This window comes from Epinephelus moara, chromosome 10 (genome assembly GCF_006386435.1).
Source record: "Epinephelus moara isolate mb chromosome 10, YSFRI_EMoa_1.0, whole genome shotgun sequence".
Classification (NCBI taxonomy): Eukaryota; Metazoa; Chordata; class Actinopteri; order Perciformes; family Serranidae; genus Epinephelus; species Epinephelus moara.
Window position 1 is genome coordinate 14,315,705 of NC_065515.1, and position 265,160 is coordinate 14,580,864.

At 41.9% G+C, this 265,160-nt stretch overlaps 5 protein-coding genes across 6 annotated transcripts in view; 3 read left to right on the forward strand and 2 right to left on the reverse strand.

Moving 5' to 3' along the window:
* Positions 1-772: 772 nt before the first annotated feature.
* Positions 773-10,805, reverse strand: zgc:77486 (uncharacterized protein LOC405808 homolog). The gene is made up of 6 exons (XM_050054680.1): positions 10,667-10,805; positions 9,287-9,486; positions 8,796-8,907; positions 6,102-6,229; positions 5,335-5,442; positions 773-4,455 (listed from the first exon to the last, which is right to left on the reverse strand). Exons 2-6 carry the CDS (start codon positions 9,444-9,446, stop codon positions 4,307-4,309), a joined length of 657 nt encoding a protein of 218 aa, XP_049910637.1. The 5' UTR covers positions 9,447-9,486; positions 10,667-10,805; the 3' UTR covers positions 773-4,306.
* Positions 10,806-10,883: 78 nt separating this feature from the next.
* Positions 10,884-22,355, reverse strand: plin3 (perilipin 3). Of its 2 annotated transcripts, XM_050055382.1 has the most exons (9): positions 22,222-22,285; positions 21,133-21,207; positions 17,098-17,187; positions 16,685-16,880; positions 16,230-16,312; positions 14,684-14,915; positions 12,694-13,034; positions 12,082-12,300; positions 10,884-11,699 (listed from the first exon to the last, which is right to left on the reverse strand). In XM_050055382.1, exons 3-9 carry the CDS (start codon positions 17,164-17,166, stop codon positions 11,559-11,561), a joined length of 1,281 nt encoding a protein of 426 aa, XP_049911339.1. In that variant the 5' UTR covers positions 17,167-17,187; positions 21,133-21,207; positions 22,222-22,285; the 3' UTR covers positions 10,884-11,558. The 2 variants fall into 2 exon arrangements, with proteins under 2 accessions (XP_049911339.1, XP_049911338.1); XM_050055381.1 differs by lacking the exon at positions 21,133-21,207 and having other exon boundaries at positions 22,222-22,355.
* Positions 22,356-38,704: 16,349 nt separating this feature from the next.
* Positions 38,705-206,263, forward strand: sema6bb (sema domain, transmembrane domain (TM), and cytoplasmic domain, (semaphorin) 6Bb). Its single transcript, XM_050055454.1, has 17 exons — positions 38,705-39,509; positions 108,176-108,300; positions 109,858-109,972; positions 119,291-119,351; positions 119,499-119,561; positions 133,848-133,946; positions 135,409-135,499; positions 137,621-137,740; positions 138,303-138,391; positions 139,216-139,433; positions 148,168-148,299; positions 148,859-149,008; positions 151,103-151,282; positions 154,519-154,659; positions 159,693-159,770; positions 166,932-166,990; positions 199,320-206,263. Exons 2-17 carry the CDS (start codon positions 108,195-108,197, stop codon positions 200,225-200,227), a joined length of 2,610 nt encoding a protein of 869 aa, XP_049911411.1. The 5' UTR covers positions 38,705-39,509; positions 108,176-108,194; the 3' UTR covers positions 200,228-206,263.
* A 35,448-nt stretch (positions 206,264-241,711) lies between these two features.
* Positions 241,712-258,708, forward strand: rorca (RAR-related orphan receptor C a). The gene is made up of 10 exons (XM_050054864.1): positions 241,712-242,063; positions 248,786-248,871; positions 249,034-249,175; positions 249,320-249,760; positions 249,869-249,990; positions 250,896-251,028; positions 252,568-252,675; positions 252,814-252,924; positions 254,212-254,324; positions 254,443-258,708. Exons 1-10 carry the CDS (start codon positions 242,057-242,059, stop codon positions 254,602-254,604), a joined length of 1,425 nt encoding a protein of 474 aa, XP_049910821.1. The 5' UTR covers positions 241,712-242,056; the 3' UTR covers positions 254,605-258,708.
* A 2,527-nt stretch (positions 258,709-261,235) lies between these two features.
* sh3gl1b (SH3-domain GRB2-like 1b) overlaps positions 261,236-265,160 on the forward strand; it is a 17,743-nt gene continuing 13,818 nt past the window's right edge. Inside the window, exon 1 of the mRNA XM_050054857.1 lies at positions 261,236-261,636. Coding sequence (XP_049910814.1) covers positions 261,592-261,636 — 45 coding nt within the window. The 5' untranslated portion in view covers positions 261,236-261,591. The remainder of the gene's footprint in view (positions 261,637-265,160) is intronic.

The window sequence follows — 265,160 nt, forward strand, 5'->3', positions numbered from 1 at the left end:
CACCTTATCATCATCTTTCCAGATCCTGTCATAGTGTGTTTTATTCATGCAGATTTTTTAGATATCTCTGAAATGTCTGCCTCAACCCAGTTACAAATTTAATTTGTGATGCTCTCACAGCATTTAGAAATTCAACAACACTGGGACACAAACCCATGGACAGTGGGTGGACCATGGGTATACAGAGGTGTAAAGCACCTGTTTCTGTTACAATGATTCTTGCTTGGTGAGTTTCCAAAGGTCACCATCAATGGATGCATTGTTTTATTTTCCCCCACACTTGCACACCACATGTAATCACTTCCCAGGTCTTGTGTGGTGAAATGTGAGGATTGGTTATTGGCATGTTTTGGGTTAAAAGATATGCCACTGGGCAAATTCCTCTGTTGTTTTCCTGATCTTGTAGTGTTGAGAAATCATAGTGACCTAGTTCTGTTTTATGTTTAAAGCAGAATAAGTGCTAGATTCTGTACAGTTAAGTGCCCCTCGTGGCAACGCCTCTTACAGCAAGCATCACAGCTGAACATTAGTTGCTATTGTGATGGTACCATTTGCGCCTATAGTGTTTTGCTTTGTATTTGAAAACAATGTACATGTACAAAGCAGTGGGGCCACAGCATGTGCAATGTACTGGAGCAGCAAAGAAGTCATGAATGCCTGTAACTATACACCACTAAATTATTACAGAACTGTAATGACAATAAATCAGTTCATTTTACAGAAAACTTTTACAACATTAAAACAAATAAATACAAAAGACAAGTGTAATTTAAAATAAACTTTGTGAATTTATTGTTTTATACTTACTCTTACACATCATACAATCCTAAATCTTTAAAGAAAAACTAAATAAAAAGATATCTGGTGGTGTTTCTGGGGGACTGGAGTGCCAAGGGACAAGAACTACAGCTCTGTGAACATTGTAGATTTCATTTGATGTCCCTCAAGCTCATCTTGAAAAGACAGAATGAATCAAGTCATCGTCATTTGTCTTTACTTCTGCAGTGAAACTGAAATTCAACCAGACTCCTCTTCAACTGACAGGTTCATCATTATTCTCAATCAAAACCCTTGCACGATGAAGACATTATGAAAGGTTGTGCTAAAGACAGGATTGAAGACATCAAAACTCTATCGAAGCAACAGAACAGAAGGAAGAAAATGTATATGTACTGATAATATCTAGATTACTTAGGTATGGTTGCCCTATTTGCTGGTGCCTTCGTCACAAACAGTCAAAACAACTTGAGTGATCCAACCGTCCCAAATCACATGAAAGAAAAGTGGGTCTCCACCCAAAATATAGTCAATATCAGGGCCAAGTAGTTTGATAAATGACATTGGAGCTGATTATGTGAATTATGGTGGTTTACATTCAAACTGCCCATGTTTATTAAGAAAATAGAGGGTGGGGGTTGATATGAGCAGTCAATAGAAAACAAGTGTAAATTGCAAAATCCTAACATTTTACATAGCTGAACAATCAAGCAAAGAAGCTTCTCTTTGATAGAACTTTCAATCTGTAAATGAAAACAGAGCATTTTGTAGGTTACAATATTTTGTAATAGTCATCAACCCAGCAGGCAAGCTTGAATATTCTGAATATATAAGATACACCCTTGGGAACATCAAACAGCAAAGCTGCTTCAACCACAATTTCCCCCTGAATATGACAATTATTCTCCTTGTACTTTATCGTCATTCAAGAATCCCCCTCTGAATTTCAAGTTTCCACCAGTGGTAATTAAGTCACAGTTACGGGCTTTGGATGGCCAACTTATCCTGGGTACATAGTCTCGGTGTTGGCACACCGAGTCACAAAGCCATTAACGCGTCCATCACCAACACTAGGACTTAAACAGGAATTATAATGAAGGCCAATTTTCCAATCAAAAGGAGCCAGAATTAAACTCAGCCAGGCCCAACACAATATTCTGTGCATACAAGGGAGAGAGTCATTCCTGTCCAATACATTCGGCGTTGGCTTATTTTGAAAATACAAGCTCTGCAAATTCCTTGTAACTTTTCTACAGCTCTTTCATAAATATTTAATGATCAAGATGGAGCAACATTTACAAGGGAAGCTTTTGATAATGAGAGGATAAAACCTTGAATGCCCCTCTGCATCTCACAAGGGGCCTTTTTAACTTTCGGTGTTATCGCTATGCTATGAATAAACTTCAGTAACAGGATAAAAGCATGGACTTGGCTACCGTGTAATTCAGCGAGGTTAATAAAGCTTAAGGGGCTTGTTAACGATCTGACTAGTATTGTAGAGTAGGCGCCACATGGCCTGAAGGTAATACTCGTGGTAGAGCCAGTTTATGAACATACTTTGGACATTACATGGGCAGATGATGTTGGTACTTAACTTTGAAATAAAAACAGGGACAAGATGGGAAAAAAGATCAGTGCCATTTGTGGCACTCTTTTTTGGATACTTATGAAAAGCACTTTTATACACATAGTACTACTCTTCACCTTAGTCCCCCGCATTTATTACCTGGCAAAAATCTACATTAAGATTATACTATATGAATAGGAGCCATATGATATTTACATTTGGAAAAGAAACTGTGGAGTCCTGTTAACTTGAACCTCAGGGTTCCAGCCATGCATTGTGCTACTGCTGTGTGGCTTTTTAAACATTCCAGCTTCGTTTCAAACTGTGCAGCCGGTTACAAAACAGTAACTCATATGTTTGACTGCACACATGCATGTAAAGTTTGATCTTCCTAGAAGAAGCTAGCTAGAGGCGGTCTTCATAGTAAGGACTCGTCTGAATCTGAGCACATTGTAAAAGCACAGCGCGCAACTCCGTAGCATTGCGACAATCTTTACTCTAGCTGAGCAGAAGGTGTGTCAAAGTGTAGAGTCACTGCGACCTGGGTCAGTTTTCATTCAGCATGTGTCAGTGGTCTGCTGGTGGTTAGAGAAACATGGAGCTCCACTCTGACTCCATTAGAACAGAAAAGGGCATTCAAGGAGAACACGCCGCTTCACTAAAACAGAACGTCTCATCAGTCGAACGAGAAGGCAATTTCTTCGGCGAGAATGCTTTACAGATCAAATATAAACTGCAAATGACCCAGATGCTGAACAAAACTGAGTAGGTGTGGCACATTATTTTGTGCTCTGCAGTTGACACACTTTGTTGTGCTTTGTTTCCAAATCCAAAACTATGGACGTTTTACTGCACATTTGTAATTGTAACTGCGTAACTGGACTCTACTCCATCATGTCAGAGCTTGTGTATTTTTTATTCAATGGTTATATAATCAAGATGGAATTACTTAAATATAATCGCAAAGGTTAAGTGCAAATCTTAATGATTTGCTGACACATGCTGCCAATCCTCCAGCACAGACCAACCAAACGATAAAAAATAAATAGAATGCAATCACACAATTCAAGCTAACTACAATATATTAATATAGATCTTCTGATGTCATACGCTCATTAAAACAGAAAAAAAAAAAAAAAAAGAAAAACACAGAATTCAATCACTCAGTTAAGTCAAGGTTCTCAGTTTCCCCTACCCTTGCCCTCCCCGACCTTCCCCCTCCAATAACTGTTCATGCACCCAATATCAGTATGATAAGTCAATATATCAAAGAGAAACGTTTCTGGAAAATGCTGAGACTTGGGAGTTCAATGTATGGTGACCCAGAGAGAAAAGAGGAGGTGGGAGGAAAAGAAAATGCCAATTTGACAAGAAGTTGACATCATTTTCAGTCTGGGAGAAAAAATTATATTCCAAAGCCCTTAAAAGGTCTTGCTGATACATGAAATCTCCCAGTTAGGTTTTTTTTCTTCTTAAAAACTTGTTAGACCTTCTTAATTGACCTCTGTGTCTTGATCCAGGCTGTGACACATTCCTCAACAGCTTACCCCTGTCTCATTTCAACTACCTTACAGGGATTGTATAAAAATAAACCCACACGATCCCCCAAGTTGAGAAACAAAAAGGGGTAAAATCAAATGCCTCCCCTCCCCACAGCAACACTAATGTCCGCCAGGCCCCTACGGCGCTCTCCCCGACTCTCAAGCAAATGTGCACACTCTCATACAAACACACACTCACACGCACAGAAAACGCTCAGGTTCAGCCGCAGTCACTAGTGGAGAGAGAGGGAGATGCTAGTAAGGGAAGCGTCTGGACAGTGGCTGCAACCTCACCACCCCACCCCTGCCCGCCTTACACTACCATGAACAAATGAAGCCATGATATCAGGTGTTTTCATCCAAGTCGCCATTGTTCAAATTCACAAAGTCAGAGAGACTTTTGTTTTTTTGCACTCAGTCCTCATAACTTCTGAATTTTCTCAGCCACCACGATGGGGTTCTCCTTGCGTATGCGGGCAGCAGCTGCGCTCCGGTAATCGTAGGGACAGTCGTGTTTGTCAGAGTAACGGTGAATGGCACAGAACAGGTTGCCGCAGCGACAGTCAAAACCTTCAGTGAAGAGAAGCAAACATAAAAGCTTTATTATAAACACCATTACACATTTAATGACCCAACACCACAGTCTGAGTATATTTGCTCTTAAACTGGGCATATGTTATAGTACTTAACATACTGTACAAAAAAAATGCCTCTCAAACAGAAAGTAAAAAATGGGACATGAATAAAGGTCTGCAACTCAGCCAGAATTTGACTACAATTATCAGACTGTGTTCAGGCCAATTTTCACATGCATACAGGCGAATTCGGTCCAGGGCCTAAAATACAAATATTACTATTCAACATTAAAAGCCGACTGAGGCCTACTTTGAGGTAATCCAGTTTGGCAAAAAGGTGGAGGCCAGCAGCACACTGTGAAATGCACCACTAACCTGCAGTATGTTGCTCTCTGTACCAAGGGCTTGGTTGTGGAGAGAAACAACATTACACAAACCATGGACTGGGAGTTGATCTTGGATAAGTGACTTACAGGTATTTCATCTCAATAAGCACTCAAGCACTAGTTTATGACTTATTTCAAAATAAAAGAATAAGTTGATGCATAGACAGAATGCGAGATTTTCATTTGGATGTGCCGATTCTTGCTTCAGGTTCACACAGGGATTTCTGGCAGTGCTATGAATTTAAAAATGATCTAGCTATTGTGACATCCTAGCACCAATAAGGCAAAGATATGAGGGTACAATAAGGTATCAGTAACATACAGAAGGTGCAATTTAAGAAAAACTACCAACTCCTTGTCTGTTACTGAAATTGAAACTCTGTCAGGAACCTTTTGCAAAGCAGGTTCTTGAAACCATTCGAACCATGTCAGTAAATAATAGCTCTCTTTTTAGTATGTATGTGTGTGTGCAAAGTTCTCTTCCTTACCAGTAAGGCCCACTTTCTTCCGGCAAGAAAAGCAGCGGTTCTTTTTCTTGTTTTTATCTGGAGTTTGGTCACTATCAGACAAAGCCTGTGCTGCTTCCTCTACTGGCTCTGATGGAAGAAAAAACACACACAAACAAGCACAATGGTCAGAAAATAATTAATTACTTTTTCAAATATATGCTTTTATACTAGGATAACCACATATTAAACATCAAGGTGTAAAATACTTAAATAATAACAACCCAAATCACACATGCAACAAGATATGAAAATAAAAAGGGTTACTAGTAGGAGTCAATCTGAATTAAAAATTTAGAAATGTAGCATGACTGAGAGATATTGATTTGTTATTCCACCACCATCCTCTGCACAGGTGCTGACTTGAAACTTAATTAACCACTAGCAGAACACAGATGCTAGAAAATGAAGAAACATCACATAACTCAAAGTTTTATCGTTAATTCATCATCAAATATCATTTTAGTTATGATAAAAAAAACTTCCTAACACTCTTACCCCATGGCTGGATTACACAGATTACAGAGTATGGAGTACAGATAAAATTAAAAACATCACCAAAGAGTATACTGAGTATTTTGTTTTGAAGATGTTCATGGTAGAGACTGGCAAGTGCATCCCACGATTTACATGTTTATTCATACCCTTAATAAGTAGAACCCTCTAAAGCCATGAGTGTGACTCACTTTATGTAGATGGTGGGTAGGGGACTGATTTGGGAGAGGACCACCGGTTTCTGTGATGTTTACCTGAGCTGTTGGAAGTACCCTCCTCTTCTCCCTCCTCAGCCTCCGCTCGATCAGAGTCTACAGCTCCCGAATCCTGGGAGATGCTCATAGCTGTCATCTGTTGAGTTACTGGGCTGGGGGAGCTGGGACTGAAAACACAACACAAATGAATACATTTTGGACCATACAAGCATTATGTTCCAATTAAAATTATATTAATTTTGTAATAAATGTATGGCTAAAAGGCTGGTGTATAATTTATTAAGACTGTACATAGCCTTAATGATTCCCTTTTTAACTTTACAGACAATCTAGATGCTCTTGTTACCATCCAGAATGACTTATGAGTCATCTATGTGAAAAAAGACTGAACACAATACAAACAATACAGCAGGCTTTTCCCACCACAGAAGCAATCTTGCCATTTTCAATCTTTTTTTTCCCCTTGTTTTATTTGGCTGCATACATGGCCCCAGCAATTTGTTTGCTAATTGACTATAACTTTCTTGGATCTCTTTCAGCGCGCTGCCTGTTAACTACTTTGTCAAATGCCTTTGAAGAGCTTTTACAATCAACTTGACAAGAAACAAGCAGCTACAAACAGGCAGGGGATGCAAAAACCGGGACAGCGCATACGTAGAGTACACGCCACAATTGTCCATGATAAAACTATGCAGACAGATCATGACTCCAAAATTTCATCACACTGGGAACAATGACTGTTTGGACTTCTCTGTAGACAGTCTGGGAGGAATAAACCCATTACTGGAATAACTTATCTGATAACTGGGTTCATTATAATGTGAGTAATCTGCATTGTAGACATGAGTCTTATATTATGATACAGTACAGTTACTGCTCAAATAATAAATCCTCTAATTGTCTGATTATTTCTAAGATCTATCCTAGTCTATTCTTTCCATCAAATGATAATTACATCTATAACAAAGGCCTGCACAAACAAAATAAAAATCATTTCTTTTTTAACAATCAAAACAGCCTCATAAAACTCCTAGATATCAGCATCCTCAAATACTTCTCTCACCCACATAATATATTTCAGAATTCACTAAGAATTATTTATTGGCATAACTAAAGCAAACCAAACAAGAGCCCCTTACAAAATGCTTAATTACAGAAAACGCACAAGGCCTGCAACAATTATTCAACATTATGCAGCAGTTTTAAGAATAGACCCTCGAGCAAGTCTTTAAAACACAGAACATTACTCCTCAGCTCTTTCTTTCCATGTCAACTTTAAACAAGAGAGCTCCATGATACGGTTCATTCAACCTTTTTTAATCATTAGAAAAAATGTGCTTATACCTAAAACCCTCTAAAAATATGAGCAGACGTTGTGAAAATGGCAAAACAAACAACACAAAGAAAGCACTGGTTAGTACTACCAAATAACTTGCCCCTGACAATAAATAAATACGTAACAACAGTCACTTTAGATAAGCAAATGTAGGTGTAGCAAAACTTGCTTGCAGACAAGAATCATGTGTTTAATATTAAAGACAAAGAACATGTAATTTTGTTTACAAAAAAAAACAAAAAAAAACTGTCTACCTCACATGATCTCTGTTGGTTTAATGTTAATGTGTGCAGAGTAGACTAAACAAAAATGCAAAGCAGGGATACTGAGTCACCAAGAAACGTAGACAGTATGAGTCCAGAGAAGCCTCTAAGTGACAGTGACATCACAAACTAATTGATGCAACCTATAAATTAGAGCTGGCCCTTGAAGGTTGGAGATTCAAATCATCAGTCACAAACCCCTGCTGTGCTGTGTACTTCTGGGGGCGTTTTGGTCCCCAGATTTTTCACTTTCATGCCGCTCTTTGGTACAGACAGATGAGGACGTGATGCAGCAGCACAGAGGAGGAGAAACTTTGCACCATGAGGCTACCTTCTCTCTTTTGCTTGGATTTATAGACACCTAATACGACTCGGTCTCTGGCTTTTGTTTGATATCTGGTGTCGCAAATAAATTTTGTTGCACACTTCTGATGCGCCATTAGCGCTGTTAGCTTGTTTACTCTATTACATGAATGCGGCTGTCAGACTAAACATCCCGCTGAGCCCCGTTTAAACTTTAAAACTTTACAGGGGGAAAAAAAACACCACCACCAATCGTTGAATATTCATATTTAATGGCCAAATCTGACTCGACTGACATAATTCTGAGCTGGGTGCAGCCCTACTATAAATGCTTTAAAATATGCAGTACCACAGTCAGTTCTGACCTTGCATTGCGCCTTGGCTGACAGGTAATCTAATGCCTATAAATATGTCAGATTACAGCCCTCCTACTGCTTCTCTGTAAAATGGAGCTGAAGATGTCTGTCATCACAGAACATTGTATTTTGAATGTTAAACATTAATATACATATAGGAGCTCACCATCCCTCATTTCTGCGGAGGCAAGCTGTTGTACTTGTATTATTTAAAGGGGCTAATGAGAACACATTAGAACACAATGTGCTGGAGCTAGTGACGAACCAATCCGCTCATTATTTAGTCAAACAGGCTTTTTAACAATATAATCAAATGCATAACAGAATGACAGACACAATGGCCTTGATTTTATATTGTGTGTATAATTTCACTTGATGAATGGCATTTAAACTTTCACGGTTTTATGATTATTGTTTGAGGACTCTTTGGAACAATATGGAGCAGAGCACATTCCCCATCTGTCAGCGAACATACCTGGTTGTTTGTTCCTCAGGTGGGGTCCCTGCCACCTCTGTACTGGGCTCTGAGGTCGCACTTTCCACGGTCACACCAGCGGACCCCGGCGATCCTGCTGGTGATGTAGCAGCTGTGTGGGGACAGAACAGCCTGATAGCACGAACAACACTGTACCTGTTGTCTTTGGCCCTGAACATGGATGACTTTCCATTTTCCAGTTTCTAAGTGTCTCATTATTGCCCGTGTTTGTCTAACATGATCAGATGTGTTTTGAATTAATGTGAAACAACAGATGGAGATGTCACTCTCTTGCTTTCTGATGCCACAGTGTAGGCAGCTACTGCTACCTCTGTTCTCCAATCCCTTTTAGCAAATTCAAGCACCCCCCCTCCATGACTGAACAGTTTTTGAATGACCCCCTGTTTCAAGTTCCTACCTTTCCTACCTAACAGACCCGTATCCAGCTCCCCCCATGGTTTTTATAGGTCATGTCTCTCCCATCTTCCTACCTTTCTCTCCCGGGGGGCTGGATCGCCCCCCTCCCTGTTGTCTCTGCAGGTGTTCCTTGTAGCAGACCGAGCACATGCCGTTGGTGCGGGGGTTACCATAGAAACCGCATCCCATAGTGCAAAGCATTGGCACCTGCGTCTGATTGGTCTCCTGAGCCATGCTCTGACAGAGGGGGTAAGGGGGATGGGAGAGGATATTCCTGAAAATGGGGTTGCAGAAGTTAGTCAAAAATGATTAGCAGTCCCTATTTGATGACATGACTATTCATATTATTAGCTAAAAGAGTTTGGAGACTGGCACTGGAGCATGAGAGTGGAGTTGGGGGAAAATGTGATTACTTTGGAGCTAAGGGGGCGATGACCTCCTAATTGTAGCTGCAATGAAGGTTTGTCAAACAGCTTCACACCTTCATTAACCAAAATTAAGTCCAACACCAACAATGGAGTGAAAAAGTCCAATTCTGCCACTGAAGCAGAGGTGAACTTTGTCACACTTAACTAATAATTGAGTCTAAATAATATTTACAAATTCATGTAAAAGACAAAATCAACCTGAGACATTAATGGCAAATATGGCAGCAAATAAATTCAAAATAAAATGATCCCTTAATAATGAAATGACCCTCCTGCAGCATCAGGGCAATGCGCTAGGAGTTTTCAAAGTAGTGGGCTCTGTTATAGTCATAAAAACTAAGTGGAGAGCTGTACACATCATTAAAACAAAAGGTAGAAAAAGGTGCTGCTGTAGAAGACAAGTCACAGTCTGCGAAAACACAAGCTAGCTCAGCCGGTTGATGCTTTCTTGCGCCGCACAGCAAGATGTTTTGGTCAGGACAAAGTTAACAAAAAAGAAACAAAAGCTAACGACATGTCTCCACAAAACCACCCCGAAAACTTACACGAAACCTTTAAATTAATCAATGACCTAGCAAACGTTAACGCTACGTTGCCACAGTCCGGCTAAAGAACTTACAGCTGACTGTCCCCAGTTTGAGTTTGTCCGCAGCAGAAAACAATTGGCGTCCTATGCTTGCATAGCTCAAAGCAAACACTGTAACATTAGCAAACAGCCTCGCTGGATGTTTTGTCTGTTTGACACTGGATACCAGCGCAAGGAGAAGAACAAAACTCGCTCAGTAGCCTTCTGCTGTGACGAAAACCAAGAAAATCAAAAAGTACAGCGTCCTTAGCGACAGGCTGTAAACAAATCGTGTGTTTTAAATCGAATAAACGCTAGTGTTAGCAGGCTAACATTAGCTCAGCTGCTAGCATAATCAGCCAGCCCAAAAACAGAGCACTACCCGACAGCGTCCTAGCTGGTTTTAAAATCGGTTACACGCAGCGGGGGTGTCTCATAGCGGTCTAGGATGAAGACAGTACCTGATATTCACGGTACCGGGGGCTGTCGACGACCTTGGGCTTCAGATTTGTACAAGTTGTGTCCCCAGCAGAGAGCGCGGCCTCCTACCCAGCGCTAGCTCCCGACATTCGAAACAACGACCATGACGTCATCCTCAGCATCGATTCAGCCTTCAGTCAGTCGGACCAACATAGCAAAGTCCACCACCCCAACAAAAACACACAAACAACACAAAACTCACAAATAACACTTTTATTAAAGTATATCAAGCGAGACATCAACACTGTGCTGTGTCAAATTTTATTCACATGTCAGGTTATTGGCTCTTAATTAGCTGCTTTCCATAAACCCATCAGGGTTTAAAACACTGAAATTAAAACTGCATATCTAAAAACACATGAAGGCATTATGGGCTTTAAATTTCATTAAAGTTGCATGCTCATCTCTGCTCTACTCTCACAAAGGGAATTTAGAGTCTTGAAATGGTCTCGGTGTTGACAGGCAGCATAAATTTGGCTTAACTCTGGGAATGCTTTCAGTTCTTTTAAGGCACTAACACAAGTTTTTCAAACACCAGTATGGGCAGGGCACATACAGAGAGTAATCTTCAACACATGTAAAAATACTTTTATCTTTTGGGATAAATAATAAAGTGCACAAATGGGTAAATTCTTTTTGGCCACAGGTCAGAGCGTTCAGTCATGTTTAACTGACTTATGATTAACTTCTACATCACAAATGTAGTGTTATTAGGTAATAAAAGCTGAGTACATAATGAAGAAAACATGACTACATGAATTTCAGGCCTCTTTCATTAAAGCAAGCAGTTATGTGTTTTTTTGAAATGGTCCGTCTACAGTAAACAGTCTTCTGTCACCACATTGATTAACTCATGGAGAAACACAACAAAGTCTATTTGTGTGGTCCGCTCTGCTCCATTGCCACATCATCCTCTGCCTTCTCAGTGATCTGAGGGGCGAAAGGTCCCACCAGCCAGTTAAGTGGTGTGTTGTTAAGCAGATAATCCATGACACCATCCAGAGACTGCTGAACCTGGGAACAAGCACATACTAGTATCAGTTTCAACGAAATTACTTAACCACGATATAAACAAATACTTCACCTTAGAAAATATGCTAAACCTATTGTGGGCAGGAAATACTGAGGTTACATGTGTACATTACTAAGCTTGACTGTTCTAGTTTCATTAATGCATATGAATGAGCACACACCCTTGAGAATGGATGTTTGTTTATGTAAAGTATGGCTCCGTGGGTATTATTCAAGCACTCATATAAAGGTAATGGAAGGACTAACTGTGAGAAGTGATGGCATTGAAAACAGAAATTAAAACTTCAAGCGCTAAACTATATTTAGCTCAGCTGATGCAGCAAAACAAAACGCTGCGGTAAAGACAACGTGGTGCAATTAGTACTTGGGTCAGGTGGTGGCGGCTCCGCTCCAGAAGGAGGGGTGTGATGGTGCTGGTGTTCCCCAGAGAGGAATGCAGTTCTTCAGCTGATTGCCTTGCGCTGGTAAGCTGGTCCTGGACTGCACCTGGCAGACCTTGGGCACTTGACACCACGTTGGAGCATGCTGATCTCAGCTGGGCGCTCAGACCATGCACCATGGAGAGGACCCTCCATTCCAGCTGCTGTTAACAGGAAGTGGGAATAAAAATAAAGAGAACTTATAGCTATCAGCAGAGGATTATATAGATATAACATATCTGTTCCTCCAAATTCCATTTCCTTTCCCAATTCTCATGACACAGTGTAATATCACTCCTACTCCACATGAATCTGTGGGAGCATAACACTACAATGTCAGCCTCTAAAATGCAAGTCTGATTTATTGTTGAATTTCAAGACTCTTGTTTTGTTCTCATCCCTGTCACACTCTTAGATTTCTTTAATTGGGTATTCCAAGTCACTTTGGAGAATACATGCTATATATATGTACAGAATATACACTGTAAATGCTGTCAAATGCAACAATAATCTTGTTAGAAACCATTAACTCAATTCCCAAATGCTTCAGCTCTGACCTCAGCCTCATCGCTGGTCCCATCTGGCTCTGACTCAGTCTGTCTAGCTCCAGCCTGCTTCTGCTTCCACTCTGTCCAGCGTTGCATCAGCTGCTCTGAGGCTCCTCCTATCTGGTTACTGGCGGTACCCAGGCTGGTACGGGCACTCTCTAGCAGGTCCAGAGTACTGGTCATCTGAGCCACTGTAGCATAGGTGGCGTCCCTGGCATGCCGTGCACGGACCAGGGACTGCTCTAGGGCTCGCTCCTGTACTTTGGCGGAGAGTTTCCCCAAGCGGACAAAGTAGCCGGGGCTGGTCGGCGGGGTGGTCACCTCACTGGTGACAGGTTCAGCAACAGCAGCTGAGAGAGAATAGTAATAATCTTATAAATGTGTATTCAAAAGAGATATTTTATGTTTTGAAAATTCAAATATGTAGGTGTGAGCATAAAGGTGTGATTAAAGTACTGTATGTTATACAGTTTTGCCAACTCTCTCTCAAAAAAAAGGTCAATCCAAACAATAAATCAGCACTTCTTCATCTCTCCTTTAGTTTTCTGCTATATGAAGACCTTCGGTATGCAGCGTAACACTGTCTCAGTGCCTCTGTTAAAAGCCACAGAAACCACTGAACAAATCCAAATTCTCTCGAGTACTGCCATTATGGGCACTTTGCTGCTGCTGCCAATAACCGATGCAGTTGCATCGTTTTTACATCCATTTCCAGACAAAAGAATGGCCTCTGGAGTATTGCTGCTATATAGAGTATGGCAGGTTGTCATGATAACATGACATCACAGTAGCAGGTGTCAAAGCTGTGAGTGTTGGAAATTGTAGGTGCTTCTTGAGCCAAGTTAACAGAGGGGAAGTTCACTGGAATGACCTGCTCTCTCCCTCTGTGAATAGCATCAACCATTCATGTGCTCAGATCCAGTCACTGTTTTAGAACTTAACACTTTTGTCACGACCACCTCCATCTCGCCACATTACCTTGTCTTGCCTTTATAATAATAATTCATTTGGACAGTCTCATAAAATTTGCTGTTTGATCTACAGATCAGTGACGTAAAGACACAGTGCTGGTTACTGACTCTCACAGTCAATGGCAAATACTGCAAATGCCATCATTCACACACACTGATTATGAAACAAATTGAATTTAAGTAAATGGCCAGCTACAATATATAGTGTATGAAACTAAACTTGGAGCAATGTGTGGAATATAAGGCTAATCATTGTGCTTAAACTTCAACATGTTCCTCTTTAAAGCAAAACTATCGCATTATTAATGCTTTACTGAAAGTACATGGGAGACCACTGCCGTGTATTTTTCATATGCCAATACGTAACTAAATGCTTTAAAAGTTTACTTACTTACTTTTGTTTGCACGTGCAAATGTAAAAAGAAGAAATAAAGGGCCACAACTCAGATTAAGGTAGGGTATCAGATCTCGACTGGCAATTTAAGGAATGAACAGAAAGTGATCTTTTGTTTCTATGGAATCTATTAAAAAGGTGCACTAAAATTTATAACGCAGAGTTGGAATCACTCCCACTTTGATTAACTGATCTGTAAATTCAAGGACTAACAATTACAAATAACAAAATTTAATTTAAAAGTGAGTTATTACCATTAAAGTTTTGTTTCCATCAGCATTATTTATGGAGCACTGGAGTGGAACGGCTCTACATTTTCAAATATAATCAGGGGAGAAAAAATGAATGCTTACTGACAGGGTCTTAAAGCCTGACATTTCTTTGCTATCCGAGCAGCTATAGAGAAAAAGCTGGGGCTACTGTACTTATTTACAATCATCTTTTATGAACACCAGACAAACTGGCCACTCGTTGTCTATAATTAATTAATTCCAACTGCAGCCTTGTTTCAGCTTCATTTGATCCAACTGTCAAAACACACCCGTCTACACCTCAGCAGTAGCCATATGGGTTTACCACCTCCCCTGGTTTTTATGGACTCATTATGCTTTCCACATCTAGGATATCCACTGACCCAGCTCCCTCTCAGTGAGTGGTAGGTTCTGGTCAACCCAGTCCTCCGATCGGCTCAGGGCCAGGCCCATCCCACTGCTGACCATCTGGCCCATCCTGGTCCCCATGGCGGTCATGATACCTCCACTGACTGCTGCCCGGGTCATCTCGACACCGCCCATCACAGCCCCAAGCACAGCGTCCTTGGCCCCTGCCACCGACTGGTACACCATACCTACTGTGTCTGACACCACCTGAGGAAGAACACAGCAGATTATGAGTCATTCTTGGAGAGTAATGACGGTGCTATTATGTATTTTCTACATTGCTTTTATCCTGTCGGCAGATATGACATTTGAGTCAATTTGACCTACAAGGAGCAGTTAACAGACTAAATGGTAATGCCGGGTGCACCACTACGAGAAAAAGAAGGATGAGGTGGAGGATAGGGAGTGGTGTGGTGTGGGAGTGCTCTTTTTTAGGACACCCCTGAGTGTTTTATCCCACTTATACCATGGCCATATACTGTATCAAAGGATACAAGAGAGACTGCTGTCAAACAGTCTTTACTTTCAGTGTGTTTGTCATCAGTTTAACCCATGACTTGATTATTGTTTTTACCTCGGTATAATAGTAGCTGTTCACATATTAAGTGGTGCAGGAATGAATCCTAAAACCTGGAATTAAGTTAGCATGTTTGCCCTTCTGTTTCCCTTGTCTTGAATACAATGGTTTTTTGAATGGGTTTTTGTTTAGATGCCTGAACTAAGGGCTGTGGTCAACAGAAGCTGAGGATTTTCACATTTTGCTCATCGTAAAATACAACAGTAAAAACACCACTCGCAAATTTCGAAGCTTTAAGGTGTCTTAAAAAAGGCGGTTGCTATCAAGTGGTGAAATAATGTCATCAGGCCAACTACAGCCTTGTTGTAGTCGTGACACTGAAGTCATGCAACCATGTTGTAATTCTTTTATAACCTATCATTAGTTTTTTACTTATAGTGATTGCATTTACGCTTCAGAAAGAAAGTGGTGCTCATTTGTGCATTATCTTACTGAACAAAACATGTAGGCATATAAAACTTTTGTTGCCACAGAGCTGGTTTTCTGCAATAAAAATAAAAAATCAGTGGAAAAATCCCATTAGCTTTTTGTCCTGGGAACCAGAGTGATGTTAACCTCTGAGTTAGCCTACAAAAAATGTCCCTGCACCACTCTATTGTGAAGTGTAAATGTTGTTGCTGTGGTTACCTAATACAACATGTGGACTTATTTAGAAGGCTAGTTGTACAGCACCTTTCATACAAGAAATCCTGCACAAACTGCTTTACAATAAGGGCATGATATTCACCAAGTGCTTCACATGAAATAGACAGAATGAACATAAAACAGGCCCACAAGGCATTTCAACACAAAAAGGACGAAAGGAATTAATGACCGGAGTGATGTTTGAAGTGTCTTGATACATTAATGTGTAAGTTCTCAAAAGTTACAGGTCCTAGTGTGATAAAGGTTAACATTATAATTAATAAATCTGAATGCACAGTTAAAAGGTGCTTCTTGCCAACCTTGTCTGCTGGTTGATGAAGAATAGGCAGTTTCTCTTCCACCTTACCCAGTCCTTTCAAGGCGTACTCATTCACTGTGGCAACTGGAACAAGGACACAACAGAAATTCAAGAGGAATAAGATTAAATGTTTTTGAAATGAAAAGAATCCTCAGCTAACCTGATCAGTGGCAAGTGATGCCAACAAGTAACAAAAACAGTAACTGTTTCATGTTTACAGTAGAGTAAGAACTGAAAGGGTTTTAAAGATGACACCTCCGGTAAACGATGTAGAAATTCTGTTCTTAAAAGAAGAAACCTTTTTTTTTTATTCTCGCTGTATTCTCGCCCAGAGGTAACAAGTGGACCTGACATCAATTCACACCTTTAATGTGCAACAAGCTTGCAATGTTCTTTTATAGCAGGCCATCGTTGCAAATACATTACATCATGTTTTGCTCAGAGAGAAGAACTCACGCTGTGGTTCTATAATGTCCAGCAGAGGCTTGGACCCCGTGGTGGCAGCTGCTCCCAGGGTTCGGACCCCACTCTCTGCTGCATCCATCACTCCCTTCAGCAAGGGCACGCTGTCTTTGGTGCTGCTGTAGGCACTGGAAACCGCCTCGCAAGCTGAACTGACCAGAGGCAAATTGCTCACTCGGGAAACAACATTCTAGGACAAAAACACAGCCATTACTGTCACTGAAAATACATAAACAATGTGAAATATAATCCTTTCTGTGTAAAGAAAAGCTCTTTTCAGCGCAGAGTTTAAGTATTCTGTTAGGGATAATGATTGATTCCCCACAGTGGCTTATCAAGCGTCAAATGAGTTCATAATATGCCTCAGTTTTATAATATGTGTCATTTCGGGTCACAGTGCTCCTCACCTGCTGGTCTCCATTAGCTGGTTCTGCTGCTGCAGCTCCAGTCTCATTAGTCTTCCTGCTGTCTGCCATTGTGACTGCTGGATTCAATCTCTGACATGGAATATAAAGTGTCAGAAACAGAGAGTCACCTCACATTGCTTGGTATGCATGATGAAATACATCTCTGATATCCATTGTTTAAGTGGCTGATCTAATTTATCTTGCAGAGAAGAAATGTCTGAGGAATTTGGCAATGGAATCGCTGTCCTGTCAGACGGTTTCAGAATACGGGCAGAAAGGCAACTCAACCATGTTAAATTCATTTGTCAACACTATGATGCAATGAGGATGAAACTGCACTTAAAAAATGAAATGGTGCAGCCAAGCAAACACTTCAAGTCTCGACACTGTGTCAAAACTGAAAGTTAAAAAATTGATCATGATACATTTGGCATTTAGTTTTTTTCTTGTTTACTTCCCCTAGTTATATATTTGAATTCATAAAAAGGATATAGCAGACTAAAATAATAAAATATGAACATCAGAGGCTGGGTGAAATTTAGAATTTGCTCATGGAAAGATTAATGAAGCCAATATTTGGTAGCACAGGGTGAAGGATGAGCGTGAGTGAGTTTAAGAATCATTTTGACATGGTTTTTGCTATCTATTATAGAATGCCAGAATCACAGCCTGGCATTTTAATAGCACATCAAAGAGGCTGAGGTGGGTTTTAATGTGGCAACATCACAGGAAGACTCACAAGACTTATTTCTTCCTCTAAGGTTTATTAAAAGAAATTCATAACTGTTCAATCAAGATGAAAGTGAAACACAAATAAGTTGGAGCTTAATCCTTCAAGTTCACTTAATACTTTTTAGTATGTGCACAGTATCCTGAAAACATACTGGTTTCTCAAATTGATTATTGCTGTGACATAAAATGAATACATACATGATAAATTATGAGAGGAACTCTGGAGATCCAAAGGTAAATCTAATTTGAAATCATGGAATAGAGTCAAGAGAAAAGCATGACTAATGGTCAGAACTGGACTGGTAAGAATGGACCAGCAGGCCTTTAATCCTGGAGATTGATTGTTCACAAGCTCACATAAAGGCGCGCAGGCAAAATGGACCTCGCTATCATTTATATCAAGTGAAAATTCTCAAGTGAAATATTGAGCAATACTGCAAGTCCACTATTGTAACATATTGCTCTAAATGAAAACTGGGGCAAAAGAATTACTCAACTGAAATATTGCTTCAAGTGAAAACGACCCTCTTACATTAACACAATGCCTTCGATAAAAACTAAATCTAATAACTGGGTCACAGAGAAGGGTCAAATAAACCCATGATTAATTCAATCAATTCTACAGTTATACACTCAATTTCTATTCTGGTAGAAGTAAGGAGGAGAAATTACATGTAATTTTTTCAATCAGTACAATGCTCAACTCCACACAAGATGGGTAACATGAGTGAATGTTCCTTCTAGGAGTGTGCAGTATGGATAAAATTCCCTCTCATGGCATACTGTATGGAATGTAAGACTGCAACTAACATCGACTTTTATAAATTACTAATGACTACTGCATGTAAATGCATATCAAACATGTGGTTATTGACTGAAAATCTATTTATGGATAAATTAAACAGATGGGAACATCTTCACAAATAAAGAAAAGAAGGGATGCACAATATTATTGGCACGTCATCAGAATCAGCCAACTTGCTTTTTCTTATTTTGCACAACAAAATGAATATTACATATAACGAAAAGCATTCGATTTCATGTCTCCATCTGCTGGTGGGCCATCATGATAAGATATGCATGCATAATTCAACATTGACTCCACTTCAAAAGAAACTATGATCACTAAAATTAGGTGGGGAAAAAGCGGATATATTGAAATCGGTAGGGGCTATTGGCCAAAAAAGTTGTTATGTATGGGCAAATTGGATATAGGCAAAATATCCAATATTGTGCATCCCTACAGAAAAGTCATGACACTTGTGCATACTAAATTCCAATATTATCATAAAGCTGTCACACTCATTGATTTGCAGCATTTACGATTTTGTGTGTACATCCTTTTCTGTTGTCTATTTTTTTTTAATTTACCTCGGTTTTATGCCACAATGGTGCCTCATATCTGGAGCTAAAACCACTAGACAATGAATTAAGTAATTACCTGCAACTGTTTTGATAATCAATTAATTGTTAACCCTCAAATCTGAAATATTTTTTAATGTTCTTACCTTTAATCTTAGTCTAGATTGTATTGGTGTAAGTTGAGTGTTGGAGATATTGGTCGTACAGAAGTCTGCCTTCTCTCCAATATAATGGAACTAGATAGCACTTAACTTGTGGTTCTCAAAGCACTCAAAACTCACAGCAATGTCTCTTTCCAGAAATCATGACCTGGCTACTCAAGATAAACCACAGACCTTGCTGTGAGCAGTTTCACGTAGGAACTATTTTCTTTCTATGGAACCACACCTGCCCACTAGATCACTGCGCAGAAGGAAGCGTACATCTAGTTATGGATGAGAGGCTTGTGCTCGAGACGAGTGTGAGATGTAAACATTATTGGTGACCTCTTCAGCTGAGCTGTGATGTTAGCTAGCTCGGTGCAACTCTTGAAATCATCTTTTTTCCATGGGGTGGATTGTGAAAGACCAGCACAGTGATACAGTTGTTGGGTGTAGTTTGGTAGAAAGACAACAGATCCTGTATGAATTATTTTGAGTAACCAGATCGTGATTTCTGGAAAGAGACGCTGCTTTTGAGTTTTTCAAATGTGTTTTCTGGTGCTTTGAGCACCACAAGTTGAGTGCCGTCTAGTTCCATTAAATTGGATAGAAGGTAGACATCTCTACGGCTGATATCCCCAACACTTAACAGCTCATAAGAATTTTCAATTTATAAATAGCACGACAGGTAGGAGACAGAAAGGAGGTGTATATATATCTTCGTGTTTTGAATTGTTGGTCAGAAAAAATAAGCAACGCGAAGATGTTACTTTGGGTTCTGAGAAATAATGATGATAAAAAAAAATATGATTCCCCTATTGTCAGACATGTCATAGACTGAGCAATTATTCAGGGAAATAATCAGCAGACGAATAGATGACATGATGAAGAGTTGCAAGTGATGAAAGCAAAGAGGCATGATAGCTGCCGGTGCTCCCAACATGTGGACAGCATCTGCTGCATTCTACCAGATGGCACACAGAGACATAAGTGGGCTACACCTGTATTTACTGGCACACTATTTGTTAATCATGGTTGACCTGATGTATAGGGCAGGAGAACCAAAGACAAACATGACCTCTGTGATCATGCTGCTGGGGAAACATACAGCAGCAGCGTGAGGAGTGAAGCCGAACAGCTGTAACCTGTTGCTGCAGCATGCAGTAAATACTTAGGTAGATCTGACTACACATGCACCTGACAGAAGGAACTGCTGACAGAGAGACACGAGCCTCAGATAAGATGAAATAAACCCAGCAGGGATGCAGAAAATCCAGAAACTACACTGAAGACAAGCTGTTTCAACCGTGGATGACCTTTCTATCGAACAACTGCTAATTCTGATCACAGATTCTTTCAGATGTCATGGTGAATAAAATACTCTCTGATGTTTTCATGACCTGTGGTGTACCAGACGCTGTGAGATTGCAAATTGCATTTTGTTGCAACAGCTTGGTTGAGCAACATGTTTTTCTGAGATGCAGTTGATGACATCTTCGCTGGCTTTATTACAAAGCAAAGTCTGACACTGTGCGCCCTGCTATCAAGTGTGAGATGAACCCGAGATAATATTCACAGCCACGGTACATATTAAGAGGGACTCTGTTATGCAACACAAACTAAGCTACTTTTGGAAATCATCATCTCACTGACAAGTGATTGCAGCTCATAAAAAGGCTTTCTGGCGTCTTCCTATTGCGTTATATGACCGTTTGTCACATCCTCACAATGTTGAGCCACATCATCCTCTTTCAGAGAAGGGAAAGCTGCTACCCTCCCTTTGGAGCTGAAACACTCTGACCTTTGATATAAATGGACAAGCTGGTATATCTCCAAGAAACTGTTGAGACACTTGCAATAGGGGACAGTGTTGGAGCTGAAACAAAAGAGAGATCAGTAACAGTTAGTGGGTTAAAGAGGGCTACAGCTGTCCTCGATCCAAGAGACTACAGCTGTTTTCGATATGACGGATTGAGATAAGACAGAAAGAAAGAAACGCTGATGTGGACAAAACCAGTAAAGAGTGAATTAACCAAAGAAGAGCTGGTATTTAATAAAGAAACTGTCCAATATATTTCAGCTTTATCTGAAATAGTGTAGGCCAAGATCAGTGAGATGAATTTACATGGACTGAAAAGCATTTATTCAGAGCTCAACCTGGAGGCAATGACCCTCCATGTAGTCATGAGATGATTACTGGGCTAAGATGGGAGGGAGAAACTCTATTACATACTATTATTGTAAAGTATTGGACACTTTCATTTCTTTGGGCCTCTATAAATCTCTTAAAGAAAACAATTTTAGAGGAATAAAAACCAATTAAGTGCCAACAGCTCATGTCCACACTAAGAGGTCACGAGTGGGGCGTTGCCTCATTACAAGGGGTCATTGTCTTAGCACAATGTTATATTAAGCACCTTACAAAAAATATGTTGGCACTCACTGGAGTTAAGTCCAGTTAATAGGTCCAGAAAATAGGATTCAAACGCAGCAGTATTCCTATGTGACAAATATAAATCCTGCTGAAAGGATGATTTCCAACGCATTTTAGCTGCTTTTGAACACAACACGGTGTCCTCGCGCTCGTGCCACACAGCAGCTGTCATTTCCCCCAGTTAATAGCTGAACTTTAGCCTAAAAGAGAAACTATGACTTGTAAAAGTTACTTCAGCAAACTACAACCCTCTTTTAGACGGTTCCTCCTACTTTATCGTGGCTTTCGGTCAGAGCAGTACACGAGCAAAGTAAGTATAGTCAGTTATTTCCTCAACTGTCAAAAGGAACGTTCCCTGTATACCCACTTTCCCTTTAACTTAGCATGTTAGCTTAGCCCAACGTCTCTGAGAAGTTGATTTAAAAGCAAAACAGCGCTGTCACATCAGCCACTGACCTCTCTGGCAGCCTGTTGCTCCTCTGTCCTGCCGTGACCTGCAGTGTAATGTTGGTCAGTGAACCGGTCCAGCCCACAACAAGGCCCTCTTTCTCCGGACCGTTGAGCTGCAGCACAGTAACGTTATGGGCAGGAAGGCGGAGTGTGGGAAACTTTGCACCAATTGAATCACAGCACGGAAGTGACAGTCGGTGTGGAGCACAGCTGTCACATCTGGCCCCAAAAAATGTAAATAAGTTAACATAAAATCCAACAAACACGACATTCACTCAGCTAACATACACAAACATGACCTATAGGCTACACGTGCATTAATGGCAGTGGTGGACAAAGTACACAACTTTATAGCTTGAGTCAAAGTATAGATACTCCTGGTCATATATTATTCCTATACAAGTGAAAATTGCTGAGTCAAATTACTTTTATTTGAGTTAAAGTAGTGGAGTGCAGATTTTAACACAAACGACACAAATACAAGTCACCCACGCCCCACCCTCGGAAATGAGCAATACAAAAAGAAAAGGAGACAAAAAAAGTCTAGCACCAACTACAGAATGGAAGTCTGTACATATTCATATAGTACTAATACACATGTTTGTCCAACCCATTATGAACAAGTATCTATAAACTCATGCAAACACATTAGGCCAACCTCGATAAGTAGTTCATGATTGGTTGCCATGTTTTATCAAAGATTACAGAGCTGTACACACTGAAACACTGTATCTAATTAGCATCTAACAAGCTTCAACTATGCTGCAACTCGTGTTTTAACTGGGACAAATCATAGGTCTCATATCACCCCTATTCTTGTCTCCCTCCACTGGTTGCCAGTCAACTTCAGAATAGAATTTAAGATTCATTTAATATCTTTTAAAGCTCAACATGGTTTAGCACCAAGCTAGATAGCTGAGCTTTTGACTTCCTATGCTCCAAGTCGTAATCTGAGATCCTCAAGCCTACCCTCACTAGTCGTCCCTAGATCAAGGCTGGTAACTAGAGGTCCCAAGGCTCTGGAATTCTCTGCCTGAGGAGATTAGGCTGGCTAGCATGTTACCTGTTTTTAAATCACTGCTTAAAACATATCTTTATAGGAAAGCTTCCCATTTTAATGCCTGACTTGTACTTATGTGTTCCTTTGTATTGTTTTGTTGTCTTCTTTCTGTGCACTTTGTGAAGGCACATCCCCAGTTGTTAAAAGAGTTAAAATATTCCTTTTTTGCCACAACCATGCCATATTGTATTGTCCTTTGTTGCATGTGGGACAGAGCTAACAGATGTCAGGTACCATCCAGGATGACAGTACGTGGGTCTGGTGTAATATCACAGTTGTATACTTCTAAGATATCTCTTAAAAATATCTGACCAGAGCTTGTTTAGCTTGGGGCAAGACCAAAAGGGGTGGCCCAAGGTGCCCTCTGCTGATTTACCTGAAATGCTTGCCTTTAAGAAAACTTAAGTATTCAGATACTTTTTTTTAAATCTCAACACTACCTCATGACTTTAAAACAACCCACTGACAGCACTGACTTGACTATAGAACAGCTTGTCAGTCTTGAAAGATTTTGCACCTAAACTAGCTACTATAAATTGTGTTGTCTCAATACAAGATTAAATAGACTTGGACAACATCAACATACATGTTACCCAGCAATCATTGTTACATATCTATATATGACAAAAACTACAAAAAAGGAAATTACAAGTTTAACTTAATAGGTTTTTTTTTTAATTAAATTATGTTTTTTTTATTGTTTATGTAGAATTAGTATATAATTTTGTTATAGATTGATACTATTTTGCAAAAACAGAAACCATGATGGAGATGGGTTTGCCTTTTTTAGGGCATATATAGTAAATTGCACTATTTTTGATTTAATATGAGTTCTTTGAACTTATTTCTAGGTGGCAAACGGGCCCCTCCACCCTCCTGGCCCCAGCGCAACTGCACTGCCTGCACTGTTCATATCTACGCCCCTGGTAACACTGTACAACCAAATACAACCACCTGCAGATGATCTCTTCTCTCTACCTGTTTCTATGGATGAGCTGCCCAATCTGAGTGGCGCATGTGCAAGGTAGAAGTACAGGAGCACCACTTCAACAATCAAATCACACACAGAACTAAATGATCACAGTTGGTGGACTTTTGTGTTTTAGAAGAGAAAAAAAAAATCTGCTGACTTCAAAGCAAATGTAGTGGAGTCAAAAGTACAATACTTGTCTTTCACATGAAATGCAGTCAAAGTAATAAGTTTAAAAAAAATAAATACTCAAGTACAGATACTCAAAAACTGTACTTAAGAAAAATACTTTGTTACTGTCCACCACTAATTGATGGAGAGATGTCAGAGTGAGATGGCTGCCCGTGGACAGGTGCCCCAAGCAGTTGTGGGTTCGGTGCCTTGCACAACTGGCACCTCTCCAGCTACCAGTCCACATTCTTTGTTTGGTCCACACGTGGACTTGAACTTACATCCCCCTGGATGGTCTCCATCTTACAAGATATTCTCTCATTTTGGTGTATTGTCTGTGTCTGACTGCTCATTAACTCATTCATGATATGATAAATTCATAGATTGTATATAAAGATAGATTAATTTAATTTGTGTTCTGGGCTGTAGTGGAAAGTGGGGCGGCTGTGTAGAGCGGGTTGTCCATTAATCTGAAGACTGGCGGTTTGATCCCCAGTCCACATGTCAAAGTATCCTTGGTCAAGATACTGAACCCCAAATTGCTCCCGATGGTTGTTCCATCAGTGTGTGAGTGCTGTGAATGTTTACTGAGTAGCAGATGGCACCATGTGTGATAGCCACGGCCACCAGTGTGTGAATGGGTGTGTGAACGGGTGAATGTGACGTAGTGTAAAAGTGCTTTGAGTGGTTGGAAGACTAGAAAGGTGCTACACAAGTGCAGTCCATTTAACTAAGTGCATTTACTGACGTGCAGTTTGAAGCACTTGAGTGTATCGGTATTGCTAATTTTGCTTATTACTTATTCATGTTTTCAATACTTCTTCCACCACTGGTATTGACAACTTAATAATGTGACACATTCACTGAGCCAAGGTATACATCCATACAGTTTGGGACACAGTTGAACAATTAACTGAGTAAAGTTTAAAAAACAGCTTACAGAGCTGTTTTCACTCTTTGACAAAAGGAGCCACACCTTGTGGACATCAGTGGATGTATATTGCTCAGTTATCAGTGATTACGGTCATGTGATAAAAGGTGGTTGTATATGGATTAAATTCCAGTGAGTGGACCTTTTGTACTGATTTCTTCGATCAAACTGCAAATTCCAAAGTCAATAATTAACTTTAAATCTTAACTTTCCCATTTGTTTCACAAGATTTGGGTAACACTATAATTTTAACCCCCTACATGTCGCACCTATCAGCAGCAAACACCTAATAAATGCTTTACATTACACTATAATGTAGTTGTAAGCTGATATAAGGAAATTTTTTAAGTGTTTATTAATATGTTAACAACTAAAATTCCTCCTACAAAAGCCTTCATAACTTGAGAATGAACGGTTAATGGATGTTTTATGTGAATATCAAACATGAAGTAGTTATTTTATTCATAAATCATATGTATTGAGCTATATTCAGTTATTGTGTTTATTAATGAAGTATTTATTTACATATATATTATTCGTCTTCACTCTCCAGGTTAATGTGCAAACCTCATCTGCTAACGAGGGCCATAAGTTGCAGAAAGATGCTACAAGAAAGCTCCAGAAGAAATCTAGTAAGTGGACCTTGAGTGAATAACCTTTTGTGAAACTCTTACTCATTTATAAACTTTGTTGTGGATCATTCGGTGGCTGTTTATAGACCTGTTATGGATGCTTCATATGAGAAGGGTAAACCAACCTCTTTCCCTGGCCTATCAGCCAAAAAGTCATTGGAATACATAGGATAGTATCCTCACTTCCTCCTTGGTACCCTACCCATCTGCCAAGTAGTGCACCCACCTCATCAACTATGACTACACTGCTAATTATGGTGCGTCATAAACCACTTATTATGTGTGCGTAGGAAACAACAGTTGAAGACCTAGTACCAGTGAATCACATGTGATGCTCAATGCCAATGTGGGCCTTTATCACCCCTACCTCACTTACATACAGCCAGATGGCTGAGCTGTCAGGCAACCATGTTAACTGCAGTTGACGTAGTAAACCCTGAGAGGGCAGTCTTTACCCATTGAGTCAACTCAGACTTTTTTTCTCTAGCCTCACCCACACTGAGCTAGACTCATTCACATGTACATCCTGAAGATCTTTCACTGCAGATGCCCTACAACTCACGAGCAGAGGGTTTATTTTGTATTAAATATTTAAGAATAAAATATTTTAAAAAAAATCAGAGTGGTAAAGGGGGATAGACTGTAACAATAGTGGCCTTCATTAATGTACTTATTACATAGTCTGGGATATGTTCTACATAGCCTTTCCTCTTCATGTGGGATTCACATGTAATACTGTGTACTCTATCATTATTAAGCCAGTACAGAGACTTGCCCTGCTGGATGCTGTGTATCATCACCACTAGAACTCTATTAACTCCCCCTTTTCATTTAGAGAGGATTTTCATTATTCAAGCCATTACAGTTTTCATTATGTGTCCCTTTGTGTTTTCCCAAATGCCTGCACCAGGCTCCAAAGAAAGGAAACAGATTACCTAATGTTGCTATCAGAACTTCATTGAATTGGACCTATTGTAGCTTTGTTTTAGCCATGTTTGAATCCATGCTGCAGTTAGTGTTGAGGCTGTGAGAGTTAACAGCTCAGAGTGAGAGAAAATAGCACGATGTGGGAAACATGGGTGTGCTGCCATGACCACAGCTGTGTGGCTACTTTCCCTTGTATTGTTTGATATGTTATTGAATGACCAAGCAATTTCAACCTCTGCATTTTATGCATTTAACTAAAACACACACACACACATCCGTGCACACCAGTGCCACCACACTCTCCTGCAAACGAGTTGGCAACATGTGCCCCGAAGGCTCTCATCTGTTCCCGCTTAACTCTTAACTCTGCTTCACTGAATCAGTTGATTGAGGCCAAAATTGTTCTGGATATTGAGTAATTGAAGATTAGTAGATAACAGGAAAATCACTCATCCCTTGGAGTAAAATGATCACTCCACTCTCCCCCATTCTCTCTCTCTTTCCTGCCTGAAGACATAGCTTTCATGATAACAGCAATAAATTGGCAATTTGACCACATTTTCATGGATGTAAGAGCAGAGCGCACCGATCACATTTATATAGATTTATTTAACACATTCCCACAGTTGAAGGAAGTGCCTACTTTCAGATCATTTGGTCATAATAGAAAAGAAAGACACAGCAACAACTGCCGTTTACATAGCAACAAACAGCACCTATAAATATTGCAAAAGGAGTAAATGCAAAACCCTAGATTTGACAACTTATACAAAGCGGTGAAGAAACACATACATTCATTACAGTAGCCATTAAAGGTCCAGTGTGGAGGATTTAGGGGGACATGTTGGCAGAAATAGAATTTAATATAGTAAGTGTGTTTACTTTAGTGTACAATCACCAGAAAATAAGAATTATTGTGTTTCTTTACCTTAGAATGAGCCGTTTATATCTACATGGGGAGCAGGTCCTCATTCACTAGTATTGCCATGTTGCACTGCCATGTTTCCACAGTAGCCCAGAATGGACAAACCAAACACTGGCTCTAGATAGGGTCATTCGTGTCTTCACATTGGTCACTGTAATTGACAAAAGTGTCAGAGAAACACTGACTTTTAAATGCGAAACTGCTTTATTCTGTGTTTTTATCTGTTTAAATCACTGGATCCATTTCTTTTGGAGAGGAAGAGACTTCCACGTATAATTTGGCTACTGGTAAAAACCTCCTGAACATGTAGATCTTAAGTCATGAGACATAAAAAGTGAGCACACATGAGCAGGTGCAGGGCTAGTGGCCCATCTCTGACATGCTAAACAGCATCGGAGAAACACTGATTGTAACGTGAAACTAATTCACTCAGTGTTTTTATTGGTTTAAATAACTGGGTCTGTTTGTTTTGTAGAGGAAGAGACCTCCGCAGATAATTCGGCTCCCGGTAAAAACCTCCTGAATGTCTGGATCAGAGGTAAGGTGAGCACACATTAGCAGGTGTTGGGCTAGTGGCCCGTCTCTGACATGCCGAACAGCATCGGAGAAACACTGATTTGTAACGAGAAACTGCTTTATTTAGTTTTTTGCTGGTTTAAATCCCTGTGTCAATTTGTTTTGGAGAGAAAAAGACCTCTCTGGATAATTTGGCTCCTGAGCAGTCAACACTAAAGGAATTCTAATAGAGAGAAGTTTCAGCTGGTTGCAATCTACAATCCTCACCGCTAGATGCCACTAAATCCCCCTGAATGTTACACCCTGTTCCTTTAAAATAGTTAAATCACCAAATTAATTCCAACAAATAATCAAAACCACAACATACTGAGCAATAAATGTTAAAGGGATCTCTATAAAAACTTTATGATGTTTAAATCCCAGGTGCACTTTCATTTGTTTCGCGAGGAAGATTAATTGTTTCAATGAGATATCCATCATCATCAAAGCGCACTTTAAAAAGGACGTAGTCTTTGCTGAGCAATGAAAAGAGCTGCACAGTTACACTGTAATGAAATCCATTTGTTCTGTTCTATGTTTACTATCAAACCACAAGTCTCAGGTGTACTGGGATCACATCACAAGCATTTCTCTGGCTCAGCGTTCGTTTTCCCTCCTGTTTCACCTTCTGCTCTTCATTATCTGCAGCCTCGAAACGGTAGAAATTAGCCTCCATCCATTAATAGCTGACCAGATCTGCTTGGTTTCATCTGCACTACGCCATTGATGGGAATCTTATTTCAAACATCCTGCAACAAATTTCCGGAGGCTTGCAACACAAGGTATCAGTAACATACAACACAGCTACAAATCATCTGCAGGTTGAAACTTGACACGGACCTTTGCCCCGACTATATTCTGCCCAATAACATATTAATAAGGCATAACCAAGGCTAGGGTAATGCACCAGTTGTGTGAGAGAACCACTTCATCATGTTGAAATAATAAAGAGGCAGGAGGCTGACCTTGAGTCACATGCTAGCACAATATTCATTATTAACATTCTTTCCAATAGGATGTATTGTTGAGAAGATCATAATCTGAAGCAGCATTTAAAGCGATAGAAGAAGGTTGATGGCACTGTCTTATATAAATATGAATCTGGAGCCAACAGCAGTTAGCTTAGCTTAGCATAAAGACTCTAAGCAGGGGTAAAGAGCTAGCCTGGCTCTCTGTCAAACGGTAACAAAATCCACCTATCAACGCCTCTAAAGCTCACTACATAACATATATATCTCGTTTACAGTTTTATGGGGGGTTATGTGCCAGGCTATTTCTTGGCCTGGAGTAGTTGCCAGCCAACCAGTGGAGACTCCAGGAAGTTACTGGTCCTGGCGAAGAAAAGCTCAAGTTGCGGCAAATTGTTGTTTTTACACTTTTTGTACATATATAATGTGTTAATTAGTGAGCTTTAGAGGGGTTGGTAGGTGGATTTTGTTACTTCTAGATGGAGCCAGGCTGGCTGTTCCCACCATTTATGCTATGCTAAGCTTACCGGTCGTTTTTTCCTTCCAAATTATATTGGAAAAAAATTTATTTCCTTGAGCCTGCTAATTTTGCACACTACCTTGAATTTAAGTTTTATCTTTCCGTCCTAAAAAGCAAACTTCGCTAATTATGTGCATCAGAGGGTGTGAGAATTGAACATTGCAAGAAACTATGTAAGTTCATGGAGTGGAATCCCAAAATGAAAGCTCATAAAAAGTCATTAACTTTATGCATTTAACTTTTTGTGAGAGTAACAGTCTTTAATCTTTCCAGTAAAATTGCCCTGCGAGGAAAACTTAACTGGCTACAGACGTTTTATGACTGTTGTGCCTTCGGCTTAAAGGATATTGGAAAAGTGATTTGTGGGGAACCTCTAGCAGACCTTAAAAACACATAATCTAAAAGATTTGTAGGCACAGTCAGAGAACATGGAAAGTGCCAGGTCACTGCATGCAACATACAAAATGAAAAGCAACAAATAACAGAGCTCAGTGTCTTGCCACAGCCAACAGGTAGTCTCAACTTTGATGCCACAGAGAATGCACAATTTCCTCACTCTGTGTTTTATGACTTTGCATCGCTTTTTGAATACCACTGGCTGCCTTTCTATTTCTCTCTGGGTCTCCCCTGTTTATTTTGGAGAGCTTATTTCACCCCAGAGCCCTGACAACGGGTCAGCTGCCACAGCGGAGGTGGAGAGGAAACATGTAGAGAGCCGACTGGCCCTGAAATATTTATGCTTCTTTAGTGTTGTGATTGTATGAGTTTTGACAGCGATGGCACATTACTGTGACCCTTCCCCAAACAAAAGGCCTGATGTGTTGCTATCTGTTGTGACTTGTAGGGGTGAGGCAAAGTGCAGGCTTTCTCACTATACATCGGGTCCCTCTCTCTTCTCTGTGTATAAAAGATATCCCTGAATGTTTTTGTATTGATCCTCATCCCTTTTAGTATGTTTTTTCTTTGCTTCTTTTATCCTTTTCCATTTTCTCTGATATTATTCTCTCCAAGTCTCTTTATAGCAAAGTGCGCTGCCTTCTCTCCTCTCTCTGCCTTCTCTTCCCACTCCATCTCCCATCTCATTTCCTCTACCTTGTCATCTCTGCACCACATTCATAATGGCAGATTGATGGCTGCCTCTGCAGCACCGCTCAGTGATAATAAAGTCACCTAGATTGGTACCAACTAATTTACAACAAGCCGATCAAGTCTGTTTACAAACTGACTGTAAATTATTTCATATTTAGACTATTAAAATCTTATAAGTAATCAGACATAAATTTACTTTAGACTATTAATGTCAGCTAATAGCATTATCATCGTCAGACTGAGTGCGGTGCCACAGACTAACAAGCAGCAGACTTCAACTAACAGTGAAAAATTATATAAGTTGGATAAACACGAGTTAATACAAAATTGAGTTTGCTTGTTTTACGTACAGGAGATGAACAAACATCCATCATTTATGCAAGCACAGTCGCTGTTGCTCTCATTCACATCCAAACAAAGCTTAGCTGTTCAAACCTTTTAACTTTACTGTTTACTTGTCACACTGAGAGGAGGAACAATTCAAAATTGAGCTCACTGCCTTGATGTTTTGTATGAATACTGGAGCAGAGTCCCACACCAGGGACCATCGCTATCAAGGTCATTTTCTCTGTTTTCATTTGATACAGATTCTCACTGTAAATACTGCAGTAGGCATCATCGGTGTTGATGGTATTTCTGGTGTTTTTTGATAACCTTCTCACACACAGCTTATTCTTAGTCTTAGTGTGCCATGTCAGCTGTAATCAACATTTCAAGTTAAAGCTGTAAAATCGTGAGAAGAATACACAATACCCCGATCAAGTAGTTCAGCTATTGTAGTTTTTCTTCTCTACAAAACCAGTTCTTGACTAAATACATTTACTCAAGTAAATGGTATTGATCTTCTGTACACTTTACAACCTTACATCTACAACCTCGGTACAATTCGTAGGTGCTTGTTAACTTTATAGATTTTATGGCACTTTATGCTTCTACTCAACTACATTTTGGAGGCAAGTATTGTACTTAATGTTTACTTCTTACATTTATTTTAAGCTTTGGTTACTAGTTAATTTGCAGATTTAAAGTATTAATACAAAATTTAAAATTCTGGTATATTATCATAGGTTAAATTACCCAGCAGTAAATAAAGTAATTGAAAATAGCCTTACCTTTACAAGCTGCAATATTAAAGTGATACTTACACATTAATGCATCTCTAATTATAATCCAGGAATGTAGTATGCATTTTCTGAAACGGGCCTTTCTTTCTTTGTTACTTTAAGTATAATTTGATGCAAATACTTAAGTTTTTTATACTTAAGCATGATTTTGAATGAATGACTTTTACTCGTAACTGCATATTTCTTTTACTCTGTATTATTGCTACTTTTACTTAAGTAAGACTGTATCTGGAGACCTATATAGGAGGCTGTGGTGATAATGTTCGTACTCGTATAACAAGTTATTTCAAATTGATTTGTTCAGTGCTTCAAATATTTTGTTAATATTAATGAATTTGTCATAGTCTTTAAGCTGGAGATATGAAACCACTTATTAAATGGCTGAGCTCCATTGAGACGTCGCAGTGACTGCTGAGCCTGTGAAGTCAATGCTTCTGATCACATGAACCCTGCATGCAGTCTGTGTGTCTTTGTTCGCAGCTTGATGAACCATGTGATTACTTTAGTGCGATAGAAAATGGTCACACTGGAGACTGAGGCATCTTTATTTTGCCTTCATATTTCTGCTGAGCTGGGAGTTAGCAGACAAAAGCTCTTGCTGTGAAAAGTTCATCTAACTTTGGCACCGGCATATTCCCTCTTAGTGCTGCTAACACGCAAACACATCACTCCCCTCTCCTGCTTTCTTACTGTGCCGCAGGGGGCAGGACGACTGTGCGGCCCCCTTTTCCCCATGTTGTTGGAAGATTAAAAAGTGCATTCTCCATCAAAGGTTGTGTTTTTTTCCTAAGCTTTCTCGCTTTCTTGTGGCAGCTCTTCTCCTTTTCATGTGGCTCAGGTCTACTACCGCCTGCCTGCTCTGCCACACCGAGTGGGATGAAAGGAAACAGATGAACAAAACAAATATTTATTTATTTATTTATTGTCAGCGCGCAAACTTTGACAGGAGATGGCATGGCGTAAGTTCTTTTGTTGAACATGGCTCAAAGTTTCTGTGTCCTGAATCATTTCTATGCAAAGTAGGTGGAAACAGAATAATAAAGCTAATCTGGGGATTAAAATAAAATTATTTCTTGAGAGCCGTTTAATATTAGAATAGAGTGCTGTCAGCAGTATGTACAGTGAGCCACAGCCACTGCGGATGTCCTACTGCATCTGTCTTGTGACTTATTCAGAAAAGGTAACAATACAACCATGTAAAAATTTACCCATCAGGCAGAAATGGAGTTAGTTCATTTGGAGTTGTGTCTCTGGCCATCTGTCCAGTGGTTTCTTGCCTTTTAGCTCTGTTTTTGTTTCCACTAACTCCTTATGTGGTTCACCTGCCTCATTGTCTATGTAACATTTGTTTTTGTTGCTGTTATAGCATAGAAAAGTGTGCCAATCTCAAGATCCTCAGCCCATACAATGGAGTCGACCTTCACATTATGCCTGCTTTTGTTTATATTGTGGAGACAATATCAAGAACCACCCTCGTATCTGCCTTTCTACTTTATCACTCATGGCTGTGCAGTTGTGAAAATGAGACTGGTGAGTGCTATGCACAAATGCAGATGTTGGAGGAGTCCAGCGGCATTGAGAAATGCCAACTCCACTCGCCAACTGCTATTTGCATTAAATAGCAGTCCACTTCCGTCTTTTGGTACAGTTTGATATCACACCTGTTGAAAACTGTACCTGAGTACACATGAACTGTACTTGAGATCACCTTTTCTAATGGACCTGGGCATAGATTGGCGAAGCATGCCCACACAAGGTACACAGAGTTCATACTAACCCAACGAACTGGACTTTGGGGTCAAGTTTGCTTGGATCAGGTCCCTGATGTTAAAGCCTCATAAAAAGCTAAGCTGTATGTGGATTGATCACTACGAGCGACCCCTTTCATATGTGGTATCAGCAAATATCGCATCGTTGTCTACAGAATATATAGTTATATAATATTGTATTGGGATGAAACTTCTGGGTCCATATTCAAATTTTTTGTTTTAGTAAGGATGCCTAGCTTAGGAGTGACTCAGGAGAGTTCTCAGTGAGGAGGTGGGGTTGACCCTGTTGCTTGGTATGACGCATTGTTTTAACGAATGTGATTGGTTGTCACAGACGCACTCTTTGTGAGCCTGCAAGGTGTGGACACCCAGTGGTAATGAAATGAACTGCTGACTTTGAACGTGTTGTCATTGTTAGTGTGATCACTCTGCTGATGGGAGGTTGAGACAGACACAAGCCATCACTGCTGCACTGAGGCATTTTTCCACTTTTTCAAATATATTGTTACTGCGATCAATTTATTTCTGGCGTTACAGCCTTATTGCGTTGGATGGGAAATGTGTGCGTGTCCCTAATGAGATCAACCACACATATTATCCCTGCACGATCTGATCTGTAGCATTTCATTTACTCACTGTCATCCAGTGTTTGGGGAATATTTCTCCAACCTCTTTGTGTTTCCACCATTATGTCCTCTGCTTAAGAAACTCTTAAGCCTCTTAAAAGTCCTCCTCCCTACTCCTAACAGTTTTTCACCTAAGATACCAGATGCCTCCTGCTGCTGCTATTACCATTAGTCATACTTCTACTGTTATTATACACATATGATTATTATCACACATGTATACTATCAGATATTGATATATACTGTCAACATATTGTACCACAGTAGCCAGAATTATAATTACAATATTATTACTTTCATTAATGTTGTTGTAAGCTACTGTCATTACTGTCTGTCCTGCATCTCTCTCTGTCTCTGTCTCTCTCTCTGTCTCTGTCTCTGTCTCTCTTTCTGTCTCATTGTGACATACGGATTACTGTTAATTTATTATGTCGATCTTTTCTGTATGACATCTATTGCACGTCTGTCCGTCCTGGTCCTGGAAGAGGGATCCCTCCTCAGTTGCTCTTCCTGAGGTTTCTACCGTTTTTTCCCCTGTTAAAGGGGTTTTTGGGGGAGTTTTTCCTTATCCGCTGCGAGGGTCCAAAGGACAGAAAGATGTCGTATGCTGTAAAGCCCTGTGAGGCAAATTGTGATTTGTGATATTGGGCTTTATAAATAAAATTGAAAATTGAAACTGCAGAGTAACTAGTAACTGTGTCACTCAAATAATTGTGAGTAAAAAGTAAAATATTTCTCATTAAATGTAGTCGAATAAAAGGATAAAATATCAGAACATGGAAATGCTCAAGTAAAACACAAGTGCCTAAAAGTTGTACTTCAATGAAACTGTGAAGCCTAACTTTTCAAAGGCAAAATAACACACTCTTTGTATTATCAATGAAAAGCTGAACACATGAGCAATAAAACGCAGCCTTGCCCAGTTTAAGACACTTTTGGTATTTTCCAGTGGCAAATAGTTGGTACAATTAGATACATCACTAATTTCACTGGCTTGATATTTCTTTTCTTCTGTGCAAATGTTCACTGAGTTTACCTTTATTGCATGACTGTCACTTGTGGCCAAAGTGGCTGCTCACATAGTACAGCTTTGGCTTAAAGTGCAGTACTTGAGTAACAATGCTTGTTAGTTTTTGGGGAGGGGTGAGTGCAGTGCAGCAGCAGGGACAAAGTAATAAAAAGTGTCCGATCTCTCTCTCTCGTACACACACACACACTCACGCGCGCATTGGTAAGTTTACACACAGGCAACTCCTTTTTTGCTTTAAATCCCTTTTTAAAAGAATGGACACATTTTACAGTGTGTATTGATTTGCTCTCTCGTCCCAGGCACTTAAAGCTATCCTGTCCTTAGTGGCTGAATGTTATGAAAAGTCGGAACAGTTAAGATTCCTATAGACGCGCAGGTATGCTGGTTTGTGCGTGAGAGGAATAAGGGGACATGAATCAAGTGTATAGGGAGAACTCATCATCACTCCACTGTTGGTTAAACTCTTTCAGCTTGAATAATAATACCGCTGTCAGAGCAGTGTCCTCTGTTGTAACCACTGTCGGCCGGTACAAAGACTTTGAGCAAGTCTCTGGACAAAGGAAACTTTCTTTTTAAGTTTTAATTGCGGATGCTACAAAGTCACAGGCAGCATGGAATGATAACGTAAGCGGGATGAATAATGTTAATAAGTATTACAGTGCTGGTGCAGGCACATTTTGGCTGTGTAAATGAAGATAAGACGAAAAACAAAACAGCAAATAACAAGCAAACCAAAACAATGTCCTACAATAATATCAATGTCAGACAACAGTAGGCTATATTATAAGTGCCACAAAGGGACTTCATAACAATGGCCACAATATGCTATGAGAAAGCCTTCTGGCATTTCTCACAAAATAAACACCCGTAGTGGCATTTAAGAAAGGGCTTATTTTAAAAGCTTTACTTATATAATGCACATGAAGTAAAATTCAATAATATGCTTTTGGATTCAATCTTAGATAACCTTAGGCTAAATTATATTCAGTGATAGCAGGGGACTGTTTTGCATATTTCTCCCAAATCAGAAATTGAGTCATCTGATTTGGCACTGCTGATTAGCAGATTGTATCAAAAGGCTGTCAGATTTCTGCCTGTAGATTTATTAAGATGGTAAAGAGGGTGAGCTACACACATGAGCCCTCAAGCCTATAGAAGTCATTATTTCAGCAAATTAATTATTCATAAATCAAAGCTTAAAAGTGGCTTTGGCTCCAAGCAATTTAATGGCAAGGTCCAGTAGGTCTTAACTCCTTTAACACGGCACCAGCATTATCCATCGACAGTGCTGTAAATGCTTTCCAATGTGGTCATTTTGACATTAAGTCCTCCACAGGCCATTTAGATTCCTATTTGGGGTCAGTATGAGAATGTCGAGCGCTCAGACACAAACCCCAAAGTGTAATAAAGCAACAATTACGTTTGGCTGGAGGCTTATTGAGATTTAATTTTAATGGGACTAAATTATTCCTCTGTTGTGTTCATTTAGGCTCAATGAGAAGAAGGAGAAAGACCTTAAACTCAAGGATGGAAATTGCTGCCGAAAAACTGTTTTAATTCCACTAATTTATTGCATTTAGTCCCAGTAAAGTTGGCTTTCAGGAACTGTAATAAAAACAACTTGTTCTTAGATGTGTCTCATAAAAAAAATATGCTGAATCATATGTGATCAAATAATGACACTGGATGCAAATTGACACATTTCACGCCTTGCCGACTGAGTGACATGTGGCGGACATAAGAAGCACATTGGGCAAGAGGCGGGGTACACCCTGGACAGGTCGCCAGACTATTGCAGGACTGACACATAGAGACAGACAACCATTCACACTCACATTCACACCTACGGGCAATTTAGAGTCACCAATTACCTGCATGTCTTTGGACTGTGGAAGGGAGCCGGGGTACCCTGAGAAAACCCACACTGACGTGGGAAGGACATGCACGCTCCTCACAGAAGGGCTCCCCCACCCTTGGGTTCAAACCAGGAACCCTCTTGCTATGAGGCGACAGTGCTAACCACTGCACCCACCCTCACTTGTTCTCTTACAATCAATACAAATACAAATACCATCAATAATATCCTCCTGAGACCATGTGTCTTCATATGAGGACATCACATTTTGGGTTTACCTGACCTTATACTTCATTGTACTTAACTAAGACCTGTTGTCCTCATTCGTGGACACTTTAACGTGCCATCTAGTGGTAGTAAGAGCACAATACACTTATCCAGCACTTAAGTGCTTGTTTGAAGACATTGGGACTTAATGGTCTCATTTGAGGACATTGGGACTTGATTATCATTGACAATGTTCAGTTTTTTTATACTTATCTGGTATTACTGATCCCAAATAGCTAGGAGAATTTAAAAAAGCATACCAAACAAAGTTCAGGTCTCAGGAGGATATGGTGAGCAGGGGTGGGGGGCCCCAGGGGAAGCTTGCCTAAGGCGCCTTATGTGCTAGGTCCAGCACTGCTGAGTAACACTTGTATTCACCAATAAATATTATTGTTATGGTCGCTGCTTTACAGGGAGAAATAGGTTGTTGTTAATGAGCTCCTATGGTATTGATTGAACATAGACAAAAAGTAACTCATAAAGACTTGAAACTAGTATCTCACTGAGTACATTGCTTGCGTTTGATGAAAAAGTGTTATCATCTCCAGTAATTTGGATCCACCTCCCTTTCGGTGCTTTCCGTGTAACCAACTGTTTATCCAGAAATGACACAGGAAAAAAATTCACGAGAGGCTACTGTGAATCACCGTTGTTGTTTAACTTTACAGTCAGCATGATTTTAGTCGTCCTCTAAACAGTCTGCTGTTTGTAACTTAGGTATAAAGGTTTCTTAGAATAAAGTTTAACTGTGCCCTCCGTCTGTGCGCCCCCGGTGAAGGTTTGACCTCGTGTCTAACAAGATGACGAATTTTACATCTCAACTTGCCACCAAGACATGCAGCCGACACACAAAAGCAAGTTTCTGCCGCAGTGAGTGGCTCGGCTTTGATATTTATGGTGTTTTTTTTGTAGGGATTTGACGGCGGAAAATTAAAACCAATTAGCCATTAATCAATTCCATTCCAGTCACTGCATAATTCTGCTTCAGGTTTTGGCACTAACAGGCTTTAGGAGTCTCTTGTGGATGACAGCAGGGAGCAGTGCTGGAGATGCTGTAGCTCACACAACCGCTAGAAGACAAACGCCGTGGTCCTCCCACCTCCCCAACGCTCCTGAGTGCAGCCCAAGAAACAGGAGCTATTTTTAATAAACCGATGAATGGGACTTTGCCCCGCACTGGATCCCGAGCCCGGCTCTGCGTGGAGAAGTGGGGCGCATAAGCGGACAGAGGGACAGTATTTTCTTTCAGTGAGACCCGAGGTGGAAAAGACGCAGCAATGACAGAGCAGCAGTCGTGCGCAGCGGCAAAATAGACCAACTATTGTGGGCACGGAAGATTGATAACACAACTGGGCGAGCAACGAGAGCGGCAGATGTAATTTCCAAACGTTGCAGCTGGTTTGGTGCCAGTGGTGTGCTGGATGGGTTATTATTGCGTCCTTCTTTTCATCATTCACTGCTTCCAGCGTTTCCACATTACTTGGGGATCTCGGACGGCTGTCTGTGAGGGAGTATTGCTGCAGAGACAAGCGGGGAATGCCATGTGTCGTTGCGCGACATAGAAGCTCTTTGTGGGCTGTTTTGCACCGGGGACAGGTGGTGCCGTGTGTGTGTGTGTATGTGTGTGTGGGGGGGCACGGACACACAACCCCTGAGACAGTTGTCTTAGGGATGTCAGGCCGGCGTACGGGATCAGTTTTTGCCAGAGACAGGTGCGACAGGGAGGAGTAGTTTACAAAGCCCTACACAGGATCTGGTAACGCACTAACGAGCCTCCTCTCTCCTCTGATCACTCGGATTTTTTTGTATCCAGCGGGACTCACAATCGACTCACACTGCCATTACTCGGCGGCACCTTTCCCCCGATAATCAAAGGTAAGTGACCCGACTGTCCGGTGTGGAGGTCTGTGGTGGGTGGTGGTGGTTGTGCGCTCTGGGGGCAGAGGCTCTGTCGCGCCTTGATGCTTTGGATAAATTGCATTGCCTCTGATTAGACGAAGGAATTTAGTTGTGGGGAATGGTTGAAACGAACAATACACAACACCGAGCTGATCTGTAATCCTTCGCATCTTGGCTTTACAGTAGGTTTCATTGTATAATTCTCAATTTCATACTGCGTAGCTTGCAGCCACGCACGAAACAAGCAGCTCTCAGCTGTCCGGAGCCCGAAGAGGCGCTTCACCATTCATCTATTGATTGGATATTGGCACGACTCAGAGCGTGTGATTGGAAATGGCTGACAGTTATGTATGAGTATTGATCATTTGTTACTGTAAATTATGGTGGCAGTACTGCTATAATACCTCAGTGTCACTCACGCACCTTAATTAAGCCAGTTTGCCACAAGGAGCTGTTTAATTTGTGAAATTTGGGACTTTGCTTGCTGTGTCAGGGAGAGTTTTGCCTTTTTGACATTAGAATTGATTTATAGTGTAAGGAGACAACCTCATTTTTAAATCCAGTGAGTTGCAGAACTGTGAAAACAGTCACTGCATGTATCTTCACCATGGGATTGGTCCACTCTCCCACCCAGCTTGTGTTTTTCTTGCTGTTGTTTGTGTTGTGTGATTGTATGTTATCTGCTAGGGGTTGTGTATATTCTACAGTCCTACCCGCTGGGCCCCTGGTGTCCAATGCTCCTGCCTTCAGGCTCTGCCATCCCTCCCTCCCTCTCCCTCTGCAGTAGCTGCTATCTTTACACTACATTGAGCTAGTTGACTGGATAGTGTCAGAATCACATTTTTTGCCTTTTTTTTGTTAGGGCGGCTAACTCTCAATAGCTGGCTCCAGTCTTCTAAAGTTTCTCCATTTGGAAGCTGCATGTTTTTGTTGTGGCCCCTGTTTTCAAATTCAAATTTCCTTTCAGCTGCCTTTTGTCTGGCGGCGAGGTTTGTGGACTGGAAAGAGAGACAGAGAAGTAAGTGAAGTCCCTGAGGGTCAGAGCATTCCTATAATGAGCCCTATAGTGTGTGTGTGTGTGTGTGTGAGGGGAGAGAGGAGCAGGAGGAGAAAGACACATCTAAAGAAAGTGAGACAGTGCTCCTTGTCCAGTGCAAAGGTAGACGCAGCCAAGGGAATACCATCACCTCCGCTAACCTTTCCGTCGCTCTGACTGTGTCAATCAGCCTTCATAGGACAAGAGCCTCTTTAATTCCCCTTCCTCTGGGCTGTCACCCACTCTGACAGCCAGAGCTCAAGGGTGCTGCCGCAGGTTACACATAGATCCTTCCTCCCTGCTGCTCAGATGCTACACCAGGGGGTGATGTACTGCACCACACTCTGTTCTAGACATTTTTTTTGCAGAAACAATAGTGCAAACAAGGGAGATTCAGTGGGTGGTGAAAGTGAAGAAGTTAAGATGAAACATGAAAGAAGAGACGATCATAAACTAGATATCGTCTAATCATCTGAGTGTTGCAGTTTCTTTGGCACGACAGCGGAGGAGTGATGCCCTCTTCTCTCATGTGCTGACACCCTCTTGTAGGCCCATCACGCCACCAGTAATTACAAGAGAAGTGCTATCAGAGGGAATAAATTAATAGACAACAGAGGAAATACCTGTCTGATGCGATCTCTGATCTCCTTATTGCACCGGATCTAGTTTTCATTTGTTCAAGGACAAAACACTTAGCGATAGTTGAGAATAGAATTTTTTTTTTGCTGGTGCTTCAAGTCATTTTTAGAACATTTTGAGGGAAAATCTACCCAGAAATAAAACTATATATATTCCTCTTACCAAGTGCAGCACAGGGTTGTGAACGAGATCCAGGAACCAAAATTATCAAGAGGCAGACATTGGAGCTGCTGCGCTGACGTGTGAATTTAACTGTACCAGTGACAGAAATATTAGCACTTAGTCAAGATTTATCCGTCTAATAGTGTCGTTAGAGTTACTTCAGTTTTGATAAGATTGGAGGATTTTATAATAAGCTTTCTAAAAAGAGTTGAATTTCTTTCTGCAGGCAAGGGAGACGGGCTAAATGTTTTCTCAGTCATTATATAAATAACCAGACTGTAGGAAGTCTTACTTCTGCCAAAAGAAATGACTCAGTGGGGGGCAAGATTGCACAGACATGTAAGGCAAACATAAGGGAAGCAATCGAAGGAACAGTGTACCTGATGTTAGAGCTGATGTCCTGAACACTAAAAGTGATTAGTGGAGAAACCCCAACAGGAAAGAAAAAGCAATAGTTGCAAGTAAAAGCCTAATATAGGAGCAGGCCTTTGTGTCAATGGAGAACCCAGATAACAAGACTAAATGTGTGCCCAGGAAACCAGGCAGGGGGTTTGTACCGTTCCAAGGTCCCAGTGCTGATGTCAGTTTTTGGCGATGTTTTCTCCGTCCCCAGTGCTTCTCCCTCGCAGCTTAACAAACTGCTCGCTGGAGCTTGGCTAATCCTTGGCTAGCAGTGCCCAGTGATTTATTATAAAGTTAGTTAATTTAGGGAGATCTTCAACATCCCACCGTACACACATACCCTTGACAGATCCCTGCTGTCTTTACTGCAGAGTCTGAATCGCCAATTAGTTTGAAGAATTGTTTGTGTGTGTATGTGAAGGCCATTAAGAAAAGAGAGAAAGACGGAGTGAGAGTTTGTCTATGTCTATCAGAGAGAAACATAAGGCACATTGTTCATCACATTGTGTCTATTTGCCTTCCTGTCTTGTATGAACGTTGTGTGTGTGTGTGCATGTGTGTGAGTCAGTCTGTCTGTGCCTCCATACAAGTGTGATTCAGCACTGTCCAGCCTTGGTTGAATGGGTGCCCTGTTTGCGCCTCGTTTCTGACGCCAACAGCCGTTCTGCACCCCTCGCCTCGGAGCAAGTGTTGCGCCCTATGTGCTAAAATAACAGGTGCCTGTACACAATGACTTAATCTCTCTTTCCCACCTCCCCCGCTGCACCCTGCTGGGGGTTACGTCACCTGTGGGCCGACGTAGACATAAAAATCGTAAATTAGTCAGACCAGACTTGTTTTCCCAGACAAGTTCAGACCATGTACTCTTTGCCAAATTGAGCTTTTGTTCTACATTCACAGAATCTGATTGCAGAACATTTGTAGAAACCTAGATTGTATCCAGTAACATCAAGGGTGTAGATCTTGTTTCAACACTAGGGGGACACATGTGAAACAGGAGGTTTGGGGGTGCTCCCTCAGGAAATGTTGAGTGTCAAACACTTATTTTCCTGCACTCTGGTGATTTTTTTATGTACCGATTTGTGCCTTTTCTATATCAGTTTATGGTGGAAATGACTTTAATTTCATCAGAATTATAATAACGTGTTAAAAATTGAAGAGAACACGTCCCCTGCGTACCCCTCAAAGTATATTGCTATGAGTAACATTAAAGCAAAGGTGGAGTAGGTCAGGGTGGGAACGTTTCAGCAACTGGGGTTGTGTTATCACAAAAACCATTTTTAACCCTCCTTATGATCTAAGTTGTGGCCTCCTCACTTTCCTGTACTTACACTTAAAGGGGCACTCCACTGATTTTGCACATGGTGGTTTTATCTGTCACAAGTAGTACCACTCAGGCTGTGAAAACAACTGTATAATGTCTCGTGTGTCTATGGAGTGAGTTGCCTAAAGTTAAAAATCATCTGGGTTATCTCTGATTTAGCAGAAACCCTGCATTACAAACTGAAGGTGTGAAGGAGTTTGGGTGGGCATTTAAGAGGCAGGGCGTGTCTATCGAATGAAAGAGTTGTATTATGGGAAATGTTGTATTATGGGAAATGTAATAATAATAATAATGATAATAATAATAATACACTGGATTTATATAGCGCTTTTCAGGATACTCAAAGACGCTTTACAAAGAGCAACAACAGTTAGGATCCAGTGTTTCTGGATATTGACCCATACTAGAGAAGAAAGTCAGGATATCTTAGCCCCTGCTGCTTTGATTTTGATCATTTTAATCTATTTTATGTGAGTCCCCCAACATTATAAACATACATTACTGAACTGCTGGAGTAGCCCTTTAAGTCCACTGTGTAGTTAATGTTTATTTTATGCACTTCTTTACATGACACTTAAGTTAAAAGTGCAGTTCACCCATATTATAAAAAGGCAAGACTTTGGTATTGGAAGCTCTCTCATTTCCATTTGTAGTCTGTGTAGTATTGACTAACCATTTGAGTGAAGTTTGTTTGGCAAACAGTCTGTGTGGAGAAAGTGCAATCTTGGAACCCATCAGCTCTCGTCTGACTACAATTTTGCTTTTTATTTGCTTCTTTTTTCTAATTTTACCTGCGTCACTTGCAGATATCTGTTTATAGAGATTAGCTAAAATGTTGTCTGGATCTGTCTCAAGTTGCTGATCAAAGTGTAAACAATGACCAGTGCACAGAAGAGGAAGTCTTGGCCTGGGTATTCGCTGGCTACACTGGATTTCCCGAAATATTGGCTGTTGCCCCCAAAGGCTTTATCATCGTCAGACGATAGTCGATTGAATTCAAGATTGTGCCATATCTAACCAGGCAGATAGATTTTGTTTTAGAAGTCTGTTTCTGTGATTTCTCCCTCCACCTCAATAAAATGGAGATGAATGGATTTTTATTTGTGGTGCACACTGAAGAAAGAATTACTTTTCTCTTCTAAGAATCAGTACCTCTATTACTCTTGGTAATCAACACACTGTCAACAGTTTTCATCAGGACTTTTTTTTTTGGTGGAAACTATTTCCAGTGAAAACAGTGCATACTTCTATAGGTAAGTGAGAAAGTATGATTTCTTGCAATTTACGTTTGAGCAGACGCTTTAATGTCCCTTTGGCTGAGGTTTTCCTTGGCAAAAATGACTCACAAGGCTAAACATATGATTCTAATTACGTTTCAATATTGCACCAAACGCATGTGCATGAACACCTGTGTTTCCTTTAGTCTCTCCTGAGCTTGTCCAGTCCGTCTTGTATTTCTCTGAGCTTGGCCAGACTGAGGCAGATGTATTAGAAGTGTCCTCTGTGGGAGCAGAGCTGTCGCCATCTACATCATTCTGGTCTGAGACTGACTGACTGGTAGGAATTACTATTGAGCTGCCGAGTCTGGGGGCTTGTGTTAAACTTGGCACCCAAGCCTCTTTTTCTTTTTCTCTGTCATTCTGTCTTCAGAATTCCCCCCTACTTGTTTTCCTTCGCACATTCTGCCTCCATACCGCTGCTCCCCTCATCACCCCTCTCCTCCTGCCACCCCCACCCCCACGTCCTTCGCTTTCTTCCCTCCTCCCTCTCTCCGTCTCCTCTGGACCTTGATGTCAAGGCCTCTCAGGCAGTGTGGTCTCTGTCTGCAGGCTGTCAGGGCAGGGACACTGCCCACTGGGACCCTGAATGGGACAAATTGACCGTAACAATGTTCCCACTTAGCATGTGGAGCTGGGAGAAAGAGAAGGTGAAAAGGAGGGCCCGATGATTGAGGTGCAGGCCAGCCTCGCTGGGATAGAGAGGGAGAGGGGGAGAGCAGGACAGCTCTTTGAAATGTATGAATTGAAGACTTACATTAAATCTCACACCTCGTCTTTTTAAATCCCCTCTTCACATATTCTTTCTCTCTTATGCACACACACATACACATATGGCTTTTCTTGTTGTTATTTGCCCAAGGCTAGTGTTGGGGTTGCCATAGCAGCAGGATAAACAGGTTTGCCAGTGACCCTGCGAGCCCCCACATACATGCACACACACAGCACACACCTCATTCTCAAGGCCCAGATGCCTTCCAGGGGGGTTAGTCGAGCCTGGCAGTTTGATCTGCACCAAGGTGCTACCGCAGCCTCAGAAAGGGTCAAGGATCATCCAGCCCCCCCATTAAAATGCAATAAGGGCTATAGCCCAACAGGACCACCTCCGCCATTTAATCACACACCGCTGCTCCCCCATCATCCGCTCTCTCCCTTTTATCTTTTAATCACTTGTTTTTCCAGCCCTGTCTTCCTTTCACTCTCATCTCACCGTCTACTTCATGGCTTTTATACATCCAGTGCAATGCCAAGGCAGCCAGAATAGATGAGAGAGTTCAAAGAAGGAAGCCTGATATAGACAATAATAAGCGCTCTTTCATTTTTCTTTAAAAATTCTCTCTCTTATGACTGCTCTCATTGGCAGCCACAGGCTAGTCTCTCCTCGGAGTTTGTAAAGTCTATGATTTCATTATTTTTTTTTGTCTATGCCCTTTAACTGTGACTGAATGTCTTGGAGAAGTTGGAGCGATATCATGTTGTGTAAGCCTGAGGTGGCACAGTATGACAGGAACAAAGAATGCAGCTGCTATCACCAAAGGCCAAGTGGCTGTTGAATAAAGATGCTTCCCGTTGGTAAAACTGGCATTCCATGTAGGCTTATTGTACCTCCACAGGGGGAGTGTGTTCTTGTGCGTGTGTCTTCCCTATATCTGAATAAGGTAGACGCTGGGGATTCTTCCATTCTCTGCAGCAGTGAAAAAGAGACATTTCCATGAGTATAAACTCCATCCTGCTGGCAGCGGACCATGAGTGATACTGTGGGAGACAGGATGAAAAGACGAGCAGACATGACGGAGACGGACACCAACTTTTGCTTCCTGGACACGGATAAACAGTGTGTGAGCTGAATTTTTTTCACGGCCTGTTTGCTTGTCATTAAGCCGCGTTCACATAGCTCTCGCTCTCTCTCTTTCTCACACACACACTCACACAGTCGTGTCTCTGTTGCACACACTCTTATGAAGTCTCAGTGTCAGCAGAGCCCCAGTTTGTTAACAAGAGAGGAGACTAATGAGGGGCCATGGTTAGGAAGGGAGTGGACAGGCCGGTCCCATATACCACCCGGAATACATGAATACACACTGGCACATTGAGGCGCATACTTGCATATTCCCAGACAGACACAAACACACACATACACACACTCACAGTGAAGTAACAAGCCACCACAAGCCCAAAGCCTGGAGCAGCATATTCAGCGCCAGCAGCCATACTGCAATTATATTATTTTTCTCCTCTGACATGTTAAAAATAGCAACACTTATTTCTATTATAGCATTCTCAGACATACTTTGCACACCTCCTCGGTTTTATTTCCCACGCCAGGATGCTATGATCACTAAGCAGATAACTAATAAGACTCAGTTTAACTGCTGTATGGTGGGAGACATCGCGTAGAGGATGCTGGTCACACACATCCTGAATCATTTCCCGCATCAGCGCAGCGTGAATCTGAAGAAACCATGCCCTTTGGGCCACACTGGTATTATCCCGCTGTTGTTTTATAGCTGATTCATTTCTTAGGGGAACTTCCAGCCCAAATGGCTCTATCCTGGAGTTTTATGGTCGCGGAGAAGCTACAAAAATAAAATGAGAATGTTCTCATTGGCATTGTCTGTTACCACTGTTGACAGAATTGTTTACTACTGCAGCTGCAACTTCACCTATCATCGCTGTGGTCTCTGCATGTCTCACTGGGGTTCTGGTTAAGTTTGTGACTGTACTCTTTAAAAAAAAAAAAATGTAAATGTCTGCTCATTTTGCTGCCAAGCAACCACTTGTTTTGTGCTTTGAGGTAATTAACAGTTTAATGCGTTCAGTGACCTGGGGGAGTCAGTCATGCTGAAGAAACAAAAAGACAACTCTGGCTCGCTGGCACTGGGTGCGGGGCAGTTGGCGAAGTGGAGGGACGGAGCAGAGACTGTGACCTGCTGTCTCTCTTCACTCTGTGATGGCGAAGCGAGGAGAGAACGGGGGAGCGGTTGAGGCAGGATGGGGCAGCGACATGTTGACAGCTGATGGGTGAAGCTGAACTGTAAGGTAATGGGGAAAAATAGAGAGGCATTGAGCAGAGAGAGGTGAAAAATAGTGGAAGAGTCTTGAGAGGAATGCTTGTTCAGCCTCTGTTGCTGTTGAAAAGTGGAAGGAAAGTGGGTCCTTGAACGTACTCGCCTAAATTAACGGCTCAGAAGCACCAATTAATGTACAGCCTCGCTGTGGGTCTCTGCTGTGCCGAATCAAAGAGGTCTTGCTGTGCGGTGCGTCTGCTCATCTCCCAAGCATGTGTGCACGCACTCACATACACACACACAGAGGGGATTTTAGCCAAGAAACTGGAGCCAATGAGTGAGAGATGAGATGAAAGTGTTGCATGGAGCTAAAAGCTGAATGTCAAGGTTAAAGAACAAAAGGCTGGTGATTTGCTCTGTTAATAAGCGGCGAAGGGATGAAGGGAAGGTGAAGTTTGATGATGGAATGAGAAGATGACAAGATGAAATACGGACTGGAGGAGGAGGAGGAGGAGGAGGATCACAGTGTTCTCCGAGGGCGGGAATCACAGAATCGGACCCATCTGGAGGCAACAGGTCTGGTGACAGCAGGCGGGTTCCCAATCCAAGTGTCCCAGCCGCGGGTGAGAGTCAGGACGGGAGCCAGGGTCTCCCCTTGTCCAAGACCCCTAGAGACCCAGCCAATCCGCCAGCAATCTGTGCCCTGGTACTAACCACTTCAATATGACGGATAGGCATGTTTGTTATGGTGGGTTGTGGATTATAATTGTTCAAATTGAAAGTGGATGGCTGATATTAGTGCTGCTGTCAGAGATGAGTGGGTTCTGTGAGGATGGTAGACGGTCTGTATACTGAGGAGTTATGAGGAAATGATAGAAAGGATTTAAGCCCCTTCACAGCAAATCTGTTAATGCAGTACATTACGTCCCGGCCTGAATTCATTAACATTAATTTCACAAGGAGCGGTAACAATAGCAGTCACAAACCAATAAGCCACAAAAGCAAAAATAATTGATATCCTACACACATAACAGCTACTTCTAAAGCCTGCGTGCTGTTACAATGGAGCTGCTGATTGGCAAGTCCTCTGTGCCGGGGTTTCTGTGGTTGCTGTGCATTCAGAATACCATAGCTAGCGTGCTCACAGTAGCTAGTGGGTCATTCGTATTTGCATGTAAATGTTTTTCACCCCTTGGCTTGACTGGTGGGGCAATCAGAATGGCTCTCTGTCTGCATCACTAAGAAGGAGGCTGCAATGACTGACTGTGACATTCAGAGCTCAGGCCAGGCTTCACCCTTTGCTTTCATTTGCTTGTTCGCTCACACGTTTCATTTCTGTGGGAAGGAGGAGGCAAAAGACAGGAAAGGGTGTTTTTTTTGTGTGTTGAGGGTGATATCTTGTCAGTAGATCCTTTAGCGTGTATTCACAGTCCCATTCTGGACGTGAGAATCAGACCATGTCATCCCAAGTCCTCCTACCTCATCATCCAACCCCCCCTTGAGCCTTGGCTTGGCCACCTCCATCATCCCATGGCGCCACCGAGATGGACACCAGGCTTTTCTTGCTTGTACCAAACGTGACACACACATACACTGGCACACACCTCCCACACGGCGATGATGGATACATGTGCAAGCGCCTATCTGGACGACGGAGGAGTGTTTGTGCTTGACTCATGTAGCACATCCCAGGGTTTGGCAGTCTGTCAAGGCATTTATCAGCCTCTGTCATCAAATGAAACATGGTCCTTTAGGTCTCAAGCTTCACCAGCTTGGCTTCTCCGACTGTTGAGCGAGGCGGTTAGAGGGGACGAGGAAACTCAGGAGGGACTGAGTGTGTTGGAGTTCAGCAAGGAAATGGGCGAATTAGTGAGTGAGTGAATGAGGACATAAAGAATCAAAATACTCATCTCCCAACTGTGGGAATGTGTGTTTATGCCATGAATATGTCCATTTTACTGACGTTGTTTTAAACATGTCTGTTTAGGCAACCACAGTGCTCCACTGTTAATCCTGCTCCATTTGTTGTTCATATTCTTCCCAACACTGACGTAGGTGCATCTCACGTCTTCGTCTGAGTATGTCTCTGCCGATGTGGGAAGTTGTGTGTGTGTATATATAGTCTAAATAAACACAAAAACTATTTAAAAAGTTTCTCTTTTCCAGTTTATGCTGGTGTGCGTTTGATGTGACAACACTTCAAACATTTCTCTAATCCTCCTCCTTGACATTTGAGCGCTCAGTTGTTTTATCCCAATTATAGGATGTTACTGTCCGCTGCTAAACGGAAACATTGGTTTGTTGCTGTCATTATGTGGCTTTTGCTGTTGCTGTGTATTGGCTGCTCTTGTAAATATAGTATGAGAAGCTGTGGCACCTTATGGGCTTAAAATGTCTGCGTATTGGCCCTTTAATCACCCACACATGTTCAAGTTTCCTAGTTTGCTTGTTTCTGTTTTGTACTTCTCATCAGCAACACGTCTCCCAACAATGTGACTCTTGTGGTAACTGCTCCTTTTGACCCCGTCCTTACCTGGCGACATCATCACTGCGCTACCTCGACACCCTGTTGTGCACATCAACACACGGCTCACTTGTTACCTGCTGTGGCTGTTCTAACCTTTTCAACAATTATCCGCTTGCTCCTTATAAATAGCCTTGCTTGTTCTGTCTGTTTCATTTCAAAACCAGCCATGCTCTCCCTTGACTCTCCGCGGCAGCAGCAGCAGTACAGAGAAACTCGATCCCGGAGTCTAAACTGAAGTAATAAACAAGACAGAAAATGCCCGAGAGCCAGCTCTTGCAGGCCTGAGATATGTCATGTACCATGAAACATTAAAGGTGCTGTCACAAGGGAAAAGCATTGGCTGGGCTTTTTCCACTTGCATGCATGTTGGAGAAGAACGGCCATAAAAGCCATGTTGTTGCTGTAATAGCGAGTAAACAGAGGCCCTGGCCAAAATAACCCAAATCATCATAGAAACATGCAGCCAATGAATAAGCTTTCAGATCTGCCTCCTGCCTTCCCAGCATGCTGCTAACTCGTAATGGGGCTTTTTTTTTAACTCAATTTTTACGTTATTGATGACTCTCAGTGAACGTGTTTTTAATTGTGCTACCCTGAGGGGGCGAGCTGAGTGCTTAGTTACAGAAACACTGGTGAGCACTACTCCTGCCAAATGTTAAAGATGGCAGTTATTCTTGAGTGAGGTTTTTTGGGTTTTATCGCTTGCCTGCTGGACAGCGCTGCTCCTCTCCTGTGGACAGTCTTTTTATTTTATTTTTTTCAGTCTCTTTCTCCCCAGTTTTTTTGGCTCAGGCCGCTTCACCTGGCATACAGATCCTCTCTGCTGTCATCAGCACCATTAACGGCCACAACAAAGTAGCTTTGAAGCTCTGCAGGGCTTAGGCCGTAATAGGAGGACAGCTCCAGGCTCATGCTATAATGGAGGGAAAGCTCAGGGGCTCCACTGTTTGCTCCTTAGTTCAGATTTCTGTCCCCTTTCATAAGATACAGCTCTAAAGACATCTGGACCAATTACCCTGTCTGTCTGTTCATCTACCTTTCTGACTGCCTCTCATCTCTGTTTTACCCTGCTCTGACATTAAAGGTGAAGTCTACAAATGCAGCAATATGGACCATGCCTGTATAGGATAAATGATGCCAAAGTGGCGAATGCACGACAGTAAAATTGTCGCTCCCTGCAGCTATTTTCAAGACAGAGGTAGCAACTGCTGGAAGCTCAGTATTTATTGCTGTCTCCTCTGTTAATTGGATGCATTATGTTCATTTCCTTTGCCGCTTTTCAAATCTTAATCAGATGGTTAATTTACAGTCTTGCAGGCTTTAACCAGCTGGCTCCGAACATCTTCATCGCTGTCTCTCAATCTTCTGTGTGTGTCTCCATGGTTTCCTGGGATTGTTTAGTCGCCTGGTTTTGTGTGTCAGAGTGTGTGTGCCCCTGCCTGTGTGTGAAGGTAGGGTAATATAACAGTGTCTTCTGCCTGGTCTGGCATTAATTCAATGAGGCCAGTGAAAATGTGATGGGGATTATTTGTCTGGCACTCAGTCCACAGAAGAAAAGACCAAGCCGCTGCGAGGAGCCTTCATTAATATAATAACACTCTGTGGTTAGAACAGCTAGCATGCTCTTTTTGTGATACGTGTACACACATAGACACCTAATGGCCACCTCGGTAGACACTCCACGACCACCTTGCTTCCTATTTATATATTTGACACTTTCGCAAAATTCACAAAAAGCAAAGAGGGGAAGCTGATTATGCTCTCCACAGTCACTTCTCCTTGTGTTTTCGGGCCATCAGCTCAGCATTTCCTCGCCATTGTCAAGTTGGTTCCTCTGTGCTGATAAGGAGTAATTGCCAGTGTGGCAGTTGACTTGCTTCTTCCTTGAGAGTTGCCATCCAGGCTGAAGCAGGCTTTGAGACTCTTTTTGTTCTCGTGAAAAAGTCTACATCAATATCTTTGTCTGGAGGTGGGGAGATTTGGTTTGCATCTGATAATCCCTTTTCACTCCTGAAATTAGTTTCTCTCTCTTGAGGCTAACATGCAGAAGCGAAATTACAAATGAGCAAGGATTACAAATGTAAAAGTGTGAAACAGAACAGATAGGGAAATGAGTGGAACAAGTGTGTGTGTGGGTGTGCATGTGCCTGAGTGTGTGTTTGTGTGTGTTTGTGGATGAGGCCTCTCTGCCAGCAATCAAGGACTCTTGCTGGGATACTCACCTGATTGAAATGAATAGATTCCTGGATAGTGGATACAGGAGGAGGGGGAGTGGGGTGTGTAGAGTGGCAGCCGAAGGACTCATCAGTCATCACACACATACACAAAGCACACACACGCACACAGGCACACACACACACAGAGGCAGGCTCAGCGGCTCATTAATGCACCTTAGCACCACTGGCTACACCAGGCAGCGAGCCAACCCAAAAACAGAAGCTAAGAGGTGATGCTCACCATGGGCCACCGTGGGCTGTGTAGTGGGGTAAAGCTGAGCCTCTGGCAAGTTTTAGGTATCGCTCATTAGTATCCATGCACAAACTAATGAAGAGCCTGGAGAGAAAGAGAGAGAGAGAGAGGGAGAGAATGAGGCACCAATCGAACTAAACAAAGGAACAAAAACACACAAACATGCATACAAGCTGCAGCACTTGCATGTGCACAGCCGGGTGTAAAAGCAGCTCAGCTAACAACCACTGATGTTTTCACAGAGGAGCTGATATTTAGTTAGACTTAAGGCTTAGGAGTGCCTGTGTAAGTGGATGTAGTGATAAATCTTAAAGCAGAACACTGCTCGAGCCAGTGCTGTGTTTTGGTGAACTAGTTCTCCTTCATCTGAGTGCCAGGGGACACAGACACACAGGGGAGACTAGTTATAGAAATAGCCTGAGTTTTTTTGTTCATAAACACAACTCCTGCCTCATGGAAATGTACTCTGTGTGTGTGTGTGTGTGTGTGTGTGTGTGTGTGTTTGTAGGTGTGTACCTGAGCTCTTTTTCAACCCCTCACGACGGCTTGCATCAGCATGATTATCAGGAGAGCAATATTGATTTTGTCAAAGCCGTTTCGGGGGCAAAATATTGTTATTTAGTCTGTGTGTACGTCAGGACATTTTGTTATTGTTGTCAGGCGGATCAGTAGCTCTGCTCAGGAGCTCTCTGAGTTGGGTTGCTTATTTTTTAAGGCTCAGCGAGTCTACAGCCAAGGCAGCTAGTTTCTCTTCCAAGGCCTCCTGAGAGTCAACCCCAAGGACCTGGACTAATTCTTCTGCATCACATTACCATTCTCATTAATGTGACTGATTATACACTTGGAAAGAGTGGGCCACAGTCGTGAGCCAACGGGCCCCAAAGTGTTTACTGGCACACAAGTGTGAAAAATCAGAATGCCCACTCGTGTTGAGTCATTTGTGTCTTAGATCATTCTGACGGCCGCGCACAGACCTTTGACATCTCATTCTCTGTCAGAAATGGATTTCCATCTTATTTAGATGGTGATTTAGTGTGAGAGGCCATGTTTGTGCTGGTGCATTTCAGTCTGTGTGCTTATGAAAGAGAGATTTTTGCCGAGAGTTAAATTTAACTTCATGTTGCTGTTGGTTTTGATCACACACTTAATTAACCTTTCTTGGCTTACAGTGGAAATGTGAAGGACGTTATGTAACTGAATGTACTGCAGAGACCATTCAAAAGTACCCACATAAAATGTTTCGTAAAAGGTTTCCATGGCAGGAAAGGTATTTAGTTAACAAGCAGGCAAGTAGAACCAATTTTGCACCAGGTTTTTGTACAAAAAGCAGCAGTTGTTTTTATGGTATATAATGTTTTCCTCTTGTGCTCCAGAGAGATCACAACAATGCAGAAAATAGCTCCAACTAAGGAAGGAAAACAAGAAAATATGTATAAACGAGAAAATGACTGTCTTGGTCTTCTCAGTGCACTAAGTGGTGCCCCTGAATGGGTGAAAAAAGTAATAACACTTAATGTAGGAGCCATTTTTGTGATAATTAGATGTTGTGCAGAGACTGTTTAAAGTGCAGACAGACTTCAGAGGATAGGAAAACACAAATCCCCAGAGCCATCACACTGTCCCGGCTACAGCCATTATTTGTTTCATAACAACTGGAACGCAACATAAATACCCTGTCATTTCAGAAAAGTGTGCTTTCCTTAGCTCCCCTCAGAATAGCAGAAACAATTCTGGGCCTACCATTGCCGTGTTTCTTGGTGTATTTCTAATCAGTATGCTCCTTAATATAGACCACCCCAATTTCCCACCATTAGATATGCACTGTAGGCTTAATATAGAACAGAGATCCCATCTGCTTAATTCAGTTCAAGTCAATCTTTATTTATAGTGCAGGGACACATTTAGGAGCAAGAGTCAAGTTTACAATTTAAAAACAAGAAATCCTCCAGGCCCTAAGAAAAAAATCACATTACAATAAAGGAAAAGCAAAGAAAATTAACCGAGTGCATTAAAATATGATAATAGTAGCACTAGCTTAATCATGCCCTAAATGAGTTCTCCGAAACTAGAGATAGTACCCAGAGTATTAAGCATCAAAGATCAGTTATTCCAGAAGAGGCAAGCAAATGGCCCAGGATCCCCGTCTAATGTAATGGTGTGTGTCAGTGTGTGAAATACAGACTGGCGCTTTAACTGGGCAGTAATAAAGTCTCTGCTTTGGATGGCTGATGCCTATTGTGAGAGATATTAACAGATCAAGCTTGAACACCATGAGGCTTCATCTCTAGTATCTGTGGACTTACATATTAGAAACAAATAACACGGGGAACCAATGGAAGCTCGGAATCTAGAGAGCACTGACTTTTTGGCTGATCTCCACTTGCAAGACAAGTTTGAAAACAAAGGTAAGGTTGGTATGCTAGTAAGCTAACAGTGTTAGTTAAATGCTTAGCAGGACATTCGACTCAACTTGCATTTAACTCGCAATACTTCAAAGTTATACTTGAGTAATTATGAGGTTTGAAATTGGTCACTAGAAATCAACTTGGAAACTCAACTTTAGAAAGGACATATTTAGCTTTTTTCATTAAAAAGAACACCACCTAAATTGCATGTTTGCAACACGTGACTAAGATGATGGCCGAAATTCAGATGGAGGGCAGGAAGTGATGAATTTGGCGGGGTGAGTAAATGTGCTAGTGAGTATTACTGTTTTTTGTATTTCAACTCTGTACATTGATGCACTGCTGTTCAGGCTAGTTAACATTAGCTAACATCTACCTTAAAAATCCTCGTCATTGTAGTGTTACCAATTGACATTAGTTGACTCCACTCTTCCTGATTGAAGACGGAGGGATTTGATCTACATCTGCCTCTGTTTCTCTCTGTTATTTTTACTTCTCCCCTTTACGTCCTCCTATTTTTGGGACTTAAAGTGGCCCTTGTTTTGCCCCAATGTGATCGATAGGAACAGCCATAAACAGCACAAATCATAGGCGTTTGTTCAATGTTGGCAGTCGTTGCCTGCCCTCCATTTAGACAGCACGTCGATGTATGACGTCATATGCAAAGAAGCTATTAAAAATTCCAATATATCACTCCCATAGCCGAGGAAAATCCAATCAATATTTGAGAACATGAGCTACTCTCTCTCAAAGCCATTAACCAGAGAAGTTTAAAGCTTGTGATGTCATATGGTATAAAGTCTGGCGCTGCTCCAAAGACAGAGAATGGGAGACTGATTTTGTGGACCAACAGAATACTTGTTTTCTTTTTTTATACCTGAATGAGCTTTATTCTTTTCTAGTGTTCTCAGTTTTGAAACTGAAAATGTACCCATATACTCAGAACATTCTCCCGGGTGCTCTCAGTGTCATCTATGAGTTCTTTCCAAGTTCATTGTCTGTGGAGCAGCTCCAGACTTTCTAAGTTTTAGCATTTAGGAGAGAGTATTTTATGTTTTGGACTGTCTTAGACCATAGAGGTTTATTTCCCCCTTATGAGTTATGTGAAATATTACTCAAGTTTCAATATGAATTTCTAACAAGATGTTCCCAGACCTTTGCTCAGCATTTGCTTTTGCTTGTGATGCTTTGTCCATGTCCTGGTAGGATTAGAGAGTAAAGTTACATACAGTAAGAGAGCAATAGAAAGATGCACAATGAACTTCTCCTCTATTATTTTCTTCTATAAGATTAGCATTTTTTTCTTCCCCCCTCTGTCAGTGCTGGAATGCCATTGAATGTGTGATATGGATTTCCATTGCCCAAATTTAGTTCCATTTAACTGAACTTTAACCACAAATCCTGGTGAAAAATCAGGTCTGTTGGTGGCACAATAGCTTGTGTTGCTGCTCAGGACAGTGCAGACGCTCTCTACATTGAAATGAATGACCTAGCTCTATGCAATTTAACACGTTGGGTGTGAAAGTAGGGTGAGAATCGGCCCCAATCCTGCACGCTGGCCGGAGTCCTTTCTCTTATGTCATTGTATTGTTGTCCTCTGTCTTCCCGCCATTGACCTGACTAAAGCCCCGGGCTATCGGAAACAATTACCTAGATTGTGTCAATAGAGTCAGTGGAGCAGGTAAAGGCATCAGTATCCCAAGTCCAAGTCTCAGGTCAGTGACAGTGAATGAGGGGTAATGGCCTTCACTTACTACAGCGTGTGAGTTCAGCTGGAAGAAGACCAGCTCGGCCAGAGAAGCTATGTGCCGCTCCACAGGGACCTTTGTACCAAGCTGAGCAGAGTGGTGCTTTCGGAAGAAACAAGGCACAGTGTTTGTCTCTGTTTGTGTGTCTATGAGTTCGCGTTTCTGTAAAGTTTTCCACCCCACTGTCCAGCTGACCTGGAGTCCGTCCAAAGGCCATACTACTACAGCAAGTTTCTCCTCGTCCTCTCTTTGTCCCCTTTCTTGTTTCCGTGGGCGTTGGCTGGGGCACAAAAAAGAGAAGAGCCTGGGTCACTTCCAAAATGATTTCCATTGCTGCATAAGTGCCTTTGGAAGAATGCAACTTGGTACATGCCAGGAAAGGAAAGGAATAAATGACCCTAGAGTGAGAGCTTGAAGTGGGCCAATCGAAGTTAGTTTGGAGGAAGACTGCGGTTGCTTCTTGCCAAGGCGCAGCAGGGCAAATTGAAGAATTTGGAGCAGCATAGAGAACAGCATGAGGTGGAGAAGGAGAATAAGCTAGAATAAATGAGAAAGATTGCTGGAGTTTGGTGGAAGGTTGTTGCTACTCTCCATGGCCAAGCCCGGGATATAGTAGAGCTTTTGAAAGGAGAGGCCACACGATTACAGCTAAACAGAGGAGAGAGAAGATAAAGGCAGACAAGGAGAAAGGCTTCAAAAACTTCCATTAAATTAGAGTAAGCCACTGAAGAATTGAGAAGACAGCAAAACGAGTGGGTGTGAGGATATAGAAAACAAGAGCTAAGGGGAAAGCAATGTTCCCCCTTTGCATGTTTGTAATTGTTTCGGCGTGTGCATGTTCTCTCCTCCCCTGTTGCTTTTGCAATTATCATCCTGAGACCAGGGGCGGTTTCCCTGGAGTTAGAGTGCTTGAGACACTTGGGTGGCTTGATGGAGTTTGGCACCTATAGCGGCGCTCTGACAGGGCCTGGAGACACCACTTGGTTAATTAACCAAAAAGACTAAAACTGACTCTTCAGGCTGATAAACAGGAATGAGGTGAACATCTTCGCTTCCCTCCCCCTCATGAGAGAAGCTCCAGAGAGAAAAATCTTGCAGGTAGTTTCAGGCTGTTTGCTTTTCTTGCAGCAACAAAGGCTGGAAATCGTATCGGCCGAGGGAGGAAGGAGGGGAGGGACCGATGTCCGTATCATTTGAAGATTTTTTTGTTGCGGAAGGATGAGAAATTTGCCTTATCATAAGCCAATGCATTTACTTTATGTGGTCTCACTCTTTGATACATGTTCAGTGTATTTTCTGTCATTTATGGGCATTTTTCCTCCATGCTGTGCATTTATAAAAGACTCCCCGTGGCCTCGGTCCGTCGTATTTCCACCTACAGAATGTAATTCCACTGAGAAATATAGCTGTGTGTATGTGTGTGCTCATGTTGTTGTGCATGTGTTTCTTGCAGTGTGTGTGAGAGGGTGTTTTATGCAGCAGAGGGGGAATGTTGATGAGTACGGGTAAATAAACGGTATGGGAGCGCTGACAGACAAAGCATGCTGGGTTCTTGTAAACCAGTGGTGGAAATGATTAACATCCGCACCGTCCCTAAACGAACCCCGACCGTTTCCCAACCGCCTCATTTGTTCTCACTGTCAGTCTTGGGGGGCTTCATTTTCACTGGCGAAAGAAAGGCAGTGTATAATTGTTTTAAAGGAAACACTTTGTCTCAATCTTTTTAACATTTTTTTAATCTTAATTACTATCTTCATTTTTCATAGTAATTTCCTCAAATACCATGTCCTCTCTTCTCCCCCGTGCCATGGCGCTGGCAAATTAGGAGCATGATATGCCGAAAGATGTCTACCTGCTGTGATTTATCTGTCTCACTGTCTGTCTTACCCCTCCTCTGTGTTCCCAGCAGGATTTTGCTGAGTATTTAAGCGTCCTGTGGTTTGGGGAGACAGATTATGCCCTGGCCACTGTGTGAGGGGGGGCGACTGCTCTGTCACTGCTGACTCTAGCACACAACCTGCAGAGTTTGCAGACATCCTGTGACCCCTCATCCCTTCGCGGCTGTACACAATTTGCCATGGCGGCCCCGTATATCGCCTGCACCCTGCGCCCTGACATTTTAGTTTTGCCCTCCTATTTGCCCTGTCCCTTCTCATTATGAAACCGCATCCATTGCTGTCACAATGGCTCTTTCAGATGGTCTAGCTTGTGCCCTTACTGCTGCGCTCCAGCTACACTGTGTGTGTGCGCTCTCCTGTTTTTAATCACTGCTTGTACACTTTATATTGTTCTCCCCTTTTTTACTCCCTGTCCTGCCCCTTCGCTACCCCACATTCATGCATCTTTGCCACATTGACCCACAATGCCCCTCTGCTCTCAATCTCACCCCTCACTTCAGATGTTCAGCTCCTGCCTGCGTGACCGTGGTCTGTGTCTGCAGATCTAAACATTTCCCTTCATTAGACCGGGTCTTGTTGCGGCTGCTCGGCAAATTGGCCTTATAGAGAAGCAGGCTGTGTTGTTCATTGAGCTGCCATGTCAGTAATAGTTGCCTGGCACCCGCTTTTGTTCCCCTCAGAGGTAATTGCTACCGAGGGGATTAAGTAATGATATGACAAGGGTGAGGGCATGGGCGTGCCATCCGCCATCCATCTGAGTGTATCAGTGCACAAAAAGGATCTCCTGTGAAGTGAGAAGTGTCGTTTTCTTGACATTTCTTAAGTTAAGACCGCCGGGCTTTGGCGGTAATCAGCTGTAGAGTGAAACTGTGAATAAAAATTACATTCAGATTGGGCACAGTCGAACTCTGCTGTAGTTTTTATGGTTTTGGCTGTTGCAGGTGTGAGAGTTGCTCCTCTCCGTCGTTTCTCTTCCTCACATATTGCATCTGCAATACTTTTGTTTTGTTACATCTGTCTGTTTCTAAATGTCAGCGATGCAGTTGGGCAGTAAAACTCTTTATCCTGGGCTTCAGTCGGCATGAAAAAACCCCAGCAACATTAGTCTTGCTTTCAAGACGAGGGCGACACTGGAAAAAAAAACAAGATTACATCGCAAATACAAATGTGCACAGAAACAGAAACACAGCCACCACCTCCCAGGGGCAACTAGACCCGGCTTCCTCCTCTTCCCAAAGTTTTCCTCTTTTCCGCCCTTGGCTTTTCTCTCTTTCAGCTGTACATTAAAGTGACATAAAACAGAGGACAAAAGCGGGTCCTCAGTGTCTCGGCACTTGAATGGCTTGATTTCCATTCTGGTAGAGACGTAGTGTCTCGGCCTGCCAAGTGGTGTGTAGACAGATCACGGCCCGGCCCCACGTCTAAAAAGAAATGTACTGTACGCAGTGTCGACTGATAATGAGATATACTCGGCATCCAACAGATCCGAGTCTTTTCGCTTCTCCTCTGTCATTGTGGGCTGACTCACTTTAGAGACCAGCTCTAAAAAACACATTTAAAAGGTGCCATGCCTCTTTCTCTCACACACACACAGACATATATCTGCTTACCAGGACCCTCAGTGAATTATCACTACAGTGAGGTGAAACAGATGGCGACAGACACAGAAAGACGCTGTTTGACTATCTGACTCTCCTCCAATCTCATTTAACTCCATGTACCCTTTCAAACGCATTGGAGCATCTGCTGATGGCATCTTGCCCTCTCAGTGGGAGATGAGAGAGGCTGGTAGAGGGTGCTTCACTATAGGTGTCCTTTCTACTCACCAGGCACATATTGCATACACACATACATGCTCCCCGCCACTTAAGTCCCAGTGCAATTTACAGTGGAAATGAAAACACTCCAATGGCAGAATTTGACAGGGTGTGAGTGGTTTTAAATATGGCCCCTTTTCTTTATTAGACACTACTCAGGTGACACAAAGACATAAACACCCCTTCTTAGTGTTGAGTAAGTTGAGTTAAGGATGTTTATAGTATCCGGATTTGCTCTTCTATTTCAGTTATTCATGGCTGGACAACTCATGCTTATGTGCAGCTCAGCTCCATTTGCCACCCAGCTAGTTTCTGAAAGCAAGTCATTATCATGAAAAGCTGCTAACAATAGATGATCTGTTGCTGTGCGTGTTTATAGTCTACCCAAGAACTTTAATTGATTTTTAGGTATGCAGTTATGTAGACTCTTCCTGATTGAGTTATACTAATTGGATTAGAGATAAGATCAGGCATTTACAGCACGTCTAACTCTGACAATTAGGCAGTCTCAACTCAGAAAACAGATCGACTGAATGCAGCCAGATTGTAAAAAACGTCACGTCTTTGAATTAAAAGTCGCTCCCTGATACGATGCTAAACGGGGGCCTTTTCCTACAGGCCTCTGTCGTCCTAATCGACCTATCAAGCGGCACCTCGGGTCCAAATCTGCTCACTTAATCCGGTGACTGCCTCCTGCACTGCCTCCCAGCAGTCCATCGCATTTCTGTTGCTCTTTATGTTGAACTGCTCTGCATGCATATGAGCTGTTTTGATGCTGAGAGGCAAGCAAGCTTCTTTTTTTTTTTCTTTTTTTGCTTTGAAGCTACTAGCTGCTCAAATGTTACTCTAAATCTGAGACTCGATACGAAGGATAAATGTAGACAGCATATTCGTCTTGGAAATGCAGCACAGAAACAACAGTACAGCCAGCAGTGTCGCCTCACAGCATACTACTGCTGTACAGGCTATGATTGCTTGTGGTAGTACCACCAATATACTAAAGTGGGATCACAGAGCTGGTGCTGATCAGGTCAGACTCTGCTATGTGGGTTTAAGGATTGTGTTGTTTGGCCATAGTACAAGGATCAGAGGTGCGGGGACCGATGCCAAAGAAATACCAGAGAACATTCAGAGAACTGCCAAAGGACGGGGAGCGGTTGTTTAACAAAGTTCCCCAACACGTGTTTTGTTTGGCCACACAGCTCTACAATACATATGACTCCCATTTGTCCTGTTAACTTAATCTCCCTTCTTTTCTCCTTCTCCTTCCATTTCTCTTCCTCTCTATTGCACAAAGTTAGTATCACACCCTACGGGAAGAGTAGTTTCTGATTAAGGAAACTGAATCAACCTCAAACCTCCAGGGGTACAATAGGAAGCAGACGATAATACCGGGCTGCAGGATGGTGCACCTTTCCCTGGCCCTCCCTCTATAGCACCAGCTTTTTTAAGTAAGGTCGTGACTAAAATTTTAGGACTAAGACAAAGCCTTTTCCACTTCCTATCCCCTCTACTGAACATTTGCAAGCGCATGAGCATTCAGTCCGGTCGTCTCGGAGGAGTTGGCCCCAGCAGATGGCTCTTCGTCTCACAGCCATCAGGAACATTTTATTTAGCCGTTTGTCATGCTGTAAGACACAGGAGACCTCAATCTCTCGCCTCTCCATCTACCGTGACCTGCCACGGCTGCAGTCTGAGAAGGCCTAATGGAAACTCTCCAGTTAGTGCTGCAGGTTTGGGGAGCAGGGATGTCATTCAGATGGAATATTAGATAAACTGGGGTCGGAGGTCATGTTTACACAGCAAATCCTCCATTTCCTTCATGTCACGTCAAATGGGAGATTTTTGGCAGCTGGGGAAGGGAGGAAAAGGAAAGCTTGACTTGATGCGACATCACATCGACTTTCACCCTTTTTCGGTTGCTGTCACTCAGCCCTCCCTCCCCCTCTCTGTCTGCATCTCACTTACATTTCACAAACATGCAGAGACAGGTCGAGCTTGCAGTGTGACATTGGCCCAGTTTGTCACCTGCTAACTACTCAGTCTGTCATAAAATTTCGCACACACCCAAGCTAACCTTAACATTAGCATTTAAATTGAGTAACCGTTGGAGGAGGGGAGAAATCGCAATATTTCTCGCCAAACACTTTTTCACTTTGCCTTCTCAAAGGCTTTTCTTGGCAAGGAGAGAACTACAATAACCAATAATGTCTTTCCTCTGATATGATAAAGAGCTGTCATGATTGATTTCCATGCTGCCATGACTCGGTACCCTGAATTAATTTGGATCCGTCTTCATCCTCCAAATCTGTCACTCCTTCTCTCTTTTTTCGCTTTCTCCTTCTCACTTTGGCTCTGTGCTGCTCCCAGAGCTCATTTAAAATACCTTAATGCTGTTGGCCATTGTCCGTGATCTGCTGGTGGCGTTTTGGCACGAGCAGATGTTTGGATTCCGACTGCCTCTGAGATGAATGCTAAAAATGTGCGGGCAGTTTCAGGCGGTGGTTTTGAGGAGTCGAGAGGGGGAAACTTTTTGCAGAAGAAGTTTCAGCAAAGTACTTTTTGACGCTGCAATCCTCAGCTCGACTGAGCTCAGCACGGAAGATTACGGAGAATATCTATGAATTTTTTTACCCTTTAATCCCTCTTTCAGGTTAAGAAGGGGGAGAGCTTTATCTTTGTGTGTGCGCAAGAAGAGAGAAAGAGAATAAAGCGAGGAGAATAGTGGAGGTGATGGCAGAGATGATTGGCCAAAGTGGTCTGTGTGAGTCCTGCGGATCAAGGTCACATCACTGATTCTCCCCGGCTGTTAGGGTGAGAGCAGGTCACCTCTGCTTCATTAACTCAGTAATTCGCTTGCAGCCCTCCCTCTGTGTGTGCATGTGTGCAGAGTGTGTGTGTGTTTTGTTGGTCTGTTTGCGTGCATGTCTAGCGGCTGACGGAAGGTTGTTGTTAATAAGGGAGACAGCGCCAAGACAGATATGAGAGAGAAGAGCAAAGCGAGCAGGAAAAAGTAAAGTTTCTCCAGTCAGCTTCTTGATGCAGACCCCCTCCTTTCTCCCACCATCATATCCCCTTCTTCCAAACTGAAGAGGAGGGCTGCAGGCAGAACGAGCAGACAGGCCTTTGATGTCCATGATGATGGTTACCAAGCCCTCTCTTCCTCTCTCTCTCTTTCTATGTCTGCCTGGCACGCGCTCTCTCTTGACAACCATACCACGTCCTCCACAGATATGCGCCTAATCACAGTCTAGCCGAGCACTGACACACCCAGCACCTTTCTCTTCATTCCTTTTCCGTCTTTCTTTCTGTCTTTCTTGTCACGGTTTATGCTGCCCCGCTCCATCTCCTCACGTCACCACCTCCCTTCCGTCTCCTTCATGCAGCGATCGGAGAGTAGAGTAAACACGAGTTGTCACACACTTCATCCCCAGCTCGTCTCGGTTGCAGCCGAAGAAATGATGCATCCCGTCGACACGCTCAGAAGCGGGCGTCGAGCGCGAGGGGCGGCTGGCAGGCAGGCGGAATCTTGGGTAATAAACGAGGAGGGATTTGGCGTCTCTTAAAAAACAAAGGAGTTTGAAAGCTGCCTGCACTCAAAATCGCTTTAGGGCGTAAATTGCAGTGTAATTTCCCTTTTATTTGTGCAGACGCTCTGCATAATGTGAGAGTTTTTCCCAAAGTCATGCGCTGTTTTGTCTCTAATTCGTAAAAATCAACCTGGACTTACATTTCAATGCAACTTTGTTTAATTGGATTAGACAGAATTTGTTTTAGGATTTGAGCCGAATAATCACATTAAAGAGTGAGACCTTGCTAACTGGCGCTGAGTTACACGCTTTAATCACAATTCTCTCTGCAATTTAAAAGGCAGTAGCATTATTTAGTGAACTTCTAATTTGCCTATTGATTTGAATTTAATTTATCTCTCCCCAAATTCAGCCAGCCCCAGGAGGCCTGTTAGCAGATAATATATTTACTGTAGCAATCAACTGTAAGTAAGCAAGCGTTTGGATGGCTCCGCTCCCAATGTTTTCCATTTCGCGTGTGTGTGTGTGTGTATGTGTGTGTGACAGAGAGAGAGGGAGGCTTCAAACAACTGAGCAGAAAATGTCACTTGTCAAGATTACAGAGAGTTGGAGGCTATTCTGGAAATAATGACTCTGTAATTGTAACGGGTCGCACGATGACAAACTTCATTACAAAGTCTATTCCTCTGACGTCAATAAAGATGTATCACGCCACCTTAAATATGAAGAGACGAGAGGAAATTCAACTTTAAATGTTTTGCCACGTGCCTACAGAGCAGTTCACAGTTTTATCTTGTCTGTAATGCCCAGTTGTTGAGTTTGTGCCCAGTTTGACAAAGAAGTTTGCCAGAGAAATAGTCCTGATTTAGTCCTGATAAAGAAAACAGATTATTCCTAGACATTTATTCATAGATTACCAGGCAGAATAACTTAATCATATTAGCGCAACCAAATGGAGAGCAACCATCCAGAGCAGAGACTGACAGCAGTGCAGTTAGGGGCTTTTTCCATTGGTATTCTTCCCATTCACCGCAATAAAAACAGGTTAGTGCTGTCAGGATTCAAGTGGGATAGCAGGGGATTATAGGGTAGGATGGTGTCTTTCCTCTCAGCTCGCTCTTTCTTACCGCGTGTACCTCTCTCTGCCTCGACTTCCCGTTGCCTTCTCTTCCCTCTGTTCTTCTGTATGCTGTGGGAGTGTTGTTTAGACCTTGCAAAGCCCCTGATTAGGGGGACTGTACTGTGGAACAGCAGATAGCTCTGTTTTTCTTATTTCTCCGTGGATGGAGAGGGACAGACAGATGGACGAACAGACCGACGGGTGAAATGCTAAAGGAAAGATTAAAAAAAATAAGGTACTGGAGACAGCTAGAGCAGCAGGATGAGTAACTGCGTGAGGTGTGCAGAGGAGACTTTTGGCTCACCTGCCAAGAAGAAGGTATGCTTAAAGGGACAGTTCACCCCCAAATAAAAAATATGTGTTTTCCCCCTTACCTGTAGTGTTTTTTTATCAGTCTAGATTGTTTTGCTGTGAGTTTCAGTGTTGCAGATATTGTCACACATGTCTGCATTTCCTGGCTGCAAGATCATTAATTAGATCATTATATGACAGCTTCTGAGCTAGCTCTGCACTGATGCTATTGACAGCAAGACCACTTAGACATTCCTGTGTCATTGTTGAGCGCAGGTATGTTTTAATGAGTTTAAGTTACCAAAAACTTGACTGTTTTAATAACTGTAATTATGAAAGCATGTGTGCACCGCTGGGTGAGCTCACACTGCTGCTGAGCTTTGTGTGCTAAACCAGCGGTGTGCTAAGCTCAAACTGCATTGTGTCTAAAAGGGCCCTGCTGGGAGAGTTAATGCAATACGCATGGTTATGATTGATGATGATCATATTGGGCTGTTTTGGTGCCCCCTCCCGCACTGGTGCCATACACACAGTGTGTGATGCTCATGCCCATAGCAGTAGTGCTGTTACCTAGGAACTATTTTGTACCTTATCACTGCACAGATGAAAGTGTGCTAGCTCACCTAGCGTCATTGAGCTAGCAAACATTACAGTTAAACGGAGGAGGATGCCTTAATGTTCACATCTTGTGCTGTCACGAGCATGAGCCTCTCGTCCATGGGTAGATATACGCTTCCTTCTCTGAGGTGATACGGTTGGTGGGTTAAGTTTAGTCGAAACAAAATAGTTCCTACGTGAAACTGCTCAAAACGAGGTCTCTGGATTATGTAGGGGTCATGAGTTTTCAAATGTTTTCTTTTTTTCTTATTTTGCTTTGAGCACCACAAGCTGAGCGCCATCTTGTTCCGTTATATTCGAGAGAAGGCAGACATCTCTACAGCGGATATCTCCAACAGTCAGCAACTCACACTAACTGTCCCTTTAAAAACTGCCTGAAATAAAAAAGGTTTCACTTTATTAATAAACAACACAAACATCTCTAGTAAAGTTAATGTTGCTCTGTGTAATCAAATGCATTCTTTAATATAAGGCTAACAAAGTATTAAAAACAAACTCATAATAATTAAATATTAGGAGTGTTATGGGACCCCCGAAACCGGCTGCCTCACTTAAACAAGCGATCAAGTGTTTAATTCATCATGAAAATCACAAGAGCATCTCAAAGCCTACACAAACACCCAAACACTGTAAAAGGTTTCATATTTTAATATTAATTCCCTACGGACCGTGGGCTAGTTAAAGAGGCGTTTAATAACGCTGGACTTTTTATCAATTAACTTTTTACGATCTGGAAAATAGAGAGAGAGACAGGAGGAAAAGTTCACAGAGGTTTAGACTGTAGAGTCTCTTTAATACAGAGCCATTGATTTGCTGAAATTTCATTTGCTCTCAGTCAATGGGGAGCGCACAGCGGTCAGCAGGGATAGAGTTTGACAACAGTAAAAGACCAGCATATTTAAATGTTATTGTCTCAATCAGCCCTTATTGATTAACTGCATCTGCCAGTGTGGGTTTACTCGAACTTTGGCACTTGGTGGATGATATACTGTTGCTGCACTGATGCCAAAGTGATGCAGAAATAGATGTCGTTAGAGAGGGGTGTAGGGGATAAGAGACAGGTTGCAGCAGGTGAAGTGACAGGTCAGGTAGTTAATATGACAGAGCGCAGTGTAAGGTGGGGTGGGGTGAGACGCTTGTCGAGAGGGGAGAAGGTACATGGTGCACAGAGCAGCTACTAGAAATGGAAGTAATGTATCAGACAAAGTGACGTGTAGACTGGGAGCTAGGAAACAGATAGATGTTCATTAGTAAAAGGGCACAGCAGCAGTCCCCCCCACGCACACACATACACACACTCAACACCCTTGATTTAAAGTTAAAGTAACGGAAAGAGGATCGAGACTGAAATCTCTAGAGGGGGGCTGTGAGGTGGTGAAGGTGCTGATTTACCTGCTTGTTTCACTTTCTCACAGATTAAGCCTATTCTATCCTCTCCCTCTGTCTCTGTGTCTTTGATCCGTCTCTCCCTGTATGCAACCTTTTCACATCTTCTCTCTCTGTCTGCCTAAATCATTCAGTCAAACCAGTGGGGTTTTTTTCCGCTCTTTCTCTGAAATTTCCATACTCTGTCAAACTTTGGCAAAGGGCTTTTCCATTCTCTCACAAACAAGAGTGTAGTCCAGTTAACTGGCAGCACATGAACAAAGCATTGTATCTGAGAGCAGGGTTTGGTTATGGAACACTTCGAACTACATGACAGCTGTGTTTGGTTTCTTAAAATTAATGTTTTGTGATTGCTGATAGAGAACAGACAAAATACAGGATTACTCTGTGGACTAATTTTAAAGCAAGTAGTAACACAAGATTGACATTTTCACAGACCTGGCAGGTTTTCTTTAATGAAAGTAATCCCTCAATCAGGGCTGCATTCACCTTTTTAACAATGAGGAGGGACTGTTTTCAATCCTTCTGCAACCCAATCCTCCAGAGTGTTTGGAGGAAATTCACCACTAGGATAAATTTTTATAAAACTTAACAGCTAAAGTGGCCAATTTAGAGCATTTTGCAACAAAAATCTTAGTTCAGGGTTCTCAAAGTTTTGATGACTGTCATTTTAGGAAGCCAGCATATGACTGAGGGCTGCACAAGAAAAGTGCACACATACTTACTTTTTAATGACACACTATACGATGACATTTTTAATGACTTTTTTTTATTACATACTATACTATGACTCTTTATGACCTTTTTTTTATGACATTATAAAACACTTTACAAAAACTAAAACAGTTGACAGTAATACAGCCAACATAACACTCACATTACATCCTAGTTTTCCACTTTTTATTACATTTTAAAGTAATGAAATAGAGAGACAGCACAGTTTGACATTGATTGTACCTACCCACAGATGTCCAGCAACAGCCTCTGGCGGGGTACGGCATCACTGCTTGGACAAACCAAGTGCAGAACTGCCGTAAACCCTGATATTAGAACCAGTAAAAGTATTTTTTGTAACTGACCCTTCGGTAAATCCCGCCCCTGGACACAGACTGGCCAATCATAACGTAGCATTGGGCTGGCTCAGACCAGGGTCCGACAGCAACACAGCTGTGCTCCATTGACTCTAATGCAGTCGTTTCAGATTTCCTTCATTTTCAGGCTGGTTTTGTGGATTTGGAGCTAAATGTTGTGCCTGGGGCACGTCGTGTATTAATGATACTCGTTACCTGGAGAGGTTGGACAAAGATATACGTTTCTTCCCTGTTCCAAAACCAAAATCAAACCCTGAAAAGTGTAGGGTTAGCTAGCTAGCTACTGAAGATATAGCCTACTGAATGTATACACATGCTGCTTTTGCTTTTTAATGACTATAACAGTGAAAAAAAGACCGACCTGCTGTACAGGAACCAGTGAAGGGAAGCAGGGAAACTTTGCTGATATTCAACCAGCTGTGTGTCATCACAGTGTGTGCATAAGAAAGGTGTTTGCCTTCCCCTGGAGCTCCCTGACAGTCCGGCGGCAGAGGTGCAACCACTGGAGGTGGCATGGGGGGAAGCCAAACACCGTTCATCTGCACGCACTACGACGCCACACAGCTGGTTCAATATCGTTGAAGTTTCCCTTTATATTCATTGTCTTCTGTGGCGATCAGCAGTGATGTGGTGATTCACTTTTACACTGTGATCTGTAGCCTATAGTTCGGCTTTAGCTTCTAACTATCTTTGTCTTTTTAACCTGTTGTTGCTGCTGAGTCAATTTGACATCCTGGATATATCCTTCAAACACAGACTGTAGACCCCTCTGTCTGCTTCTCTCTAGAATCACTGTTTCAATTTTCCAAAAACTTTCATCAGGGAGTGCAGATAGTTACAGTGTCGGCACCTTGCTAGCTCCGCCAGCTTGACGGACCATCACAGAGGGGCGGGACTTAGCCAAGGGTCAATTATGACTACATTTGTGAATGATTATTTCAGATGATTGTGTGTGGTTGCCTGTTGTAGCATAGCAAAGTTTTTTCTTTATAGTTTTTATCAATATAGTTGGGGGGTGGGGGCATTTGCACATATTTGAATATTATAAGTACTGCTGAGTCTGAAAGTCATTGTAAGCCAAATGTCAACCTCTTTATTTGATCACAAACTTTCTAAAACCATGAAACATTTCTTCATAGTCATTTTTTGATGACATCTGTTGATGTGCAGCTGATTAAGGTTCTGGGTAGATTTTCAGACAAAAATCAAGAGTACTAATTAATTAAATGTATTTCTTTTCATTCTGTTCAAAAGTAAAAAGAGCTTAGGTTTTCAAGGACACAATGTTATCATGAATGTTTTCATTGATTTCTCTCGGCGGCTTTAAGCATTCAGTATCTGCCCTAAAGCGTCCTTGGGCAAGACAATGAAGCTTTCTTACCTTGCATGGTAGCTTACTTCCATCAGTGTATGGGTGAATGAAGGGCAAGTTGTTTTTTTTATTGTTTGCATTTAAAGACAGTAAAACTTTAGACTAACCTTGCGGCACCCCTAGCCTGCCCTTAAGGCACCCTGTGTTACTGTGGCACCCACTTTGGGATCCACTGCCCAGGGGGAGCCCCATTGGGCTTAGTTCCTTCAGTATGACAGGGTTGCCAACTTAAAACATCAGCTTTCAGACACTGGCTCACGCTGACCAAACAAATGTAGAGTGTAGCCTCCTTTTCTTTGACTTTATTAAATAGCTGCGGCCATCACGCAGCGGCAGGATTGATACATGTGTCTCCAAATTGAAAAGTCCAAAAATAGTTTCCTCTGGAGAATCACAATATTGGTTTCTGGCACATCAAGTGGATTATTAAAGGGAAGTTTCAGTTTTGCTGCAATAATATTCACAGTATGAGCCTTACTGGAAGCATGAAACATATCAAATTACTCAAGTAAATAAAAGATAAGGCAACAGATAGAAGGCCTACTAATGAAAACACAAGTTACTGTACTAAGCCTATAAATTACCGTAGATATACAGTGCCCTCAGTGCAAAGGTGTGTATATTTTTAAGTATGGACAGGAAAAACAAAACAAAATAAACAAATGAAATAAAATAGATATTGAAATGTTTGTACTTCTCCCTAGTGGCATCTGGTCATTTGGATAGTAAGATTCACATTGAGATATCTGTCTGTGAAATACCACCAATGCTATATAGGTGAATGGAAGGTTAGTTAATGGTACAGTATTAAAAAAAATGAACAGCAATAGCTCTTTCCAGAAACAGCACCATTATTTCCTTGACAACCCACCCACAGAATACAAGACCTATAGTTTTTTAATGGAAACTTTCTACTGGAGAAAACGTCCCCATTAAACTGTCGACAGTGTGGTCTGTGGAAACCAGTCCACCCATACCCAATTCCCCAACATCATTGGACAAGGGCTCCCTTGCCTCACAGATCTTAATTTAACCCCTGACACTGCCCTTAAAAATAATACTACACAACCGTATATTTTGAGATAGTAGAGCTCTTAAAAACACCAAGCAAATACGGTCTAAAATAAAGAAAGCAAGTATGTACAATGCTGTAAGTGATGGAAGTTAAGTATTTTAAGTAATCACAATGTCTAATAGAAGTAGAAATTTGATGCTGTTAGGTTTGACTGTCATTTCTTCAGTAACCCAAGCTGCACTCTGGCAGACAAAAGCAGTCTGAATCAAATTTCTATGAAAAACATCTTTAAACAACCACATTCCTTAGCAGGTTTGAAGATCCAGACAGGTGGGTGTGTTTAAAGCCTTAGGACTGACTCACTTGTATTTCCATTGTGCAAGTTGCAGTTGATCACACAAAAGCACTGAAATGGATTTGGAAGAGTAATTTGACCCCTGTCAGATAGTGTAGCCCTGAGCTTTGGTGCTTTACCAGCTAGCGTAGTTTACCTTAGAACAAAGTAAACCCAGCCTAAGCCGGTCAGTAACATGATCCGCCCTGCAATGATTCCCAGGCATCTGGGGGTCACACACACGAACAAGTCTCTCAAAGGCGATGTCACATCGGAGCGGACCATTCCCCCGACGTTGGCTAAAGAAGAGAAACCTGATACAAGCACACACACAAACACTCTCGATCACACTCCCCCTCTGACGGGCACGAGAGTGTGAAAGGGACAAGGCTGAGTTAAGTGTAAAGCCCCAGTGAGAGGGAGTGTGTGTTCAGTATCGATTAGTATTTGATCCCTGCCAGTCGCTCCTCTCCTGTGTCTCCCCGCAGGCTCCATGCTGACCTTCTCTGACTGTCTGTCTCCACACACACACACACACACACACACACACACACACACACACACTGAGCACGAGCTTTGCCTCTTGCCACGAGCGTGATAACTTACCCTTGATGGAGATGGTGTGAGACGCTGTGGAGGCGTTAGGGGCAGAAAAAAAACAAAGGGAAAGGAAAAAAGAAAGAAAGGAAGAATAAAGAAAAGGATTTGGCTTTGGGCATGTGATGGAAGACAAATGGAGTGACTCAATAGGTCCATTATGAGTCTGGGAAGGGGGGGGGGGTTGAGAGATGGATGGCAAAGACGAGGCTTTGAGAGGATGTGAATAGATGTAAGGAAGCATACTTAGATCAGGCAATCTGCTTAACCAGCTTACAGCTCCTGGCCCTGTTCCCTACTCCCCATCCTCTCACACTTCCCGTGCGTAATCAAACGTACTTCGATAGCAGTTATTATCATAACTCTGCCAAGTGTGCATTAGCAGTCTCCTCTGATATTGTTATTAAGAATATTCTTCAGTCGTCTTACATTTCTATGTACCTCCATCTGTGACTCAGGGGTCAGAGAATTGGAGGTAATCTTTAATATGTTCAGCTAGTCTCTATATTTCTGAACGTTCACAGCACTTCTGAACTTCCTTTTATCTCCTCCAACCCTGCTGCGCCCCTCTTCTTTTAATCTATGTTCATCTCTTGCTCTTGTTTCCCCCCTGTGTCTCCTTTCCCTCTCCTTCTCTCCTATGCATTTTCTTAGCCCTCTTCATCTTCGCTTCCTCTCGGCCTCTATAACTGTTAAGTCATGTTTTATAGTTCTATTTGCTGGCTAGCCCAGCCGCTGTAATAGAATTGCTCCTTCCTACATGGACAACAGTTTCCAGGGTAACAGAGACGGGGGAGAGAAGGCCACGGAGTGCACTGTGGTGTAGTCAATTTTATCACCAGAATGTTTTGGCCCATTTCTGATACATACTGCCTGCATCGCTGGCAACGTGAGGTGTGGAGATGAAGATGTAGGACAACAGTGTTTCCATCAGCCAAAACATTATTGCAGTTTTCAATTTATGTGATTGCATTTACTTTTTCAGAATGAGATAAGTGTTAGGTGCTGTGGCCTGTTGTAGAGGGTGAGCAGGTTGATGCATTGTCCTTTGTCAGAAGTAGCCCTGACTGGCATTTGTAAGGAGGAGGAGTGAGCTGGAATGCCTCGCAGCCATTCACTGGCATTTCCCTAATCACTCCGTCTCATCTTTTATTACCTCGGAAAGTCGTTCTCCTCTTGGGTGCTGGCACTGCAGATGTTTCTACCGCCTGCAGTATTGGACATTTTGTCAGTGGCAGAATAGAGGAGAGGAGACAGACCATAATATGACTGTCAGTAATATTCTCACTTTGCTCGCGGGAATTAATATTTGCGCGCAGAATTGCAACAAACTCTCACAGGTCTGCAAAACCACATTAAGAAAATATTCCTTCGTCAAAACTTTATGTCACCTTTGGGATTGAGACGAGCCTTTCCTCTGTAATCCACATTATTAGACTTCTCTGAACAACCTCACAGATAGTCAGGAAAACAAACATAAGTCAAAGCAATAAACCAGAAAATCCTATGCTTTTCACTGACTTAAAAACAACCCAGTCGCCAGAAGAAAATGTTGGCATTATACGTTTCTGCAAACCACAAATATACATTTGCAAGTTCCACATGTATCACATCAATTTTTCTAAAGCAGAATTTGTCATCGGGAAGTCAAGCTGGATGGTGTGTCACCAAGCTGCAGACTAGTGTTTGAGACCAACAAACAGCCAAACCAGTTGTGATTTAGTGAGTGTTTGATGTGTTTCCCGCAGCTTTTTAGGCACCAAACATGGGTGTTTTGTAGCGACCTGTCACTGTTTTCCCAGCGGCTTTTTAGACATGAGAAGTGGTTGTTTTTTGCAGAGACATTGCTGATTTTACTGCCGGAATAGTGGAACATTGTGACATTACTGGGTTACATTTAAGCCGTGGCATTGTTGAAGTGTAAAGCTCAGTGTATCCAATACATAATAACATGCAAATGAAAAGTGGGTTGAGGAAACGTAGAATGCCAACATTCTTTGTGGTGATGGGTTGCCTAAAAACTCCTAAAAGAGTTGCCATAATCATATTCTAAGTTACTGTAGCACATTAGTTGCTGACTTAGTCAAAAGTATGTATTTTCAGGGTATTTTACAGTCACAAAACATGACCAGAAATCTTTGTTTATATGCTTCTTTCTGTTAAGAATGCAAAGATCTGAAGTTTAAAGGAGCATTTCTGTTTAAAGTGAAACCAAAAGTTCACTCACAGTTCCTTGCACTTTACAGTAAACGACTTCTTCTTGCGGTGAGCATGTTTGGAATACTGTATGCTCCATGTAATGGAAAGTGAAAGGGGGAAATGGGGAGAAAACTCAAACAGGCTGTTGATTGTGGCGGAATCTGTCAAAGCAATGGAAAAAAAACAATTAAAATTGTGTGTTTTAGGGGCGTCGGTGGCTTAGTGGATAGAGCAGGCGCCCCATGTACAAGGCTGTTGCCGCAGTGGCCCGCGTTCGAGTCCAGCCTGTGGCCCTTTGCTGCATGTCATCCCCTCTCTCTCTGTCCCCCTTTCACACTTGGCTGTCCTATCCATTAAAGGCAAAAATGCCCAAAAACATATCTTTAAAAAAAAAGAAGTGTGTTTTACAGCCTGACTGTTGCTCAGGTGTTTGTGTTACTGAGTGTTTAGTTCAATTAAATACAACAAAAAAGAGATAAATTCCCAGAGTTAAAGAAAAGAAATAACCAGAAATATTTAGCTGATGCCTAATATGGAGTTGACATCTCTCTAAAAATGGTCAGCTTTACAGTGACCCTCCACTCTTGGAAGACTGTTTTCTAGCTGCCCAAAGATAGATTCATGCATACAGACATCACCACTTTAATCAGAGTGGATGATGTTTAATGGCCACCTCTCTGGTGCCAATAGATCTATGTTTGTTATCCCGGCCCACTGTAATGTCATCGTGTTTCTATAAAAGGGGATGAGATGAGAGAGGGATAGCCTAACTGTTTAGTCGCTGCCTGGCCACTGAACCTAGTTTGCTCCAAATGAGAGGTTGAAAAGAGGGGTGTGTGTTGGGGGGAGTGAGGGGTGTGTGTGTGGGGGTGTTGTGCAGAGTGGTGCAGCGTGAGGCAACAGAGAGAGACAAAGAGGGAGCATGGCTATATTTAGTCTGACCTGAGTGCCCGTGTGTGGAGCAGGCCGGGCAGAGAGACAGGTGCAGCGGCTGGTCATTATGGAGGAACACAAGAGCCTCACAGTCAGGGGCTGATAATGGGGCCTCATCTGACAACTACCTATAGCCCTACCTCACCGCCTATATTTAGCTCCGATTTTGGACCAGTGGTTGGGGCTTAGAGCTGTGCATGTCTTTGTGTGAGTGTGGAAATGTGTGCTGGGACTCTGTGAAAAAAAAATAACAGTGGGTGTGTAGGTGGGGATTGGACACTGGCGGAGCTGTCTCTGGGGAGACTGGCATCTGTTTGAAGACGACACACTGTGTTGGCAGTGTTTGCTCAGGCGATGCAGCCAATCATAGAGGTGCTCCTGACCTGCAGGGTAATGCATCTCAGCATTACACCAACATGAGCCGCCTTGCAGTTTGTCATATCTCTGTAACATCTGCTGGTTGGTGCAAGTGTGAACTACATGTGTCTTCTTTGTATTCGCAACACACCCCTATCTCGCTGCTGATGTTACACTTCAGTGATACTGTTACACTCAGACAAATATGTACAAGTTGACATCAAAGCAAGTTAGCCCAAGTGTTTCAGTTTAGTTTACACAGAATGTATAAAAACTGCTTCGGTAGAAATCCGCTTGTGTCAGGAGATTGCAGAGGACTCTGTGTATGTGTATTTCTTTCCTGTCTCTTCCTGTATTTTCTGACCCGTACTGCTTGTCTCTTAACACAAACAAATATTGAGCTGTCATGTATCAAGTGCAGTCCATCATATCTCTCTATCCTCTGCCTATCTGTCTGAGAGGACCCAATATCCCGGGGGAGAGACTGAAAACAGGAGCTAGTCACAGTTTCAGAACTGTTCAACCTTGGACTGCTCTCTGGGATATAAAATGCTGCGTCACCATACTGAACCTAATAAAAATGACATTGCTTTAACTTTCTGGAGTTAAAGTAGTGCATCGACGAACTGTGTCTTTATAAGGTGGATTTCTTAAAGGAATAATTTGACATTTTGGCAATAAGACAAGAAGATTGACACCACTCTTGTGAGAAGCTACTGCCAACAGCTGGTTAGCTTAGCTTAGCATTAAGACTGTAAACAAGGGGACACATTGAGCCTGGCTCTTTCCAGCTCTGACTATTTTTTGGCCAAGTGCCATAGGTGTAGATTTTGGGTGGGGATGCAGGGGATACATTTCCCTCTGTGCAGAAGAAGCACAGATTGGTGCAAAAAAAATCACCAGAATGGAGGAAAAGTGTTTCTCATTCAAAATTTTCTGGTGAAGGGGGTGCCCAGTACAGTGAGTCGAGCAGGTGTCCCATATACAAAGGCAGTGTCCTTGCTGCAGCAGCTGCAGGTTCAGTTCCAACCTGCTGCCCCTTGCTGCATGTCCTCCCCCCTTCTCTCCCCCTTCTCTCCCCCCTTCACACCCAAACTGTCCTATCAAATAAAGGCAAAAGTAAAAAAAAAAATCTTTAAAAAAAATCCCTTTTCATAGGTCTCCTTGCCAAAACTGAAGCATAACCTACGCCCTTGCCCTGCACTTCCTGAAGTCTTGTTGTGACTCTGATGTTGCCAGGCAAACTCCAGGAAGTCACAAAGCCCGGCCGACAAGTAGTCCAGCACATACCCCTCCCATAACACCACGACATGTTAACTTTATTCTTGAGTTTACACATGAAGACTTCAGCCTTAGAATTGCATCAATCTTCTCATCTTATCAAGAAAGCAAAATGAGCATATTTCACAAAATGTTGCAGTAGTTTTACAGTGTATAGTGCTTTTGTCTGAGTCCTGCATTTGCATTTTTAATATCACTTAACAAATCAAACTGAAATAGACTATAGCTCCACAGCCTGGCCGCTCATTTGCATTTTACTGCACGTAAAGTGAAATGAATGATTCAGTAAAATCAAGCTGAAAGGTACACTGACCGCTCATTCAAGGGTCACTACTTCAGTTGTGCCGTGAAGACCGCCATGAATGGGAGTCGGCCAGGTTACAGGTTGGCATCAGAGTGTGAAAACAGAACGAGAGCCAAACCCTCACTGTGGTAATCCAAGGCGGGTGAGCAGATAGCTGCTGAAAATTATAACATATTGGCTCTGTCATAACGAAATAATAGCACCTGCTCCTATTGCAAACACCCCGTGGAGCAGAAGGAGAAGGTAAACTCCAACTCCGGCTCTTTCGATTTCACAGAGAAAGAGCACTGTTTTTACAGCTCAGTTTAGGAAATGAGTTTTTCATGCACTCGCTGGGTTCATTTGTGCATTTTTATGTTTCTATTTTGTTGCCAAACAGCGAATGAGTCAGTCGGGAATACAGCATGTCATAGGAGATACCATTTTATCTGGCCCTGCCTGTTGGCTGCAGATTGCAACAGACGAATAATTTTCCCCGTTTGATGTCTATGGCAGCGCTCCGAAAAACTTGCCTTCATGGTCGTGAGAGAGGAAGTTGTTGGAATAGATTTGATTAAACTGCTGCACAAGTTGTGCTGTGTTTACTGTTGCTATGTGAAACTTAATAATTGAGGTGCAGGATTTACCAATGACCTTTAGTTGACTCATAAATTGCCAGCTGGACCCTTCACCCTGGCCCCAGCCCGCCCTAGACCTCATGGGGAATGCACCATTTAAACCATTAGAGTGTAATTTGAGAGGAAGGGGCAGGCTGCATGGGGGGGTTGGGAGGCGGTCAGTGATTTTTTATCTGTCTTCTATTTCAGTTCAGAAAGCCAAGGTCGCCGTCACTTGAGGGGTTCGAGTGAAGACACGTTGCATTCTGGGTAAAGAGAGCCAGTGAAAATAACAGGGGCCAATGATGGCCCCTGGTTGAGGAGAAGATGGGGTTGGTAAAGGAGGGGGGTGACATCAGGCAGTGAAGGAGACAGAAATAGAGAGAGGTAGGAGGCTGTGGTGGAGGAGTTTGGGGATATGAAGGCCAGTAGAGGTCTAACCAGCCCGAGGCAAAGAAAGATGGAGCAGGGCCAAGATGATAGAGGGAAGAAGAGGTGTGTCTGTAAGGGTTTGTAATTTAATCTCCAGTCGCTGAATTGAAAGTGGGAGTGCTTGGGCGGCCAGGCCTGAGTGAGCAAAAAGACAAAAAATAAATCCGTGGAGTCAATTAAAAATGCTGTTAAAAATGTATAAAGTCTATGTAGTTTGGTGCTTCTTCCCACCACTTTTTTTGTCCGTATTAACACACTTTGTGTGAGCTGATGATGTATGAATATGTATGAGTTGAGTATTTTCGAGTGCGCTTGCTTCCCATCACATTAGCTCATTCCTCTCCTCCTTTTTTCTGAGAAAGGGAGCTAAAAGAAGAGTTGGAGTAAAGGCTTCAGGCTAGAGCGAGTATGAAGGGGGGAGGATATGACAAAAGCCTGGTGTGAATAGTAAAAAGAATAAAAAGCTGGCACTGAGAGCTGTGTGCAAATTCTCAAAGCATCTCCAGATCTAATTTAATAATAATAATTTTAGGTTGTTAAAATAATCCTGAAGTTGAGTTTTGCATTATAAAAGAGTTTTATAGGCAGGAGGAAAACAAGTAAATCCAATAATTTGTTTGTGGGCAGCCAAAGTACACTATTAGAATTGCCTTAAATTAGATAAATAGACACATCTGTTGGTTTAACAGACATAAGAGACCAATTAATGAAGTGAAGCTGTGGAGTTTATTCAGTGTGTGTGTGTGTGTGTGTGTGTGAGTGGGTTTGTGCATGTATTTGTTTTTTGTTTACTTTATTGATTTAAAGGCCCTACAGTGCAGGCAATCAAGATTTTGAGCTTACCATAGATTTCTTTATGTAAATCTTTCCATGCACACACATATATACACGCTCATGCTCACACACACACACACACACAAGCCAAACTCCCTCCTCCCCTCACACCTCTTTCCAGCTGCGCTCCCAGCAGCGGTGAGCAGCAGCGACTCGGGTTCTGTATCCGAACATGATTTGCCGTCCCAGCTTTCTTGCCTGCAGCTTCTCCTCAGCCACAGCCAGCACACCTCACCACCCATTTATCAGTCGGCATTAGGCTGTGGTAGGTAGGCAGACAGGTCAATCCACCTCCAGATGGGCCCATATTAGAGACAGCCGCTCCATCCATCTGAGCCCAAACTACACCGCCCTCTGCCTGGAGTTCACCCGCTCCACTTCAAGAGCCCTCAGCGGGCTCAAAAACACTTTCTGAACATTTCAGAAGTTAATACTGAAGAGAATATATTTTGGTGTAGAGATACATGTGAGAATAAATAAATATATAAGCCTCTAATGCATTATTCCTTCTCAAATCAATCACATTTTCTCTCACTATCATCGGCCTGTCTTTGCAGCCACCTCCTCTCTCCCTCTAACTCCCTCTCCCTCTCTGTTTTCCCCGAGCCCATAAAAGTTGGAGCACTTTAATAAGAAGATGAAAAGGGGGAGAGGAAGTGTGTGATGTGATGGAGATGAGAGAGATGATGAAATGGAGATAGATTGGATGTGGATGAGAGCCACAGGTGACAGGTCTCATCCTCTCCTCCTTCTCACCCAAAATCTGTCTGTTTTTTCATCCCCTTTTGCAAATCCCACATCTCCACTCTGCCTCTCGTTCCAGCCATTTTTCCTCCTCTCTGCCTCTGTTTCCTCCGTCTCCCCGCCTGCTGCTGTCTCTTTCTCCTCTCTCTTCCTCCCTTCATATATAGGACGTGCATGGTGCGGAGCAGCGCTTGGATAATTAGCAGTAGTTTATTAATTATGAATGAGAGCGGGTTCTGTGGGAGCCAGTGAGTGGGCCTCTCGCAGAGACTCATCAATTAAACAACAGAGTTTCCCAGCCTTTTGATTAAAGATAAAGAGGAAATAGGATGATCAATAGAGACCTGTTAGAGACTGGCAGAACAGATGAACAAAATGCAAGGAAGGAACGACAGAAAAGATAGACAGAAAAACAGATGAGAGGAGGAAGGAGCCCCACCGACGCACAGCGACTCCCCTGCTTTGAGGTTCTGGTGACAGCTTTAAAAAGTGACTGGATGTGTGGAAAATGTGGGATGTGTGTGTGCATGAGACACCGGTGTGTGCGTCGGCGTGTGAACATTTCACGTGACATCGGCAGCACGGTGGGAAAGCCTCGCGATCAGTCTGCATCAATCGTTACTCTGCCCACACAGACCAATGCTTGGATTGACGCCAAGGTGCCAGCGCGGCAGAGTGCCAGACCCTGCTGTCTGTTCTCGCCCTCCTTTTTCCTCTGCCTTCCCTTTTCCCTCTCCGCCCTCGCCCGACTCTTCTCTGGCTCCTCTCTTTTGTTCTCTCTCCTTCCTCCCCACGCTCTTCTCCTCTTTCCCGTCTGTTGCTCCTCATCTTTTCTCACCTCCCGCCTCCCACTCGCTCTGCCACAGCTCCTCGCTGCGGTCAGTTGTTCGACACGTCTCCCCCAGTCAGCAGGGTCTTGTGTCTCATTTTTGTTCCCTTGAAGAGATTTAGAGGTCTTAACCCTCTTTCAAGTATTTCTTTTATTAATTTATACAAGAGTGAAGCTGCCAGTGAAAAGGGTCACATTTGACAGCACGGCAGGAATCGCTTTCGAGCTTGAATCCCGTTGTTTCTGACGATGTTGCACATTCAGCGGGGGACGCAAGCAGCAGGACACCCCCCATACAACCAATGGGATTATACACACACACACAGGCACACACCTACTGTCTGTGTCTCTGAACATATGGGCTTCTCACACGGCCTCCCACATGTTCCCCCTCTCAGCAGCCTTGAAGTTCGGGCCAAGTATGCAGTGAAAGGCCTTGTGATGGACTGCCGGTGCTGGTACTGTTAATTGACGGCATGTCTGATTACACTTTTACACTGCGCACAGGAGGCTGCTGGGCTCGTTGCTAGGCTCCTGTCCAATAAAGTGGCTATAAAACTGGGCGGACGGTGCTGTCATGCTCATCACAAACACACACACGTACTCCCGTGTGCACACTCTCAGATTAAAAACTCACAACCAGTCTCTCCATCCAGGTGAAGCATGAAAGGAAATTAGCTTTCACCCATATTTCCAGTTCAATTACTTTTACTTGCTTTTGAAATTGACTTTCAAGCAAACGTCAACTGGGGCTGGTTGTAAAGATGTGTTGGACTAATCTATGAGGTGTAGTGGGCCAGTGGTTGTGCTTTCAGTCTAGTGAGTTAGACAAACACAAACATAAAGATTTATGAAACATTTTAAGCCTGAAAGGTTATCCACCTCATACCCTCAGGCTATCTCACATCTGAAAGCTGTGTTTTGTAATAGCAATCAATGACACCTGCTGACAACAGACAAAACATGTGGAGTGAATGAAGTAACCTCTTGAAATATTTCTAAAACAAAATCTCAGATTGCTGCATTCATCTCTATTTTCTCATCGCAATTGTCCTTGTAACTGTGATAACAAATCTCCTGCAACAAAGCAAAACATCTGAAGTGGTTTTTGAATCTATATTATTCTTACAGCTGTTTTCTCTGTGTAATATAAAGCCACTTTCCCACTGGACAAAAACCCCAAAAACACCCACTGACATCTGTCTTTTGTCTTTAAGGAGAAAGGTTACAATTGGCATTTATTTGCAGGACAAATGACTCTGCAGTAGTCACAAATATTTATTGACTCCAGCTCCGATTGGCTTCAATCAGCAATGATGGAAATATGACACCCCAGAAGACACATTAATGCCTGCCCCTTTTCTGGCACAATGCAAGGCTGCTGCAAAATAGTCTCCGTCTCCATTTAAGCATCACTCAAACATTGTTCTAAATCAGTCGTCACCATAAATAGTCAAAATAATTGATGTAGCTACCACTGGTTGTCATCACCTATTTTAAAGCCTCCAGTTTGGCATTTTGGCCATCACCATCTTGTTTTTTGACAGCCAGAAGTGACCAAATTTGGACAAGAGGCTGTCACTTTAAGCCTTGAGAAAATGTTACCTTGTGACTTAGGCCTTATAAAATTCATCCCCCGGACAGTTGTCAGGAATGTTGAAATTAGCTGTAGAGACCAAAATGTTTTTTTGTACCAGGCTGTAAACATGTTTATTTCCGCTGTAACGTTGGACATTTTAATATGGGGCTCTAGGGGGATTGACTAACTTCTGGAGCCAGCTGCAAGTGGCCGGACTGAATGAGTAACAGATATAAATAAGAGGCAACCACCATAACAATTTAACTCACATCCATCCTGCTTTCTACGGTTTACTACCCCTGTTTTCCCACGTGGTTGTGACATCAAATGCGACACACCAAAAAAAGAAAGAAAACAGAAAGGCATACTCGTCTGCTGCAGAGCTGTGCACACAGCTCTGGTCCACTAGCAGTGGGAAAGTTGTACCACCTCTCTATAGGCTCAACCTGTCACCTCATCATGTTTCTTTCTTGCTGTCTTTGATCACTATTAACAGCATCTGGTGCTTTTGGACTAACCAGGTCCCCTCCCACTTACAGGAAGACCAGCTAATACAAAATGCATCTTAACATCTGGTCAGCTCGCCTCTCTCAGTAGCAACTGCCTGTCAACAACACTGGAAAACCCGAACCGAACATATTTCACGTATATCACATACGGAGCACATATTTTGTTCGTTTCGAGGTTCCAAGTGCATCCTCTGCCCTCGCTGTCTCCCCCCCCCAAGGAAGCAGCTCTGTTCTCTTGGCTTCCTCTTGTGTAGCAACTTGCCAGGTTACATAGCATTACCCTCATTACTCAAACCCCCTTCAAAGCGGTTCACTCATCATGGCTGGAGGATAAATGAGGCAGCCTCCCTGGCCTCTTTGGGGAGCCGAAGCTCAGCTCGACGAGTCAACCAGCCACTGCAGCAAAGAGCAACTTCAGTCAGAGCCTAACTTCCTGGTTTACTTGTGATTGGTTATGGATTTTGGCCCTTAGTGCTTTTTCTGTCTTCACAGACTCACAGCCTCTGCTCACTCAATATCAAAATCAAAGTGCTCTGACTTTTGGCTTTTTTTGTGCCTTAAGAGGAAGGCTTTGTTTGTTTTCACATCCGCTCAGATAAGTTTTAATGTATAATGAGAGCTCTCAACTTTTGTGTGGGAAGTTTGCTATCATTAGCAGCTACAATACTTCATGAGTGGATGCAGTCACAGGGAACATGGCCTGAGGCTGACATCAGCGCTGACCAGACGACTGCTTTGTAACTGAAAAAAAAAGAGCTGAATACAAGTGCTGACAACTTGTTTTGACTTTGTGCCTGTTTTTACTGCTTCACAGAATAAGAGTTATTATAAAGATATTTAAATCAGCATTTGTGCTGAATAGAAGATGGAAAGTATAATTATTTTCTTTATGGCAAGTTTTACGTTTTATGAAGTCCCTTGTGCGATGTTAGTTTGAGGGAATCTCTTGCGCTATTAATGAAACGTTAGTCATTAATAAATTCATCACAAGTGATCTGAGTGCTCCAGTGCTTTTCTTGTGGATTCCTCCACGGGGTTATTTTGTTTATTTTAGTTTCTGGCCGTGTCAACCTGGCCCAACCCTTGTAGGATTATTCAGACACATTTAAAGAAAAACATTTTTCTAGTGCCATCACGCTCACACGAAACAAAATAAATAACAAATATGAAGGTAACAATTTTAACACAAAACAGTGGCAGAACAAAAGAAATACCTCATACAAATGGAAAGGAAACAAAACAGATCAGTGTTAAGAATAAAGAGTGTGGGAGGACAGATGGGAGAGAGAACAAGCGCAAGAAAGAAAGAAATATAAAGGTTGATATATCAACGTTCTGTTAATAAGCCAAACAAACACCAAACAAATAAGTGATTTTAATTTAACTGACTGTAGTAAAATATCATGATGTTGTAGCTGTAACAGTGGGTAAACTCTATTCTGTAAAACAAATATGTAAACTGGAGATATAGATTAATTCACCTCAGAATAAACACCTATTCACACCAGCATTTAAAATGAGGAAAATTCATGATGAAATGAGTTCACTTCAGGGGAATCGCTGAATAATTGATGAATAGCAAGCAACCTTGACAGTGCTGGACTGGTAAAACCGAAAATTGAACCAAATCTAATATGAGATGCAAATGATTATTTTCTCTATGGCAAGTTTTATCTTTTATGTAGTTTCATGTAGCAGTGAATATAAAGGTTGAAAAATCTTTGATTATACATTGTTATAACAGGGCAAAGAGACACCAACATAAACAAAGATCAAGTGATTTTATTAAAACTAACTGTATTGAAATATATGTAGCTGTGAAGGTCATTAAACTCTGCTCTTTTAAACAAAAATGTGGAAATATAAACTAAGGATATGGAATAAATTACCTCAGGATAAAGGCCTGGTCACACCAGCATATAAAATGACAAAATGTTACGGTGAAATAAGTTTATTTCAGCAGAATGGCCACCAACAATGGATTCACTTGAGACAAACTTTTTGTGTCACAATAACTTTGACTCAAACATTTTTTCGCAAGTCGTCTTGACAGTGCTAGAAAGTCCAATATGAAAGAACATGTAGTTGCTCGACATAAGAGGTGTTTTTCTACAGTTATGAGGACTTGTTGGTACAAATATGTACTTGAATCATGGATTAACAAAGACAACTTGATACAATGTTGGAGGGGGATCACGTTATGAAAGCTGCTCGGTGGCGCATGAAGCCAAAATGTTCAACTATAAAATTACCCAGATGATCGGCACTACTTCTGCATCATTGGGCCCACAGAGCAAGTGCAGTAAAGACCAAGCCAGCTACTACTGCTTTAGCGCTCCACTAGCTTGAATAGGGATGAAATGATTTCATTTTGTGGCTCGTCTAGACTTTCAAAATATTATCAGACTAAATTATTTGAATTCTGATAGTAAAACAAGTCATAGTGTGGGGGTTGTGACGCTCCAAATCATGTGTCCACTGATTTACAGACGTGTCTTTCACAATGTTGAAAAGTCTGTTTTTGGCCCGAGGGTTTCATGTGATGGACTATGAAGTTGTAATTCCTCTGTGTGGTCACTTATGAAACTTGGCTTCAAGTCCTCAGTTGACCTCAAAGCACTTCCTGGGGGCCTGATTTGAACATCCTGTGTAAACTTATTGTTGTTAGCAGTTAAGATAACAAGCTTGTTGATGGCAGCGTCTTAGCTGTTCTGCATGGTCCAGGTTTATTTAACCTCCTCTGCCAGAGTATTAACTGTTCTGCAGAAGAGGGATGGTTCTTAGACATTTATGGGACAGGAATCAGTCGTATAAATATGTATTTTGAATAAACTGTATAAGCTTTCTGGCCCCCGTTAGTGGTCGAGCTAACGAGTTTGCCAACTGGCATTTAACAAGCTCGCTAGCTTGGAGAGCTCCCCCTCCTTCCTCAGTAACTCTTTTTTAATGAAATGATGTACAATCCTGAGAACAAAACGCCAGGAGGAATAACCGGCTCAGTACGGAGAAAAACAGAAAGAGGCTCAGAAAGATTTTATGACTAAAGCACCAGCTTGCCAGTTACAGGAGTAGTTCACCAAGTAGCCCTGCATATAGTTACAACATCAGCAAGCCTCCGGCACCATATATTTTATGAAGACGAGCAGATTAATTTCACCGAGCCACTTTCTGGTATCTCTTTAAATCTTGAATATAAGGTGGGAAATATGCATGAATATATTCACAGAGATACACACACACACACATACACAAATGTTGATTCCCATATTCACTGAGTCTCTGCTGGAGTAAATGTCTTGTTGCCATAGCGCCCGTTGGCATTGAGGGACGCAGCAAGGCTTGACTGTAGCAGGAGAAGAGAGCGAGTGCAAGTCATAAAGAGGGGGAAACATACAGGGAAGAAACGAGTGAGAGAACAGTGAGGGGTGGATGTTGAGGTTAATGAACAACCTAACGTACAGCTGAATGTTTGGTTATTCAAAGCTCTGTTGCTGCCTCACTTTGTCTGTCTCTGCCTTCACTCTTTTTATCTCTCTGACAGATTTCCCACAGCATGAGTCATTCTGATTAGCATTGGGCAGCCATTTCAAAACTCACACAAGCTTTAACATATAAACTAAAGCACAGAGTTGTCTGCAATGTAAGAGGCGAGCGTAAAGAAAAAGAAATGAAGCAGCCATTGTGGCCTCAGACTCATAAAGCCGGCGGTCTAATTCAGGAGCACGCAAATTGATGAACTGTGTCTGTCCTTTCGCAACGGTCTTTAAATTCCATTTAATGCCATTGTAACGGCTAATCACTTGTGTCCTTCTCTGTTTGTGTCTTTGTGTGATTTTAAACAATAGCAGCTCCTGATAAGGGATGTAGGGGGAAAAAAAGTGTTATTCAGCCACCACTTGGGATGAGTAAAAATGGAGGCTCAGGTTGTGATGGCTGTCCTTATCTTGTCATGAGCCAAACTGTTTCAGCGAGAGCACGGCATTACCACACTGCTGGCGAGGCTGCCTTTCCACTATCTTTCCATTTGTCTCCAGCCGTTCCAATCCAACCCTCTATTTTCGTTTTTATCTCCCCGTGTCATCTCGCTCTGACTCTAAAATTCATTTATGCGCTCTTTCTCTCCCACTCTGAGCTTACCTTTCTGTCTCTTCTCTCTGTCTTTGTGCGCTCTCTCTACTTCCTTCTTTTTACCTCTCTGCACCATCCTCACCTCTAGATAGATATCAATTCTCTCTCATTTTCTTTTTTTTTCCTTTCAATAAGGGCTTCCAGGCTTGACAGCTGTCCTTCAGCTGTATGTGGTGTTTTCACGGCCATGTTGACTGCAGATGGGGGATGGTTGGCAATATAAGAGTCAAGTTCTGTGTAAACAGAGCTACTGTGTGTCTTCATCATAGCTTCATCAGTGTGCATTTAGTATGCTGGAATGAACACTGCTTTCAAATTATTTTGCATCAAACTTTTAAACAACTGGACTGAGACAACCTGGTTCTTGTTTTAATAGGTTTGACCATCGTTTCTGAACTGTATGATTACATTGTATTCATCAAGATAATTACTGAGGTCTGGGAACATCGTGAGACAGTTAAAATATCTTTTGGGGAACGGACTAGAAAAGCTGTCAGAAAATCCAGTTGGAATGAATAAGAACTATCACGTAGCGTTGATTCAACTTAAAGCAATCTTTTGCTGATTTTTAACCAGCTTCGTATCATATTAACTTGGGTGGCATGTGTGTAATGAACAGTGGTAAACCCTCCATCTTACCAGCGCCCAGATCTCCCTCCTTCTCTCTCAGCTTTTCACTGACTCTGGGGCTGTTGCTCAAACTACAGATTGTACTTTCACATTTTCATAAACCTGCCACTACAGACACAAAGTGGATCAAGAAAGAGACCTGCTCTTCTCTTACGCTATGAAATGCAGACCAAGCTCCTACTGTTTCAAACAGTAAAACTAAAACTGATCAAATATAAACCATGATTCCATCACTCTATTGCCTATTTCTTGCCTAAAATGTCTTCAGAAACATATTTCAGTGCTCTGTTTGGCTGTAATATGAGAATATGTGACCGAGAAACAGGCGCCATACTGTTTCCTGTATTGTGAAAATGGAGGCTGAAGGCTTGCAGTACATCACCCACCAACAGGAGGGTATATTGGTCCAGTGCACTGCAGTGCATTCTAGTAGTTGTAGGTTTTCTACCTCTTGAGCCAAAGCAAGTGCCACAGCCCTTTATCTTTGTTTTCTCTGGTCATGTTGCACCAATTTCTATAAGTATTTGTGTCTTTCCACTGCATAGACAACCTAGTTTTGTGAACACTTTCCAGCAGTAAAATTCTTTTCTAACTTTGCCGTAAAAGTGAAATTGTTGTTACTTAGGTAAAAAGTTACATTATTGTCAGGCAGGTGCATTTTACTGTATAGCATCTGCTAATTCCTTCAACTTTACCCATGTTTTTCCCATTTATAGTGACGAATCCAAAACTCTTCCACACATGTTTTCTCAGTTTATAAAGGCTTACTAATGTAGTTCACTCCATTTTAAGTTAGCAAAGGGAGCAACAATCAGTTTACAGATAGGATGGGCATACATTAGAGTTTTACGGATCAAATATGGAAATGTTTTCCAGATTAAAATGTTACTGCAAATGTCAAATTAAAAGGCGCAGAAGAAATGCAAGAAGATAATTTTACAGGCTCAGTTTTGCTAAATTTAATTAGAAGAGAAAACTAAGTTGAATAATTAAATTACAACCCAGACTGTCAGTTGTAAATAGTTTACAGACTGACTTCCAGCTTCATCTTTGAGCTGCTGAATTTGCCTTAGTCATGTGCAGCTTTTCTGTGAAATTAGAGACCATGACTGACATTTATGTGCGTTCACTTAAGGTTTGGATTATCTGGTTAAACTGTCTGATCATCTGACTGCTTGTTGCCCATTTGGATGTAATTGTTGATAACAGTTTCATATTTGGAATACAAAATGCAATTTCCACATCATAATAATGCAAGAAGTTGTATTCAGACATTGTATTGAAATACTGTCAAGAATGAGGAGTCAAACCCATAGCTCCAGAGGCAAAGTAGGTCTTTATCAAGCTGTTATGCCAGTGCTAGAATTAAATAAGAACAGCCTTCATGCTCTGAGGCTGAACTTCTTTGTTGATAGGAAAACCAACCCTGACACTGGCAAGGCAATATTGAATAGTCCTGTTTCTCACATGGTCACAGAGAACAGGGAGCATGGGAGAGAGAGAAAGAGAGAGAGAGAGAGACGGAGAGCTGGGGCCCAACAAAGTGGCCTCGGGGCATCTGTGCAGCAGTGAAACCCAGGAGATCTGTCAATAAACAGGCAGGTTGTTGTTGCAGGATCAATCCAAGCCCAAAGCATTGCTTCACTTCTAATTGTTATGTGCACTGACAGTACAGCACATGCTCTCTACATTTATGTTTGCCAAAATCTTTATGGTACGTGTTAACAGTGTTCTGCTGTATGGGACATTATGTTTTATTTCTAGACAGTGTTTGGAATTGGAAGAGGAGTCACTGAAGGTCCAGTGTGTAGGAGTGAGGGGGATATATTGGCAGATATGGAATATTATATATGTTTTCTTTTCTGAAAATAAGAATCATCGTCTTTTTCGTTACCTTAGATTGAGCGGCTTATATCTACATAGGGAGCGGGTCCTAGTCGAGGGAGTCTGCCATGTTGCACAGTCATGTTTCTACAGTAGCCCAGAATGGACAAACCAAACACTGGCTCTAGATAGGGCCATTCGTGCTTTCATGTCGACCACCATAGCCCCTCGGTAAAAACCTAACTTAACAATGAACACTGAAAGAATCCTAATCCGGAGTTAGGGGAGAAGTTTCAGCTGGTTGCAACCTGCAATCTCCACTGCTAGATCCCACGAAATCCTACACACTCCTCCTTCAAGAACCACATACTACAGTATTGCTTTAGTTGCATGTGTGTGTGAAGTTTTACTTGGAAAAATGTATCCTAACTGAACAGCTACCAATTTGAAATGTATTTTTCTGTGGTTTTATTTTGCAGATAACTGGCCACAGGTAGATAGTGACATAGACACATAATAGCAGCATACCGAAATATTTTACAGCAGTTTAATGGCAGATAAATGACCCACTAACAAAAACATAAAAGCTAAATGTCACCTTCTGGAGCTCGTGTATGTTCAGGCAGATCAGCTGATCATCAGCCGCTGCTACCTGCTGTTCACTGACCAGCTAAAAAACGAACCCATATATTACATTTTATATACGTTGTGAATTATTTATTACCATTATCATTTATATGTATGAGATATATGGCATTTGCACCATCACATGGCATGCTGTCATGTGACCAGCTAACACAGAATAACCCTGTGATGTCTTGGTTGTGCTTTGGCCCAGTTATGAGATGGCTGTCTGAGTGGGCTGGGAATCTGCTTGAATGAAGCCTTTAGTAACCAAATTCAACTATATGTTTTCCTCAGTAATAAACAATGACAAGACTGTCTCTAACTGAATTTGTGTCAACCACAATCAAACAGGACTCGAGTTTCTATACTGGTCTAACACACAGGCACACATTGTGAAAAGCGGTCGCTTCTCCGCTGACAGTGGCCACTATAGTCCAGAAAGAAGTGCAGCCCGAGGCCATGTTATGTTTTCAAGGGGTTTGTTACTGTTCTACAGATTTTGCTGTGTCCACCTACACATATTGAAAGTATCATGTTTTCATTCTCTCAGGGCTGCTCAGAGTCAGTCCGGATATTGTAGGAAACTTCAGCAGAAGTAGACCAAGCTGGTTTTAAGGAGAGTGAAGACATGCAAATTGCTTCATCAAACAAACAGCTCCTGGAACTCATTGAACATCACAGATTGAGGATATACAACTCTGTAAGAGTATCCAAAGGAAGAATTTTCCTCTCATGCAAAATTGGACAACACATTCCCTGCAGCATTCCTGTCTTATCATTTTGGGGTAAATTTAAAATCTGAGTTTTTTTGTGAGGATATTCCAGCTGGATGAGAGTGTTGAAAGAAAAACTCTGGTGCAACCAAGCCGGGCAATTTTCTTCAACGCCTCGTTGTTTGTCCTCTTCTCAGTGTTTTTAAATGGCAGCCTCTGTCAACAGCCGCAGCAGGGGGTTAGTCTCCTGTCTGTTTGGCTCTGCCGCGTTATACCCTGTTGCTCAAAAGCCCGGAGAAAGACCAATCAATGAACGAGCCACTTACCCTGTTATTCAGAGAACAAAATAATGTCTGTAGCTACCAATCTGCTGCAGTGGAAGGAGCACAAAGAACTTGTGTACTAGACCAGCGCTTTAATGGGGAGATGAGAGAGAGGGCTGATGGAGCTGTGTGTTGGATTCTTGTTTTTGTTATGTGGGATTTAAAAGGCCCAGATGAGCTGCTTCATTCCTCTCCACTGACTCCATGACAGGTAACACGGAGAGAAAAGCTCCACTGTACAGCCTTTCACCCTCACATATCCTTGAGGCATGTATTGTACTCCAGCCGTCACAATCAATACTACCAGTGTCCTGCATACCTTACCTAGGCTGCTCCTCTGTACTGTGAATGCTTTTTCTCGTGTTCGTACCATGTCATATAAGTGAGAGCTCAGCAACATATCTCCCTGCGCTCGTTGTTTCGTCTCTGGTTTTATTGAATTAACCTGACAACCGGGGCCATTCACTTCCAAGGGAAATAGCTTTTATTGATTTGATCCGCTCCACAAGATGCCAGGTACTAAATGACATTGTTGAACATCCCTGCGATTGCAGAGAGACGAGGAGGCTCGAGCTTGCGCCCCTTTTTATGCAAATAGGAATTGATGGCACTGGGTGACTGAGCAGAGAAAACCCCATTGAGATGATATCTCTGAAGTGTGTCATGTGAATGCATTTATTTTTAAGTGCGATGCGACGGATGGAGGCCGAGCCCGAGAGCCTTATGGGGTAAAATAAATAAAAGAGGCTGTTAACCATAACACGTCTTCTTTGACCGTCTGCCTGAGTTATTCAGGTCAGGGAAGCAACATCTCTTTTAATTTGTGTCCCGGCCTTGCACCATTGTTTAAGAAAGCTAAAAGGCCTCTTTTGTGCTTGCACTCTGCACACGTGGAGCCATTGAATTGAATGGGCACGCTCTCCTCTCTAAATTGACTGCCCTTACCACACTTCTTCATGTTCTCCGTCTCTTCTAATTTCCCCTTTTCTGTCCCTCCTCTGCTCTACTCCCTCTTCATCTGTCTCGCCATTGTTATCGCTGTCAGCACGGAGATGACCACCTCCCTTCACTCCCCCACCTCATGACTTATAACTAAGTGCTTGGGTGGAAATCTCCTTTGGAACCGTCTCTGTAAACACATAACCGCTATATCTCTCCCTGCACAACTGTCTCTCCTTTCCCCATCTTTCCTTCCTCTCTCTCTCTCTGCCCTTCAGCTCTCAAAGCTCGTTCTTTAAAAGTCGTCCTGTGAAACTCATCCAGCATCCCACAGCCTCCCACCCTGATGCAGTCACCATAACCAAATCCACTCTAACACAGGCACAAACAGATCGCAAAGCCTCGTAGCGGTGGGGTTGGAGGGGAGCGCAGGGTGACAGGAGGAGGGGAAAGAAGAGGGCAATGAAATGTCAGGCTGGTGAGATATCTTCACCAAGCCCTTCTAAATAAACCTTCCAGTCTTTAGTGTCTTAAATCCCATCTGTCTAACCCAGGAAGGAAATGCATTAAAATGTGGGAGAAATAAAAAAAAAAAAAGACATGATTTGCTGTGATGGGATGAGAGCTGGAGCAAGAACAGGAGGAGAAGGAGAGGAATGCAGGATAAATACAATGAGGTAGAGGTAGAGAAACGGGGTTTGACAAGAGTGAAGACAGATTGGAGGGAATAGATGCAGATAGATGCAGAGAGACGGACGAAGGGAGTGAGAGCGAGAAAGATAGAGACATATTTGGCTGAGCTGGCAGCCTCCTCCGCTGATTAACATGCCTCTCAGACACGGTGAGAGGGATCAAACTTACACACAGCCAGGCCTGGGAGTTATGCCTGCAATGCAACGATAGAGTGTGTGTGTGTACGTGTTTATTTCTGTTTGTTTGTTTTAACTTTGGATCTACTGCTCGGCACATATGCAGGCATGTGTCTTTGTTCACAGCTGCCTTGTGTGCACGGTTGTCAACTGGAGATGTCTGTTGACTGACACCGCGACGTGTGAGTGCGTTTGTGTGTGCGTGTGTCGGTATACCACATGAGATGTGACATTCAAAGCAACGGGGAGAGATAAAGCAGAGACGGGAGTCACTGTAGTGCATGAACTCGTATTGGAATTGATACAGGTGGAATTTATCAGACTAAATTGGATGAGCAGGTGGCTGATTTGTGTTGAGAGAAGATAGAGCGGCCGGGGAAAAGGAAGGTTAGAGAAGATGGTGAAAAGAGGAAAGAAGGGTAGAGAGATGCACGGGTGAGTCCAGGATGCTGATAATGCCGAGTTTGAGTGTGTGTGCACATCAACAGCCTGGGTGCATGTGTGAAATCAAAGGCTGGGGACTTGCATCTACACTCTTCTATCTGTGCCAGTGCCACCCTGCACCATCGGCCTTCCTTTGGGAGAAGATACTGTGCCTCCATGTCTCTGTCAGGAAAGAGAAAATTGCTTTTAGATACTGTTTATGATGGGGGCGTTCACAGTGGAGCGCTTGACAAGATGATTTTTCCTGTGAAATTTGCCATTATAAATAAATAATCTGGACACAGCTGAGGGACACATTATCCCTGAATGATATAGCTTATATAGCGATTCTGCACAGTGAATTATTTCACCATCAACTTTGTATTGGAAATGTCGATCTTGACAGTGTAAACCAAGCAGCGGCTTCATTTGGCAGAGTTTCATGCACTGTGCGGGAAGGGAGGATGGAGGGAGAGAAGGTAAACACCATTAGCACGCAGAGATGTTGTTGTGAAGCCCAAAATGCATACAGACCGCCGTGTTCCTTCTACCTCTCTGTTCTCCTGACGGCTCTTTTCTGCTCTGTAACAGAATCACAATTTCATGCTGCCTTTCACACATTGTATTATCTAAAAGTATCTGTGTGTTGTACAATCTGACCTTGTAAATGCTTTATTCAGAAACTCTGTGTTGTGTTTATGAGGCCAGGTCACTTAGTTTAGGCCTCTTGTTATTTACAGCCTGTCAGTGCTGAAACACATTTTGGGAAATGAACACTTTTATCCTGAGAGTTACATGAGAAGATCTATAGTCCACTGCCTTAACTGTGTGTCTGTTTAACACAGTATAAGGGCACCGTCACACATGAGCGAAAGTAACTACCTTCCATTCACTTCCATTCAATGTGAGCGAAGGGGTAAATAAAACATTCGCTTCTGGTGGCAAAGCAAATTTGCATCCTTGCATCACGTGGAGTTTACCTTTGACCGGTGAAGTCGCAGCCTTAACCATTAGCAAATAAGTATGTAAATGTACCAATAACATCTGATTTCGTGATATTAGCAGCTAGCTAACATTAACTATCAGGCTAGTTATCTGGCTGTGCGTCACACTCAACACTGCTGACATTCAGCACAAATATTGCGTCAGCAGATGATGGTCACTCGCCTGCATTTGCTCATGTGTCACTGTGCCCTAAAGCTACATCCATTAGCCAGTTAGCTTAGCTGAACATAAAAACTGGCAACAGGGAAAAATAGCATCAAATCTGCCATCCAGCACCACTAAAGCTCACAAATTAATTATACCTTGTTTGTTGAAGAAGAGCAGTGCCACCGCTAAGGGCACAGGCAGCACGTGTTGTGCGTAGGGCACCAGTGCTGTAGGGGGCATCAGATCAGCCTATTACGATCGCCATCAATCATGCTTATACATATTAAATTAACTTTCCCAGTTAAGGCCCTCTCAGGCACAACACGGTTTGAGCTACGCTGCTGATGCAGTGAACACAGCACAGCTGCAGTGCGAGCCAGTCAAGCACTGCACTCACGCTTATAGGTTACTACTACAGTTAATAGCCTCTGCTCAGCGAAGTTTTTTTTTAAACTTACACTCATTAAAACATACCTACATTCAACAATGGGACAGGAACATCTGGTGGTCTTTCTGTCATCAGCACTGATGCAGAATTTGCTCAGAAGCTGTCATATTATGACCACATTAATGACATTGGAGCCAGGTAATGCAGATATGTGCCTCTGTACAGCCTTTACTGTCACGTCCCGTCGAGTCCCGTCCCGTCCCATCACGTCATGTCCTGTCACGTCCCGTCCCGTCACGTCACGTCACGTCACGTCACGTCACGTCACGTCACGTCACGTCACGTCACGTCACGCCACGCCACGCCACGCCACGCCACGCCACGCCACGCCACGCCACACCACGTCACGTCACGTCACGTCACGTCACGTCACGTCACATCTGTGTTTGTCTGCTTGTAGTGCAGTTAGTTGTATAGTTTAATATATAGCCTACTGTTACTGTACATTTCTGGTATCATATTTTTAACATTGAAAATGAAAATTTATTTCTTTGGCTTATTTTATGCAAAAGGATTGCACTCCCAGTTTGGAAAAAATCACACAATAACACAACAAAGCTTAGGGCACCCAAATGGCGAGCAGCATTAGGAGGGGCTACCTGCCAGAGTATTTTTGGCTGGTGAAGTGACTTCTTGAAGTTTTGGTGATGACAAAACCTCAGGAAAGAATTGTTTGTGGCCAACAAACATTCTGGCACATAATTCCCTGTAAAATCACAATGTGTTGTCTTTACAATTTGGGTTTGTACGGATTGAACAACTGAGATATAGAATTAGTGAGCTTTGGTGGCGATCGTAGGCTGATTTTTTGTCACCTTCGGACAAAGACAAGATTGCTGTCTAGGCTAACAACCTCTTGGCAGTAGCGTTGTTACCATGCCAAGCGTATGGCCTCATCTACACTAGCTAATTTACCACTTTAAATGACTAAATGACTATCTGTAACAAGAAACCATCTGGAAATGGGTGATACTGACAAAATCAAATATCAAGGTTTTCTTTTTGATGGCCATGCAGGTGTTGAGGCATTTTTCCATTCACTACATTGTTAGTATCACAATGCTAATAGTAATGATTCATTCTGCTCTAAGCACATCACATTTTTTTCCCCCATTACGGTTCATTATTTTCAAGGCTCTTTGCATAAAAAGGGTGAAAGCTGGATTATGAATATCAAGGTGAAAACCGCTTTGCAGATGAACTGCTTATTGTTGTTATTTACTCACTAAGAATGACTCATAATCAGCAACTCATTTGCATTCTCCTCCTGTTTGTCTTGATGCCATTTATTGCTAGAAACGTTCATAAACGTGGTAGTCCTATTGTGCAGAAATGAGCATACAGTCTACAGAGTCTGTTTTCATTTTTCAGTGCCCTCCACTTTCCCCCAAATGTTCTATTTTTGCCCGCCACCCAACCTCGAGCCTCAACTGACAGTCACTTGTTGCCATTACAATAAATTCACCTTTCCTCCTGATTCACAAGCAAAAAGGGCAAACAGTCTCTGGAAGGGAACATATCGCCCTATTGAGTTACTCCTGAGTATTTATGCAAGATAATACATGTCCTTGGGGGAATTTTAGCCGAATAATCACATCAAGGGGGATTCTGTCATGCTGCAGAACCTCTTATTGCCATTAGCAAGGTTTCTGTATTATTTATAACCATGCTGGAGATTATCGCCTTGTGTGTTTTCTTCTACTGGCTTTATGGAGCCTCCAGCCAGTGATGGATGGAGTTGCTTTTAGCCTCCCGTCAGTCTCAGAGTGTGTTTTCTTTTCATTTTTTTACTGCAGTGTAGCTGGGTTCCTCCTACATGGATGGTTTGAGTGTGATTTATGGCTTTGGCCCCTGATCCCTGCCCTGCTAATGATGGTTGTAAACTGGTGGGAAGCCAAAGGTCAGGCCTATCTCCACTGTTGTGATGTGAGATGATGTTTCTCCTTGTCTCGCAAAGCATGTTGAAGCTTCAAAGATAAAAGAGCAAGGAGAAGTAGCGTTGAGGCTGGAAAAATAAAAGGTATGCGTGGTACAGAGAATAAAAGATTTATCTCAGAGCTCTTTCTTGGAGAGTCTTCCTCCTGAAACACAGACCTATTATTAACCTGCAGACTCTTGCAGACGTTGTCAGACGATGCTGCAAAATCTTTGTTCTACTCCGTCTAGATTGCGACTCCAGCTCCTCTGTTTCCTGGTGTCTCGGCAGCTGTAATTTTGAGGACTGCGAAGGTTAATGACAGTGACACAACTCTGGGGAGAGCTCCAGTAATGCTCAAAGATATCCATTCATCAACAATAAGCTATTACAGGTATTACATTACTGCTCTGTCATCCAGCGCTCTTTAGTCGGGCTACCTCTCGCCCACTAATGGGAGCATATCCACTGCAGTGAGAAAGAGTCAGAGATTATCTTATTCCAGCACCAACCTTTAAATCCCCTGAAATTATATATCCATTAGACACATGGTACTGTGTAAAGAAGATACCGTAGTAACCGATACAAGTGGCCTCACTGTCAGGTGGCAGAGACAGAGGACCTGTTCTCATGGTCTGATTCAGATAAAAGAGGAGTGTTACAGAAATGTTTTTGTCCTCCTGCACATGCTGCACATATTTCCCACTACATAAATCCATGGTGTCTCTCAGTGCATGGGAAAACCAGTGTTCTGTGCATAAAGGTCACTCTTCATTTTTCATTTACCGTGCACTCCCCCCTCTTTTCTCCCTCTCGACTTCTCCTCTTTCTCTCTTCTCGCCCTCTCTCTCTTTAGATATCTGCGACGTTATTGAGGCTCCAGGATTTCATGGTGATGCAAATATCTAGTAAACAGACCCCGGGTGACTCAGGTCCCGAGCAAAGGGAAGAAATCATGTGTGCATTTCGCTGGAGTGGAGGGAATTCCTGCGTCGTTTTTACATTAGGTCTAAGAGAGATAGAGAGGGAAGACTGTGGTTTGGCTTAAGTGAAGGCATAATACCCAGAGGAAATGCGTGTTTGTTGTTTTGTTGTGTGCTTGTATGGAGTATATTGTGTATGTGCTTATGCACAGTATACGTGCATTTATGTCAGAGAGTCAGGGAAGAGGTTAACAGTCTGGGGTCAGTAGAGCAGATATAACGTTGTTTTCAGAAAGGCAAAACAAAGAAATCTTTACTCATATAGAATGTTTTACTCTAGGGGAGATACATAGCACAAACAAACAATGTGAACTATCAGATGCTGTTTAAAATACAAACACAATAAAACTAATCAAATGCACAGGGGAGAACAAATGTTTTCACTTTGCTTTCTAACAGCGTTGATGTTGGAGCACATCTAACGCAATCTGGAGAACGTATTCCAGCAGCTTGGACTGTAAAAACCAAAACCTGCTTTTTATTTTAACCTTCAGTACAACCAGAAGGCCTGTGCCAGACAATGTAGGAGGTCTGATAGGTGTGCATATGGAGTAAGCAACGCAGAGAGAGGTGCTGACTGTGGAGCAAGCTAGGGCTATGTAGACAAGATGTAAAATGTTACTGTCCACTCTGAGAGTAACTGGAAGCCAGTGCAGAGATCTGACAGGTGTGATGTGATCACACTTATGTTTTTTTTTTTGTTATGATCCTGGCAGCAGCTGTTTGAAAAATTTGTAGTCAGCCCACGGTCTTTTTAGGCAGACCATATTGGACAATTCCACACCTCAAAATTTAGATCCAATGCCAATACGCTGTAGAGTGCCAACACAGGATGCCCTTTATGTAGCGAGGCTGAAAGTAAGGTTGTAGAGTTCAGCACTGCACTTCGAAGCATTGTCGGACTCTTGATAAATAGTTCTCTCTCTCTCTCAAAAAAAAAAAGGATTATCAATGATGCAGCAGAGCCAGAGACACTCTATTTTATCCCACACATTCTTCTTCCTTGTCAGAACCTGGCGCCTATATTACCCAAAATGCAACTCAACCACTGAGAGTTTGCTTTGTAAATATGGATGCTTGTTGTGCTTGTAGGGGCTAATGTAGCCTCGAGCCACCAGCCTCAAGCAGAGATGAGGGGTGGGCTACAGAGTTCTGGTAACCTCACTTCTTCTATCTCCACACCACCAGATTTTTTTTTTGTTTTCAAACTTGTACTCTTCAGCACCAACTGACGCTGCCTCAAGCGACATCACTTGAGGCAATTCCGGATTTCACAGAGCTCCCTCTGGAGCCACAGAAGACTTTATGTAACTTCTTTCACATATTCAGTTATACTCCCTGAACCTGTAAACAGACTTTGATGTGGAAAAATTGGTGGAGTTTCCCTTTAAGGCCTGGAACACATGCTGCATCTTTAACCACCTGGAAAACATGAGGTTGGGCGCTGGGTGCTATTCTTTTTTCTACTCTGTGCACACTTTCAAGGGTGCGGAGTCAGGTTGCATCTGAAATTGCTAAGCGACCATAACCAGCACCGTATCAGAGTCTACTTACCCGAAATCCCAAGTTTAAAGCTGATCCTCTTCCTCCAGGCATTGATTTTTAAGTGTGCATTACGCCTAAAATATTGCACATGGGACAGATGTGAAGTTGTGGATAGCCAGGATTAAAAAATGATCAACTACTTCATATTTATTGTAGACTGATATTTACAGAAGAGAGGGGAAGATATCTACCAGATGTGATTTGTTGTTTCTCGTCACTATGCAATGCGCATTGCTGTGTCCCAAAATTTGAACTGTTAGGCCATGGAAATACATGCATCATTTGGGAATACATGTGTGCCACGACGGCATTGCTCTTGCTTTTAAATTTGTGCGTCTACACTGAACGAGTGGGTTTGAGGGTACAAAAAATGCAGCATGTGTACGGGCGCTGCTTGGACAGAGACAGACAGTATTTTGTGGTGGCCTGTCATTGCATCGTGCTGGCGAAAATCAGTGCGTCCACCCAGTGGTCGTATTTCCATTTCTGCCAATTGAAGCCAATCGGAGCTGGAGCCGAGATATTCTCATGACTGCAGCAGTTATTTGTCCTGCGAGTGAATGCTGATTGTAACCTTTCTCATTACATAAGAAAGCCAGATGTTAGCGGGATGTAGTGGGGTTTTTGTCTAGTGGGAAAGGGGCTTAAGTCGTAAATGCATTCAACCAGTGACTTAAGAGTTGAAATCTCCAATGGATGAGCGTGGGTACTGTTTAACGGTGTGTCATCAGCATAATTATAGTAACATGCCTTGTGCTTTCAATTTATGTAGCCTCGAGGCAACATCTACAGGCTGAACAGAAATGGTTCAAAGTATTGACCCCTGAGAGGCTCCCCTTTCCCACACATAAAGAGATACAGAAAAATGTCATCCCTTTAGATAAGTTGAAAATCAGGCAAGTACAGAGAGCCAGGAGGTCCTTCCCACTAGTCTAATCTTGGCTCAGTATGGATATAAATCTGGCAATGCGAGTGTACTGTTGGCTGTGTGCTCTTCCTCTCCTCTGTTTCTTTGTCTTTCTGTCTCTCTCATTCCGGACATTCTTTGGCTTCTCTCTCTTTATGTCCGGTGTGACTCCCCCTCTCTGTTTGAATGCCTCACTTGTCTCTCTTTCACCTTTGTTTCTCTTCATCACTCCCTGTTGTGCATTATTTTTGCCATTGTCTTTGTCCTGCGTTGTCCTTTCCCCACTCTCTAAACTCCTTTTTTTATAGTCACTGTGTTTATTTCCATCTTTGCCTTAAATCCTCTCTTGCAGCTTTCTTTCTCACGGCTTATTCTTTATTCCCTTTCCTCCTTACATCCCTGCCGCATACAGCATCTTATGTTATTGCTGATTGAAGGTGATCCAAGCAGCATCAGGGTATCACCTGTCATTGATTCTACACAGCCCATAAAGCAGCCTCTCCTCTCTCACTATTATGACAATTAGGCCAGTCTCGGGAAATCTATTGGGTGTTTTTAAGTCCGCATAAAGAAAATGGAACAATCATAAAATCCTACACTGCTTACTTAATACACTTTCCCATGTACAGGCACAGTCTCATGTACTGAGCTCTGAAGGTCATCTCGGTGATGTGGAACAATAAAAGCAGAGCAAAGTAGAGATCACCCTTGTGCCTGCGGCGAAGGAGTATTTCTTTGAACATTAATTCCTCTTAAAACGTTATTAAGTGTTTTAAGGATCAAGCTCAAAGTCTTTTTGGTAGTTTGAGTGTGTCTCCCTTACAATAACAAAGGTTATTAGAGCTTGAAATCCTCTGGGTTGTTGTTGGCTCCCTTCCAGTGTTATCTCTTTTTACAGAGCTTTATTGGAAACTGTGAATTGAATTGAATCAAGACGGGGTTCTGGTGCTCCTACGTCATCTTCTATGGCTACTATGGCTTCTAGTTTCATCATATCACAAAGACAGATGTTAGTGCGTTAGAAAATACTCGAACAACATACATATCTCTTGAAGAATATCTATATTTAAATCTTTGTGCAATTATATATCAATCACAAAAAACATGAGAACAGCTTTAGAATTCAAAATTGCTTTAACTGAGGAATTTGTCCACCAGGGCACAGCATAATGACCTGTAAAAAACAACACTGACATGAAGCTGATTCATAACTGTGATCTGTTTACACATGCAGGAGACAAAGAGCAGCATTTGCATATATTTAGACTTGTGTTTGCGGAACTCTGGTGAAAGCAGGTCAGACGTTTGGTCCAACATCAGCTCTGTATTCGCTCCTGAAAGACAAATCTTTCTCTTTAGCTGCAAAATGCTCCACTATGTTAACAACTAATTGCTGATTGTGTTTGTCTGCAGTTTGGTGCATTTTGGTCAATGACTGTATATCAAGGACAAAGCATCTCCACTTCCTCCCACTGTACAAAAATAAAGCCAAAATATCCTGGATATGGCCACTGCCATCTTGCGCTGGTGTCTTGATTTGTTACCAGAGCCTGCGCAGTGGGGATTTCCATGGTATCCAGTTCTCATCGTCCGATTATTCGCAAGCAGTGCCATTAATCGCGAGCACACCAGTTAGCACACACAGCTGTCGATCATGACATCAAACTCCACTTTGCATAGCACCAAATAACTAGTTCTTACCCAGCTTGTCATGACCACTTGCATATAACCAGACTCTGGTGATGTCTGCATTATGTAGATATAAGGAGGCCCAGACTGCAGATATCGTTGGAGGCAATCTCTGTTTATTCCTCTCCTGACAACAGGTAGCGAAAACAAAATCCTCCATCATACACAACCATACAAACTCCAGCCCCTCTCCCACGGAGCACAACAGGAAAAGGGCACCATTTCACATTCAATTAAGCACAATTAAACAGAAATTATACCTGACAACAAGTGGCAAAAACAAAATCCACCGTCATACCCAACCACACAAACTCCAGCCCCTACACAAATTAAGCAACACAAGATTGGCATAAAATTAACTTAGAAACATAGCTTAACAGCGCTAAAAAAAAATGGAAATGACCATAAGAGCTATGTTGCAATGTCTCCTGCCTTGCCTTGTTGAGGCCTCTTATAGATGGGGTACCCCCAAAGATGAGTGCAGGGGTACATTAGTCTCTATATACAGACTCTACATTCAGTGAATGTAGAGTCTGTAGGCAAACCCCGGAGATCTTGCCTCCGGAAGAAGAGCAGAAGAGCCCTGGTTTCCGGTGCTAGGCTGTCTGTAGTCCGCGTGATATTGATCAATCACGTTTGAGCCGGCTGCAGTTGTCGCCAGGTTAAATGCTCTGTGCGGTGATCTAACGAGGCGGAACATAATTGGCGTCTCTGCAAACTCTGAATCCATCGCAGTGGTTCAGTATATTTACTTAAATATAAACGGAAGTCGGAAACGGAAATTCGCCTCCTCAAATCGGAATGCCAAAAAATCGGGGGTCTGCCCCCAGAGGCCGATGGGTTCCGAGAATGCATTTACATCAATGTGACAAGAACTACCTAAAATGACAGAATCCATCTTTGAGAAAAAGTTGATTTGATGTGTACTTGAAGTGTTTAGTTTTGCTAATGTTCCATCCACTAACATAGAGTGGTTAAGGTTTATGGCCTATACTGCAGCCAGCAGCCAGGTCAGGTCAGGTCAGATGAACTCTATTATCCCACAGGGGCAAATTTATGTGGTCATACATTGTCAGTTTTAAAACACAAAGATACACTGTATGTGCACGATCAATATAGTAATATAGGTGCACATCTGTCTCTCATTTAGTGGTCTAATTGCTGTAGGCACAAATGATTTGCTTTGTCTTATTGTTCTTATTTTCAGCTGCAGTATTTCTGCTGTTTGACTCTCTACATCCACGGAATTCAGGTGGAGAGGATGGGTAGGATCAGTGAGGATCTGTTCAGCCTTTTTAAGAATAAGGTCGTTGTACAGCTGTGCTGCGGATGATTAACCCAGATCATCCGACTCACTGTCTTGATCATCCGCTGCAGTTTGGCATGATCTAGAACAGTACGTGATTGAGATCAAGATATTTTGGCTTCACTTTTGGGGAGCTGTCATGTCATCCATCTTTACTGTACAGTCTATGATTTTGGTATTCATTTGGCACAGTTTCCTCAGAGCTTTATTCACTGAAAAGTTAATGAGAGCAGTGGGAGTGAAACAAAGCAGTAAAGTTGTAGCTCGTACACCTAAACAATGAGCTGAAAGCTGCAGAATTGGGGATAATTCTCTGTAGGTTCCCTATTGAGACTGTCTTCTCTTTCACACACAAGTAATCATGTGATTCTTTGTTAATGTAAAAATGTGAATTAGTGCAGCTTTAATATGTGCAATACCTGCAAATTGTATAGAAAACATTCATATTTTGGAGGAGCATAAAAATTGAATTTGCCTTGTAAAACGGTGATAAAAGGATTTGAGTGGAAATAGACCATGTTTGAATTAATTCTTCTTCTGTGCAGGCTTTTTGAAGATGGGCGACCAGTATGAAAAGGGATTATATCAGACTGTTGCTTGAGTACTGTGTTACCAGTACTGATACCTCTGTATAATACTTGACAGCCACTCTGTTAAATATTTTAATCATAAATACCCCAACCACCACACTGTCCCCATTAATGCTGCTCCATTTCATTACCATTTTCCCAATATCTAGGACACGCATAATCTTGGTTTTCTTTCAACCGTCCAATTTTTAGTGCAAGTACCTCACGGCTGTGTGATGAAAACACATCGAGAACGTTCACGTCGACAAGACTGGGGCTAAGGGAGAGCAAGAGAGAAGCCAGGGCATAACGAGATGGTGAGAGGGAATAGGTAGAGAGACTGAGGAGAGGAGAAAGTGAGAGCCATGGCAACCGTAATAAGTGACAAAAGCATTTCAGAGCATATTAGCACCTTCATTTGATGATGAGGTGTTCTATTTGCATGTAAAGTATCCAAAGCCCTGCAGCAGAGGGTCACTGTTTCTGTATAACCAGCATCCAATTCTACATTGCAGACATTCCTCACATCTCTTCCTCGCCATCAAACCATTTCCTCTTGTCTTTAAAGCATGTGTTCTTTCTCCTGACTCGACTCTGTATCAGAACTGTATCAGTCCACATTAGGGCTTTGCTAATAACACCAGACATCATTGATTGCCTGGTGATTTGTTATGTGAGCTATCTTAAGTTTGCTACAGTGTTGATCTTTCCGAGGTGGTGTTTACCGGGTCCCGGGAGACATAGCACCCTCCACACATAACACTCTCTCTCACCTTTTCGGCAGCTAAATGATCTCTTAATGACTTTGTTGAGGAAATTACCTGCCTAAACACCCATAATCAAATTGATCTGGTGCTGTGGAAACAGACAAATTAACAAGTCTGTTTAAATCCTGATGAAGCGAGTGGAGCATGGTGGTGAGTTCAGGAGTCCTGTTTCATTAATAGTAAAGAAAAGATAGTCAGACTGGATGGGGTGTTAAAGCTCAGACTGAAGTTTCACTTGGCCAGCTATGGTTTGCATTTTTCCTCCGCTGTTGTCACTTGCCATCTGTATTAACTTGGCATCCAAATAAGACTGTTGGGATGCTGCCTGAAATCAAGCTCAATCCCTGAATATGTTTGTCACAACACTGGAAACAATAGTCCCCCCTCCTCCCCCCGGTGAAAGAACTGACACAATAATTTGCTACTGACAGTGTCGTTTTTAACATTTCTTAAATCCACAGAGCCCACACAGTGTGCCAGCTTCAATACGACTTCAGTGGCATCTACTGCCATTTCAATTTCGAACACGAAGCGCTATAGCACCCTGGGGTTGAATATTTGGGATTAGTGTCTCCTCCGAATGGCAAAATGTATATGTGACTTGCAGTATGCTTCGTTCAATGATAATGGCGTATTAGTGTTCAGCTTGTGCCATGCAGTGAGGCTTCTGAATGGACTCGGCTGCAGCCATTTGTCATAATTACAGAGATGCTTTGGCTCTGAACCATTTGCGCACCCACACACACATACACACGCACTTTTATACTTGTGTATCTACTTATTCTGCTGTCCCATGAAATTGTATAGCCCAGGGTGTCTAATTATACTAATCGAATGCGTACCGCCTGACATTTATTCATACATTATTAATAGCAGAAACAATAGAATCTGTGATTGGATATAGTGACTTCCTGACTTCTCATCTTCTCTCTCTCTCTCTCTCTCTCTCTCTCTCTCTCTCGCCGTGTCTCACTTATCTCTCACTCCATCTCTCTCTTTACCCCATGACCTCCTTTCTTCTCTTTATGACTCTTTCCCTGTCACCTCCTGTAATTTTGCTTGTGGGTGTTGAGTAATTAGCATGCCTCCCACTTTTATTCTGATGTCAGCTCAGGGAATTTGAGAAATGTCCCATAAAGATTATGTGTCCTGATAAGGTTATGTCTGGGACTCCATTAAAGAGATGGGCTGCACAATGGCTGTTTGTATCCTTCGGGGGGAGAGAGAGAGAGAGCAAAAGACTGAAAGGGAGAAACTGTTTCCACGTCACTACACAGAGTTCAGTGTGCCAGCTTTATTTATTTTCCGTTCTATTATGTACTTTCACGTAATTGAAATTTAATTTAAGATTAAGATAAACCCATTAATTATGTTGATGTGTTTCAAATTGATACTATATGTTAAACACCCAGTATACATACAAACTTTCTCATTCTTTTTGGCCTGGGGCTGTTTGCCATTGTTTGAGCAAGGTCCCTTATTTCCAATTCTAAAGGACTATGTAACCTTTGCCAGAACAGAAAAACCACATTGTTTTTCTTACAAATAAAACATTGAATTTATGATCAGTAAAACTCACCCTTCCACAGTTCAGTACAGTTACTTAAGGGCGTTTACCTCAATAGCCTTACTTCGTCCGGCTTAAGGTGGCTAATGTTTGCAAATTTTAGACAGATATTTGTGTACAGCAGTTCCCCTGACCTAGACCCTAACTACACATCTGAAGATATTTTTATGAATTTCCCCCCTTCTGTTTGTTTTGTCAATTCTGTCCACACAACCTTCATTTCACCAAATGTCTCCAGCCATACTAGGATGTAAAAACAACTCCAAACGCTTGCCAGTGTCAGCTGTCTTCAGCAGTCTCCTCTTGTTGCAAAGCTAGTAAGGTGTATAGGTTAACGTTTACTTTTCAAAAACACCTACGAGATTTCTTGTTACCACGGCTGTGGCTCAGAGGTAGAGCGGGTCGTCCGCTAATCAGAAGATCAACGGTTGGATCCATGTAACTTTGAGCAAGATACTGAACCTTAAAATGTTCCTGATGGCTATTCCATCGGTGTTTGAATGTGTTAAAAACTGAGTAGCAGGCGGCACCTTGTATGGTAGCCTCTGCCACCAATGTGTGAATGTGTGAATAGGTGAATGTGACTCATAGTGTAAAACATGCTTTGAGTGGTCAGATGACAGGAATGGCGCTATACAAGTGCTGGGCCATTTACCATTTACCATTGATTCCCCTTCCATGTAAGGATGACTTCAGAAACTGAGGTGACCCAAATAACATTGGGCTGTTTGTGTTGGAATTTGTGCAGCAATACTAAGTTTAACTGTAAAGGAGTCATTGCACCAGGCAGTTCTCTCAAAACCTGAACAAACCGGTAGTCCGCTGTTGTTGCTGTTGTTTCAGGCTCATACTTATTATGCAAAGCAACAAAGGGCATGCAGATATTGAATAGATAATGTCATAATTTCCTCAACGCTCTGTTTTACATGTCCACATGCATACAAAGTAACCAGAGTTTTGAAAAATCTGCAAAAATCGTTGTTTTAGTGACCTGGAACTGTGTTTGTGTGTGGACAAGGGGCCAAAACGTAGAGCACAACATCAATTAGCGATAATATCAGCATACTTTTCTACTTGTGCTACTGTTATACAACCCTGTGTTATCATTATACCATTATGTGTTAGTTGTGGCAGCAGTGGCTGCTGGTTACAAAAACCTAAAGTGTTGCTACAGCATACAATCATATTTTACACCATGTTTCAGTTTCAACATGATAAAGACTGCACAAGGTTTTATCATAGTTTATGTTTTATTGCAGTAAGTTAAGTTACAATACGCAACACAACTTGTAATCTCTGCCAGTAAAGCTCTCTGAAACTCACAATGCAATTTAGTGGACTTGAACTGATCTGAAAAAGACAGGAAAAGAGTCAAAGAGAGATAACGACCAACATAGAAAGGATGGGTGCACAGTAGATGCGTGCTTGTTGTCGCATCATTTTACACATTGTGTATCTGTGACCACAGTTAAATGCTGAAGAGATTTGCATAAAGAAATCCAACCTTGACTATTCAAATGTGAGATGTTGCAGTTGTGCATGAGTGAAAGAAATGTTTTGTGTTTGCAGCAGTGGGGGTGGAAGGCCTCTCCACTTGATTTTCAAAACAAATTACCCAATGTTGCATTCAGTGTTAAGATGACAACAAGATGAAAATCGAGTTATGGGGTTTTGTAAATTATGTGTTTGTGAAATCTCTAGGAAAACACAATTCCATGCCAGGCTGGTACGGTGAGGGAAAAATTGATAGATAATTACAGATGAGTCAGAGCTCAAGATAATAACAAGTTGAATGAAAGTGCCCGTTGGATGCACAGTGAATTCCACCACACACATGCCACAGCAGCAAAATTGCAGTAACAGCACGCAGAGGTAGCGGCCGGCCGGTCTTGCCTTCTGAGGTTTGTGGTTGAAGTCGATAGCAATTCAGAGAGCTTTTCTCCTACGAGGCAGAGAGCTTGGTACATTTTCTAGAGGGATCACGTAGTGTAACTTAATTTGGGTATCATTTCCACATGAATCACATCCGAGACCTGCATGTGCCTCCGTACTGCCAGATGAAAAATACCAACAGTTTAGCTTCGCTGTCGAGAGGTGATTTGCGTTGCTGGCAAGCATTTAATTTAAGTAAACCACCACTTCTCTCCCACTCTCAGCCTCTTTCATATCCTGGATAATGCTTGAAGTCTGGAGCGTTATTGAGCCTTTCACTCACTGTACAGATTTTCCATTCAGCTATAGGCCATATATTGCCCTCTGTCTTGCCCAAGATGTTGCCCCTTCGCCTCCTTCTCATTTTTCTCAGATGTGTCATATGTGGTGCGATGTTTGATGTGGTCATGTTGTGCCACAGTGATCTGGCTGCATTCAGAGCTGACTGGACACTTCTCCCCCAGTGCATGACTTAATCCCTTGCTCCGAGCAGCTATTTCACTCCCCTCACATCAGGGCGAAGAGCTAGAGATGCTGTGGGAATACAGAGATAGAGCTTCAGTCAAGAAAACCAGCCAGCCAGTTAGTTAGTTAGTCAGTCAGTGATTGAGTGAGTGAATATTCCTCCGTCTGTGTATGTTAATGCGTGTCTCGCTCCTCTGCCTCATTTAGCAACCACTCACTGCCTTTTCTCCCTTTTTGTCTTTTTCTTAATTCCCACAGACTCCGCCGTTGTGTTGCCATGGCGACCGTGGCCCCTCCCTTCTTCCTGCTGTGTTGGCTGCTCCAAGTGGCGAGCTCGGCGTTCCCAGAGGAACCGGGGCCCATCAACGTCATCCCCACCGAAGGTATTGACCTCCCGACTTTCTCGCCCTCTAGCCGCCTACTCCCCTGCGTGACTCTCTCCCAGGTCGTGATGTGTGAGGTGTGGGGTCGCGGCCTAACAGGCAGAGTGTTGAAATGGGGGAGGGAAGGCAAGGAGGAGGTTTTAGGGTCGTGGTGTAGGCTGCGGAGGTCAGACAGGCTCTCACACGAATAGTGTTGACTGGTTTCCAGGTCGGGAGGTGTGGGGTCACGCTCAGGAATGAGACCAGAGTGTAGGAAAGGGCTCTGGCGTTTCTGACTTTCCCACACACACACGCTGACCCTCGAGAGACGCAGCTTCTTACACACTCAGACTTTGAGTCTCCATATCAGCTTGGCAGTCTGTAGCTCAGTCCAGACCTTTGATTGATTGCAGTTCAATAATATTGATTTATGGTTTCCCAGCTGAGTCCAGACCCTTCTTGATGTATCAATACCAAACAGTGGAATGTAGATGATGTCAGGGTACTGAGCGCTACAGTGGAGCGGCTGTGTTAGTCTCAGCAGCTGTGCTTTACAGCAGGTATAGTAGAGAATGTGGACTCATGTGGATGGTCGCACAAGACAAGTAGAGGAAAGTATGGAGGTGGACAGACAGAAAAAGGTGGAGGACAAGGAGAGAACAGAATGAATTACAGTGGGTCCCAGGACGGAGTGACGTAGGTAGCCCACAATAGGAAGAAATAACAGGATAGAAATAAATCAGAAGCAGACAAAACACAGAGGTGAATAAAAAGAAGAAACAGATTAATGGACTATAGTGTGGGATTTAAAGAAGTAATGATGAAAGAGCAGAGGGAGGATGAGGGGATATCAGATGGAAATACTCTCACTCACCTCAGTCAAGGTCAAAGACAGATAGCCACACTGGTAATCCATCCGATTTATATGTATGATTTCTGCTTTTCTCTTCACTTTATTCTTTTAACTGTGTCTTTGCACATCTATGGGACAACATGATAAAAACATGGTGAAAATGCTCCACCAATCTTATCTCTTATTCCTTTCCCTTAAGGTTTCACTTCCTCGACGCACTAAATTCCGCGTCCACAGAAACACTTTGAACATTTTGTTTTACCTTTTTGATGCTTTTGAAAATGTCACCTGTCTCTGCGTGTCTCTCTTTCCTGAATTATCCGAATCAGTTGGCAGAATATGTCTTGCCAAACTTGTCAACAAAAAGCAGCATGCAAATGAACAATTTATCAAAAGTGAGTCTCAATCAGTCAAGAAACAAAAAACTTGTGAATCTAACAGTGACATATGAGGTGCAGTTCAGACATCTTTCATTCTCAGAGGATTATTTGTTTCTTGTATCAGGGTTCGTGCTCTGCTCTGTGTCTTTGTAGGCTTAATGTAGCCGATACACTGCTGTTTCAAATGCAGGTCTCAAACTTTGTCACCTTGAATACCTGTTACTGCTGCAGAACTGTCAAAACAAACTAACACAGAAACACTTTTATGTCGACTACTTTTTGCCAATGATGGATGTCAGTTTGGGAATCAGCCATTATCTGTTTCTGTCTCTCCTTCACTGACAGTGGTGAGAAAACACCCAGTGTTTCTGGGCCGACCCCACCGAACATGGCTGAGACAAGAGCCTCTACACATCCAGAGGGTCCTCCAAGTCAATCGGACGCTCTACATTGGAGCCAGGTACAACACACACACACACATACACACACACAGACATCTAACTAAAATGTAAGGAGGTCTGGCTGTCCTTTGATTTTCTGAACAACCAATCCAATCTGATTGACTTCATACTTGGTGGGTGTGCTGAGGACTCAAGAAGGTGCAGTGTAGAGTGCGAGCCCTTGAGATTTAAAGGACATATTAGTTACTAGTGCCTCATGTACACACTGTATTGTATTGAGTATTTATCCCTATTAACTGTTACACCACTGAGCCACATGCTGTGTGCAGCTCAGTCCCCATCACATGCTACAGTATATTCAAGAACAGATGAAGAAAGAGAGACCAGAGATTTTACATTGCCGCAAACTCAAACATTTTAAGTATCTGCAATGAAACTTTTGCACTGAACGCTTGAGATGCAGGGTACACCCTGGACAGATTGCCAGACTATCACAGGGCTGACCCATAGAGACAGACAACCATTCACTCTCACATTCACACCTACGGCCAATTTAGGGACACTGATTCACCTAACCTACATGTCTTTGGACTGTGGGAGGAAGCCCGGAGAAAACCCACACTGATACTTGAGAACATACAAATTCTGTACAGAAGGGCTCCCCCACTGCAGGGTGCAAACCAGGAACCCTCCTGGTGTGAGGGGACAATGCTAAGCACCACACCACCATGCTGCAGAATGAAGGCTTTTGTTCACAGAAATAGCCTGGTCCCAAATAGCTAACTGTTAGCAAATGACACGTATCCTCTTGCATTGCTAGAGGACACAATTCTAGGCATTTTCCGACCACAGGAACTCTTTAAATAGTTGTAAGAACCCTCCCTTTTTGTTGTGTCCGCACTGCAACATCTAGGAATGATCATAGTTCTTCCAACACCTTTTCAGGGACTTTGTCAGATTCTTTTTTAGAGTAGGTCCCAGCGCGAGAGGACCATGAGTGATGTAAGTGTATGTTGATTGGTCAAACATAGCCAGTGCAGCACCAGCAGCAGCCATTTTTTAAGACCTGTTAGCTGTGTAAACAGCAGACAACACCAAACACCAACAACAGCTCTTAACAAAAGCAATATAACAAAACAGAAAAATGGACCGGCAGTGAATTCAAGGCTTCACTTAGCATATATGTGACAGCTGAAATACAATGCAAGTGACAGAGCTATACCAACGACTGGTCAGCTTATAATATGCCACTTCCGCGTTCCTTTTGGTGGTGTGAATGCAAACAGAAAAAAAGCCCTTGAAGGTATTTGTGTGTAGTTCTTGTAGGCATTTTCTCTCAGGGAGTCCCAGAACAGTTTGGTCCAAAAACACCTTATGTCAAGGCAGGTGTATTGCTCAGGACCCATTGCTCTGCCACAGTTTAAAGTGTGAAGTTGTTTAGATGAGCATTTCACAGGAGAGATTCAAGCAGAAATACCAGATGACAAGCAATCGACCTGTTCTGAACAGGCACATTTTGAACAGGCACTGCACTTGCGCTTATGAAATTAAAGTATAAGCAGCTGATTTATGTATTTATCTACAGTAAGAGTAAGCTTTGAGAAATCTGGGGCCTGTGATATGCCTTTGATTGCTTGCATCACACACATATACAAGTACAAATATAGCTCTGTCAGAGCCATTTTCAGCTTTAATATCTGTTGGATTGTCTGTTATCGCTGCATTTGTTGCCAGGCAACCCACTTTCAATGGACATTATTTTAGGAGTTACAGTGTCGGAGCCTAAAACCTACAGTTATTTAAAAAACATATCATCAGTATTATAGCTGTAGAGAGGTGAGGGATCCTTGTTGATTTTATTAACGGTGGCAGATCCAACATTGTGGTTAGTGTTTCAACATGCTGTGCACATATTAACATTCTTTTATTAGCATTTAGCTGTGGCTTAGTACTGATGGGGCTACTTTTGGACTCTCTATGGATTGAGGTGATTTCACTGACATGTATTGATTTTTCTGCAAAACTCTGCCATTGCTGGTGTGACCAGCCCTCAAAGGTATACTATGCAGGACTATCAGTTGCTGTCCGTAAACAAGCTCGCCAGCAAAAGTGAAAGTAAAAGCCAATCCCAGATTCACTCTCATGTGGCGTTTTGCTCGCTTTATTTAAATTTTTCGCAGCGCTGTGTCTCTTGGATGCCTGCTGGCACCTGGTCACTCCCTGACCTCACTTGAGCGCTATGGGGTTATGCACCCATAAATGTTCCAGACACAGAAAATACAGGAATACAAATTAAAACCAGGAGTCTCTGTGGAAGCATACACCGCCACACACTTATAGTGGGTTTGACTCTATACATTGTTTTTTAGGAAAATCCTGCACAGTGTGACTTCAACAAACCTTATTATTATTTAACATTATTTAAACATTAAAAATTGGAGTTTCTGATTACTTGGTAAAATAAATGTCCAATTGCTGTGAGACTTTGGCAATGTTTTTTTGTAACAAATGTGTTACAGTATAGCATCATTTAAAGGCTGATATTTGGCCCAACAAATGTCTTCTAGTTCAGTGTCCATACTATGCAGGTCTGCATCTGTCTGTCTGATAAATGTGCTGATCCTGGACAGACAGAAGCCCAGGTGGTCAGGAGGGCCAGACGAGGACTGCCTGCTGGTTAACACTGTAAAGCTACATCTGCTGCTCCCTGGAGCCGTTCAGGAGCCGACCTGAAACAGACTGAGCTAACAAAAAACACACACCTCAAGATTTACTGTCCATGTTGTCCAAAAATTAATTTAGCCTGAAACATGCTAAAAAAATGAGATACAGTCAGTTTCCACATATGGCACTGGTTATTTGCTGTATAGTGGCAGTCTGAAAGAAGACTGAAGTGGTTTACAGCAAGAGACGCCGCTGTGGTCCAGGAAATGACCCAGTCCCTGGCCTCCAGCTGGTCTAACCTCACTACTGAGAGATGGTAGTAAATATATCAAACTATGTAACATGGTTCCAGCCATTCTGTCTGCGCTCAGAGGGTCTATGAGCACACACATGCACACAGCCTGATACTAAAACTGCACACAGACGACTACAGCTACTGCAGTCGGCAGGTCTGCTTTAAAATATTACCAGAGCCACGAAGCAGTCTGAGAGACGTTAATTTCAATTTACAGCTGCAGAAATTTTTACTGAAAAGCAGAGGTAAACCGATATGAATGTCTCAGCCAACTGGATGATAATGAAATGCTAGACTGACAGGCGGAAAGACGAGAGAGGCGAGGGGGGTTCACGGCAGCATAAGGGATTCACAGAAAGAGCGTTTCGGGAGGATATTTATATATTTCTTGTAAGTGGCTAATAGTATTTGCGGCTTCCTGACAGAAAATGATGGACCCAGAAAGAAACAGATCCATGTTCAAATGCTTGTGTGAGCCAGAGACAACCCAGCAGGGAGGCAGAGTTTTAAAATGTGTAATATATAAATAAGTACCTGTGTGGTGGCAGGTATGACTGCCAAAAGCTTCTACAGAGTGCATGGCCTGATAAGACGCCTCGCTCATCCCAAAATCCTGTCACCATTAGCATAGCTGCTCCTCAGACTGCAAGCGCTGCTAAATCCCTGCCCCAAGTACCTGCTGAGAGCAGCTACCGCTCCCTGTCCTCCTCCCATCCTCACTAAATGAAAGTAAACTATGTATTTGGCTGGTGGCTGGTGGAGTAAAGCGCCTTGCTGTGCTAAGCCCCATTTCATTGCTGTCCAGATGAGCAGCTGTGGATCCTGTGGTCCTCAGCCCTCAGACGGATCCAAAGGGCGAATCCACACAAATATAAACCAATTGGAGAGTGTTTATCTATTGACAAGATGACCAAAGGAATGAAGCCAGGGCTTGATTAACTGTTCCAATTGTGATAAAGTGTGAGAGGTTTTTGCCATCTGGCTCCGTGCGTGTGTGTATTTACGTTTTGCATTTAGTGGAAAGGGAAAGTGTGCTGACTTACTGCCAGGTTGGTGGTTGCTCAGTTTATTAGCCCACAGACGCTGACCTCAGAGGTCATGGCGGGGTCACGCAGAGGTCACAGCCAGGTCAAATGCCTCGTGGCAGACGGACAGGGAGACGCTCACTAGTGGCAAATACTGGAAAGCTTGGGAGGTAAAGCTGCCAGGCTGTTCAGCTATAGAGCTGCTAGCAGAGAAAGTTTAGCATGCAGGCGAGGACAAGTATGTGGGAAGAGACACAAGTGAAGACACCCACATGGACACATACCATAACCACTATGTACTCGTACTTTAAAGGATGCCCTGTGGACCAATCCTCATAGGACACTGTTTGGCAGTTGGTCTACAACAAGTTGAAGCACTTTGCCAGTGACTTGCAGATTGTTGTTAAACTACAACTTTAGAAAACTGTACTGCTGAATATTATTTTCATTATCAGCCGATTTACTGTTTTAAATAATCTGCTAAGCCTGATGATAGGTCAGTTTGAGGGACTGAACTTAAAGGTATAAAGAGTTGAAGGTATATTTTCAAAATGTGGCTTTTACTTACTCAAAAATAAAGAAAACTTTTCAAAATAAACCCATAAGATGTCACAAAAGAGGTCAGCTAGATAGAAAAAAGCTCATGCTATGAAAACTTAACCGGAACTGTATAGAAATGAACAAAACAAACTGACCTAACCAACTGAACACAAAGGGGAACATACTGTATATAATGGAAGATCAGACCATTTAGACACAAACTCTAAAAACAAAACTACAAATACAACAACATACAATTTAAAATAAACAGATTAGATATTTCAAAGTACCCACTCCTCTCAAAAATGTTTTTTTCCTCTGTTTATGTCCCCTAAAACATCTAACCTTGACTAAACTAAAGGCTAAAGAGAGAGGTGTTTTCAGATTCCTCTACTGAAGGGACAATGTCTGTGCATTTTCCTAAAATCTGAGACTTGAATCTATGCCAGGCAAGCTAGATTAGGTACAACACTAATAGGAAAGTCAATCGCTGTCTAATACGGGAAACACATATTGATGGGGGACTTCAGCACAACACCACCAAAGGACCCTTAAACCTCCAGTGCAAAGCCGACTTGTCAGTACAGAGAGCAGAGTTCGCATTAGCGTATAGTGAAAGTTTGGACTGCAAACATGGTAGATGTCACAGTTTTTGGATGTAGAGCAGACCCTGGAGCAACATTCCACTATCTACCAAAAACTACATCATAAAGGATATTACTGTATGTTTCACACTTATGTGGTGTCAGCCCGCAAGCTAACAAGCTAACAAACAACGTAAATAAAAGATGCTGATGACACTTACTATGCTAATAGTCTGCTAGTCGCCAATTTTGGTGCACAACCGACTCCTCCTCTGAATCTAGGTCTGACTGAACATGTATGGCTGAAACTCTGCCATGTTTCCTCTAAAGCTAACACTAGCTATCTTGATGTGCAATGCTTTTTCACCGACCAGCTGATAAGGAAGAATGAGTATATCTGCTTACCCATTTTTGGAGTTTTTATGCCTCTCAGCTGGCAACAGTCGTGGTTGGAGGCATTATGTTTTAAGGTTGTCCATCTTTCTGTACGTCTCATTCTCGTGATCGTGATGTTTCAAGAAGGCATTGAGGGAGTTTATTCATATTTGGAACACATGTCCACTTGGACTCAAGAATGAACTGATTAGATAAATGTCCAAGGTCAAGGTCAGTGTGACCTCATGTTTTGGGCCATAACTCAAGAGTTGATAAGCTAATTATGACAGAATTTTACACAAATGTCTAATACAGTGGCTCCCAACTGGTGGGTCACGGTCCAAAAGAGGGTCACGGGTCATTCTGAATGGGCCGCAAGTGACTTACGAATGTGTCAAGTTTGTAAAAAAAAAACATTTTATTTTATAGTACAGTGGATTCCTGGCAAAGAGCTTTTCTTTTGAAGTGCCATTCCCTGCTGTGGAGTGAGTGACTAACGGACAGCTACTTGACAGAGACAGCAAACTAGCTCAACGACATGGCCAAACACAGGTATGATGCCGAATATAGTAAACTGGGTGGATCTTAAGCTAATGACTAAGGAGAAATCTGGACCTTGTGGCTGCATCAGTTGGGAACCACTGGTCTAATAGAATAATATAATGAAGTGATGACATTTTATATCCAAAAGGGCCAAAGGTCAACTTTAATCTGACATTATTATGTTCAGCAAAAACACCTTCCTGGACATTATTCAACATCAAACTCAGGAACAGAAGGGGAGGCATTTCGTCAGACACTGAAACGGTGAAACTTGTCTTGAAACTGTGCTGATTTTGTTGATGATCTGTACTGCTGGGGAGGAGATGTGTCTGAAGCATCCATGTTTCAGAATATGTAGCTTCTTTGCAGCAACATTCATTTTTGAAGAGTTGTCGACTGTAATGGCTACATATGAGTCTGGGCGGCCGTGGGGACAAACAACGATGAGTTGGTTATTCCTTTGTTTTTTAACTATTATTTTTTGCTTGTATGGACCCCAGGAAGAATAGTTGCAACCTTGTTAGTAACTAATGTGGATCCAAATAAATAAATGTGGGAAACCATGTTGAACAAAATATTAGTATAACATTTTGAAAGGTTTCTGGAGAGGCTTTTTTTTTTTGAGAGAGAGAAAGAAAAAAAGAAGCATTAAAAACAAATATCTCAAAATACAAACATATCCATATTGCAGTCCTTAAATGTTGTTGCTATTTAGTTACATGCCATTTTAAACATTTTCTTTTTGTTGATAGATAGTTCTTATTTTGTATTGCATGTGCAGGATTTTCTTGTTCCAGGTTTCTGTTGTATTTTTATGGATTTTGAGGCACATTTCTTGTCTCATTTTATGGATGTATGTTATCAATTATTAAGATATAGTTGTGTGTGGTGTTTGTGATTTCAGCCCTTAGGCTCAAGTATACAGATGTTGTTTGTATGTGCTTTGAGTTTGATGCCTGAAGACGTTCCCTGACCAAAACATTGCTCTCTCAATGAACTTAGTTGGTGGTGTGAGATTTTACTATACCCACTTTCCATTTTTGAGAGCACTACAAATTTCCTTGTTAGAATTCAGTATGTAATATCAAACTGGGGCACAGCTACTTACTTAGGCACATATTTACTGACACCCAAGTACATGCAAACTCACACACAGACGTGCCACAAAGTACTCTCCCTCAGTCAGCAGAAGTGTCAGGGAGACTAGGTGGTCAGCTCAAATCTTTCCATTTCAATTTCATCCAGTGGAGCAGCTTTTCCTACACACTATTTGCAGGGTCAGAGAGGCTCAGCGCTGCTCACACTAAACCACAATATGGCTGCCAGCAAGAAGAAGAGCAGGAAAACTAACAAGAAGAAATGCAGGAAAACTTGGCGGCTTAAAATGTCGTGACCTTGAGTCTGCTGCTGTTTGGTCGGCTGAGAGGGGAAAGTTCATGAGCTGGTCAAGTCAGATATGTAGGAAATGTTTACAGTTTCTCTTGATTCTGTGTTGACTTTATATTAGCCGGGTCAGAAAGGGTCTGAGGCGTTTATGAAAAAACAGCTCAGACACGCGCACATCCTACACACATATACACATGGTCAGACGAAGGAAAAGAAATAGGAGACTTTTGATTTGTAGGTTTAAAGACTGGGTTTTGTGAGTTGAGGCCCCTTCGTAAGTTATGATCTAATGAATCCAGGCTATTCAAGGCTGCATGCGCACATCCTGCAACATAAAGAATGATGAAATCTTTATACAGTTTACATGTTGCCCTGAATCCTAACTTTCTAGCACATGCAGCACACATTAAATCCACTAACATGCATACAAACAAACAAAAACATACAGGCCACAGGCTTTGCATCATTCAAACAACCTGGAAGGCAAGAGAAGAGATGGAGAGAGAAAGAGAAGCAGCAGCATAAATAATTCCCCCTCCTCTGCACTATCAGAGGCAACAGCGTTGGCTGCCAGCCACTCTGACTAGGAGGCCTGTTGCTATATTCATTATGTTAATGCTGAGACAACGCTGAAGCAGCCTGGATGAGATTACGCCTCACACTCTGGCCCACTCCACTGTTTGGAGAATGCTTAAACTCTGACCTGTTAAGCAGGGACGCACCAAGCAAGTGTTTGGTGATTTTGCACTTCTTCACCACTTAGCCGTTGTCCTGCTTTGCTGGTTTGAGTAAGAGTGGGAATCTTCTAAAACGCCAAGAGGAAGTGGGATGAATTATTCAGGATTGGAGTAACCTGATGGCACTTGGCCTACCTGTGCTCTCATCATGCACACATTCTCACAGCTCGCTCTTTCAGAAAAACAGATGCAAACACACACTGATACACACACTCAGGTGGTATGAATACTTACATGAGCGGGCAATACATGGATGCATACATGAGAACCCCTGCCTCTATCAGAGAAAAAAGAGAAACCAAGAGAACGTGCAGCACTGGGAGGCAGAGCTGGATCAGAGATGGGATCGATACTGCTGCAATAACACAGCTATGGCAGATTTACAGATTAGCCCATTCAGAGCCAGGCTCCTTTGCAAAGATGAAGCCCAAGCTTCAGATCCATCCCAGCAGATACCGAGGCCTTGATCAATATGCAAACGTCAGCTGTTAGTGTGGCTGCTTAGCCTAACTCTCATCTAGTTGGCATTTTCACAGGAACATCCAAGGTTACTGCAGAATTATCAGCAGATTAAGAGTGCGAGAAAGCTGTGTTTGGAATATCATGAATACATGCATGGTGTTGGGTTTAGGACCACGTGTAGGCAGCATGTGGGGGTGTGCAAGCATCAGTATAACAACTTGATTAAATCATCCATTAATTCAATTCCAGGCTTTTGAATAAGACTGATAAGCTGAATCCGGGGGCCTAGGAGCAAATTCAATGCAGCAAGTAGAGTTTAATGAGCGGAGGCAAAAGGCGAAGGGGAAATATGAGGCATCATTATGCAGTCGGGTACCATTTCTCACATATATTGGGAGAAATGGAAGACATTGTAAAGCTGTTCCCTAATCTCTGAGGGTCTGATCAACTTTAAACGAGTAAAAGTCTCTAATATATATGCATTGCATAGCTGCAAGCACAGAATTATTTAGTTGTAAAACCACACAGATTCAATATATAGTGGAAATATTCATACTCTGAGTTTGCATTAGATGTGCGGCCTGGATTTCATCCAAAAGAAAATTTCCATCGACCTGCACTGTCCTGAACTAGCAATAATATCAATGTTGTACTTACTGCTGGTATTCATGGTTTGCTCAGTGCAACTTCTTGCCTTACCTTAAGCTTTGGATAGTGCTGTGTTGGCTGACTGCCACTCTTTCACAACCTCTCCTTTTCTCTCCAGGGATGACCTTTTCCGCGTGGAGCTGGACATCGTTGCAGGAGACGAGATGTTCTACAGCAAGGTGAGCACCTTCTGGACAGATACCCGAAGGATTTACAACTTTCAGTGGATGTATAACTTGTCATTAGGCTGGAAAATGTCATTTCCCTACAACAGAGAAGAGCAAATGTAGCTAACCAGCAGTGCATGTGTGTTCTTTATTGTATAGAAAAGGACGTGGGAGTCGAACAAGAATGACATCAGGATCTGCAGGATGAAGGGGAAGCATGAGGTGAGGCGTTGTTACTGCTTCTCCATCTTTTCTGTATTTATAAAACAGAAGTGATCTCTGTCTTTCACTCTGTCTCTCTCATAACAGTGTATAAACAGCACATTAAACCAACATTAATTGATTTGGTTTAGCCACATGAGGGAAGTTCAATGCCCTGTTTACACAACATTGACCTATTATCACTTTATGAAGTTGATAAGACAGAAATTATTTATTTACACATCCAGCAGACAAGGAGCAACATAAGCACTGATTTGGAGTTGTGTTTCTGGCCTCCTGGCGTATGTAAGACCGATAATCCCCCTCCTTTTAGCTCTGTTTTCTGCACACTTTCTTCTGTCTGGTGATATGGTTGATGGGAGTAGTTTGGTAGAAAGAAAATGAAACAGCTCACAACAAGGTCTGTGGATTATCTTGAGTAATTGGGTCATGATTTCTGAAGAGAAATATTGCTGTTGATTTTTTCAAAATTATTTTTTTGGTGCTTCACATCTAGTTCCATTATATTCATGAAAAGGCAGACATCTCTATGGCTGACAACAACAACACTGTCCAACTCACACCTATAGACTATATGAAATGATAGATGAAGCTACAGTGATGTCACCCATTGGGGACTGCCGTTTTGAAGCCTCAATTTTGCATGACAGCAGTTGCCATCTTGGTTTTTGGAGCCAGAAGTGACCATATTTAAACAAGAAGCTGGAGGAGCAAGGGGTAGATCTGACTAATAGACTGCTGTGACTCCTCACAGACAGCCTGTCACTAAAGTGGGTCCGCCCTTAAATATCCAAACGATCTTTCAAGTGGTCAAAGGACCGTAGTTTTTGGCACTGTCACACTGGCTTCATATATCAGCTTTGGGGGTTGCCGCTTGCTCACACCAAAAGGATTTGGATTGATAAATAGCACAACAGTTCAAAGGAAAAATATGTGTTTTTATTTGGGGTTTAACTGTCCCAGTAGAGAGCCTCATCATAAATAATGATAAAACATCACTTTAGATTAAAATGGCAGAGCAGTAGTTTTTACTTTGCAACATTTTTAAAATTAATTATCATAAAAATAAGATTTCATCAGTGTGAAATGGTTAAAAATGTGCCAAAATCAGATCACATAATTAATAGTAAAAAAAATCTGTCTGAAAAACACACTTTAAAATCCCATTTGTAGCAAAAAAAAACTCTTCATTTATTGATTTTTAAGTAACTTCAGCATTTCATTTGCATTTTTACTGTCTTTTACTGGAGGCGTTTTCTGAGGTGTTTCTCAGAATAGTTTAAATCAATCAGCTTCTTTTTGAAACTTGAATATTTTTAGTAAACCCCCAAAGCAAAACCATGTAAAGTAGAATTACAGATAAAATACTGGATGACAGTTTGTTAGTGAAACATGTCCGGTTGGTCTGAGCTTCTGTCTTACGCTATCACTCCTTCTTACACATGTTGTTATGGCACAGTGTCTCACCTTTCTTACTGGAGCTTTTGGTTTCATTGTGCCAGTCATCTGCTCGTCATGCCTGCTGGCTCAGCCTCAAGAAGAGAAGGGCTCTGACCGCATATTATCTCATTGTCCCTGCTCATCTAACACATACACATCAATCAGAAGCACAGAGCCACTCCTACCTATACACCACTTGTTCCAGCGTCATGAGTTAGGAACGTGGTTTTTGCCCTCAGAAAAAGCAGGTGGGCGTTGGGAAAGTGATGCGATGAGGAAGTGATGGGGTGAAACGTCCCAGCAGCCACCAGCAGCCCACGCCTGAATACCTCTTATATCTCCAACACACATCCCTAGCTGCCACACATAAACAGCCTGCATTCAGTGCATGTGTGTGGGTGAGTGTAGTGGTGACGGTTGGCGGGGGAAACATGGGCTCTGTCCCCTCCAGGCAGAGAAAAAAATGACTTATTTAACACAGTGAGAGAACACCTGACATTAAATCTGTGTGAGACAGTGCCAGACAGGAACACAATGGAGAATAGAGGGACAGAGACAAAAAGCTCAGCTGAGAGGAGGAGAGGGGAGGAGGAGAAGGGAGACAGAGAGGTGAGAGAGAAGAGACAAGTAGATAAAGAAGGAGAGGAAGGGAGGAGGGGAGGGGGGGGTCCTTGTTGGCCGGCCCTGAGGAGAGCTGTGGGGCTGACTGAGATATGAAAGGTCTTCTTGCCCCTAATGACTGTGCTGCCTGGTAAGACTGTGAGTCACACGGCAATGTGAGGAAGATAAGAACACTGCCAGGTCCTCTCAGTCAGCTCTCTGGGCTCAGGCGCATATGAATGGTTGTGCTTGTATGCACATATGCATGCACACATTCAGTCACACACACACAGTTGCTCACTAGGGTACAACTAATATGGATTTTCTAAAAGCTGGTTCAATATTATTTAAATGCTGATACATTATTATTTTCAGGACTCTATAGTTAAAATGCAATTATTTTCATTCCAAATAACAGCCACTGAAAAAGTATTAAAAAGTTGGAAGTGCACATATTCTGCAATATAATGTAATCCTGTACAACAACAGCACAAACAACATTCTCACAAATGACAGTACAGTAATGTTTTTCAGCACCTGTCTGAAACAGTGTCAACAAAAGATGCCACATTTAAAAGGGGACCCCGCGGAGTTTTTGTGTTTTCAAATTCAGTGTTTCTCACCAAAGTGCATTATGTTTATCACTGCTTTTGTTGCAAAGCATTTATATTCATAAAGTTCTTTTATAAATGTGAAACCTGCATTGTTTACATTCATGTTTGCTAGCTTTCTGGCTTCTTCTTCCCTAATCTCTGTAAACAGATATCTGCATATGTATGCAGAATCTGTAGGCAAAGTAACAAGATTTTGGGATCAGAAATGTTTTGTTTTGGTTTCCGTTTGTAGTCCCAGTAGTATTGTCCAATTAAGTTCGAGTGGCAGGTAAACAGTCCTTGCAGAAAGCAAAAGAGGCTGAAATGCCTTTTTGGAATCCAACAACTATCGTCTGATAACAAGTTCGCTTAATATTGGATTTTTAATTTACCTGCATTCAGACTGTGGCTCAGAGGTAGAGCGGGTCGTCGCCAATCGGATAATCAGCGGTTCACCGGCTCCTCGGGTCTGCATGTCAAAGTATCCTTGAGCAAGATACTGAACCCCAAACTGTTCCTGATGATGCTTCCATGGGTGTTAAAAACTGAGTAGCAGGTGGCACCTTGTATGGTAGCCTCGGCCACCAGTGTATGAAAGTGTGTGTGAATGGGTGAATGTGACTCGTAGTGTCAAAAGCGCTTTGAGTGGTCGGATGACTAGAAAGGCGCTATACAAATGCAGGTCCATTTACCATTTACCATATCTGTTTATAGAAATTAACCGAAATGACTGATGCATGGAAGAGGAAGTGTCAGCCCGGATATCAGCTGGCTATATCATATCTCCCGAAATATTGTTTGCCGCCCCCAGAAGCTTTATCACTGTCAGACCAATAGCTGATGGATTCAGAGATTGCTTTTTCCCTGCATGTTGCTGGTGTATGGCTACCTCTCTTGGCACATTACCACCATAAGCCACCTGTTGATCAGATGAATAGTGTAAAACCATTGGCAGGGATGTGTGTGTTGTCACATGCAGGAGCGTCCTCATGCTCACGCACAATACAAAAGAATGGGCACCCACTAATAAAAACAAAAATTGCACCATATCTCCAATACTAGTTGTCAAAATCACGATAGCGATATACAAAGGTACAGTATCTTTTATGGAAATACAATTAAGAAAGTATTTATAGATAAAATAGTCATATTTGAATTATTGCTGGGTGATACTATGAAACTCAAATATTATGATATATTAAAAGAAATACCTTGAAGTCAATTAAAAAATTATAAAGACTTACAGTTGGTAACTTTGTTTGTTTTTTAATTACAGGCAAATAAAAACACAGATCACAACATGACATGATAATATGGTCTTACAAAGAGAAACAAAGCAAAGTAAAAAAAAATAAATAAAGAAAGAAAAAACAAAAGTTAGAGTTACACCATTCTCGGAACCCATCGGCTGTATTTGGCGTCTGACTTCCGGCCAACTTCCGTTCATATATAAAAGTAAATATGCTGATCCACTGCGATGGATTCAGAGTTTGCAGTAACGGCAATTATGTTCCGCCTCGTTAGTTCACCGCACGGACCGTTTAACCTGGCAACAACTGCAGCCGGCTCAAACGTGATTGGTCAATATCACGCGGACTACAAACAGCCTACAACCGAAAAACCAGGGCTCTTCCGCTCTTCCTCTGGAGGCAAGATCTCCGGGGTTTGCCTACAGACTCTACATTCACTGAATGTGGAGTCTGTATATAGAGACTAGAGTTACACAGACCAAAGTGGATAAAAGAAAAGATATATAAAAGTTAGTAGGATCAAATCAGTAATTAAAAAAGTTTATAGTACTAGTAAAAAAACAACAAATAAATAAATAAAGCTAATATGACAGGTGGAGTGTAATTATAATTCTATATAGTTCCACTTTTCACTAGAGCAAATTTTCTTCCATTTCATGTTATGTTGTGTTACTTTGCAATGGTTTGTCGAGAAAAAAAAATTCCATAAGAAACTGACATTGATATTGGTAACCTTTATGAAAATAACTTGATGTCATATCTGCTGAACTCTCACTATACTCTGAAAATCAAGCCCCCCTTTCAACAGCCTCTAATGGCATTCGCTAGAATCATACTGCGGTGTAGTCAGCAACAACCAATCAGAGCTGAGGAGTCTTTGATGCAGCTGTCAATCATGTCAATTGCTCCATGAACTGCAGTCAGACTGTCAAACTAGGCAGTGCTGATCAAATATGAATCAGAATTCTGTTACTGCATTGCTTATTTCTTGCCTCTAATGTTTACAGAAACATATTTTAGTGTACTGTTTAGCTGTAAAATGAGGACGTTGTATACAGAAGTGTATACAATGGAAGGGCTGGGTCACTAACTCTCTAATTTTACAGATGAGCAGTACACTAAAATATATTTCTGAAAATATTTGAGGTGAGAAATAGGCAATGCAGTAACAGAATCTTGATTCATATTTAATCAGTGCTACTTCGTTTGACAGTTTGACTGCAGTTCACGAGCAGTGATTGACATGACTGACAGCTGCTTTAGAGACTCCTTGGCCCTGATTGGTTGTTTCTGTATATATGCAGTAATGCCATTAGAAATGCTACTAAATAGAGCTTGCAGAGGAGTATGAGTCTTTTTTTCCGGAGATCATCTGTCTCATTTCATGCTGTGTGAATAAAGTCACAGGTTCAGCAAATATAAAAAGTTATTTTTATAAAAGTTACGAACTGTAGCTTCAAGGAAAGCCTTTCAAAAAAAGTTGTAATTCAAACAAGATGACCAAACTAGTGGAATAAGGCACTGTTACTTTTATTGAGCAATAACACCTTGGAAACGACTATTTGGAAATACAAATTTATGTGAACTTGCATGTCAAAACACAGATGTGCTCTGTTTGATGTCATTATAATATCTGGGTTTAATTTTGCCAGAAATGTAGCTTGATGACTCTTGGCTTTATCATGATATGCTTGAGTTGGACGCAAGTGTGCAGAGCATTCCTGTCTTCATATTTGATTATTGTTTCACCTTCTTTCAACAAAGAATTGCATCATAAGTTAAAAAAAACACTGAAATAAGTTCAGAAAATTGGCATAAGGCTGTGATGCAGCTTACAAGACCTGAAAATGACATAATTTCAGATATATTCTGATGTTATGAGACTAAATGACACAAATTTATTCCTCAGTATCAATATTACAGCGATGTATTGTCTCGCCACTGTGTTTACTGCAGGGCTTTTGTATTAAAATGCATTAGATTGCTACAGGTGTTGTTTTTGTGACCTCCTGTTGCTGTTTTGCTCATTATGTTGGAGGTCGAGCTGACTGAATATTTAACCAAAGAACAATCTTTTTCTGACTCTAATGCATGCATACACACAACCCTCATGTACATTATATGTATACACGTTATGTCCATACATATTCATGATTTTTTCAAGTAGGTTTTTGTATCGGCTCTCCCTTTGTTTTTCTTGCCTACACATACATGGACACAATTAAAAAAGAAAACCATATCTGTCAAGCAGTCATCTTCAGCGTGCCTTCTTCGCCCTCTGTCCCCTCCCTCCTCTATCTCTCCTCCACTTCTCCTCCTGAAAATGTCCTGTTCTGCTCGGGGACGGTTGTGTCAGATGTGATGCATTCACCACCTCGTAATTGGTTTTGTAATTAAATGTTTCTGCTTGGTTGATCACAAAGGACATAGTATTCTCCCTAATTAGGCTGAAAATTCAATATCCTAATTCTTTTTGCCTTTTTTCTTCTCCCGTGTTGACCAAACGATTGTTGATGAACGCAACAGCCGGACCCGCTGTCACTCACTCTGCATATTCCCGTCATATTTTTCTTTTGTCCTTTTCTTCGCCTGTCTCTTTATCTCCCCTGTATTTGCCCTTTTCATGTTGTTCCCTGTCATTCCCTCCCCTTCGTTCACCCTTTTTCTTCTTATGAAATCGAAAGAAAGCAAGAGATAGAGGGTGAGACGTTCCCCAGAGGTGGCACTGTGCCAACACATCGGGCCGTGGCAGTGTGGCATGTGCATGCACGCAAAGGCAATTCCATATAGAGCGCTTTTAAAGAGCGGTTGGGCATCGTTATAAGCAGCACTTAGCGAGATTGTTTGATCAATATTGCGTTGATCGTGCTCTCGGAGGAGCTCAGGGTTTTCAATCGCCCAACCCAAATGCCTTTTCTGGGTTGGACAGCCAGAAGATTCTGTTTCACAGGCTTTTTTTTTGGGCTCCCAAATTAATCAATTTGAAATACCACACGTGGAGTCACGTTCACTCCTCCTAGTTGTGGCCCTTTTTTTCAATCTCGCCAACGCTTGAAATGTAAAAGAGCATCTTCTTTCCTTGCCTTTAGATTCTAGACATTGTACGATGTGTTTGTGCTGATTTTATATATTGTTTATATATTATTTTACATTTAAGTCTTTGCTACTGTTCTTTAGCAGGCTGCTTCTTTTGTGTTACGGCAGCCCATTTTTATATCCCCTCAAAAATGTGTACTTTTGAGATAATCGCCAAACTCACAGCACAATGCTGAGGTGCAAGAACACCAAAAACAACAAATATGGAGAGAATAAATCTCTGCAGACAACAATGTAATGGTGAAGCCAAGTTTTCCATTACTAGAACTTTATCGCAGCATATGTTGTTTTCCAGATGTTTGTGCAGTATTTCTTTCTCTTAAATTACTTGTCACACTTGTACATGTAATTAAACTAGTAGTTCAACACTGAAAACACTTTTCAGTATCTTGGGGAGGTCCGGTACGGTGCAGACAGGGATGGTGGTCCCCATTTTCAAAAAAGGGGACCAGATAGTGTGCTCCAACTATCAAGGTATCACACTGCTCAGCCTCCCTGGTAAAGTTTACTCCAGGTTGCTGGAAAGGAGGCTCTGACTGATTGTTGAACCTCAGATTCAGGAGGAGCGATGCGGATTCCGTCCTCACTGTGGAATAGTGGACCAGCTCTTAACCCTTGCAAGGCTGATGGAGGGGTCATGGGAGTTTACCCATCCAGTCTACATGTGCTTTGTGGAACTGTAGAAGGCTTATTACTGTGTCCCAAGGAGATGGATGAAAATGGATGGATAGATGGATGGATGGATAGAAGTTTAACTACAGTAGCTTGCTGGTAGTATAACTATGTTGATATCTGTACAGTGATTTATATATTTAAATTACTTTAATACTATTTTTGCATAGGTAACTACTGAAACTACAAACAATTTTGAGTCATAAAATGATTTTTATTTTAACCATTGCCTCTCTGCTGTAATTGAAGCCCCTTTGGCCAGCCCCGCCCCTTTTCTTTCATCCTGACTGCTGTGAAGGCGCCCAGGCAATGCATCCATCAAGCAGAATTTGTAAAACTAAACTTGAATATATAAGGTGGTCAGAAGTATTGATTATTGCTATCTATCACCAAATGTTCAGAGAAGTTGTTGCATGCTATTTAAGTTACCCAGCTAATTGAGTAATCCTGCCTGGAGCATACCCCCATCTACAGTAGATGCTAGTTTCTGGAAGGCACGTGTCTGACTGATGGACATTGCATACAAACCAAACCAGACAGTTCTTGCATTTTCCATGTTTTTTGTGTAGTATGACTAGTAAACCAGTGGGCACTTATTGCAAGAAACTCCATTACTGTAAAAATCTAAAAAGCCTAGTCCCAATTAAACGTGTAAAAATGTGTGGCTACACATTTTGACAAATAAACACCTGTCTCAATTAGATACCTGGTCTGGTTGCCAAGCAGTTATTCAAATTCCTTTTGTCCAAAAGGGTCCTTGGATCAAAAGAATCAAAAGGGTTTTTTTAATAAAAAAAAAATAAAAAAAGTATTCCAGATTGTGAGTATTATTTTAACAGGATAAAGTGGTGCCGTGTCGGTTTGCAGAGTGCCGTAACTCTCTCTCTCTGATGCGCTGTCTGTTGGTACTAGATCAAATTTATGATTCATAATTGTCATGTTATCTGTAGCCGTTTCAAACAAGAAATATTCATACTGGTTTAAACAGCAAACGTTTTGTGTATAAAGGAATTAAAGGCCTGTCCCATATAGGCCCACTGATTGTTAATTTGATCTTTACATTGATTTTTAACAAAATAGTTTTTCCAAGTAACTTTAACCAAACTAGATGTCTCCCTAAGGGTTGCTTTGCTGTGGTTTAGCTTCTTCCAGTGTGAAGTAATTGGTATCTTGTGAAGCTATGCTTTCAAAGTAGCTTTACGAATTTTTTCTGTAGTGATTTCTCCTCAGTTTTTGTGCTGTAATTGTTGGGTACACTATGTATTCAGACCAAGGGATCTTTCGCTGTGAACTGCATTTCCCATGTGCACAAAGCACAGATTATTTGATATAAGCTTTTGTCAAAACATTCGTCCTGGTGAAGGTTTAGCAAATAGCTGACTCTATTATAAAACACCTGCATCAGATATTAAGGTGCTGAACCTTCTTTTCTCCATATACTCCCAAAAAGCCTTTTTTAAACAGGTACGCATACATTATCACTTGAATTAATCACAATGTGACAGATTGCCACCATTTTCTCAGCAGGTTGTCAGACAGCGAGCTGTTCAGGGGTGAGGCAGGTTAAGTGTTGCGGTCAAGGATTGAATAGTCGTGTGTGTGTGAGTGCGTGTGTGTATGTTTCCACCAGGGAGTGGAGCTAAGCTGACCCCATGATCTGTAGGTCTTGCTGCAGGTCGGTTCCACCGCTGAGGCTGCCACATGGCTGACTGGCCTGGAAAAACTCCCTGCTTTTCTCTGTTTTCTTCCCCTCTGTCTCTCTTTCCCTCGCTCTCCCTCTTCTCTCTCCCCCCTTCTCTTTATTTTGTCCTCCTATCTCTATTATCTCACTTTCCCTCCCTCTCCCCCTCCCTCTCTCCCTCTCTCCCTCCCTCTGGTGTCTAATGTTTGTTTGTGGCCTGTGGTGTGTTCAGTCAGAATTACCATCAAACAGAGACGAAGGGTTGCAGAGGGACGCGGATTAGCTTTGACATGCTGAGTAAGACCGCAGCACTCAGAACAGCACATTGCTGCTAATTTGGTACCGCTGTTAATTTATCCTCCGCCCACATGCACACAAACACACACTCTCTCTCTTCCTGTCTTGGGGAGTCACTGTGTTTTTAGTCAAAATGTGCGTCAGGGATTTTTCTGGGAATGACAAGCCTGTTGTTAATGAGTGAAGAAGACGGCTCGCCAAATCTTTGCGAGTGTGTATTGTGTATACAGTACGTGTGTGTGAGTGTGTGTGGGAGAGTTCTGGCTCAATGGCGGCTCTTGGCAGAGCAATGCTCTCTTCTCCCTGGTCGCTAACATCAGGGGACCAGCCAGGCATGTAATGGAAACTTTGGAGATTTAGAGGAGCAGCTTGCTAAATACGACCCCCTGATGTACTACCTTAGATGGCTCCTATTGTAGAACATTGCTAAAGCAGGTCTTCATGATAACTTATTACATTTTACGAGGGTATGAAACATGCTGTGGTTGCTCCTAAAGCTGGATAATGAGCAGAAGATTTTACAATGTATGCACCTGTTTCGTATTTTGGTTAGAGCAAACATGGGAGTGCTGATTGTAGCCGGAGGTAAAACCCACGTTGGTTTAGGTTTTTGGATAAAGCCTCATCATTAGAACAAACATTGAACCCAGGCTTAGACCATGAAAAAGGTTGTTTATCGTCTCCGACTAAAGGTCAAGTTCCAGACAATAGATAGAAAGCAGATGCAGAATGTGGAGCCTCCTCAGTTTTAATGGTGTCTGACTGCTGCAGGTTGTTTTGAGCAGATGTGTTGTAGCAACAGGGAACTTGTTGCCGATCCTCTCACTGTGTGTGTGTGTGTTATCCCTTGCATTTATATGTCTATGAATGCTTTTAGATATGCGTGTTTCTATGTGTCCATGGAAAATATCTGTGCCTGTTCCGAGAATCCAACAAGAGACGAATGCACTTGCTCGGTCAACATCTGCAGAGTTGAACTAGCCTGGCAAACATCTGCCTTATGAGCAAGAGGCTGATTAAAAACCTGCTGCCTGCGTAACGTCTAGTTTATTCAAAAGCAGATTCGCATATGCAAACTTGCTCGCAGACCCTGTACGCACACTTGTGAGCCGTCTCTCCCCTATCTTTTCACACTCCTTCTCGTTCTTCTTTAAATCTCTCCTCCATTCACAACTACGTCCATATTTGCACTCAGGTGCGTGCTCCTGTGTAATTCATCTGTGCTGCAGATTAATTTTTCAGAGCCCAGGCAGCTCTGCCACTGTCAGTAAGAGGAGCAGGAGGAGGAGGAGGAGAAGGAGGAGGAGGAGGAGGGCTGCAGTCGTCTGGGTCTCGGGAAGGCTTGCCAGCCAGCACAGGTGGCGTTTTGTCTGGATTCTGCCCAGGGAGCGAGGGAGCAGAAAGAGGAGGAGGCAAAGAGGGGAAGAAGGAAGCACCAGGACAGACAGCATTTGGATTTATATATAATTGTTTAATTCAGTGATTCGGTACTTGATCCTTTGTAATTGGTTTATTTTTAATGTGGAAACCACAGTAAAACCCTAATCCTGGTGACAGAATTGGGCTTTGAATAAAGAAAGACCCATACCTGAAAGTGCCAAATTGCTTCCTGGAATTGATGATTAAGGGTTAATGAAAAGCATCTATGCAGCAAGGGATGAATTTTGTTGATGTCTGTTAAGTGCAAATTGCAATCAAAACCCTGTTGTTGAAATGTTATGAAAGATCTAACCCTTGTTTTTATCCTGTTTTCTGTGTGTGAGCACTGCCAAATGTGCACATTTGTGCAGTGGTTTGGCTCTTCTAAGTATTTACTCCCCTCTCTGAGATGCTGGCAGTTGGACTGGGTTGTTATTAAGAGTGCTTCATCTGGCTTTGTGATTACAGCTCTGACCAAGCTGACAGACTGCAACCCCACCGACAAACAGCATGCAAATGATTCTCACACATGAGCATGCATCTGTGCTGTGATACAACAGATAGACAAACACACACACACAGAGATATATGCACCAAGCAGACATGAACACATGCTGTATGTGGGGGGAGTGTCAAACACACACACACACACACATATATACTGTCACAGTCGCTCCGCAATTTGTCACACAGTGCTGCGCCATTAGAAATTTACACCTGCCACTTGACACACCCCCGGCACCCCAACACACACAATCTTTACACTCACACACGAAAACACTTCCTCCTTTCCTGTTTTTTTTCCCGCTGTTGAAAAAGGAGAACCCAGCAGGGAGTGAAGAGGGAAGGTGGAGGGGTGGGAGGGCGTGGGGTGGAGCATCTGGAATAACACTCACCCGTCTCTCATATCACTGCTTTCCCTCTGATCTCGTCTGCACACACTCACTCATACACACACGCACTCACACACATACACGCACAGATTGTCATTTCACATACCCGCTATCACCACCACCACTCCTGCTCCAGCCCTACTTCTCTTTCCGATGAGATCAGTGCGGGTGGTGGTCTTGAAGTAGACCCCATCTGGTGTGTGTGTGTGTGAGTGTGTGTGTGTAAGAGCTGGTGCCATCCTGGCTGGGACACTAGTAGTTTGGGGAGGGGGTTGCTGGCTTCTGTCCACCAGTGATCTACTGTACATCGCCACTCACTCGTCACACACACGGGCTGTGAACTCGGCTCTGCAAAGGCAAACTGCTGTCGGTACTTTTTGCTTTTAGAGTCAAGGGTCGTGCACACGCAGATTCACTGTTGATTGATTCTTTGTTTGTTCATTATCATGTTACTTTATGGTCTTAAAGCCCTTCGAGACAGTGCTCCCCAGCATGGGGATCAGGACCTCCCGTGTAGTCCGAAAATAAATCTGAGTTGTCACAGATGATGACAGCAAGAACAAAAAACCTCTGTTACCCATACTGTACGTATGTTTTCATAACTTTTTTGAATGTTTTTTCTTATTCTTGTGAGATACTGAATAGCTTCTTTATGCTCTACTGTCCTACAAATCAAACAACCTGAGAGGAAAAAAACAACTCTTGAAATTAATGGTCACAGTTTTTATGTATGAATTGTTGACATTTTTCCTATCTTTCTTTTTTTAATTGTATTCATTTTTCAATAACTCTCTTACTAACATTGCATCTATAGCTCAATCACATGTGTACACATACTCACATTGCAACTGAGAATGAGTAAACTAGGCTCCATTCAGCCCTGACAAAAGGTAGCAAAAACATTTATTTAAACAGAAACAATGGTGTGTTCGACACCCTGTGTATTACGCAGGCACACTGCTTTTTAATACAGCAGGTTTAAATTCAGTTCAATTCAAATGGCTTTTTTGGCATTGGAAACATAGATTTACATTGTGAAAGGAAGTGTGAAATAAAGCAATAACTATGTAAAGATCTACCAGAATTTGGTTTATATATAAATCGCTGTGGATAGGGTAACACCTCTGACCACCATATGAGATTAAATGTACTTCAAAGCCAGTTGCACACCATTTCACACCATTTCAAGGAGACATCTTGTTCAGCCTAGAAACTGTAGCAAAACAGTGCACACCGTTTTCAGATTAAATGTGCCCCAGATGTAGCCACCAGTTATCCAAGCCAAGACTTTCATGCCCTGCTTATTGTTTACAGTTTGATTGGTAACTTGAGACAGGTCCAGACAACATCTCAGCTAATCTCTAAACATATTCTGCATATGATGCAGATAAATAAGATAAAAAGCTTGCCGCAGATGGGTTCTGAGATTGCATTTCGGCTGATGTGTTACGCTTCTTTTCCTCTCCACATGGACTGTTTACCTGGAGGCAACCAAAGCCTGCTAGAATGTGATTGGTCAATACTACTTGGACTACAAACAGAAACCAGAATGCTTGTTGTATTGTTGCCTATGAGTCCACATACAGTACATTTAGAGATATCTGGATCAACAGTTGAAATGGATAGCTAGTAGGAGTAGAACCAATGTAAAGCAGTGCTACAGCAGGGTGAAGTGTTTCTTCAGAGGCTACATGTGTTTTGTCATTCCTTCTATAAACACACTGACACACTATATACTTTTGTCGGGGCAGCAGATTAACTTGAAAGTCATTTTTCTCAGTTTCACTACACCAACATTTATTACTTTTTGGCACTGTGGGGCTAAAGCGGCTATTAAGTCATGTGGTGCTTACACGACTTCTCATTTCAAAGAATAATCACGGAAGAATTAAACTGTGACTTGGGTTTATTTAGTCATTAAGCAGGCTTCATGTAGTTTGACGCCTCACGGTGGAGAAATTAGCCTTAAATCTGTTGGCTTGTTTTAAAATCCCGAGGCTGGTTTGGATTACCGGCTGTCAATCAACAGCGGCTGTACGTGTGTGTGTGTGCGTGTGTGCGTGTGTGTGTGTGTGTGTTTGCATGTGTGAAGAGGGTAGACAGTTAAAGTCTCTGCGGGCTATGTTCAGACTGTATCAATATGATTGACAGCATTAATGGTGTGATAATTCCACACATCAGGCAACTGAAAAGCTTCATTTCACAGAGCGGTTTGGATAATCAGTGTCTGAAAAATAAACCCAGTTCTTCCTGTATTCGCTCCATCATTTTGCCTTTCTTCTCTTCACTTTCACCCCTCCTGCATATTAAGCTCTCCCTCCCTTTATTCCTCCCTTTTCCTGCAGGACGAATGCCGTAACTTCATGAAGGTGCTGCTCAGCAGAGAGGGAGGCCTGTTTGTGTGTGGGACCAACGCCTTCAACCCACTCTGTGCCAACTACACTGTGAGTTAACTCTAAAATAACGTCATGATGATTGCTTTGACGTCCTTGATGAATGCCTTACAGTATCTATTCTTCCTAAACAGAGGCCTCGCTTTCAAACACAATCAGTGCGCCTGTTCAGGTGAAAATTTACAGCTTGATTAGAGTTGTTTGTTCAGCTCTCGTGGCAGTGTTGACTTCCTCCCCAGGACTTATTTATCCTTGTTGTCTGGCAGTTCCAGTGCCTTGTTTCCCTGAGATACAACAGTTGTTATTTCTCGGCGGTTAAACTTTGCGGTCTGCCGAGCTTGTTATCGTTGAGAGTTAGAGACGGATAATCAAGAAGAACACAAAGGAGGGAGAAGAGGAAGAGGAGGGTATTCAGAGTAAGAGCGAAGACGTGACTTGCTTGCGTGGTTTCATTTCTTTTGCAAGTGGTTAAGAAAGCAAAGCAATTCCCCAACTGGGATTTAAGAGACACCGAGGTTCAAGCTACAAGTGTTAAGTGTTGACAGAGCTGATTCAAACAATTAGCCACAGAATACTCTGAATATTTCCTCCTTCCTGTCCAGCACAAGTTTGTCAGACGCTGAAGGTGTATCTCCATTCGACAGCGGCAGCTCACCTGAATCCTCCACCATGCAGCAGAACGTGCTCCACTTCCCGACCAATCCCTGTCTCGCTCAATTACAGTAACGATTTCAAACTTGTGGAAGAAAAACTACGCATAAATATTAATCATCGGCTCGGCTGATTTCACATCATTCTGCAGGAATATTAAATGAGCAATGAAGGCAGTTGAGTTGGAGAAAGTGAGAGGGGAAAAAATCCTTTCACTATCAAAGGCTTTTTCAGATAAGTGTTATTTTCAGCCTCTCACATTTCAAACATAGCGCAACAGTGGAACACTGAGCCGTACCTGGCCCATTATCTGTCAGCCACTAATGACATTCTACAACAGTGTATAACACACCTGTCTCTCCATGATAGGCTGTCTGTTTCTCTGGGGACTAGTTAGCGATGCTAGCTACTGTTTTATTTATAGCTAGGTTTTAATGAAATGACACATATAAATTATTTCCCTTTCAGCCGTGGATGATAATTAGACTGTGCTGGGGAAATTGTTTGCTTTTGGCTACCTTTTAAGTGTATGTGTTAGTAAATGTGTGTGTGTAATAGAGAAAGTGATGCAGAGGAGAGATTATACTGCGTATACATGTATGATTTTATGTGGGTGTATGGACCCCTGTGTGTCTGTATGTGTGTGTGTTTTATTTATGCATGAGAATGTGACTCTCTTGTTGTTGCTGCTGTGTCTAATTGGCACCAGTGAATCATTAGTTTACACTTATGGTAACACTCCCTAATTGTCATTCTCTTTGTGGCTTGTTTTCATAATGCTGCTGTTGACGCATTTATATTGTTTGGAGTTTGCTGATTGATGTGTGCATCTGTGTGTGTTTATGTGTGCGTGGTGTAACAGGGAGACACTCTCGAGATGGTAGGAGACACAGTTAGCGGTATGGCGAGGTGCCCCTATGACCCCAAACACGCCAATGTAGCTCGGTTTGCAGGTAAGTTACACCTGTTTGAGTGTTTACTACTTCCTCACCTGTTAGTTAGTTTCTTTATTTATCCCTTAGGAAACTCTCTTTGTGTCTGTGGCAACTGTCACACAAATACAACCGCCACAAAAAGACATCACAATTTAAGACAGACATTTAACAACAAAGTGCTCCACAGCAACATCACCAACAATCAAGTGCAACAAACTGCAAGTGACACGCACCTCATATCACCCAGACTTGTTTAACAGAACTATACTGAAAGGTATTATGGATCCCTTGGCACTGGTAGCCCACAAAGGTGGTACCTATCTCCTGTCCCGTTTTTACACACAGATCTCGTGACTGGGCCGCGATAAAGACCCTTCATTATGCTGTCTGTTCTTTTTTATACACAACCAAAAAACAGTGTTTCAGAAGAAAAAGAGGCATGACGGGCGAGATGTGTAACACAACAGTGTCTGGCTCTAGTGTGATATGTAACATACGCATCAGGCACGACTTTCTAAATAGTAACAATAGAATGATGCAGCCCTAACCATCATTCCCTGTCTCTGTTTTATGGCTGTTGATCTTCTCCTCTGTTCAGAGAGTATGAAGCTGGACCTCATTATCTCCACTATTTCGATTGCTGTTCTTCTTCTTTGAGTTAACTAGTAGTGCTGCTAGCTGCTTAGATCTCCCGCTGGTTGGTCACACACATCACAGCTCAGACACACCAAACCGACATTGCAAAACTACTGGTGATGAAGGCCGACAGTGGTGTCACTTCTCCTTGCTTGTGTCTCAGCCGAAATGTTGCACTATAACACATCACAAAGACGACAGCCAATAGCAACTAGCAGGTATGTAATGCATCTGCATGAGAGGAAATAACTCCATACCAGCAGGAGGTGGTAGTCTGTATTTGTCATTCAAAAACGAAAAACCAGAGGACAGGGTCTGAAATTACAACCCGCCAAGCGTCAAATGCCAGTAGATTTTCTGTTTGGCAAGTAAATCTCAGAGGGCTATCTGTCACACTGGCAGCTAAATGTTTGTACCAAAATAGGCATGTAACAAAAAAACTATGCTGAGAGTCTCTACTGCGTTTTGGTGTCATTCAGGGCCGCACTGCTCTGCTGTTTACCATGTGGGATATCGGCCTATCCACTAAACTATCAGTTGCCGCTGGTGTGCTGCAAGCAGAGTGATTTTATTCACCGACGGGCTCTGCTGTCTCCGACACCAATTCAACATGCTGAATTGGCCGAAAAAAAGCAGATAAGGGCTATCTAGTGCCAACGATGCAGGTCACCACGCAAACTAGGGCAACAATCACCAGAAGCCTGACACTGACCAACAGCCAACCATTGGTTTGAAGTGTCAAGACCCTAACACGTCGTCACAACATTACACCTGTCTCGCTTACACAGACATCGATCCAGCACTGTTACTATCTCCACTGCAGACTTAAAGGTGACACAACTTTGCCACCCCATTCTGCAATTGTGCCTTTTAGACAGAATTCCCTTCCTTCGCACGAATATGATTTGAGCCTGTGCTGAAGGTCGGCTCTCCACACAGTGAAAGTTTTGCAACATCCATCAGATTCACCTGCATATCGATCACACATTGAGGATTATCACTGAAGAAAATTATTGTTGAATATCACTGAGTGTGTTCCACATTTCAAGCTCAACAAAACAGGGCAGTTGTGATCTTTCAGTTTAATCCATCAGCTTTGTTTACTTCATCGGATTTAAACACTCCACTGTAATATAATCAACAGTGTTCTGTGGCTGAAACTGTGGGGAGCCATTACTGTTCAGCCATCATCCCATTATCTGATATTAGCTAGAAGTAAAACTGTTGTTTTTTGTGTGGGAGTGCTGCAAAGTTGCAATTATGTCACTTTAATTATATTGTTGACTGGTCAGTCATGTCATGTTTATGATGCAGGACTTCTATAAAAGGCTAGCACACACTCCAGCTCTATTGTTTGTGGTTACTCTGTTGCTTTGGCAGGCTGTCCAACTCACTAGTGTTTGTGTGTGTGTGTGTGTGTGTGTGTGTGTGTGTGTGTGTGTGTGTGGTGTGTGGTGTGTGTGTGTGTGTGTGTGTGTGTGTGTGTGTGTGTGTGTGTGTCAGAGGGGAATCTGTTCACAGCTACTGTGACAGACTTCCTGGCTATTGATGCGGTGATCTACCGTAGCCTTGGGGACAGTCCCGCTCTGCGCACCGTCAAGCACGACTCCAAGTGGTTCAGAGGTACGTACAGACGGGTGTGCATCAGCATCTTATGTTTTGAGTGTGTGTCCACATCACTTAGCAGCATGCAGGATCGATACATGTGTCAGTAGCAGAGGGCTGAGTCAGCAGCCTGACAACTCTGTGTTCAGGTCACTGGACAGGAAACTGTCAAACTCACTGCTCCTTGACAGAGAATCCACATCACGGGCCAAAGCTAAGGATGATGATAGGACAGTAAAAACAAAATTCACAATATCAGATAATCAGACACACAGGAGCCAGCTAGTCTTGGGTGTAATAGCACGGAAATGCATAGCGTGAAACTGAGTTCCCAGAAACATCAGGGAGTCATAATGCGCTTATTGTTTGGTGTAAAATCCCCTTTCACTATGTAATGAAATTAAGCATGGCCTGTGCCTCTTTCTCACTGCCCTCATGTTACCTCGGTGTCATGGGAGTGAGTGATGCATTTGCATATGAAGACACTGTTTGCTGTATGCTTTCTCATGGTCCATCTATATTTCAAAACCTTTCCCCCTTCTTCCTCTAACTCTGACTCTTCTTCTCTCTCACAATATAGAGCCCTATTTTGTCAGCGCTGTGGAGTGGGGACCTCACATCTACTTCTTCTTCAGGGAGATAGCCATGGAGTTCAATTACCTGGAGAAGGTATAGAAGTCATTCTGTTGAAAACCCATCCTCCTGTCCCTCTGAACTTTCGGTATTCACATGGACGAGCAGCTGGTCCATTCAGTGCACCTTTAAAAGGACTGTAGAGGAATCTGTGGTTAAAATTCAACACCATGAAAGCAGACGCCGCTCTAATATCTCACTGCTGTTATTATTTGAATGTCAATATCAACTCTTTTCCCCACTGCTACACTGACCTTTCATCCTTGTATTTGTTTGTCTGCATATCTAATCCAACAAATCATAGTCTGGGTAAACAATGCATGTCTGGATTAACCTAAGAAAAGCTTTTTTTTATAGCTTTGTATATTTCCCGCCCTTACCAGAGCTGGGGATACATCTTTATGAAAAAGTATCAGCATCAGGATCTTCTCTAATAAATTAGCAATTCACATTTGGGGAGAAGTGCTTGCACAAGGTCTCCGGCTTTGACATGTTTACAGAGAGCAGAGTAAATGGATACTTAAACAGCATTACCGTTGTGTGGATGAGGCTGTTCAAAGAAGCAATTTTGAGAAGCAATGACATTTTTATGAATAATTGATATTAGATTTACCATTATAGAACAATGATCTGTCAAAACATTGCAAATAGCATGCAGATGACTCTGTGGAGCTCACACTGGAGTTGAAAAGAGCTTTTAAATATGCCTTTTTGAAGATGAAATCCAAAGCTTACTCCCCAGCTTATCACCAGAGTTTATGTGAACTGCGCTTATACAGATACACCTGTCAGTGAGTTGCACATGTATTTTGCATATTTGCTATGTCTACATCTGCTTCTCTGTGCTGGACTCTTCACAGGTGGTGGTGTCACGTGTGGCTCGGGTGTGCAAACGTGATCTGGGTGGGTCTCAGCGCGTCCTGGAGAAGCAGTGGACGTCATTCCTGAAGGCCCGTCTGAACTGCTCCGTCCCTGGTGATTCCCACTTCTACTTTAACTTGCTCCACTCCACCAGCCCCATCATCAAGATGCACGGCAGGGACATAATCCTGGGAGTGTTCTCCACACCAGCGAACAGGTACAACATACACTTACTAACATATTCCTGTAAACAAGCTCCATAGCATATAAATACACCTTCTCGCCTCTTGTCTCTCAAAAACTGTGCACGCAAGGACAGACACTCAGGATCAGCCAGTTGTACCCCCAGAACCATGAACACCGCCATCTATATTAGCTGTTTATCTGTTACCTTTAGCCCAATATTTTAACTATTAATGTTTCTTTTAGCTCTATTTGAACTACTTATCAGTTACATTTAGTGAACTTTTCAAATTCAATTTTAGGTTTATTTCAGCATCTTTCCATCTTCAGTATCAGAGTATTTTTACACCAGAATCCCCGTCTTTTCTCTTTCTGTAAAACCAGATAAAATTTGTTCAAATGTTTGATGATTCATCCTGCACTCGGGGGCCTTTACAAAAGTGTGTCCAATCAAAGTCAAGGTTATTTTTATAGCACATTTCATTTGAAAAATGTAGGCTCAGTGTGCTTAAGATAAAAGTAAACATCATACATGACAAAAATGAACCATGAACCACCTTTTCAGAATCTGACTGTGACAAAAAGCATCTTGTCTAAGATATATTTCTAAGATGAGTAAAGGAGAACTTTGAGATATTAGCTATGTGTTTCTGGAAATTAAGATCAGCATCTAAAATCATACCTCAGTTTTTGGCATGCTCATATGGTTTTACACAACAGAGAATCTAGTGCCTTAGTGCCTTGGGACCTACTAAAAGAATCTTTGTTTTGTCCTCATTTAGCTATAAAAAGTCTGTCGCCATTAGATATTTGATATCGCCAGTGTAACTGGGCTAAGTTGATGAGTAGCAACAGATATAGCAGTGTATCGTCTGCATAGGAATGATATGAAAAATGATATCGCTGAATGATGAATCCAAGTGGGAGCATGTACAGACTGAAAAGCAGAGGACCAAGAACTGACCCTTGGGGGACTCCATATTGAATGCTGTTATTATCAGCTTGATAGCTGCCAATCGAAAAGGATGTTCTAGTTAGACATGAAAGGAGCCAGTTAAGAACTATGCCCTTGAGGCCTAAACCATGTTCACAGCGCTGAAGAATCACATGGTCCACAGTATCAGTCACTGCACTGAGGTCTAGAAGTACCAGAGTAGATACTTTGTGGTTGCCTGAGCTGATTTTGAGATCATTATCTACTCTGTCCTGTGCAGTTTCTGTACTGTGGTTAGCTCTAAAACAACAAACATACTGTTATATGACAGATACCCAACCAGCCTTGTCTAATTTTCCCAGGAATTGAAAGTTTGAAAAAGGTCTGTAGCGCTGTGAAGTAAATGGATCAAGATTACTGTTTTTCAACAGTGGTGTTATAGTTGCATGTTGGAGACCTGTGGGGAATATTCCAGCAAGCAGGGAGGTATTTACAATCTCAAGTACATCATCAACGATACAGTTAAAAACATTTTTGAACAATTTAGTAGGCATTATATCAGGAGGACATGATGTAGATCTCAACTGCTGCACCACTTCTTGTATTTCACCACACTGAACAAAGGCAAAGTTGGAAAATCAAAGGAGACTTAAGGTGACAAGCCAGCCACACCAGTCATATAAAACTGCACCATATGTGGGTCACAGTAGCGAACAGAGCAATGTGGAGTGTGATAGGAAGAGATGTAGGTTTGGTTATCAGTGGGCACAGCCTTTGTTTTCATTTCCAAAACAATGTGGCTGAGGTCTAACACATTCATCTCTCCCTTGTTCTCTTGATCTAAAAACAGGGGTCCATTCAGCCACAACAAAAAGTAGCAAAACATTTATTTCAATGGAAACAATGGTGCTGGATTGAACACCCTGTTGTGTCAATGAGCCTTTTAGTATGGCTGGGGTTATTTACACATTGCTGCTGATTTGGTAACACCTCTAACACACCCACCACCCATGAGAAAACGTACCTCAAAGCCTGTTGGCACACCATTTTAAGATGTTCGGCGTGGAAGCTGTAGCAAAACGGTGCACACAAATTTCAGATCGAACGTGCCCCAAGTAAGGGAGGTGTGCGTATTGCACTTAACTCTAAGCCCACTCACTTTTCAATGGTACAATCAGATGCAAAGGATTTGATTTAGATCCCTCTTGTAACTGTACACTGGTCAAATATTCTGTTTCACTGGGGAACTCAACAGTTTATCCATTCATGTAGCTAATTAATTCACACCTTATTCATTACATTTAGCTATTTGAACTCTTAATCCATTCCTTTAGCTGCTATTTGAACTGTTTATTCATTTTATCTACAGTACATTTCACCATTTAGGCTATCCATTACTTTTAGCTAACTGTTTCATCTTCTCTGCTCGCTTCCTAACTAGGTTGCATGCACTCTCAACACATGGCGTTCTAGCTGACTCCATATCATGATATATTTTTTTTAAATAAAATTGCAGTCCATCCCTTTTCAAGTTGCTACTCCTCAAATACCTACTGACTACTCTTAAATCTTTTCACGTAACCCAGAGCAAGTGCAGACCAGTTGGGAATCACTGCTTGAGATCAATACTTCAAAAAACAAGCTCTATTTGTGTATGTGTGTTCATACATGTGTGAATTTGAGGGCTGACGTGGATGAATTTCAATCCACATCCTCTTCGGAAAGAGAAAAGGGGATTCAATCATATGGAGAGTGTTTTTTAAGAAATACACAAACATAGGAACACATCCCGACATACTTCCCGTGGAGACTGAGATGGACACCCAGTGTGAAGCAGCACTTGAAAATTCCCTTGAAAATTCTGTGGACCACCATAGTTTGTTCCTTCACCTATAAAGTCGGAAAGAGCAAGGCTTCCTACAGGCCAAGCAAATCTCCAGAGAAATGAAAGAGGCTGTGTGGCGGTACAAAGGTCAAGATTGTGAGGTACAGAGTAATTTAAGACACATGGACTGCTTTCATTGAGGACAAAAGGGTGATTTGTTGAAAGACAAGATTAAATTGAAAAAAGGTGAGAGGAGAGGAGGGGAGAGGAGAGATGCTGCCTGGTAAATGGGGGATTATTGGAGACTGCAGGTATTTGCAGAGCCAAAGACAACGCAAACAGCAAACCAGAGGGACTGAACAACAGAGAGAAAGAAGGCAGGACAAAAATATTTATGTGTGCCATGCAAACACTTCGGATTGTTTTGATGTATAAAATATAAATTTGATTCTACATTAGAGATGTTCTAAAATGACTCTATCTAGTGTTGGTCTCAAATTTTCTTCCAGTGGGATGAGATAATTCTTCTTGCTGCAAGAGAAAATAAACAAGTTTTCTTTTCTGATACGATAAAAATAATCTGCTTATTCTTCCTTACTGAATTGCTATGTTCTATTTTTCAACATTAGGAAGAGAAACATGGTCCTCATACTTACTGGAAGATGAAGTTACTTATTAAGAGGAACATTGTATCATGCATGTTTTCCGAAACATCCTTCATGTATCCTTAAAGTTGCACAAAGACGAACATACTCTGCTCATTTTGAAATAAGGTATTGCTCGAGCATATTGCAGTCTAAGTGGCTGAAATCATAGAAAAGTATTCAGTATACTTTTTCTGTGATTGCCCACTCACCGTACACTATCTGAATGGCCCCGATACCACTTATGGTGTCTGGTAGTGCCAGCACATTGAGGCAAGCACACAGAAATCTCTTGCTACTGTCTGCTGTTTGACTTTGGTCTGGAATCAATACAGTGTCTCACTTAAATGCAGCCTGCAGCATTGCTATCACCTGTCAGTGGTTCCAGTATAAATCCTTCTTTTTTTTTTAAAGGATGTAAAAATAAAGCCCTATACCAGTTGCAGGACAGTGTCTCAAAGCAGTGGGCTCCCAGTAAGAGACTGGAGAGAATGAGGGGAAGAAATAAGGGACAATGAGGGGGTAAAAGAGAAGGAAGAGAAGACAGAAAGGAGAAAAAGGGAGACGGCGAACAAGAGGGGGAGAGATGGATGAGAAGCTCAAGGACGAGGAAGTCAATAATGGACAACACGTGCATCCCTCGCTCTCTCTGAGATCTAAAACTGTTTCATCAGCTGCATCTTATCTGTGTGTTTGGAGGGACTTCGCAGCGAGAGGGGGCCACTGCCTGCAGAGACAGATGGATGCTTCACACACACACACACACACACACACACACACACACTCCCACTCGTATACACACACACAAACACACACGTGCACAAACACACTTACAATGGTTCCCAGATAACAGCGTTTGCGGCATGCCACAGAGGAGAACCAGCTGAACACACACGCCCCTGCTTGGGTAAACTGCCACTGGGTACTATTTTAAATAACTGCCAGCCAAGAGAGAGAAAGGGAGGTTTAGATGGATGGATAAGGAGACGCGTGATGGAGGAAAATGAGCACAAAGAGAATGAGAGAATGTGTGAGGTGAGCTGCAAAACTCCCACTGGCCCCGTGTGGCCCACTGCGCCGCACCGGCTAAGTGCTTGCCAGACAAATTGCTTTGGCTGGCAGCGTGCAGTGAAAACAGCATGAAGCAGGACCTGGGAGTGGAGGAATAGCTATTCTCTCCTGCCATTTGGCCCTGGGCAGCATATATGGGACTGTAGTATGGGAATAACTGGATGAAATCAAGGTTTTACTGGGCCCTCCCACAGTCTCCCCTGGACACTCTGAAGTTACTCATCTCCTCCTGTGCCCAAAACTCCGGGGATAATTTTACAGCCACATACCAGCTCCTCAAATGGTATGAAGTTGTATTTGCAGGATCTGTAGGTCTCTACTTCCAGAGTTTAAAAATCGCCTCCAGTTGTCAGTTCCTTTGTGCATCCACCTCTGAAGCCCCAGGCCCTTCCTCTCGAAGAAGGATGAAAGTAGAGCTCAGATTTCCTACTGGGCACCTCCTGCATTCACACTCCCAATGCTCAAGAGGTCAAGGAGGCGCAGGGAGCAACAGCAAACTCAAAAGAGGGAGAATAAGAGTATGAGACTGTTGGGAGAAGAAGAGAAAAGAAAGTACTTTCAGCTTTATTTAGCAGCCCAAATAAGTGGGTATACGGCGTGTCGAAAGAACAGCAGCAAGATGTCAAATGGAAGGCTTGCCGTCATCATGCTGCTCTGGACTGGTGCTGAAAAACAAACAATTCTCATTATTTTTTAGCTATTGTTTTGGCAGCTGAAAATGTCTATTGCTGCTAGAGCGGACTGACATGGGCTCATTAGGCTTAATGGAGCCGCGAAGGAATGCAAGGAAAACATCCCATGCAAAGTAAAGTAAATCTAGTGCATCCTGAGAGTGGGAGGCCATGTTTGGTTTGGTTGTAAAGATTCCCATGTGATGGGGTCAGACAGCAGGATATCCCTCTGGGAAAACACGGCAGAGGAGGGGAAATGAGGAGGACAAGGAGCAGGAGGAGAACAGGTTTAGTGTGCCAGGAAAAGTGTGGCACGAGGGAGGATGCACAGATGTGCAAGCTAGTCCCGCTGGACCTGCACAAGTAGAGAAGGCAGGGAGATACATAGTTAGGTATCTAGTAGCTAGAGCTTGAGAAATGGATGTGGGAAAGGAACACCACATATAGTTAACAGCAGAGCCATGTCACAAGGAAAATACAAGTTGTTACAGGGAAAGAAGAGAAAACCCACGGGGACCTGATGTGAAAAGGTCAAGGAAGAGTGAAAAATTAGGTCGCTTGAATATGAAAAAGGAGAAGAGCTGAGAGGTTTGTGGTAGAATAAATGAAAGAAGAAGGATGACTGAATAATATTAAAAACGAAGATTAAGGGGATAAAGGGTAAAAGTTCAGGAGGTGTGAAGAAAAGAGTCTCAGAGTTAAGGCCCAGGTTGAAAGGTTTTAATATGAAACTTTTTGTGATATAATTGTGATCATAGTTTAGAGGCTCACTTTAAAGGAAGAGTTTGACCTTTTTGGAAATCCACTTATTTACTTTGGATGGGTAGTTGTGTTTTTTTTTACCGGAGTATCCGCTGGCTGTCTGGGAATAGCACAAGCCAACTCTGACAAATCACTCTAAGCAAAGAAATAGTCCAACACATAATCTCCTGTAAAACTACAACTTGTTGTTTTTATATCTTATACAGTTTTGACAAGAACATAATGTTAATTAGTGTGCTATATGGGTGCTGGTATGCAGATTTGTTGTTGTTGAGCCAGGTTAGCTGTCTCCCTCTATTTCCAGTCTTTAGATTAAGCTAAGATAAAGTGGCTCCAGCTTTACATGTACTGAACAGATATGAGAATGGTATCAATGTTATCATCTAACTCTTGGCAAGAAAACTAATAAGGGTACTCCCCAAAATGTCAAGCTATTCCCTAAAAATGCCAGTGGAGCTGTGCTCTACTGAACAAACAAAATATATCTTGGGTTGATTGGACTAAAGGTCTTTAGTTTAGGGGAGGCCACAGCCATTACAAAATTTATGCCATCGCAGCGGCCAAACTATTTATCTGATTTTGCTGAAAAAAGGAGGCAAAGTTCATATGAAACCCCTCTGGATCTAAGCATGGTGGAAATCAAGTTAAGTGAATCAATGAAGATATTATTTAAAAACATATACAAAGACCTACTGTACAGAAGTTTGTACTCTGCAGAGAATCAGACCAAGATTTCTGACCTTTAAATGTATAGACATTTTAACAGAAATGATACAGCCCCCATGTGATTAATTCATGCCATACTTCAGGGTCTTTATTTTTGATATTTATGAGGAGTGTGCAACATTTAAAGTCACTGGAGTTTATCAGAGTTAGAGCCCTGTTTTAAGCACTGACATTGAAACTTCCCCTGACTGCCACCTTTTTCTCCTCTTCCTCGTCCACTCCTACGAGGCATCTTGTGTCCGTGAGGGCTGTGTTATTCCAAGCTGTCAGAGAGCTTGTTAAGCAGTGAGGAAGTACTTTAGACTCTGCAGCAGTCGTCTCGAACAGACACCCTATGCATCTTGCCTGGACAGCCTGTCACTCAAGTCAAGGAGAAAGAGTGAAGGACAGACAAATGCCGATGGACAGAGAGGGGGACGGGCAAAATTTGAAAGTAAACAAAGGGAAGTGTGCTGGGAAAATGATTGAAAATGAAATTTGTAGACAAGAAAACAACACATATGGACTTGAAACAAAAGCAGGAGAGAATACTACAGAGTCAAAATGGGAATAATTAAGAGAATTTGGAAAGAAAAACAGCCTGAGGCCTTTTGGCTTACTTCTGGTAGACACACAGCCCTACACGGGACAAACCCAGTGACCTGCAGCGAGCGAGACAGGGGGAGGAATAAGGTAGAAAAAGGAAGGCAAGCTGGCACCAGTGGAGAGCTGGCAGACATGTCACACATAACATCTGGTGCCGACAGTCCTGAGAGAGACGCCGTATCGTCCACAGATATGCCTGCAGCTCTGCCACGCTGGCCGGGGTTGAGTCACATCCCTGCCTATGAATGATAAGTACTGAGGGAGACGGCGTGACCTGATCAAATGGCACATCAGGAGAGCACGGATCCCTGCTGCAACCAAAATCCAACCTGCGGGCGCTGCCTTCCCAAACAAACCCTTCTGTGGCTTTCAAAGGGGCACTCAACAGAAACACCGCTCAGAATAACGAGGGCAGGCTGCGCGGGTCCTCAAATCACCCGTTGGACGTTTATTTTATAAGAAAGAGAGAGAAAAAGAAGGTCAGAAACAGATGGGCTATGTGTGGGATTTTTGTAGCAGCAGGTTGCAGGTGACTCAGTCTCTCAGGTTTTTCATTGCGTGTGACTGTGTATCGCTAAGGTATTAGCACTTAGTCACTAGCTCTCACACCACGCACACCATTAGTCATTGACGAGGACACATTCAGAGCAGAGAGTTGAGTCTGGGAGCATGAAGCATGGGATGTTTTTTTAAAAAACTCATTTCTTATCTTACCCTGACACCGCTCTCTTTATTTCTCTGTCTCTGTAGTGCGTTCTCTAGCCAAAACACAAAAATGTAGCATCAGGCTCAGTGAAGAGATAGTGTAACTTTGACTGAATGTGTCTCTATTTGTTGTGTGTGTGTGTGTGTGTGTGTGTGTGTGTGTGTGTGTGTGTGGGCTCTGGACACCTTTTGGAGCAGATGTTCTGTTCCCTGTTGCAGGGTTCACGAGTAGTTAAGCAGCCTCTGAGGTGCACTGGGCTTTTTACTGGGAAGTGTTGTTAGGTTTATGAGAACCCCCCCCACACACACACACACACACACACACACTTTGTGAAAGGCAAAATATTCAGTGACTCATTTCCTATTTCATTTTATATTCCAGGAATTCCAGCCAAGATCTTTTCATGTGTCTAATCTAGCTATTGCATTCGCTGCGTATCTATTCTTCGCCCACGGAGTTGACAGCGTCTATCTTATCCAGTCTTTCTTTCCGTCTCAGTAACAATTTCCTTTGTGTTCAAGTTTTGAACGTCAAAATATGAACAGCCCAAATCCAATTTGTCATTTTCTCTGGAAGCCTGTCCCTTTCTCACTCTCTCAATTGACTTTCTACATTTTAACTTCTTCCTTTTTTCATGTTTCACAGTCTATTTTGCAGTCTAGGTATTATCTACCTTGTCTTTTCTTATTCCGACACTTACTCTCTCTGCAACCCCCCTGTCGCAAAGCTAAGCCCACTTGACAGAGGGCTGGCAGTCATTTTGTGTCAGTTCAGAGTGTTTTATCAATCTAATGTCTCTGTCTTAATCTACCCCTGTCTCACCTCTCTGTCTTTGTCTTCCTAGCATCCCGGGTTCGGCGGTGTGTGCCTTCGACATGGAGCAGCTGGCTGCTGTATTTGAAGGGAGGTTCAAGGAGCAGAAATCACCGGAGTCTATTTGGACGCCTGTTCCAGATGAAGTCATCCCAAAGCCAAGGTGCAGATGGCTGTAATCAATTCATGCACCTGTGTTCTCGCTGTTATCAGAGGACTGTAGGAGGAAAACTGTATTATGAGCAACCAGTATTCAATTCAGTCGTAATTCTGTTCTATGAAGGTGTGTTTCGCAGGTCGCAGGTTTGATTTCATAACGAAAGGAAATACACACCATGCAAGCAATAATAAATTTACTGTTTGCTGCTCAAGGGCATGTTTTAAAAGTTTTGGTTACAAGGTGAAACAAGTTAATTAGACACACATGTAATGGAGAATGCAGGAAGATGCTGCACATGATATTATAGCCTGTAAAACTTTCTATAAACTCTGCCAATAAAAGCATGTCCTGACCGTGTCACCATCGTCATCATCAAAAATGAAGTTCTTTGACTAAATCCAATCAGTCTCTTGTTCAGTGTCTGAATGTGAGACACTCAGCCAGTCTAGACTGCTTGATTATTTAAAAACATCTTTACTCATGCCTGAAGTAGTCACAAAAGAGGATGCCGCTTGGCCTCTGCACAGTCTGCTAAACATGTGCTGAAACTTCTTGTCCCCAGGCCCGGTGGCTGCGCCGTTCAAGGTTCCAGGTTTAATTCTTCAAACGCGTTCCCTGATGAGATGCTCAACTTCATCAAGACCCACCCTCTGATGGATGAGGCCGTCCCATCACTCGGACAAAGACCCTGGATTGTCAGGACCATGGTCAGGTGAGACTGAACTCAGATGAGCGGTCAAATACCAACCTGGTCTCCAAGTGTTTCTGTTACAAGGAGACAAAAGGTTCATATAGAACATATCTGCAAAACAGTGTCAAATGTTTATATTTCCTATAATACACCATGCAACTAAAGTATAACAAAGAATTTCATTGTTTTCCTTAGGTTGCTTAGGGTTATAGGGATAGATGACAGTCTTGGTAAAACAATGAAAAAGTCAAAAGTGACTTGAAGCATGAGCCCGGCAGTATTTACGTTAACTTATAACAGAAACCATGATCATATCCCAACTTTGATGCTTTGTATGCCAACCATGCAGCGTGACCACCTCCATATGACTTTCATTCAGTGCTAAAATTTTCTGCACTCGAAAAATTTTTATCCTTTTAAGATAATCCAGGCAGCAATTACATTTCCATCAAGACATATTTGGCAAAACAACAATGTAGTATAGAAACATCATTTCTATGTACAAAAGAAGGGTCTCTGGAGAGTTTTAACTGTCAAACATTGCATGCTGGGAAGTCTGCTAGTATGCCATTTTTTAGAAGCTTTATTTGATGAGTTTAGGGATCATTATGCAGTACATTTAATAATTTAAAGTCACAAGACTCCAAGTTACTTTATAGAGAGGCAACGTCCCTCCTCTCCCAGTGGACCACCATGGGATCTTGTTTTGAAGAAAATATGTACAGTAGTCAACAGAGAGAGAGAGAGGAATCATTTTTTGGGCCCATTTGAATTGTGCCATGAGTTACACATATAATGTAAATTTAAAAGATTATTTTGCAGCCAAAATAAGTCACAGTCTGTCGTAAAACAGCTGAAGTATTAAGATGTAATTACAAAGACTACACACCCAAAAGTAACGTAAGATACGTCATAATTTTCTCTCTCACTGTTCCTGGTTCGAACCCAGGGTGTGGGAGCCCTTCTGTGCAGAGTTTGCATGTTCTCCCCGTGTCAGCGTGGGTTTTCTCCTGGTACTCCAGCTTCCCTCCACAGTCCAAAGACATGCAGGTTAACTGGTGACTCTAAATTGGCCGTAGGTGTGAACGTGAGCATGAATAGTTGTCTGTCTCTATGTGTCAGTCCTGTGATAGTCTGGTGACCTCTCCAGGGTGTACCTTACCTCTCGCCCAATGTCAGCTGGGATAGGCTCGAGCCACCCCGTGACCCCCAATGAATGAATATGGTTTTATTCATGGCTCAGTCTCTTGTTTTGTCTCTTGCTGTACATATTTTTTCTGAAATTAAATCCCATGGGGCACACTGGGAGGGTAGGGACTTCGCCTCTCTGTTAGTTCTGAAAGGGTCTGAAAATGGAAACTAAAAATTTTAAGTTGACTTTAAGTGAAACTTTTATATTTACATTAACTCAGTGATCAAATATAAGTTGATCCCACTGAACCCCTATGTGATGTTTTACAGTGTAGGAGACAGGGTCGCAAACACACACACACTGGGTCTGTCTGTTTGGGATGTGGACTCCTTCTGTTGAATTTAAACTGTTTAGGTGTTGAAGCCTGTGGTAGCAGGCAAGCAGCTGTAGCACATCAAGTCTCACATAAATGCACACATGCCTCTCTCTATCTCTCTCTCTCTCTCTATTCGCTATCCACCATATGTAGTCCCGCTGCCGACCAGCCACCAGGGGATTATGGGGACTGGATGTATGTGGAATATTAAACAGCCGGCACAACATGGCTTCTATTTTCGTCTTTTGACTCATACACACGGGATTGTGTGTAGTTCAGCAACACTGTGCTATTGTTCCAAGACAGTCCCATTTACTTGACTGATATTATTAATGACTGAACGTCTGCCGTAATTAGTTTATTATGCAAATTTGATGAGCAGTTTCTTCTCTGTGGAATTCATTTCATTTTGCAGTGACTCAAGAGAAAATGGCATATTATGATTTAAATTCACAAGAGTCTGTCTTTTACACCTAAACCAATCAGCTGTAATGCACTTAAATCATAAATTTGCCTTCAGGAGCTACTTGACCAGGCTTTTATGGAAGAAAACTCCCAAACGAGCCACACAGCTCTACGGTATTAATGCAGCGCTCTGTCTCTCCAGGTACCAGCTGAATAAGATTGTGGTGGATACAGAGGCCGGGCCTTATAGAAACCGGACCATCCTGTTCCTCGGGTCGAGCAGGGGGACCATCCTCAAGTTCCTCATCATGCCCAACCAGGACAACACCGTCACCAGCAATAACATCTTCCTGGAGGAAATGGAGGGATTCAACCCTGATAAGTAAGATGTTAAAGCTAGCAGAAAGGAAGGTTGTTTATCCACAAACTCTTACACAACTTGTGCAGTAGAATTTAAGTCTTATTTATCCATTCATATGTTCAGTACTTCCCATACACATGCATTTTGGCTAAAACCTTACCTTTGAAAAACTCAACTAAAGTGAAACTTATCTATGCTCCCTTCAAAGCCAGACTCAAATACTAAAGTTTTTATTTGCAAAAATGCATGTGTTAAGGAAGAACTGAGCATACAACTGGATAAATGAGACTTGGAGTATACTGCATTAGTTGTGTGAGTTTGTTAAAGAATGTTTTCGCAAAGTATTGCTGTTGCCAAGGGTGTGTAGGTCTCATTTCAGTATTGGAGGAGACACACATGGGGTTTGGGGGTCCTCTGCCAGAAATTTTGAGCATCAAACACTTGATTTCCTCCACTTTGGTGATTTTTTATGCACCAATTGCTACCAGGTGGTCCTCAGTCAATCAAGAAGTCAATATGTTCACCGTTTTTCATGGAGGCATGCGAGAAAAGCAAAGTTTTATTCATGAATTCGAGGTAATACAGCATGATGAATTGATATGGTATGTAAAATGGTCATTTTGTGGGTGAAGTATTACTTTGAAGGAATAGTTTGACATTTTTGGAAGTCTGCTTTTAACTTTCTTGCTCAGAGTTAGATGAGACAGTTGATACCACTCTTATGTGTGTAGGTAAAATATGAAGTTAGAGCCAGCGGTCGGTTATCGTAGCTCAGCATTGGAAAAGTTGTGAAGCAGCTAGTCTGACTGTCTGGACGTAACGAAATCCATCTACCAGCACCTCTAAAACTCACTCATTAACACATTTTATCTAGTTTATTTAATCTGTACACAAGCTGAAGTGTTAAAACGTCACATTGTGGGTTTTACGGTGCGTTATGTGCTGGACTATTTTTTGCAGTGACTTCCTGGGGTCTTCTTGTCACTGTGAGGTTGTTACATAACATGTTAATTAGTGAGCTTTAGAGTTGCCTTTCCTCTCGCTGTCCCCCCGTCTCCAGCCTTTATACCAAGCTAAGCTAACTGGCAACTGAGCACATATATTTAGTGAACAGACATTTCAATTTTCTCATCAATCTCTCAGCAAGAAAACAAACAAGCTGGACAAACCTGTGCAGTTAGAGAGCTTGATGTAAATAGCTCAACACTTACAGCAGAGGAGGTGAGAAAAGGGTTAAATGACATCTGGGGTTGATGTATACACAGCGAGGGGAACTGGTGGTGTGATAGGCCTAGAAAAAGAGTTGCAAGGGGGGAAAAAAGGAAGGCATGACATGTCCTCGAAACATGACGTGTCCTGAATTATGCAGAGAGCCTCACCTATTCTTCGAGAGACACACATAATTGTGCAGGAGCTGAGACGACGATGCAACCCCATGCGGAGAATACAAATAGGGCAAACAGGAAAGAATAGGATTAGAGGCTAATATTCATTATCAGGAAATCTGAACATCTTCTAATGAGGTGGAGATGTACTGTAGAATTGCATTAGGGGGAAAAAAAAAACACCAGAAAGTAATGAAATGACGATAAAATCACATTATCCTTAATCTTGACCAAAATTACATACTGTCAGGAAAAATGACCCCTTATCTTCAGTCTGGCACTAAATCATATTTAATATCTGGATCTTGACAAAAGATTGGAGTGGGCTTCTTGTCCTTTTTTTTAATTAGCATTTTGCATGAGACAGACAGCTTTGAGGTTTCATTGGATGCCCACCACTTCGTAATGAACACTGGGTACAATGCCTTTTCAATCTTCATTTTTGCTTTTGTTCTCTCTTGAGATGCAGTGTTCCACGTGGTGGATGGCTGCAGGGTGGGGAGGGGGGATTGTCACACAGATGCAGGCAGATTTGGCTGGTGATTATCTCTCACCAAGGCTAATTAGAGGCATTCTAAAAAGAAAGAACATGTTTCTAAACACCAGCTTTCTGTCTAATTGTGCTCCCTGATACATATACCATTTTTTCTGCAACAAGAGGGAAACAAAGGATTAGTTCTCGAACCAACTGGCCGGAAACACTTTCTTTCTACAGTCGAGTCCAATGTACTTGCACTGTTCTTATTTAGTAATCAACGCCCTTCCTTTCCTAACCCCTCCAAAATATGCTCACCAATTTACGTCTCGTTGTATTTATTCTGCTTCTGACTTGACAAAATGAAGGTAGTGATGCCAAGTGATATGAGGGGACTGTGTGATGAATGAGCTGGTGTAGACTGGAGCCAGTGTGTGAAGGATAATTTGGTGTGCATGGTGAGCCCACCAGGAGGTCAGTGACAGTCCAGCTATCACAGCAGGCACCCAGCTAATCAGGAGACAGAGCACAGCCACATCAGTTTCTTTTTACTTTTATGCTCCAGGCCAGGCCACCCCCCAACCTCACCTTACATACACAGACAAAGAGATGCCTTGTGCTTCTCTTATAAACCCCAGGGTACACAGAAACAGGGTCACTAACACAGTCATCTTTTAGGAAGTCAGCACAGAGAGAAATTACCGCTTTGTGATTGGCCCGTTGCCATAATGAACCAGGAAACGGGAGAGATGTAACACTAATAGAGCCCCTATCTTCTCCTGTTTTCTCCCGCCATCTGATCTTGGTTCTGTCTCTCGTATTTTATTTTCTTGTCTTTGTTTCTTTGCCTTTTTCCTACGTTTGTTAGCTATTTATTCTATTTTTTCACTTCCACTACATCTCTCCCCCTCCTTCTCCCTGCTTTTCGTGATATTGGCTGTGAAGAATGACTCACAGCTTGGCCTTAGCAGAATGATAGATTCTTCTTAATGACTGTGGGTCCGCCGCAATGTTATTACCATAAACCATCCCAGATACAACTGATGCATGAGTGCACATGTGCATAAAAAGGTATAAATCTGCTGCAGGGAGGCAGGTCAGTGCCGGCTATCGTAGCTCTAAGTGCCAATTAGAAGCGATTCAGCTCTTGGCTGCTGTTGTTGATGGCCGGCCGACCTCTCGAACCTCTACAATCAGCACAGTGCATATTTGGATTGACAATGTAACATCTGGCTGAGTGGCTACCTCTCATCTCTTATGCTTTTATTATGGCTTTTATTTATAGGAACTGTTTATGTTTGGTTGTTTGACTCACAAGAAAAGTTTTTTTTTGCAGTCTCAGTCTTGTAATTGAAATTGCCAAATTCATTTCTTGCGTTTTTTTGTGTGTGTTTCAGGTGTGCTGAAGACTCTCCGCAGGCCAGGCAGCTGTTGTCTCTGACTCTGGACCGGGTGAGCCACACTCTTCTCCTCGCCTTCCCCTCCTGTGTGGTCCGAGTACCAGTGGCACGATGCCAGCTCTACTCCCGATGCATGAAGTAAGTCTGAACCATCATACACTGTGCGTAGAGGGCAGCGGGGCAGCATAATAAGAAGTTAAGGTGACCGATCAAGAACCATCTGGCCTTCACAAGTGTCCTTGAGCACGACACTGTGAACCTCTGCCAACTTCCAGAGCTGCTGCTCTGTAGCTGATCTGAATTTTCCTGCGATAATAACCATAATACAACTTAATAACAACTGTCACTGTGCCCTTGAGCAAAGTGATAATCTGTTAACTGCTGCATAGTACTGGAATGAGTCAAAATGCAATAAAGTGTGCCAGTAAAGTGGAAGAAAATCTAATAAAAGCTGTTACTGTTATAATTCGCCATTAAATATAATGCTGCATTATTACATTTGCCTGCACTTTTAACTTAAGCATAGATGAACCATCATTTTAACAGATAATAATGAAAATAGTTTACTGACAGCTTAATACATAAGATGGTAAATGAGGTGGTGGTAATGAGGCTCATGGGAATAGTAGGTATTGTATTGGCAATAATCTGGCGATACGATGCAAATCACGACACAGGGGTTCGGATTTAATACAATTTTCTAAAAGTATTTTCAGGAAAGCTGTCATAGTATAAAGAACATACCAACATATGCTTAAGATTTTTTTTCCTTTTTTCAGAGTTGTTCCTATACCTGTACAAGTATCAGAAATACTGCCAATACTGCCTAAAATGCAGGATTAGGTATTAGCAAGTAAGCAAATCTATGTACTAATCTGATACCATGTACTGTAATGGCAGATTTCATGGAAATTAATTCTTCTTCACTGCTTTAAAACACTAGCCCATACAGCCAATTGCACTCTGTAACCACTGGCAACTACTGTTTTGGAGCAGCAAAGAAGAATTCATTTCCAGGTTATAGTGTAACAACATTAGCTGTCAGCAATTTGGCAATATTTTACACTGGAAAGTCCCACCAGAAAAAAATGCACTAGTGCTGCCAGTTTCAACACCATTGTTTCATTCATTCATTCATTCATTTTGCATAACTGCTTATCCTGGTACAAGGTCGCGGGTGTGCTGGAGCCTATCCCAGCTGTCATTGGGCACCAGGCGGGGTACACCCTGGACAGGTTGCCAGACTATCACAGGGCTGACACATAGAGACAGACAACCATTTACACTTCCATTCACACCCAGGAGGAATTTAAAGTCACAAATTAACCAAACGTGCTTGTCTTTGGACTGTGGGAGGAAGCCGGAGAAGCCAGAGAAAACTGACACTGACATGAGGAGAACATGCAAACTCCACACAGTGTGCTGGTGCATTTAAACCCTGAATCCTCTTGCTATGAGACGACAGTGCTAAACGCTACACCACGTGCCGCCATTTCCACACCAGCAATCTTATAAACCCATGCCTCACAATACTAATAGCAATCATTTCACACCCATACAGGGTTAGTAGTATACAGCTGTTATTATTTTTCTAACCCAATGGTATTGGCTGGTACATAAGGTCAGCTATCAGAATCAGTATCGGGAAGTTAAAAGTAGTAGAGAAACAACTCTCCTTTTTTATACAATCAGTGGGATCTGCATTTGTATTCATCAAAGTCCCTGTAACATCCGACATCATAGCACAGCTGTTTTTTGCAATCTGAACCAAGGAATTTGCCTCTGCCTTTAAAAATTAAAAGTGCTTGTAGGATTCTTTCAGTATCAAATTAGGGAAATAAAAAAATCTAAACAATGAAAAACTGACACAGTGTTTTTGAGAATTAATACAGAGTCACAAAAGATAATTTTGTAAGATCGAACATATTTATATTCTTTTACACCCCTAGTGAGCGTGTAGCAAATCCATACAATAGTTGAATAATATCTATTATAGTGCAGTTTAAAGCATGATAAATATTTAAGGGGTTCGTTATTAATGAGATGTTATTTAATGTAGCAGCTAATTTATAATTTGTTAAAGAAAGATTATGTTTTATCTCTTCATCCAGCTGTAATGAGGTTATCAGAAGTCCCAGTGAAGTTTCTATTATTGTTCCTCTGGCGGTTTTCCAGTATGAATGTGTTTAACTTACACTGAAGGTGCAGCAGCACCCAGAGTCCACTAATCCTACATAATCACACTTAAAAATGCATTTATTCAAAGTAATGATATTTCACCTGCGTACACCCACACGAGCACCGCATACCGACTCGCTTTCCCTGGCTGGCACACTTACCGAGTCTCGACGCCTGTGGCTGTGGCCCGTTAGGCTCCACTGACACACTAACACAAACTGGTACACACACCAGCACATCAGGCGTGCAGTGTGTTCACTGAACCAGGTGAGTCATACAAGCGTGTAATCCAGAGCACATTAGGAAATGCTCACATGCTTTCTGAGGTGCGTTTAGTGTGTGAGTTTATGTGTTTAGATGAGAGACTGAGAGCTAATGTTCTGTATGCGAGTATGTTCAAGATTTCTTAGTCACGCTTCAGCTGCTTCAGGTCTGGTTTTTAACCTTTGAGGAGTGTTTGTGAGTTCTTCCTTTCCACACAGCTCTTAGTCTACATGGTTGGCTTTTTTCTTCTGAATAAATCTTTAATAATTCAGCATTTTACAGTCTGCTTTCCAATGCATACAGTTGCAGATCGACCTTTTAACCTCATTTAACACCACATAGAGACCCGTCATTAAAAAGTCATGTTGTGCAGTGAACCACTGAGCAAGCCCACTGTGCGCCATTAAAGGACACATTTTTGAAAATATACCACAGGCTTTTAGATTGATTCCCTTTTACACAAAGTCATTTCTATTCATGACACTAGTGTGGTATAAATATTAACTTACAGAGACTTGAATTTGTCCTGAAATGTAGCAAAGTAATCCTTCACAATGAACATCTCTAACTATGTGATTTTTTTTGTCTGCAGAACAGAGTATTTCATTTCAGAAACTCTCCTTGTTGCTGAAGTCAAGGGCATTCTAACATCTGGTATTTAGGAGATGGAGTTAGAATATATCCCATTCACAAACCATTTTGTCTGAAGAGAGACAAACTGCAAGACACATGGCAAACCAATCTCCAGAAAAAATTTTGGAATTGTACCTTTCTGCAAACCACAGATGTGTTACATTTTTACGTTATTGTTTAGCGGATACGTTGAATCTTTCAACAACTCTGTGGTTAATGTGTGGTTAGGTTTAGGCACAAACTCCATCAGGTTGTGGTTGGGAAAAGATCACGTTTTGGCTTAAAATACCCAGCTTTGGGGGCCCAATCCCATCAAGAAAAAAAGCGATGTTTAGGTGAAATAACAACTGCTTTTGTGGCATATCCCCGCTGGAAAAACACTATTTGGAGCCTAAAGCCCAGTTCAGACCAAAGATTCACTAACTAACTAACTAACTAACTAACGCAACTACATGAGACAGCGTATCGTCTCTATGCACAACTCTCTGTATTTCTGCACTGTTTTCCAGCTTTTCAGAATTATTGTGTGGCTGAATATAATTTATAGCTTATTAAAATATGAATGAGGATAGTGATAGTGACATACTGGCTACAGTCGTATTGGTAGGAGTGATGAAACAGCAAAAAAACAGAAACAAAATGAGCATCAGACGCTACAATAATAAAGGTGAGCAGCACCAATTAGTTAGTCCATGAGAATGTGTATGTGTGTGTGTGCGTGAGGGGGTATAAGCAGCAGAAGTGACCCACAGTCCTACACCGGCACACTGTGAACACGGAAACAGACGGCTCGGTGGGGACGAAGCCACTGCCGCAGCAAGCGAGCATGCTGTCTGTGACATTTTGACTTGACCATTGAACTTCATTACAAGTCGATTGGCTGTTGAAATAGGTGACGTGCTTTACGTTCTAAAACCAGCCATCAGCGATTTGACCAGCTGAGTTGCAGGTGACACCATCAGCCAGCTTGAGTCAAGCTCAGACCAGGCAGTTCACACCACTGCAACATTTTTCTGTAATGATCTAAAATGGTTCTGTCTCGTTGCAAATCATTGGTCTAAAGTTCTTTAGAAGCCAATGGAAACACAGCAATGGCTCACTCAAACACAACTGGTTTTGCTGTTTGTTGGTCTTGAACAGTAGTTTGCAGCTTGGTATCTGTCGTGCTTAAGTGTAATGCCATCCACCATTTTCTCCACCTCCTAATGACATAGTCAACTTATACATTACGTCACTTTACAAACGTTGATATGATACATATGAAATGTGCAAAAGTTAATGTACTCATGGATTGCAGAAACATACAATGCCAACATTTTCTTTGAACATGGACATTGTGAAACTGTTGTGATAAAAACTAGGTAAGTTCTTGTATATAAAATGTTGCTGTTGTACAGATAGCTCTCAAATCGCCACGTTTCCATTCTCTAGACCTTATCTCAGAAAAAAAGAATAGAATAGAATAGAATAGAAAACTTTATTGTCTGGAACCAAAAGGCAACAGAAATTTGTCTTCGACAGGGCTCAACACCAGGTTTACACACACACAGAAGACATTTAAAATACATCCAAGACATTTACAGGATCTAAAAACACGCAAAAAAGGTACATCAGATGATACAAAACATTGACACTTAAAAGAAAAGAAAACTTGGTGATTACCAAAACTTTTATTTGCATCTCCATTTTCCAAAAGATATTGTTTTGTTTTTTTTTGTTTTTTTTGGTCCAACTGCTTTTTCCAAAGTCAAGAATTTACTTTCACGCTTCATTCAGAGAACTACTTTAATTAACTGACAAGACAGCATTAAAAAGAAATCTGTTCCTGCTCTCAACAGCGTTTCCACCGTGCCCAGTTTTGAAGAGGACGACAAAATATTCACTGTGATGAATAAATTTATCAAGCAGGTTTCAGGTCTTAAGAGGATGGAAATAAATGGCAATGAATTGTGTCAAATTGGTGGAGTGCACCTTTAAGCTCTAGTCAGCGCCAAGCAAATCAGTATTCACAATTAAATCTGCATAAATGAAATTTTAAAGTGAAATAGAGGTTCTGTGGGGTTCAAGCAATTAAGTGAATTTTCATGTCCCTGCAGGAACTGTATCGCCTCCAGGGATCCGTACTGTGGTTGGACCAGAGGAAGCACCTGCTCATTCCTCAGACCTGGAACCAGGTATGACACCTTTCCATTTGTATATGCATCACCACAACACAAACACTATCATACAGTACACAGTTGCTGTCCTGCATCAACATGCTGACACCCTGTCTGTCTGGTTTATTCTTTGTCTGGCTCCAAGTCCGTCTGAAGCCTTACACCTTTCTTCTCTCCCTCTCTTTGATCCCATTGTTTTTGTTTTGTTTTGTTTGGATTTGATTTATTTCTACTTTTATCATTCCTCTGAAGGTTATTTTTTTGACAGCACACCTAGCCGACCACCCGTCGAGACGTCCCATATATTATTTATCAGGTCTGGAAGTCCTTGGTTCTATCTGCGACTACTTGAGCCTCTGAGTAACATCTGCCCTCTAAGTAGCCTGTCACACAGTCTGCTCTGTGTACATTATTGATTCAAGATGTCTGCTGCCGCTGTTAAACAATACCACGTTTTTTCACTTTGCTTGTTATCAAGTGGCGGCCATATAACACTGTGTAGGTGTGTGACTGAGCGCAGAGCTTGTGTTTGTGTCTTTGTTGTGTAACACTGTCTGTGTTATGCAGATGTACCCAGACAGTGTGTTGTCTGGTTGTGTGAGAGTATATGTGTTTGTGTGACCTCTTTCTCCTCCTGCTACTGAAACTCGGTGGTTTGTCTTGACAGCTCACCTCCAGTCCTGGCTGCCTCCCTCCAGTGAAATCAAATCTCTCTTTAGTCAGGCTGCTTATTGAATTAGGCCTTCAAAACACAGGTGTAGTGCCAGCAGAACAGACAACACGGGCCTTTGGACCACCTCGGGCTGCCTGCTTATACTATTAAAGGCCTCTGTGTTGGTCTTGATTTGATTTACCAAGGGCGGTCAACTCGGCAATCGATTTTGCATCGAGTTACTGTGGATTTCCTTTTTGTGGACTAATGCAACCTCTCTTTGCAAACTGACGCCAGAGGAAAGCTCAGCAGTCGATGTTATATAACTTTAGATTGTAATTTGGGCAGTTTCCACGGGAAATAACTTTTGTATTCTTTATGGAAATAGTTGTTGTGGGTGTTGGACTGGGAGGAAAAAATAGTTTAATGTTTGGTTTTATTGTTGTGCATATGTGTGTTTCTGAATGTTCCAGAGGGTTGTTATTGTTCTGCTAAACAAGGTGATACAAAACTGTTCTCACCTTCTTTTGTTTATGCTAGTGAGAATATTGTGACACAGAGTTTATCCATTGCTTCTAGTGTTTCAGTTTCTCTGCTCACTTTCTAAATATTCACTCTCTCTTAAAGGGATAATTTGCCCATTGTCAACCAGCTACACACATCATATTAATGTGGGTAGTAAGTGTAAATGAAATGTGATAAACTTCCCTTCATCTTACCAGCAGCCAGATCTTCCTGCTCATCTCCCAGCTCAAATTTTTACTGGCTCTGGAAGGCTGTTGCTTAAACTACAGATTGTACTTATGCATTTTTTGTATGCCCACCACCACAGACACAGAGAGTATCAAAGCGGATTGGGAAAGGGATCCACCTCTATCTCACTCAAACTCAAATCAAACCATAAAACTAGGCAGTACTGATTAAATACAAACGAAGATTCTGCTACTATGTCTTGCCTAAAATGTCTCCAGAAACATATTTTAGTGCACTAGTTAGCTGTAACACGAGAGTTTGCAAACAGGAGGTGGACGCCATACTGTTCCCTGTATTGTTGAAACGAAGGCTGAAAATACTGACATCAAACTGTAAAACTAAAACATTGTCAATGATAATTAAGTCCCAATGTCCTCAAACGAGTCGATAATCAAGTCCCAATGTCCTTAAATGAGACAACGTAATAAATCCCAATGTCCTCAAATGAGACGATAATCAAGTCCCAATGTCCTCAAACGAATACTTTCTCATTTAGCTTGTTACTGTTGTTAAATTTGGTCAAATGTGTTGCCATATCAAACTACAAACATTATTAATCAGGTTTCAACCATAAAATGTGATCAGGTTTTGGACCTTGTCCACTTTTCGGGATCGGCTACAGACTCACTCAGCAAATAAGGATGCCATCTTGTTTTTACATGGATTATTTTATTGTGCTCTTACTAACAAAGTGTCCACAAATGAGAACAACAGGTCTAAGTTAAGTAGAACGCAGTATAAGGTCAAATAAACCCAGAATGTGTTGTTCTCGTATGAGGACAAAGGGTCTCAGGAGGTTAACCAAGTTTCTGTTACTCTGTTCTTGCCCCTAAATTGTTTTCAGAAAAGCCTTTTTAACGTACTGTTTAACTGTAGTTCAAGGTTGTTTGTTACCAGCTGGCTGTCACATTGTTTCCTGTGTTAAAGTGGCAACGCTCGTATTACGTCATCCACCAGCAGAGGTGTTTATGGGTTAAAATCTCAGTTTTCTACCTCTTGAGCAAAAACAAGACCACGGCTCTTTTCCTCTGTTTTCTTTCATCATGTAGCACAAATTTCTAAAGTATTTGTGTCTTTGCACTGCATAGACAGATCAGTTTTATAAAAAGACCATCTTTCCAGCAGTGAAATACGTCTTTAAGTATAAAATTAAGGTCACTGTATATTACTTGTTTGCACATGTTTCCCTTTTATGCCACTTCGTACTTCTACTGTACATCTCACAGGGGAGTATTGTACTTTGTACTCAACTATATTTATCTGACAGCTTTAGTTGCTTTTTAGATTACCATTTTCATACCTTTCACATCCAGTGCTGTACTGAGGGATGAATTGTTCCTTTATGTGTTGAGAAAATTCTCCTTCTTCTTAAGCTCAACAATCTCTTTATAAACCATCTTGGATTGGCTGGAAATGCAAGCTGAAAACAGACTTTTTAGAAATACGTGACTCTCACAGGTTCTCAAACAGATGATGATTTTCTACAATTTGATGCATTGCTGCAGATTAAACTACCCAACAGTATATAAAGGAGTTAAAATGAGTACAACCTTAAAACATCTACAGGAATAAAATGCAGCGGTAACAATCCAAAAACATCAGACATAATAGGAAAACACTGACAGGGAACATTTTACTACAGAATGAGTACTTTTACTTTTCATATTAAAATTACATCCTGCTGATAATACTTTTTACTAAAGAAAGGTTTTGAATGCAGGACTTTTACTTATAGTTGAATATTTCAAAGTTTGGTATTAGTGCTTTTGCTGAAGTAAAGGATCTGAATATTTCTCCCACCTCTGGGTGTAAGTTCGCCTGGTTGTGAATCACTGCTGTAAACACTCAAGCATCCACCATGAATACACATATGGTCTTTGCACTTCACTTTTTATTATGAAGTTTTATAAAGCTACAATGTACATGGAAGAAAGTGTAGGACATAAAAACACAGTCAAAAAAAAAAAAACATCCACGCACACACAGACTCACAGGCAAAGCTAATGTATACAAAGTAAATGACCCACAGTCGGTTAGAGGCAGCCAACTGAACACAAAACATTATTCTTTATTAAGGTGACAACCCGCTGTTGGTTCACAGTGCACTCGGACTCATTTGTCACAGTGATTTCTAGGCATTAAAAGCGCGGATGTTGGCTGCGCTGCTGCCTGAGCCTTTAGCTAATTGCAGAATACAGACTTTTTCCTCAGTCACTTGTCCCAATGAGCTTTTTTTGTGCTCTGGTTCTTCAAAGGTTGTTTGTAGGCCAAATAGTGATTCAGTGTAGCAGCGCTGTTTGCGTAACCATGTAAAACTTAAATGGTTATTTACTTCTGTGTAGAGATTTTTCCCAGTTAATCCAAGGTGTCGTCAGTGGTTTTCACTGAGTCATTATCAAAAAAAAAAAAAGCAAGGTAAGACATATGAAAGTCTTTGATTTGTTATATTCATTTATATCAACTAGAAAATGTAAAGATCTTCTTTTGTTAGTAAAAAAGATTTTGGCCAGCATTCAAAACGCATTTGCTACCCTACAGGCTTGTACCTTTGAATAAGCTCCCATTTCCCTAAATGTTCCCTTAATTATCACATTTGCGTATTTAGTGGGTGTTTTAACACAAAGACCCAAAGTACTCACATGAGGCAGGGAAAACTTGAACAGGGTTTATTTGAGATTACAAATGCAGCAGATGATTCTACTCTAATGTACATCTCACCAGGTCCACACCCAACATGCTGTTGTATTTCTGTCACTTACTGCACTTTATTACACACTATAATACAGCTTAACATGGTCCAAAACTTATTGCAGTCCAAACCTAAGCAGACTTCACATCATCTTTCAAGCACCGCATTGTACCATCTCTTTTTTCATGCACACTAAACAGCCTGTCAGCACCATACCTGTCATAAATAACAAACTATACCTGAATTTATACTCATAAATAATAGTTAATGTAGACATAACCACCTTAGCATCTCTGCTTCCAAATGCTCTTTAATATAAGTGTTAGTAAAACAAGTCTGAAGTGTTTGGTCACAAGTCTCAGTCAGTTTAAATCCAGTTCATTTTAAAAAGTGATGCCCTGATAACATCAACTACATCAACCAACAAAATATATCACCTTATGAAAGGAATGAAAAAAGAAGTTTGATCTTTTGCTGCTTTAATTTCCCAAAATCTGTTGTGTTACACTTTGATTTTTGTGTGGATAAGACCAGGGACAGGTACCGTTAATAAACCTACAATACCCATACCAATACTAGTGCCCTTTAAAAGATACTGATACCAATAGAGTACTTCATTTGATACCTTTTTTTCTACTTCATTTGATACCGATCATGTGAATAAAAACATTCAGTTGTATAAAATGCCGCCAGACGCCACAGATATTAAGCATAGCTATACTGTTGAATATTTTGGGCACATTATTCTTTGCGCACTGAACTGCCATCTCCATCACACCGCATTCAACTTCACCTCAGACTGTATGGTTGTAGCTGCTGCAGTAATGGGCCAATTATACATTGCATCAATGCGAAGAGGGCTTGCGATGATTTGCTGCGAGCAAAACAGTATAAATAGTCTCTTTTTTTCTAGATCTTGGAACAGAAAGGTTCGAATGCAGGTATTGTTTGACAGGAGATGTTTCAGTACTTCCTTGTACTAGGTTATTTCAGTTAATACCTTGAAGGTATAAAGTACCGATACCTAGCCCTAGATAAGCCAAATGAAATATAACATGTTCAGTGAGGAACACTTGTCATAGATTTAACCATTTATTTCAACAAATGGAAATACAGTTGTCTGCCACTGAGGGCTCCGCTCTTGAGGTGCTCCCTGGATTAGACTATCAGCATGCTATGCCAAACAACTCACGTTTAAATGTTGATTTCAACAGCAGAACATAGAGTTTGACGGCTGGACTCCGGCCTCATCACTCCCCACAGATATGTTTACATGAGATATTGGGGAGTGATGATTGGGAAGATTTTGCAGCTTAAATCAACAGTCAAATTGGGACGGTGTGTTTTGTAGATGACATATGGAGAGGGACGTATGACGTGTGTGTATTAATCAGTGCAGCTCGAGTTGACTGCCTGAACAAGCTCACAGCTGTCACTCCATTTTTGACCTTAGAGCCATGTTAGGACTTTGAATTAGAAAGTTAGAGGCTGGGGTGGTGGAGGTAAAGCTTGGCCCGCAGCAGTAGCAGTGATGTGTGGCAGCATTGGTGTAGCAGGGATCAGTGAGTAGAAATGGACCGCCTTGTGTGGGAATGGGCTGTGATTGGTGTGTGACTGATTAGAAACAATGATCCAATCAGCTGGCTGTCAGCTGATTACAGCTGTGGCGTATGACTTCATCTGATTGGTGACCTCATAGAGGTGCTAGTTGGTAGATCATTTTACCTAGACGGAGTCAGGCTAGCTGTTCCTGGTCTGTATGCTAAGCTTAACTAACGATCTCCAGGGTCCTGCTTCGTACAGTATTTATCATGCAGAGATGAATGCGGTGTGTAACTCACAGCTGGAAAGCCAGTTATGAAAATGTTGAACCATTCCCTTTGCACACTTTTTGGTGAAAATCAAGATGTTAGGGTGGAAAAGTAGTCTTTACCAGTATGAATAGCTTTTAAGGCACAGAAGTACCACTATGTTAGTCAGATATCATCATTATGTGTAGTGCTGAGTGTGTGTTTCCACAGTTTTCCCACATCAACGTTGAAATAAGAATGAAAACCTCGTGTGGGTCCGGGTTTATACAAATGAGCTGGATTATGCATTACATTATGTAATGATGATTAAGTTGTTGTGTTATATCACTTAGTTACAGGTATTTCCACGCACATTGTGTCCGTCGTTGTAAATGTACTCAATCAAGGCTATAGACGCTATGATACATTTGGTGCTCACACACGCCTACACACACAGTCATACCCTGTCCTTTACAACTTGGTGCTGTTTTCCCTGATATGAGCCATGATTAAGAGCAGTTGTGTTTTTCTTCGTGAGCACCTGGTCTCTGTGCTGTTCTCATTTCCTCTCTGCCTCCTCACCTCATCATCTGTTTTTGTCCTTCTGAGTTTTTCGTGCTCCCCTGTTGCCTGAGTGGAAAATGAGTTTTAAAGCACGCGGATAGAGTTGTAGAAATAAGATATGTCATAATTTCTCTTGAACTGTAGAATATGAGTAAAGTTTGAGGTTTTGTTGAACATTTACTTTCATGACCAGTTAGTGTTTCATAAAAGTATAAAAGGTTTTTCATAAAACTGATATGATGATCTTATGATATGATATTTTAACAACCTCCTTATAAATGACTTAAACAGATATTCCTGCTATAAATCCTTATTACTTGAACACATGGAGTTTATATTTACGCCACAAATATCTAATGTGAAGACAAGTATGCTGCCAAAAAATATTTGTAATTCAGTACATTAATTAGCTTAATTAATGACCCTACAGACACAAGTGGTTATCATTGAATTGTAATGGTGATTATTCTAGGATATTAGGCAGCTTAAGGGCCTCTTGAGTTTTGCTGTTTTAAAGATTTTTTTCCCACTTTGTCAGAACAAAAACAGAGATTTCTACAATCAAAGCACAAACGGAGCTTGTAGAGATATACGCTCCCTTGTAACTTGTCCTCTGCTGTAACATTGAGATAGTTTTCCTCTATCAGAGTGGATCTGTGCTGCGTGTCACTGGCCAAGTCGCTGCGCCTCCGTGTCCTCTGATTAATGACTGTGTCTCTTCTCCTCTGCAGACTGCCGTTCGAGCAAGATGTTGAACAGGGAAACGTGGCCCACTTGGGTGACTGTGACGGTAAGAGGAGTGATTCTCAGCCTATGTGTGTGTGTTTCTGTGTGTGTGTGTGTGTGTGTGTGTGTGTGTGTTTGCCCACAAGTGTTAAAGCTAATAGCTTTCTTGTCTTTGCCCAGATCCTTACATAACTTGTGTATCTTCAGGGTAAACAACGATACAGTAAAAGGAGAGGAAGAGCCTGGTAGTGTCAGTTTATACAGAGAAAATCTGCAAATAAACACAGAGACAAGTCCCAATCCACCTCAGTGCTCTGTAGTTTCTCACTTTTCCCAAGAGTAACCAGGATCCAACACTAAGACAGTCGGCTAGTCTCGTTTTGTCTTCGAGCTGCCAAGAAAATCCCCATGTATGTTTTAGCTAACTTTGTTCTCCTTGCTGTTTACTCTGTCCTTACTTGTATACTATCTTCGCTTTGGTCTGGTAGGTTTTGTTGCATATACATGCAGTTAATTATATTCCACTCCAGCTCGAATTTCCCTTGATGTTTCCCTTTTTTTTCCACCCTTCATATCATTATGAAAATAGAAGTGGTACACAGCAAAGCGAAATCTCTATTCTAGATACACAGAGGTTTTGGATACTCCCATGACACCCCCTCTCTTTGATCTGAGCGCTAATTCCAATGCGTGCAAATTAATCCTTTGCTTCTGAAAGTTCCCCGAGTTCATGTGCCATGCTCCCTGAGAAAAGAACAGATAAATATTGCATAATCAGAACCCGCCAACAACTCTAATCCTGTTTCAGATGGGCGCTCTGTTTGATGCTGCTCGCTCACTTCAGGTCCTCTGACCACCAGAAACCACAGGGGGCCGCCTCTGTAACTGATGGCTGATGTTCACTCTGTGTATGCTGAAGTTAAGCTCGTTATTTGTCTTCATTGAGCACATGTGTAGCCCCTTATAGAACATGTACGGGGGGCATAATTCAAGCTGTTTGTTCCTGTTGATCCTAAACAGAAACCCATCTTCCTACGGGGTTATTAGATTTAAAACAGATCATGTCGTGCATGTATCCTGCTTTTGATTCCTGCGAGTTAGTGTTTGTAAAATAGCATGTACTGGAAGAAAAATCTGTGATATTTCTTCTGCACAAGGGAAATTCACTCCAGCAAATACATACTGTTGTGCAGGAAGCTCGTAATTAAAAATACAACTTCTATGATCATTACTCTACTTCTGTGCTTCACCAGTGGGTGAGAGATGAACATAATTACTCTTGCTCAGTGCTAATGGAGTGTTTTACAACCTCTAGTATTGGATCCTCTTCTTGCACTTATTATATCTTGACCTCTGGTGCGAGGTCTCAGGGTCAGACACAGTAATGACACAGATACTGAAGGTGTAGAACCACTTACCACTTGCTGCACATTGTAGATAATCACTGCACTTTTTTTTCTGGAATGGACTGTAAGATATCGACCATCCTTAAAAGAGTGCTACAGTGATTTAATGTTACATTTCCATAAAGTTGGGGTACTTGTGGGCGAGAGATAAAGAAGGTGGTCAAATCAAAGCAGCAGAGATGTTCTGACTTTTAGTCCTCAGCTAGTGAAAGTACCTTGTCTCCTAGCATACTTGCTCTTTCTCTGATTTCCTGCATTTGTATGCACCTGCAGCCTTCTGTCAGGTTGAATATGAAACTGAGCGTTGTGGCACTTATTCTGGATGGCTTCTCCCTAATCTAAATTCACAAAATAACTTAGCAATTTGAATGTCTTATATTCAAACAACTATTGCAGGTCGTTGTGAGTCACTCACATCCATCAGCTCACTTGTATCTTTGTGTCACTAAACAAAATATCAAAGAAATCCAATACAAAGGACATGAGGAGGGAAAAAAAGCCTAATTGATGCTAATTTTGTATTCCCCCGAGATCACACACAGATCATCACACGCTGGACAAATTCTATTTTCTTCTCCCAAAGCAGCATAATGTCCCATTTCGATATGACGAGGCAGTACACCAGCTTGTCCTTTGAGCACAAATGATTGTTTTCTTAAATTATCACAAAAAAAACAACAATTCTAGTAAAATTTTCAGTAAAATAATAGAATTTGTGCTTGAAGTAGGAAAAAATAAGTGCTAATACTTACCTTATCATATGTTGGTGTTCTTTCATTAGTCTGTTTGCCAGTGGTGGCTGAACAACGTGAACCAGGTTACTTAGAAGAACCAGTCTTTTCATCACTAGCGGTGACAGTAAAAGCAGGTGGTTTTGCTGATACCAACATTACATCAAAAGGCTCTTTGCTGCTAGGAGTGGCACCAACGTTAGCTTGCTGCTGCCGGCCTGCATATTGTGACATAGGATTTGAAGTTTGAGACTTTGTTGTGTCATCTTCTGACACTTTCGTTTTACTTTGTGTTGCCCTTTTACAGCCCGGCCAGCGTTGTTGCAATGTAAGTTAGACTAGCTGCCGAAAGAGAGAAGCAGGCAGGTGAGAACGGAAATAGTTGAGCATCATGCATGGATAGAATATTAAATGGGCCTACCGGGCACAGGCCTCAGGGCCTAGAGTGTCAGGAGGCCCCCCTGGCCTTCACCTCAACATGTCACTCAAATTAACATGTACAGATCAGGATGAGACTTAAAGTGACCTAGAAGAGCAATTAAAAGATCACACAGAGATGCAAAACATCCAGAAAGAGACACAAAACAACCAAAAAAGACACAAAATGACTTCAAAGAGACACAAAATGACCAAACAAGACACAAAATGATCTTTAAAGGACACAAAACAACCAAAAAAGACACAAAATGACCTCTAAGAGACACAAAACGACTCCCAAAAAGCACAAATTATCATAAAACAGTTTAAAATATGCAGAATCGACATGCGCCGAAAAAATAAATCGATATGTTTGACAACACTACTTGTCATATTTAAAACACTTTCTACATTACAGATATGCAATCAGTCTTCTCCAACTAGAATGGGCCAAGCCCCAAAACTCTGTATACTACATTTCCCACAATGCACCTCGATAGCAGATGCAACAAAAGACATAACAAAACAGTTTCACAAGCTGTGCAGTTTCTGCCATGATCCATAAATAGACTCAGACACCTAAAAGTCTGGCGCAGTGTTCCTTTGAACTGGCCACAAATGTGAAGCAGATTTGTACACATGAAATGAATCAGTTGCACAGGGATGCAAGTGTGCAGTGCCCTGATGGCTGCTGCTCTTGGACCAGTGTCAGATAGAGATGTACTGTCCTGCTCCCTGGCCCTGCCTTTGAGGAATTCCTGAGCTCTGAGGCATGTTTGCTTCTGCGCCTGATCCAGTCATGAAATATACCCGGGCTGAACTCTGTTGACGGAGGTGAGCTCTGTTGTCTCTAGATGAACGAGAGAGCTGCTGGGTTGGCATGGCAGGAATGTGAGGCAGCATCTATCTGACGCCTGCCACCAACACTTAGATAGCACTTTATCTCAGATGTGGTGATGAACTCGATGCCACGGCCTTTCTTTTCATCATATCTCTTTTTTTATTTGACACTTTCATTGTCCCTGATATATATGCTTTCCTCTGTGTTTTGTTAACGCGCAGTCCATCCTTCTTTGTCTCGCTGTAAGACAAAGATTCGTCCAGCCATCTGTAAACGCAATATTCAGTTAGAGGAAGACAAAGAGGCGCAGCTTCGATGAGCTTGTTATGACAAACTGTCACTGACACCGTTAAGACTTTGAAAACTGCCTCTCTGCATGTGTCTGTCAGCATCTTTCTCTGTGCTTCTCTCCACATGCCCCATTCTTCAGGTACACAGAACACATACTGTACATCTGTGTACTTACAAACACACACAGATGCTCACACACACCAACACAGACTCCTCAGGGACTTGGATTGGCGGAATAGACAGAAGGCTTTTGGTTGCTGAATATTTCATATCTCTATATTGGACTCATTCCACCTGTCTGTGTCTTGACCCAGCAGATGGGAGGTGAGATATGGTCTAGCCTATCTATCCCTCTTTGGGGAAATTCAGCAATCTCATTTTCACCGTCCCTTTGCTTACTTTTTTTCTCCGAGAGGAGTCTCTTTCTGCAGCTGTGTGTTAAAAAAAATTTCCCTCTCTGGGCTCCACTCACTATCAGAGTTCACACCATCTTCAACAGTCAGTCATCCTAAAAAAGAGCTTTTTTAATTAAGATTGTGGTCAGGCATGAGGTAACAGGTTAAGGTTAAAGGGCCACTTCATTCTGTGTTTCCCAACCTGCGGGTCGGGGTGACTCAGTGGGTCACGAGATATATCAGAGGGGTTCAGGAGATAATAATAAGGCAGAAAAGAAGAAAAACCATTGTTCTTCTACATTGATTATTATTTTTTACTGTTTCTATTCCTTTGTTCTCATAACAAGGTAGTTCATGGGATTTTCATGGGATCACAAACCACAAAGGTTGAGAATCAGTGACCTACAAGTCACTTAATTACAAAATATACATTTTTTAGTACTTCTATTGATATACAGCCACTATAGCATTTTGGTTTATTTGCTCTGGTTTTGAGAAAATATTATTGAGCACTGTTGTAGTCAGGACCACCTACACTGAGACCAAGTCATGACCCAGAGCAGAGTGTATTGAGACTGAGGCAAGACCAAGACTTTGAGGGGTTGAGACGGTGTCAAGACTGAGCGCAGACCACTGCGAGTCCCACGCTGCATGACACACATGATAAAATGTGAAACATGCAAACTATAGGCACTACTCAAATTGATCTGACAAATCCACATTCCCATTAAAACCAACACATTCTCATTCCGACCTCGTCACATGTCGACATTTGGTCATGGACCTTCAGGGACGCCTTGTCAAGTTCTGCCTGACAGATGCATTGTCTTTTTTCAAAGTACACTTCCATTTTCACAGGAAATGTACCGTGTATATACAGTCTCTTTCAAAATAAATGCACTACGTCAGTACAACAACACAAATTGACTTTTTTTTTTTCCTCCAGCAACAACGTTGCTGACCACGTTGTTCAAACACCCACAGAAAACAAATGAAGATTCCTCTTCATTCACCCCTTTTATCCCCATACTGTATATATGTGTGTATGCATGACTGTACCATGAGAAATGTCTTGATAGAATAATCAAAGGGCATTGCAGAGGTTCATGTGTGGGAAGTTTTCTTTGTTTTGTATGAGCATGGAAGGAGCTGAAATCAACTTGACCATCTTTATTGCACAAGCAATTTAGTGATACCCCCACAGTTGTGGTCTTGAAATAACATCCGGAGTCCTCTTTGTCCGAGACCGAGTAAGAATGTGGTTGAGTCCAAGACCTTCAAAAAGTAGTCCTGAGACTGATCCCAAGTACTACAACATTTTTCTTAAGTATAGTTCCAGTAAAACATCCAAAGACATTGTTTCTGGCAAGATGACAATAGTCCTACGACTGAAAAGTTGTAGATGTGTAATAAATTGATGTCTTAGCCTCCTTTTCTTGTTGTGGGCAGAAGTATCAGAGACATGTGTCTGAAAATCTGGCCAAATAAAACTAAGTGAAAAGAAGCCGTCAGTTATTTGAATGATCTTGCCCTGTAAGGTTGCGGTCAGGCTGGTTATATTCAGTTTTAAAAGAAGGAATTATGCTAGTTTTGGCTTTGAAGCTTGTCTGAAAAAGAACAAGCCATTTATTGTGCCATAGTCTTTGCTCCTCTGCTGCTCCAGTGCCTCTCCTCTCCCCCATGCTTCATCTCTCTCCCCCGTCCCAGTCAGTGCTACACTGATTTCAGAGCAGCCTTGTCGTCAGACCTCAAAGGGAGATGGATGGACGGCCTTACTTAGAGCTCAGCTAACTGCCTCCCCTTTCTCCTTAGCCAGAGAGAAGCGGCTGCTGGAAGGAGAATCGATTTTCATCTCTCCTCTGGCTGATGGCAGTCGAATAGATATCAAGGGTGATTCTGCAAGGGGAAAGGAATAGGGCTGAGGAAGAGCGAGGATGGGGAGGGGGGCCGGGCAAATCAGATCAAGGAGTAGAGAGCAGAGCGAAAAAGAGATTGAGAGATCATAGGAAGAAGGCAAACTTTGAGGATGGAAAGGGTGAAACGGTTCAGAGGATCAGAAGTGCGGAGTCATAAGGGTGAATCAGAAAAGCGAAAGAGAGGACAGAAGGAGCGAGGTCAGAGAAGGAGAGAAAGGCGAGGTGGTGGGGTAATCAAATAGGAAAGTGAGAAAAGACGAGAGTGAGGGTGGATGAAAGCTTTGAGAATGGTGGGAGGCGCGGGGAAGTGAGAGGAGAGGCTGTTTTCATGGGTGCTAGGCCGGGCTGGTGTGACAAATGGACTGAGAGTGCCACCGGCGTCTCCTGTGTCACAGCGCTGTCACTGGCCTCCTCAGTGGGCTTGTGGCCAAGCTGTAACTCTGTCGAGGTGACATGAACCACCTGCCTCCTACCCTCTTAATCTTCTCTTTTCGTATATCACGGAGCTGCTGCCCTTCTCCTCACTTCACACCAGTATTTATTTATCTATTTTTGTATCATTTAGTTCCTCTTAAAGAAATACAAAAAATGATAATTTGTGTATCAATTACTTACCTCTGTGGTGAACCAAGACAAAGAAAAATCTTGGTAAATTAAAGTAATAGGAGGCAGCAAGGTAGATACATATGTCTAGTGATCCACTTGGACGCATCATCAGTAATAGTACCAGCACATTTCCCCTTCTTATACTCACTGGCCTCCTTCATGCCCTCCTCCCAGGGCACTTTCAGCTCTAGCACAACCACTTGTCTTAATGTTACTGATACCAGCACAATGTCCTAAGAGTGCACTATGTCTTCTGGGAATCTGAATTGTTTCCATGGTGAACGAAGAAAGAGAAAATTCTTGGTAAATGAAAGTAATAGGGGGCCGCAACAGCATAATTATATAAAGTATATCTATATTGGGGCGGCAGTAGCTCAGTCCATAGGGACTTGGGTTGGGAACCAGAGGGTTCGTGGACTAGTAGCTGGAGAGGTGCCAGTTCACCTCCTGGGCACTGCCGAGGTGCCCCTGAGCAAGGCACCGAACCCCCCAACCGCTCGGAGCGCCTGTCATGGGCAGCCCACTCTGACATCTNTATATATATATATATATATATATAAATATATCTGCACAAGCAGAGTTCAAATTTTGTCATGCAATGTTTGTACTTTTTTCTACAAAAAGTAATGCACCAAAATTTGTCCATATCCCACTTAATCATGAGCCAGCAATTCCTGTAAACCCCACATATTTGGGAAGGTCGGAATCAGGTGACCAATGCACTGACAGGAGTAAAGTATGAAGTAGAAAGCGATCCTGTAAGGAGGTCAGCTGGGGTGATGGATGGGTTGCAAAAATACGGGACTGTCCCCAGGAGACCCGCATTTGGGGCCTGTGAACTTTAAATAAACTGTAAATCATTTGAAGGATCATTGTCACCATTTTTTTTCCCTACACCTAACTACAGTTACTTTACTTTACTTGCCTAAACCTAACCCCCCGTAACTTAACATTAAGTACGTTACATCATTCATGGGTCGCTAATTCGTAGGATATCGAACCCTTGTGTGAGAATACATTGCTTGGTGCGCTTTTCCTCCATGCCTGAGACTGTGTATGTGGAAGTGTTTTAAATAGTAAGGTTGTATTTAAAATGCATGTGTCTGCCAAGTATTGAGCATACAACTGGATAAATGAGACTTGTATTATACTGCACAAGTTGTGTAAAAGTTAGTGAATGTATGTTTTGATATAGTTTTGCTGTTTTTAAACGCAGTCCCACTTAACTCAAATTCATCAAGAATTTTCTCTGTTTTTTTATTCTTCTTTCACCATGGAGGCCTGTGAGAAAAACATATTTTTTCTCATAAATTCAGCGTAATTTGTCATAAAAAGTTGATAATAACACCACTGGTATAAAATGTATTTTCTGTTCTGTCAAAAGACCACAGTGAGAGATCAGTTAAGTTATGTGAAGCTATATGACGACTTGGAGTGTAGCTAAGGGTATTGCCTTGCGGTTATGCATGGCTTTCTTTGCATTTATTAGAAAACAAAGATCCTCCACTCCCTCAAACACACACACATACCAACTATTAGTATGTAAAGACATGCCGTTCCTCTGAACCCACTCTGATCAAAGCAGAGTTTGGAAGCCCGTCGTATAATTGAGACGATGTGTTGTGGGAGGGACACTTTGATGAAAGAGATGAGGTCAGAGAAATAACTGGGTTCAATTATGTGTGTGTGTGTGTGTGTGTGTGTGTGGGTCTTTTAGCCTATGGGCCCTACGTTCTCTCAGGCGTTAAGCTAACTTCGTTGTTGTTCTGTAATTTTGTGGGTCCAAACACTCTTGTGCCGAGGGGGGGTGCAGTGACGCATCTGTTCTGGCATGAAACTGCGCGTTTCCACCTGCTAAGACCACATTTTATTGCAAACACATGCCCAGAGATCAATTTTCGAGGCTTTAGTATCAGGCACACACACACAGATCTCTCCAAAATTATAAAACATTCATGTATTTCGAGTTTCACCTCTTTAACTTTGACATTTTTCAAACTCACATCACAAGGCAATTCTCAGTGCAATATTTCAATGCTCTTATGATGAACTGTAAAAGCTCTCTTCCACCTCACTTGATTAAACACCTGTAGCTGTCACACAGCAGCTTGAATAATATGTTTGTTCCATCTGCAGTCTCTAGTCTGAGCGTGTGTGATGCAATGCCCATATTTACACTCAAACAGTGTGGGTACATTCATCAATTATTCAATTTTCTGACACCACACTGGGATCTAACAAAATAGATGCAAAATCATCTCACACTTTTTGGACACCAGCGTAACAAACTGTTACAAACACAGACTCCATGTTTGTACTGCTCAGTTAGATTATTAGAAGTTTAGAAGCTGTTTTCTTATGAATGATCTTCGTACATTTTGTACTCAAATCTCCAAGCACCTTTTTAAATGTTTCAGCTGTTGGAAAACTGTGCTGTATGTCACCCAGTAAAATACTACAAAAATTCCTTGTGTTTTTAATAGTTTTTGGAGAGCAATAGAGTTCTACGGCACAGAGGCAAAAGCAATATCAGGCTGTGGCTGCACACACAATACTCGATGGAAGTATAGTAGTCATTTTTATTGTAGTGTTATCAAGGGGATTGTTGATAACAGTCTACTTTAGTTTATTTGCAAAAAGACAGTTTGAATATTGTGCAGAATACATTAAAAGACAAAATGTCTTGTGAAAATACCTTCCCAATTTATAATTGATAATCATACTTTAAAAAGATCAAAACAAGATTGCATACTTTATCAAAGTTGCAAAATTAAGCAGTGATACAAAATTGTTGGAAATCTACAATTTACAAAGAGGGGGATGGTATTGAAGGAGAAAGGTTGCTCCAAAGATCCTCTGTATCTCAATGAATATGGATTAAGTGAAGTCCAACAATATGAAAGATCAAAGTCCAAGATTTCTTCGTGGAATATAAATGAATGTCTGAGGAAAACTTTAAAAACTTCTTGAAAGCGCTAGGCACGTCATGAGTTAGGCATTCATATTTATACACAAATATGCATCAACACATAAATACCAATAACAAAAATAAAGTAAACTGTTTTTCTCCAAGGTAGAACATAGAATATTTGCAGTTTACATAATCTGGTTGAAGTTCATGCACACTTTTAAACATTTGAAGATCCAATCCAACTAAAGCGTATGACGTGCAAGATAGAGAATAAAAACAAATGCGTACCATTGTTTTTTTATCCACCACTTTCTGGTCACTGTCCTCATAATAAACAGCAAACACAAAGTGGTTTCAAACGCCAGATCAGTACGTTACTGGAGAATCTTCTATTTCTGCTCTGGTAATGGCGTTACCAATGATCTTATAACGAGCTACCTTAGAGTAGCATACCCTCAGGCATGTCTCACTGGAGTAGAATGTTTTGGTTTGGGGATGGGAGGGGCAGACAGATTTGTTGTGTGGGCTGCCTTGTTGAGCGCAGTAGCACCGAGAGCATAATATTTCACCCAGTTTCAGCTGTATGTTTTATTTCCCAAATGTAACAGGATAGTTCAACGTATCGTTTGGTTTGTAATGCATACCAAGCTGAAAGCTTGTACCGAACAGTTCAGTACAAATACACGTATTGTTACGCCCCTACTAACTAACCATTAGCAAGAGTTGCCTCTTCATCGCTAGTAATGATGAAGAGGCAGCAAAACATTCTTTCATTTTGTAGTTATAGTTAATTAATGTATGTATACTTGCCACTGCAGGAACAGTGGTTACATAATCTTTGAAATGAGTCCCATCTTAACTGTGCAAAAATATAGCACTGCACTCTGTATTAAGAGTGCTGGATAAACATGTTTGGTCTGCAGGGAACATGTGATTTGGGATTCTGCACCTCCTGAAGACGTTTCCTCGCCCGTTAAGAAACTGTCAGAGCTGCTGTTATTGGCCATTAGAGAAGCTTGCTCCATGTACTGATATTGTATTCCTCCTACTAATCAAGTATTAATTTATGTTTCAGCCTCTTTTTCACTTTTCACTCTGCTGTGCCACGACTGCGATCGAGCCTCTGGTCTCTAAATTTGCAAAAAATTAGCTGGTCACACCCACTTGTGCCCACAGTTTGAACTAGCGATTCTGCTTGCAGGAAAATAGAGCCATTAATGTCTGTGTGTGAGCAGTTGTGTGCCCTCCAAATTAGAGAGCTCTTCACAGTGGACAACTCAGCCAGCGTGACAAACTGCAGCTGGATTTATGCAGGATTCAGTTTTAATGATGTTTGAGCAGAACGCACCCTGCTGACAGAAATCACCTAACTGACTCTGAGCCGCTCTGGTGTGTGTGTGTGGGTTTGAGTGTGTGCGGCGAGGGATGTGTGAACACACATGTGACAGGTAATATAAACCATTTCTGTAAACAGCTTAATGAGTCGGATTTGGTTCAGGCGTCGACAGACGCTATAGTATGTCAGATCCACTTACGGCGGGTTATCGCAACGTGTCGATTGGCTGGCTTTCAGTTTTTCCAGGTCGTGACCCTTGCTGACAGAAAGATCAGTTCCAGCGTAAACGTGGGCTAAACGGTCTGTCAAACATCCAACTTCTCTCATTTAATTTGCCATGAGGGTCTCTTAACTCTGAAGGAAAAAGATTCTTACATCCAAATTATTTTGCTGGGACCCAACAGCTCCCGAATCTCCCAGCAGCGATGAGCCAAACACTCCCTCATTTTATTTTGCTGTTTGCAGGCCTTTTGGGGGAACGAGTCAAATTGTGTTTGCACAGACAGCTCATCAGCTAAAGTCAACGCTGTTAAACCAGCCATCAAATAGGAGAAGGAGGCAGTGTGTGGCTGGGTGTGTGTTTGTGTGTGTGTGTGTGTGGTGCTGTTGCTACAGGAGACGCGTCCTGCTTCATCACATTCCCTCGTTGTTCCAACTCAACACTTTTCTCAAATCTCTGTTTCCTCCATGTTGATAAAAAGCAGCTTTCCAACGAGTGCATGCATCCAAATCCTCACCGACACACACACACAAACGTTCACACTTGCATGTACACGTTTGCCACCCGTTTTTGCTGTGAACTCACTCAGCCGTAATGACATAGCTAGTGTTGCCACAGTGTAGCTACAGATGGAAGCAATTATGGTGCTGTGAAAATATTTCCTGAAGAAAGGCAGTGTTTTGACTGGTGGAACAGCGGGATGCAATCACTCAGTAATTGAGGTCCACTGAAACATCAATGAGGCGACGGCGGATTGGAGATTCCTTGTTGTGGCGTCATGTTGGAGTGGATGACGATCGCCGCAAATCCAGGACCGACTCGGTCTTTCTCCCCGGTGGTTGTAATGTTGTGAGGAGCTTTGTGCAGGAAAGAAAATTTGCTGGCAAATTTACGGCCGCGGTCTCATCTAGTTCCCTTCTAATTGCTGTGGTTTGGAAAGGGGCCTGAGTTGAGGCTTAGGAGGGGGGGCCCATAAAGCCAACACAGTTCTTTGTATTTACATGGCAGCTAGTTAAAGCACAGGGTCTCAAGTCTGCTGATGATAAATGTGTTGCCCTGTAGCCTGAACCCCAACAGAGAGAAAGACACAGACAGGAAACGAGGAAGAAAGGGAGGAAGGGGGAGGAAGCATTCGCCACAGTAGTTCATTTTTTGTTTGATGCGGTCTCCTCTTTCAGACAGAGAGAGGGCTCTGTAACCTTGACGCCACAGTCGTCCTTCCTCCTCTCCTAACTCCCTCTGCTGTCACTCCTGCAAGTCAGACACCAGTGGCAAAGACACAGTGAGGGAGAGGGAGACGGCGAATAGACAAGTAGAGATAGAGGAAGTGTGGTGTGTAGCTGTGCATCCCCAGACGCTAGACTGTGCTCTAACTCACACATCTCTCCCACCCCAAGGAGCTTCCGAGAGGCTTGAAGAACAGAGCTGATCCCCTGTGTGAATACTGAGCCTTGGCTGATGAAAATATGAGGACCTATGCGCTTTACATCAATTGACGCGTGTGTGTAGTCGAGCATTGCAGAGGAAAAGAGGGAAGTGAAATAGTGTATGGCGTATATGCAGTTTTCGGTGTAGAGATGGGAATTTTTTTTAGTGAACTCTAAGAAGATAAGAATAGCAGGCTGAGCCTCTGGAAAGCTCGGCGAGGTGCGAGGACTCCTGAAGGGCTTCGGCTCTTTCATCTAACTTCTTCTTCTTCTGAGTCCTCCCTGTGCTCCTCACATCTCCTTCTGCACAGCAGGAGCCTCAGTGAGGGCCTTGAGAAACATAAACTGACCCTCAGCGAGCCACGGGTCTGTGGTGATATATGTGTTTGTGTGTGTGTGCAAGGTTGCAATCTTTCAAAAAGTTGAGGTGAATTTTTCCGGCGGTGACGGTTTTAGAGTCTACAGATACTCCAAGATGTTTGTTTGCTTGTTTGTTTGTTTTTTTTCAGTTTTTCACCAACAGATATTTTAATTTTGTTTATTGGGTTTTGCATGAACATACAATAATGTAATCAAAACACCTATAAAGAAAAGTGGTAATAAAAGAGGTATATATTCCCTTTGCACAAAGAAATTTTAAAAAGTGACAGCAGACATATTGCTAAACCTCACAACAGCTTACAGTACGAAGACTAAGAAAATTAAAACAACACAACCACAAACCCATAAGTCAGCTAAAAGTAATCTGTGTCCATTGTTGACACTAATGGTCAGAACAGCAGCATATCACCCAGGCCACAACAAAGACAATAATGAAACAACCTTTGAACCACAGCAGTTGCTCCAATCAGGAATTAATAAAAAATTAATTAATCCTCTTAATGAATTTGAAGATTATCCCCTTTAATTTTCCAGATTTATTGGAGAAACCACATCATGAAAGTCTGATATTTTCCAGTTACAGAAATAAAAGCTGTATCTTATCCGGTGGGTATGAGACAGAGATACTATTGATTTCCAGTTGGTCTATATTGTTCAATCAGGAGAGACTCTGAGAGTGAAGAATATTTATTTACATGTGCACACAAGTGAGCAATGAGACAAGTCTTTGGCGATTAGACCCCATCATGATGTCATCTATTCCAGGAGGGTGGTAAACACATAGCAGATTAGAGAACCCATCTCTATGGAGTCTAGACCCTGGTGGTGATAATGAGATGAAGAGCAAGCTGAAAATCTAGATGTGAAGAGGAGTGGGCTTTTGATGAGCATGTCCTGGGCTCTGGATAAGGTGACTGGAGGTGAATGGGTGGAGGAAGGCACGATGTTTCAGCCTAAAATGACAGCTGACAGGAGCAGAGAGGAGAACAGATTTAAAGTTTGGAGGCAGCAACATGAATGGCTGAAGGAGATTGTAGCAAAGTTTGATTGGCTTAGCAGGAAAGGGAACGCCCATAGTCAGCTGACTGGTGAGTAGTGGGAGTGGGATGGAGAGAGAATTGTGAATGGATATAACATAAAGAAAATCTTCCTGATTGAATTACACTGAGCTTTATTCTTCTAGCCAGTAGGGCGACAAAAGCGAACACATCTTTTTTGGATGCAGAGAGGGGCGGCAAAGAGGGGAAGATCCCAAACAATCCCCTAATGTTGCATTCATACTGCAAGCGACACAGCAAAAGGCTACAATTCATTTTTAATGGATGTCAGTGACATGAAGCTTCAAACTGACACCTGACAGGCACGACACGCTACAAACGAAAGTTGAGCTAGCGTCAAATTTTTTCATGCTCCTGTGACGCAGTGAGGCATCAGCCGATCACATGGTTTGTTATTAGCTATGGCAATGTGTTATTAAGCGCAGCTAGCTGACGCTATGCTAGCTTTGTGTGTTGCAGTGCATACAGGGATGCAATGGGGCAGCGAAAAGTGATGTTAAAATGGGGCTCAGACACTGATCATAAGCATTGATGTTTTATGTTCAGATACAAACTTTAGATCGGTGGTTCCCAACTGGTCCAGCCATGGGGTCCAGATTTCTCCTTAGTCTTTAGTTCAAGGTCCACATAGTCTAATATTTTCTGCGTCATACTAGCATTTGGCCTTGTCGTCAAGCTAGTTTGCTGCCTCTGTCAAGTGGCTGTGTGTTAGTCACTTCAACAGCCCTTCAAGTTTTAAAAAACTATACACACTGCAAGTCACTTGTGGTCCATTCAGAATGGGCCCATGACCCACTTTTGGACCCTGGACCACCAGTTGGGAACCACTGCTTTAGATGATGTTCAGTCAAAGTGCTTTGTGGCAGGTAGCAGACACACACAAGCCCGTGGCAACATCATTATGTTAATGAGTGCTTGAGCAACACTTCAGTGGCAACTTGGCGATGATGTAACTGGGGACACTGTTGTTGTGTCGCTCACAGTGTGAACACAGCATAACAGCATTAGTTTCTAATTTTTCCACAGTCATCTCCAATAGGGTATTTAAAATCTCTGTCCAATAATTATGTAGGAGTGGGCAAAGCCAAAAACATGTTTGTGATGTTTGCAAGAGATTGCAGGTGAAATACTGTCATAGATCTCAGACAACTGAGCCTTAGAGTTGTAGGTATGATGAACCATTTTACATGGAATAAGACCATGTTCACCAAACTTGAAAGGGAAGCATGTGAGTTCAAACTAGGGCTGCAACTAACAATTATTTTCATTGTCAATTAATCTGTTGATTATTTTCTCAATTAATTGTCTATAAAATGTCAGAAATTTTTGAAAGATGTCAATCAGTGTTTCCTAAAGCCTAATATGACTTCTTGTTTTGTCCACAACCCAAAGAAATTCAGTTTACATTTTTACTTCTTTTATTCTTAAAAAACATAGTCAAAGTGATTAATCAATTATCAAATTAGTTAACAATTAATTTAGTAGTGGACAACAAATTGATTCATCATCACAGCTCTAGTTTAAACCAATATCCACCTTAATTTTATGTCCTCACACATCCAAAAGATGTATTTTAATGCTGTAAGAGGCAGCTGATCACTGCTGTTTACAGCAGACGAGGTCCTCTAGTGAGCTTGACAGCTCAGAAAATGCTTCAGGTAGATGAAACTGAAGAAAAAATAAGGAGATGCAATGCAAATGCTAATCGACTGTCCATTATGCAACAGTCCTATGAGTGATGAAAATGTTTTTGTATAAACAAAATAAATCTGGGGAGATTTCTATATTTAAAAATAATATATTGACTGCTTACCTAAATCTTATATAAATCAGAAAAACTGGCTTTATTCAAGGTTACAGTGAGTGTGATTTATTGGTAAGAAGAAAGCCAAAATACATTTCATCGCCCAAACTGTTGAAATGACTAAATATAAATATCATATTAGTATTTAAATTACAAATGCGGCACTGAATGGCCCTGACAAGCTGTTTTTTCAATCAGCTTCTTAGTCTGAGGGACAGGGTTTTGCACACACACAAACTTTTCTGTCAGTCTAACAAGTTATTTTTATACGAGAGATTTATGGATTGTTTTTTTTTTTCCCTCCATGCTCAGATGGAGAAACAAGATGTCACATATTTTCCTGCACCCATCAGTACTTAGCCACATTTTAATCAAAATGTGATGACAGTTGTGTGGTTTGTTTGCCACCGTCAATCAAATCTGATCCAGCAACACACACAGTTGTGATGAAGCAGATTTTCTCAGAGGTACATTCTTAATTAATAATACCTCAGTATGTTTTTTTCCGTGAACTTTAACTTTCAGGGAAAAAAAAAAAAAGTTTTCAAGGGCTTTAATGTCTGGTATTAGTGCTGCCGCTTTTTTGGATCAGTCAAATTAAACTGTGGTTGTACAGCACAAATCCTTGATTGCTTGATTGCAAAGATTAGTAGAAGTAGAAAAAAAATCCATTTTAATTTTGGCAAATCAGGTGGAAAAATTACCACAGTTTCAGCTTCGTTTTGTAATCACAGCTTCCACTTTGGTGCGAGATGCAGTTGTGGAGAGTAACTGAGTATGTTTACTCAAGTACTGTATTTAAGTGCAGTCCTACTACTACTATACTTGTACTTAACTGCTGTTCAGAGACAAAGGTACTTTTACTTGACTCCATTTACTCAACAGTTACAGCTACTAGTCCTAAGTGCTATATCGTAGGTAACTGGACTTAAGTTTCTTGAAGACAGTGGACATTCTTTCGAGGACAGCAATTTTCACATCTTGGCCAGAGAAGAAAGTTGGTTTGAAAGAGGCATGAAAGAAGCCATCTACATCAAACTGGAAAGACCATCGTTAAACAGATGAATTGGCATACGACACCACTTATCAATCAGTTACAATGCAGTCTTCTTCACACCCATTCTCACCTGGACACATGTAACCCTAACAACACACAAGATGGCCAACTCACGTTACCTCAACAACTCTGTAAGGGTTCACACGCAGAGTTTAAAGCCGGTGACATTAAACATGGCTTAATAGCGACAATTTCAAACACAAGTACACAAATCGGCTTCACTATAACTGGCAGCATTCACAGACAAACCCTTGTCTTTATCTGGACACATTTGCCCCACAAATACAACATGCTAATGTTATTAGCACAAGCCTATGGCATTTTATATTGTATAAATTAGCCTAGCAGTTAGCGATCTTCTCCTCTTCTCATATAAAACCAGGGACAACGGCAACATTTAACAAAGGTTAAAGGTACAAACATTACAAAATTCGGCTCCATTACAGCTCACAAGGTCCAAAGACAAAACAACTGTCGTACACTAAACAAATGTAACATGCTAACGTTATTAGCACAAGCCCATGGCATTTTACATTGTATAAATTAACCTAGCAACAAGCGGAGATTTCCTCTACTTATATAAGGCCAGGATAACTCCCAAAGTATGAATCCCTGAAGGATATATGACACACAAGACTTAAAATGCTATTTTCCTGGAGGCTTTTTTGTCTTTACAATTTATTGCTTCTCATCTGTAAATAAAAGCTTCCTTTCCACTGAGGAAAATGGTTTTAGCTTACAAAAATAGACAGGAGGTCTGTGTCGCTGCTCCCAAAAGCATAGCACTCTGACTAGACCAGTATGTGTGCATATAATTAGATTAATATGTTGTCTTGTGTGATACAGTTGCCAGCCTCATAAAGGAGGGACCTGTGTGTTGTCTGTGTGTCTGTGTGTGTGAGTGAGAAAGAGAGAGTTAAAAAGCGGGAAAACAGCGGATCGGCACATTAAACATTGTGTGAGGCGACCTGGAGCCTTTTCACACACAGCTTCACATAGGATTCCCACCACCAGCTGAAGCCACCGGCTTTTCTCACTATCTCAAAATTGTACACCACACACTGGCATTTAAGGAATTTGGCTGAACCTACACACATACAGAGAGAGAGCTGATGAAGAATAAGGGCCTCGGGCAGGTCTGTGGCCAGTGCTGAGTAATAGTTGTCCAATAAAGTGTGGGCAGGACCTGGAGGCACTGTGTAATGCCTCAACAGAGAGTCCTGCAGCGTGACATCCGGAGTACTGTAACTACTCTCCACTCACACCACTCGGGATTGTTTTTGTGTCTATCATTCAGACAGAAATCGACCATGGTGAGTTCCCCTAACTCCCTGCATCAAACAACACTTTTCCTCCTTTCTGCAACACATCAATAACACTGCTGCGCTTTTTTCACACTTCCTCTCCCTGTTTCTCTCTGTCACACTCTTTCTGTCTCAATCTCATCCGCTTTCACTTCATTTATGTGTCTCCTCCCTCTCTTTCTTTCCTTGTCACCTCTCTCAGACTCTGTTTCGCTTTGTGTCTCTCCCCTCCGCCTCCCTGTCTCGCTCAGTCTGTCCATCAGCCTCTTCCTATCTCTTCCACGCGTGAGTTTGTTGCAGCTCCTCCGTATTGATCACTTTAAACTCTCTTTAGTCCGGGTCAGCTGACAGGTGCTGTGATTCTGAGCGATCGTTCAGCTCAGGATGTGTCCTGATGGCGCGTCCACCTGCAAGGCCTTGGCCCGTGTCACGCCGCAGACATTTCATTAAAGGCGGCCTGTAAATTAACAGAGCGGACGGGTGGCTGAACGAATGGGGCGAGGGTAGTTTCAATCAGCTGCCCAGATGGCGTGCAGCCCCGACATGAGACCTGATGTTTTAATCATTCTGTTAAACCCTCAGAAATTTGTATCAGGAACGAGTCCAGCACTTCAGCGCTCTGGGAGTTAACATAAAAACAAATTGGCATGTGTTTTCAGCTGGTGGGCGCACAGTGTAGCACCGAACACAGCTCTGACGTGATATATGAGTGTAGCATGTGAGAAAGATTAAGTTAAAATTGCCTGGTCCATGATTTGGGACTGAGAGATATGAGCCCTCGGGGCAGATAGTTAGACTAATGCTATGCGGACCTGCTCTCCAATTTATCGCCTGTGACATGTTTGTGAATATTTATTATTGCTCTCCACGGTTTGCTTTTGGCTTTGCACCTAAAATGAGCATATCAATTACCAAACGAAAGCACAGCCAGCTCCGTAAGTTATAGTATATAGAGGAAAAGAATAAAAATTGATCTTAGTGAGAGACATGTATACACATATGCACTCTCATGCGTATGAAACTCTCTGGAAAACAATTTATTTCACCACAGTGTCCGCCACAGCCCAGTTGCTTCGTTTGAATTGGATGCAGCTGAAACTGCTAACAGACTCGCCCTTGTTAAGCTGCCTCTCACTAAAGGTTGACCAGATTGGGAAAACAAGGTCTCCTGATTTAATTGAATCCACAAATTCATTGAGTAACATTCCTGACAGCAACACGTGTGCAGAGGCTGTGAAAAAGCCTTTATGGCGCAACAAAAAAAAAAAACGTCCTGTAGCTTTTGATTACATGGCAGCAGGAGGGAGTCAGTCAGCCCCCCCCCCCCCAACCTGATGATTTTAACACGCAGCTCTCACCCCCAATAGCAACTCTAGACTTACCTCATTTACTCCAAGCAGAGATTTTTCTATGAGCACGGAAAGGGAGCAAGAAACCAATATGAGGGAAGGGTGGAAGTTAAAAATTAACACACACTGGTTAGCTAGAGATGAAAGACAGGAATGTATAGGCAGCAGAGAGTTGTGCAGGTATGTAATTATGTAGTCATCATCACAATCCCTGATTCTGAGCTAGCCAAAAGCCTGATCTGCCCTCACTAATAGACCCAGCAGACGAACTGAATCTATTAGGAGCAGGTTTTTGGTGGAGATTTTATGGAATTTTAATTGCAAACACATGGTTGTTGCGCATAAATGTTTTAACATATTGATCAGTTGGGCACGTCTGACTAGCCCTCTGGAGCTGAGGTTGGGATTTTTCCTTTATTTTTGAATGTATTTTTCTTTTTTTTAACCAGGGAGTCATGCACAACTCCCCCAACAGCAGCCGCGCTCTGAAAACGCTGTCAGGGAGGGACCGTAAATGGTTTTACAATCATCCTGAGAGTAAATACAGTTTACGAGCAAGCGAGGTTTAGTCCGAGTAAGGAGCTCCATGGCGCTCCTGCTTCTTTTTAAAGCGTTTTAATTCTTTCTCAGTTTCTCTCCATCCTCGAGCACATGTCGGTGTTCGCCTCACAGCTCGCAGCGTGAGGTGTACTGTATGTGTGTGAGAAAGAGAAACAGAGAGAGATGCAGTTGTGGCAAGAAGGGGTGAGATATAGAAAATATCTGCGGAAATAGAAGTAATGGGGTAAAAAACAGGAGTAAGACAGCAGGAAGGGGAAGACGTGCTAAAAAACACGAAACAAAATAGTGCCTGCAGTCTTACAACAGAGGAAAAGGAGAGTAGGATAATGAGCAAAATCACTGAGCCATGGGTGCAGGCAACGCACACTCGATTATTAACACACACACATATTCATACATCTATACACACTTATTCACACCCTGGCGCACATGCTTTGCCACGTGCATCCCTGCCATCAGTGCGTGCATAAACACATTAACATGCAGAGAAATGGTGGATTCTGGAGATGAAAGCCCCTCAGATCAGTGGCTATACGCTGACACAGTCGTAACCTATCAAGCTCAGAAGTGTGTGCTCGTGGCATCGACAGGTCCACCGGGATGCTGTGAAGTCTCTTTGTTCTGTTTTGATGTGCTGTGGTTCCAATACATGTATCCCAGTTCTCAAACTGCATAAAAGTTCCCCTGTCTGGCTTTTGATTAAGAAACTTATCGAACTGAAGCCTCAAATGGTTCCCAAATTAATTTGTTAACATTTAAATTAGCTGACACCTCCACACAGTAATAAGAAACCAGTGTAGTAAGTAAGCAGGTGAAACAGGCTTTCAGATGCTATTATGTGTTTGGGTGATATTGATATGCATCTATTTTTCTTTTTTTCTTTTTTTAAGAATAATTTTAGTTTATTACAACATGGGTATTATTTTGGTAGTTTTGGTCATCACAGTCATTGATAATAAGGGTTGAGTGATGCTATGAAAGAACTAGTTCATACAACAGCCTCTCCTAGAAGGCATTCAGAGTCTTGCACTTGTTTGTACGTGTGAGAAGTGACAGAAATAGTTGTATAAGGAGTCAAAAAAAAGAGATAAATTCAAATCCTGCTCGTTCTCTCACCTCCACACAGCTCGGTTTTCGAAGTGCAAAATAAGGATGTGGTAAACTTTATTTTTTAGTGTTGGATTTTAAGGAGCAGTTTTAATTGCCGAGCTAATTGCTGAGATCTGAGAGCACAACACCATCGCAAGAAGTCCAATGAGACAATTAACAAGGTAAGTCCAACAACCATACAGGTTTAAAAGAAAGCCCCAGGTTGGACAAACATTTTTGGCAGAGAAAACAAAGGCACACAGTTAATTAATTTCCTGTCAGCTGTACTGTGCAACTAGCAAACTTATTTTCTGGTTCAACTCTACCTCTCTTGTCAAACTTCTTGTGAACACACAAACCCATAGTGTGTAATGAGGAATTATGAACTTCATCTTAGGTGCATTTACTTTTGTTGGCTCCCAACCTTTTTGGTATATAAGTGTAAATTCAACACAGAAGTATAAATTCCCTATGGCATTTAACATTGTATAAATTAGGCTAATTTATACAATGTAAAATGCCATAGGCTTGTGCTAATAACGTTAGCATCTTATATTTGTTTGAAAAACGTGTTTAGTGTAAGACAGTTGTTTTGTCAGTGAACCTTGTGAGTTGTAATGGAGCCAAATTATGTGGCGTTACCTTTGTTAAATGTTGCTGTTGTCCCTGGTTTTATATGGAAAGAGGAGAAGATCGCTCGCTGCTAGGCTAATTAATACAGTGTAAAATGCCATAGGCTTGTGCTAAATACATCAGCATGTTGTATTTGTGGGAAATGTGTCCAGATAAAGACAAGTGTTTGTCTGTGAATGCTGTGAGTTATAATGAAGCCGATTTGTGTACTTGTGTTTGAAATTGTCTCTATTAAGCCATGTTTAAAGTGTGTTTTGGGTGTGTTTTGAATCAACTAAACTTTACAACACTTCACAGAAACTCTGCCACCGACTAGTGTTTTGGAGGTATAACTGCAGTGACACAGACACACCACCGCACAAGTATAAATGCTCACAATGGCCTAGGCCACGTGCATAGGCTACGGCGTAGGGTCTGCGCACAACTATAAATCCCGCTGTCTGAGACCGCATATCAAACCATTTTAGGGACCGGAACTGGCTCCCTAATGAAAGTAGAACTCAACACTTAAACTAAAGATTTTCCAAGGCCTATGTCTAAATTATTTTACCGGCTATTTTCAATATGTTCAGGACTCGCATAGTCTGAACACGCAGGCTGGTGTATTTAATCTGACACGACCCAATCTAAAAAGTAAATTAGGGAGAAGCACATTTCTCTTAATGAGGGGAAGGGGAGGAATTAAATCCCAAATGAAATAAAATCTGCCCATTTCTCAGTAGTTTTAGCTGGAAAAAATGGATGCTGAATAAGCTACTATAGTGAAACATCCTTTCCAAGACATGTCAGAGTTTTTGGGCTGGTTTCTGAGTCAGCTGAGTACTAAAGGATTAGACAACCTATTTTTATTTGAAATAAAGTGATTAAAAAATGAACTTCCCAGAAACGTCTTTGGTAATAAAAGGGTTCTCAATATCTTCAATTGAAATATAATCTTTCCCAATTTACAGATGAGCCCTTTCAACATTTTCTGAACCTCTAACACAAATGTACTTATCTTTATAAAACATGTCCATCAGTATTTCTTCTCCATCATTTCTGTGTGTGTATATTAGCAGCATATACACGTCATTCCCTACTCCTGTCTGCCTGTAGCCTTGACTTCAGAGCCACAATGGAAATATGTCATATGACCTTATTGCAGTATCTTGATGAGTTTTAGTGCTGTATGCACATTAGTGTACTGTATTTTAATTTATCAAATCAAATCAAAATCAGACACTTCACAGGCAAGCAGTGCACCTCCACGCCTCCTCACAAGCTGCATATTATTATGAGCTGTAAATAGTTGCACCAAAGACTGATGTTCCCTTCACATTGTTTAATTTTTTAAGAGGCATGAGGAGGTAAAACTCTGAAATACAGCTGTTGTTCAAAAGAAGAAAAATAGATTTCTTAAAAAGGCAAATTTGGGTAATGGAAATATGTTTAATTTAACATGTTGAATATCCCCTCACCCCTCAGATTCATCTTGCAGGGAACATGACCTCCAAGTTGGAAACCTCTTGTCTGAGTGCTCGTGTTTCTCACCAGACTTCATTATAGTGATGCTACAATGTTCCCAGATTTCAGCAATTACTCTGTTGAGTACAGTGCTATCATACCTGATAGAAGTGATGGCCAAAACTATGAAAATTAGACTCAAGTTGTAATAAACCACAATTATCATTTGGTCGCTTCAAATTAACATCAACATCAGAGATGCTTGGTTAAAATTCATCCTCCTTACCCTTCATCTGACTCACTGTCTTTATCTCACGCACACATGTTCACAAGGCCATTGTGGAAAGCGCCGCCAAACCCTGAGCATGGGCCGAGCAGATACAGAGTCTCCTGCCAGTGTTCTAATCAAGGGAAATGTTTAACAACTGGCATGGAGCTAACAGGGATTTTCATTAATTTCCCTAACTCACCGGCAGAATGGAGGGGAGAAATGAGAGCATGGGACATGAGGGAAAATTTTAAAAAGTCACTCAGACTAACATGACCACAGCTGTCACGGTCGCCGTGAGACGGAAACATCACTCTGTCGTGCAGATATTAAAATTGATCGTGCGGCAACGACCTTGATTTGAAAGTGTGCGAGTAAAAGTTTCTTTACTTCTCTCTTGAAATTTTAAGCCATTACTCCCATCATGCCGCCACCCCTGGTGATCAAAGGAGTGGTGGGTAAGAGAGAGTGATATGGAGAGAGGATTAACAGCTAACAAGAGGATTGGCGGGAGGGAAGGACGATACGGGGTGTGAAGGAGCAGACGACTGCGGGGTAGAGACAAAGGAAATTGAATACCAAAGAAAAATTGAAACTCAGGCAAGCTCCTTTGTACTTTGAATTTCACAGTTAACTGCAGCAAACATATGTGTAGATGGTTTTATGCATTGTACCCAAATATCCTCTCAGTGTTGCTTTCAACAACAGATATCTTCTCTCCTCCAAACTCCCCTCCTCCTCTTCCCTTTCTCTGTCTCCTTTTCACCTATTTAATCCCCACTCATGCCCTCCTCTCCTCTCTGTTGTTTTCTTCAGCTGTCTCCTCCTCCTCCCATCTTCTCCTCTTTTTGTTTCAACTCCTACTCCGTCTCATGTCCTCTTTTCTCCTCACTTCTCCCTTTTTGTCAACCCATATGACGTCCTCCTCCTCCTCACTCCTCTACTTGTCTTTCCTCTCCTTGCCTCTCATTTTCTTTCCTTTCTTCTCCTCCCCTCTTCTTTCCTCATTTTTCTTCTCCTCTCCTCTCCGCTCATCCCCTCTTCTTTCCTCTCATCCCCTCTCCTCTCCTCTGGCCCCCTCTCCTCATCTCCTCTCCTCCCATACCCTACCTTACCCTACCCTTTTCTCCCCTCGGCCCTGCTCTCCTCAGCTCTCCTCTCCTACCCTACCCTCCCTACCTTACCCTCTCCTCTCCTCTCCTCTCCTTCCCTACCCTACCCTCTGCTCTCCTCAGCTCTGCTCTACCCTCCTCTCCTCCCTTTCCCTTCCTTCTCCTCTCCTCTCTTTCTCCTTGGCTCTGCTCTCCTCTCCTCCCTTCACCTCTCCTTTCTTCTCCTCTCCTCTCTTTTCCCCTCCTTTCCTCTCTTCCCCTGTCCTCTCCTCAGCTCTCCTGTCCTCTCCTCTCCTCCCTTCTCCTCTCCTCTCATTGTTACGCTGTAATTGGAGCTGGAAGCCTCGAGACAAGCAGCTCAGTGTGCGTCAGCCTGACAGGCAGGCCCGTTGGCTTCTATTAAGCTTTAATAAGTGAGCGGGATTGGAAGAGGAGAGAAGGAGTTGAAGGGAAGGGAGAGTGCACAAGCTGCTGCCTCTACTGTCACCTCTCTGTAGGATGCAGAGAAACCTGCCTGCTGTCACACAAACACACACACACACACATACAACCAAATCTCACCCTTTCATTTTCACCGGCTGTTTCAGCTTATAGCCACTGGCTAAAGACTTTTCATCTACATGTTGTGCATGGAAGAAAGACAGACATATGTGGGGGGAAAAAGAAATTCACATAGTAATTAACATATCTGAGTGTCCGTGTCAAAGAGGAATGGAGTTGAGGAAGCGTATTGAGCATGAGGAGACCAGCCTGTCTCTGTCCTACAGCTTCACACACAGAAAGACACACACACACACACACACACACACACACACACACACACACTTGTCAAGACCTCTCCTTCTGCATGAGGATGACAGCAGTATTATTGCACCGTGCAGAATTTAATCTGAAGTGCCACACAGCAACCCCTGACCACAGTTGAGGTAAATGTTAAAGAAATATCTACAACCTCTGCAGTTGAGTGAAGCGAGAACAATTCCAGATGTGATGTGTGTGTGAGAGAGGAGATTTGCGGTTTTACCCTGTTATGTTGCCGCCTTGTTCTGAGCTTTGTGTGGTTGCAGCGCTCCATTTTTGTTTACAAAGTCATCAAGGCTGCGGTTTATTTAAAAAAAAAATGCAGCAATGAATCAATTCATTACTTGACTTTTCAGACTCCTCCGGTGTGTGCGTGTGTGTGTGTGGACACTGTAAATGAACATGCTGCTAACCTCCAAATGCCTTTCTTTGTATCGCATGTGTTGCCCCCACAAACACCCTTTTTACGGAGGAGAGGAGAGATAATGTAATTGAAACTGGCAGTCTTTCCAAATTGAATATTGGCCTGAAACATGAAAATAAATACAGCAAGAGTCGAGGCTTTGTTTAGGCTGCTGCAACAAAGATGCCAACAATGTGCTCAAGGAGAAAAGAAGTCCCACTGAACAAATGCCAAATTCAATATAAACATAGAAGAACACGGGTGCTTAAATGAGTACATAAATGTAACAATGACTTGGCTGCGTGACAGCATCAAGAAACACGTCGTGAGATCCAAATTATGAGCTGCCATCCGTGCCCGGAGCAATTTGGAGATATTGAGCAATCGTGTTTGCACATACCATTGGTCAAAACTAACCTCCCAAATAAACCTTAATACTCTTTTAAATAAACACTTTCAAATGCCTAACTTCAGCCACATGCAAGGACCTACTTCAGCAGAATGTTAGATTATTTTTTTTAAAACTCCATCTTAGATCAAAATGTTGCAACCAAATATATTATTCCAAAATTAATAGTCAGAAGCAGTGATAAACTAATGGAAGAGGCAGAGGAAAGAAAAAAAAACAAAGTTAAAATGAAATGAGGACGGAAGAGGGTGTGCCATCAAGCAAACAAAAAAATTAAAAACAAGTAGGCTTAAAGACCGAGCACAATCCCGCTTATGAAATGTGATCTCCGGTTATTCAGGAGGATTTGTCTGGTGCTGAACTGAACTGAACTGTGCATGTCATATAATTATCAGGCTGAAACTAAGGCCTGTGTCCACGTGTATCGCTGAGCTTATTGGATTGGTGATAAAGGACTAATTAGTGCTGAAAAGGACATTGATTGACCAACAAGGCCAGTTGATTAATGCCAGGGTTCCGTCAATGGAAACTGCAAACTTGTTGAGGGTATGGACTGGCATTGATAGAGTCGAGGATTTAATGTCCAGGCTATCAGAGGAAACTATAAGTGACACGGGATGGATGGATGGTTTAGTATAATTCTGGTCATCTGTCATCTGGACTGTTAAGCCTGAAGGTTTGCTTTAAGGCCAAAGCTGTAAAGTTATACAATCTGGCAATGAACCAACTGTCTGAATAAATCAAAAGAAAACACAGACAAGGTTACTCTCCCTTTAAACGTTATTGTTTAGGTCATTATTGAGTCTATACAGTACTTTGCCTTTTGATATTACCTTAATTGTCTTATTGTCTCTGATTACGTAAGTCCACTTCTTTTGTCTACATCAGAGTCTTACAGTGGGTTTGGTATCTGTGGGTGACCCATAAAAAAAGGTGATTCTCGGATGGCGTTTTGTCTTCTTTTCATTTATGGGATTTAGTTAATAATAATTTAATGTTTTAACTCTTAAATCGTCCAACCACTGACTTTGTGTGTCCGCTCTGTGTTTCGCACCAACTGGAATATTGGAGCCACTTCAGTCGAGTGCGTTACCAACAGGCACATCAATACAAAAATAAGCAACCGTATTGGAACCGTATTTCCTGAATTACCTTTGTTTTAAAATACATCATCATAGTTTCACATGTATGAAATGTCCCAAAATAATCACAGCTCCCTAACCGAATAACTTGAAAGGCGTATGGTTATTATAGGGATTGCATTTCGGGTTCGCACCATGGATCTGGTGTCAGATTGTGGAACCAATGGGTCATATGTGTAGATGGCGGGGCAGGCGCACTACTGCACATCACAGTTATAGTTCAGGAGCAGGTCTTGAAAATCAGACCTGTGCAGGACTCCAGTCCACATTGAAATATCACGATAACAGATTGCCATGAAATTTAGTACTAACACTCCTCAGATGACGAACTATATTGAGTTCGTCAATCCCTTGCCTTTTCCTCTCGTGCCATCACGAGGTTGACATTTGGGGTTGGGTTGGGTTTTGAGTGAAATGTCTTGATAACTGTTGGATGGATTCCCATGAAAACTGACTCAGTCTCTCTCAGGATTGTAAGACTTTGGTGATATTTTGGTTTAATTTAGCAGCACCACCATCAGGTCATAATGTTATTTATCCAATACTTTGGTTTATGACCTGCAAAACCATGACAGTCCCATCAACCTCAGCTTTACTTTGTGTATGTTACTAATTAACAAATATTAGAACGCTAACATGCTAAGTATTACTGTATCTTCAACCTGTTAGCATTACCATTGTGAGCATGCAGCATGCTGATGTTAGCATTTAGCATTGGGGGTGTAAGAAAACATTGGTACAAGATATCAGGATCTGGGAGTATCTGGAGTATCAGGATATTATGTCTTGTGATACTGTACTGATTCTCAAAAACACTTTTGATTTTTTTACATGCAAAGATTGGTGGCAGCAGTTCATTTTCCCAGCTGACCACCAACGTCGTTAGATGTTATTTGGTTGAACTTAGGTTGTGACATTGGGTGACCAAAATTCAATTCTAGGACGTTTAACGCCAACATCAATTTGACATAGAATACTGACGACAGATGGCATTGATATTTTGGTGGTTTTAAGTTGTGTTGTTAAGTAACCAAAATCCGAAATATTCCAAAAGTCTCTGCCAAGGTGTGGAGAGCAAAACCCAATGTCTGCAAAATGTTGTGATGATGATTCTTTATTTTGTGTCATGCACACAAACACAGGCCCAAACCTCATGGGTTTACAAGATGCCATTACAACAATGTCGCATTGATCAGTCCAAAGTACACGTTAGTTTACTGCTCAGTCCTCAAACAAAATACTCTGCCTTCTATCCCAGAACCAGCAAAGAAACTCTGCCACAAAAAAGATTCCCCCTAGGAAACAAACTCGAATTTTTCATGGTCATACAACCAAAAATAAATCAACATGAATAGAGGTCATTTTACTGAAAAGTACATCTGGTATGTCTTCGTATACAGGACAGTAAAACAAAAAATAAACCTCTCTCTGAACTTTACCACAACAGTTACAAGTTACACAACAAAAAAAAGTTTGTCCTCCTCTGGGGTCGTGTTAAACCTCCCAGTCTCTTAGGCCAGTGGTAATGTTCTTGAGCGTAACTGAGCACATAGTGATCTTTTGTTGAGATTATACTTCACATAAGGTTCCACGCTGTTGCTTTTCTTTATGAGGCAGTAAGTTCGTAGTTTTGGTTCACACCAAATATCAACAGACCATTTTTATCTAAACATTTTACTCCTCATCTCCTAAATAACACAGAGTAACCTGTTCTGGAAAATAAATTAAGTTGTTCAAATCAAATAAGGATTTTAACTTATTACCCTAGGGAAGACCATGGAAGATGTCCCAATTAAATTTGTTTTTAATGAGTCTCTGATCGGACATCTTCACACGTCAATTCCAAAGCCGAAGCATTTGACATTAATGTTCTGATGTTTGGAGGTTACCATCCCATATCTCCACTAATTGCCAAAACTTGAGTTAATTTATGGACTCCCAGGAAGGATTGAATTGCTCTTTGATGCAGTGTTGCAACTTGTATGTTCTTGGAAACCCCAAACAGCAGATATATAAAATCGAATCCCCTGTATCGTGATACATATCATATTGGCAAGTTCTTGCCAATACACAGCCCTATTTAGCTGTCTAAGTGCAGCTTGATGGAGATGCTAGTAAGCTGTTGGTCTTGTTACCAGATGTTTCCTGGTCCATGTCCCTCTCTCTTTTTGCACATAATAAAGTCACTGTACTCGTGTCTTTGGAAAGGCTTTGAGTCATGGCCTTGCAGAGGAATAAATGTGCCATTTTTTTTTTATTGTGAACTATTTTCTCTAAAGCAGACCTGCCAGCCTCTCACAGCAGGAAAGCACTAAAAACAAAGTCTGAGGTTTTTCTTTAGTAAGTGTGTCATATTACATGTCACTGTGGGTGAGAGTAGAAATAATTTTTACAGTGTTTTGTGGTGAAATGCTCCTTTAATGTGTGCAAGCGCACCTCCGGCACGGCGCAGCAGCTCAGCAGTGTCTCACAGTGTTTTAGCTGCCATTCCCCGGCTTAATGTCAATGTGTAGAGTAACACTTTATTATACCAAGCCACAGGCCACATTAATTAACCACCAGGCTGTCTCATGCTGGAGTATTTGCACCACAACCAGATCCATTTGTCCCCATTAAAAATGAATTTGTCAGGCAGTAAAAGTATGTTTGTTTCTCTGTATGTTCATTCTTTCTCCTTTTCTGTGCTGTGTGTAAGTGAGTAAGTGGCTTCCAATGTCTATTAATGACATCCATTTGTTTTGTGTGAGAAAGGATTTATTTCGCTGTCCTTGTGGAGGCAGTCCTCCCTCTGCCACGATCGGTGCTGTAATTTAACAACTATTACTATGTTTGTCTAAGGCCCCAAATGTTCCAGTTCGCTTTAGGCAAACTCTCCCTCGCTCTTTCTCTCTCTTTCTCTCTCCCTGTAACACCCTCCTCTTTCCTTCATCTGTTTCTCTCCAATCTGCTTCCCTTGGCACAATTTCATTGTATTCGTTGGTGTTGGTCCCAGGAGCTCACGCTGCAAAGAACAACTTTTCTTCTGGCATTTTCCTAATTGATCCATGGCAGCCCGTGCTGTGGTCTAGCTGTATTCATATCTTCAATAATTCATAAACACTTCTCTCGGAGGGGGTTCATCTAATGTTCCTACACAAAAGAAATGCAGAAATTCATGGTCTTGTCTGCTGATATTTTACCCTTTATCTATAAACATGATGCCTTATGTTCATCTTTGCAAAGACTGTGGCATAAAGATGCAACAGGGGAGAAATAACAGCATATTTATTTGGACAAAACGGAGTACAAGCTTCTTTTTTATACATTTGCAGCACAGAAAACAAGTTCAGGTGACTCCTTACATCCTCAACCGAGAAGTATCCAGAGGTGTTTTGTATAAGCATAATGGATAATCACATGAACACAGGCACCTTAATATTACTTTCGGCTCTGGGGCTATGGATGTTTTGGATGCCCTTCCCTCCCTTTACAATATGCCACCGCAAAATTAATTCAGAACCCCAGACCAGTGACAAGTTGCAAATGGAGCTCCCTTCTTATCAGTAAACAGAATATTAAACTCATCAATATAAGATGATACCTCAACAATAAGTCAAGACAAAGTGAGGTTATCGGCCAGGTAAGCTTATGTGCACAGCGGCAAAATAAAACAGGGTTCCTTCAGATCCTTTAAGTCTTAAAAGGCATTAAATTAATCAATCATGTAGATCAGGATAGTAGACCAGCAACACTCATATTGAGTTTCCAGCTGGTATCTGAGAGCAGAGCAGAGAATCCACTGTCTGCTAGCTAGCTGTCACTGTACCCTGGACAGCATGAGGGAGTGACAGTTCAACAAAAATTGGCTATTTAACCAAGATTTTGTGGCATTTCTGACCCTTGCATACAAGGGTCTGTGTATTGTATGCAAAAAGTTTTTCAAACTCGGCACAAAGGGAATCATGGCAGTAGACACACACCCACATACAGAGTGAGGAAAACAAAATTGCCAAGAAAGTCGCCCACAAATGCCAGGTATCTCCGAGTTCTGTTCCTCGTCTCAGCCATAAGACAAAAAAGTCATGTTTTATGTTACAGCAAACATTTTGGTAAAATTGTCCTAAACCCTCAGTAACTGATGAAAATTATATTTTTTTCTTGAATTATGGTGATTGGTCTTAGATTTCATCCCAAGTGGCATTAAAAAGGGTGTTTAAAAGTCTTAAATCTGACTTGTCTTAAGCTGTGGGAACCCTGCAAGAAGATCTGTCTTTTTAATTAAAAACCTGCAAACATCCTATCTCCGGTTGTTGGCGCCACTCTTTGTCTTCCCCCCACCTCAGCACACAGTCTTTTGTCCTCTTCCACTGCAGCAGAGGGGTCTTTTACTGACTTGTGGTCTTCTCCGTCTGCCTGTTCTTCCCTCTTCCTGAGCATACAGCCCACTTACACTGCTACAGCTACCCCATTTGTGATTTAAGGAATTACAAAACACTGATTTATTTTGTTCTGCACATGCATGAGAAACCTGATGACTTCTCTGGCCCAATGTTGTTTATGTGTAATATTGTCATTTCTAATATATATGTATGTCTTGTGAGGCCCTTAGAGTCCCAGCGCCCAGGACTTAAGTCCCTGTAAGGCCGAGCATTATTAAGGCACTTTGCATATCTACTGTTTTAAATCAAACAACTTGCAAGTCACAAGTAGTTCACATGACGCAAGCATCTAGATGGGAAGTATAAAAGATTTCTACGGTGTATAAGAAGAAAACTATAATATTCACCATTAATGCCAGACTTGGCATCTCTCCCCATAAAGCTAATGTTGTGAAACATGTTAGGGTTGAGAGCTTTCTCAATCAGGAAGACAGTTATTACAGCCATTAAAATCACCATCCACTTTACGTAATGAAGGCAATTAGTGAGAGCTACCTTGGCTGGAAAGCATATGACCATTCCCACCCACAGAGGAGAGGGAGAAAATAGGCCATTTTGTCTCGCTGTTTGTTAACTCCCACATGTTTAATACAGGAAATACTGACGCTGTTTCTACCAGTTAACTGATCGACTTAATGCTGTGATTTTATCTCTCTCCTTATAGGGATGCTGCTCCAAGAGAGTTTCATCGAGGAGCCTGATGGTCTGGTGTCTGTAAACCTGCTGGTGGTGTCTGCTGTTTCAGCCTTCGCAACAGGAGCCGTCCTCTCTGGCCTCACCGTGTGCTGGATCATGAGTCATCGCCACCGCCACTCCAGAGGCTCTGGAGCTAACGGCGCCCGCCGCAAAAGTGACAAAGAGCAGAGCATGCTGGGGCAGGGCCGCAGCGGGTCAGTAATGAGTGTAACAAGAACCAGCGGCGGTGAGAGGCGTCGTTCACAGGCGGACAACCCCTTCGTCACGCCCAACGGCTGGCCTAAAGGAGAAATGGACCCAGGATTGCTGCCTACCCCGGAGCAGACACCGCTGCAGCAGAAACGGGCCATGCGTCTCCCAGACACTGACTGGGACCAGAGCCAGACCTTCCTCACCGCCGTAGGGACTCCCTGCCCCAACAACTCTGTCATCTACCTGAGTTCCAAGTTCCTGCATGGCGGTGGAGGGGGTGGAGGGATGGTGCGGATAGAGGACCCAGGGGAGGTCGTGCTGCCCCCACACACAGAGCGCCAGCGCTACCTGATCCTAGCCACCCAGAGAGGGGAGCACGGTGGCAGTCGTCCCAGCGGCACCATGAGGAACTCAGCGGGAGAATACATCTACCCCGCCACGCCGCAGGACTCCCCCGACCGACGGAGGGTGGTGTCTGCTCCCACTCCCCACATGGACTACGGGGAGCCTCGCTGGAGTCACGAGGCACTCAACTACAACAGCAACAATGGAGTGCCATATCACCCCCAGCGCCAGGGCCTCATCAGGCCTGATATGCATGGGCCCCGAGGGCTAGGAGAACTGGCTGACTTCAGCCATCTTCTAGGGAAGAACATGGGAGAGCGCACCCCCAGTGGCCAGTGAGGCAAAGTACGTGAACCCTGGCACCAAGCTCTCTCTGAACACCCATTCCCTCCAACAGCAGACTGGAATAAATCAACCCCTCAGACTCACCGTCCCGGTCCAACCTTACCCTGTCTGTCCTCTCTCACTGTCATTCAATGTTCTGACGTCATTCAGCTGACTGAAGAGAGAGACAAAGAGAGAGTTGAAAAAGAGGAGCAAACTCTCCTCACGTCTCCGTTCCTCTGCTCTTAATCTGAGGTGCACGCCTCTGCTCTGTAAGTGGTCCGACCCACAGAGCTTGACTTTGACACTGCAGGACAAACAGTAAGGTAAAGAGAGGGGTGCAAAGGAAAGGGAATCTTCTCAAAGCAGAGTGTGGAGATTATAAAAAAAAAATAATGACAGTTTCCCTTACAGCGCCAAATGTGAAAGGTCTCCCTCCACCATTTTGTTCACCGTTTTGACACCATGGATCTTTGAGTGTGAAATTTAATTTCTGCTTTTATTTTTTTGTGCCAGTGGCATCCAGCAGACAAAAATGTGCTTTACTTTGGATTTCAGATGAGACTAAAACTGTTGTAGCCGTGCCAGAGGGCAGTGACTCTCAATGAATCATGCAGTGTGTGTATGTGATTGTGTGTAAGTGTGAATGTGAGTGGCCACGACAACCCCAACCAGTGTCCTGTCTTAACTGTGAAGTATAACTATATAACTAAAGTTTCTGTACGGAGGAGGTTGGGTGTTAACATTATTTTCCCTTTTTATAAACAATCACAAGGAGACAAATGGATTTTCTTATGTGTCTCTTTGTGTTTACCAATCAGAGGTTTGGGCGGTTCACCAGTTGCTAGGGAAGGGTTGAGACTCCCATTATAGTTTTTGTGATTCCCAGTACCTCAGAAGCAGCGCTGGACAGAGCCATCATGACATGAAAGAAAGCAATAATAAGCAGGAAACAGAAGGAAGAAGATAAATCCAATTTAATTTGATATTTTGTAATGTAACTGTTTCTCAGCAAAGCAAACAGAAGTTTAGAGATGTCAGGAGATGCAGGCCGCTGGGAAAAGGAACAATATCTCCCCTCCATTCTTCCCTCCCTAGCTGCCTCTCAGTATGCCTGGGTCTGTCTGACCTGACCTGAGGCCCCTATGGGCTCCTCAGTCCATTTGGAGGAGGGAATGTGAGCTGTGGCTGTCTGGCTGTCTGACTGGGGCTGTGAGGCCCGGCCGCTTGGGAGCTCCATTCAGCCTCTTCTGCCCGACACTGAGCCTCTTTGTGCCCCAGAAGCAGGAGGAGACTGCAGCAACAAATAGCCGTTAAGAGTCAGGGACCTAGCCCAGCTCCACAGCCTAGCAGAATATCAATGAGGAGGACAGCAGCTCCATCCGTCATGTGAGATGTACCAACCAGGACCGGGCATCTCTTGTGCTTCACCCGCTCTGGTGATTCACTGGTTTGCCAGGACAAGGGAGGAGCTGAGGGCTGGAGCTGGGGCCGAGGCCAGGGTTGGGGCACTGCTTACTGTCACAATGGTCATCCCTTGCGACTTCATCCCTTTCAGTGTGTTTCCCAACAAAAGCGGGATAAAGAAAACAGATGGGCATGGGTGTACTTGGGTGTGGAGTTTCACTCCGTTGTCTGATCTTTTGATGTTTTCTTTTTTTTGTCTGTTCTCATCCATTCTTGATTCAAATGTAGATCCAGAGATAGCTTTAGTTCATCTGGGTCATGGTGTGTTAGTGGTGGTGTGTTTTTGTGTCTGTGGGCTTGAGGGTGTGAGTCTCTTTGGGTTTGTGTCCATGAATGTGGTACTCATATTGGGCACAAAAAACAGCTTTGATCAGATTTACTCTCATTCTCACCCTTCTTCTGTTTTCTCTTTCTCTATTGAGCCATTAATGTTGTGCAGCTACCCTTTGCTTGACATTCACTAATCAGTGTCGGAGCCCTGCGTGGGAGCAGTGTGTGCTACTTAAACCATCACACTTTACACAGAGTAGTACGGCTAAAATGTAGAAGATGGCATCTGCTTAGTTAGGTACACAGTACACACACACAAGAAATATCACAGTGTACAAAAAACTAGGGCTCAGCATTGATTGAAAAGTTTATACCTTTTGGTTTTTGTGACCACAAATACAAAATATGATTGAAATATCCATGTTATTCAATTTAAAGCATCAGTAAGGAGCTTTATAGCGTCTTTTAGCTGGTTGTTTAGGTGTGTTTGATCTCACTGCACTGATCAGTGTTGTTATCAGCCTCAGCTACCAGCTGGTTTTCACTGTACACGTCCTGGTTGGCACCAAACAGCAGACAGTTAAAGTTAGTGACTAGCTGATCAGCTGGTGAACATGGTTAAAGGGATACTTTGCCAATTCTCAACCAGCTTTGTATCATACTGTAACAGTAGGGGTATTATGTGCAAATGAACTATGGTAAACTTCCCTCCATCTTACCAGTGCCCAGATCCCCATGCTCATCACCCAGCTCTAGGGCTGTTGCTCAAATTGCAGACTGTACTTCCTCATTTTCGTATGCCCACCACCACAAATACAAAGAGTATAGAAGAGGATCGAGAGAGAAAAAGACCCAATCCCCTCTCTCTTGCTCTCAAATGCAGACCAAACTCAGATCAAACTGTCAAACTAGGCAGTGCTGATCAAAAATGAACCAAGATTCTGTTATTGTATTGCCTATTTCTCGCCTAAATGTCTTCAGAAAAAAATTTTAGTGCTCTGTTTGGCTGTAATATGAGAATTCTTGAACAGTAAGCGTTCGCCATACTGTTTCCTGTATTGTTAAAATGGAGGCTGAAAACACTTCGATCAGACGCTTATCAAATGTTCTGTTTAAACTGTTTAGCTGTTATTTGAGATCATTTGTTACCAGCTGGTTAAAATGGACAAGCTCGTTACCAGCAGGAGCATTTATTGGTCCAGTGCGGTGCAGTGCATTCTGATAGTTGTAGTTTTTCTACCCCCTGAGCAAAAGCGAGTGCCACAGCCCCTTTCCTGTTTTCTCTCCTCATGTAGTACCAATATCAAAAGTATTTGCGTCTTTCAACAGCATACACAGCCAAATTTTATAAAAAGACCATCTGTCCAGCAGTGAAATACTTCTTTAAAAATGTTGCAGCTAAAAAGCCAGGTATTTCCCTCAGGGGTTGGTGGAGACCAAAAACAGAGCTAAAAGAGAGTGAATACTGAACTTCACCTCAGAAGGTGATAATATGTCAGTGTTGTCTGTACACTTTGTTTCTGCTGCCAACAAGTGGCCTAAAATCAGTAACTGAATGTTGAATGTAAAGATACTAAGGCTGGGTTTTGTTTGTAATGCTTCAATATTTAGACCAATACATAGTGGAGAACACTTTTATCGTTTTTTCTCCAAATCCTATTTTCCACTTAACAACAAAAGCTAAAGTAGTGACAATGTATAAACACAAGCAACCACATGAGAACTTCCTCTGGAAAAAAGGCTGTCAACATTTCAATTTAAATCAAGGACTGTTTGATCATAAAAAAGTAAACAACATTTTAAATCAGACCAAATATTTAACAGCTGACAGTTTTCAACACTCAGTGCCACAAACACATTTCTGCTGGTACCAAAACAGCAGCGACGTTCAGTACCCAGCCAGAGCTGGAGCTACTGCATGAGACAAGCCAGTGAAAGAGATTTATGAAAGCAAGGACAGAGGAGGAGGTCATGCGGGCGAACATGATGTTACTGCATTACCGCCTCAGCACATTAGTACAGTGTATTCTTTACACATTCCGCCCTGAAACAGGTCATTAGTATTGAGGATACGGAGCCCTCCACCAGCCCGGCCCCTCATCTCTGCCTCTCTTTATCTCTCTCTGTCTCCATCTCTGCTGTGACCTGAGTGCCGCGTGTGTCTCTGTGTATGTGTGTGAATGAGGCCTCACTGTCTCGGCCGGCTTGCCCAGCCAGCCGTGTCCTCGCTCTGCATCTCCTCCGGTGTTTCACTAAACATGCTTGATTAGGCAAAGTACATTCCCGGCCCTCTAATGGCCTGATGAGCCCTTGAGAAGATTACTACAGACACATCAGCCCTGAGAGGGAGGTGCACGTTCAACCAGCTCTTTACCCCCTTTACTAACCACCAGCCACACACACACACTCAACGCGCACACATGAATACAGTCGGCCCTTTAACCAAATTTGGGATGCAATTGAATTAAGATCAGAAACAGAGCTCAGGCTTGAAATAGGGCCGTCACTGACTGGTTCTAGGAAAAGTACTGTACATGATGTTATCTTACTGACGGCATAATTTGATTACGTTAGTTCAACATTACAGGGCAGCTAAAGAATTCAGGTGTAACCTCGTAGAAGTCGCTCTGTTTATTAAAGCCATCATCCTCCCTCTTCCTCACATACTTCATGTCATTCCCGTCCCTCGTCTTTCAACAGCTGCACTTTGTCTTCTTCTTTCAAGTCCATTTTTATTGCCAGCAGACTCATAGTATCTCTCTGCACACACACACACACACACACACGAATTATCTCTAGCGAATGTAAGCCCAGGCTGCACTTTCATCCTGTTTGTCACTATTAAAGGTTAGCTTGTTAATTTAATGAGTCGGTGACAGAAACAGAAATCAAAGTAATTCACAAAATCCCGCTTTATTTCACATCAAATCCTTAATGTGTTACTTTTTTTCAGACATTTTCAAAGCCTCTCATGCGGTAAATTGCTTTCCTTTGCTTGGAAATGATTTTGTTTGGAGTTTTTTTTGTTAAATGTAGCACATATTGCCTCCAGTCCTACACACACGCACACACACACACACGCCGTCTTTATCTCTACCCAGCACATATCAACACACACACACACATGAAATACCCACCCAGCCCTCATGACCTAGTCTGTCTGTGTTCTTATTCATCAGGTTGTGTCTGTGTGCTTGTTAAAGAGATCATGCCTTTGTGTGTTGGGGTTGTTTGTTATCGTGTGGCCCAGTGATGCGATGCCCCCCAGCCAATAACTGCCATCTTGCCCTACAGTGCTCCCACCGCACTGTACGCGCTTTATGCCCCAGAAAGAGTCCAGAAACGGAGGCTGACTTGTTTTAAATCCACCATCGCACTCTGGAGTAGTGACGTGAAACTGCTCCCTGCCGAGCCAACATACGAGAGGAGAAAAAAAAAAAGCACAAAAACAAGGCGAAAACAAAATCAACATTTGCATTTTTGTGAAGTTGTAGATGTATTTAGTCAGCACTGATCATTTCTGTCATGTTTGTTTTTTCTATAGTTTGTTTCTGTGGTAGATATTTGGTTTGAAATTATATGGGATATTATTGTATATGATTTCAATTTCTCTGGTGTGCCGGATTTGATGACGACAATGAAGACGAACCTGAAGACTATCATGATTATTGTTGTTGTATTGACAGTGACAATGAAGCAGTACTGTGAGCAGCACTGAGGTGTTGCGTGTCCCGTTTGGATGCCCAATCTGAAAGGAAATGAAGAGGAAGAGGAGGAGTGAATGAACTCATACAGACTGAGGTTCAGAAAGAGATTCTACTTTTCTCCTGCGGAGTGGATTCTCCTGCTACTGTGAAGGACCCCACCGTCCTGTGGCTCTCACCAGAGGCTGGCCCCTCGCCCCAGCATCGCCCCAGGGCCCCTGGGGCAGGCCATCATCAGATGACAACACATGTCCCTACTACGTGTACATAACCTTGATGCTTACATGTAATTTAAGTGCAGTAGCTGCATGACGACACAGCCTCTGTGTGTGTACAGAAGTAGCGACGTGTGAATTTGTACAGTACATGCAAGTGTGTGTGTGCTTGTGTCCGCGAAGAAATCTGTCTGTCGTCACGCAAAAAAGCAACACGTGCATGCACCCACCGACAACTGCCCAGTACACACATACACCACACATACACATACACACAAACACACGCCAGCAGTTGTTCACCATTCTCCACATTGTCCTGAGCTCTGCCTGTCACTCCGCATGGAGACTTTGCTCTATGTCAACTTTCTTATTCTAATAAACCACTCAGACATTCATCTCTAAGGTGTCATCATTGGTTTCAGTGTGTTTGTCTTCCTAAACTGATTTATATTATTTATTTATAACTTCATTATACTTCATTAAAAAATTGTAGCACAGTTAATAATGCAACATGACATTAGTTCGTTTCACAAAACACATTCACACATTATCAGTCTGGATTGTTTTGATGTGAGTTGCTGAGTGGCAGCATGGTGGTGCAGTGGTTAGCATTGTCGCCTCACAGCAAGAAGGTTCCTGGTTTCAACCCAGGGTGGGTGAGCCCCTCCCTGCGAAGTTTGTATGTTCTCCCCGTGTCAGCTTGGTTTTCCTCAGGTGCTCCAGCTTCCTCCCACAGTCCAAAGACATGCAGGTTAATTGGTGACTCTAAATTGCATAGGTGTGAATGTGAGCGTGAATCTCTATGAGTCAGCCCTGTGATAGTCTGGCATCCTGTTCAGGGTGTACCCTGCCTCTCGCCTAATGTCAGCTTGGATAGGCTCCAGCACTCCCACAACCTCCAACAAGATAAGTGGTTATAGATAATGAATTAATGAATAGATGGCATTCAGCATGTGGTGCTCACAGTGCCCAAATAAATAGATACATTTGGAAACTCAACAGCAATGTCTCTTTCCAGAAATCATGACCCAGTTACTCAAAATAATCCACAGGCCTTGTTGTGAGCAGTTTCATGTAGGAACTATTTTCTTTCTACTAAACTACACCCACTAACCGAATTACTGAGCAGACAGAAGTGTACATTAACTGCTAACCAATGCACCACTGAGCTAACTTACATCTCACTCTGTCACGAGCATGAGCCTCTTATATGTGAGTAGATGCACGCTTCCTTCTGAATGGGGATGCAGTTGGCACGTGTGGTTCACTAGAAAGAGGATGGGAAGGATTTAAACATCATAAGCCATGACCATAGTTCCATTATATTTGAGAGAAGGCAGACATGTCTGCGGGGGGGCGGGGGGGGGGGGGGGGGCGGGGGGGTTCAATGTTTTTTTGTAAGTGTTACCTTTCCCAAAAAGACAGACAAACAATACAAAGAAATTCTGGTATGTCACAGCAGCAAGATGTCTTTTTAAAATGTTATATGTTTTTATTTCACTTTTACTCATTGTAGTGAAATGTAGGAGAAACCAATCGAACTAACATCAGGATTCTTTCGACCCAAAGTTTGATCATCGTCTTACTCTTCAAAGGCTGCTTACTTTTAGGATCAAGCAATAGAAATAATTCAGGCATACTGGAGATTAAACAGCTCAGTGACTTCACCCAGCATTACATAAGTTAAGTGCTTTCCAACCCTGTAACCTAAAGCTTGGCTAAGGTTGAAATATTTAATATTAATTTCAGATTGCTTTCAACTCTACTTTTCGCTGGTTTCCTAACTTTAATGTGGAATTCAGCCCGTTAGCGAAATAAGCTACAGGCTCCTGGGTCAGGCCGGCTAAATCACACTAAATCACCCACTGAAAAAAACACTACTCAGTGAAATTCAATTATGTGATTATACTGAAATGTAAGATGTCGACTGAAATGAAAATATATCATATGTGACTCCATGTCATTATATTTGGTTATTTTTATGATAGCCGTCAAACTGAAGCTGAAAATTCTCATTTGTGGTTCTCCTGCGTCACAGTCTGGCTCTAAGGCTGGACAAAAAGTAGGAGATACTCAGATAAATTAATACTTAAAGTGATTTGTTACCTTAAAATTAATCAAAACAAGTCACATATATACACAGGAGAAATCTGTAGAGTCAATAGTGTAGGGAGTGGATGCATGAAAAGTGCTGTGAAAACAAGAAAAAGGGAATAAAGGATGCAAAACAAAAAAGTCTGCTGCTGCTGAGGAGGTCTGCCAACACTGCTCTGTCTCATGTGTGTGGGGTACACTGGGCCCAGGTGTGTCCCATGATGCTGATTGCACTCATTAAGGTCTGCAGCCCTGCCATGAGAAAGCACAGACACAGCAAAGGAAGCAAGCAGAAAGACAGATGTCTGAGAATGAAAACAACCCTCTAGCCAAAAAAAATTAATTCATGAAAAATGAATTGTCGTGAAGCTAAAACCAAAGCTGATTTAATGACAGAGAGACTGAGATGCATGGTTTTCATCCACCACATCAAAGCTGCTCATTGTATTGTAGTGTAGTACCATCAGTCTTCATTAGAGGGAGCTATAACTCCATTAGACATTATGATGACTGCAATTAATGCCAAAAGCCTGAAGCAAGACTTCTGTATGTTAAGTAAAACCATCATAAAACAATCATAAAAATGTGTAAATCAGTGAGGGAAGCTATCATTTACCTGTCACTTCATATTGACTCCCCCCCTCCTCCCTGAGCTCCTCTCCTCCACCCCTCTCCCCACCTCCTTCTCCCCCATGCTCTCTGGGGAGCCTATCAGGCCATTTCACATCTGTTGAGTGGTGGAGGACCGTGAGGACCTGTCAGGGGCTCTCATTCGCCGATGTTTTATGGGAGTGAAGCCCTCCAGTGCTGCAGTACTCGAGTGATAGCAATGAAGAAGGTGGAGGAGGAGGAGGAGGGAGGGAGGGAGGGAGGGAAGGAGGGAGGTGGACGGTGACTGTGTCCCACCCTGTGCGCAATTCTTCAGGAACATTTGTGGCATCCTTGTTCACTCTCTTCTGCAGATTTGAGGTGATATGCCAGCTTTGGGATAATTTACAGCTTGTTTACACCCCAACCATGTCCCAGCAGATCTGTGAGAAAGTACGAGGGAGTGTGCGTGACACCAGAAATCTATCTATCTATCTGTCCATGTTCCTCCCTGTCCTCTCCCGCAGCCCTCTGACACACACACACACACACACACACACACACATAGTCACCCGCATACTCACACACACTCGTTATGATGAATCTGATTAATGAAGAGGCTGAAACAGTGCCAGTGGGTACTCTCCTTGATTTGACTCTCCACTCCACAGCTGAGCTCCATGTAATGCCAGCTGTCATCCATCACACCATCTCAATATTTGGACTCCGGATACTTTTCCTCAAAACCTAGGTTTACTTTTCCTGTAGGGGAGACTGGGGTAAGTTGAGCCAAAGGGTAAGTTGAGCATCCCCTTGTTGCTCAGAAACCGTAAATAAAATTGAGCATGTGACCAAATATTTAGGAGGAAGGCATCATTTTATGGAGTCTGTGAAGGTAAGAACCACATGGGTTAAGTGGTTAGAGATTTATGTCCAAAAAAGCATTTTTCGCTCATGAAAGTGAATTTAGTCTCTCATAAGTTTCATGGGGATTGTGTTTAGACCAAAATAGATAATTAAGTTTCATGGGGATTGTGTTTAGACCAAAATAGATAATTTTTTAATTTGTTTTATACATCAGTTGTGGTATGTATTAACTACAAAATGAGGTAGTACAGCTAGCATGAAAGTGCACCATTTTAGCTGTGGGGGCTAATAAAGTCAGTATGGTAGCTATGGGGTAAGTTGAGCAATTTGAACAGGGGTAAGTTGAGCCGTAAGTTTCTGAGAAGAGGCAAAGCTGGATATGGTAAACCAAGCTTTACTTTCAAGGAGAAAGATGAGGGATTCTTCCCAAGAAAAGATGTAATCGCAAAACTCCCCAAACCTCAGAGTCCCAGCAGTTTGTATTCCCCTGCAACCTGGACAGGTGGGATATTGAGTAAAGGGGCAGGTGGGATATGGATGGAAGGAGGGAGGGGGGTGGATGGAACGAGAGATGGCTCAACTTACCCCACTCCTATGCTCAATTTACCCCAGACATGGGGTAAGTTGTGCCACGAGACCACTTTTTTTGGACATGCTATATTATCAAAACAGTTATGTTTACACTCATTCTGTTTGTTTGTAGGGATGCACAACATCCTGAAATATATGCACATATATTAGTTAGCAACAAAACTATAATATCCTTGATGTAGTGATCCTGAATATGAAAAGTGCCTCATCTTACCAAAAACAGTTAGAAGGGATCATAGGCCTGGTTGTTGGGTGCTGTTGGGAGACAATGTTATATTGATGTCAGGCTGTGAGAGGGACCAAAAATGTGAATGCTATGTCAGCAGAATAACATGTTCAATTTAAAGGTCCAGTGTGTAGGAGTTAGGGGGATATATTAGCCGAAATGGAATAGTGTAAATGACACACCCCTACAAACTGTGCCCACCACAAGTACAAGACAATCCCGCCAACACAATGACTATCTGAATCCTGCTACAATGCTACTCCAACTGTCTAATCCACTTTATAATTCATGATACATGAAGACGTGTGTTATGAAGTAACTTTTGCATACTATGGCAGCCTTAGTGCCATTGAGATAGTGAGTATGTAAAAGCGCCCAGTAGACATAGTACTTTAAAGCTAATCGCTAACTTGGCAGTTTCGTAGGGACTTCTGCTTCCAAGCCAAGGAGCAAAGGAGGCAGATCATGGGCTGACATGTAGGTATGGTGGGCAAGTCATGTAGGTAGAGGGCGGGCCATGTAGCTGCTCTAGCTGCAGTTGTACCCACTCGGGGCCTCGTCCAAGGAGATCACCAAGTTGCACTGCCATGTTTCTACAGTAGCCCAGGACAGACAAACCAAACACTGATGGTGTGTCTCAAATCACATACTTCCATTAGTACACTTCCTTATAGTATACTATGTGCACCATGTACTCATTGGCGTTGTGCGCGAATTTCGACAGGGTAGTGTTGTCTCAAACCAAACACGGCCGTTGTACACTCACCGGAAATGACGACCACAAATTAGCTAGTTAGCAAACTAGCATTAGCATTCATGTTATCGTTCGCGGTACCAATTCATTACAGACTGCTAAATTAACCCAATAAACATACTGCTGGCTTATACCCGACAACAGTATAGTGGTGCTTAGTGCAAAAAACACATGTATTTGTACAACGCAGCGACGTTCACAGTCGCACAGTCCTCGGCCGCTATTTCCTGTTTGAAAAGTGGTCCCTCCTCTTCCGCTACGTAGCCAAGATGGCGACCATTGAGGGTGAGAAGTGTCCATAGTTCCACACTCAACCTCTTGACCGTTTTGAGTGCACCATCCGGGTACTGACAGTGCACTGCATTTTCCATACTTCTTATTTCCACTTATGCATCAAAATATTAAGTGTAAGTACAGAAGTACGCAATTTGAGACACAGTCTGAGTCTAGACAGGACCGTGTTTGCCACCATAGCTGGCAGCCCCACCATGACAAGCAGCATCGTATCAACACTGTTTTTAATGTGAAACTGCTTCATTTATTGTTTTTACTGGTTTAAATCACCTGGTCCAATTGTTTTGAAGAGGAAGAGATAATTCGGCTCCTGGTAAAAACCTCCTGAACACTGAAGGAATTCTGACCAGCTGGTTGCGATCTGCAATCCTCGTCGTTAGATGCCACTAAATCCCCCTAAATCTTACACACTGTTCCTTTAAGGGTTTTATTTACCCACACTTTAATGTCCAAACCACTTAAACTTAGCCACAAACATATCTAACAGTCATCAGAGTAAAGTAATGCAACTCTTTCCAACCTCCTGTGATTGAGATACAAACCCTAATTAACAATTATCACACAAAGGAGAGTAGGGGGACAAAACACACATTATACTAAAGTAAAGGGAATAACTTTGACATTAACTGTAGATAATTTTCCAGTTTTATCTACATTTTATTTTACTCTGCACTATAATTTAACAAGACCCTGTAATTTAACAAACAGGAGACCAGTGTGTGTCAGCTGGTGGCTCATCTGGCCCTGATGAAAGCTGAAATGTGTTAGTCTCACAAAAAATAGAGTTACAGCTGTATGTGTTCTGTGCTGCTGCCCTTTTCCCTCCACTGTAGATCTGCCCAGGTGTGCTGCATTAGTTAACAAGGTGCAGTGCACCTGGCATGGAGGAGGTGCTAAAGAGCTCCTGTGCCAGCAGCAGAGGAGAGAGGCCTCTGGTGAGGGGACTGCTGGTCCTGCTGCCTCTCAGGGTGGGATTTTTGTTGTCTTGTTTCCTTGTTTTATTTGTTAAAAATGTAGCATGGAGTGTTTTAAGGTGGTTTACGAGTTTTGTTTGCCCCATAATGCTGCCAAAGGATGGGGCGTAACAAATGGGGGCTCGTCCAGGATAGAACATCCATGGGGTGAAGTAAATGTAACTAAGACCATTTTGTTATGTGGTTGTTGCAGTCCACTTTTTGTTGTGGTCACTTGTGTGTTACTGCTATTGGGTATTTGTTGTAGCAAATTTGTTGTGACCTTTTTTGGGGTTTGGGATGCAGTCCCCCCATAGATCATTGTTAGAGTAGTGGGTGTGGCTTCCCAATTCATCAGGTCTGTTTATTTTGCTGGTTTCCGACATTCATCACAGTAACTTGTGTGTGTGTGGCTAAAGACCAGTTAGTGTCCATTTTGTGTTGTGGTAGTGGCAGTTCACTTCTTTTGGATCATGTGTTGCTGTTGGTCTTTTGAAGAGGAATAAGTAGGGGTTTTGACCTCACATAATCAGTATGATATTAATGAAACAATGTGTCACTGGTGAACTTGTAAATGACCATTGTGAACATCACCAACCTAATGACAGAACAGAGGTAAAATGAAATTGTTTGGGGGAGGTCAGATGTGAACAATTACATAAATGCATGAACATGGTACACAGACACCTTATTACAGCCATGTAACAAGTACAGTTACGTGACTGTAATAAACCTGAAACATCCAACAAAAGATGAGGATATTTGATCAGTGTCTTTTCTGTTACTGTTTCTATAACATGACACGTTGCTCATAAATCAGACAATAGTACTCTCACAATATCTCCTGTATCATATTGCAGGTGCTTTGCAATAACAACCTTGACCACCAGGGGGCGGTGTAAGCTGCTGCTGCAGAAACAGAAAAACAGTTGAGCTGTAACCACTCAAATCCCTGTGAGTAAATTTAATTACTCCCTTTCTGTCCCTTTGTCTCCTCCAGCGTTTATTTCCAACTGGCTCAGCCACAGATCAAATCAAACTAATTTAAAGCACATTTGCATTTTTCCGATTTTAAACTGAGATGTTTTGAATATTTTACATTAAATGCTGAGTGTGGATTGATATGGATGGGAAAGTGAGAGGAGAAAAGTGTCGCAATAAAAAGAGGGAGATAATGAAATAAGATGTTGGAGGGATGAAATGAATGCAAAGGGGAGAGATGAAAGGGAAATTTAGTTGAGTTGTATTGATAGACAGTTCCATAAAATCTAATTTGGCAGTTGGAGTGGGAGCAGAGAGCCCCCAGGTGGACATACTGTATATGAGAGGCAGAAGGTGTGGAGTTTATGACTCATTATTGCTTTGATTAAAAAGGGACTGTTTCTATGTGGACTGGAAGGCATGCATAAAGACATGTTTAGTTTTATGGCTGAAGCTGTTACAGCAGTCAGAGCTTTTAAGTTTTGAGGACAGATTACAGATTGATGGGCCAATAAATGTTCCAGCTAAAAGACAGTCGTAGATAATCTGGTACACTCGAGGTCACATTACTTTTTTTAAAGGCGTATTTGGAGGTCAAATATTTTAACATCTTATTTTTGTGTTTCATGTTTGTGCTGCATTCTTGTTTGTTGTCTGTGCAGCAACCTTGGATTTAGAGATACTTGAGGTAGGGAAGTAGGCCAGTCCAGTTCAGTTCACTGCAGTGAGATAAGCTCTGTAGTTACCACTTTTTTGGAGCTACTTAGCTATGTATGAACACAGAAAACCACTGCCTGGAGGACTGGGAGCTCTGCAGTGCAGCTGTCAGGAGCGCTTTGCAAACTAAACCTTAACATCTCATCATTTTTCATCCAAACACATCTTTCCGCCTTTATTTTTCTCTGATTTCAAAGTGGAGTTTGATGGCTGTACATTATGAGCAATAACCTCGGCAGTTGTACATCATATGCACATCTGTGCGTCGCCGAGAGCGCGTAGGCCTAATTACAGTCAGCAGCGTGCGTGGCAGTGTAGGTGTAATTGGAAAATCAACAGGGTGCGTGAGTAAATGTGTAGGCCTAATTGGCAAGTCAGCAGGGTGTGCAGCTGCACCCTGTGCAAACAGTGTAGGAAGGACATGACAAACATCTTCTTGAACACAAACACTCCTGAGTATGTGTTTTTGTCTCTGTAGCTCTCCGCAACACTGCAGAGACATGCATGAAAAAAACATATCACTGCAGGGCTACAGTATGTGAGCTGTGAGTAAACATTTTTATCCTTCCAGACAGTGATGGATTACTGAAAAAAAGGGGCAAAACAACTACAAAGAGACAAAATGTGACTAAAAAAGATGAAAATGACCTCAAAAAGACACAATTTGACTCCAAAGAGACACAAAATTACCCCAAAGGAGACACAGAATGACCACAAAGAGACAGAAAACCACCACAGGAACACATGATGACAAAAAGACACAAAACAACAACAAAGACATAAAAAAAATAATACAAAGAGATGCAAACTGACAAAAAATACATACAATTATTATTAAAGAGACACAACATAACTACAAAGAGACACAACCACAAAAGGACACAAAAATCACTACAAGGAGACAGAAAACAACCACAAAGAGATGCAAAACAACTACAAAGGGACACAGAATGACCACAGAGAGACACAAAAACAACTGGAAAGGGACACAAAATGACTACGAAGAAACACAAAACAACCACAAAGAAAGTGATTTCAAAGAGACGCAACCACAGAGAGACACAGAATCACTACAAGCAGACAGAAAACAACCACAAAGAGATACAGAGGAACAACAAAGGGACACATAATGACTAAACGGTGACACAAACAACCACAAAGAGACACAGAAGGTCCTCAAAGAGACACAAAATGGCTAAAAGGGACACAAAACAACCAGAAAGGGACACAAAATGACTACAAAGAGACACAAAACTACTACAAAGGGACACAAAATGACCTAAATGAGACACAGAAGGACCTAAATGAGACACAAAATGCCAATGAAGAGTCACAAACAACCAAAGGGGACACAAGATTACCACAAAGAGACACAAAACAACCAAAACGAGACACAGGACCTCAATGAGACTCAAAATCACTACAAGGAGACAGAAAACAACCACAAAGGGACACATAATGACTAAACGGTGACACAAACAACCAGAAAGAGAGACAGAAGGAGCTCAAAGAGACAACGCAACCACAGTGAGACACCACGACTACATCGAGGCACAAAAACAACCACAAAGAAACAGGAAATGACTACAAAGAGATGCAAAACAACAAAAACAAGCAAAGGAGGTGGTGGGGCCTTTTGCATGTGTGTGCCCGGGGGCTAATTGTCTCATGATCTGCCCATGCTTCAGACAGTGTATTAGGCTGTGTAATACTTTGCTTTTACCGTCCATGTTCAGACACGTCACACCTCCACAAAGTTCCCACATACTGTGATTGCAGTGTCCCCACTTTACCTCAAGCAGGAGATGTTTTTTTGCACCTCTCTCCCATCTCTCTCTCTCTTTGTCTTTCCGCTTGTTTCCTGTCACTTTTAAACCATCCACTGTTGCTCAAAGCTTTTTCCTGTAGCATCATGACTCAAAACAAAACAAACAGAATTCCAGGAAAAGGATATTTACGACGATTATGAGATAATGAAGCCATTTTCTTTCTAAACGCAGCTGAGAATTGTCGGCACCTTCTTTGTTTCCAGCAGTTGTGATACTATTTGCAGTAGTTTGATCATTTTTCTCGTACGGTGCAGTTTTGCCCAGACAACAGAGTAAAATGAGCTGCTTTTGACAGAAAAGAAGGTTTTGCATATCAAAGTGTCTGTGGCAGCAACACGGTCCCAGAGACTCCAATTTGACAGACAATGCGGCATAGTGCAAAATTGGCCAATTATGCTACAGTCTGATATCATATCATTAGTGCTCCACAGTGTTCAGGGTGACAAGAAAAATGTTTTGTAACAGAGGAAAAGTCATTATTTCTTCTCTAAAATAATGGTCTTTATTCTGGATGGTATTGTTCTGGGTGAATGAATTCTGTTTATGTTCAAGGCACACCAAATGAGCCTTTATATTCTTTTGTAGTCACTGAGATTAGAAGAAAATACAGATGATATTTGGCATTATATTCAATCAAAATGTTATTAACTGCTGTAATTCACTCATTCTCAGTGTTAACCACACTTCCATATGTAGGGCAATGTTTTAGTAATGTGGAAATTCAGGGTTTTCTCTGTTACATGAGCAGCGTACGTGACGAGGCTGCAGACACATAAATTGCGGTCAACTTGCAGATGTAAAAGTTTATCGGGCAGTAGAGCAGAATACTGTTTCATCAGCGGGGTCCTTTGTTGTTTGGACTCCCTCTGCACCCTCTTCAATGCAGCCCTCATTTCAGCCTCAATCTCTCCCCCTCAATTTCCCAATAAACTGTCCTCATTTTTCTTTTTCTGCACACAAAGGTGTTTACCTGCTTTATGTGATGCGGAGATTACCTCTGCCATTGTCCAGCTGTGCGGTTTGTTGAGGCAACCGGGGAGTCTCCATGGAAACCAGGTTCAGGGGTCAGTATATTGCAGATGCACATGGCCAAGATGTAAAAACGCTGTAAATTGAATCGTCGTGACCAGACTTTGAGTGAATTCTGGGTGTTCATGCTGTGCTGTTTCCTCTTCATGTTAAAGCATAAATATAGATGTCTGTCTGCACATCCAGCTAGCCGGAACACACTTTTCCTGTTTGCAAATCAGACAAGTAGGACAAGCTTATGTCTCCTAAACATGAACAGAGAATGAAGAGCTTTTTTTTTTCTTATGTTCTTTCTAAAAATCCTAAAATAATTGTTTTAGAGTTACATTTTATGGAATTGTTCTTAACTGGGTGTGTCTGTGCTTTCATTGCATCCAATTTCATGTGTTAAAATGTATTTTTTTCCTATATAATTCAAGCTTTTATTGGTTTGAAATTTTCCAGGCATACAAGAATACAAGGCACATATTGCTTCATACTATGGAGGTGGACTCCAGTACATAAAGAACAATTAACAAATAAGTCTTGAAGGAAAGAGAGAACAAACCAACAAATAAAAATATGTTGCACATATGTCCTCATACATCACTCTACAGGGTCACATAACTGCAGAGCGAGTGCATCATTATGTAGGCTTATCCTCCATTTTGATATGAGTCCATAACCGGTCCCAAGGAGACACTTCTCTCTCCTGATCGCCATTTATTCTACTGAGCACATTCATAAGATGCTATTTTCACCAGTGCATTAACCCACGCTCTCAATGTAGGGGCCTTTTGTTGTCTTCCAGTGCCTTAGAATAACTCAACAGAGAGTTATTAGACCCAGAATAATAACAGAAAATGCACACTTGGATATGTTTGGTGTATTTGGTATATGGTATATTTTTAATTTCTTCTAAAATCTACATGCTGAGCTTGAAGACACCATAAACACACTCCTCACATACATTGCTCTGTTTGTTTATTCAGAGGCTTGTGTGTGTGTGTTGTGGCTGTATATTTGTGTCAGTGTGTCAGGCCCAGTCCTGGTGATTAGCTGTGGTACTGATGTGCAGTAACACAATGCCGGTTGGATTAATTGAAAACTGAGCCTCCCCCGAGCCGTTATAGATCATTTGCCGTGATACGCCTTATCTTGTGCCTTGTCTTACCGCAGTCCACCGACCGCAGCAGGACTGAAAGCAAGACGGACAGGACTGATACACAGCCCTCTGTGTGGCTGACCTGGTCAGCTCGGCTTCAGCGCTCACTGGAAAGTCTGGTTATCATTTCTAGATCACCACTTGTTCAAAATAATGTAGTGAACATCTGCTCCATGGTTAGTGTGTATATTGCAGCATGGGTTATGGAAAAAAAAAATAAAAATACATATTTTTCCTCTTACCTTTTAATGCAATTTATTTATCTAGATTGTTTTAGTGTGAGTTGCAGAGTGTAGGAGATATCGGCTGCCTTCTCTCCAGTATATTGGAGCTAGATGGCGCTGAGCTTTTGGTGCTAAAAGCGCTAAAACAGCTATTTCTCTTTCCAGAAATCATGACTCGGTTACTCAAGAATATCCACAGACCTTGTTGTGAGCAGTTTCATGTAGGAACTATTTTCTTTCTACCGAACAACACCAGCCAACGGTATCACTGTGCAGAAGGGAGCGTGCATCTACTGCTAGCTCCCTTAGCACCACTGAGCTAGCCAACGTTACAGCTCAGCGGAGGAGGACACCATTAATGTTCACAACTTGCGCTATCACAACCATGAGCCTCCATCTACTCATGGACGAAAGGCTCGGACTCTTGACAGATGTAACATTAGTGGCATCCTCCTAGTCGACTGCTCTCCTTCTGTGCAGAGCAATAAGCCCCCATTTCCCACTATATCTTGTGTGTCCTTTCCCCTCTCCTCTACATTCTGTATACTGACAACAGATTAAACTCTGTAATAGTTAGTCTCTGCCATGCTGATGAGCCATGATGAATTTGTAGAGTGGTGTGAATGCATTTCTTCATCTATATGTACAAAAAACAAAGGACGTGTATTGATTTTAAGCACAAACCATCAACCTCTCAAAAAACCATCATCAAGGGACATGCGGTTGACTCTATAGAAAATTCTAATGGATAACAAACTGAATTTGTCACACTGTGGTATTGCTCAAAAATGGCCAGCCATATTTTTCCTGCCTAAGGAAACCGTTTAAGTTTGATGTCAACAAGTCTCTTATTATCCTGTTTTACAGATCTTACATCGAGTCTGTCCTGACCTTCTCTCCTCTCTGCTGGTTCAGGAATCCTAGCATAAGTCCGGAAATGCCCTTAGTAGCATAGTGGAAATGAGTAGCAAGATGTTGGGAGTTCAGCAGTGCACGTTATGTTCCCTGTTTCACAAACAGACAGGAAGGAAGGAAGGCTAAAGCCATATCTTTCCGACTACTCCCACCCCTTACTCTCTGAGCTGAGTATTTGTATTCTCCTGTGTTCACTTGTGCCTTTTTATGTGTGTTATTACTTGCTGTACAACTTATTGCCCTCTAGGGACAAAATAAAGTTGTTCAAGAAGTTGAAGTTGATGTTAGCTAGCTCACTGGTGCTAGGTGAGCTAGCAGTAGATGCACACTTCCCTCTCAGTCAACCGATCATTTATTTGCCACATGGAATAATCCAAGCTCCAGCTCCAGTAAAAAGTGATCCCATCAGCTCCTGTATCTTGTGCATGGTGATTCAATCCTTTTTGTGTGTTCTCATTGTTGGCTGCTGCTTTATAATTGTCCATGTTTCTGGGTGGTTCTGATAATCCATGGTTTCTGGTTGTGGAGTGATTTAACTGTCCACACATGCCAACCTCACCAAGATGGCCGTATGGTCGCTCCTCCCAAACACAGGCAGCACCACTCTGCAGCCGCCTCTGCAGCTGCTTCTGCACAGCATATAGCAGTGATCCACAGCAGGACCAGTCAACACCTCAGGCTCCCACCTACCCTTAGCTCCTCCCCCTCTCTTGGCAGAGTCTGATCTATCAGATTGGCCTATAGAAAAGGTGCCTCCTGGCTGAATGCCGCCAAGTTTTGGTGCATCAAAGTATGTTACATTTCCCGATGTTCTGTAGGAAACTGACGTGGCACCGAGGCTGTCCAGTTTATTTTTCAATGCCTGTACTATGGCCAGCATATTGTTCCTCTGGTGCTTCTTCATCTTTTCCATCTTTCCATCTTGATTTTTACTGATGTCTACGTTTGAACACATCAGCCTGGCAGTGTAGCAGAAGAAGCAGGAGGAGGGCTTACAGACTGGTGATTTCCTCATCACAATGAGTGACTCACTGCCACTCGCCACCGCCGCACCACCAACACTTGTAAAATAGAAATGAGCATAAATTTAGAAAACATGTATTGGAGCTGACAGAGACCTGACCAGAAATGTCGGTGCCTACGTCAATATTTATCTGCGCTCTGATACGACAGTGAACTGCAGTGAACTGTCCCTTTGAAGACTTTGTGTACAGCCAGCCATTTAAATGTCTGCGAGCAAAGATACAGTAACTCTTTGAGCGTGTACGTGAAGGTTGTTTGTGTCTGTGTGTTCTTTTGAGTCTTAGACCTTGAGAGTGAGGACATTTTCACAAAGCAAGGACACTCTCTCAAAGAGCTGTTTGTTCTGAACTTGGGTTTTAAAGAGACAGTTTGGGAAATACGCTTGTTTGCTTTCTTGCGGAAATTTTATGAGAACATCGACACGGCTCTCAGGCACACGAGTGGTATCAATGTTCTCATCTAACTATTCCTATGAGGTTAAAGTCAAAGGTTTAGGAAGAGGTTAGAGCTCAGGCTCATTTTTTTCTGGTGAAATACCTTTTTAAATAAACAATCTGAGAGAGGAAAACCACTCCTAGGCTGTACAGTGTTAGGGTCATGTTAAGTGGCTACAAGCCAGATGGTTGAGCCACTAAGCTTGGGAACACAGTGTTCTCACATGTGCACCAATACAAACATAAATGTGCGTGTACACCCACTTTTGCACTTTCTTTCAGTGTGTAGTTCCCCGGTTGTTCACATCCATACGTGCACAATATGTAGGTTCAAGTTGTTGGGTCTCCATTATCATGTGTCATCACTGTCCTATTCACTCGTCCATTCATCACTGCTCTGTGCTGTACAAACAACAGGATGAGGAGGATCACGGCCTTGCACCGTATGTAAGATGTAGAGGGAAATGTGCTCTTACCTTCAGGCTGATACAAAACAGGTTTGAACAGACTTCCTCTGTCTTTGTTTACATCCTGCATCGCACAGCGCCTGCTTCTAATATGCATTCTTCCCCTCTCACATGCTGTAATGGTGAGAAAGGTGTAATGTGGAGCTTTTTATTAGCTCATTAGTTGTGATGAGATAATGATAATGAATATACCAACACTGTCGGCCCAACATTGTTAATAGCCACCTTTTTTAAATTCATAACGCTGCAGCTTCAGCTCCCTGCAGAATATTAAGGATATTTTTAGTGCACATTTAGAGTCAGGAAGCTCTGCTGATATGCTTATTTAAAGAGATTAAATTACTTGATTACAGCCACTGTTAATTTTTATCATCCCCAGGTAATTCTCCCCTGATTGCCTTTGTTCGCGCACATCCAGTTGGAGCAGATGAGTAGCAAAACATCACCTCATTTCAGCAGCTTTTGTTCAAGTACGCTGAAAAAGACCCAGTTGTCCTTGTAACCACACCCACATCACACGGCTTGAGAACAATCAGTCTCCATGACAATAGATTAGCAGCTACGTGTGTTTTTGTGCATATGTGAGACGTATGTTTTTCCCCAGCGCGTTGTGTTCAATGACATAAGACTCTTGACTCTCTAATATCCCAACGAGAAATGAGGTATTTCATCATCGCTTTTATCTGTGATGGTCGTCAAGTAACATGAAAAGGACTGAGTATTACCCAACATGCCATTTATAACTCATTTATGTGCATGAAATCTGTTTTTGTTTAAAAGTGTTATGTGAAATAGCAATCGCCCTAAAATCCAACTGTCATGTAAGAATAAATACATTAAATATATTTGTATTCTTCTGTCTTTTTAAACGTGAAAAGTGGGTAAACAAATGAGATTTTTCAAATCCTCAAAAACACACTCTGTCTCTCTCTGTGTCTCTCTTTCTCTGACTGTCCTTAATCCATTTGCTGCTTTTATCCACAGATTGCACAACTGATCACAAGTTGCAATCACAAGATGTGGAACAACCACAGCGTCTGTGAAACAGGACGGGAAAACAGGAATATCTTTGTTGTCTTGTTTGTGTCCTCATTTCTGTAGCCGACGTGCTGCAACACATTTTTGTTCTTCACAAATTTAATTTATTTTCACAAGCAGTCAGGTTAGATTTCCCAGGTGCGTGTAGGCTGTCTTTAACACTCAAGAGATTAAAAGAAAAAGAAGTGTTAAATTAATAAATTAAGAAAATCCCGATCTGGGTCAGTTGAATTGTCCTAGGACAAAGTTTGATCTATTATTCACAACTTCTGGCACAATTAGCACCAGCAGGTCAGACTAATGAGGGATTGTTTACTGACACTCTGTTATGTAATGAGAAATTCTACACACTCCCAGAAGTAAGTAATGCCTATGTTACACTATGTGTGCCAACTAATAACAGATGCTGCAACTACTGAGGTACAGTAAGACACTCTGCTTATAAATAGACCAGCACGCACAAGTAATTCAGTTTCACAAACAGTTTCAAATAGCTGAGATTCAGTGAGTAAGTCACTCGTCAACTCATTTTATTATAGTTTTCAAGCATTTAAATGTGAATTTATTTATTTATTTATTTATTTTTAATTTAAATAACATTCAAATTCATTATAAAGAAACACTATTTACCAGATGTGGCACCAAGTCATTGTTTTGTAAATCACAAGTAAGTCTAAAATCTTTGCACTTACAGTAAGTCCCAAATCAGGCCTAACATTTGAGTTTCAAGTCCTAGTCAAGTCATTATGTGCTCTTCACTTGGGGCTTAGCCTTTATTCAGCAGGACGGCTACAGCAAAAAAGCAGCTAAGGGTCATGAGTTGGAATTAAACACATGACCACTGCGGCAAGGCCACAGCCTTTGTACTGTGGGCACCTGCTCTATCAGGTAAGCTAATAGGCGTCCCTACCAATGCCATTTTACATTCAAGTACAACTGAGCTTAATAAAAAAAGTAATGCTGACATTACACTTTCATATCAGCGCTTGTCAAGGGCAACAAAAGTGCCTGGTCCAACACAGCACCTGCAGCACATTACCTTGCAAGTTATATTAATATCAGCCTCAACCACTGTCAAACAAATTTGTTTGCAAAGTTTGTTTGCATCTCTGTCTGTAATTTTCAACCAAAATGTTTTGTACATGTTGTGAACAAAATGATCTTTGGTATCATTTTTGCAAGCTGCAGCTCAGTAATGTAACTCTTGTTCTTCAAGGTCTCCTGCAAATTGATTGGATGCTGCTGGATTGGTTGAAACAAAGTGGATCTGGGGAATTCAGTGTCGACTTGTTGGGAATGAATAGTGTTAATGTTTGCTGCATCGGAAGATGAAGGGAAATGAATTCATTCAAGTCACACTTTTTAAATAATTGACTTTTTAATCTTTAGGCTTGGGGGAAGGTATCAAGTATATTCAAGTCAAAAGGCTGAAACCCAAGTGAAATCACGAGTCAGTGGTGTTAAAGCCCAAATCGAGTTGCAAATCCTTTTTAATCTTGTCACGTTGAGTCTAAAGTCATCAAATTTGTGTCTGACTAGAGTCCAAGTCATGTTACTCGAGTCCAAACTTCTGCTATACACACTTTATTTCCCACTGGAAGAACTGCGAGCTGCTGTTTTGAGTCCAGACTGCAGTTAAAGAAAGCAGTGCTTGGTGTTTTATGATATGTGAACTTTTCCCCCGTGGTTGTGTGGGCAACAGCAGCATTAAAAGACCTTTTTCTTTTTCCCAGGTAACCTAGAAACTCTCATGAGAAAAACAATAAAGTGTCGCTCTGATCTCATCTAATGTCTCTCTATATTGAATCTGGCCAGAGATTAGATTTAAGCTCCCGGGGATGTCTCTGAATATTACTGAGGGGTTTATGAGCAGGAAATAATAAATCTAAATTCCTGCGGCAATCCAATTTATATAATTGACTGTATATATTTTAAAAATTCCTGGTGCTGTAGCCCCCCCCCCCACACACACACACACACACACACACACACACACACACACACACAATGATGCAGCTATGATTGTGTTCATTGCACTACTCACAGCTGTATTGAAAGAAGGATGGCATCACTTATATGATAACAGTATTAACCACAGATTCATCACATTGCAGCCAGATCCAAATGCCTTTAATCATCTTGAGAAAATAACGAACAGGACACAGTTGCTGCTCTCCAGCTGCCACGTACAGAGAATATATCAGCGCTGCAGGTAATTCAGGCAGTGATAACAGGCTTTGTTGGATGCTCCACAGCTGTAAAATGTGATGGCTTTGTGTATGAATATAAATACAAAGTACAGCTATAGAGGATATAGAGGGTGGGTGCAGTAATTTTCCCCCTGGCCCTGAGCTGTAAGTAGGTCCCCGTCCCTCCCTACTGTCCCTCTCTTTTTACCTCCCTCCTCCCCACTTTGGTTCCCCTCTCCCCTTTCCTCATCTTTCACCTCCTGTCTCCTTTGTTCTCCCTTTTCTCCCACATCTGATTTCTTAGCCTCTTTTGTGTATGTTACATATCAGTGATCAAATATGATACCGTGTTTACTGTGTAGGATTGCAACGACGTTTCCTCCTTGTGCAAATATGAATATCCATCATATTAAAGTGATTTACACTTCAATCAATCTATCAAATTATATTTAAAAAGGACTTTTCATACAGTTTTGTGCTAACCGTGACAGTGAAACACCTGGAGATTAATGCGTAGATGTGAAATTATATAGACTATAAAGTAGACAAAAGCTAATAAAAATGAATAGGCCTGGATACAAAGAAATTAAATATTTAAAATAACAAAATAATGATTGAAAAATAAATTGAATAATGAACATTAAATATTTTAACTGAAAGCAAAGCCAAAAAATGATGTGCTATATGATATTCACAGCATATCTTTGATTCAGAGGTTGTCTACATACAGCTCTCAACATGGAGGTGACTGAGCCGGTAGCTATAGCAGGTAACAGCGCTATAACAGCAACAGTGTTGACAGAGCTAACGGTGTAAACGTAGGAGGGAATAGGGGGTGGGAGCTATACTACACTATGTAGTAGCCGCTGTATGAGTGCAGTGCACAGTGGCAGCAATTAGCAAGCCAGTGGAATACACGCATGCACTAATGTGTGCTGCCGGCCTATCTACCACAAAAAAGAACAGAGACGCTTAGATTACAACATACACCAAAGTAGCGTGACTTTGTCTCTGCTCGGGATGCCATTACTCCACTATATCTTCACTATTCTTGTATTTACTATCATATGGAGCTCCTTTAAAGATATCAGCACTTAAAGCAACTGTCAGATCCTTTATTTCGGAAGCTCAGAGCGCAGCAACTTCAAGTTGGACCAGAGATCAAAATTTTTTCCCTCTCTTTGGAAGAACTACAGCAACCTGGTCTCACTCCGAAGTTGTTGAAATCCGGCGCTTGGGGAGTGACTTGCGGCGTCAGACACAGATGAAAAAAGCAGTCCTTTAATGTTGGCATGATACGTGGCTGGTCGCCATTCTTAACAGTGCCTGGTGGCAAGTCCGAGTGGGGTGTGTAGGAGGGGTGGTGTATGGGTCCAGCAAATACCGACCTTCACCTGGGAGAGCGGTGTTCATGTCTTGTAAGATTATAAAGCCAAATCCTGTTCTTTTTTTCCTAAACCTGACCACATGCTTTTGTTGCGGAAAGAAAAAAAAGGTCAGTTGGCGGTGTTGTACCGACGTAGTGCGTGTAGTTTGAAAGAGACTGTATGTAAACTGTAAATTTCCTGTGAAAACGAAAGTGTATTTTGAAAGAAGACAATGTAAGTAACAGACATAAGTTGGCACGGTGTCCCAAAATGTCACCAACCAACGTACCCAGGGTACCTTGCACGTTGTATCTGGACCATACGTCAATGTGTGGCGAGTGTGAATGTGTTAACTACAGACATGTCTCAGAGGGGCCCTCCTGGTTCATACATTGCATGCATATCAGATAAACAGGCTGCTGCAGGACCATCCAGAGTTTCATAAACTAAAATTAAAAAATGAATTAAATTATTATAAAAACTGATGATATAATAATTCAAAATGATTTAATGTGCTCATTGTGCCTTTAAAGGAATACTTCACCCACAATCAGTTCATCATGCTGTGTTACCTTGAATCGGTGGAGAAAACTTTGTTTGTCTCGCATGCCTCCATGGAAAATGGCCAACAAATTGATTTATTGACTGACGCATTTACCAACTGCAAATCTATATCAAAACATCTGCTTCCCATCTCGCACAGAACTACTGCATTAATATCCAAGTGTCATTGATCGAGTCATATGCTCAGTACCTCCCAAACTCATATATTTTCAGTCTAGCTCTGAAGACAGCATAAATAAATTTCACTTACAGTTAGTTTTAAATAGTAAAGGGTTCTGTGTGAGTTTGCAGTTGTTAAATGTGGTCCCCAATCAATCAATAAATCAATATGTTTGCTGTTTTCTGTGGAGGCATGACTACTTGATTTACAAATGGTCAGTTTGTGGGTGATGTTTTTCTCTAAGGTTTGTCTGAGCCCCTCTTCCTGTCTCATCTCCTTTGTAGTCTTACGGAGAGGAGACAGTGCAAAGCTGCTTGATTCACCGATTAACTTGTTTTGCAGACTGAAGATTCGGCACTAAGTCCCGTTTCAATTACTGAAAAGGTCACGTATCAAATCGTGCTTCCACAACCTATCTGGAGTTAGGAAAAATGTAAATTATCAAAATTAAACACCAAGATTATGTGACAAAGATGCCCCAGAGCACAAAAACAACCTGTAAAGCTGTGCACAGAACCCTCTCCACCAGAGCAGTTGCATAATAGCAGCTACTTTAATTGTGTGTGTTCAACTGATTAATCTGGCTTAGAGAGAATATTAATGCCCGAGTTCCCAAACACACATGAACAGAATCATAATGTTCTTATTATAATCACTGAGCTCTCATTTACATCTGATGCAGAGAGCAGCTGTGCCAAAAGGACTCTGCTGATGTTGATTATGTAAGGAGCCCAGAGTGCCTTCACACTTCTTATCACCAGGGGTCGTAGTTTCGTTGCAGTGGGTTATCACTCAAAACAACCCTCGCCACATGACTCTAATAAAACCAGAGAGGAAGAGGGGGGGACATACATAAACAAAGACATGTCTCTCCTGCTGAGAGAAAAGACTGTTTTAAACTGGAGTAACCAAACACAATAATCTAACAATCTACTGTAGCAAGCCTGGGGAGACAACATGTTTGTTTTTATTCTGATGGAGAGGGGGAAAGCACTGAGGCACAAGAGAGAGCGTATTGTGATTTAAACAATGCCTTTTATTGTAGAATTTACTGAAACGTACACACATTTGCAAAACACTTACATTGTATAGAAGTAGTAGAAAAATTAGGTCATTTAAGTTCAAACACAACCCTTAGGGCTCATTATGTTGTTCACTGAAATATCCCCGGAGGTTCTGCACACAGGAAAGTAAAGATAAATGGTGTTTTCGAAAATATTCGATGATTTTTAAAACACAGAGCACAACAATAGAGAGTGATTTCTATTCAAAGCATGTGGAAGGCATGAGGATATCTGGATGATGTGACCTCAGACTGCCTGAAGGCTGGAGGATGGAGGAGAAATGAGGGACTGATGATGACGTTAGAAGAAGAGGGCCAACAGGCCAATGAAGAACAGAGTGGATACTGCAAAACAGGACGGAGAAAGAAAAGCCAGGGAATTTAATAAAAGTGAAATAACAAGTTTATTTCTTATGTCTGGTACTGGTGGTTAAATGGAGGAGATGCAGCTGATGGAGCAGCTACAAAAAAGGGAGGGGGGAGAAAAACATGTGCCAACCACTAAAGCTTGGCAGAGGCCGTGCTGTAAGGCGGCGGCCTGAGTGTGACAGTGTTCTGGTTTTGTGTATGCAAATCATACCTACTTGTGGGTTCATGTTTACATGGGTCATACTTTGGTAAGTAGGTCAGCAACACATGACATATCACGCTGATTCATCAGGGATAAGCAAATCCTCAACAGCATGGCAGTGGCCCATGTAAAACCCACCGTCTTAATTCACCTTTAAGTGATACAAAAGAAATTTGGGGCACAGGCTTCTGTGTGCCTTGAGGACTAAATGACAATCACTGGCTCACTGTGTGACATCTGTGCATGTAAGATCATTCGAAATGTCTAAAAGTGCACGTATTTAATTGTCTTTGTTGTAAATCATTAAATCCATTTGGGTTACTATGTCTAGCTGTGGTCATAATTTAAGACGGCTGTGGGAAAATAGGGTCTGGATTCATGAGTCTGATGTCAACCTTGTCGCCAGAAGAAAATATTGGCATTGTACATTTCTGCAAACCACAGATAGTATGTTTCATGTGAAGTAGTATATAAGCTGACTTTGTCATCAGGAGGCGGAGGGCACGTTTGATTTAACAAACTTCGGACTTTCAGTCAGGAGCCCGCTGTTTGTTTCCTGTGTGAATTTTCAGTCAGCCATGATGCGTTTTCTTTAAACCTAACCAGGGACTTTTGTTACCTAAACCTAAGGAAATAACCTTATGCTGTAAATTTATTCTGAAAAAGATTCTATGCATGTAATGAGCAGAATATATACATTTCATGTGAGAATAAAAGTAAGTTTTGAAAATACACAATATATTTAACAAGCGTAAATTGACACGGAGTCCCTGAACATCCAAAACAGACACAGAAGGGTACCAAGTGATTCATATTTAGGCTTGTAGGTCCACTGACAAATTGGTATGGGACAAGTAGGGTTTAGAACATGTTGACAAGATGCCTGCTAAGTTGGAGTCCACTGCAGACCACTTTCTGAGACCAACAAACGATAAAAATGGTTGTCTTTTAGCAAGTCAAGTCACACCAAGCATTTGGTATTTTTTGGCGACCCATGGCTATGTTTTTCCCCACACATTCTCACTCCGACCTCGTCACAAATTGACGTTTGGTCATGGATTTTCCACGTCCACATATGTCGTGCAAGGTACCTCGAGTGCATTGGTTGTTGATGTTCTGGGACACCGTGTCAAGTTCTGCCTGTTACAGTACATGCATTGTCTTCTCTCAAAATACACTTTCATTTTCACAGGAAATTTAAAGTTTGCATATAGTCTCTATCAAAATAAACGCAATATGTCAGTACAACACTGCAAATTGACTTTTTTTTTTTCCTTCAACATCTACCACGAATGGTTGGGTTTAGGCAACAAAAACATGTAGTTAGGTTTAAGCGGAACGTGAGCACCACTGTCTCTGGTCAATCAATCAATAAATCAATTTTATTTATAAAGCCCAATATCATAAATCACAATATGCTTTACAGCATAAGACATCCCTCTGTCATTTGAACCCTCACAGTGGATGAAACTGGTGAAAGTTCTGACGCTGTAAGTCACTGCCCAAGCACTGGATTTCAATGACTTGGAGTGACCTGGAGTGAGACTGGGCTCTTTTGCCAGCTGGGATAGTGCCACAGAATGTGGTTGTTTTTTTTTACCAAGGCATTGTTGCATTTTCTGCTAGGATAATGCCATGCAAAGCAGTTGTTGGTGTTGTTGTTTTAGCGAGACATCACTGTGATTCCAGCTGGGAGAGTGCCAAAAAAGTGGTTGATTTTTATCAAGACATTGCTGCAGGTCCAGCTGGGACTGTGCCACCAAATGCGGGTATTTTAAGCCAAAACGTGATCTCTTCCTGATCCTGACCGAATGGTTTTGTGCTGAAACCTAACCACAGTGTTGTTAGAATATAAACTACCATAAAGTTTTGATGTATCTGCTCTATAGTAATGTACAAATGTAAGGTATCCATGGTTTGCAGTAATATACAATGCTAACATTTATTCTGGCAATTGGGTTGCTGGATGTTGACTCTAAAAACATTTACTGGGGCGCGCCAATGTTGAATATATTATGTTATAATGTGATTGTAATAAGGCCACTGTATGTCTCCGTATAGCAGTTTTCATTATTAGTGGCGTAGTCCGCCATTAACAGGCTGAATTCTAACTGCCTTTGTCTGCACAAGGAATTGAAAGGAAATTATGCAGTTTGTAATCTTTGTCATTTTATCTCATTGATATCACCCTCACTATTCATTGTTCACTCTCCCACAGTTATATCAAAGGTGTATTAAGTTTTCTGTTGATGCTAACCCAATATTTCCCACTGCTGGTAGATCACACTGACAGCATTCAACTGGCAAAGCATCAGGTGGCTTTTATTGTGAAGCAATCACTAGGAACGCAATGTTTTTGTCACTGATGTTAGCACCAACAGTGATTGTTCATCAAAAACTGAGTCTGCCAATAAAATCTGCAGCTGTTTGCAGCATGGAACCAGGTAAGCAATTATTTTTTTCTCTGTTAAAGCAACAGTTTGTTTGGCTGCACTGTAAACAGATACAGCAGTTGCTCTTCTGTTGTCTTTCTGACAAAGCAGCTGCTGTTGTATTACAGTAAACCACACTTGCTGTTACCACCAGTAACCACAGGTGTCGCCAACCAGGACTGATATCTTAAAGTTACATAAATATGCAATATATCATTTTTTTTTTTTCAAGTTATTGTGGACTTTTAACAGGACGTGTGGTTCATACAGTGTGCCTTTTCAGTTTGAAACTAATTATCAGCACATGTGAGTGTATGACTGTAGACATATTAGGCCGAAAGGAACGGCCTCCTGGGAAGAGCTCTATCTGTCAATCTCTCTGTGCTCAGAGGTAGGTGGATACAGTCGAGGCTGTGTGAGAGGAATGGAGAGAAAGATGAAGATGGGGCCCCTGGTTAACGGCACTTGAGTGATAGATGGTTTGTCAAACACTCTGATTGCCACAGGCCAAGAACGCAGAACGGCCATGGGTATAATTTAAGATCTTTCAAGTGAGTGTGAAATTCGAAACTTTCTTTCATTTGATGGCCGAGACCAACACACATGTCAGCCATTACAAACTCAGAGACTAAAGTTTTCCAAATGCAACACATGCGGAGGATTGTGGATGCTCCTTCAGCTGCTTCTTGAAAGGTGTGACTGACTGTCCTCGAACATGTTCAATGTCTTTCTCCAGAGCAGCTGTCGACGAGCAAATGGATCGCACATTTCTTTCACAGACGCGGGGTTATAGCTTGACATACATGTAAAGACACATGGGCATGTGTATGCACATGTAAACACACGGTTTCCAGGTGTGGCTCAAAAGTAGTAATCAGAGTTGGTCATTAATCAGCGGTGGTGTGTTAACAGCTCTCATGGGCCAGCGTATAATCCTCTTCTTTCTTTAGTCAACAGGCTGTAGTTGAAAAACAATCTCCTTGATGTAAACAAGTATGTGTGTTTTTTTCCTCTCAGTGGTAAACAGGCGTTCTCTGAAAGCCAATCTGGCATAAGAGGCGAACACTGCCGTGTGTGTGCATGTCTTGCCACGCGCCTGTGTGTTTGAGCCTTTGCATGCGCATATGTGTGCATTTGTGGGTGTTACCTCACCTTCAGGGCTGATGATTCATTACAGACAAGCCATGGGGTCGGGGGCCCTGTCAGCGGCTGTTGTCATGGAAGCGAGTGTTGGAAACAGCAGATCTGCTTTCAGTATCATCTTCAGATTGTTGGGACATCGACTTGGCTTTCTGTCTCTTTGTGCTTCACTCTGTTTCTCTCCATCTTGTCTCTCGCACTTTCTGCTTCTCTGAGATGAGTTCTTGTTTTTTGTTTGTTTTCATTCTGTTTGGATATAAAATTATTTTTAAAAACAAATGATTTTGTTTCCTTAATGCATGTTCAGACTACTCCTCTCTGATTCTAAGATTTGCTAAAATGCTGCTTGTGCTGTAGCCTGTATCTGCACTGAAGCATTTTCCTATTTTCCTGTGCAAGACACAGCATGACTTTTAAAATGGCTCCCTGGTGGACACACACCAGGTCATGCTCACATGCACATGTCTTCTTTATCTCAGAGACTCTGCAGTTACACTAATTTCCACACTGTGGCATGCACACTCACACACACACACACACACACACACATACACACTATATACACTGTGACCTTGTGACCCAGCTATATGCATGGCTGCCATACATACTGTACATTGTTTATTGATCTCCGTTCAGCTTGACGTGTCTCTTTTCTCCTCACTGATGTTGAAACCGAGACTGACCTTGGTAAACTGGTTTGCAGAGGGCATTCAGAGGAGGTTGATGTGAAGAACAGCAACAGAGACACCTGGGTGACTGATTGTGTTTGATTATGTTTAACAAACATTGTGGAACACCTTTGAGTCTTTTCACTGGGATGGTATGTGACCAGCGGAGGGTTTAGAAACTTTGAATGGGGGAGGGGGTGCCCAGTGTGGGACACAGTTTTAAAGAAGTGTGTGTCCTTGTGTCTCTGTGGTCATATTGAATCTCTTTGTAGTCACTTTGCATTACTTTGGAGTTATTTTACGTTATTTTATTGTGATTTTGCATCTCTTTGTAGATGTTTTGTGTCATTTTGTGGTCATTTTGGGCTTCTTGTAGTTGTTTTGCATCATTTTGCCTCTTTTTGTTGTTATTTTGAAACACCTTGTGCTCATTTTGCATCTTCTTGTAGATGTTTTGGTCATTTTGCATCTCTTTCTAATTATTTTGTGTCTTTGCAGCATTTTTGCATCACTTTTTGGTCATTTTGCATCTTTTTGTAGATGTTTTGCATCGTTTTTTGGTCATTTTGGGTCTATTTGCAGTTATCTTGTGTCTGTTTGTATTTATTCACTGTGATCATTTTGCATCTTCTTGTAGATGTCTGGTCAATTTGTAGTCATTTTGCATCTCTGTAGATGTTTTGCATCGTTTTGTGGTCATTTTACATCTCTTTGTGGTTATTTTACATCATTTTATGGCCATTTTGCATCTTTTTTGTAGTTATTTTGTGTCTTTGCAGCATTTTGCATCATGTTTTGGTCATTTTGGGTCACTTTGCAGGTATCTTGTGTCTGTTTATTTTTATCACTTTGTGGTCATTTTGCAACTTTTTGTAGATGTTTTGTGTCATTTTGTGGTCATTTTACATGGCTTTGTGGTTATTTTGCATCATTTTATGGCCATTTTGCATCTTTTTGTAGATATTTTTCATCATTTTGGGTCTATCTGAAGTTGTTTTGCATGGTTTTGTGGTAATTTTGTTTCACTTTGTTGTCATTTTGTGTCTGTTAGTAGATGTTTTGGTCATTCTATCATTATTTTGCATCACTTTGTAGTCATTTGATTGACTTTCCAACAGTCAACTCACACAGAGGTTCTGATACCAAAGAGACAGCTTCCTATTCGCCTCTGACTCTGATAGGAGGGACATTTCTCTGGCCCTGCCTCTGTAGGCATGTATGTATCAGCCTCAGACACTATATTATCACATGTGCAGACATGTACAGATGTTACGTGATGTTTTTCTCCACAGTTACTGTTTTTCTTAACATTTGTCCATTCACAGTGCACATTTTCAAAACACCTCACACACACCCCTTAGCAGAAGACAAAATGACAAAAACACTTCTTTGTTCGCAAAATAACACCACCTCCCCAAAACAAACCAACTGCAACTTCTGTGCAGCACCCTCACAGTATTGACTCTGTTTCACTGCTGACAACCACACTATACTTTTTTTCTTTTTTAAGTTTATATATTTGGTTATTGGTGGTGGACTGTTGAAGAATGGCCCACTGAATACTGCAAGAAATCAGAATGACAGTGTTCAAAATACAGTAAAGTTTACAGCCTCAAGTTTGGCATTTCAGTTGTTGCCATCTTGGATTTTGGAGCCAGAGGTGACCATATTTGGGCGAGGGGTGGATAGGACTGAGAAGCAAAGGACACAGTCAGCCGTTAACTCAAAGCGACACACCCTTATTTTACTTTAAGCCTCAGTAACATAACATGAGTTATGTAAGAATTAAATCCCTGGATGGTTTTCATGAACAAGGAAATTAGCTACAGAGACCAAAACCATTTTTTGTACCAGGTTGTAGCAGATCCCCAGGAAGTGTGCCAGGCTTTGAAGCCAATTTTCATAGTGGCTAAATAGTGGAATTACAGCACCCGAGTTTGTCATGTGATGCCATTGGGTCCAAAAAGTCTTAATCCCATAGGCTTACACTGGGAAAGAGACATCTGTAAATCAATACATCAGGATTTAACCCATTCAGTCAGGTAACATTTGGAAAGTCTAGAATAGCAGCAAGATCATTTTATCTCCATTCAGGTTAGTAGAACGTTAAACTGGAAGTCACCAGCTTGTCTGGCCCGGCCAGTGGCTGGCAGAAGTCTCTAATGTGCTTGCTCTGTGGGCCCAATGATACAGAGGCATTGCCAATCATCCAGGTCATTTATTACCACAAAAATAGAGCTTTTTTTGGCTTCATGCACCACTGAGCAACTTTCGTAGGAAAGAAGTCCTGTCTCAAACACTGTATCCAGGTCTCTTAATACATCCACAGACTGTAAACATGTAAAAATGGAGGTCTGTGGGGTTTGACTGGTTTCTAAAGCCAGCCTCAAGTGGCCATTCAAAGAACTGCAGTTTTTAGCACTTCATGTATGTATCCTTATGGTTGCATAAATCCTAATCAATTAGGTTTAGCGTCTCTCTTTCAGAAATGTGTTAACTGTTTTTAAGAGTGTGTTAATTTTTTTTAAAAAATCATCTAAAAAAAAAAGGTGTGAAAGCAACGAGAAATAGTTAGCACATTCACCAGAGCAGGCTCTTGCTGTACAAAGAAGGTGTGAGCTTTAGATTACGTCTGCCCATGATCCACTAAATGTGTGGAAAAAAACTGTAACATATTTCATCGCTCATTCACATGAGCAAGAATGAATGATGACATCGCCCTAACAACATGTGTTGTAACCGAAACGAGGACAGGATTTGCACTTAATTAGCAATGAAGGGGAAGGGTGGGAAAAATAACAGCAGATGGGAGGAATGAGATATGAGGTAATGAACTTCAGGCCTCACAGACAGAAGCCACACAAATGCCTTTGGAGCTTTGCAGCCGACTGGTTATTCAAAGACGACTGTGGAAAAGAAGGGACTTGTGTTTAAAGGTTGAGACAGTGATTTGGCAGTATTTTATATGTGTATTACAGTGAATACATCTTATCTGAGCCTGGAGCGGTGATATCATCCTGAGGAGATGTATATATCCGAGTCCCAGTAGGCCTCTATCCTCAGTCCAGATCCATTCTTATTTAATATTCCTGTAAGACTCAATTTTTATCTCACAGACATAATCTCTGCTATAATCTCCTCTGGGTCCCAGTATTATCTATTAGACTGTCTAAATTGATGTTTATTCCTCTGTCCTGTCACAACTCTGCAAATGCCTGTGGTAGCCTCTTCCTGTCATGACTGTCAGATGCGATATTATCTGGACGGAGGCAGAGCACCATCGACAGACAACAGGACAAACACTGTGTGCGGAAGCTGCGCGGACACATACACCACGGTAAATGTCACCTTTAATTGGATGCCTATCTTTTAGATATTGCCCGTCAAGACCAAATAAACATTGTGACTCCTGACGACAGGATGTGAAGCTAATGCGTACCTGAGGGTAATAAATTCAGCCATCTCCAGTATCAGCAGCTGCTGAGGGACGACAAATACCAAGTCAAAAGTGAACTGAAGGGCACCGCAGCTTGCTCCTTGTCTGTTTGTTTAGCTCATTAGCTCATGCTTCCCGTGTCACATCTAGTTCTCCTTGCCACAAGCGTAACACCATAGTTGATGAGGTTGTAGGTGAACAGCAGAATACCGAAGCAGCATTAGACAGTGTGTGCCCCTGGGTTCAAGTCTAAACTTTCCACCCTTTGCTGCATGTTCTCTCTTTCCCCGCTTTTAAAGACCACTATCAATCCTATCAAATAAAAGCCAAATACATATATCTCAGGGAGGGTATTTGTCTCCAAAACCACTTCACTCACAAGATTAGTTATATATCAGTCACTCGCTCCACTTTACACTGAATTTGTGAAGAAAACTTTGTTTTTCTTGCATGCCGCCACAGTGACCGAAGAATCCAAATATAGAGGAAATCCTTAATGACTAATGGAGTAAACTGGGGCCGTGTCTGCAGGAAAACTATATCAAAACATCCGTTTACAAACTCTCACTCAGCTCATAACCCAAGTCTCATTTATCCAGTCGTATGCTCAATACCTCCCAAAGTCTTTTTTGCAAAAAACAATTTAAAAGAATTCTGCGTGAACAATCTCAAGCACAGACAAGTAGTACACCTGGGTAACTGCATGTGTTTTAACTCTGCTCAGTGGAATGTCCAAGCTGAATACACTTGCCCAGGCACATTACTCATATGTGGAGGGGTCGTTTAAATTGACATTTATGATTTTTAGTCAAATATTTCTATTTATATTTATAATAACTATTGCATGAATTGCCATAAAATTTGATACAGACATTAATGTCTCCCTCAGGATGAATTGTAATAACTTTGTGATCCTCTGACTGAAATATTTAATGTGTCTAATACTTTGCTTTATGACTAAATTCCAAGCGGCAACCTCCAAGGCTGAAAAAATGAAGCCAACGTGAAGAGCCAAAAACTGCAGTTCATCAAATTGCCACCTGAGGCTGGCTCCAGAAACCAGTCAAACCCCACAGGCCCCTTATGTTAAACTGCCAAACTTTACAGCAGAAATAAACATGTTTACAGCCTGGTACACAAACAGTTTGTGCCTCTATAGCTAATATATAGTTCATGACAACTGTAGCTGGGGGTGAATTTTTATATAACTCATCAAGGCTTAAAGTTTTGTATAATTAAGGGCATGGCTGCTTAGAGTGACAGGCTGTTTACAAGGTGTCACATTGGGCTCTAAGTCAGATCCACCCCTCACTCCTCCACAGCTCCACTCTCTTGTCCAAATATATGTCCAAAAATATGGGTACCTCAGGTCACTCAGGCTCCTAAAAAGTGTGCCAGGCTTTGAAGACAATTTGAGTGGTAGTCGTGTCGTCATGTGATGCCTTGTGGCCCAAAAAGATTTTTTCCCATAAAATTACATTGTTAGAGAAACATCAGTGGATACATTACTTTGAGTGTCACAACCCCTGTGAAATGATTCATTTCCCTATCAGAATTCCATTCAGTCTATTACCATTTGGAAAGTCTAGAAGAGCTGCACAATTCAATCATTTTGTCCCAGTCCCAGTTAGCGGAGTGCTTAACTGAAAGTCTGTAGAAGTCTCTAGTGTGCCTGCTGCAGTGGAACTTTTTTGGCATCATGCACAACTGAGCAACTTTTAACAGGGCCCTGCTTCCAACGCTGTATCCAGTTCTCTTTATACATCCATGGGGTCACCTCCAGCTCCAAAAATCCAAAATGGCAACAGCAAAAATGCCAAACTCAAGGCTTCAAAAAGGGAGTCCCCGTTCATGAAAACTGCCTGGGGATTGGATTTTTATATAACTCATGCAATGTTATTAAGCCTTAAAGCTACGCATAATTAAGGATGGGTCGCTTTGAAAAACAGGCCGTCTGCCGATAGTGTCTACGGCTTCTCAGTCACACCCATCGCTCCTCCACAGTGCCAGCCTCTCACCCAAATATTGTCACTTCTGTCTCCAAAAACCAAACAGGAGTCACAAACCAATGGGTGAGGTCAAGGTAGCTACGTCCATTATTTTTAACAGTCTATGCTAATTATCAGCAGAACTAATAAAACTCCCATCATCTTCAGCTACAATTTGAGTTAATAATATAAATGTGAATTAGCAAATATTGACATGCTCACACAGTGAATAGAGAGGGTTAACATGATAAACATTATACCTGCTAAACATCTGCATATTTGCATTGGCATTGTGAGCATGCTAGCATATTGACATTTCTTTTTTAGCCATCACATCTTGTCAAAAAAATTTGACTATCCTTTTAAGAGTACAGCTCCAGGGGAAACAATGACAGTGCCGTGACAACTGGGCAACTCCCTCTGCTTCAGAAGATCATGTAAGACAATTAGAAGCTCCAGAGTGGCGTATAAATATACCTTATGGTTAGATTATATTGTCAACTGCTGTTTCCAAGGTGAGGAATGAACTCAGTCTTAAAGACAAGTAATATCTCTGACTTTAGTTTGGAAATATTGGTGCCAGTGTGTGGCCTTCAAGCGCACATTAAAGTCAAACACCAGTCAGGACATCCTTCAGGTTGTGGAGGACTTGGTGACAAAGTCTAAGAGGAGGAAAAGGGAGAAGCACCCTGCAGTTTGGCACACTGACCTATTGATGTGAACCTGGTGCAGGTGAAAGATAGGTACAAACCAGATTACAGCCACATGGAGAGTCACAGGGAGAGAGATTAGTGGGCATTTGAAAGGGGAGAAGGGAGAGGATTTAGCAGGATGAGGGAGAGGAGAGGAGAGAGGATTATGGAAGCCAGAGCCTGGATCCTAAAATAATCCTCTCAGTATACTGGGCTTTATGCGCCGTGGGGCAGAGGCCAGCTTGAGCTATTAAATTGCCGTTGCATTCATGCACCGCAGTTTGAACGTGCAGAAAACACTTCCGAATGTGTGATCATCACCATCATCACCACCTCTGTTGGAGGTGTTTGATTTCTCCTTGAGTTTCTTTCCCTGTGGTGCAACAAACACACAGAAATACACAGAGTGCACACACACACACACACACACACACACACACACACACACACAGCAGCAGGCGCGTTCATTCCATCTGCCTTAATCTGGAAAGCTGGTTGGGAGCTACATGCCTGTATTCGAAGCTCTAAGCACCTCCTTCTTTCCATGCTCCATGTTCTAATTTGGGTATTGCCATGGTTACATAAGATTCAGGGTCAGGGGGTCAGTGACGTTGCAGGCAAACACCGGATGGATGTGTGGCTGCTTCATGGCGACAGAGGGACATAATATAACCCGAGAAAGACGGCATGAGGATCAGGAAGGAAATCATCAGACTGACAAAACCACCTAAATGGGAGGAAAAGGAAGTTTACAACCAGAGAACATAATAAAGCAAAACACTCTTACTGAGCTTTTCCCAGCATTGTGCTTTTAAAACATGCATTCAGGAAGATGCAAGTGCTTCTTTGCATGAATGTTGTATGTTTTTTTTTTTCATTTGAGCAATTGCATAAGTGGGGCAAGCAGGTCCTATGGAGATGTAGAGAAAAAAGACTGTGTACACAAGCATGTATGAACAATGGAGAGAGCCGAGAACATAAAGCATGCATAGGTGGAGCTGAGGGACTGTATATAAAAGTATGAGCTTTGATATGATTCAGAACAAAAGTGTCCATGGTGGAAAAAAAAAAAGGCAGAAAGACAAGGCGGAGACTCACCACGCATGCACACAAGAAAGCCGGGAGAGGGAGGGGTGTGAAAGCTCTGTGTTGCTCCACTAACCTACTTACCATAATCTCTCTCTTCTCCTCATTTCATAACTGTGCCTGAGTTACATGATACACTCGTCATCTTCCCCACGCTTGCAAATCAATTATTTTCATCGGCACTGTCATTAATGGCTTTTGTTTGCGTCGTTGCATGTTTGTGGTCAGAGGGTGTTTCTGCTTTATTTCTTCTATACACACACCCACATTTCAAAGGTAAGCGACAGGGGAAAAAATGTACCCGGTGAACTCTAATAAACTAAAGATAGACATACTGTACATGCATGCACACACACATGCACACATTCATGCGGTACATAGGGTACATGCACACATTCAGTACATACATACATTCACACAGTTCATACGGTACATGCAAACTTACATGCATTCACACAGGTGTACTTTTGCTCTGTGAGGTATGTTACATCAAGAGATTTGTATAAAACCCTGAATATTGTGTTTAATTAAGCACTGCATGTAATTCATCTTACCACACGCTCAGGTTAAAAGCTGTCCGCTCTGTGCTTTGAAAATTATACTAAATGTAGCCTGGATTGCAACATTTCAGGAAATGGAAAACAAAACAAAAGAGAGCACACAGCACAACAACCTGTGGTCACACTTAATTCCTCTACGAAGATTAGTGTTTGGTAATCCGGTGATATAATGCAGGGTTCTACAGTGTTACAGCCAGCTCGGAGAGGAGAACTGGGGACATGAAAGCGTCTCTTATAAAAGCTAATTAATTCACCAAAAAATAAGTACGACACACAGCAAATTTATCTCATATTATGTCCTGTGGAGAATCCTCTTTTTGTTTTATTTGTAGAATAATTGGACATAACTTTGGTCCATTGTTGTATGTATGTTTGTCTGTCTCATATTCTCTAATGTGCTACAGTGGCAGGCCTAACAATCCAGCATGTTCACACTTTATATTCTCTGTTGAAAGTGGCAGAAAAAAATGTCTTTTAGTTTTAGTGCAACCTATGGAAACAAAATAAAGGTCACATGAGGGAAATTAGGGAACTAAAATGCACAATCATTAACTGTGTTGAATCAACAGCTGATCCTATTGTGTCCATCTAAAGGTGATATTAGTGGTTAAACCACAGATTTTACAGTGTCATGGTCAGTGGCGTATGGTGGTTACGACGGGCCCCAGTGCACACTATCATGCACGTATCGTCTCGCCACATGATCAGAGACTTGACATTGGAGAACATCAACATATATATTACCCAGCAATCATCACTGCATATCTGTATACGACAAAAAATACCAGAGATAGTAAGAAATTATCAATTTAGTTGAACAATTTTATATATATATATATATATATATATATATATATATATATATAGTTCTAGAGTTCTTGTTTGAACACAGGCATATTTCCAAGGTGGAAATCACTCATAAGGGCCCAATCTCCACCCACTCTCTCTATGGCCCCCTACTTCATGGGCCCCAGTGCAACCACACTGCCTGCATCATCTATATTTCTATATTTATGCCCCTAGTCATGGTACAATAAAGTAGTCTTATCCAAATATATCACATATACTTTCCATAGTCAAATTCTGGCCACTGGTTGACGTGAACTTCAGTGGACTATGTAATAAAAATCAGTTTTCAGATACTGGAAGAAATTGTCAAATATATTAACACCACACCTCATGCTTAGAGCTAGATTTTTGTTGTTGTTGTTGTTGTTGTTGTTGTTGTGTAATATAGACTATATGTGTGCACTTTCACCTGCATTATCATAACTTCCTGATACTATAACTAACATTAAATAAAAGAAAGCTTCTTTTAAGCCAGCTGGTCTCTGCTGTTGATTTCCATGTGGTTTATGGTGTATGGAAACATGCAAAAACACCCATATGAACCTTTAAGTCTGTTTAAAAATATCCAGTCTAATAAATTATAGCCTCTACATTGAGGGTTGTCGTGGAGATATTTTATTTATCTATAATTTTAAATGTATCTCAGTTCATTTTGATTGAGGAAGAAAAATAAAACACTGCGGCTGGCTATTAGAGGTAAATAATCTGCACCGATATAAAACTGCGCTCTTGTTATTAAATAGTTCCCAAGCTGTTTGAGCGTCGGTCTGAAATGACACACTGCCACACTTTCCCACGCACGCGAGAACCTCCTTAAAGCGCGCGGAGGGTGGCGCGCGCGCGTCAGATCACGGGGCACGAGGCGGGCGGACCGCGGGGTGAGGATCATGTGTAGTCCACGCGCCGAAACTAGGTTACAGCGAGCCGCAGAGCAGGAGGACACATAGAGCTGTGCGAGGAGACGAGGAACTGCTGCTGTGTTACCGTGTCGCTGTTTCACCACTACTGTACCTCTGAGACTGCGCGGACCTGACGCGAAGTAAATAACTTACAAACACACCGTTGCTTTAATTTATATTTAACGTCGGCGCGTGCGAAGAAAAAGTCAGAAAATCCATATGAGGATTTGCTGTTGTGACAGTTTTCAGCTGCTCCGGTTTGGAGCAAATAAGTGCGCGTCGCTCTCACTGTTTCTTGGCTTCGTTTCCACCTGGAGTTGCATGAGTTGAAGAGTTGGACAGACTTCATCGCCGACATGAGAGGTGAGTTTGGTTACATTACTTTTTCCCAGAATGTATTTTTTAACAGCTGGTGTTTATAAATAACTTTTGCATTTAGCGTGATAGAGCACTGCTGTGAGACTGAGTCCAAAGTGCGTAGGCTGCAGGCTCGCGCTAGAATAAACACCGGATTACATCATAGAGGGAAATAAAATAAAATATTAGGTTGAATGTAAAATTACCACCTTTCTGTCCATGAAAGTTGCTTGCACAATGTTAAAGGTAAATAAGCACATTACAAGATCTTTAGACATTTATTTAAATTATAACACATAAATTTATAAATGCTTTTTTCTAAATGTGAGTGTGTTCAGTGTGGTTTTATAATCTGTAATGGTTTTGTGCATGTATTTTGAGAAGAGGAGTTATGCGCTGTGGCTGTGTATTACTTTATTTGACCGGTGACTCCAGTTATGTAAGAGAGAGGGGAGGGAGGGAGTGAGCGGAGTGATTCAGAGGCTGTCAAAGCGAGCGAAAATCTGCTGGCAGGGGTTGTTTATGGTGAATAAGTAGTCCCCACTTTATCAGATTATCCTCATTTTTTTCCATTGGGTGGATTTTATTAGGCTACACTTTTGTTCTACTTCTGTATGATCCAACCATTAGTTTTATATTTTAATGCACTCTGCTGGCATTTTTTACTTTTAATTTTCAGTGATGTTTTAATGTGTCTCAGAGCACTGATGGTGTGTTGGTCTGTGTTTTACTGTTACAGTTGGTTCATCAGCCAACGTGTTTTTGTTTTCAGCGTCAGCAGTATGGCGGCCGGTGTGAGGAGGTGCGGGAGGGAGGGAGGGAGGAGGGAGGGAGAGATAGAGAGGAGGTGCTCCATTGACCTAGTTCTGTCATTGAGGATTACAGTGTGTGTGTGTGTGTGTGTGTCTTTGTGTGTGTGTCTGCGTGTGCCAGTGGGTGGAGGGCCATGGTCTGTCGTCATTACTGATGAGATAATGTTGATAATGATGAATGACAAAAGCTGCACTGGAAGAGCCAGATTTTAATGCACCTTGCAAGATGCATGCTGCATTTTATTGTACTTTTTTTTAATCATTTTTTTAGTAAAAAGAAAAAAAACATTAGTTTTATACTATTTGGCAAATATTTAAGAAGATTAACTTTATTGTCAAGCTTTGACAAGGCTCAACATAAAATAATATGCATTTAAAGCACAAAAACAACACACAAACATACATAAAACATGACTATATTACTGTATTTATATATGAAATCTTACAACAAGTATCTGTTGATTTAAAGTAAAATACTTCTATTAAGATTCGACAGGCTACAGTTGTTCTGTGGATGTTGTTCTGTTGTGATGTCAATGCCACGCACCGCTGCGACAAGCAGGATATGAGCACAGCAAGCCCACATAACCATGAAGCACAGCAGGGTTGAGTTAAGCTCAGTTTCCTCTGTTAGCTAAGGTTATCAGCCAGAATGTGTGTCACTCAAGTCAAGCATGGCTTCTCAATCTGATTTCGTAAAAACGCCACAATATCACAAGAGCGTGAATATCACAAGCCGTGTGCAGATGTAATATTTCTGAGTCACCTTCATACCTGGAGGATCGCAAACAATGCTGTTGCACTTGTTTGTCTGTCTGAGAGTTATTCCTGTAAACCATTGCACAAACAGGTTAGGTAGGTATAGTATTATGCAACAAGATCTAATAGACAAACTTCTATAAAGCACTTATTTTACGTCTCAGTGGGCTGATGCTGTGCAGAGCTGAGGTGTTACAAGACTGTGCTGGAGCTCAGTTAGTCCAGGATCAAAGGTAGGGTGGCAGTAAAGAGGAGAGGGCGCTCTCTGAGCTCCAAGTCTGCTGCTGTGCCGAGCTCTGCCTCAAAGACACTATCTGTTGCAGCCTTGGGGAAGTTCACAGCGAACTACAGTATGTGTCAAGGTGCCCCTTCTCTCTGACAACTGCACGCTAAGATTCCTTTCCCCTTATCTAAAGCTTTCACTCTTCACCCAGCCTGCATGTTAGTATTAAAGCAAAATGTTAGGTAGTGCTGTTTATGTAGATTTTGTTTCATTTATATAAAATATTTTAGTAACACAGCTCACTTTGCAGCACAGTTATGTACACAATGATTACACACAAATAATATTTTCCTTTGCGGTATCCTAAGTCATTTCGATAGGCCATATCTTTGCTCCACGTACGCCAGACGATAAGTGACATCTAAACAGACCCGAAGAGACTTGAATTCAAGGCGACTGCGATTGCTGCAGTATAGTCCTAAATTTGTTCCTGTGGTTTGGAACAGCATGCAAAATTACATGCTGTGCACTGAATTCCTCCGTCTGGTTTTGCTTGTGTTGCAGAGGCCCACTTGGGTTTTGGGCTCGGAGCTGCATAAACAGCCCGATCAAGTGAATGCACTTTATCTCCTCTGATCAATGGTGAGAAATTACAGAGGCACAGAGTGTGAAGCCTGGCTTCTTGGCAGGCATGGCGGCGTTGTTTGGTAATCCATAACATAAAGCAAAGGGGGGAAAATAGAAAGGGAAATATAAAAAGTGGAAACTGCACAAAGTGGGGGAAAAAATCTGTTTCGGGATATCTTCACCTGGCAGGGTCGACAGCTGTACTGCTGAGCTCCTTTTTAGGATGTGTGCTGATGGAAGTACAATTAATATTCTATTCCTCTGAACTGCCAGGAAAGTAATTGTGCTTACAACATTATGCTGACTGTATTACAGAAAAATGGAAGAGAATTATTCCAGTCACAAGGAAGGAGAAAACATCTGAAATGCTCCACAGACTGTTTCTATTCAGTGTTACTCTCCTGCTGTCAAAACCCATCAGCAAAGGCTGCAGTTAAAAGCATACCTGCTGCAGGCCTGTGCGATGGACTCAGTGTACACGTATACCTCTCATTCCACTACTGTCACATCTGCTGAGTAATTACTTGAACCTGTGGTGCATTTTTAAAGAGACTGGGGTTAGTGTCAGGCCATATTATACTATCTGTGTTCTCTAGGTAGGTCAGCGGGAGGAAAAGAAGAAGAGGAAAAGCAGCCATTACTGTCCACATACAGCATCTGCAGGCTATAGAACACATGTGGTAGCTGAGGCCCTGAATTGGGAGATACTGTGTCTAGGAAAGGAGATGTCAGAAAGAGGACATTAGTTGATATTCGTGGAAATAGCTGCCAACTTTGACTTTGCATGCCCCCTCTGTTGGTAACCCGACTGTACAGTGTGTTACACAATACACCATATATGCTGTTGTTCCTATAGAGGCCCCTCAGCCCCTCCGAATGTAGGTTAAGTATACAGTATGTCAGGTAAATGCAGAGTGCAAGGTAAATAGGACCTTGGACTGTGTTTGATTAGGTGGGATGAGAGAGCAAAGTCCCAGAGGTTTTACAACAATGATGGAGAAAATTGCTGAAGAAAAGACACTGACACACTGACACAGAAAGGAGTTTTAAATCGCCACATGTAGAGACTGAGTTTAAAAGCTCTCCTGTGTGAAAAGACGCTTCTTTGCAGTGTAGGAAATGGAATACAATTTATGATAGGAGGGATTTGTACACCATACATTTATATATACAGTTATCTACATTTATATACATGTACTTAATATTGCTTCAGCTTCGTTTAGACTTCAAAGCTAGTGTCTATTATATAATTCAAAAATTTCAGCTACATTTTATCTACAATCAATAGATTTTTGTGTAGCCTTTAACACATGCCAACAGCATTTAAGCACACAGAATGAGTGTTTTCCTTGTTTGCGTAAGTACAGGCTGTCTCAGAACAGAGATTCGAGGAACTGCTCTAAATAAACTCAGATGAGAATAAAGAAACCGTTGTTCAGGCCCATACTGCAACACAACATACTGAAAAGTGAATGGCCGCAGAGTAGACTGGTTTAGCTGTCGGTGGCGACTCTATTAACTGCTTTAGACACTGTTATTTATACTAAACAGTGCACACTTCTGTGCTGAGGTGTGATTTGTGCAACATGTATTTGCCAATAGTCCAGGACGGCAGGAGGAATCTCTGTGCTGCCAACTGCACCGGAGTAAAAATAGATTTATGGTGTAGCTCAAACACAGCTGAAATTTCACTCAAATACTTGACATGCTGCGACAAGTTGAGAGCCACTATTAGCTTAGTGTGTTGCCCCCACTCCAGCTTACTGTATAGATGTTTGGGGAAATATTTCCAGATGTTACGCATGCTGTAAAAGGGGGGCAGTTTGTGTATGCCAGTTTCAACTGCTCATCCATCTTTGGGTGAAACCTTATATTGTTTTGCTTCCAAATCAAAAGCAGGGCTCCGCCTTTCTTTAATTTAAAGACTGAGTCAGATTGGGTTCCACCTTAAAACCTGCAAGAAACCAGATTGTGTTCCTTGTGAGGCTGCCACCACAAGCGCCTCCCCCTTTTTGCTGAATGAGAAACTGTGTCAGTGGAGCAGCTCCTGCTCTCTGGGCCTGACGGTGCAGCTCAGCTGACTGGCAGGTGAGGCGGCGACTCACAGACAAAGCCGCTCACTCAGCAGCCAATGGTAGCGCAGGAGGTTGAGGGAGGATTGTCACACCGTTGCTAAGACAACCACCTTTGAATGAGTGTGTTCATGGAATGCGGCCAGACGGCAGTTATATAACAGGCTGAAGGGCGGGGGGGAGGCTCTGGAGGGGGAGCGATAAAGGGAGCAATAGAAAGGGATTTTTTTCCATTGGCCTTTATTTATTTATATCCTCCAGTTGCGTCGGCCCAGTAGGAATGATACCCAACAGAAACAGTCACCTGCACTGCACAGAAAGTCTTTGTGAAGGGGGAAATGTTGAATTATATTTTTTCTAAATTGTGATTTTCAGGGTTGTCACTAACCTCTTTTGATTTCCTTGTGTGACGCATATCCCTCCCCACGCAAAGTGACTCATGTGATTGGTTGGTCGTGAGTAGTTTATCAAAGAGCCCTTAGAAAACAGCAATTTTCTGAAGAGCTGTGATGGCCAGTTAAAGCTGTTGCTGCGATTTACAGGTTACCTAATACCCTCTGTGACCCAACAAAAGTGGTTTGGGGATTGTTTGGTACACCCTGCTGCCCGAGCCAAATCAAATCTTTCACACAGTCTACACAGCAACAGTCAGTTGCAGTTATTTTGCGGGTTACAATTGTAGGCCTTGGAGGGTTCAGCACAGCATAAGTCTTTGTTAACCTGCTAACATTTTGCTCATAGTGGAGGAGGAGCGACATAGAGAGAGAAAGAGAGAGAGAGGGCTGTGAAACTTTATAACCCCGGGCCTCAGCTAATGCAATTGACCTGCTATTCTGGGCTTGAGGAGGCCCAGCTACTTAGATAAACAACATAATGAAAAGAACAGACTGTTCCTGAGTAAGAAGGCTCAGTCTTCCACAATGAACTCAAGGTGTATAATGTTTACGCAGTGTACTTTATCACAGGATCCACTGTACGATCCACTTAGCTACATTTCAAACCTTGTAACGCAAACGACAACATTTGACTGTCAAGAAATAACTGGGAAAGTCAAGTGATTCTTCCTGTACCAACACCTGTCACACGCATAAATATTTGAATAAAAAAGATTGTCTAGAATAAATATTGATTTATTATAGTGCCAACATTTGATATGACTGAGGTGTTGGTTTGACAGTAACGGCAGTCAGCATACACCTAAAAGAAGATATTCCAGCAACTTGTCTTTATCGCAATGCTTCTGGACAGTGACAAAAGATGTTTGCCTATTACATATTTATGGGCTGGGTTTTCTGAATATGTTTATGTAGATGCCAATCATGCAACAACTGCAATAGATAAAATCTCCTCATGTGCTGTTAGGGCTGCACAATTTTATCATGTTTATTATCTTCATTGCATTGTAAACTTGTATGATAAACACATTGCAAAAGACTGCAATATTTTTAGCAATCATCACTAAAAACTGCACTTTAAAATGTAACTATCAGTCTTTTTTTTCCATTAGTGTCTTTTGTGTTCAGTTCAACGTTCAATTTGTTCAGTTAAAGAATGTTAGAAATAATTTCCTTTAATTTTTTAATTCAGCAACAAACAATTTGTTGTGCTTTAGCAATTTACTGAAGGCAGCAGAAAACTGAATACACTTTAACATCCATTTATTTATTGCAAGTAATATCATTAAAGTGGTATTCAACAATCATATCACGTCACATCTTCTAACGGCTTCATCCTCTTGAGGGTTGCNATCGAACCGGGAACCCTCTTGCTGTGAGGCGACAGTGCTAACCACCACACCACCGTGCCGCCCATTAGTATTACATTAGTCTCCCAATTATTTTCTTAATTGACTGTTTAGTTGTCTTGTCTGTAAAATGTCAGCCAACAGTCCAATAATCAAAAATATTCAGTGATGTAAAACAGAGAGAAGAGGGGCAAGTTTGCTGGAAAAATGACTCTAACGATTAACTGATTGTCAAAATAGTCACTCATTGATTTTTTTTTGTGGATTGGCGAATCGATTAATCACCTAATCCTTTTAGATCGATACCATTATGATGAATGAAAGAAACGCACAGTGTTATGATTCATATTTAATCCTAATCTCTATGTATTTATTTGTTTCTCAGTAACCAAGTACAAAATTAAATTCTTTTTCAGTCTCAGTCTCTTTTAAAATGTTTTTTACTGTTTCACTGATTTCCTTTTTTCCCTCATTTATCTCTGTCTCTGCAGCTCAAATAGAAGTGATACCGTGTAAAATCTGTGGGGACAAATCATCAGGGATCCACTATGGTGTCATCACCTGTGAAGGCTGCAAGGTGAGCTATCAACCATCTCCTTTATTATTTGTTAATTATAGTGGGAAAAGTAGTTTAAAGGCATTCTAAGTTTTGGTAATGATCTCCCCAACAAGCATTTAGATGCTCACATTGTTTCACTGATTCCAATTTTGCACGTTTGTCTTTTATTTTTGTCTTTAGGGTTTCTTCCGACGCAGCCAGCAGAACAATGCTATGTACTCCTGCTCACGACAGAGGAACTGTCTCATTGACCGGACCAACCGTAACCGCTGTCAGCACTGCAGGCTGCAGAAGTGTCTCGCTCTGGGCATGAGCCGTGATGGTGAGTTCAGCCACTCAATCTATATTTAATTAACTCAGTTTCCACTTCATACTTGTCACATTGGATGAGTCATATAATCCTTGTTTGACCTAGACTATACCTTCCTGAGTGTTTAATTTTCGTCTTTACATCCTTCTGTCGCAGCTGTCAAGTTTGGTCGAATGTCCAAAAAGCAGCGTGACAGCCTGTATGCAGAGGTCCAGAAGCACCAGCAGTCCCAGGAGTGTGCAGGGCTTGGTGTCAGAGAGGAGAATAGCGACCTGACTGACCACGGCCGTACCTACAGAAGAGGCTCCAGCACCGCACTCAGCGACCTGGACGACATCACCACGCTGCCAGAAGGCCTGCTTTTCGATCTGCCGCTGACCCCAGAGGATGGAGGTGGGGAGTACTGTAACCTGGACATGCTGGGCGGCAGTGGAGGCAGCAGTTCGTCCTCTCAGAGCTCACCAGAACAGACCAACTTGGACTTTGTAGACGGCAACCACAGCATCAAGCATGAGTACCAGCTGTTGCACGACTCTGGACTCTTCTCACATGCTATCCTCAACCCGCTGCCCGAGGGCTGCTCCCTGCTTGAGATAGGTCAGTATAAATCCTATGAAGCCTAGCTGCTGAATAACGTCCAGTAGCTTGTTAAATCTATCTCAAAAACAACATTAATCTCATCACAAAACCTTTCCCTCTGTTCAGAGCGTATAACTCAGAGTGTGCTGAAGTCCCATATTGAGACGAGCCAGTACAGCACAGAGGAGCTGAAGAGAATGGCGTGGACCTTGTATAGCCCAGAGGAGACACGATCATACCAGACCAAGGTATGTACGCAACATAACCTCATACAACAGTTTGTTACATATCTTATTAAAATGCACATAGAGGGAACACGATGGATTAGTGGGTAGAGCAGGGGTCCCCTATACGAAGGCAAATTTTTAAAGTCACAAAGGTTAGGTTTTCGCAAGTAAAGTTACATAGGTTAGGTTTATAAAAGTAAAAACACCTGTCTCCTGAAGGAAGGTCCTGTGTTTGTTTGACCTATCCACTGCCCCAACCTGCCTTGTTACGCAGACTTTCGCTCTTTATACTACTTCCTTCTTTACTTCTGTCAGCGCATTGGTGACGTGATCACAGCCTTCTCAGTTATGTGGGTTATACTCGGAATTACTGGCTCATGATTACGTGGTTAAGTAGGAAAGGCCTGACATATGACACATTATTGTACTGCAAGTAAATGACATTTATACACAACTGTTCTGTACAATCTAAATGTAAAGTTACACATTAGTCACAGTTTCACATCGTTATAGTTTGCCCATCCTGCTGTGTTCTTCTCTTGTACAAAGTTCACAAAGGGACGTTTTCAGGTTTTTAACCTTGCACAAAAATCAACTGTAAAACTTCTACAAAGAAGTTTCCTAAAACAAATAATAGTGTTCCTTTCTTATCACCCGAGTTGATTCTTACAGTGGCGTTTGCATATCCAAACATTTTTATCACACACCTCAGACTGGGCTTTTTGTCTCACTAGTCAAGGTTGTAGGACATAGTTTTACAGGAGATGCAGCATATTATCAGACAAGCTGTAGGTCAGGACGTCTTTAGGGGTAAATCACTCAACCAGAGTGTAGATAAGCTCAGAGTTAACAGAGCACAACTTGTATGATGCCTATTATGTATTACGATTCTCATAAAGCCTCCCTGCCTCTGCTTTCTCTTTCAGTCCGCTGAAGTGATGTGGCAACAATGTGCCATTCACATCACCAATGCAATCCAGTATGTGGTAGAGTTCGCCAAGCGCATCTCTGGCTTCATGGACCTCTGTCAGAACGATCAGATTATCCTCCTCAAAGCAGGTCAGAACATGACACCAGCATACACACTATGTAGGCTAACGTTCTATACTTTGTGTTTCATAACAGTCAGGAGCTGATTTTACAAGATATATGTCCTCAGCAAGACAAGAAGCCTGCGGCATGAATGTTTATTACTTTTAGCTTCATCAAAGACAGCTGTTATATGAACAGTACATTACCCTCGAGTGGGAGATGACTTCACATAGTCCCGATATCACATGCAAGCAGAGTGACGTGAAAAGGCTACTCTGCAGAATCGCTGTCCCTTGTTTTAATCACACTGCCTTCTCAGGTCATCAAGCGCACTCATAATTCATGTAGGCCTTCGTGTGATCCGTTTCTTCAGGTATTGGAAATTTGAAATTGATGTTTGGTTTTCAGTGACAACCAAAAACATAAATCATTCAGAACAACAGGCAAATGGCTTTGAGTGGCAGCCAAGGTATTCTCATTTTACGAGGATGAAACACGCACACAAAGGTCTTCTGTTTAGTTGGACAAATTGATCATGGTTAACTGGTGCATCATGTGTCCACACCCATGCATCTACCAAACCTGAGTATCACCTGAAGGGTGGAGAAAGCCAGGTTATAGTGTTGTGAATGTAGGTTAATAATAACATATAAATACAATTCAACAGGAGTAGATTCTTGAATGTATCATCACCATAAGTGTGTCAAGCCTACGACTTATAATCAACAGTGATAATACAAAAGTCTATGTGAACCAGTGACTACAAAGCACTCTTGTCAGTGAGGAATGTTTGACTTCATGTAATCGTGACGGGGAGATTTAAAAAGACATTTGTTCAAGAAATATGAGGCCTTCTTCCTAAAACTTGCACAAATTGTAAAACTTTGTCACTTTATCCTCAGACGATTTGATTGTTAAAGATGAAAGATGACAGGCACTTAGTTCCTGTCAGTGTTGCTGCTGAGCACAGCCTAATATACTGTGGATCATTTAGAAGGAGTTTGAGATGTGCAGGCTTGTTTCCCTCTACTCCAACTTGTTCAGTGACTCTAGTCAAGACAGCTGCCTCGGTGTGTTGGTGCGTTCTGTTTTGTATGTTAACAGTCACCTTAAACATCCTTCTATATGTGTCATATTAACACACATTTTTTGGACTATATGTCTGTACGTTGCACATCCTACTATACTTCGGCGGGTACTCCGGCTTCCTCCCACAGTCCAAAGACATGCATGTGAGGTTAATTGGTGATTCTAAATTGGCTGTAGGTGTGAATGGTTGTCTGCCTCTATGTGTTAGCCCTGCATAGTCTGGCGGCCTGTCCAGGCTGTACCCCGCCTCTCACCCAATGTCAGCTGGCATAGGCTCCAGCACCCACGTGCCCCCTAACAGGATACGCAGTTATGGAAAATTAATTAATTTACATTTATATTATGCGCCAATACACCAACGCAAGTTCCTGGTGTGTGAAAACCTACTTGGCAATAAACTGGATTCTGATTCTTAGCTATTTAGATATGTATGTGCCACTAATGTTATGTCTGGATTTTTCTTCTGTGTTTCCACAGGCTGCATGGATGTTCTTCTGATCCGCATGTGTCGGGCCTACAACCCCATTAATAATACATTGCTCTTTGATGGAAAGTTTGCGACTGCTCATCTTTTCAAAGCTCTCGGTGAGTCAACACTGTCTCTCTCTATCACTATGTCTGCCTCTGATCAACTTTTTATGTGTTACATCTGTGTCACATCATCGCAGTGAGTCGGCTCTGTTTTGATGATGACTTTACTTTTCTTTCTTTTCTTCCTTTAAGGCTGTGACGACCTTGTGAATGCAGTGTTTGACTTGGCTAAAAGCCTGAGCCGTATACAGATGTCCGAGGAAGAGATGGCTCTCTTCAGTGCTGCTGTGCTGCTCTCACCAGGTAAGATTATTTTTCTTTAACTAAATGGATTTATGCTCACTATTGTATCACTGTAACCAAGAGAGGCCACTGTTCAGCAATTACTACATGGGATGCGTAAAAAGCTCGTGTGATGCTGTTTGAAGACAGTAAACAGAAATGTTTACCAGCACTGTGAAAAGTTGCTGCACAAGTTTAACACACCGACTTAATCAATATAGTTGACGCCAGTGGATACAAAAGTTAGTTAAAAATGATTGTATGTTGTGAGTTCTATGTTTACCGGCTGCAGACCAGTGGCATACTAAAGCTTAGAGTCAACATATCTTTATCTTACGTAACATAACAACAAAGGGTGACCTCTTTAAGTATTACAACACATCATTCCTGCACGCTCACATTGTTTATTTGCAGTATTTTGTCACTATTTAACAAATATTATTTACTTTATGTTGAAATGACAGGATAATTATTAATTATAGATTAAAGACTTTTGTGACAAGTGGAATTTTACTCCTATTATAACCAATCTTTGCTTGTGACCTTAACCTATTTTCTTAGTAGTCTACATTATTCAGATTGCATTATCCACCCATAGACATAAAAAAGACATTTTCAAATAGTGAAATAAAGTGTCTTCACATCATAAATTAATCAGCAACACTGCACCCATGGTAACACTTATTACCAGCACCAACAGGATTTCGACTTACCAGTGTGAATCTCCTTAAGTGTACCCATACTTTTGCACACAAAAGCTGCAAAGTTTGTGTAACTGACTTTACTGATGGTCATTTTTCAAAGGATTACATGTTCTTTGACATTCCTACTTTGCATCCAGCTATTGACTATGAAAATCAGCTCACACAGAGTTGAAACAACAAGCCTATCACTGTAATGGCAGCCTGCTGTTAAATCTTGGATGCTGAAGAGTCATAAGAGTCCCTGCTGACAACTGCATTACCATGCAATATTAATATAACTGACATTTAAAAAAGTCATTACGACAGATCACTTATCTCAGACAAGTTTCATGTCTCTGCAAACTGTTGTTACTGTGTTGCGCAGCCAGCAGCTGTCTTGAGGAAAATCAATTCAAAAGTTACGATGTGCTCTGAAAAATGAGCAGCAGTTATGTAATATAAGAGCACTTAAAGTTAATCTGCACGACACAGCGCATGTAATGCTCGGTGCATTTTGTATTCTTCCTCTAGGTATTTGTGCACCGTAAACCCTCACCAGGAGCAGTTTTAAATTGGCAGCATGACAACAGTAATGAAACCATCTTGTCAATCTCATGTCCCTCAGACCGACCCTGGCTGACAGATGTTCAGAAGATACAGAAGTTGCAGGAGAAAGTCTACGTTGCTCTGCAGCGCTGCCTACAAAAAGAGGGAGCATCAGATGAGAAGCTAGCTAAGGTACAGAGCCTGCTGCATTACTGCATCAAAAACTGACATGACGCTTTGTTCTCCTTCTTTTTAATAAGATGTTTAATTTGTATTTTCTTCTTTCTCCTTTTCTGTATCTCCCTTCTAGATGGTTTCTAAGCTTCCCATCATGAAGTCCATTTGCAACCTCCACATCGACAAACTGGAGTTTTTCCGCCTGGTCCACCCTGAGACAGCGTATACCTTTCCCCCTCTGTATAGGGAGGTTTTTGGCAGTGAAATCACCTTCCCAGACTCCACAGAGGGCTAGTTCCGTTTAGCTTAATAGCGGGATTCAAATAGAGACATTGAGGTGGTGGGAGGGGGGAGATAAAAATGTGGCAACCAGCTGAGGCAAGACCAACCAGCAGCTCAATGACAATCCTGCACGCTACACTTTAGGACACACTCCTCTCACCTACGAGCTCCCAACCCTGTGGAGTAGCTCACACCGCCCTGCCAGCCAGTCCATTCAGCTCCAGTGTAACACTACAGCAACTGCTGCAGGGTACTCAGTGCATGTTACCTCTTTTTTTAGGGACTTACTAAAGAGTAGCCTACATCATTTGTATTCTCAAAAATATTTTTCTATGAAAAGACCTGTGACCTTTCATCAAGCTGACTTTTACTTTGACCGTTCTCACAGTACCTGTAAGCTATTTTTGAATGTACCCCCTTTTTCCTTTTACCGTTCAGCACAGCCCTAGGCTCGATGTAGAATGTACATACTTAAAATCCTCACCTACTTTGTGGAGGTTTGCAGTAACAATGCCTGTGTCACTTCTCAGTCCGGTCTTGGTTTATTGTTTCATTCAATATTTTTGGTAGCGCCCATATTTTGCAGTTTTGTAACGTATGAACAAACTGTTTAAAGGGACCACGATCAAAGTCACAAACAGACAGGGTTTTTTTTAAACTGTGTGAATTGAGGGCAAGCACTCAGAGTGTCTGCCCAGCGCGCACCTGCAGACTCTTGCACACAGAGCAAAAAACATAGCACTTACGCTGATCTTTTTAGGTCTTTTTACTAGCACACCCACAGACACTGATGTAAGTGAGCTCTTTATTTTTTTTTTAATACAATCAGTGACCTCAGCCCTTATACCTTTTTCCCTTTGAAAATGCCACTTAGAGAGTGAGAGAATCACAGAGGTATTTTGAAAGTATTTTCAGATGCTCCTTTTATATATATATATATATATATACATATATATATGATAACACCTATATAATTGTGTAAGATAAAAGCTGTCGTGAATTCATCCCGAGTGAGGGGGAGAGGGATGCGTTTGTGCTCAGGTCACTCAAACAGATACTGCCTGCCCAAACGTTGGGGTTCTGGGATGGAAAGATTGCTGAAAAGCAAATCTAATGGATGATTAGCACTTATGAGACCTTGTTAAAATCCAAAATGAACTCTCGGCACAAGATTTTACGGGTTCGCACTTAGACTGCCATCTGTGAAACTTATGTTAAAACCAGTCAGAGATGCTAGATACACCCTCCCATTGTAGAAACGCTGTGTGAACGAGGTGCTGGGCAGCCGGCCACTGTGGGGCGTTGTGCTCTCATAGAGGCGCATCTGGAACTGTCACACCTCAGCCCCCCTCCACAGAAGAGTGCCATCGCCCAAAACCTCCAGCACCATCTCAACCAGCAGGTTCGGAAAAACTTTGGGAGCAAAGAAAGAAATGTGACATTTTACCACATTTCCATGGACATGTTTGGCTAAGGGGCAGAGAATGGACATGGTGTTATTTAAGTTCCTTAGACATCGGTTAGTGGCGTCAACTGTCTGCGCCAACTTTCACTACTTCTTGAGGCGGACTGCGCTGTCGCAGGAAGCCATGGTGTTTTGATCTGAAAATTAGATCCTCTGTTCCTCTTCCCCCACTCCCTTACTACCTCACCCTCTTCAAACACTACATGGCACAGCAAAGGGTTGACAGAGCCATCAGCTACCCCCCTGAGTTAGTATTTCTGCATACATACTGAAGAGCTTCTTCAAAAATGTAACAATTAGTGGTGTAATTTGAAGGCTGACTAAAAACTATGGTAAATTTTGTTATTGCGCTCTTAAAACTGGACAGGAGACAAAGAGCAAACTGAACTGCTGGATCTACTTATGCTGAGGATCTCTGACTGCTTTTCTGTCATTTGAGAGCAGTTCATGCCTTCAGGTCCAGGAAGCCCTACTTAGATACAGATCTATCTGAAGTAAAGTCTCCGGAGACACAGGGTGTGTCCAGATGAAACCTTTTTTCCTCAGAGTTGGAGGACATATTAGATTTCTACCAGTGTCCTGATGAAGCTACTAGAAAAGAATAGATGTAACTGATGCTGTTCTTAACCGTTAAAAGCATTTTAAGACAATCACATGACAAATGTTGGATGTCTAGCTCTAAGCTGTCAGCCAGGTTTGCTTTGCACTGCTGGGACAGTGCTGTTCGCCATACATTATCTCACAGTATGAAGGGGTATATTACCCTCTTCTGGGTACGTAAGACAGTGGCATGGTGGGATTGTGCAATAATGTCTCTCCCATTGTTCTCAGTATGTTGGGCCTTTGTTGCCATGTATTACAGTTACTACTTTCAGAAGCACTCCAGCTCAGTTAAAGGTCCAGTGTGTAGGATTTCGGGGGGATATATTGGCAGAAATGGAAGCTAATATAATAAGTATATTTTGCTTCGTGTACAGTCACCTAACAAATAAGAATGATTGCGGTTTTGTTACATTAGAATGAACCGTTTATGTCTGCATGGCTAGTTCTTATCCACTATCCACTCTGCTGTGTTGCACCGCCGGGTTTCAACAGTAGCCCCTGGCTTTAGATAGCGCTATTCATGGTTACGCGTTGGCTGACGCACTTAGCCCTTCAGCATTGGAAGAACACTGATTTCTTCGTACCTAAAACTGCTTAATTTACTGTTTTTACCAGTTTAATCATCGGGTCAATTTGAGACCTCTTAGGATTATTTGGCTCCGGGTAAAAACCTCCTTAAAGTCTGGATCTTAAGTTATCCAAGAAAAAAGGTTAGCACATATTATCAGGTGCAAGCAGCCCATCTCAGACGAACCAAACGGCGTCAGAGAAACATTGATTTGTAAAGTTAAACTGCTTTCTTCAATAGTTTTACCAATTTGAATAACCACGTCGATTTGTTTTTGAGAGGAAGAGACCTCTGCAGATAATTTAGCGCCCGGAAAAAACTCCTGAACGTCTGTTCTCTTAGCAGGTGCTTGTCGCAGACAGGCCAAGCAGCGTCAGAGAAACACTAATTTGTAAAGTGAAACTGCTTTATTCAGTTTTATTACCGGTTTTAATCACCTGATCCGTTTGTTTTGGAGAGGAAGAGACCGCTACGAGACCGAATTCGGCTCCCGCGAAAAACCTCCCGAATAAAGAACTCTGAAGGAATTTTTATCGTTTCAGCTGGTTGCAATGTGCAATCCTCACCACTAGATGCCACTAAATCCCCCTTAATCTTACACACTGTTGCTTTAACCTCGCAGCACATAATGTACCAAATACACAGCCAACCACTACACAGGTCAGCTCTCAGCTGACGCAGCCAGATGACACTTACAGATTGTAACAAAGTGCAATACTTTGTGTGTGGAGAATGTTAGACATGCTGATTTGAAAAGATTCAGTATACAGGCCTAAAAGCTGTCCAGGCGGCAGCACTTTGGATCTGCACTTACATTTCCGTTTAGAGTTACTCAGGGAGATAGCTGGGCTCTCTGTCCTACAGTGTCTGCAGTCAGTCTAGCTAGCAAGACACCTTGCACCAACATAGAAGACCTTAAAACCTTGATCACTGTGTACAGTACATGTTCTTGTGAATGTTTGATTTCAGAAGTATCAAAGATTTTACCCCTGTCTAATATCATTATTGCAAGACTTTTTATTCTTTGAGTTTGAGTCATAGATGAAATAGGATATTAAAAAAGTAAATATAGTAAAAAAATAAATAAATATAAAAGATGGATTATAATCTCTGAATCTTGTGTTGGTTTTGTTGTGATCTTTTGTTTCTTAATTTTTATCCCTTTGTGTACTGTTTTTTTTTTTTTTTCTCATCAGTTTAGTGTCCTTTTTGTCTTGGAGAGATGTAATTCTATTTTTTTAAAGAGCGTTTTTAAAGATGTCTCCCTAAAAGTTTCTCTTTTGTCATGATCCTCTCTGTTTATGATATGTTCACTCTATTTTAAGATTATTATTATTATTAAATCAATATAGATTTTAATAAGAAATAATTTATGATATGTTATGGATATAAAGCCCAAGAGGTTTTAACACAGTAAAGTGTTATTGCACAATGGTGATACAATATGTGGATTTAAGAATGTAATAAAAGTCTTTTTACAATTAAAAGAAAAACTTGTTGTGGTTTTACTTTATGTTTTATAATTCTGCATCCGTTTATTGGTTTAGTTAACCTTTCTGTACATTTGAGGCATTTCTTATTTGGTCAGACAAAATGTTTGAGGGAAAAAAAATTAAGGGCAATGATACATCAAAGATAAAGGGCAATTTAAAAAAGACAAATATGACATTGTATTTTCTGACGTCTCTTACATCATGACATGAGTCAGCTTTTGTCACTGCAGTCCATATTCATAAAAGCAGAGTTATGGATGGTGCATTGTTACCACCATGTGGTAGGTAACAGCTGTTTAGGGACCCAACTGCATACTTGAGTAAGCATATATATTTTTTTCATTAAGACAAATAACAAAAACAACATATAGCAATACACAGCATGGTACACATATACATATCTCAGGGTCATGTAGTCTTGGTGAAGCCTCCCTCTGGCCACCAATTCAGACTTGCCACAAGTAACAGCATAAAGTTTAGGAAAATAAAATTATAATATCAATTGTTAGAATAACTGCAATAGTGATGAAAGGAAATATTCATATAAACATAGTGAGTAAGTGATCTGAAACAGTGCTGGCAACAGTGTTCACTGTTCACTGAAAGATGTTTATAGCCAGGCCTGTGGATATTCCAGAGAAACCAGTAACCAGAATGAATGAAATTCTGTCCTTTGTTGTAATGGGTTGAGGCAGAGATGGGGTAAGATGTTTATCTCAAAGTCATGTCACATAAATCCAAAAACTATCTGGATGGTTATGCACTGTTAAGGCAGTGAGAAAAGATGGGACACTTTGATGTTTTCAGGTAAGACAGCCAACTGCCCTCAGGGCCCTAAACTCAAGGGGCCCCAGCAGCTCCAGGCTTACTGTGTGTCAAGTGGTTTTGTAGTGATTTAATTTAAATGTTGTATGAGGGTACGAAACACTAAAGTACAATATAAACTGTCATGACAAGGGTCTTAAAATGGCTCCTGCATGGTTTATTACCTACTTTCAAGGTTCTATGGTGAGGAGGGTGTCAGAATATAGTTAGGGTTATGCTTATATGTTGCAAAGGGGAACTGCACCCATTTTCAAAATTCATACATGTTATTCCTATGGTCTAAGACAGTCCTAAAATATAAGTAAACATGAACGACTCTCTCCCAAATCCAAAAACTAGAGTGCAAAACTCTAATTTGTGATGTCACAGGTATGACGTCTGGAGCTGCTCCATAGACAATTAATTGGGAAAGATGTTCTAGATCAGCGGTTCCCAACTGGTGGGTCACAGTCCAGAAGGGACCGCAAGTGACTCACCAAGGTCAAATGTCAAGTTTGTAAAAAAACACTCTTTATTTTTAAGTACAGTGACTGTCTGGCACAGAGTTTTTATTTTGAAGTGCTGTTTTCTGCTGTAGAGTGAGTGACTAGCAGACAGCTACCTGACAGAGACAGCAACTTAGCTCAAGTGCATGGCCATAAACAAGTATGACACTGAATGTGTTCAACTGTGTGGACCTTGAACTAATGACTAAGGAGAACTTTGGACCCCGTGGCAGGACCAGTTGGGAACCACTGTAGTAGAAGACACTGGAAAGCACCCAGGGAGTATATGGGTACATTTTCTGTTTCAGACTGAGCCCACTACAATAGAATAAATCTCATCTGGGAATAAAGAAGAAAACAAACATTCTGTGGGTCCACAAAAATCAGGCTGCCATTCATTAACTTGATGAAAATCACAAGTTTTAAAGTTGTGGTTCCCAACTGGTCCAGCCACGGGGTCCAGATTTCTCCTCCTGTCGTCAAGCTAGTTTGCTGTCTCTGTCAATTAGCTGCCCATTGGCCACTTATTCTACAGCAGGAAACAGCACCTTAGAATAAATGCTCTGTTGTTTGTTTTTTAACAAAAAATCAAATAAACTTGATAACATTTGCAAGTCACTTACGGTTCATTCAGAATGAATCCGAGACCCAGTTCTGGACCACGACCCACCAGTTGGGAACCACTGTTTACTTCCCTGGTTTCTGGCTTCAAAAGAGAGAGAGTAGCTCATGTTCACAAATATGGATTGAGCTTTCCTCGGCCATAGATATAACATACTTGGATTCTTGGTGGTTATGTTCCCCTTAAAATACATGCTCAAAATTGCTACACAGCTATTCTCCAGTAAGGTAGCATTCCAGTATAGAAAAAAACTGCACAGGCTGCACAGTGAGTTGAAGGAAAGGGGTTATTATAGGGGCCCAGCTGCTTATGTTTTGCCCTGGGGCACTGTAGCAAATCAATCCAGCTGTGTTTCAAGCCATCATATATGTATAATAATGTAATTTAATGTACTTCTGCAAATTAGGAAAACTTAATCTAAATCTCCCTTTGTGTATTCAGACATATAAAAGCTGCAAACAGGGTATATTGCCTGAGGATGGGAACATCTGGCTTGTAAATCCTGCAGCAGACAGACGGGTGTGTACCTGCTGCATCCAGCAGGGGGCGGTGTGCGCTAAGATAAGCCTCCATACTGGTCTACTATCTAAACTCGGCAAACTGATTTCTTCAAAGTGGCTGGTGCAGATTTGGTGCTCCGTTTACCGTAAAGCCCGCGCCCTAGATTGTGTCTGCTTGCTTCAGTAGTTTGGGGAATAATATTTGGGCGGATTTAGCACACTTCGCTCCGTTATCTGCTGTGACAGTGGGAACCATCAGCCTCGACGTGGACGTGGTCAGTTGGCGTGTCCCGACTTGGAGTGACGGCTGTGCAGTCCTATGATTCCTCCTAAACATTTCTGCGCTGGCCCCTTTTCTAACAAACTGTATCGCTAACTTTAGTTATATCGTGACCTATTTAACACCTTCGTTGGAAGTTGACGACAGCCGGGGTTCAAGATGTCGGTAGCGGGCTTGAAGAAGCAGTTTTATAAAGCCAGCCAGGTTTGCAAAACTTTTCTTTCTAGCTAGCAACTGTCATGTAGCAGCTAGCCTCATGTAGCATTGTTAGCTAGCGGTTTATAGTTGGCTAATGTTAATGTTGTTAATGTGGCTGTAAGTGTGTGGACTGGGTAGAGGTTTGAAATGCTTTGTGTCAGTGTGGAAAATGTCACGGTTATTTTTAGTCGGCACTTTGTGTTCTTTTATAGCTAACGTTAAAGTTAATGAGCATCTCTCGGACATGTTTCTGCATTAACGCTAGTTGAACTAACGTTAACTAACTTAAGCTAACTAACTTAAGCTAATGCTAACTGGCGTTATTGTGCCGTTGGTGGTTTACATGTAGGTTAGTTTACATTTTATGTGTTTTTTTTTCTTCAATTCAGATTCAGAAAGTACACATCCTGTGGTAAACATTAGCTCTGTTTGCCTAAGGGACTCTCCGGGTGACTCACAGTTCTTTAGACTAAAAAACAATTCACAGAAATGTCGTGCAATATAAACCAAGACAGCACTGACACTAAAAGTTAACAGTTTCATTTATTCAGTGTAAGAGCCATCCCTTTGTGAGGCAGTCAACATTAGGTTTCAGGCATGCTCCTTTGCAGTGGAGACCCAGTTACCTATTTTCCAGCAGTGTTTTCTTTAGTCTTTTGTTTAGTGAGACAAATCAATATGTAGGGGAGACATCAAAAATGCTATTGCAGCAGAAAGCCACTGCCTTTAATGGACATATAAAAGAGTTACTGTCTTTTACTGTCTGAACCTTGGTGTGAATGTTTTTAATTTTGGCCAGCTCTCTTAGTCATGGGCGGGGACGGTTAAAAAGAATTTTTTGTGAGTCTCTTTTCTTCCTACCCCTGCTGATCTAAGCAGGAAAGACATTTGGTTTCTGCCCCAGCTTCCTTTCAGGAACAGACTCATATCCCTGTTGGTTTGGTTGTGAGGAAAAATAACACGACTTAGAAGCTGTCATGTCACGGCTGTTGGCACTGGCTGTAATGCAAGTGAAAACTAAAGGTGTTTGAGGGATATTAAGTGGATTAGCGCACAAGAAAGTGGCCCAGGGAATGATGCAGAGAAGGAGGAGGAAAGAGTGGCCTTCCCCTTTATTTGACTGCAATGCAGCTCCTTTTCTTGCCAAAATCTCCATGAGAGTCAATAACACTTGACATAGCTCAGATTTTCTTCACTGGAGGCATGCAGGAAGTTAGCCGTGGAAATGATATCTGTGTCCTGTAGCTCACACATCCTTGTTTTTCTCTTTTACTGCCTCTGCTTCCCTGTTTTTCTAAGAATTACTCTCAACACTAAATCTTAAAAACTTGACAGTCTGAGGACAGTTAAAACACAAACAACATCACAGTAATAGAAATTAGAGTGTGAGTGATTGTTAGTCCTGAATGGAGATGACAGATTTAGACAATATCCAACAGCTCTTTTATTTTTATTTTTATTTTTTATTTTTTAACAATATGTGTGCAGTTTATCAAGTTTATTTATGCACTGATGTAGTTAGAAGTCTTCTGGTTCTCCAGTGCTTCGAGTTACAGTTGCAAATAAAATGTTATGCACACATGGAGGATATCTAAAGGTTAAGTAAGCGATAATACCCAACAAGTTATCTGTTTCATGTTTGTAGTGGGTGACGCAAATGCAAAAAGATGCAAAAACTAGCTGAAGGGAAGCAAATATCAAACTCATTTGAATTTATATTTATGTGTTTTTATTTATTAAACACATAACAGCAGCTCCAAGCTCTGCAGATAAGCATCACTGTTGATGTCCTTGCCTTGAGGTTAATACTAGCACAAACACCTGCGCAGATGTGTCCAGTTATACTATTCAGCTACCAGAAAATAATGTCAGCCAACCAATTTCAAGACTTCAGAGTAGCCACAGTATAAATTGTGATATCAAGGAGTTATTTTTACCTCTCTTATTAAACTTTTAACATTAACTGGAAGAAGCATCAAATCTGTAATCTATAAGAAGATGTAACCTATCTTTCATCATGACAGTTAGGAGGTAAACAGTAGAAATACAGCATTCACGTTGCACAGTAATCCACCAGGAGTGTGTGCTGAATCTTTATGCACTGACACCCCTGCTGCAGCTACGGACTAGCTCCACTGAAATGAATCAGAGGGCTGGATTTTTTAAAGCAGGTGTGAATGTGGCCTTGCTGTTTCTGCCCTAACATGTTGATTATATTGGGTGTTAAGACACTGTTTAATCAAAAGAGAGATTAAACAAAAAACGTAGATCAGTGTTTGCCGCAGCCTTCATCTGGGATTAATCCCCATTTATAGGAGTGATAATCAGTCCGCAATGTAATCCCCACCAAGGAAATTATTACTTTTAATCTAGATTGAGCCACAATACAGGTGCTGGTGAAAGACTGCAGTGATTGTGTAGGCTTACTGATTTATTGGGAAGAACCAGGAGAGAGTTGCATCTTGAATTTTAAATGCAGTGAGGTGGGAAATTATTTTAAAGCCTTGGCACCATTCCTGATTGGACTCTTGCTAAGGTCTGTTGATGTACATAGTACAAGCCAGATTCTGAAGTATCACCAGAGAGGCTACTGAGTCTTTACACTTTTTATATCTGATCACAGTAACATAGTTTCCGCTTGAAATGTGGTATATGCTCAGATACTGTGGTGCCCGAGCTCTCTCTGTATATCGAGCTTTGATCTGTAACCTCACTGACCTAGATCTCATAAATTCTAGACACAATGTTGTAGCTATAAAATGGGCTTTCTTCTTTAATCCTTTATATTCTGGGCTTACATTTCTTTATCACGAATGATGGCTTTGACAAAAAAAAAGAAAGAGACAGTTTTGTTGTGTAGCAAAAATAACCCACTGAAATTAATGGTTTTCCCTGCCAACTGCTGTTTACCAGCTGATTTTTCAAATGCTGTTAGAAAACAATATGATCTGCATTAGACCGCCACTTGTCCTCTTTCTCCCGCTACCCATTTGGTAACCAGGGGCCTGTATCACGAAGCAGGATTAATGTCTTAGCGAGGGAACTTCAGGGTTAACCCTGGGTTTTCGGTCTCACGAAGCCGGTTCAGTTCTTATCGGGGTAGATCACCATGGCAACTTACTCTGAACGGCAATCCTGCTGTGGAGCAGGGTAAGTTCAGGGTTGAATCTGATCCTATAAAAAGCACCACCCACTGGCCAATCAGCTGTTCGGAAAAAAATGACTCCGCTGACAGAAATGCAACCCAGTCATGACGGGAAGTTTAATTCATTTGATTGATTTTGATTTGAAAGTTTATTTTGAACATTAAAAAAGAAAAGAAAGCAACAACAATGAAAAGATTGTTCAAAAAGGAGTGGAAAGAAGTCGAAATTTCATCCCACCCCTTCATAAGAAAGAAACTGACAATTTGCGGACACTTAATAGCACCATTAATTAGTGCCAACATTTTTTTGTTGTTGGAAGAAATGATCCCTGTTAAAGATAATGGGCCTAATTGACAGCTTTGCTGCTGGAAATGTGGAAAGTAG

Excerpts from the sequence above, each read along its gene's own strand:
- zgc:77486 (XM_050054680.1), bottom strand. The coding sequence starts at position 9,446 with ATGGCTCAGGAGACCAATCAGACGCAGGTGCCAATGCTTTGCACTATG. Across the intron at positions 8,908-9,286 it reads CAGCCCCCCGGGAGAGAAAG|CTGCTACATCACCAGCAGGA; the intron begins GTAGGAAGATGG and ends GTCCCCACACAG. Across the intron at positions 5,443-6,101 it reads GGGTACTTCCAACAGCTCAG|AGCCAGTAGAGGAAGCAGCA; the intron begins GTAAACATCACA and ends TTCTTCCATCAG.
- plin3 (XM_050055381.1), bottom strand. The coding sequence starts at position 17,166 with ATGGCAGACAGCAGGAAGACTAATGAGACTGGAGCTGCAGCAGCAGAA. Across the intron at positions 16,881-17,097 it reads CAGCTAATGGAGACCAGCAG|AATGTTGTTTCCCGAGTGAG; the intron begins GTGAGGAGCACT and ends TTTTTGTCCTAG. Across the intron at positions 12,301-12,693 it reads GGACCAGCGATGAGGCTGAG|CAGCTGGAATGGAGGGTCCT; the intron begins GTCAGAGCTGAA and ends TCCTGTTAACAG.
- sema6bb (XM_050055454.1), top strand. The coding sequence starts at position 108,195 with ATGGCGACCGTGGCCCCTCCCTTCTTCCTGCTGTGTTGGCTGCTCCAA. Across the intron at positions 108,301-109,857 it reads CAACGTCATCCCCACCGAAG|TGGTGAGAAAACACCCAGTG; the intron begins GTATTGACCTCC and ends CTTCACTGACAG. Across the intron at positions 119,352-119,498 it reads ACGAGATGTTCTACAGCAAG|AAAAGGACGTGGGAGTCGAA; the intron begins GTGAGCACCTTC and ends TTTATTGTATAG.
- rorca (XM_050054864.1), top strand. Across the intron at positions 252,676-252,813 it reads TCATCTTTTCAAAGCTCTCG|GCTGTGACGACCTTGTGAAT; the intron begins GTGAGTCAACAC and ends TCTTCCTTTAAG. Across the intron at positions 252,925-254,211 it reads TGCTGTGCTGCTCTCACCAG|ACCGACCCTGGCTGACAGAT; the intron begins GTAAGATTATTT and ends CATGTCCCTCAG.